We start from the raw sequence: 281023 nt of genomic DNA, 5'->3' as shown, positions 1-281023 counted from the left end.
GGACGGCATCTCCATTTTTCCAGGTGCTCAGGCCCAATTCCTCAGAGCTGACTTGGATCCTGTCTCCTTCTCCCTCTCTCCCTTCCCTCTCCCACAGCCCACCTTTCAGGAAATCCCACTGGCTCTCCTTTTATAATGTAGCCAGAACTGACCACTCCTCAGCACTGCATTGCTGCCCCTTGGTTCAGATACCATGGTCCCCACACCTGGAACACTGCAGCATCCTGCTGGCTGGTCTCTTTGCTTTTACCCTTGACCCTGCTTTACAGCCTGTTCACAAGAGGGCAGCCAACTGATCCTACTAAAACTTAGATCATTTCAGTCCTCTGTGTGAGATCCTGCACATGTCCCCATTTCACTCAGAGTAAAAGCTAAAGTCCTTACAATGTCCTACAGGATCCCCTGTGACCTCAGGACCCGATTTCTGTTCACTCTCTGACTTCATCTCCTGCAACTCTCCCCCTTGAGTCCTCTGTTCCAGCCACACTGGCCTCCTCCCTCTTCCTTAGGGCTTTTGCTCTGGCTGACTCTCTGCTTGGAATGCCTTTCCTCCAGATATCCATATGCCAACTCCCTCATTCCTTCAAATTTTTGCTCAAATGTCAACCTCTCAATGAAGCTCTTGACAATCCTATTTAAAATAGTAACCTGCACAGCTCCCCGCCTTCCCCCAGCACACTCCAGCTCCACTACCCTGTGCCTCTTTTCTCACGCAGCACTCATCATCTATGGACCTTTTAATGTACTTGGTCTTTGTTTTCTGTCTCACCTCACTAGAGCATAAGCCACATGAAGGCAGGGCACTTTGTCAGGCCTGTTCATGGATGTACTCTAAGTGCCTGGAGCACTTAGTAGTTGCAGCTAAATATTTGCTTGCTGTTTTTGTCCTTGGCCCCTCCATACTGCTGGATGGAGCAGGTCTACTGTACCTAGGAGTCAACGCGTAGTCTGGGTTAGCAGCCTGGCCTTCATGTAGGATCTCTGAGGTTCTAGGAGTGAACTGACTTGCCTAAATCCTCGAGCTGAAGTTGAAGGCTAGACCTAACAGGGACCTCAGGGGATCTGACTCCAAATGGGTCTTCTGCGTCTCTGAGCATCCCAGGTTAAGAGAGGATTGGAATGGGAGATTGGAGCAGGAAGGAAGGGCTCCTGGGCAGGTAGGGGCTTAGGGACCCCCGTTTGTTCTGAGTGGGGAATTTAGCACACCTGCAGGATGTGCCCAGGGTTAGCTGTCTCTTTTTGAAACTGCCACCTCCACCCCACTAGTTGCATGAGCCTCAGGAGGGCATCTCTGATGTTTCCGTAGCTGAGTGGGATGGGGAGGATTTTGGATGTTAGAGTTGAGCTTGCCAGTGAATGGACTCTGGACTTTGAACTGAGCCTCCAGGAGAGGGAGAGAACCATGGGCAGGAGGTTGGGAGCTCGGGGTCCCCCTCACTCCAGCTGCTAGGCCATTTAGTTTTCATCTGTTCAAAGGGAACAGTTAAGCCTGCACCGTCTCCCTTCTGGCGTTCTGAGGATCAAGTGAAATAATGTATATGAAAATGTTTTCAAAAGAATAAAGAGCTTTGCCAGGATAAACGATTGCTTTTATTCCAAGTGATAAGTCAAGGGTGAGATTTCTAACAAGTATTTGTGTGTGGGCTGTTTTTTTAAAATTCTGTTTTGTTTGTTCAAAAACAAAAAAACCTCATGATCCACCCGCCTCGGCCTCCCAAAATGCTGGGATTATAGGCATGAGCCACCATGCCCGGCCAGCTGGTCCTGCTCTATCAAGAAAGAGTGGAGTGTGATGTGTGGCTTCACAAATCACCCATCTCTCCACAGCTCAGTGTTCTCTCCCACTACTGTGGGGAAGGCCCTTGCCTTCCCAGTACTTAGATGTTCTCAGATGGGGATGTGCTGGGTGGCTGAGTGTCTGGCCATCAGCACAGCCCTTGCATACATGGGATGGGGCCGTGGTTTTGCAAAAGCCAGATCAGTGCTGCTTGGTTGTGAGGGTGAACCACTTGTCCCAGAGCTTCATCGGCACAACTGGGAGGTAGGGGGATGTTGGGCCAATTCCTTAGTTTGTTCAGGACCTGAATGGGGAGCAGTGGAACAAGAGGAGGAAAACGAATATTTGTAGGATTCTTTTCTGTGCCAGGAGCCATCATTCTTTCACCTCACAATAAACCTGCATCTCTCTAAGGTTTATCATCACTGATTTGAAAATTAGAACACTGAGACTCAGAGAGGTTAAATAACCTGTCCCAGGCTTATTAGTCACCAGCAGGAGTGGCACTAAAATGAAGATCTGTCTGGTTTCCAAATCTGTGCCCTTTTCATGGTACTGCATTCCCCTTTGCACAGATTGATGGACTGGGTTCCAGTCTCAGCTCCTTCCCTGACATGCATGACCTTAGGCAAGTCACTTTACTTCTCCCGTCCATTTCCTCAGCTATAAAATGCAATGATAACTTTCTCCCTCAGTGGGTGGTTGTGAGACTCCAGTGAAATAATATATGTGGAATGATCAGAAACATTGAGCTAGATGTTACATGCAAGCAAAGAATTACTATTATAATTTTGAAAGCATTGCTTTCATTCTGTGACTCAGGAACCTTAAGTAAGTCACTTCCTTGCCCAGAATCTGCTGGGTCCTCCCCATCTCTTATGATCTCACTGCCCCTCCTCCAGCTAGCCTTTCTCTGTGCTATTTTTATTTTTTGTTTTTTTTGGGATGGAGTCTCACTCTGTCGCCCAGGCTGGAGTACAATGGCGCGATCTCAGTTCACTGCAACCTCCACCTCCCTGATTCAAGCGATTCTCCCGCCTCAGCCTCCCAAGTAGCTGGGACTAGAGGTGCGTGCCACCACGCCTGGCTAATTTTTGTATTTTTAGTAGAGATGGGGTTTCACCATGTTGGTCAGGCTGGTCTCGAACTCCTGACCTTGTGATCCACCCACCTTGGCCACCCAGAGTGCTGGGATTGCAGGTATGAACGCAGGATTACTGCACCCAGCCTCTCTGTGCTCTTTTAAGTGGCATGTCCTTTACATGACATGTCCACTCTGCCACCTCTCTGCCAATCTGGATCTTTCCCCACCTTTAAAACTTAATGCACACTGGGTCTGCTTCCTTTAGGAAGCCCTATTCTCCAGGCCCACCTGGCTGTGCCACCAGCTGCAAGTCGAAGTGCTGTTCGGTTGTTTCAGAAGCAGGAACATGTCTTTTCAAGGAGGTTTTCAGCTCCTGCAGGGTTGAGATCATGGTTCTGTGCTCTTTGAATTTCTCACCATACTACATGCAGTACTTGAGACCTATGAGCTAAATATTCAGAAAATGTTGATGGATGGACTGATCCAGGGAACTGGATCAATTCCTCTACTTTCTCATGGTTGTACTGGGTCATGGAAAGGTGGGGCAGCTTTTCCAGTCCCTCTCTGTGGTCCTCAGCTGTATTCTGGAAGAGACAGCTTCTTGCCTGAACTCACAGAGTCCCCAGCTTGAGTCTGCACCCCCTCCTCTCTGCCTGGCCTGGCTCTGTCCTTGTGGCGCTGCCCTGCTCAGGGACTCTGACCTTCAGGATCTTCCTTGCCTTGTACCCCTTTCATACTCCATCTCTGAGCTCTTGCTTATGCCCTTGGCTTGTTTTTCAAGAACGCTATTGGTCAGCCATGGGCATGTAGTGGGTGCTCAGTACTTACATTTTACCAAGACTGGATGCTGATCTCAAAGGGTTAGCTGAAGTCTGCACACCCAGATTGCAAAAGCTTCCCAGATGCCTCTTTTTTTTTTTTTTTTTGAGACAGGGTCTCACTCTGACACTCAGGCTGGAGGACAGTGGTGTGATCTCTGCTCACTGCAACCTCTGCCTCCTGGGTTCAAGTGATTCTCCCACCTCAGCCTCCCAAGTGGCTGGGACTACAGGTGCATGCCACTATGTCCAGAAAGTTTTTGTATTTTTTTGGTAGAGACAGGGTGTTGTCTACCAAAACGGTAGAGGCCATGTTGGCCATGCTGGTCTCAAACTTCTGACTTCAAGTGATCCACCTGCCTGAGCCTCCCAAATGCTGGATTACAGGTGTGAGCCACCATGCCCGGCCCCCAGATGCTTTTTAGTATTCAGAATGCAAGCATAGATTCCCCAAGCAAGGGAAGGTAACAAAGAAAGCCTAGCTTTGGTATTGATCACATTGGCTTAAACCATGCCGCCGGGCACATGACCTCATCTCTGAGATCCTTGATTCCTTGACACATAAATTGTGGGTGACGATAACACAGACATTATAGGGCTGTATGAGCATGCCTTTAAATTCCACCCCAAATTGTGTCTTCTCCAGTCCCACTGTTCAGGCCTTAGTTTAAATGCTTTTTACTCAGAAAGCATCTGAGAAATTCCTTCTACCCCCAAGGAAGTCCCTTGTGTTGTCCTGTACCATAATGCCCTGTTATTTTCCTTCTTAGCACTTCTACAATCTATAATTACTATGTATGTCTACCTGTATATTTTGTTTTCCCATTAGAATGTCAGCTCCATGAGAGCAGGGAACACCTCAGTCTTAATCACCACTGTATCCTTACCTTGTAGAATGATGCCTGACACTTAGTCGGTGTTCAATAATTTTTGGTGACATTCCCTTCTCTTTCCTCAGTATATAGCACATTGTCAGCCTGGGTGTCAGGAAGATAAAGGGTCTCCTGTAAACCACTCAGACAGCTCCTGTGAGGACATGAAGGGTGGAGCGTGCACACGTCAAGAAGGAGCTTCTACAACATAAAAACCTTTTCTTCAGAAAGAGGAAGACAGGCAGTGGGGGTGGAGGGTGGAGACAAGTGCTGGTGACCTTTTCATCTGAAGCAGCAGAACAAATGCCGCTCATACCTACTGAGCTGGTTTGGGGGTCTCCTCTGCCTCCGCAGCTGGATGCCTGGAATCCCCAGGCCATGAGGATGAATCTCGGCTGTTTCCACCTGACAGGGAGAGGAGCTGCAGGGGCTGGGGCATTTCTGGAAGACTAGCCTGGTCTCGTCCTCCTTCCTGCCACCCAGCCCTTGCCTTCCCAGTACTTAGGTAGCACCAGGCCTTGCCACTCCTGGAGTCTTTCCAGGTTCAGCACACTGCCACGTGGCCACCAAAGAAGCTACTAGAGCTGCGACCTTTCTCACCCAGTATACTGCACAAGGGAGATGAACATGAGTTTGTGTGTGTGTGTGTGTGTGTGTGTGTGTGTGTGTGTGTACACGGGCGCACATGCAGGACTTTATTTTACACTTGAGAGAGGAAAAATGGGAAAGGACAGAAGAGAAGAGAGACGGGAAAGGCAAAAGCAGAGTGGAGGAGAATGGTGAGGTGACGAGTGTGGAGAGAGAAATGTTAGATGAAGGGACTTTTACAATTTAAATGCGGGAAAGGTTCAAGCTTATAGAGAAGAGCCCGTTGAGAGGGAGAGTTTGAAACTATGGCACAAGAGGAGGCTAATCACTAGAGCAGAGTCTAGGGTAACCAACTGTCCCAGTTTGCCCAGAACTAAGGGTTCTGTGATGTGGGGCATTCGGTGCAGAGGCCGACATGTGGGACTTCTCTGTGGCCAGGCATTTGCACAAGTGTGGCATTGGGGAGAATGGGGTTGGGGTAACTGAAGGGCCACCTTTCCACATATACCTCCTGATGTTTTCCAGGTGTGGAACCAAGAGTTGCTGGCCTCACTGGCACCTCACCCCCACCCCTGGGAAGGTAGCATTCTCCAGGGTCATAGTGTGGCTCTGTATGTGTCACTTGAGTCAGCTGGGCCTCATTTTCCTCATATGTAAAACAAGGACATTGGATTCAATAGGGTCTGAGACATTTTCCAGTCCCTGCTGAGCTTTTGCAAGTCAGTGGCATAAGTTGTGATGATTTTGCTGGCCCTGGCGGAGGTCTGTTAGTAGGAGAATGTCTCAGGAGCCTCCGGTGGAGAAATCTCCAGGGAGGACTGCTTCTGGCTGTCATTGGAGGCCCCCCTATTTTGAGGACCTGGCTTTGGAACAGCCGGACCTTACATGAATGTAAATAGATGAGTGCGTGGGTGAACACTAACGCAGCAGGATCGTCCTCCCTCAAGAAACACTGTTGTCCATGTAGGGGTCTAGGCTAGCCAGGCATGGGCCCAGCAGTGACAAGATATCAATCTGTGTGGGGCTGTGTGGTTTCATCAGCAGCCCCATGTGGCAGGGGCTACAAGAGATGACAGCAGGAAATGGGAGTGTGGGAGGAGGGGGCTGCTGAACTGATCAGATTTCTCAATTATTTCCTTACACTAACCAATTTGGGCTAAGTGAGCACCTGGGGCTCTTCAGTTTTGGGGGAGGAGATCCCAAGAGATGTGAAACTGGCCATCCTTCATTTTGGGCAGGTGGTGACTTGAGTGATTAATGTGCATATGAAAAACAGATATCATTTTATTTATTTTCCAAGCTAATGGAGCAGGTCATGCCAGTCACATTAGTTTTTAAAAAGAAACAAAACAAAAACAAATAATATGTATGGGTCTGTGGTGGTATTCATGTGTGTTGTATGATGGGGGCGGTGGCTGAAATCCCAAATCAATAAGGTAATTGAGTTACTTCCTCCAAGTGTTTAAGGCTATTACTTTAAGTGAACACAGGGCAGTTGACTGTGTTTGCTCGACTGTAATCAGCTTTGGACTCATTGGGCATATTGATCTCTTTCAGTGCTGCTTGGTGTTATTGAAATACCAGCAAAAGTCTTCCCCTCCTCCTCTCCTTTCTCCCCTCCTTCCTTCATTCTCCAGGCTTCCAAAAAGCAAAAATGCACTTCTTTCTATGAGCTAGGCTGTAAGTTTTCTGCTCCACATCATCATCTCTTGTTCTAAAAGCAAAATTCAATTTTCCAAGACTCTTTACGCTTCTACACACACACACACACACACACACGCGCACACATGACCTCTGTGCTCAACAATGTGCTTTTTAATATAGAAAAAAAGCAAAAACAACAGGTCCACTATAGTCCTGCAGTATCCTCCGGCAGGGAAGCCATTCCCAGTCCAGCAAGAGACATTGTCCTCATTGAGGCGGCTATCCAGCTCTGGGCGGCTCACAATCCCAACCTTTGTGGTGACCAAAGAATTGTGGCCTGTCCCCTTCCCTTCAGACTCCACCCTACTGGACCCCAAAGGTCACTGACAGTGATGTCACGGAAAAGCATGTGCTCAGAGAACCTTTCCTCAGAGGAAGCCCTGGAAACTATTGGCGGGTCGCTGAATGCTGGTGGAGTTATCCTCCCTTCCGCCCAACCCCCAGCCCTAAGCCCTGGAGAATGTCTTCAGCTTGGAGAGAGTGCACTGAGGGAAGGAGTCCTTTTGAACTTGAGTGGCCCAACTGGGAGATTCCACTGAGAGGGTGTGGGCAGTCCCCTTCTGCAGTGTCCATGTGTGCCCACCCAGGTGACAATGAGGACTACGCAAGCTGGGCGCTGATCCCCTCTCCAGGCTTTCATCTACTTTAACCCTCTTTTGCACAGCTGGATTTTGCTCCACTTTTTTGCGTTCATTTGCTTTATCCAACCCTCTTTCCCTCCTCCCTTCAGCATGAGCAGTACCTACATATGCACATGTGTGTGTGTGTGCGCACATGAATACACCCCCCAGGGTTCCCCATTAGCCTAGCTCTCTATACGTGTTAGCCCTATCTCAACTCCATGCCAGAAAAATCCAAGCAAAGCCTTGCTGGAGCAGCATCGGCAGTGCAATTAGCTAGAGCCTACATATGTCCCTTGCCTGTCAAAGATAGCTTCTACCTAAAGGCTTAGGGGGCATGGAACTCTTGGGGTATTGTAGAGATGATCTTAAAGAAAACAAAATTTACATTAAAATTGCATTGACTGAAGACTTCCTATGTACCAGGACCTGTCCTAGGTATTTCATATATATTTCCAACAATAGTCTCAACTACTCCAGGAAGGAGGTGTCACTACTGCATTTTAGTGCTAAAGAAGACGAAGCACAGCAGTGAGGCCAAATGCATATGAACAGGTTTGAAACCAGGCCCTTTAACTCCAGATCTAAGACTCTCTATACTACCTTGCAGTTCAGAAACTGCAATAGGTAACTAGGATCATTTACATTTTCTAGAAGGGGAAGTGTGTGCAAATGTGTGTGTATGTATATGGGGGTGGGGTAGACAGTTTAAGGAATTTGGAGCCCAGGTAATGGGTGAAACAGCAATATTGTTATGTTTTCCTTTAGTGCCTTCCTCTCTGATACATGTCTATTCTTCTGGGGATCAGGGTCTTTCAGCTGAACTCTGCCCAAGGCTCCACAGTGGCTCCTACCACCCCACTATTCTACTGCCACCAGAGAAAAGATTTGGCTTCCTCTCTGACCCCTCACTCCTTTCCACCCTCTCTTCTGCTGGCTCCTCTCTGCTTCCCTCCCCACTCCACTGTGCATTACTTACTGTGCCTCAAACATCCATGTTCTTTAAGACTCAATCCTTTGTATTGGCTGTACCCTTTGCCTGCCATATCTCCTCCTTGCCACCCTTTTTGGTGACCTCCTACTATCTTTTGAATCTCAACTTTCGACACTTTCTCTTAACCCCCATCCCCCTTGTGTCCCCATGACACTTTGCATATCCATTTATGCATTCCAAGTCTGATGATCAGAGCTGTGTTTGAGAAAGTTCATTGTATTGGTAGGTAGAGGTTGTTAGAGAAGAGGCTAAAGGCTGGGAGAACACTAAGAGTTTGTTGCACTCATTTCAGGGAAAGATGAATTAAAGCAGGGGATGCAAAGAAGGGGCCTGCCTGGGATGGGGAGAGTTCCTGGAGCTTGAGAGTACCAGGCATGGAGCTGATTTTGATTCTAGGGTCAGATTAAGAGAGGCTACCACCTGCCCAAAGTGGGTTTCGGGGAAGTTTTGCCTCACTGCAGGAGACTTTTCTAGAAGACTTTTAGAAGACCCTTTCAACCCTTTAACCGATTTTGTTATAGCTGTGGCATTCTTCGGGTTGCTCAGAAGGCAGAAGCTCTAAAAATAGAAAGCATTATTATTACCGATTAAATTTCTTTCCACCTACGGAATTTTCTGAAAGTAACAAGAAGAGGAAGCCTGAGTCTCTGCTTAAGTGTTCGGGGAGCAGAGATGTATTGAGAGGTGATGAAAGAAGAAGGAGGGTGTGGAGAAAGGGAGGCTAGGCAGGTAAGATGGGGTTAGGGTAAGAAAACACTGATTGAACCCACTGATGAGTAAAGGGACCTTTCAGCAGGCACTGACTTTTCAAGAGAGATGCACTGCATATTAAAACAATAGAGTCCCCCTGAGGCCCACCGTCTCAGCTGTAGCAGGTCCAGGCTGCCAGATGGAATGGGGTTTGTCCCTGTCTCTGCATGGGTGCAATGCGGGAATGCTCTCCCTAACTCTGACAAGTGTGCAGCCTCCAATGCCTTCACTCTCTGCTTCCTGAAGCATTTCATAAAAACCCATCTGCAAGGCTGCCTACAGCCTTGCAGTTTCTGAGGAGAGCACCCATAGTGACTAAGGACGTATAAGATCACATTAAGAGATGATTCAGAAAATATCCAATTTTACATATGTACTTATTAATTTTTTTGAAAAAGAGGAGCCTTCAAATTGATGGCATCAGGTCCTACAAACTTGGATTTAACCTTGTGGCTCTATTAGAATATTTTAGAATGATTTTAATGCCCCTTTCTTTTCTTTTCTTTTTTTAAAGATAGAGTCTCGCTCTGTCGCCCAGGCTGGTGTGGAGTGTGGCGTGATCTTGGCTCACTGCAACTTCCACCCGCTGGGTTCCAGTGATTCTCCTGTCTCAGCCTCCCAAGTAACTGGGATTACAGGCGCCTGCCACCATACCTGGCTAATTTTTGTATTTTTAGTAGAGACAGGGTTTCACCATGTTAGTCAGGTTGGTCTCGACCTCCTGAACTCAGGTGATTCACCCACCTTGGCCTCCCAAAATGCTGGGATTACAGACATGAGCCACCACATCTGGCCTAATGCCTCTTTCACATGACACAAAAAAGTCCAAGTTACTTTCCCTGTGTTTCCTGTATCTTCTCTTCTTCCATACAGCTTAGTTCATTGTCCTGGGTGCCCTCCCCAGTCATCCTTGCAGAAGTGTTTTCAACAGCATGAAATATATCAGGACACAGGCTTGAAACTGGGTTCTGCTAAGAACTGACTTGGGCTACTTGCTTCTAAAATTAAATTATTCCAAATTGCTATTGTTCATAGGTAAAAAAAAAATGGTTGAATAACAGCATTTTCACATGGTTCAACATAATAATTCCTCTGTTTTCTCTTCTACAAAATGGAGATAATAAAGCCTGTCTCACCTGATGGTGGTGAGGATGGAATGAGATAATCTATGTAAAGTGTTTTGCACACTTCCTGGCATTTGGTCAATGCTCAATAAATGTTAGCATTTATTAGTAGTATTAGTATTAATAGTTGTTGTTCCCAAAAGTGGCATTCTCTTTTCCCAAGCTAAAATCAAGTTGTCTCTCTAATAGTTAAGGAGGGGAAAAGCTACGGGGAATCATCACTGAACAGAATTGCCAACACATTCATTGTTGTCCTTAGGCTCCTCCTTAAGCTGCAATTTGTATTCTTTATAATGGTAATAATAGCTAACACTCATCTTATGCTTTGTTCTACATGCTTAACACAAATGAGCTCATTTAAGCCACATCAGACCCCTCAAGGATGGGTATAATTATTTTCCTCACTTGCCTGAGGTCACATAGCTAGTAAGTGACAGTCCAGATAAGGCCGAGTGTTGCAAAGTCTATAATTTTGACCACTAAGTCATATGACCTTCACCCAGCTCTCCTTGCTGCAGAGTCTCTAGTTTAGACCACTTAAAATGATTGGCTCCTCTTGAGCCTGTGGCCAACTACAGCCCTTTAGGCCTATGCTCTGTAACACCTGGAGGGGTGCTCACGGGAGGGAGCTCCTGGAGGTTGCTCCTTACTCTACGGCTTTTCTGTTCAAACAACCTTTCCCTCAGAGAGCTCTGTAGCTGAGTCCCTTGGCCCAGAACTTCTGTTTATTTACATTTGCATATTCTTCACTCACTATTTAGTTAATTAGAGTAATATATGCACAGAGACATAAGTACCTGAGCCATATAGAACAATATAAAACAAGAGTTAAAATGTCGCTTTCCCCCCGTCACCTGTCTCTAGGTTTAACCTTTTCTGTTTCTAGCTCTTCTGGTGGTTATGTCCAAACTTTAATTGCCTAAATGCTTATATTGCTTTTTCTTGGTTTTTCGACTTTAAACAGTGTTTATTGATTTTTTTACTGTAGAGGAGGAAGAATTTATAACTTGTTTATAGTAGCCTCCTAATTTTCCTTTTGCTTTATTTTTGTTGCCTATGTGATTTTAAATAATATATTTAATTTATATTTTGAAAGACTATCTTTCTCGATATCTCAACTTCAGACAGTATTTCCTAATTCTGCACTATGAAATAAGAAATTCACCCTTTCTCCACAACCTGTTAGCTGTTCTGTCACTTTTACATTGTTTAGGTTGAAAATATTTAAATTCTGTTCTGTAATTACCATTAAGTCTTTGTGTTTTGTTTATATGTTGATTTTATAAGTTGGAAATCAATCAGTATTTACATTATGATTATGTAATTAGTATTCTCTTCAGAACCAAGTAGTGCAATTAGACACAGAGAGAGGATGAATTCTATGTTGTTAAATCTCTTTTATTCGAGAGGGGGATGCTCTCAGAATCAATGTCAGATGTGTTCTGTTTTCATACATTCTACTCATGCTCAGAATTCTGTTATATTTCCATTTTTGTATATTTAGACCATGATTCCATGATTTTCTTTTTAGCTCTTTGTTAATTTTCCTGGTATTCTTAACTGTTTTTCTTTCTTCTTGCTTACAAAATAATGTTATTATTTCACCTTATCATTGAGGTCATCTAGCTTCTTATTCCAGTTACTTGCTATAGGAAATTTTCTTGACTCTTGAAGACATTTTTCTCAAACAGCTCTGTTCTCTTTTCTAATTTTCTTGGTTACTTTCTAGGCGGCCCTCCAGAGAATTGCTACTATAGGATATCAATTCATTTCCCTCTGGTTTACTTCCACTTTTTTTGGATCCCAAGTTCTCCTCTTAGATGTCTGTTTCGCTTGGTTAGAGTATGCTTTCAAATGATCTTTACACAAGGGTGCATTAGAGGTTAACTTTCTGGGTCTTTGCATTTCTATAAACTCATCTACTCCCATCTCCTTAATTGGTTTGGCTAGAATTCTAGATTTAAGATGATTTTTTCTTTGATCATTGACTTCTAGCATATAGTTTTAGTAATGATGGTCTGATACTTGTTGCTTTGTAGGTGATGAACTTAATTTTTTCCTCTCTTAGAAACTTTTCGGATATTTTTTATCCTTGGTGTTTCTAAACTTTACCAGGGGATATATTTAAATGTGGACCCAGTTCGTAATTTTTTTTTTGTAAGCTCTAGGCATTTGCTTGTTCTTCTTTCTTTTTTAAATTATTTTCTCCCTTCCATTTACTCTGCACTCATTTTCTGGAACTCTCATTGAATGGATAGTTCATCTACGGCATTGATTCTCTATGTTGCTTAACTTTTCTCTAATATTTTCCGTCCCTATGTCCTTTTAATCTGTGGGTCTGGAGGATTTTCTTGAATTTGTCGTCTAGTTGTTCTATTGATCTTTTTCTTTAGCAACTCCATCTTTAATGTGCAATAACTCTGGTTTGCTCTTTGAATGTTTTATTTTTACAGCACCAATTTTTGTTTTATGGATGTAATATTTCTTTGAATCTCTGAGCACACTAGTTAGAAATATTTTAAAAGTTCACTTCTATTTGGTTTCCCCTGTGGTCAGTGTTTTATTTGTTAATCTACATTTATTTGTGATGGTGATTTTTCTCAAATATCTAGTGATCCTTAGAAGTCTATTTATATTTTTTGAATGAAAGAGTAAGTTGATTAATTTCTGAAGCCAGCACAAATTTCCTTTATGGGTATATAGTCCTGTTTTCTTACGAGACTTCTTTACTAAATAGAAGACAATTAAGGTCACAAAGTTTCTGCCCTAATGCTATTTATAGTATTAGGAGTACACACAACAAGATATGTTATGTTATATATATAACAGAATCAGTAAATATAAAACTCTGATAAAATTACAAAGAGAAATAACAAGGCTTTGTGAGGGAGTATAGCAGACTTGGGATAACTTTTCTGAGGAGGTGACATTTATACTGAGGTTTAAGGTGGCTTGGAGTTGCCCGGAAGAGTGGGTGTAAGAGCCTTCTAATCAGAGAGCATAGCATGTTCAAAGGCTCTAGAATAGGAGAGAGGATGGTGTGTTCTAGGCACTGAAAGGAGGCTTGTGTGGCTATGATGCAGTGATCAGGGCAAGAGTATATGAGGTTAGAGTTGAGAAAAAATAGCCAGGGGCTGGGTCATGGGAACCTCGAAGATTAAGTTACAGGAAGAGAATTTATTTCTCAGTGCAATGATAAATCATTAAAGGACTTTAAGCATGGGAGTAATATGATCAAATTTGTGATTTATAAATACCGTTTTGGTTATTTTGTGGCTAATGGAATGGAGGTCTTAGCAGCAGAAACAGGGAAAGAAGTTAGGAAGTTTTTACAGAAGTCTAGGCAAAAGAAGATGATAGGATAAAGTGAATACATCAGAGATAGAGAAAAGTCACAGCATCAAATGAGAAATAAGGAGTTAGGGGGAAGTGGATTCATGAATGACTCTTAGATTTCCGGCCTGAGTAACCTGGTTGGGTCGAGATACCATCTGGGAATAGCAGACCCTGGAAAAACCAGGTTTGGAGGGAACATCGTGAGTTTAGTTGGGTAAGGTTAGGTGTGAGAAGATTATGAGATATCCAAGTGTGAATGTCTAGTGGGCCCCTTGACACTTGGATCTGAAGAGACTTGTGCCAGGAAGGCCAAGTGAGCCTGCTTCAGGAAAGGAAGGGAATAGTCAGTTGTGTTGAGTGATGTCACGCTTGCAAATAAACATAGATAAGATTTATTCAAGTTTGAAGCAAAGGGATTTTTTTATAACCTTGGAAAGAGTGGTCCTATTAGAGTGAAGGATGTAGAGGCCAGGCTGTGTGGGTTGAGAAGGAAGTAGAAGGTGGGCATGAGGGTTGCTTAAACAACCCCTTCAAGGGTAGCTGGGAAGGGGAAGAGAGGGCAGCTATGAAAGAACAGTGTCACATAACACAGATTTCCATATCAAAATTATTCATTAGGCTGTGCACTCCGGAGAGCAGGAACCATTTCTTCAACTTCTTTCATCCTCTGGACCAGCACAGTACCTGGCAAATGGTAGTTCATTAAACCATATTTATAGAACCTATCGGAAAATACAAATCCTTAACAAAAAGGACCATTCTACTGCTCCACAGCATGTAGAGCTGGCTCAATGCTTACCACCCCCTGCTGTTGTTAAGATTGATGACAGGTCCAGATAACTGCAGACTGTTGACAGCCATGGCTTGTGTAAGTTATCCCTATCAGCCTGACCCCTTGGGGGTTAAGCTGCCGAAGATTCTGCTTGGGAAAAATCAAAAGGATCCAGTGGATGTCTTGGTTAACTCCACGGACTGGTTTTAGGGTTGAACTGTCCTCTCAAAATAAGAATAGCTGTAGACCTTCCTTATATTTATTGAGCACCTACTATGTATTGATCATGGTGTCATGTATTTTTGTACGTTTTTCAATCTGATTTTCATAGCTATCATCCATATTTCATAGATGAGAGCATGAAAGCTCAGAGAGGATAAGTATATTTCTGATATGGTTTGGCTATGTCCCTACCCAGATCTCATCTTGAATTGTAATTCCTGGTGGAAGGTAATTGAACCCTAGGGGTGGGTCTTTCCTGTGCTGTTCTCGTGATAGTGAATAAGTCTTGTGAGATCTGATGGCTTTAAAAATGGGAGTTTCCCTGCACAGGCCCTCTCTTTGCCTGCTGCCATCCATCTAAGATGTGACTTGCTCCTCCTTGCCTTCCACCATGATTGTGAGGCCTTCCTAGCCACTTGGAACTGTAAGTCCATTAAACCTCTTTATTTTGTAAATTGCCCAGTCTCAGGTATGTCTTTATCAGCAGCATGAAAATGGACTAATACAATTTCCTATGTGTTGTAAATAGCTGAGTCAGGATTTGAACCCAGGTCTTCTAATTTCACTGGGCATACACTTTATAAAGGTCAGAAAATTAGCAGGATAGAGGAGGACCAAGACAGGCCGTAATAATCCAAAAATATTGATGGTATGTCTTTTCGGTGACTTCTGAGGGACTTGAAAAGCAGGTAATTAAATGATCAGGGGTGGGAGGGAGTATAGAAGAGAGGAGGAGGAGGAGGGGCAACTGAAGAGTTTGAGTCATTGATGGGATGAGATGTCTCATGTAATTCAGGTGAGTGGGCCTCTGAGGGGCTGTATCCAGGGATGCTCATAAAATGTTGGTTTTCTGGTCCAGGCTTTTTTATTTTTAATGCATTTTGTTGTGTATATTTAAGGCACAGAACACGATGTTATAGGATACATAGAGATAGTAAAATGTTTCTATAGTAAAACAAATTACTATATTCATCATCTCACATAGTAACCCATTTTTTTGTGGCCAGATCAGCTAAAATCTACTTATTTAGCATGAGTCCTATATGCAGTACAATTTTATTACCTACAGTCCTCATGTTGCACACTAGATCTCTAGGTGTGTCATCCTATATATCTGTTGCATCTCCCCCATCTGCCCTACTTGCACCCCACCTCTGGTAACCACTGTTTTGTTATCTCTGTATATGTGAATTTTTTTTTTAGATTCCACATATAAGTGAGGTCATGTAATATTTTTCTTTCTCTGTCTGGCTTATTTCACTTAGCATAATGTCTTCCAGAGGCATTCATGTTGTGGCAAAAGGCAAGAGCTCATTCTTTTTTAGGGATGAATAGTATTCCATTCTATATATGTACTAGAGTTTTTTATCCATTTTTCTATCAAAGGACACTTAAGTTGTTTCCATATCTTGGCTATTGTGAATATGTTATTGTGAATATGGCTTGGCTTCAGTGAACATGAGGGTGCAGACCTCTTTATGAGGCAATGATTTCATTTCCTTTGGGTATATTTCTGGAAGAGGAATTGTTAGGCCACGTGGTAGTTCTATTTTTAATTTCTTTAGAAAGTTCCATAATGTTTTTCATAATGGCTGTACCAATCTACATTCCCACGAGTAGTACACAGAAATTCCCTTTCTCCACACCCTTGCTAACATTTGTTGTCTTTGGACTTTTTGATAATATTTGGCTTCAATCTCATGGCTTTTTCAGGGAGATGAGGATTCCAGGCTATTTTTGTTTGTTTGTTTGATTATTTGTCAGCTGCTCACTATATGAAATAGAATGTATGGAGGAAATGGGCTGTGACTTGTGATATACCAATGGCAAAAATAAACAAGTCAAAAGATTAAAGAACATTTTTGTTTAAGATTTTAAAATATTTTGATTATTTTTCTCATTGTAAATGTAATACATGGTCATAGAGAATTTGTTAAAATATTGAATACTGTAAAATAAAATAAAAATCACTTCAAGATTGTGTGGTCTAAAGTTCAACATTGTTCAAATTCTGTTATATTTCTTTCCAGACTAAAGAATGTTTTTGAAAAATCTAAAGCTACTTGAAACTTAGATAAAATATTGAAAGGAATGATGGGCAGTTCTCTTTTTTATCTGCAGGCACATTTGATCTTACACTAATGAAGGAAAAGAAGAGTCTAGTTTTTCTTTAAAAATTCATAGAAAGAGGATATGTATAGCCACCTAAGGCATTACCTTCCTACGGACCCTACAGCCTGGAAGCCAGGAAACTCTTTCAGTTTCCTAATCTAAATCACTCTTCTTTTTTTATACCCACCTCCTTTAGTCCTGGCAGCAGTAGAAACACCTATGAAATAAACACACAAAATAGTCACACTCAACTTGCCTTTGCGGCAATTAATATTTACCAAAAGAGCTTAAGCCAAAATATAAAACCAAGAAGGAACTAAACTGTCTTCATTACTGTGATTGGCTCAGGACCTCAGTTATAAGTGAGGAAATAGCAGGAGGTAAAAACCAAAGCAAAGGTTAACTAGAAGACAGTTAGTGACCACATGAGGAGGAAGCTCTTTTAATAACAGAATCATAATAAAGTGTCTGTGAACAGATATGCTTCTCTTTAAAAAAAAAACCCAAAGCTCTCATAGCTGGCTGGTGGCAAGCTGGGTCCAGGACCCAAGCTATCAGACTCTGTGGCAGAAACTAATGTGCATAAGTGCCCAGTCCAGTGTCTGAAACATAGAAGGACTCATTAGGCGTGACATTTTTTTCCTTTGCCCCATCTAATGTGCTTTTCATTGCACCAACACCCTTCTAAGCTGTGCAGCATGTCCTCAGATGGACCAGTAGTATTTAATAAGGTTATGAAGTTTCATGGCATGGACATTGGCATTGGCATTGACATCTTCACAGTGCACAAATTTTCTGGTTCTCCACGTTGGTAGGACTTATGGAAAACATCTTGGGTCACAAGCCTGTTTCAAACAGTTATGAGAGAACTTGTTAAAATAATCCATTGGTGAATACAAAAAACTTGGGTTTCTAATTTTTTTTTTTGATCACAACCTGGTTTTATCCAGATTTTACATGTGCTTATGTGTTTAAAAAGCCATGGGGGCTCTCAGTTTAAGTGCATGGGGTTCTAAAATTGCAGTAGCACCCAAAAATCTGGAAATGTTCAAGAAACCCCGCAGATAGCAGGGCCCAGACAGGAGAGGCCACTCTGAGAGACAGGAACCAACAATATTGTTTGTTCATTCCCGCTGGTGCTCACTCTATCTATCCACATTTGCGTTTTCCTCCACTCCCATCCTGTGTGCATCCCCACCCCCTTTTCCCATCTGCAGGCTCCCTATTCTTATCAAAAGCTGCTCCTCTTCTCCAGATCATGTAATGCCCGTTACCATAGCACCCGGGTACTTCACATTATTAAGACAATCTCTTTATTAGTAAGGCGGCTCCTCCCAGGAAGCCAGGGGCCTTGGAGCCCATTTGACAAGATGATGAACCTGTGTCTTGGAGGCTTAGAGATTTATCAGGGGGTCAGGACAGGCAGATTTAGAGAGCTTGGACCTCATGCTGCACTCCTGGCCCACACCTCACTGCTTAGAGAGGGACTGAGACTCCTCACAGCCATATTTCACTCCGTTGCCTTTTCCTTTTCATCATGCACCCACAATAATTATACATGTTATTACACTTCATGTTTTACAAAAGGCTTTCAGATACACCCCTTCTTTCAATCCTCACAATTTCCCTGTTAACTAAAAATTTTATGCTCATTTTAAAGCCTGAAGAAACTGGAAACTGACATTTAGAGGGCCCTAACTACTCAAGATCATATAGACACTCAGGAGCAAAGATGGACCCAAAACCAGACCCTGCACTATCTCTACAACCACTTCTCTAATCCTAGACAAGCAGACAGATGGACAGATAGATAGGCAGACAGATAGACAGATAAAGAACCCTATACTTTTTGCATAAAGAGTGCTTAGTAATTATCTGTTGATTTATTGGACTAAATGTGTTTTCTTTTGAATCAAATGTGATGCCACTGACTCACCATCACATGCCTTAGATTACTTGCCCATTAGAGGAACAGGTTTAACAACTATTTGTTTGAGTACCTACTATGGACAAGGCACTGTTGAAAGTGTTGGGGGAATACAAAGGGCGTCCTATATCAGTTATATTCTTAAAGACAGTGAAGAGTGAATGAGACATACACTGTGCACACAAAGCTATAAGCAGAGTGTGATAAATGCCATTCATTTATTCACCAAATATTTATTGCCATCAACTATTAATACATTCCAGGCACTGGGAATTCAATGATGAATAAAAGAGGTATGGCCTTGTCCCCATGGAGCTTCCTATTGTGGAGGAAGGCAGGTGTTAAACTACTGGTTAGACAGTTATTTAATTATAATTGTGATATGTGCTGGAGAGGAAGAATGCATGCACAGTAAGAAACTTGTGTGGAAACATAGGTGCCAACTTTGGCCAGGATTGGGGGATGTGGGGCACACTTGGGAAAGGTTCCTACAGAGGAGACTTTGATCCAGATTGGTGGAAAGACATGCCTGGCCCCCAAGAAGGGCACTGGGCTCCCTGTCTCATTACAATTATGCCAAGCCCTTGGTGTGGAGGCTAAACATCAGCTAAAATGCAAAGGCAAAAGGCATGAGGAATGAGTTTTTAGTAGCAGCAGGTTAAGTGATAGCAGTCTGTGAGTATGCTTCACATTGAGAAAGATTCAAAGATTACACAGTTTAGTAGCTAGTGCAGATCAGAAATAGAGGTACATGATGCTGGGGGCTGGGGGCTGGGGATGAGAGCTCAAAAGCAGAGAGAGAGAGAGAGAGAGACAGAGAAAGACATGCACAGGGACACACAGAGAGATGGAAAGCAAGATAGAAGGAGACAGCGACTACCTAGTTAGGAAGGATTAGGGAGAGGAGCATTTAGGACGCCCAGAGAAGGATGAGATGGGATTCATCTAATAGGGTGGGTAGTGGGTAAGATGCTATTCCAGGACGGGAAAGCAGTTTGAGCAAAACCTGGGAACAAGGAATGTGCAAAGTGTGTATGGGAGAGTACATGTGCACTTTTCTAGACACTGAAATGTGCTCAGTCAAGTGAGGGCCAAAGGGCATGGAGAAATGAGATGAAACCCAGGGTAGATATCTCTCTGGGCAAAGGAGAAGCCATTAAAAGTCTTTGGCTTAAGAGCCCAGCATGGTGGCATGTGCCTGTACCTCAGCTACCCCAGAGGCTGAGGTGGAGTAGTTGGGCTACAGGCACATGCCACTGTATGTAGATTGCAAGAGCCTGGGAGTGCGAGGCTGTGGTGAGCTATGATCACACCACTGCAATCCAGCCTGGGTGATAGAGCAAGACCCCATTTCTTAAAAAGGATTAAAAAAAAAAAAAAAGGCCTTCGGTCCTAGGAGTCCCATCAGAGCTGTGCATTAGGAAGATTAATCTGTCAGAAGTGCATAGGATGGGATGGGTGGGAGAGGTAGGGAGGAAGGGTGGCAGCCCTCCACCTCCCTCACAGCGTCTTCCTGGTTTACCACAGACAAATCGGTCAATAAATCGAAGTTTTAAAACAGTCCTCTGCCCACTCTTTCACAGGAAATGGGTGATTCATTTTTAGCGCTGATCATTACTGCTTTTCTTAATTACCAGGCAGGACTGATCCCTCACTGAAGTATGGAGAGGGCACATCCCTGTCCCTCAAACAGTCAGGAAGCCATGGCTGTTCAAGAACTACTTATTGAATTTCTTCCCTTTTTGCTTTTGCTTTTGGTGGCCTGATGTCTTTGGAAGCTCTCTTCATCTGCCAGGCTGTCAAGGAGAAGTCTCCTCCGTCACCATTGCAGTCTCCATTTCTGCCTTCACACCCTTTCAGTCTTGGCTGGCTGAGGCCTGCCAATGATCTGGACCACAGGTGTCTGTGCAGGACCAAGTGGCCTCCTGTGGAGGGGAGAGGGGGTGCAACATCAGCCTCACACATAGCCTTTGATTTGGCGTCAGAAGGGCTCTGGCCCCTAAATGTCTGTATCCCAGTCTGCTGATGTGTCTAAAATTCCACCACAAAAGTTGCTGATGTTTGGGCCATTTCAGAAATAGCGTAGCATCCTTAACAGCTGCTTGTGGGTGAGGTCACAGACAGCCAGAAAAGCCTTCCTCTCTGCCAAGGAATTGTTTCTAATATTGACTCCACTACTAATAACTGTGACTTAGGAAATTGGACTAAAATGGCATAATATTGACTCTTCAAAGTAACCAGAAGGCATCAACAAATAATCCCTGATGCTGTCATGTGGCATACCAAGTTCACACCTGACTTTCTGCAGATACCATTCTCTAAGGCCGTGATTCTCACATCATGCTCATGGGTGGGAATCATCTGTGGAGCTTGTCAAATGGACATATGTCTAGGCACAATCAAGCCCCAGATTCTGATTCAGAGGGTGGGAGCAGGCCCCTTAAGTCTGTGTGTTTAGCCACCTTCCAGGTGAGTCTGATGTAGATGGTGCCAGGAGACTTGGAGCCACCCTGCTGCAGGTGGAATGTCTCAGACCCCATCTTCCTCTACCTCCCATGGATGCTACTCCATGGTTGATACCAGCCAAACTGGGTCTAGTCCTTCTTCAAAGGCTAATATAATACACTAAATACAGAGGTTTCTCAAACTCTGATATTGCTACACATTCTGACTATGTCCTTCTGTACCTGCACCCCCCACCAAACTTTTCCCCAATCAACTATTTCTCTACCTACAGCTATGTCTATTCATTTTCACTACTGGACAGAGTTATCCAAATGCTGGTGGTTAGTGTGGTTTTCTCTCAATTCCTTCCAAAACTAAATGCCTTCTGGCCTTTTGGTATTAGCTGCCTGGAAATAGGGATGGTTACAGAAGGGATTATGCAGTGTTTGGCTTTCAGCAGTAAGAAAACTATGTCTCTATTGAACACCTACTCAAAAGGCCTTCCCTGCTATAGAGGAAATCACTATGGCAAGATAAATTCTCATGTCTTAATATCCAATATCATTTCTGATTGTAGCCTTCTTGAATTCTGCTTTAACAATATTTTATACCCATTTATGAATGGGCTACAAAAGCATATTATAAATTATCAGGTGTTATACATGTAGACAATTTCATTATTTAGTTATGTAATTGCAAGACCTTCTTATGATGCAAATGCCTGAGAACAGAACAAGGTTGGTTTTGCCTAAGGCCTACCTTGTGACATCTACATGCTTTGTTCAGTGGGTCTTTGGAGGGCATCACATAGTGCTTTTCCTGCCATACAAAACCCATTCTCAGGAGCTCTTAAATGAAAACCAAGCCAAATAATAGACATTTGCCCTTATGTAAATATAGCTCTACAAGTGGTGGGGGCCTTTGAGTTGTGCTGAGGTTAATGGTGAGGCTCCTGACGTCCCTGTCTGCCCCACCCTGCTCAGCTGCCAGCAATGATAATCTGCCTCCTGCAGTCACTGGGTGGTATATTTAGAGCCTCTCCCCAAGAGTAAGTGGGATCTGAAAATAGACTGCTTTGCCTGTGTGTGATTGGGTTGCAGCCTCCAAATCTACACCTGAATACATGAATACATGTAGCCAGTAGCCATTACACAGTGGTTCTTAATACATGTCCGTTCAACAAAATCCAAGTGGCAATGACTTGGTCTCAGAGGCTGGGCTGTATTTTTAAATTGCCTCATCTCTCTCTCAGGGACTTGAACAGATTTTCCTGAGCTCTAATGCTGACATCTACTTCTTTGGCTGGGGTTCCTTGGATCTGGACCCAGTCTAGATTAGAGAGTCCCATATTTGCACTGCTGTCTCCTCTCTAGAGGGGACCAGATGTTTTCCCCTGGTCTCAGCCCTATTCTCTCAGTGTGGTCACAGTTGTTCTGTATTCTGAGAGCTCCCATGTGCACTGCAGCTGTGGTGGAGTTGTTTATGACAGGAAAGGTTTTGTGATCATCATTTGGCTGGGAACCAAGAGATGGAGGCATCTATGCAATGGTTCCTTCTACCTTGAAAATTTTGTAACTGGTGTTACCTAGTTTGGAGTTAAGGGTAATTATGTTACCCTTAACTCATAGCTTATAGCTCCATAAGAGCAGAGATAGCGTCTGCCCTGTTCATTGTTGTAATCTCAGCATTCATGCAATAAGCATTTATTAGGCACTTACTGTGTACAAAGCAAAATGCCACATTCTTTGACAATATAAAGATGAATAAAAGATTGTCCCTGAACTCAAAAGAAGATTCCAGTTTAACAATTAGTTTTGATACTAAGGGAAATTAAATTCATGCTGTAATAAAGAAGTAAGAATTTTGAGAGAAAGTGGAAGTATTAACTACTTGTAAGGGAAGACTTGATAGAGGGACTGGCCTTTAATGAGCAAGATTTTGATAGCAGAGGCAGTGTTGTGGGAGCATGCTATGCTGAGGACACAGTGCCAGGAAACCTCAAGTCAGTATATTCTACGTCTACACAGCAGATGGCCATAGCCACCATATCTCCCGCTAAGCAAGAGCTTCTTGGACTCATAAGCCCCAATTGTGTGTACTAGCAGATGGGTAAAGTGGATCTTATTAGTTCCCTGGAATTATCCAGGGAAACAGTTTCTCATTTTCTGCTGTTGGGCTTTTCTTAGCTTGTTATGAGAATGTTCTCTTGCTGCAAGTCAATGGTTCACAAACTCATCTGCACATTAGAATCACTGGGGTTCTTTTGGTAGTTCCAAAACCCAGACCACAATCCCACATTAATTGAATAATCTCTGGAGGTGAACATGGGTATGAGTAATTTTTTAAGCTTCCTGGATGATTTCAACTTGCAGATAAATTTGGGAATCGTTTCCTTAAGGCAAACTCAGTCAGTTGGTTTCACCAGTGACTTGATCAATTAGCTATGATGCAAACTTATTGTTGGTTCCTAAGCCGTGTGTGACACATTTTAGATTTAATTTGTGTTTTTGGACAGGCCTTTTGGAAATGGTCCTGTTTTGGATCATAGACGAAACTGTTCTAATTTAAAGCTAATCATCAATCTTTCTGATTTAGGTGCCTCATTTCCATCGTCAGTGGGTCTTAGTCATCAAGACTGATGTACCGCACTAGCGCCAGCATTGAACCTGTCCACATAGGAGTCTGCTTCCAGGAAAAAGGAGCTCATGAAAATGAAAATTGGGCTGTTAAAAACTATTGGAACATAGGAATGGGAACACTCATTTCCTTATGCCCAGTGACCTGGAGTTGACATCAGGATATCTCAGCATAATCAACAAACTTTTATTCATTCATTCATCATGTATTTACTGGGTTTCTACTATGAGTTAGGTTCTGGCGTTAAAGGCTTTTGGAGCTACAAAAATGACTTGGATTCAGTTGCTAGTCATCTAGTAAGAGGGTTTTTCAGGTGCAGTCATGATAATCATATAAGAAGGAACATATTGAGAGACACGAGAGTGGTGAGTTACTGGGGAGTGTCATAGAAAAATGGCGAGTCATTGATCTGACCAGCAAGTGAAGGTGAGGCAAAGCCAGGAAGGATGGTTTTCTGGCAGCACAGAGCCCAAAGTTGACATGGGCATGTCAAGCAAAAAATCATAGGTGAGACAATGAAACAGCGGAACTCACTGCAGGCGGGGCAGGGGATAAGAATGTTCAGAGCTCCCATGTTAGATGGCCAGACCATGGTTAGACCTCCCATGTTAGATGGTTCAGATCTCCCATGTTAGATGGCCCGACTGTGTCAGATGGCTCATGTTAGATGGCCAGACCACCTCACATGGGAGATCTGAACATTCTTACCCCCCAGCTTCTCGGATGCACTGACTTCAGTCCCTCCTCAGGGCTGTTAGACCTATTGTTCTCTCTTTCTGGTCCACCCTCTCCTCATCCTCCTGCTTTCTTCCCCAGATTGGATCCTACTCAGCCTTTAGATCTGAGTGTAACTGCCATTTTCTCAAAGAAGTCTGCTCTGACCTCCCAATTTAAATGAGATTTCCCTGCTATAGTCTTTCATCTCATCCAATTATTTTCCTTCATAGTTCTTATCATGGTTTATGCTGGTATATATTTGTCTACGAATATTTGTTTAATATTCATCTCCTCTATTGGGATGCATAAGGGACTATATCTATCTTTCCCCTTAGTATATTCCTGCTGGTTGTCAGATAATAAGCTCTCAGTAAGTGCTAGCTGAATGATAAGTGAATAAGTGATTAACAGCAACGAGAAAAAAAAAAAAAACTATGTATAGAGAAACCCCATCCGCAGTAACACAAACATAGATAGGAAACATATCACTAATGAGAGAAGGATTGTGATTTCACGAAAGACACATTTACTAGACAGCAGAGTTGGGGACCTGGCTTTTACACCCATTTCTTTCACTACCTAGTTGTGAGACCAGATCCAAAACCCAATTTGTTAGAGTAACTGTCTTTCATTCTCTGATTTCATAGTCTTAATCTCAAATTGCCCATTTGTAAAACTGGGGTAACAAAGCCTGCCCTATTTAAGTCTAGTATTGGGGATAGCACATGGAAACTTAATGTACTATTATGTAGGTAAGGTATTATAAAAATATAAAAATATTAATACATAATATTAGTATGGAGATATTTGCATCTAAATTCTATAGCTAAAGTTTATTGGCCATTGTCAAATGAATGAGTTTGGTTTTTCATTTGTATTTGCTGCAAAATACTATTTTATATCACCACGGGTCAAAAGAGAAAAAAAGAGCAGACGTAAAGCTATATCCTTTGATTACCAGGGTGAATATTAGATATTATTGGCCGAATTTGTGTCAAACAGCCAAACATACTAGTCAAAATCCATGCTCTTTCCACTTATTCAAAGGCACTAATGGCTTTAGTAAAAGTAGAACATATTATTTAAGAGGACTAGTTAACTAGCCTTGACAAGAAGTAGGCCAAGAATTCTTGTGAATGAATTAGCTAATTCCTACTGTAGACTTTGAGCATTTGGTCTTTCACTTGACATCCTAATGAGAATTCAGTAACAGCTGGAGACACAGTTGTGACTGAAGTCAGTGGAGCTGTTTGGGAAGGGCTTATGTTAGAAATACCAGCCACTTAGGATAACGTTGTTATACCAATAATGGTCTTAGGGAAGACACAATGGTGCCAAGAAAAAAAAAAGTGGGTTAAAAAGAAAAAACCACATTCATATTTGTTGATCTTTAGGCAGAGCTTATGGTTTGTTATGGGGTATTAAGCCATATGGAAGGTATCATAAGAAAAGCATACTGGGGTACCGTTTGGTATATTGTTTTTGATGTATTTGACTATGTCAAGCATTTTTGATACAGAAATATTTGTTGAGCACCTACTGTGTGTTTTAGCACTTAGGTGAGAAAACAAAGAGACATAATACATTATCACTATATTTGAAGAGTTAACAATCATGTTATGAAGATAAGACATATTCAAAGGAAAGATAAATAACCATTCCTTGCCATTTCACTGGGGATGCCACAAGGCCATACATACTAAGTGTCACCTGAACACACTGGACAATAAGTTTTATCAGACCTAGGTTAGGGAGACATCTTTTTGGATAAGTGTTTTCATGGTGGGAAATGAGCTGGAACTTGAATGATAGGTAAGAATTTTAGTGATGAGAAAAAGTAAATGGGCATGAACAATGAACTACGTGTTAGTCCTTTTAGTGTTGTTATAAAGAAATACCTGAGGCTGGGTAATTTATAGAGAGAAAAGGTTTAATTGGCTGACAGTTCTGCAAGCTGTTAAAAAAAAGCATGGTGTCAGTGTCTGTTCAGCTCCTGGTGAAGCCCATGAGGCTTTCAATCATGGTGGAAGGCAAAGGGAGAGCTGGTGTGTCACATGGTGAGAGAGGGGTCAAGAGAGTGGAGGGGGAGGTCCCAAACTCTTAAACAACCAGATCCCCTGAGAGCTAACTGAGCAAGAACTCACGCATCACCAAAAGGATGGCACTAAGACATTCATGAGGGATCCACCCCATGATCCAATACCTCCCACTAGGCTCCACCTCCACCATTAGGGATCACATTTCAACATGAGATTTGGAGAGGAAAAACATCCAAACTATATCAAACCGGAAGTTGGAATGAACATACCGTACCCCTACAGTGGGCAAAACAGCCAGATCAGAAGGAACTCTCAGAGAAAGGGAGGAAAGAAAATCAGGAAAATATTAATTCTTTGCATTTGTTTTACAAAGCCATTGTATAGAACTTCGCAGTGTAAAAATGAGCACGTGCCCAACTCTCAACACATCTGATCCACAAAATCAAAACTAAATCCAGAAACCTTAGTGAGGCTGGCAGCATGGATGTTTTTCCCAGAGAGTGTGTATCCCAAGCCTTGTGATTACTGCCCCAAAGCACTTTCCTCTACATAGAGCTCACATGATAGGCCGAGACACCCCACAAATGGTGAGCCTTTTCCATGCCAGGTTAGGATTTGGTTTTTCTTCTGTGAGGAAAAGAAATAGACAATGTACTGAACTTAGAAAAAGGTGAAGAAAGAGTCTATCTGTTGGTGGCTTAACCAACAGATCATCTTGACAATGACCTTGGACAAGTCTGTAGACTGTGATTTTTAAAGAATGGTTTTTGAGTACTTGAGTACTTGGAAAAACCCTTGAAACATGGGTTCACACACACACAAAAAAACAGTTTAAGTAACTCATTTCCTTCTCTGACATGCGTACAATAGAAAACTGTAGATTGTAAGACACTTGCTTCAGATACCACTATGGAGAAAATGGACAATTATGGAATGGGTGATGCATTAGTCTGCGTTCAGTTTTAAAGCTGAAGATGATATTGGAACCCATGTAGCTCTGCTCCATCATTTTACAAATGAGAAAAAGGAGAGGAGCCATAAAGTGACTTGCTTAAGGTTACATCCTCTTCCTCTTTGACCTCCTCCTCCTCCCCATCATTTGCCTCAAATTAGATTACATGTATCGAGCATTTAGTATTTATCTGGCGTATTTCAAGTGCTTAACATGTATTGACTCATTTAATCCTCATGGTAACCCTATAAGGTAACTGAGGCTCAGGGAGATTTACTCATTTGCCAGTATCATGAGGCTGTAAGCAGCGGAACAGGGATTTGTACCCAGCAATGTTGGCTTGTGAGTTGGTGAGTTGGTGCTTTTACTATACATATAGCCTTTCAAGGCCATATAACTAGTGAGTAGCAGAGCAAAGTGTCTAAGGCACTAATGAATGGACTTTTTAGTGATATAAGATGTTGTCTTTGCTATGTCTATGTCAACATTTTTATCAATGAGTCGAATAAGATATGAAAAAGCAGTTCATCAGATTTTCAGAAGTCATGAAATAAGGGTATGAATAAGAAATATTTTGGACAACAGAAGCAGGATCCTAAAAGATTTGGGATGATGAATGAAGCCAAAAAGTTTTAACTTCAGAGGAATATAGGAAGCATTTCATGTAGGTCCCAAAACCAATTGCCCAAGGATGGGATGAAGAATATGCATAAGAGAACACAACTTAGGGGAGGTAGGGGTGGGGAGATTTTTATCGAGTTAGTTCTACATGAATTAACATGCAGAGCTGCCCACCTAATGCAAGTGAGCAAATGGTCCTCCTGTATTCTATATTACTTATGTCCACTGGACTCTCATCCCAGCAACAGTCAAGGCAGCTCTGGGCTCTCCAAAGCTCTTTACAGTGAAGGCCTGGATATTTCTTCCTCCTTTGTGACATGCTTTTGCTTTGATTCCCCATTTTGGCCTCCTCCTTTGTCATCATGACTTTGTTCCTGACTCTGGTCTTTTATTCTACGTTTTTGTTTTGGCTTCTCCTAGCATTTGAATCTTGATTTTTTACTCTGGGACCCTGATTTGACTTACCTCTCTGGCTCTCTATGTCTTATGCTGCATCAGGAGAAAATCTCTTATCTTTTTTCCAGCCCAACAGAGCTCAGCCCATGAAACGGACCTTCAATGGGTATGTTGACAGCACCCCATCACCGTGCCAACACATATACCATGAGGAAAAGGTTTGGACCATATCTGGAGTATTGCATCCAAGTCTGGCCAACCCCCTTCCTCACTGTGAGGGTATCTATGTAAACTGAAGTACATTATTAGAAAAAGGATAGGTTGGGAATAGACATGAACCCTTGGTGATACATAGAATTACTGAAAGAGCCAGAGATGCCTAGGGAAAGGGGGATTATGGGCACAGCAGATCAATCTCAGGATTTGCAGAGGATCCCACTGTGAAAGACTTTTTTGTCTTTCAGGCTTCTCTTGTGTGGCCCCTGGGAGCAGTCTAGCACCTGTGGGCAGAAGCTGTAGGGAAAAGGAGCAGATTTTATCTCTATAAGAAACTTTCTTGTGGTGAAAACTATCTAGAAATGGAATGAGAAAGTGGTGAGCTCCCCATTATTGGAGGTGTTCAAGTATAGGCTGAGCGGTGACTTGTCACGAAAACTGTATGACAGACCCAAACATCAACGGGGTGCTTAGATTCTTTGATCTCGGGTCAGTTCCACACAAGACAGGCTCTGTGTTAGTGAGGACCCAGTGGTGTTTTTGAACAGGCGGCAGGATAACAATGGTATATAAAATAAATGCAGAGAAAGACCTCCACATCAAGCCAACCCCTCCTCCCTACCTGTAAGTTTTCCACCTGAGTGAGCTCTGGCTCCAGCTGCACTTGTCAAACTCCCATTGTTAGAGCACAGATAAATGCTTCCGGCCACCCAAGCAGGAGAGGCCCACCTCAACTTAAGGGCTACTCTATTTTAGTTTTCCGTAGCTGGAGATTGAGTATCACGCTTTTCTAATCTTGTGCTTCTGAAAGGGCCCTGTTCTCTCTTGAACCCCACCCCCTCCTCCTTTCACAGATCAAATACCAAGTACATTGGACAGATAGAAGTTCGAATGAGAAAATGCATTTTAATAAAATCCCATTGATTTTTGTGGATGTAAGTCAAGGAACAGGCACCTAAAGAGTCTTCCATCCCCTGCCGTCTCCCGCCTCTCTCCTGACCTACACCGGGCGGTCATACATCGATTGGCTTCCTAGATAATAGATCGTGCCACCCGGTAGGGACCTCTGGGGACGCGCCGGGAGCTGGAAGAGTCGCACGCAGCAGCCCAACCCTGAGTTAATCAAACTAGCAACAGGATCTCAAGCAGCAGCGACGGCGGTGGCAAGAGTAGCGGTGACGGCGGCGGCGGCGGCGGCGGCAGCATTATGCGTGATTACTGACAGGCACCAGCTGCTGCCGCCACAGCCGTCTCAAACGCACTATGTGGACTCTCCGATCTAGAGGCAGATTCCTGACTAATCCCAGAGGGCTGGCCCAGCCTGTGCTCCCCGGGCTGCTAGGAAGCGATGACCACTCTTGTTAGCCCAAGTTGAAGAAAGCCGGGCTGTGCCTGGGAGCCGAGAGAGGCGGTAATATTTAGAAGCTGCACAGGAGAGGAACATGAACTGACGAGTAAACATGTATGGAAATTATTCTCACTTCATGAAGTTTCCCGCAGGCTATGGAGGTAAGTATCTCCCTTGGGCTTCACTGCGTGGACCTGTATGAGAGACTGAGAAGAAATTGGGAAATACGAATGACTGGATTAGTATTGAATTAAAAGGAGAACATATATGTTTATATGCATATATAGTGTGTATATAGCGTTTCAGCGTGTGTGTGCACGCGTGCATGAGAGAGGAGAGGAGGAAAGAATGGTCTGTAGGTGAGGATACGTTTGCATATCAGAATGAGGATACGGGGATATTCTAAGGAGAGAGTAAACCAACATGCTTGAGAATGTGTCTGAGACAAAGATAGAATAAGAGCATTGTTATAACCCAGTGTGTTTGTGCGGGTGTGAAAAGTGGAAGAGTTAACGGGGAATTACTATGATGTTCCTATTAGCCAACTTGTAATGAGAAAAAATGTGATTAAAAAGGTTTTGCCTATCTTGAGGGTTCCTGGGATACTTTGTAACAAGGGCATGATTGTTTTACTCAAAAGCAGATTTCCCTTTAATTGGATTTTTAAAAAGAAAACATAGTGCTTTAATTTGCTACTGTGTTTTCCTTCCCCTGTTTTCTTTCCTTTGATTTGCTAATAGCCTCTTCTCTCCTCCCCTGCTGCTGCCCCCAATTCTACTGCAAGAGTTGCTGCAATCACTTCCACTCTGGGGGTAGAGATCTGGGGATGGGGGGTTGGGGCTCTTAGAGAATTGGCAAACTGAAGATTCAAGTCACCGTGCCAGGCAGGGCAGCCCAGTCACACTTCACAGAAGCTTCCGGAGACTAGGTCCTCAGGCTGCCTTAACGCCCAAGCACATCCGTCCCAAGGATCCCTTGATTTAGTGACAGAAACAGTACAGCCGCCCAGCTCTGAGTAAATGGAAGCAACAGCTGACCAACTGGCCTGTCGCTTGTCAGTTGGAGGCATGCAGCTTATGTTGCTGGGAGCCAAAGAAAGATTCTGGCAGGCAAGACAGCAGAAATTCTTATAAGGTTTTGAAAATTGAAAAGTCCCTGCTCTCCAGACTTCCTCCGTGGACCAATTCATCTGAAGGCTTGGGACTAAAGCTTGCCTAACTTGGCTGGGCAGAACCCCCTGGGAGGCATGGTGACACACTGCAAGGTAGAAGTGATCTCTGTCACCAGGAGGTGTTAGACCTGGGAGTTTGCACATTCATTCAGGGTAGTTTTTATGAGGCAGGCATGGTGTTGGGCACTGGGAATACAAATATGAATGAGACACAGTCTCTGCCCTTTGGGACTGGGGCAGGCTTGTTACACAGGCACATTATAATACTGCATGATGTGTGTAATAGCAAACGTAGGTTGTACTTGGACTTGGGGTGAGGGCCATGGAAATGTTCCCGAGGTGATGTTCAAGTTCTTTGGGCCAGTCTGATGACAGAGTGAGAGCGGTGGCCAATGCTGTGACCTGGGCATTTGATCTCTAGTCTATGGTTGGGCTCCAGATGTGAAAAGCCTCCTCAATTCCCACCTCAGTCCCATTCAGAGCTGAGAATTGCTTTTTCCTTTACATCTTAGTTCATTTGTAAGAGGTGCATGCTCATTTTCAGCCAGATTCGTGGGCCCCCCAAGGTCTGTGAGACTGTGGCTTCATTAATGCCAAAGAGACCCTTGGAGACAGTTGGGGTGAATAAAAGGGTTGAAGCTAGAAGGATTTAGGGAGAGAACTAAAGTAAGAGCCAGAGAAAGAAGATCTAGTTAAAATTCCATGGGGGCTGGAATCTTGGAATGTTAGCATCCTAAGGACCTGAAACAGCATCTTAGGCTCTCATCTTATAGATGTGTAAACTGAGGCTCAAAAGAAGGCAGGGACTAGTCCAAATTTATATGGGGCTGAGCTGCAGAACACTTCCAGAAAAGCCCTTACTCAAATTTATAATATTGTTGCTTTAATATAGTGAAAAGAGCACCAGGAGGAAGAGGAGGCAGGAAGAGGTAGTGTGCTGAGTTTGGTTCCCAATTTTTCACCTAGTAGCTGTGTGACCTTAGGCAAGCTAGTGAACCTCTCTGAGCCTTAGCACCTTTCTCTCTAAAATGGGATTTATAATCTCATCCTTAGAGTATTGTGAAAATTAAATGAGTTAGCATGTGAAAAACAGCTGCTATAGTGTTGTCCATATATTTGCTACCTAATACAATATTTTCTTCCCCTCTATTTTACTCAGAGACTAACATGCAAAATAGTTAAAAATCAGACATTATTGTAAAATAATAAATAAGGAATCTGGGAAAATAAAATTAAATCCACAAAGACCCTCATATTTTGCTGGCATAGATTTTCATAATTGTGGGGGCTCTGATATTTAGCGTAATTAGATTTCAGATAGAAGTAAACACAATGGTTCAGCTATGGAAGGAAATAGTTCAGTATAGTATAGGGAACTTGAGGGGAAAGGGTCATGTAGGTTGTCTACATGTCTCCTGTAAAGCTACTTTTCTTTGTCATTCTTGAGGGAGGAGAAGAATTATTTTGTTTAGTTCTGTTGAGGTTTTCCATTTTGTTGGCATGTGCCAGTTAAGAGGAGGCCTAAATGCTGAGCCAAAGGACTCTGCCCCCGTCTGCAGGGAGGTCTGTTTGAGAACTTTCTGTGATGAGGGAGAGGGACAGAGGACTCACAAGCAGGCACAGGGGAAAGCAGGATTAGAGTGGACGTCACCTTTGGCCTCTAACCTCCCCTGCCACAGTGCAGCAAGTTGCACGGCACTTATTAAAATACTTGGTGTATAACCCCCTGCCCTGTTACATATTAGCACATGGAATTACAGAGGGCCCCATGATTTGTATAAGAATCTCCAGGGAAGCAAAGTCACCTTTTGGAAATAACACCTGAGATTTGTGTCTGGGACCATGCTTACCAGATGTCAGAGCATCATCTGATCAGTGAGCAACAGATTGCTCAAACTGGCCAAAGTGTGGTGGCTACGTGGTGGCTCCACAAAGGTGCCCAATCTCCCAGCTTTGGGCCCTACCATGTAATGATGAGAGAAACCTTCTCTTCTCCTTCTCTGCCAAGTCCAGGGTTTGCCAGCTGCTCAGTAATAGGTTTGTTTTTCTGGGATGAGACAGTTGCTGCCTCTTAGAAGATGGCAAAACAAAGCCTGTAATCCCCCCCATCCAATTGTGCAGTAATCCTCAGGGTGAGAAGGAGATCAGGGAGAGAGAGGACTTCTCTCATTTCATTTAACAAACACACTGTAACACTAATGCTCGCTACTATTGTAAGCACTTTACCAGCCTCGGCTCATGTAATCCTCATAACAACCCTAGGAGTAGGTACTGTTACCATTGTTCTCGTACTCCTTTTAGAGACAAAGAAACAGAGGAATTGAGAGGTGAAATAACTTGCTTAAGGTCTTATAGCTAGAAAATGGCACAGCCAGGGATTGAACCCAGGCAGACTAGCTCCCAGAGTTCACACTGCTGAGCTGCCTCTCACAGCTTCTGTGAGTGACACAGTTGCTCTGCAAAGCCAGGGGCAGCAGCACACCCCCAGGGAGCTCCCGGTGCTCCAATACAACCTCAGATATGCAGCCTCAGCACTGACTGGTTGTTGCAGACCCAGTGGACTGGCCATTGAGGAATAAGCCATGGGATAGGTTAAGAGCAACGGTGATCTCTGCAGAATTAATTGGTGGCTTCCCTTGGGTACATACTTATTTGCAAGAGTCCTGTCCAACTGACCCTGACCATTCATGTAGAATAGTTGCTTTCACTTGAAAATAGCCATAGAGAAGGGGTTGAGTTGGACCTGCTTGTATGTGTGCGTGTGCACATGTGTGTATATGCTAGAACATATTTTTCCCCTCCACAGATATGTGGGTGGCTAATTGGAACCTATCATGGGCATAAGTGGTTAAGGTTTATGTGGAAAGGAGTAACTGTTTATGAGATTTAGGAAGGAACATATTTCGTATAAACTATTTTCTAAAACATTTACAATCTCACCAAGAGATAGAGAGCTGAATAGCAACTGGGGGAAGAAATTGTGCAAAGAGAATCTAAATGCCCCACCTCTTCCTTCCCCTCATTATGAAGCTTCTAGGTCTGCAGAGAACTTAGCCACCAGCATTGGATCGCGGGTGTGCCAGGGGCTCCCAGAGGAAGCTGGTGTTTTCTCCTCTTTTTAAAAGTAGAAGACACAGAGGCCCAGGGAATGAAGTTAATTTTCTAGAATGCATGGGCTTTGGTGGCTCTCATGAGATTGACTCAGCCCTGGCTCAGTGATCCTCAGAAAAAAGTGAAAATACAGGTTGAGTATCCCTAATCCAAGCATCTAAAATCTGAAATGCTTCAAAATCCAGAACTTTTTGAATGCCAAAATGATGCTCAAAGGAAATGCTCGTTGGAGCATTTTGGATTTCAGATTTCTGGATTATAGATGCTCAATTGGTAAGTATAATGCAAATATTCCAAAATAAAAAAAAATCCTAAATCCAAAACACTTCTGGTGCTAAGCATTTTGGATAAGAGATACTTAACCTGTATCAACTCGTTTCATAACTAAAACACCACTTTAAGGTCGGTAGTTTTATTACCCCCATTATACAGATGTAAAAACTGGGGGACAGAGAAATTAATAATTTGCCAAAGGGAACTTGGCTAATAAATGATAAAAGTGGCATTTGAATATGAGGAAAAGCAGCAGATCTGGATTTTAATCCCAGCTCTACCATGTACTATACTGTACTACTCTGTAAATTCTTACAGCAGTTACCCAGCACAGACCTTCCTGCCCCTTCCCAATTCAATACTTGGCCTCTCCCAGGATTTTGACCCTGGCCTTTCTCACTAGAACACTCCACATCTTGACTCTATCTCTTCACAATTCAACCCCTAGTTTGGGTTCCCTTCCTCAGGGCTCCCAGCCCAGCCTAATCTTCTTCTCCCTCCTCTTTCCACATAACAGCCACTCAGACACCAGGGATTAGCTAATATGCATTTCTTATATTTGAATTATTATCAGCATATTCAAGGGGACTTTCCTATAAACATTTAGGCTGCACAATCACCCTGAGATGGAATGGGAAGGTATTTTATAACTGTTTTACTGGTGCAAAGCTTTACATTTTAACCGATGTAGAAAACAAGATGTTAGACATTAAATTTCCAGTGAATGGGGAGCAGAGAGAAGCTTTCTTCTGATGGGAAGGAAACCTTCTCTGCTATGGAAGCCCTTTCTGGCTTCCTCAGTGGGGAAAAATCAAGGAATGTGTTGGAGAGTGGAGAGCATGTAGAAGAGGCCCTCCTTCTGCCCCCAGAGGCTCAGGCCTCTCAGCCTCTCAGTGGGAATGTGAGAATGAAAGCATGCATTAGCTGATGGGTTGACGCTGCTGCATGCTTCACGCAACCCCAGTTCGGACCAGCTGGCTAGCCTTTCGAAGCCGCACAGGGCAGTTCCACCTGGATTCATGTAGCCCCCAGAGAAGGGCTGATGAGCTGCTCAGGGTGGGAGCTGGGGTTGCTTCCGGTGCTTGAAGGAAGGGGGAGGGAGAGAGTGGCATCCCTGCCTCTCTCCCTCTCCTCCACCCCCCTCCTCCCCTCGCTCCCACTCCTCCCATCTTCCTCCACCCCCGCCCCCCTCCCCTAAAATCTGTAATGATGGAGGTAGTGAAAAGCAGGGAAAGATTGATAATCAGCCTCATTATTACCAGCATTATATATAATTATAGCAAAACCTCACTCATTTGGATCAATTGAGAGAAAAATCAGTCTAAATTCGTGACAAGTTGGCAGATTACTTTTAAATTACAATTTTATTACTTCTAAGTAACACATGTGAACAGTTTGTGTTTCAAGTACCACAAGCTAATGGTTACTCAGTGGGGATTTTAGAAAACCTGCTTTAAAAGATTCTTTTGTAATTAACACCCCGTTAATATGCCAATGTGCTCCTTCTATGCTTTTTAAATTGCTTGAAAACATATGTATCTTAAATAGGCTTAACATTTCTACCATCTTATTTGCTTAACAAACCTTTTTTATTATTATTTTGTGAATGAACAAATACAAACTAGTTTATACCATGACCAGTTTAGTCACCACTCTGAATTAATTATGTTGTAAATTAATAAGACCATGTTGGTTGTTTTTGTTTAGAAATCAGACTTTTAGAACTTGAAGAACCACCTCATTTTATAGAAGAGAGGTTGAGAGACTTGCCCAAGGCCATATAGGCAAAAACAGCAGGTCTTCTGGCCCCTGGGTCCAAGTTTATTCCGTCTGCTAGATAATGCCTTACATTCCTAAAACTCTTTATGAATATGTGCTATTTATTTCCATACCAATCATTGGGTTATCTGTCAAAAAATATTTGGTGAGTGTCTATTCTGTGCCAAGCCGTGTGCTTAATCCCCATATAATGGGGATAATAAAACTACGGACCTTAAAGTGGTGTTGTAGTTATGAAATGAGTTGATGCAAGTTAAGTATCCCTTATCCAAAATGCTTAACACCAGAAGTGTTTTGGATTTGGGATTTTTTTTTTATTTTGGAATATTTGCCTTATACTTACCAATTGAGCATCTATAATCCAAAAATCTGAAATCCAAAATGCTCCAATTAGCATTTCCTTTGAGCATGATATTGGCATTCAAAAAGTTCTGGATTTTGAAGCATTTCAGATTTTAGAGGCTTGGATTAGGGATACTCAACCTGTATTTTCACTTTTTTTCTGAGGATCGCTGAGCCAGGGCTGAGTCAATCTCAGCACAACAGATAGAGGGGCCCCTCCTGGAGGCCACCGTCTATTTCATTCAAACTTCAAACTGACAGTGTAGTCCGTAAGGCGGAAATTATTCCCATTAGACAGATTAGGAAACTGAGGTTTAGAGTGATAAAGTGGCCCTTTTAAGGCCTGCTGCAAATTATTATAGATCTAGAATTTGAGTCTAGTCTAGCAGAATTTCTGTGAACATTTCTGCATATAATGAATGACATTTTGCTTGCACACCACCTTTCCCAGCCAGCACCAAATTATAGACCTTGCTAGTACAGATGGATATTATGCCATCTCTAACAAATGAGAGGCTCCAGGGGATCCTGCTAACGAGGACCGGCTGGCTGTCCCTTTAAGCCAATTCCGTATACTGGTACATCATGTACCAGTTAGTCCATGGAGGCAGATGTCAATGAGTGTTTGAAGCAGATGCCAATGAGGGTGCCCCCAGTTCTCCTCTCGTTCCTAAAGTCCTTGAACATCAATTATGTGCACACCCAGCTCTTGAATCCATGACCTCTGTCCATTACTGTCTCTGGATTTCTTGTTCAGATAGGCTCTCTCTATCTGAACAGGGCAATCTCTATAGATTGTCTTCTAAAGACGGCAGTCTCTTAAAATACAGCGAACTATATTCCTAGTCCCATGTTACCATTGGGTAATATTCAGAACATTATCTGTTCTCAGGTTCTAAATCCCTGAATTCTTTGAATCCATTCACTTAAACTCAGCCCTAAGAAAAATGTGCAGAAATAATTAATCTCCAAATATTTTGAAGACATCAGAGCTTGTAACTAGTTTGTACATTCTGCCAGGGCAGGGAATGGGCTTCATGCTCTTGGTGTCTTACACAGCCCATATACAAGCAGATGCTTAGCCAGGCGTGCTGGCTGACTGACTGACTGGCATTCTTCTTGGTCTAGGGTGTTCTTCCCCTGCTCTCCAACTTCTGCTCTCCACATCGCTAGGGCTGTGAAAACAGATACTGTGAGCCCTGAACCCTCCAGGAGGCTGCTTCCCCATGACACTAGTGACCAGTAAAATGAAAAGGAGGAGCAAAGGAGATTTTGAGTCACAGAAATGAAACCCAGGCAACCAGCCTAGAAGAAACACTCCAAGATATTCATTAAGTGCTTTGTTTCCCGTTCCTCTGACATCTTGTAAATGCTTTTTGAATTAAAGATGATAACAGGCTTTTCCACTTTTCAAGTTTGGTTGTTAATTCTGAAATCCCACCAGGAGTTTGGGATTGATCTTTAACCTTGAAACTCTTGCTGTCCCCCACTTCTGTCCCCATCTGGTTACAGTAGCTGATAAAAGAGGCCAAGGAACTCCAGGTTGTTCCATTTGCATTTGAGGAAATGGAGGGGGTCAGGACTTCTCAAGGTCACTGCCTGGGGTGAGGGTCTCCTGAAAATGATAGGAGTTGGAAGTCCCAGGTCATGGCTCCCTTTCTGTCTGACCTCATGAGTGCCTGCCCTGGGATGATTTGTTAAAACGTAGTTTTCTGAAAATGGTGCTCCCTCCGAGGCAGAATCCATGTCTTATTTACTTTGTCAGCATCTCATAGTGTGCAGTCTGACACTTTAAGAACAGGCGAATCTCCTCTAAGAAAAAGGTACATACCAAATTCTAGCTAAATTTAGTGCCATAGTCTCCAGATTTTCTATAAAGGGAGCTAACTTTTATTATGTGTTTACAATTTTCCAGGCTTGATTTTATTTAACCCTCACACTGTGGAAGGTTAACCCTTACCCCATGTGGTTGGTGGCATTGAGCTATTTTACCAAAGGGTGGGAGGAGGACTCACTGTGGTTCAGCCCCCTCTACTCCCCTTCCTGCCATCCTAGGTGGCTCCAAGGGGACTCAGGGAAACTCAGTTTGAAGACCACAAACAGCCACAGGTCATGGGCAAGCCATACCTCCTTTCCCCAGTGTCCTTGCTTGTAACCGAGGGGTTGAACTCGATGATCTGCAGGCCCTTCTGTGTAGCTTTGACAGTCAATCCAGCTCTGTGAGGGGAAAGCTGGAGGAAGAGCAGTGTGGAGCTAAGGTGTTGGGGATCACTGCTAACTGAAGAGCAATCAGAAATGGTAATGATAATAAAACTTCTCCAGAATGATCCCCTAGAGGTCTGCAAGCTTATTGGAATGCAGCCACATCTGTGTGCACTAGCTTACCCATTGATTGTGGCTGCTTTCACACTACAAAGGATATTGTGAGTAGTTGTCACAGAGATGGTACAGCCAGCAAGACTGAAATGCTTACTGTCTGACCCTGGAAAGAAAAAGTGTGCCAACCTCTACTCCAGAATGCAAAATTGGGTTTCACATATTAAAATAAATTGAGGTCCACCTGGAAAAGTATTTTAATCCTTGTTTTATTAGCACCTTTGGGGGCCCAGTCCCCTGCCTCCCACTCCTAGTCATTTTGTTCATTTGGTGCAATTATGTGTGTTCAAAAGGAAAAGAATGCATTATGATCCATAAGTAAGTTGTGAAGAGCATAGGGTAAGAATTGAGTATCTTAGTTGTTCTTACATATAATCCACCCATTTGGGGCTTATCTGGGCTTACCTTCCACTATCTCCCCTCCATCCTGGCAAGTGGCAAGCGCAGTGCAGGAGTTCAGCACAGCGGCCCCGGCACAAGACTGCTTGGATTTGGATCCTGGCCCTGCTCTTTACCAGCTAGCGGGTCTTGGGCAGTTTGCTCAATCTCCCTGTGGCTCCACTTTCCTGTCAGTAAAATGGGGATGAGGATACTAATAGTACCTTATTTCCAAGCGCCCTTGAGACTATTAAACAAGATGATGCATGCCATGCCCTTGGAAGGGTGCGTGGCACATAGAAGTTGCCTAATAAATGTTAGCCACTCCAAGCTGAGTATCCCTTATTGGAAATGCTTGTGAATCAAGATATTTCAGATTTTGAATCTTCTTTTGATTTTGTGATGTTTACATTATGTGCTTACTTGTTTTGCATTCCTAATCCAAAAATCCCAAATACTCCAATGAACATTTCTTTTGAGAGTCATGTCAGTGCTCAGAAAGTTTTGGATTTTGGAGCATTTTGGATTTGGGATTTCTAGATTAGAGATGCTCAACATGTATAAAGTGTTTAGAACCATGTCTGGCTTGTGGCAATTGCTCAGTAAATATTAGTTATTATTATTGTTACACAACAGAGGAGGTGACAGTCAGTTGTTGGTTGAAGTGCCTGTACCTGGCAATCTCCTGCCGACCTTGCTCAGCAGCATGTCTGTGTTAAGAGCGAAGCAGGGAAAGGATATATGAGTAAGTTTGCTGCAGACAAAGAAAAACAAGCCAGGTGTCTGAGAATCCTATCATTGTTGGGCCTTCACACCATATCCCTCCACTGGAGGAACAGAGACAGGCTTTGGTGTGTGACAGTTCCACTGTGGGAGAGATCAGAGTGGGATAGGGCCCCATGGTGCTCCCGTGACTTCATATGGAGACTCCTGACTCTGAAAAATGCCAAGTCTTTAGCTCTGTCCCTTTCCCCATGGGTGGGCATTAGCCGTTATCAATGATTCATTACAAGTTTCCATTCCAACCTGAAGAGGGTTGCTAATGGGAGAGCAAACTCTCTACCCTTCCTGGCACAGCAGCAAAGGGGTGGAAACACCAGGCCATTTGCTCCCTTGTCTGGCCAGTCAGAAAAACTGCATGCTTGACATTTTGCTTTTATTGGCTGAGGATGAGGTTGCTAAGCAACTTCCTTACCTTGGTAAGAATTCTGTAGTTCTAAGTACCCTGGCTTTTGTGTCCCCTTTCTCAGTAAGTCTCTCTCTCTGACACACACACACACACACACACACACACATACACACATGCAATTCATTGTTTAGAGATTGTGGTTCTGGTAAACATCAGGAACATTGCTTTCTTATGCAAATAATTTCTGTTGATAAACTTTATACCTACTTGTATACATTAATTAACAAAAAATTAATGGACCTCATAGTCTCAGGAGCTCTCAGCAGTCCTCTGAGTTAGGCCTATTTGTCTCAATTTATGAATGAGGAAACTGCAGTTTACAGAGGTCATGTTCCGTGCTCAAATTTACATAGCTGGAAAGTGGCAGAACCTCAACCTAGAACTCTGACTTCTGAGCTGTTGTCTCCTCCTCAGTCCTGCATCCCTGAAGCCATAGTGCCATCAATGCACACAGGGACTTTTGGAGTCATTGTAGAGTTATGCACTGTACAGATTCCCTTCTCAGTTTTGGCTCCTGGTGACACTCTTAGCACCTTTAATTGGAATGCCAAATGGTTTGAAGGCCTAACATGGTCCAGTTGATGGTGGGAGGTACCCCTCAGCATCTGGTCCAGACTCAGACCATTCCAGACCACCAACACCTGCACTTCTTTCTTTTCAATGCCAACAAGCCATGTCCTACCCAATGCTCACGAAACATTAGTGCTGGAAGGGATCTTTCAGGTCACTGAGTGCCAGCTCCTTACTGGGGGAAATGAGACCCAGGAGTATGCAATGCTATTCTTGGGTATGTTACCAGGAGAGAAGAAAACCTTTTGAGGAACTCCACTAGCGCTTTTTCATTAGATAAGTTATTTTGCAAATAAAATCATTGCCTGAGCAAAGATAATGAACTCTGCAGAATAGACTTGGTGCATTTTCCAGGCATCTGGCATAGGTGCCTGGAAGATCAAGAGGGCACAGGGGAAGGCAGGGAGCAAGGTTGATGAGATGGCGGGGCCAGGGGTCATGCCACAGAGTGAATTGGGCTGAGAGACTGGATCAGGCCATTTGTGCTGCTGGTATCTTGTGCTACAAAATACCTCAGACTAGGTAATTTATAAATAATAGGAATTTATTGCTCACAGTTCTGGAGACTTGGAAGTTCAGGATCAAGGCACGAGCGGGTTCGTGTCTGGTGAGGTCCACTCTCTGCTTCCAAAGATGGTGCCTCACATGATGGAAGGGATGGAAAAATGGACAAATTGTGCATCCTCTGATGCAGAAGGGATGAAAGGTATGGAAAAATGGACAAATTGTGCATCCTCTGATGCAGAAGGGATGAAAGGGCCAAGTAGTTCACTGAAGTCCTCTCTTATAAGTGCATTAATCCCATTTATGAGGGTGGTGCCCTCATGGCCTACTCACTTCCAAAAGGCCCCACCTGTTACTACTCTCTTATGGTTTAAATTCCAACACAAATTTTGGAGGGACACACCCATTCAAATCATTGCAAGGACCAAAAGGGAGCATTAGGGAAAACCTTGACTTAAGATTTGGACTAGACTTATCCTAGGCTGAGGGCTAGACAGAATCTCTCCTGGATAAATTTGCAAGAAACACCACTCATCCTTCAAACAGGAGCCTGCCTACTTTCAGCTGGTGCTGAAGGGAAACCTGTCAGTTTTCTGCCTAGTTCATAGCTTAATCAGAAGGCTCTCAGTGGGGAAGGAAAAGAAATAAGATATAATCAGGTATCTGGAAAACTTGTGGTGCCTTTTGGTATTGGCTGCAGTTTCCATGGGGCTGTGGAAAAACAAACAAAAAAAAGGAGTGAGAGAGGCTGACAAAAACATCACAGACAGGTATGCATTAGTGTCTATTTGGGAGAATAGATTAATTTTCCATTGAGAAACACTTTTGTCATAAAAGTTGTTGTTTTCTAACTTGTCTAAAAGCAAAGCTATTTATTTCTAAGAACTACTGGGACATTGTGAGAGGCAAAGAACTAAAATGCATTTGTCTAAGATGTATTTGTCTTTTAAAATTCTATTTTATTTTTTAAAATGTAGTTATAAAATAGCCCACCTCTTCTGGGTCATTGACTCAACAGAAATAAATCATATTTTAAAGGCCATTGAGAACCAAACTTTAACTCATTATTTCATTGTATCTCAACAATGTACCATTCTCACCACTGCTCTCAGTAGTCAAGTTAACTTACTTCTTATTAATAATGATAACAACAACAAAAATGTACTTTAATTTTCAAATCACTTTCACATCATTATCTCATTTTATTTTTGAAACAACTCATGAGTTCTTCAAAGTCCATATTTGTATATTTTTATGCAGGTTGATGTTTTTTAAACATCATTCCTTTGCATACTATTTTCATGATATTTTATATATCCTCTGTACTTAGACTTTTTCTTAAATCAATTTACTGTTTTAAGAAAGCTTAAATAGCTATCTTTAGGAAGATAATTTTATAACAAGAAATGAGAGCTCAGTCCCTCCCTATAAACAAAAGGAAACAGAAAGCATAAATATAAAACTATTAATTTTTTTTTTAAGTTTGCTGACATACCACTTAAAATGCCCTTTGTCACTGGTGGCAGAGGGACCACACCCTGGAATTCTTGGGGTGATGAGTGTGAAGCAAACTCTTGCTCTTGCCTGTGCCCTCAGTCTAGGCCTGATGTCAGGCTTTGGTTCTTGACCCTGGGGATAAAGAAATAGAAAGGCGCAGTCTCTCTGAGATCTGTTTAAAGCAGAATAAAAAGGAAAGTTGCAGGGTGGTCTGGTCTGTTTTTGGCAAGCCTAAGCAAGAAGGAAAAGTCAATTTCCTTCAGATAGCTTGGTCATGGGGGAAGGACAGCTGTCTTCTCAGTGGAGTTTATGGCTCCTCACCCATTGAATCAGGGCTGGCGCCTAACTCACCTGTCACACTTTATCTTAGTAACAGACTCAAGGTATACATTGGCCTCGTTAAATGTCACAGCCCCCAGGGCCTCAGAAGAGTCTAAAACTGCTCTTTCCAATGAGTGGCCACCTGAAGAGTCTTGGTTTTCTTGGCTTTCAGTTCTTGAGCGCTGCCCTCTTTTCTCTCCTTCAGATGAACTTTCAGCTTGAGATCACTTCATAATTGAGTCATCTTGTACTCTTGGTGCAGATGGCTCTCCAATCATCTTTGCTGTCCTTGATAACAAACACAGAGGAGAGCGTGGGTTTCAGATTGGCAATTTGAATCAAGGCTTTGCCACTAACTACCTGGGCAGTGCCAGGTAATCTGATAGAGATGGAGAAACAAAACTGGACATGGTTTTTTCCTTTTTGTTTAGTGGGAAAGACAGGGAATAAACAAATATAGTGATACAGTATAACAAATGCTAAGATACAAGTAGGAACAGACAGTTTTAGGAAATAAAAAAAGGGCAGGAAACCAGACCAGGAACACCAGGAAAAGCTTTGTGGAGGAGGTGGCACTTGAGTTAGACCTTGAAGGTTGAATAAGAGCTTCTAGACAATGGAGGCAGGGGTAAGTCATCCTGGAACTGGAAATGGTATGGGGTTAGATGGAGCCTAAGTTTTCTCATCTGCAAAAGGCTGAAATGATTTTCATAGGCTTATTGTCAGGATAAAGAGTTATGGAAACTGCCTGATGCTATTGAGGACACATAATAAATGTTTGAGTTATTAATTTTAACCACTTTGCCATGCCCCTGTGGGCCCACAGCATGTGTTTTCTCCTTGATTGTGGTACTTAGGACATGGGGTATTGGGACTTATCTGTTTATGAGGCAATTGTCCCTGATAGACCAAAGCTCCATACGTAGAATGACAAGAGGGTCACAGCTTCCTTGGAGTGACTTCCTTCCACAAGTAGCCCTCAACTAAGCTAGCAGAAGCTCCAAGAGAAACTGCAGGTTGACATTTTTTCCAGTGGAATATTTACGTTTAAGAATAGTTTCACAGTTATATTTCTGACACTTCCTGCTCTCTACCAGAACTTGAAAGAAGCCAGTTTCTCCTAGCATCCTACTCCTGACATTACACTTAGCACCCACTGATGTTGCCCAAAGGCTTAGGACAGTGCCTTGCATGTAGTAGGCACTCAAGAAATATTTGTTGGATGAATAATGAGCCACATAAAGTCAGGCATATGACTTCCTCCACTTCTTATCCCATCTGCTTGGCAAGGTGTCTGACCCACAGTAGGCATCTGAGAATGGGGTAGCTTCTCCAGCAGACTGTGCTTACTGAGCACTTAATCCTCTCCCTTTCTATCCATGTGGACAGCTTGGGTGCCATGGATGTGCTGCGTGCAGCTACTGTGCACATGGCTTCTTCACATCTGTTCTTGCATGCTAGCTGCACAGGGATCTAGTGATGGGATCCACGGTGGGGTGCCCTGTGGTGTTTTCTAGTCTCTGCTTTGCTGCTACAGATCCTAAAGCTTATAGCTCCTCTCTTCTGGAGAGAATGTTCCATGCGGGGCTCCCAAGATGACAGGAGGGCACTCTCCTGTTTCATCTCGAGTTTGCTACTGACTACAGGGGAATGTGGGTTCAATTTATTGGAAGAAAGTGATACTGATGACCTCCTCACCCAGACCCTGTTCCACAGACACTTTTGGCTGCAGCATTCTATTCTTGGAGGCAGAAATGGTCTCGGCAGTCTGGTCTGCATTTGCCTTCCTGTGCTACCTGGGCCTCTGTGGCCATAAAGCCATGCCTAGCCATTCCAAGTCTTCTCCCCTGAGTGCTAATTAACCCTGTACTATAGAGAGGGACAGGAAAAGAACATCATGTACATAAAGCTTCAATAGATATAGGAAACTGGGGGTATGACAACAGCCACTGCCTTCCCCATCATTATTATGGAATGTGACTCCTGATGTCAGCGACTGTGTGCTCTTCTGCTCTGAATCCCCAGCACCTGGCACCCTAATAAATGTTTGTTGCATATAAATGAATGAATCTCAGCCCTGCCCTGATTATCAGAGCAATATGAGTTCTAGTCAGGGAATTATGGAGCAGCCTGGGAACCTACTCACTCTCCCCATCGAGGTTTGGTATAGACTCACCTTCCCTGGCTGGCTGGCCCAGGCCTCAGTCACTCAGGCTGGGGTCTTCTGGACTGTGCCCCTTGTTGCACTGGCTGTGGATCCAGCATAGTCCAGAGTGGATTCCAAGCTGGGCCCCAGAGAACATCCATGCTTATTTCTGTCCTAGAGCAGGCCCTCTCCCCTCTGTGTCCCTCGCTTGTCTTTATACCACCAGGGTAGTGTAGGTGAGAGCACCTAGGGCTTACAGGTGTGTAGGTGTGGCTAAAAGAGGGGCAGGATACAGGAAAGAAAGGTGGGGCTAGGCCTCTGTCCCCCAGGGCCCCTTTCCATGTTCCCCAACCTCCCACCATCTATATTCTTCTTCTTACAGGCTCCCCTGGCCACACTGGCTCTACATCCATGAGCCCATCAGCAGCCTTGTCCACAGGGAAGCCAATGGACAGCCACCCCAGCTACACAGATACCCCAGTGAGTGCCCCACGGACTCTGAGTGCAGTGGGGACCCCCCTCAATGCCCTGGGCTCTCCATATCGAGTCATCACCTCTGCCATGGGCCCACCCTCAGGAGCACTTGCAGCGCCTCCAGGAATCAACTTGGTTGCCCCACCCAGCTCTCAGGTAAGTGTTCTTCCTCTCCAAGGCCTTTCCAGCCATCTTACATGGTTTCACCCAGGCTGCTCCTGGAGCAGAACCAGCACTCAGCAGGTCCATAATGCGTGCTTGCCAAAGGGTTTGAATGGTCTCTGCAGACGTCCCTCAGGCAGGGCCTTCATTGCATGTGTCCTCAGGCTGAGCAGTCCTGAAGAACTGACAACTCCTCATGGTCCAGGAGACTGTGACCAAAAGGGGGCCTTCCTTGTAGTTTTAGCAGTTCAGCCCTGGCTGTGATTTCAACATCTCTCAGCAGAATGGACCCCTTTTATTCTTCTCAATTCAATCATGAGCATTTATTGAGTCACTGAAGTGCCACGTGCTCTTGTTAAAGGCAATGCAGAAATGATCAGGAAATGGCCATTGCTTTCCAGGAGCTTACAAATGAGAGGAGAAATAGGCAGGTATGTCAATGGATAAGTTGAGAACAAGGCAGACTGCATTACATGCTATGCTGTCTCTGAGACTATGGGAGGTTGGGAAGGAAACTTTCCCTTAATTTCGAGTGCCTTCTGCTATGATGGAGGAGAAGAAGTATGTGCATGGTGCATGCTAGATTGCTACTCTGCAGAGCCTATAGGATGGCCAGATATCTTTACTTCCTTCTAGCAATGCCACACTAAGTTCATCATCCTTCCCATCTTGTAGTGGTTGGCTATTGCTGCAATAATGCTGCATAACAAAAATCCCCAAACACTTATCTTCTCACTCATATGTCTACCTTAGGCTAGGACAGATGGCTCTGCTTCAGATGGTGGGTGAGTGGGCTCAGCTGCAGGCTCCTCATGTTTCAGTAGGAGTGGCAGCTACTTGGGGGCATGCTTTTCTCATGGTGTATCATAGAAATGCAAAAGTCCAAACCCAATCCAGAAAGCACAGTGAAGCCTCTGCTCAAATCGTGCCCACTGATATTCCATCAGCCTAAGAAAACCATGACTGATTCAGGCCGGGCACGGTGGCTCATGCCTATAATCCTAGCACTTTGGGAGGCCGAAGTGGGTGGATCATGAGATCAGGAGATGGAGACCATCCTGGCTAATACAGTGAAACCCCGTCTCTACTAAAAATACAAAAAATTAGCCCGGTGTGGTGGCAGGTGCCTGTAATCCCAGCTACTCAGGAGGCTGAGGCAGGAGAATTGCTTGAGCCTGGGAGGCGGAGGTTGCAGTGAGCTGAGATAGTGCCACCATGCCACTGCACTCCAGCTTGGGCAACAGAGCGAGACTCCGTCTCAAACAAAACAAAACAAAACAAAACAAAACAAAACAAAACAAAACAAAACATATGACAGATTCCAACATTGATGGGGCAAGGAAGAAGGCTGTGTCTATATTAGTGGGAAGTACTGCAGAGAAACAATGCAAAGAATATGAAGAATTAAAAGGAGTGAAGTATTAGGAACAATAATCCCATCTGCCACAGCTTCTTCTCTCCCTGTATAACAGCCAGAGTCCCTGCTGCCCCAACTACCAGCACACCTAGAGGCAGAACTGGCAGGGCCTTTATGTGTCAACTTGACTGGGCCATAGGATGCCCTCATATTCGGTTAAACATTGTTCTGGGTGTTTCTGAGAGGGTGTTTTTTGGATGAGATGAACATTTAAATAGGTAGACTGAGTAAAGGAGTTTGCCCTCCCTAATGTGAGTGGGCATCATCCAATTAGTTGAAGATCTGAATAGAACAAAAAAGCTCACCCTCCTCTGAGTAAGAGAACTTTCCTGTCTGATGACCTTTGAACTGTGACGTCATTTTTTTTCCTGTCTCTGAACTTGAACTGAAGCATTTGCTCTTCCTGGGTCTCAAGCCTGCTGGCCTTTGGAGTATGTCATGAGCTTTTTTGGGTCTCCAGCTCACTGACTCACCCTGTGGATCTTGGGACTTATCAGCCTCCAAAATCATGTGAGACAATTGCTTATAATAAAATTTAAAATATATATATACACACACACCTCCTATAGATTCTGTTTCTCTGGAGATCACTGACTAACAAAGTCCCAAAGCCTCCTTTGAATACAGTTTTAGAGAGGAGGAAGGGCTTCTTTTATGTCAGCATTTTCTGCTACTCCAGAGAGAACTTCAGTGACCATGCCTAGAGTCTCCTCTGAGACACCTCATATTCTAGGGTTCTGAAAACAAATTCATGTGGAGTTATAGCATAGAGCCAGTAAGGACTTCAAAAATGTATTGCTCCATAGATTAGATAATTTGGAGACGGCCTTAGAGATCAGCTAGTGTAGGGATTCCAGGAGCTGGGCCCAGTCAGGTAACACAGGTGAGTGAAGGAAGGGTTGTGTAAGTCAATGGGGCAGGTGTGGACTGTGGAGAGCTGCCCTGCTCCCTCAAAGCTGTTCAAATTCAAAGACTTTTAAAGCATTCCTCAGGCCAAATAAACTACTTTACTGGGTATAATTTGGCCAGTAATCTTCACCCCAGTTTCTAATCTTATGGTTCTCACCTGTAGGACCTTTTTCAGAGTACACATTTCTCTCTCATCCCATATTTTGACCCTTGTGCAGGTAGCAAAAGCCCCACAGGGGATCCTAACTGCCCCACTCTTGCTCAAATGAGGATCACTCATTCTGTCCAAACCCTTTATGTCACAAATGAAGTACCAAGACTTGGGGAGCCCAAGTGACTTGTGCAGCCTCACACAGCCAGTCAAAAACAGAGCCACAATGAAATCCTGTCCCCTGGCTTGCAGCCCTGTGTTCACAACCCTGCATTTGCCTAATGCTGTGATATATGCTGACTTGCACAGTGACCCCAAGATCTTCCTGTTGGCAGCCAAGGATTAAAAGATGGATAATCAGTGCTCCCGGGTAATCTTGTGGGAGAGGTGGCCACATTATGCAGATCCATTGCACTTCAGTGCTGTCTGTGTGCTGTCATAGACGCAGGAGCAGACCTGAAGGGAGCAAAGAGAGTGAATTATAAACTGCTTAATATATATTCCTTGACCCCAGTGCTCAGAGGAGTGGGGATGGGGCAGCAGTGGGGGTGTACATGTATTTATGCCACCCCCACCCACTATAATCAGCAAGGCCATTGATACCCTATGCTTCATAATGTATGAGGTTTGTTTGTTTCCTTTCTTTCCTGTGAACAGAGTCCAGGAAGGCGAGTAAAATCTGGTAGTTACAGACAGAAAGTACATTGTAGTTTGGGGATGAAAGTACAGTTTTGCAAAGGGCATTGACATTCATCCCAATAACTACTTATGTGGACCTGCTATGCATCAGGTACTAATTGATACTGTCCTAGGTTTTAGGGATAAGCACGGAATAAGGTGGCCAAGGTCTTTACTCTCATGGCAATCACACAATAGCAGGCAGGACAGGCAAAAACCTAAGGAATAAACAAGATAGTTTCAAATAAAAATCGTAATATCTGAAAAGAAATAAAATAGGGTGAGGTGGTAGACAGATCCTGTGGGTAGGAATTGGGCAAGGCACCATCCCTCTGAGGCTGCTTTTAGCAACCACACTCAAGTCTGATTGAGCCAAACATGGCCAGTCAATTCATCTTCAGAGCTGTGTGAGTAGCAGGGCCGCTATTCCTGGACCATATGTCTGTACAGAGGGATTGGGGTTGAAAGGTCAGATGGAAGCTTTGGTCCTGGCCAACTGGGCTGTGTGCAGAGGCCAAGGCCAAGTTTGGCTTTGGGGAGCTATATTAAGCTTGCCAAGTGCTGGGGAAGCTCAGCAGCCTGAGACCCTGAGCAGTGTTCTGGGCTTGGGCTCCGGAACCACACTGCAGCAATGCTTTGCTCGGTTAACGAGATGACACTGGAAAAAAGGCCTTGGTGTTAGCTACAGTGAGCTGGACTCTGGATCGTCTGGGCAGATTATTCCTATGCATCCTGCCTTCCTCACCCAGGACTGGTCTGAGAGGGATTCATGATGGAAGCATGTTCATTCTGTGACCTGGTTCTCGCGTAAGTACAATTTGGGGGGTGAAGGGAGGAGGAAGTGTCTAGGGGTGGGAGCAGCAGGCAGGGCCAGTCTCCTCTGTGCTCTGTCATTTCATTGTTTGAGCTTCTCTTTTTGCAGTTGTTGGATTTTTGATCTTGAGGAGTAAAGAGATCGGAACTGGTACGATGAAGGCAGGAATTGTGTAATCTTTTGCAAACCACTTTAACTTGTTTCTGTTTCAGTTTCCTTTTCTTTATCGTGGGGTTACAAATACTTGCCCTGATTACCCTACAGGGATTTTTTTAGGCATGTCAAAGAAGATGTGGATTTAAAAATCACTTCTCAAGACGTGCGATGCTCTATAGCAGTAACTTGGTATTATTAGGATTATTCCCAGGTGATAGTATTATACACTTAGGTAATTCAGGTGTACTGTTTCTGAGAGGTTCTAGAGAAGTTCATTTCAACAAGCATTTATTGAACCAGGCCCAGTACTGGGCACTGGAGATACCAAAAATGTGTATGAGATTTAATCCCTGCCCTGGGGAGCATCTAAGTGGAGTGATGCAATTTCTAAAGACATCAATATATCATTGGGAAGATATTTATGTACTTTGTAGATAATGTGATATAGGAAACATTTTTCTGAGTGTGTTTGTGTGTGTATGTTTGATACTGCATCTTTGTCAGCATGATGTCTGCTGGCTGGACTCCGGAATGGGCCTCACAGATCTTTGCAATACTCCTGTCTTTTTCTCCCCTCCTGAACTCTGCAGCCTGACCTGGGTTCTATCATTGCTAATTTCTGCTTAGATATTTATTGATAACTGAATTATTATCCTCTTGAGTCTGTTTGCATTTTCATAGAAAATAAATAAAAATTGCAAATGTTAGAGCTGGAATAGACCTTAAAGTTCATCTCGTCTGATGATTTTAAAAAATTAAGTCATCAAGTCTTTTCTTCAGATGAAAGCATAGTTGGAAGCCTGATATACACATAAGATAAAAGCAGATCTGGTTGAGCCAGGGACAAAAGACTTGAAGCCTCAACCTCCCTCCCCACCGCCCCCAGCAACACACACACTCACCTAGAAATGGGGAAATAGAGTCTTTGCTAAGTGAAGTGACCTGATTAGGAAGTCGCAGGTTTAGACCAAACCCATGTTGGAGGTCCAGGCTTATTACTCCTCATGATGAAGGCCTTAGCTAGATTAAGGCTGTGCCACTATAAGAGTTCTGCTCCCTGGAACGGGAGTGCCTGCCTGCAGCCTAACCTTTGGTGGAAGGATTTGGGCTGAACACAGTTCAGAAATGCAGGACTCAATGTTCAAGGATGGCTCCAGAAGCATGCAGAATGAATTGGTCCCTGGCTGAGTCTGCAAAAGGGAAGACGATCCAGCAGACAAGTATGTTTCTTTCCTGTTCTCAGGGAGCAGCTGGCTTGCGTGCAGCAGCAGATAGGAGTTGCCTGGTGAATCCCGGCTCTAAAGTGCTTATTTCAGTAGACTGTTTCTAATGGAACAAGACAGCCGGGATTGGGGGACTTGGGGACCAGGCAGCTAATGGGTTTATGCTCTGATGGCTGCCTTTGATCTCATCTGCCATTGCTCTGAGCCCAAAACAAACCCCAAGCCAGCCAGAGAGATGGACAGAGAAAACATCAACCAACCTGTCTCACTGCCCCTCCTGCCACTATCCACTCATGAAGAGGAGGAGTGTTGGAGAGGGGCTGCTGGCTGAGACTGGGGAGAAAGTGCCCCAAAGCAAGTCTGCTCCTGCAGGGGCTCCTGGCCAAGGAGGTGAGGAAGGAAGCTGCTAGGGCAGTTGAGGATTGAGGATCACCTCTCACCCAAGGCAGACAATGTGGTGAATGGGGAATGATGATCTGAGATCCAGGATCTTGGGGTTCTGGCTCCAAGCAGTCAGACCTGGTAAGGTACCTAACCTGGTATCTGGGCAGGTGCAATACCTTGGATGTCTCCTCTAATCTTTCCTCATGCTGTACCTCATTCACTGTATTACTGAAATGGTTTCAGGTAATTATTTCTCTGCTCCAAGCCTCTAGTGGCTGCTTATTGCTTCCCAAACTAAATCAATTCTCCTAGCAAGGCAATTCAGCTTCTAGGCTTTGTCATAGCGCACTTCTCAGCATTATCTCCCATCCATCCACTGGACATGTTTGCTCCACAAACACTTGGGCTTCCCTCTAGGCCTCTGCTCTCAAAGCCTTCTGCCCATCACTAGCCCATCCAAATCCTACACATTTTTGAAGGCTGTCGTCCCAGCTCAAATGCCACTTCCTTCATGAAGCCTTCCCTGATCTCAATAGCATGTGATCTTTCCTTCCTGAATGATCCAAACTGACTTTTAATCACATTAATGGCCAATTCCTTGAGGCAGTGCCTGCATCTCCTTCCGTTTTGGATCTCCATATTGTTCCTGAATAAACAAATGAATAAACCCACTTTAAGGCTCAATGTCCTTATCTGTAAATAGGAAGACCTCTTAGGGTTGTTGAGAGGATTAACATAATTAATTAGCACTGAGCAAGCTTTCCATAGATGGTAGCAATGGCAATCATTACTATCCGTGGTTGCTGCTGGCTGGTGGCAGTGGAGCTGGTCCTGCTGGAGTTGAGGGTCGGAGGAGAAGGAAGGGTGAGGACCCCTTGAACCTCAGGTGGTGGTGGTTTCTTCCTTATTCCCATGACTTTTCTTGTCCCTCTGAGGACTTGGGGACAGAGCCGTGGTCAGCTAGAGGGCTCTCTCTGTGGGGTCATCTGACCTAAAGTTCTTCCATTTCATGAGTCGGATCCAAGTGCTAATCTCTGTTTCTTTGAGGCACTTGAGGAAAGTTATTGCCTAGAAGTCACGCTATGGCAGTGGTTCTTAACCCTGGATGCACATTAATGTCATCTGGTGAAATTAAGAAATGCCAGAGCCAGCCAGGCACAGTGGCTCTCCCCTGTAATCCCAGAACTTTGGGAGGCCAAGACGGGCAGATTGCCTGAGGTCAGGAGTTCGAGACCAGTCTGACCAACATGGTTAAATCCTGTCTCTACCAAAAATACAAAAAAGTTAGCTAAGTGTCGTGGCATGCTCCTCTAATCCCAGCTACTTGGGAGGCTGAGGCAGGGGAATTGCTTGAACCAGGGAGGTGAAGTTTGCAGTGAGCTGAGATGGCACCACTGCACTCCAGCCTGGGCAACACAGCTGTCTCAAAAAAAGGAAAAAAAAAAAAAAAAGAAATGCCAGAGCCAAGGCCCTACCTCAGACTCATGGAATCATAATCTCAAGACATGGATGAGGTCCATGTTTTTTTTCAAAGCCCCCAGGGATGAGAACCAGTGTACTACATGAAAACAAAGCAAAATACTGGTTACAAGTTCCACATGTCTTCTCATAGCCTTGTATAAAAAAAGGGGTGGTGCTGGAAGAGGGAATTCTTCTATCACATATGTGTTGTCATTTATTATGCAAATTAATTTTTAAAAATTAACAGTGATGTTGATTTCAAAACAAAGCACCAAAGGCTGTGTCTTTTCTTTTTTGTATCCCTCATAGTGTTTAACTGAGAGCCTCTGTTTGCCTCCTGCGCTCAATAAATATTTGCTTAGTGAATTGAAAAAGCTCGTGAATTTAGAAGGAACCTAGCTTAGGCTCTATTGTAGTTTCTGTTTTATTGAACCTTTCTTCTGTCCCAAAGGCCTTGAATAGAGAGGAAAATCATACCTTTGATTCAGTTTGAGTATTATTGTCCCTTTGGTTAGGCAATATGATTCAAAATTCAGACAAACCATGGGAAGTCAGTAGTTCCTAACCACTAAACCTTTACTTCTATTGGACAATTACGAACATGCATATCCTGCACCACCTTCGTTTGAACTTGCTTGTAAGTGTTCTTATTTTTTTGTGCATGTTCTGACTCCTTGATGACATTGTACATTTTTGAGGAATGAGAGATATACCTTCTGGGTTTCTATTGCTGATTGGATGAGTGGCTCAAATGTATTCAATTTGCTTTCTTTGGTGAACACAAGATACTTAGCCTCAGTTTCTGAGGAATCTTACCAAGAGCACTGGGAGATACAGGGATGGTGATGGGGAGCTGATATTAACTTACAATAAGGGATGTATTCGAGTTAGCATCTTCAGTGTGCTTGCAGAGATGACCATTACACATGTCCTTTCTCATTTTACCGTGAACTCCTTCTGGGTGTGTATTTTTCTTTGCCTTTGTACCCCAGAGCCTGGCACAGTGTCTGGCATTCTGAGTGCCCAGGGAATATCTGTTGATTGACTAATGAATGAATTTGCATTTTTTTGCTTGGCTCTCTTAGAGTGTAAGTCTTTAGCCTGAGGGTCGTAGTTCCTCTTGCAGCACGGCTGAATAGGCAGTCAATAGTTGATAAAAATTTTAAAATACACAGTTGACATTGTCCTGGGTGTGTAATTTGGCATGGATTTCTAGCTTAAATAAAACATATGAGTAAAATGAATAAAAGCAGATAGACTCTAATGGAGATGTGTTGTGATTTTTGGTTTAAGTTTTGGCTTCTAGAAATAATTTTGTTCCTCCTATGGCACTTTTATCCCTCCCTTAAGTTCATCTCACAGATAGGCAGTTTCAAATACTCTGTACTTGGAAACTGTTTCTTGAAATAGAACTTGTTTTTTCTTGAGTAAGCCCTCATTGCCTTAGGCCTTGGGGATTGAATTTACTCTGGCTCTGTGCTTTACAGTATTTTTTTCTCTTGCAGCTAAATGTGGTCAACAGTGTCAGCAGTTCAGAGGACATCAAGCCCTTACCAGGGCTTCCCGGGATTGGAAACATGAACTACCCATCCACCAGCCCCGGATCTCTGGTTAAACACATCTGTGCCATCTGTGGAGACAGATCCTCAGGTACATGCAGAAGCAGACACTCCCTGAAAAGTGCCACAGAGAAGGGGCTGCTCACTGTCTGCCTGGATACTTTGTACTCAATGAAAGGAAAATGGCCCTTTAGGATGGGCTAACTGGGGACCCACCTATACGTTTATGTCACTGGGTTCACAGGCTGCCGTTTTGATGAATTTAAAGGATGGCTTTATTTTTTGAGGATGAGATTTACAGGAAACATTTCAGAAACCCTTCTCTGGAGTCACACTATTACACATGTATCTGAGAGACAGAAGCTGTTGTGATTATCAAGTATTTCTGCTGGGTGTGGTGGCTCACACCTATAATCCCAGTGCTTTGGTGTAGTCCCAGCTACTTGGGAGGCTGAGGTGGGAGGATAGCTTGAGCCTGGGAAGTCAAGCCTGCAGTGAGCCATGATCACGCTACTGTACTCCAGCCTAGGCCACAGAATGAGACTCCATCTCAAAAAAAAAAAAGTATTAAGAATAACCCCTCCCAGATAAGCAATTGTAAAAATAATGTCCTAATGTAGAGGATTTGAACGAACTAGAAAACTGCAAAGAAAAGTAAAAAAATTACCCATAATGTCCCCAAGAAAAATAAACCCTTTAATATTTTAGCGTATTTCTTGCTATAACATTCTAGATTTTCAATATGCTTTTATAGGCAGAAATAAATGTGTTTTCACCAACTTATCTTTGATTCTCTTCTCCTTTTCTCAGTTATTTCTTTCCTTGCTTCTTTCCTCTCCATTCTTCCTGCCCCATATTTCCCTCCCCATCAATTTTGAACACATCCGAATCTCCGATTTGATTATTTGAAGAACAATAATAAGAGGAGGTTATTCTCTTTTCTATAGCTGTCCATGATGGCTAACTGAATATTTCCTTATACTCTTAATGCCACCAAAGCCACTAAAGAATGTCACTCCATTGAAAGTTCCAGGCACCTAGAACTTACCTAGCTGAATGGCTGATGTTTTCTTGCTCTCAAAAAATATTTCCCAAATCATGCAGACTTGGCCATTGCCATAATAGCACACCAGCCACAGCCCGACAGTGTTTTCTCTGCTATGCTTATTCTAGTTGAAAGTCTATGAGGTTCATTTAAATATTGAAAAGCCATGGGAATGACTATGTCACACAGTTGAAAAATTGGTCCCATATTTCTCTAAGACAAATATTTCAGAACTGAGAGCACTAGGTTTTCTGGGCCCAAGATAAAATCCTGTATTTATCATTGCTGTGAGTTCAGCAATGTGAAAAGCCGGCCTGTAGTATGGTCAACCAATGAGGCAAAGGCTGGCTTTTCTTCAGGCAGGCTATCTGTACCCATCATTTCATCTTACAGTGGCTTCCTCTGAACTGTAAACTCCTGAGATGCTGGAAACCTAAGTAAAACAGAATTAGAAAGTCATGTCATTTCTGTAACTCAATGACATCACATATTACATTCAAAGAATCAGACACAAATATGTTTTGAATGATTTGTTTCCTTATATTTTTGAAGTTCTGCAATTTCAATCAATCAAGCATAGTGCCTGGTATTAAGAAGACTTCTACCTAGAAAAAGGATTGTGATTGATTCATGATGCCTGTCTGAGGATGGGCTTGGTGGCTCTCCTGACCTAAATTAGCCACCCCTGCCTGGGGTAATTGAAAACTGCATGTGTGGACAGGTAATAAGGGCAATGAAATATGCAACAAATTAGTCTGGATTAAGCAAAATCACCTTCTTTTTTTTTTTTTTTTTTTTTTTTTTTGAGACGGGATCTCGCTCTGTCACTCAGGCTAGAGTGCAGGGGCATGATCTTGGCTCACTGCAACCTCCGCCTCCAGGGTTCAAGTGATTCCCATACCTCAGCCTCTGGAGTAGCTGAGACCACAGGCATGTGCCACCATGCGCGGCTAATTTTTGTATATATATATTTTAACAGAGACGAGGTTTTACCATGTTGGCCAGGCTGGTCTAAAAGCTCCTGACCTCAAGTGATCTTCCCACCTCAGCCTCCCAAAGTGCTGGGATTACAGGCGTGAGCCACCATGCCCGGCTGCAAAATCAGCTTCTATCAGATCTTTATGTCATAGCTTGATTGTCATATGATGATATAAAGATCAAACAGCAATTAATTTCCTCAACAGTCAATAGCACTTAACAATTCATAACTCAGAATTCTGTTCATAGTTTATGGTAAAGGATAATAAATTTAAATAGGTTTCCTAAGAACTTGGGTCTCAATTATAATTAGTTAAGTTGGGGTTCTTTTCCTGCTAGGTAATACGTGACAAGCATATATATTTTTATTTATTATTTACACTAATGTTTTGAATGGAGGCAGAACATTTGCTTAACTAAACCCAAGAGTTGCCTTTATAAAATAAATATAAAGAAAGCCTTAGCTTTAGGAATTTTCTAATAATTCTCTCTGGAATTAGTAATGCAGAGGAAAGACACGAGGACAAGTGTATTTGCTGTGTCTTAGTTTGGTTCCTGTGATCAAGCCTGCATTCTCTGCTAGTGATTATTTGCTTTCTGTCCCAATGCCCAAGTGATATGCCTGTTTCTCTGGGGGAAGAGCCAAGAGGTTCTTTTGAATGAAAGATCCAAATAAACACAAGAACAATCTATGGAATGTTCTTTTCTTCTAACCAGGAAAGCACTACGGGGTATACAGTTGTGAAGGCTGCAAAGGGTTCTTCAAGAGGACGATAAGGAAGGACCTCATCTACACGTGTCGGGATAATAAAGACTGCCTCATTGACAAGCGTCAGCGCAACCGCTGCCAGTACTGTCGCTATCAGAAGTGCCTTGTCATGGGCATGAAGAGGGAAGGTGAGACACATTCAGTTCCAAAACTCGTGTCCGGAGAGAGGCATTTCCTAGGCAAGGGGACATTCAACTGCAATACACGAGAAGTCATGGTGCCCAAAGTCATCCTAATCTCCACTTCAAATTTCTTTCCCACAGGGCTCTAAAGAGAAGTCTGAATAGGAAATTAGGATGACTTTGGGTACTCGTGTATTGCAATTGAATGTACCCTTTTCCTAGGAAGTGTGTCTCTCCAGAGCAGAGAGGGCAAGAGGCATCTTCCTCCTCCACATTTACCCATCCTCTTCTGGAGCCCAGATGGTGATCCCCAAACTGGACCGTCTCCTTTTTTCTTCCAATAACCAGGCAGCAAGTCTCAGAGCCAAGGTTTCAGGGTCCTTATGATCTGCTCTACCAATGGATCGTCAGACTGACCTTCAGGGTGGAGGTGACTTTTCTCCTCTAATCCTAGGTCTCTCTCTGGGGCAAACTGTAGGTTTCATTTCACTCACTGAGTTTTTTTTACCTGGGTCTGCTATCAAATCTTTGATATTGGTATATTCCATCATCTTTTGGCATTACTGGCATTACACAGGTTTGACAGACCTAACCTTCCCATTCAGAGAGACCACCACTGTGTGTTGAAACCATCACATCTTTTAATTTATAGTGTGGTTTAGCTGGGTATTCTAGTATGAGAGAAAAAAACCTCAGAAGGTGCTTTCTGTCCCGTTAGTAGACAGAAAAGACTTTCCATTAAGTATCACAGATAAATTGAAGTGGGCAGTTAATTAACTAGTGAGCTCAAGCAGGGACATGGGGATAGTGGTGAATCTTAATAGATTTTAGAGTAAGAAGGTCCTGCCTCTCTTTAGGAAATAAGAACAAGGAGTTCAGTCAGGCCCAGCACGCTCCTCATTCTTGAGGAACTTCTTTTCTGTGAGAAGAGGGCATCTTACTGAAAGGGTCAATGAAGAGGGGCTCTTTGTGTCCCTGCTAAAAGTGAATGTCACCCATGAGCAAACAAATTCTTGTAATCTTAACATGTCAAGATGCTAGAGGTGGCCTTACAGAGTCACCTAATCAACTGTAACCATCCGCCAGATGAGAAAACAGGCTCACAGAGATGAACGGAGTTTCCTGAGGTGCCAAAGGCAGTTAATGAACTGACCCCAGGTCTCTGACTTTCAGATCAGCCCTAGTCTGTGTCTCCTTCCCTGCCAGGTTGTGAAGGAACTGAAGATGGCCCTCGCTGTGACATTTAACAGCAACCTCAAAAGTGAGAGACCCAAATCTCAGCTCCTGAAAATCTGCCCCACACCCCAGCCTGTTCCTCACACAGTCTTCCCCTTTCAGGAAATGGCCACTTATTTTCCAGTTGCTCAGAACAAAAACCATTGACTCCCCTCTTTTTTCACACACCACATGTAGCGGGTGAGGAAGTCTTGTCTCTTCCTCAAACTATGCCCAGAATCTTTCCATGTCTCACTACTTTTACCACTAACCCCCCAATCTAAGCTAACTGTATATTTTGTAGTGATCTACACAGCATCCTAAGACATCTCCCTGCTTCCATCTTTGTCCTCCTACAGTCTCTTCTTAGCACAGTAGCCAGAGGGAGGCTTTGAACAAGTAGATTGGGTCAAGGTGTTCCTTCAGCAGAATCCTCCAATGTCTTTCCTTCTCACCCAGAAAAAAAGGCAAAAATCTTTGTCATGACTTAAGGTTGTACATAGTCTGGATGCCCTGTTGTCTCTCAGCCTCAGCCTTCCTGGCCTCTTTGGTGATCCTCAACTATACCAGAGATGCACCCACCTCAGGGCCTTTGCACTTGCTGTCTGTCTAGAATGATTTTTTTTTCAGGTATCTGATGGCTCACTTTTTCTCATCCTTCGTATCTTTACCCAATTCTCACTTTCTTGGTAAAGCCTTGCCTGGTTATATCATCTAAAATTGCACCAGCCACCCCCAACCCTTCCTTGTCTCTTTTACACAGTAGTTATCATGATCTAACACTTGTACTTATCTTGTTTACTGTCTGTATCCATGAAGGCGGGGGCTTCATCTGCTTTTTTCCCCCACTGCTTTATCACCAGTGACTAATACATTGTAGCCATTTAATAAATTGTTGAATGAATAGTTTAAACTGAATGCTGAAATCAGAAGTTTTAGAAGTGCAGGAGCTCCTAAAAATGACTCATTCATTTATTCATTGAGTATTAGCTGAGTGCCTACTCTGTGCTTACGTCATACTTGCTGTGGCAGTGGGATCAATGATGTTACAGATTGGAGCATGCGATATGAAATACCTGCTGGTGAAGAACATCTTTTTTCCACCAGGATAGAATTGGATACTCCTTGGAGCTTCCCCCACCATGATTATCAAAATGAAACTAATGACTACAAGTATTTCTCCCATTAACAAGAGTCCAGTGACTGCAGGGTCATTTTTTTCCCTCCTAAAACACTTGAGATAAGTTTCCAATTGACTTGGAACAGTAACAGTTTTCATTAAGCACATGATATTGAATTAAAGGAAAGTGAATGGTCTCAGTCAGAGAAACCATCATTTCTATTTCTCTAGAGTTATTCTAATCCATCTCTGAAAATGCAGGCTGAATATCCCCAGCTCAGTTAGGGACAGAGTGGTCAATAGGCCAAATGTTGGGAACTGTGGTTCGTTAAATGTTTTTAAAAAAGGAAGGAAAACAGGGACATGTGAACTGTAAGAGACACTTCTATGGTTTGGGTACTTTAATAGAAAGTTGGACCCAATTTTTGCTCCTGCATTTTTTAAAAGAATGTGGAGAAACAGAAAGAATAGTGAAAAGCTGAGTAGTAAAAATTAGGAGAGGGAAAGGAGCTCTTAGGGAACTTTCTGAAGAGATTGGCACCATTTACCCTGACAAAGGGAAGGCAAAGAAGTGAATCAATTCCTCCGCTGACTATATAAGGGGGCGCATTTCAAAAGGCTACTGGATAGCCTGTCCACCGCCATCATTTCTGGTCTTGATTTATAGAATTTGGGGCTCAGTTTGAACACTTTCTTGAGGACAAGAATAATAACATCCTGGAGCAGATAACAGAGAGACCATGGAAATCACACAGATAAAGAGATGGAATTGGGGTAGGTACAGAATTTACCTGCCTGGGATCAGGGGCCAGGACCTGTTGCCCTTTTAGGATAAATAATGTTAAAGCTAGAGTGGACATTTTCTATTCTCTAACGTAACACGTCCATTTCCTGAAAGACAAATTAGAGGTTTGGAGAGCCTAGCCCACACAAGCCCACACAGCAAGCACATGGCAGACCCTGTATAGGACTGGGACCCTCTGATTAGTGGGCCACCTCAGGAATTCTGGAATGTCTATTTCCATGATTTCTTGTCATATACATGTAGTTTCAAGACTGGTGAATGGATTGCCTTTGAGGCAGTTCATGGGCAGCATTGGTATCCTTGTGAGCCCTGTGTGGTCTTTATTAATAGACCTAGCCCAGTACCTTGGAGGCAGTACTGAGAGGTTAGAGATGGGCCCAGGAGGAGCCATTGTGGGTGCATGTGCTGGCTCCATCATGGCCTACCACATGCCCTCAGATATGTTACTAGTTTCTCTGTGGCTCGTAGTATGTCAGAGCATTATTGTGAGGATTAAATGAAATGTAATCTATCTAAAATGTTGAGCATAATTCCTGACACAGAGAAAGAGCTTCATAAATTTTGCCTATTGTAATAAGTGCGAAATAAACACGTGTTGGATGAATGGTTAAAATCCTTTCCTAAGGCAGAAGTTTGGTTTTATTTTTAATCATCCAGGGTTCCCTGGATGTACCCTGATGTGTGTCGTAACAGTAGCTCAGAATGTCTGACAAGTAGAAGCTACCCCCCAATAACAATATATGACTCCTCATTTATGACAGGAAGACTTAAGGCACAAAGAGGAAAAGTGAATAGCAAAGGGTTTGCTCATACAAAACCAGAATTCGAATCAAATTCCCTGACACCAAGGATATTTTCTCTGAAGCTTGAAGGTTATTTTCCTTGAGTGTTACAAATCTCTAGAAGACATTGATTGAGGACCACGAATGAAACTTAACTTAGTTTGCTTTCCCTCATCTTTTAAAGTCAAGACAAATAGAAGCTCATAACCTACCTTTAAAAAAATTAATACAAGAAGCATTCAACATTTCCCAGTAAATCCAAATATAATAAAAAATACATATTATAGTTTCTACATGTTGTCAGTGAATGAAGTCTGACAGAGTGAGCAGAAAGTAAGGATGAGACAGAAGGAGGAAGAAAACAGGAGAGAGAGGAAGAGGCCAAAAAGGGAGATGGAGAGATGAGCCCAAGGGGGTAAAAAGACACCAAAGGCAAGAGGAAATAACTATTTGTATTGAGTTTTTATAATTGCTTCATTCATCCTTACGATATTATTTCAGTTAACTACTGAAGAGTACCAACCTTAACTAAGTACCAGCCTTAACTATCTCAGTTAATCTCTGCTTCACAGATAAGGGATCTGGGGCTTACTAAGCTCAGTCATATGGCCAATGCCATTTAGCAAGGAAGGGGTAGAGTTATATGTGAAAAAGTTTTCTTTGACTCCAAGGCACAGGTTTTTTCCCCTCTTTTCACTATTTTCTCCTCTCTGTTCTCTCTCCCTTCTGTTTCCTCTTTTTCTCACCCTGTTTTGTTGTCTCTTTCCCTTATTCCTTTTCTTCTTTCTACCCTCCTTGCCTCTCTCTCAATGACACAGTACCATTCTTGTCTTGAAGCTTTTTGGCGTATCTCCACTAAGTTTTGGAGCATAAGTTGTGTTTTTGCAGTCATACTCTTCTCTGACCTACCTTGAGAGACTGATATGGCTCGCATGACAAACTAGATGTTCGGCATTGCGATTCCAGTCCATTCTGCAGCCTCTGGGGCTCATTATCTCCTCAGAGAGTAGGAGGCACTCTTGCAAGTGGACTATGGGGAGGAAGGGAGAGAAACAGAAATAGGAGCTGCTAGTGGAGTAGCTGTCATGGAGTTTCAGGCTAGTCACCTGCTTAAAGGATAATTTTCTTGACTTTGGGGATGTAAAAAATGTGTTCTAATATTGAATTCTGTTTATTGCTGCTGTGAATAAGATGGAAACTACAGCCTTCTAGATGATGGAAACTAACCCAACAGAGACTTTTCTCCTGATGAAGAGCATAGAATTGGAGGGGGCAGCAGTCTGCTTTCAATCCTAATGTATAGACATGGAGGGTTCTGAGAGTTGCACTGAACCTTGATGAAAACCCTAAGCTTTGGAGAGGCTGAGATAATTTCAGCCTACACCTTTGCCTATGTACCCTCCCCAACCTCCAAAATGAGCCACTGATTCTGAAATGTCATCTAGGTGACATCCCTCCACCCCTTCACTTACTAAATACCCACAGCTGGCTCCCTAAAGATCTTCCCTGACAAGTCGGATCAGGTGATGTTGTGTTCAAGCTGGTGCACTAGGGGCAGACCTAATGGGACGTGAATGCCAAGGATGATGCATAGGATCTGACAGAGGGAGTTTTTAAAGTAATGTGCTTGTTACTTAACTATTTCATGCTCACAGTTTTTTAGAGGCAGCAGGTAGAGCAAGAATGTGGGGATCTGCAGGGATAGCAAGGAGTGGTTGGCCCATTAAAAGAGAGGATACAATTAGAGTTTATTAAAGCTTAAAATGGATACTTCCTAGTGTCGTCACCATAATGCATTGGAAAGAATATGCACTAAAGAACCCCTCATTCTCCTTAGGCATAAGCAAACAGCTTTGCTTTCCTTGTTTCATCTGTCAACATTCCAACATCCCCAATTCAGGATCATAATGATTCCCCTTTCATAGATGAGTAAATTGAGGCTCATGTGGGTAATAAACTTTCCCACTGTTGTCCTGGGCATTATGGTAACCTCTGCATGTCCTGCTGCATGTCAGCTGTGCAAGAAGAAAGACAGAGGAGCCGAGAGCGAGCTGAGAGTGAGGCAGAATGTGCTACCAGTGGTCATGAAGACATGCCTGTGGAGAGGATTCTAGAAGCTGAACTTGCTGTTGAACCAAAGACAGAATCCTATGGTGACATGAATATGGAGAACTCGGTATGTGCTCTTAGACACACATGTGTGTTCCATTTCTTGGGTAGGGCTGGAAATGGGAGAAAGGGGTGTATTTGAGTCCTGGGACCTGTGCCTCACAGTACTTTGTTCCTTTTTCAGACAAATGACCCTGTTACCAACATATGTCATGCTGCTGACAAGCAGCTTTTCACCCTCGTTGAATGGGCCAAGCGTATTCCCCACTTCTCTGACCTCACCTTGGAGGACCAGGTCATTTTGCTTCGGGCAGGTAAAGCACATTGGCTGCCTTTTTTCCTGGGACAATTTTGAAATTGCTCTTGGGATCCTAAAAAAAGTAGCCTGATGGAGCTGCAACATGTCCAAGCTATGTACCATGCTGATGATGAAATAACCCTGTGCGGGGTTGTTCATTCCCAAAGGAAGCATCGTTAATGAAGAAGTGGGACTCTTTTCCCATGCAAATTTTACCACGGCTTTATAATTTGCATAAATTTTAAAAAGACTATTAAATCATTTTATTGAGGATAATTTGAAGCAGTGGCTCATTATTGTAATGAAATTGGCAAATAGAGGTATTCCCATTTCATAGGTGAGATAAAGAAGCCAAAGATGTTTGCTCAAGCTTGTACTAGACGGGTTCCACTGTCTTCCTATTTTAAGACTCTATGTGCTGTATTTTCTTTTGCCTCCTATTTCTGGGACACTTGCAGGCCGTTGACATATGCCATATCTCCTCTTTGTCACTGAGCCAGCAGGGAAATTTCATGAAGATTGGCTGAGCATTGGGAACCAGTCCACTCATTCATCCCTGTTAGATAATGAGCACTCACTGAGTGTCAGCTGAAAGCTACAGACTGTGTTGGGTGTTACTAGACAATGCCAAAGAAACAAAACTAGGTTGTCAGATCCTAAGGGGAAAAACTGCAAGGTATATTAGCTTTATCCACCATGGCAGCTAACATAGTGACTATTATCCGCTAAATGTTCAACCCACATTTGTTGACTGATTAAAAAAAAAAAGAATCCTTGTCTTCAAGCTGTCATTCTGGGTTGCATCTGAGAGAGAGTGGGGGGATGTGCAGAGCCATAAGTCAGGAGACCCCAGTCTTATCCTTTGTTTCTTCGCTAATGAACTGTGTCATCTTGAACTAATTCTTAACCTCCCTAGATTGTCAATTCTGCTTGTGTTATGTGGGATAATAGTACATGCCTTGGGTGATTATAAGTAAAGAAAGAATGTGTTCTGTTTTCCCTCAAGACCTCCTCCTTATCCTTGCAGGGTGGAATGAATTGCTGATTGCCTCTTTCTCCCACCGCTCAGTTTCCGTGCAGGATGGCATCCTTCTGGCCACGGGTTTACATGTCCACCGGAGCAGTGCCCACAGTGCTGGGGTCGGCTCCATCTTTGACAGGTGTCTCTCTCCTGCTTCCAGTATTTGTGTGTATTATGTGTGTGTGTGTGTGTGTGTGTGTGTGTATACACATGTGTACATACATGAATTCTCACGTGGGCATGAACCTCTGGGTAGTGCTGGGATGGAGGATGGGCAGCCCAAACAGTTAGCTACACATGACCATGCAGAGACCACTAGGCACATGAAACTATAAACCTGGGGAATGAGGGAGAGATTAAAAGAAAGATTGAGATCACAATAAGATGGAGCCACTCAGAGGCCAGCACAGTTGCCAGGCAGTTGGGAGAACCTATTCTCCCAATGGATTTCCTAAGGAGAGATTAGATCTTGACATCAGCTAGTAAGTTGTGGGTGGAGAGGGTGAACTGTTTATCCTGGGGGCCAAGGATGGGAAAGGGATCAGGATCTGTCCTCAAGAGGCCAGGCAAGATGGACTGTTTATGCTGGGCTCTGGATGATCTCAGAAGGAGGCCTGCAGCAGGAGCAAACCCATCTTCGTCAGGCAGGGATACCCTGACAGAAATTCTGTGCCTTAAATGATACTAAAGGAAAATTAAGCCATCTGATAAGGAGTTGAATAAAATGAGTAGTTAATGACTTGAGAGTGAGAGGATGGAGAACTGGTAAAGAGGAGAATTAAGTTGAAATTAATCTCTCTGTCCAATGCCAGGGCCCCGTTGTCCCTTTCTACCTCCATCGTAAATGGTCTTCTTTGGTCATGTGCACATCCACTGAGCTGTATCTATTACTTCCCTGCCCTTTCCCACATGTTCCATGTAGAGCCCAACATGGTGTTTGGAATGACTCATCCCCCTTCGTGGTAACCGGACCTTTCTACCAGTTCATTGAATGCTGCCCTCTGCTGTGTTTTTCTAGACATGCAATCCCCTTACCTTGCTGTGCCTGTTGCGTTTCTAATTTCCAAGACTTCCATGATGCCTTTCCATTTCCCTGCTTGGAGTTCATTGCTTCCTCTTTGGAACCCACTTGGACTTTGCTCATGGCAGTTATATTCCTGGGCATCGTGCTGCTGCTAGTTTTTAATGTCTGTTTCTTTAGTTAAACTGTAATCTCCTTGCAATGAGGGGTTGCATCTTTTTCATTTCTGTACCCCTAGTAACTGGTACATCATCTGGAAACAGAGTGGGCTTATAAAAATTTTGGTTGAATTCATTTTATTGGCTCTTGGCCTGTTACTTACGGTTTTCTCATTACCTGCTTGTTTCCTGTTAACAGAGTCCTAACTGAGCTGGTTTCCAAAATGAAAGACATGCAGATGGACAAGTCGGAACTGGGATGCCTGCGAGCCATTGTACTCTTTAACCCAGGTAACCGCCCTTCAACCCCAGGGGATGTGTGTGTTCAGCCCTCTTCCACGGTCAACCTCCAGTGCTCCCATGTTATTGGTCCTCCATCTCAGCTGAGACACAGATGGCAGAGCCAGGAATCCAGGAGAGCTCACAGTGTCAGCTAGAGCCATTTTGGAAAATGTTTTGAATGAGTGTGGCAGGCGCGTGTCTGGGGCAAGTGGGGAAGATGAAAGATGACGGTGGCCCAGGGTGGCAGTGAAGGGGGTGGTAAAAAGCGATCACATTCTGGATATATTTCTAGATAAAGCCACTGTGATTTGCTGATGGATTGAATATAGAATGAGAAAGAAAGAAAGGAGTTATAGATGACTCTCTGGGTTTTTTTTTTTTTAAGTTTTGTTTTCCTGAACAATGGGAAAAATGAAGTTCTTATTCACCGAGATGGGGAAAACTCCATGAGGAGCAAGTTCTGACAGCGGGTGGGTAGGAATCGGGATCTTGTCTTTGGACATTAAAATAGGAAATGGGTAGTAGATATCCAAGAGTGGCTGCCCAGGAAGCAACTGCTCATATGAGTCTGGACTTCATGGGAGAAGCCATGTGCATCTGAGAGCTGTCAGCCTCTGCCTGTGTAAGGCTGTGACACTGGGGTGAGATCATCTGGGGAGATAGAGCAGAGAAGATGGCTGGGGACTGAGCCCTGGGGCATGCCAACATTTAGAGGTCAGGTAAAAAAGGGAGAGCCAGCAGAGGAACCTGAGAAGGGGCAGGCAGTGAGATAGGGACAGAATCAGAAGGGTGGTGTCCTGGAGGCTCGAGGGAAAATAGTCTTTCAAGAAGGAGGCGATCAGCTCCAGCAAACCCTGCTGTGGTCAAGAAAGATGAACCTTCAGAATTATGTAGTCATTCATGCAGAGGCTTTATCTCCAGAATTAGGCAGTTAGTTCATCAATGCAGGACATGTGCCAATTCAGCTTTCGTGCCCCATCTTATGACTCAGTCCATGCTCAGCACATAATAGGCACTCGGTAAATGTGTGCAGGTAATATTTCGAGAATGGTCCGGATAAAATTAAGCTCTCCTCCTTAGAGTCAGTGGTGGGTACATTTGCCTATTCATGGAGTTTAAAATCTTTGCCCCAAGAGTTTGTTGGGTAAATTGGGCACAGAAAGAAGAGCAAGGGGGCATGAATGACCAGCTTTGTTTATTTCACACTTGTCCCCATCCAGGGTGTCTCTAGTAACTCTACAGAGAGTGGCCAGAGAGAATGGGGACAGCCTCTGCTGGAGGGTGTGTAATCAAAGGCTAACTCAGTCATGTCTTTTAGATGCCAAGGGCCTGTCCAACCCCTCTGAGGTGGAGACTCTGCGAGAGAAGGTTTATGCCACCCTTGAGGCCTACACCAAGCAGAAGTATCCGGAACAGCCAGGCAGGTGAGACAGTGCTGGCAGAATCGTAGTAACAGCAGCAACTACTCCCACTCTTCATCTACTGAGCCCCTAAAGTGCAGCAGGCACTGTTTAGGTGTTTTTAAATGTTATTTAATCTTCATAACAAGCTGAAAGCCACAAAAATGTTAATTCCATTGGGCTAGCGGCCTTATCTGTCTTGCTCACCATTCACTCCTCTAGCCTCAACACGTAAAATAGTGCCCGACACATAGTACACATCTTTAAATGGAGGATGAATAGCAAACAAATGAATAAATGTGGGAATTATTATCTCCAATTTCTATCAAGAAACAGAACCTCAGAAATGTAAGTAACTTGCTGAAGACCATAATGCTAGCACGCGGTGGAGGTGAGATGTGAACCCTGTTCGTGTGATTTCACAGAGCCTGTGTTTGAGGTGTGACTGCATTGCTTTCTGGTCTGCCCCCATAGAAACCCCCATGCAGTAGGAAGTACAGGCTTTGGCAGCCAGAAGATATGGATGCTGGTCCCCAGGGTGCCACGTGTGTGGCATCTGGGAAGGTGCTGGGTCTGAGTCTGGGCTCCTCATTTGGAAAGGTGGATGTTGGTCTAGCAGATCTCTGAGGCCATCTAGCAGATCTCTGAGGCCATCTAGCAGTATAGGTATTTCTGAGTTATTAAAAGATATTCTCAAAACTTTCTTCCAAAGTACAGCTAAGCCAAAGAGTTTTCCCTCTCTGCTAATGCCAGTTAAAATGAGAAAGTATGATCCTCAAATCTCATAGAAAATTGGAAATGAAACGGAAAAGCCTGTCTTGAAGACATTAATTTTGTTTGGGGGATTAATTTTACATGCTCCCAATGCTCACTAATGGTTTCCATTCCTCTGTGAAGTCTAATATCTACTTAGCTGTTTATCCTGAATCATAAGCCAACCTCTAGCAATTGTCCAGAAGAGACTGAGCTGTGTTTTTTGTTGGAGGCTGTGGATGAATTTGAGTAGGTGGGTTTTGGCCCTTTGGTGCAATGAATAGGCAGGGCCTAGTATATTAGTGAGATTAAGCTGTAATAGACCCACCAGATGCCACCAGTTTAACACAAACATCTATTCCTTGCTCACAAATCTGGGTGGGCAGTCAGTTCAGAGAGGTGGTTGCCTTGCATGCCATCACTCAGGGACCAAGACTCCTTTTTTCTTGTGTCTCCACCATGACCCAGAGCCATACTGTGTTTTGCATCCAGATGATGGAAGGGGGAAGAGGTGGAGGGGCAGAGAGGCTAGGCCATATGGGCCAGACCTCGGTCTTAGAGGGCCCTCACCTTTTCATTCACTTTCATTAGCTGATGCCAAGTCACGTGGCCCAGCTGGCCACAAAGGAGGCTGGAGAATGTATCCTGTTGTATGCCGAAGAACAGAAGAAAATATTGGATTTTGGTGAACCTGGTAGTTCACTATAGATGAGATTGAGAGAGCCCTGGCCAAGGGGTCAGGACCTGGCTGCCAGCAATAGCTTGGCCTCTGTCAGGTGTGAGCCTTGGGCAAATCATCTTAATTGAAGCCCTGAGTTGGATGCTTTCTATCAAATCTTCCATTTTTTGAGCACATATTATGTGCAGGACATTACAAATAATGAGAGTCGTACATATCATTTTCCTGAAATTGTCTCTGTCTTGCTGTTTATCTTAAAAAACCAACAAAAAACTCCAACTCACTTTTTTCCTAACTATAAAAGCAATGCATGCTTTGGTTAAAAAAATTATAAAAATATTTTTTAAAAATATGCGGTGGCTCATGTCTGTAATCCCAGCACTTTGGGAGGCTGAGGCTGGCGGATCACCTGAGGTCGGTTGTTCAAGACCAGCCTGACCAACATGTAGAAATCCTGTCTCTACTAATAATACAAAAATTAGCCAGGTGTGGTGGCATGAGCTTATAATCCCAGCTACTCAGGAGGCTGAGGTAGGAGAATCGCTTGAACCGGGGAGGTGGAGGTTGTGGTGAGCTGAGATCATGCCATTGCACTCCAGCCTGGATGACAAGAGCGAAACTCCATCAAAAACAAAAACAAAAACAAAAACAAAAAACAGGTAATAAGAACTTATTGTAAATATTTTGGTATATTTCTTTCCAGTGTTGTCGTGTATCTATTATGTCTCGTGTGTATCCTCGTGTAACTATTATGTATTACGCATGTCATGTATGCATTTCTAGATATGAAATTATACAGTTTGGTGTATTATTTTCTTCCCTTAGCCATTCTAGAAATTTTATTCAATTACTGACAACTACAAATTATCATTTTCAATGGTTTTGTAATATTTTGCAGTGTGAACATATCCTAATGTATTTAGTCATCGCCCTGTGATTGACATTTGGGTTGTTTCTAATTCATATCACTTTGAAAACTTTGGAACTTGACTCTTCTGCCAGAATATGGCTGGCAGGGGGCTGGGCTGCCTCCACACTCTGGGGAGAGAGGCCAACACTTGTTGCCAGGACTAGGGCAGAACTTAGAACTGCAAGGAGGTGGCAGAGTCCCCTGCATAGTCTCCTGGGTTTGTCCATCACAGCTTGGACTGAGGCTGACTGCCCTGATCAAGTGTTCATAGTTGGCTCAGTAGGTACATCAGGGGTGTCACTGGCCAGGCATGTGGGTGTGCTGAGGGCTGGTCACCTCTGGTCCGCAGAACCTGGTTGAAGGGGATCCTGGCACAGCCAGGTAGAGGCAGATTTCTCAGTGGGAGAGTGCTGCCACTCTGTGGAAACATTTCAGAAGTGCATGTCACAAGGGCCACATTCTGCTTTCACTCTGATCAGAAAGCAGAGATCAAAAGTCAGGTCACAGAACTCACACACACACTCTCTTGCACACACAGCAGGCACCTTCAAAGGCATAAATGCCCCTTGCTGCTAACCTGTGGGTGAGGAATGCTGTGACGTTCATGGGTGTGTTTATTTCTATTAGCCTTGATCTCAGTTCCTAAATCCAGGTCACACAACAAAGAGGGTAGTATGATGGCATACTTCGAATTTTAGATATTGTAAAATCGTGGCCTTTTTAGAGTTAAAAAAATTTTTTAAAGTTAATCCCAGTCTAACTTTGTACTTACAGAGAAGCTGTTTCCTTTGCCTACTTCCATAAAGCTTAACGGCAGAGGCACGGCCGGGAGTTCAGCCTCCTTATTCTCTAACTACCTCTTTCCTGAATGGTGATGCCACTCAAATGCTTTCAGGGGCTTTACCACTGGAGGCTTTTGAAGTAATGTGTAGCATTGGCATAGATCTTTAATTTTTCCATGTAGGGAAGCAATTTCTACTTTTTTAGATGGTGCCGCTTTATTTTCCTTGTATTGCTACATTTCTTTAAAATGTCTTATGGCATAAGTGTAGAAATATACACATTTTCAAGGAACATTGAAATTCTAATTTGTAACTTTTTCATGAAATAATGTTGTGACACTCAGTAAAGATTCATCTGGAACCAGAAATCTCTGACTTAGGGCCACAGTGACTAAAGTGATTTTGGTCCTTGAGCTTTTTTTGGAAGTTGTGAGTAGAGTGACTTTATGTCTAGTAGCATTAATAACGTTAAAAATGAGCTGGCATTGCACTGTGCACAGAGGGTCACACAGACAGAGTGAAAAATGTCACAGAGAGAAGTACCCGAAAGGACATGCAGATGGGAGATGAATTCCTTCACACACTGGTCTTTCTCCCTTTTGTGAATCTCACAACAAATGTCCTCAGTTATAGAAAAATGTGTGTGAGGGTGTGTATGAGTGAGTGTGTGAGGGTATGTGTGTGTGCATGTTGTAAGAACATGTTAGAGTGTGAGTGTGGAGTGTGTCTGCATGTGTGTATGTGTGAGTGCATGCATGCACGTGTGTGTAAGAGTGTGCATGTGCATGTATGTGAGACCACAGGCATGAGATATGTGAGAATGAGTGTGTGCACATGTGTGAGTATGTGTATTGTGTATAATGTGCATGAATATAGTGTGAGAGCATGAGTGTGTGGATGCGTGTGCAAACATGTGAAGTATGTGTGAAGGTGTGTATGCATGAGAGTGTGTGAAGGTGTGTGTGCATGAGTGTGTGTGAAGGTGTGTGTGCAGGCACATGTGAGTTCATGTGAAAGTGTGCATGAGTGGGCATGTGTGTATGTGTGAGGGTGTGTGTGTAAGTGCATGTATGCAAGGGAATGTGACAGTGTAAAAGAGTGTGAGTGTGCGTGTGTGAGTGGTGAGGATGTGTGTGCGGGCACATGGGTGTGAAGCATGTGTGAGTGTGTAGGATAATGTGTGGGTCAGTGTGTATGCATGTGTGCCATGTATCCTCTCCCCAAACAGACCATAGACTCCTCAAGGGCAGAGACTATGATTTTCTCTTTTCCTAATTTAAGGGTAAGCATAGACTAATAAGTTGATCATAAAAATTGGTAACAATTGGCCGGGTGCGGTGGCTCACGCCTGTAATCCCAGCACTTTGGGAGGCTGAGGTGGGTGGATCACCTGAGGTCAGGAATTCAAGACCAGCCTGGCCAACATGGCAAAGACCTGTCTCTACTAAAACTACAAAAATTTAGCCAGGCATTGTGGTGGGAGCCTGTATTCGCAGCTACTTGGGAGGCTGAGGCAGGAGAATTGCTTGAACCCGGAAGGCAGAGGTTGCAGTGAGCTGAGACTGGGCCATTGCACTCCAGCCTGGGCAACAAGAGTGAAACTCGGTCTCAAAAAAAAAAAATTGGTAACAATTGGTTACAAATTGGCAACAAAAATTTGGTGACTGTGGACCCCAAGGCATGTGCCTGTAGTCCCGCCTACTTGGGAGGCTGAGGTGAGAGGATTGCTTGAGCCTAGGTACTCAGGTCCAACCTGAGTAACATGGTGAGAACCCATTCTTAAAAAGATTTTTTGTGGGGGCTGGAAACTAAAGCAAATTGATGGCATGATGGCTAGAGTAAGGTTCTCAAACGTGTCATCTAATGGTGACAGCTACCATGGGTTGAGCACATTCAGTGTCTCACGCTTGGCTCTAAGTGCCTCAGCAGATCTGTGCGGGTACCCGAGGGACACAGAGAATGTGAGGAGCCAGTATGGCTGGCAAAGTGAGTGGACACAGTCATCTAGTTCTTCCTCTTCTCCACTGTGAATGAGGGGAGCTGAGGGCAGTCCTGGGACATGGCTACAGAATTCAAGATTCTTGAAGGGTCATGCGCTCCAGCTTCTGTTAAGGCTGACAAGCCCTCCAGCCTGTTTCTGAAGCTCTTTAGGCTTAGAGATTCTGTGACCCCCTTGTCTACCCTTCCAGCTCTTTTATCACAGATGGGTCGAGAAGGCCAATTGGACGGCCTCCTGCCAGCAGGTGCAGGTGTGCAGTGCCTGCCCGTCCCTGTCCCTGATGCCTCTTGGCTTCCCTGCAGGTTTGCCAAGCTGCTGCTGCGCCTCCCAGCTCTGCGTTCCATTGGCTTGAAATGCCTGGAGCACCTCTTCTTCTTCAAGCTCATCGGGGACACCCCCATTGACACCTTCCTCATGGAGATGTTGGAGACCCCGCTGCAGATCACCTGAGCCCCACCAGCCACAGCCTCCCCACCCAGGATGACCCCTGGGCAGGTGTGTGTGGACCCCCACCCTGCACTTTCCTCCACCTCCCACCCTGACCCCCTTCCTGTCCCCAAAATGTGATGCTTATAATAAAGAAAACCTTTCTACACATGAGACTTTTATAGGTGGACTTTTGTATAGATGTTAAAGGTAATACGCTTTGCTGTCTACAGGGCTGGGAGACTTTCTGGAAGTTCTTGGGAAAACTAATCAAGCCTCTGTACATACAATTGGTTTAAATTATTTTTTCACTTGCCCTGGAAAGCAAACAAATGAGTAATAAAATAATATGTGTGAAATTGGCACTGCTGGAGCATGGGGTGTGTTATTGTGCTACAGGGAAGTCGTCTCAGACATAGAGAAGGGATATCAGAGGCTGGGGTCGAGGCTGGGGCTGGGGTCCTGAGACCATAAATCCCAGAGCACAATGCCTGAATCTAAGCTGGGCTTTGCTGCACAGCCAGCTTTGCCCCAGGGCACATTCTGGGGAGACTGGGAAGAGATGCTGTCTTTCAAAATTAACTTGGTTTTTTGTTTTTGTTTTTCTACTAAGAATAATGAGCAGAAAAAGACTTATTCTAATTGGAGGCAATTGAGTATAAGGCCACAGGAGAGATGTTCTCTGTCCTGGGAGTTGGTGGAAGATCTCCGGTTCTGGGAGTTGGTGGGAGGCGGTAACAAAGGAATAGATTTTTCTGTTATATCATGAGCTAGCAATGATAGTCAAAAGACTAGAGTACACCAAATTTATTTTCTAATCTTATCTAACCCTGTGCAGCCTGTTCTTAAAAGGGAAAGAGAGGAAACCTCTCCCACCTTCTAGTCTAGGATGTCCAGAGTCACCTAGTTTTTGAATCCCAACCATTGGCTGGACAATGAGCTCCTTGAAGGTATAGACTGTGTCTGACACCACTGACAGCCCATATAGCTCACTGTCTTCAACTCACGTACCTGCCATCTGCAGGAATAGGGCTTAACAGATACACAAATCGATGTATGCTGTGAATTACATGGTACCCCCTAGGGTTGTAAATGTAAATGTGCAGCCTGAACAACTGCACACGGCAGTCCTGCTTTACCTTTTCCATACCACCAGAACCTGACCCAGGGCCTGGTGGACAAAGCACACAGTAATCTGTGTTGTTGAACTAGGTTCCACACAACTAGAAAAAATCCCCTAAAGGACAATGTGGATGACATTTGTCTCATTCCCTGTCAATAACTTGTCCCCTCAAAACCCCCATGATTAACTCTCCAGTCCAAATACATCCCTCAGTGAACATACAATGGTAGAAAAACTAACATCGCTTTATTACTAAGAAAAATCTAGGGATCTCTTAGCCTTGGACATTAAGCAATGGAATGAAAATCTTAATTCTGCTGTTCTTTCCCTTAACTTGTGTATCTGCATTTACTGTGAACTATGATGAAAATGGTTGGAGGTGGGTGTTAAAATTTAATTGTGGCCTCCTTGATCTCTTTCCTCTGCCAGCATAATTCACTGGACACATTCAACTGCCTTACAGGTAACAAGGGCCTTCCAGGAAAATTCACTTCCCCGCCACCGCTGGTGGTCACTTGTGTCCCATTCCTTTTTTTTTTTTTTTTTTAAGATGGCCTCTCACTGTCGCCCAAGCTGGAGTGCAGGGGTGCAATCCTGGCTCACTGCAACCTCCACCTCTTGGGTCTGAGCCATTCTCCTGCCACAGCCTCCCAAGTAGCTGGGACTACAGGTGTGTGCCACCATGCCCAGCTAATTGTTTTGTTTTTAGTAGAGACGGGGTTTCGCCATGTTGGCCAGGCTGGTCTCAAACTCCTGACCTCAAGTCCTCTGCCCGCCTTGGCCTCCCTAAGTGCTGAGATTACAGGCATAAGCCACCGCACCCAGCCCCATTCCAATCTTTGATCCCTTTTCCAGCCAACCCTAGCTCTTGCCTGCAGCAAAACACAGAGTGGTCAGGGCCCAGCAGGGTGCTGCACATCCATCAGGTGCGATGTCTCCCGAACTGCTGCTAGGGAGCCTCACTAAGCCTGAACAGAAGCTTGGCAGGAGCTGGGCTGTCTTCATTGCATGGGCTGGTCCCATGAGATTCAGAGCCTCAAAGGCCACCTCCTTCCTGAGCTGGTCCTCCTTATACCCTAGGAAGAGCAACTGAGTGGATGTTCAGCCCCACCTGGATTGAGGTTCACCTTCCTGAAGGCCCGGCTCCACAGAAGCCATGACAAGCTTCTAGGGCCCCACATCGCTGAAGAGCAAAAGCTTTCCTCATTCCACATGCCTCACCTACAAGCGGAATCAGCTGTGTGAGGGGACAGCGCAGTCAAGGCTGACGAATGTTTTTGGAGTCCCACACCCTGTACTACGTAGCTGACTTAAAACAGAGGGATGAAGCCTTATTTTCCACAAATTCTCGTAGAGCCTGAGCTCATGGCTCTGGGGTGAAAAGCTTGTCACTCTGGACTTAGGCAGCCAGAGCCTGGCTCCTGGCTCTGCCAGCAGTAGTCTTGGATTTAGGGAAAGTTACTCACCCTCTCTGCCTTTTATTTCCTTCTCTTATTTGTAAAGGTCAGATAATAATACACATCTTATAAGGATAAAAAGATGAAAGATGCATAAAGCCTAGTGTAAGAGAATGTACATAAGACATACTTGGGTTCTGAGTCCTGACTTTGTCATTCATGATGGACTTAAACCTCGCTGAGCCTCAATCACCGAATCTGTAAAATGGGATTCTTGTGAGGATTACATAAGCTAATGCTCTTAGTGCTGTGACTGGCACGGAAGATGGGCAAAAATATTAATTTATTTTCTGCTGAAGATTGAGATTGCAATTAAAACACAATCTTGGAGTTTCGAGGAGATTGCCAGAACATTCTATTCCACAGCCTGCCTTGGATCATCCAACATACTGTAAAAGGGACAAACAATTTCTAGTTTCTAGTTTTGGTTTAACGCTTTTCAGCAGGCAAATGGCAATGAACCAACCCATTTTGCTAACAAACAGTGCTGATAACAGGAAAGCCTGGGTGAGCTGCAGGGACCAAGCGAGTGCAGGGCTCTGATGACTGTGGAGCCTGCCTATGAGTCAGATTGGAGGAAATGCAAGCAGGAAGGGGCCATGGTTACAAACACAGGCTCGGAGTCAGCCCAGCCGGCCTCAATTAAAATCCCATCTGATCACTGAATAACCCTGGGAAAGTGATTTAACCTTTTAGACCTTAGTTCTCTACCTTGTAAACTGTGAAAAATAATAGTACCTATCCACAGGGGCCTGTTGAGAGAAGCAGATGAGATGATCTACGAACCATACACAGGGCTATGTCCAGCACGTAGTGAGCTCTCAGTTAATTTTAGTACACCATTATTATTATTATTATTCATCCAAATATCTTCTACAGGATTCCTGCTCTGGAAAGAAAGTCCAGACTCCATGGAAAAGCCCCGCCCTACACCTAACTCCTTCTCCACACCCTACCTAACCTGAGAGCTCTCCGCACCTTAGCCCCCATCCTCCACGCTGACAACTCACCCGTGCAGTGTGGGCCCACCCTTCCTCACATGGTTGGTGTGAAAGTTAAGGGAGATAATTTAATGACAGTACTTTGTACACTATTAAAGACTGTGAAAAAGATGTCATTTGCACAGTAAGTATTTCTTGGCCTTGGCCATTTTTTTCATATCCTTTAGTGAAATCAACCAAATATTTGTTTATAATTTTATACTGCTTTCTTGTTCAAAAACTTTCAATGCCTTCCTTTAGTCTATTAAGCAGTCTCAGGCCAGGCATGATGGCTCACACCTGTAATCCCGGCACTTTGGGAGGCAGAGGCGGGCGGACCACCTGAGGTCAGGAGTTCAAGACCAACCTGGCCAACATGGTGAAACCCCGTCTCTTCTAAAAATACAAAAATTAGCTGGGCGTGGTGGCAGGCACCTGTAATCCCAGCTATTTGGGAGGCTGAGGCAGGAGAATCGCTTGAGGCAGAGGTTGCAGTTAGCTGAGATCACGCCATTGCACTACAGCCTGGGTGACAAGAGTAAAACTTGGTCTAAAAAAAAAAAAAAAAAAAGTCTCACCAGGGAACAAGCGTGTCCCTCCCCACCCCCAGGGACATTTGGCAATATCTGAAGACACTTTTGATGGTCATGACAAGGGGAGTTCTGCTAGATGGAGGCTGGGGATGCTGCTAAGCATCTATAATGCACAGGATGGCCCCACAGCAAAGAATTATCTGGCCCAAAATGTCACAAGTACTGAGATGGTGAAACTCTGCTACAAAGTGTCACTAATGGAATAAAATACCAAAGAGTATCTTCCTGTCGTTTTGGAATTTTGGCTAAAGCCCCAAGGTGAGGCCATGAGGTCCCCTCATGTTCTAAGGACTTATGAAGGTAGATGAGCTGGTTCTGTGACTTATTCCTCTTCTTGAGCCAATGTTCATAGAAGATTGGAATTTAAGGAGAGAAGTCCGTAGAATAAGGAGTATTTGGGGAGTAGAGTCATGGCTTTACCCTACCCCTTCAGGGTATACAGCGAGAGGGAGGGATCCCCATTCCCGTGGCAAATGAAGGGGGCAGAAAAGAGCCACTTATTGAGTGGGCGTGGGTACCTACACAATGGGGAGGCTGGCACCTGGCATCCTGGCTGATGCTTGCCTAGCAGCAGAAACCCACTGCCCCACCTTGCCACAGAGGGTGGGGAGGGAGAGCTGGGAGGGGCCTGAGCTACCGTGAGCATCGAGATGGATGTCTCTTCTTGATAGAGACCTCTGAGGACAGGGGCCCATTGTGAGGGTGTAAGTGGGGAAGGAAAGGGAGAGCACTGTATCCCACCGCTCCCCTCCCTGTACTTCGTTTGTCCAGGATATGGCATTTTCTGTGGGCCAAGTGAATTCCCTGGAAAAAAGTTGTGTTTAGAATATCCCGAAGGTACCAAACCAACAGAGTGGCCTCTCAAGGCAAGGGGACTCCCGCAGTAGGAGGCTGTGGGTTGAACTGCTGTGGGCAGGAACTAAGGGGTCAAGCAGAGCATTCGCTGCCCATACCTATTAGCTCGCAGCACAGAGTTCCCCATGGGGCCTCCTGAAAGCTCACCATGTGCACTAAGAAGACCCACCTGTTGATACTTGCCACATGGAAGGCATCAACAGCACCACGTACTTAAGAGCACTTCTCTCTCTTCTCATCCTTTCTCCAGGGCCCAATTCCCTGGTAGAGAGTGAAGGAAGACCCAAAAAAGGAAGGAGGGGGAAGAAGGTAGAGGCAGAGAGAAAGAATTGACCACTAAGTTTGGTTAAGACCAGACTTTATAACTACTGAAATGAGATATTCTGGGCTTTGCCTGAAGTACTGTTAATAGGCAAGGAGTGGGAACAGCAGAGAGTTGGTTTGAAGACTGGCTGGAAAAGCATAAAGCTTTTCTGTTTGCATTTCATTGACTGTAGAGGCTTTGCAATACCAGCTGCACTTGTAAAAACCCAGGCCCCAGGCATGCACCAGCTTGACTTTGCCTTCTTTGGTTACCAGTCTCTCAGACTTAGCAACATCATTTTCACTTCTGCCTCTGGAATAGCCTACATGGCTTGTCTGAGTCCATCTGCCCAAAGCATCAGCTGTTATGATTTAGTTCTGCCTCTGAGATAAGCCCCAGCTTTTTATCAGGGCAATTAAGGCTGTCCATGGCTAGGCCCCAAAGAAAAAGTTCCCAGCTCTCTCCTTCTGTACATCACACACACCTCCAGCTGATTTAGCTATTTCTCAAATGACCTGCTGTCTACGTCTTTGCTCAGACATTCCTCTCTGCCTGGCATGACTCCTTCACCAGCTGTAGCTACCTGAGTCCTACTCATCCTTTAAGACCAGTTCAAAGGCCACATCTCTGTGAAGCTCCTCCTGATCTCTCCATCTTTGTAACATTATCATTATTCTGTGTCTCCACTGGGAACCCATTCAGCACTGCACGTTGCATTATTGACTCGTTGTATACGCTATCAACTTTACTTGTAAACTCCTTGAGAGCAGGAGATCATGTCTGATTCAACTGCATATCCACAACATCTTTGAATGGAGTGCCCAGCCCAAAGTTGGCATTCAACACATGTTAGTGCAATTGGCACCTCTGGTTTCATTCCCAGTACACGGCAGCCCACTGAAAGTGGTGTGTTCCCATAGCAAGCCCAGGAGCCTCCCCACTGGAGCCCTGAGCCAGAAAACCTGTCCTGGGTAGGATGTTAAGATAAGGTATGAGGTCTCCATTGACTGCCAAGTTACCCTTCATGGGCACAGTGGGCAATGGCCCAAGAACTTGAGGCATGTTCTTTGCGTTCAGGGAACTTACAATGGAAAAAAGCAGAAAGCACAAGGATCAAGGTATCCTAAGCAACAATACACCTACAGCACTTTGAAGTTCACAAAGCACACACGAAGATCTGTGGTGGTAATCTGGCCTTGGAGAAGAAGGCAGGGGAGCTGTTGAGGACTCCATGTTAAAGATGAGAAACTGAGACTCTAGAGATTCAATGACTTGTCTTGGGACACACATGGTGGTAGCATGAGGAACTCAACTACTCTCACGGCAGATGCAGAGCCAGTGCCACTCAACTCCAAGACCTCTGGGCCTATATCCTCAGTGATTTTTTTTTTTTTGAGATGGAGTCTTACTGTGTAGCCCAGGCTGGAGTGCAGTGGCACGATCTCAGCTCACTGCTACCTCCACCTCCTGGGTTCAAGCAATTTTCCTGCCTCAGTCTCCTAAGTAGCTGGGATTACAGGTGTGTGCCACCATGCCCGCTAATTTTTGTATTTTCAGTAAAGATGGGGTTTCACTGGGCAGGGGAGCTGTTGAGGTCTCCATGTTAAAGATGAGAAACTGAGACTCTAGAGATTCAATGGCTTGTCTTGGGACACACACGGTGGTAGCCTGGGGAACTCAGCTACTCTCATGGCAGATGCAGAGCCAGTGCCACTCAACTTCAAGACCTTTGGGCCTATATCCTTGTGAACTTTTTTTTTTTTTTTTTTTTGAGATGGAGTCTCAGCCGAGGTTGGAGTGCAATGGTGCAATCTCGGCTCACTGCTACCTCCGTCTCCTGGGTTCAAGCAATTCTCCTGCCTCAGCCTCCCGAGTAGCTGGGATTACAGGTGTGTGCCACCATGCCCGGCCCTCAGTGAACTTTTTATATTCTGTGCCCATGAAATATTTGTAGGTTGAGGGATTGGTATATATGAAGAACAAACATAAAATAATAAGGGATGGTGTTTTTTAATAAATGTGGAACTTGGATAAACAAACCAACATTTAGCTAACATCTCCTTCAGGAGTTTTACTACAGTGATATTTTCCTTGGATAGTTCCCTTTTACATTTGTCTTCAGAGCTGGTTTAAGGCCACCTAAGATACATGATCTCATGATTCTATAGTAAAGACTTATTAAATAACAACAACTATAACATATCTCCTGGTCCAGGTTCATGTAACATGCCCATCAATCCGGAACCCAGCATACACCAGGGCCCAGGCTGGCACATTCATATTCTCAGCTTTATTTCCTACATTGCTCAAGAGATTTGGAGCTGAATGGCATTTGATCATTTTTAAAAACCAAATCTACCCTCTATGAATGAAAATTTGCCACCACTTCTGTAACTCAAAAAAACTGACTCAGGCTCTGGAAGAACTGGGTCTTGGAGCCAAACGATCTCAAGGCTTCAGGCAATAAATCAACAATGCCTTTCCACTAGGAGAAAGCTTGGGGCGGCAGCTACACGATTAATTAAGGAGTTACTGGGAGGGGCTAAGTGCGGAGTGGAATGGAAGGCACAAACCCCTTTTCTCCGAAGGCAGGCAGGGAAGGCAGATTTGAATAAGAGGTTTGTTAGTTTATGAAGAGAACTGGAGACCCAAACTCTTTCCCAGCCAGGAAGAGCAGCTTTCACCCTCCTCTACAGAAAACTCCATGGAAATGTCTCCCGTGACAGTGCTGGCGCACACAACCATCTCTGACCACAGACCACAGACCACAGACCACAGAGGAACTGGCCCCGCCCAGCCTCCCCAGGGGAGGCATCTTGGGTTGTGCAGCTGCGAGGGACTCTTGCAACCTGCCCCTCCCGGCTGCACACTTTGTGCGGGAAGATTGTTAGGCATGGGCGCCCTCTGCTGTCCGCTCAGGGGCATCACATCCCGGAGAAAGCCGCTTCCAGGAGGACTGAGAGGGAAGGGACTTTAAAAATTGAAAACAAAAAGAGTAGTTTGAGAAATGAACTTCAAATAGACTCAGAGGAAAGGGTGCCCTTAGCCAGATACTCACTCAATGGAGTGTTTACTTCAGACTCGGGAAATGGGCTTAGAAGAGGAATCTCAAGGGGGAATGGTTGGAGCATCCCATAGAGAATGCATGAAAAGGAGTCAGGTTCAGGCTGGGAAAGAACAACCTCCTCCTCACCTGTCAGCCACCCCACTAGCTAAAGGGGACACAGGTATGTAACTGCCAATTCACCGGCATCACATACAAAGCCGAAGGCTAATGCCACATCAGGACTGGTTCTTCAAAGCGGGTGACCACTCTGTACAACAATATTGTTCCCACAGCAACATGACAGTCAGACCTCTTTCCCACAGGTAGAATTTGAGATATTTGAGAATGGCTAAATGCGAGCTTTTAATGGGGAGATGTTTTAGGGAAATTTTCTGTTGTTCTTTTCCTGGTTGTCATGCAGAGTACAAAAGTGCCAGATCAGCCCTTCCCAAATTTGCAGAGCCAGATGTGGGTGTTCACAGCAAGCTGAAGTTGCAATGCCCTTAGGAGGAGCAATGCTGATGGCAGGTGGCCCAGTGGAAGGAGCAGGGGACAGGGAGTTAGAGGGCAGGTGAGTTGTCTGACCTAGGCATGTCTCTAAACCTCTCAGGCCTTCAGCTTTCTCTTCCGTAAAATCAAAGATTCTAACCAGATAATCTCTAAAGTTCCTTCTACCTCATCAAATCAATAATGTCTTTTAGAGATAGATTGACATTCTACTTCATTACCTTACATGAAAGCAGGAGCTCACCCTAAGCTCTGGGCACTGGTTTCAGAGAGAACGCTGAAAAAGTCCTATTCCTTAGAAAGCCCAGGATCTGAAGGATAAAACACACAGATTAAAAAATTATTAAATAATTATGAGTTGAACACCTGCTATGGGTTTAGTGTGCTGTTAAAGGATAGATTTATAAGCCTGGGCAAGATAGCAATACCCCATCTCTACAAAAAATACAAAAAACAAAATTAGCCAGGTATGGTGGTGCACACCTGTATTCTCAGCTACTCGGGAGGTTGAGGTGAGAGGATCTCTTGAGCCCAGGAGGTCAAGGCTGCAGTGAGCCGTGATTGCTCCATTGCACTCCATTCTGGGTGACAGAGTGAGACCCTGTTTCAAAAAATATATATATATAGATTTATAAAGATGGTTTCTAATCCCAGGTGAGCAGAATTGAGTTTATCTATCTCAGTTGATGGCAAAACAGACCATCCAATTTACCTCTTTTGTTTATTCTTCTCCTGTCATCTGCTATCTCAGATCCAAATCTTCCCCAAAGATTCCAAGTTCCTATTTTTTTTCTAGTGGGTCCTTGAAAATCCACCTTCCAAAGGTTTATTTCTATACATGACATCCATGGAAATTATATGGTATTATTTTGTTGTTTTAAAACTGTATACGAATGACTTTTTTGGTATCAGTTTCATTTTATCCATTCTTCTTTGTTTCTCTCATTACTGTGCTTTGCCATCCATCAGCGATGCTCTGTGTAACTCTGGCCAGTTCCTTTTAATTGCTGCACAGTGTTTCAGTAAACACGTAGATGGCTGACAGCTCTTTACCATGACAGGCATTCTTGCATACGTCTCCTTGCTTACCTGTATGGGAGTGTCTCTGGGGTGTATACCCAGGAGTAGGAATTGCCTAATTGCAGAGTATCCACATACCCAGTTTCACTGTACTTTCCTACTGTTTTCCAAACATTTGCACCTATATATATATATAGTATATACTCCCACCAGTGCATAAGGGTCTCATTTCCACACATCCTTCTTAGCATTTGTTATAGTTCAAATTTCTAATTTTGTCAGTGTGCTTCATACAAAGTCTTTCTCTGATTTGTCTTTCTCTTATTACTAGAAAGGTTGGGATCTTCTCTTTCCTTATTAGCCATTCAGATTTCTTATGTGTGTTCTATTGCTTATCTTAAAAGAATTACAATTTAGGCCTGGCCTAGAAGGGGCAAGTGCTTACTATATATTGCAATGGACTGAATGTTTATGTCCCTCCTCCCCATTTCAAATGTTGAAATCTTAACCCCTAAGGCAATGGGTGAGGTGGGGCTTTTGATAGGTGATCATGGGGGCAGAGAATGGGATTAGTGCCCTTATAAAAGAGACTCAAGAGAGATCCCTTGGTCCTTCCACCACATGAGGACACAATCAGAAGTTGGCCATCTATGAGCCAGGAAGTGGGCCCTTATCAGAAACCAGACTTGCTAGTCCTTTGATCTTGGACTTCCCAGTCTCCAGAACTATGAGAAATTTCTGCTGTTTTATAACAGAAATGTTACAAGTAGTTTCTCCCAATCTAATACCATCTGTTCACTCCAGCAGAATCTTTAATTTTGGTGTGGTCAAATCCATCCGTTTCTCACTTTATGGTTTGCAATTTTGGGGTCTTGTTGGAGGAATCTCCTTCGTCCAAAGGTCCCAGAATCATTTTCTCATTAACCTAACAACAGACTCAAGGAGCCAGGTGGGGATCAAAGTATTTGCTTTGTAAGAGACCGATCTTGAATGGAGAACATGACAGGCTTTTCTACCCTCTTCCCTTCCTGAATTACAGATGTCCAAGTCCACAGTGCAGGGCTGACCTGACTTACCTATGCTTTCCCAGGTGGAGAAGCTGAAGAATGGGGACCTTCTGTGGTGAGAGTGCCCCTGTTCAGGGATTCATCCCATGGGTCCTGGAAGCATGTGGCTCACTGAACTTCAACACATGCAGGTCCAGGCAACAGGTCAAGATTTTACCCCTCCACCTTGCCCAAGGCAGAAACATGGCTGAACAAATGGCTGCTTTTCTTAATCTCACCAATCTGACTAGTTACCTCTCTCCTATGAAGAGGAGCAAGTGACAGTGCGGACAGGGAAGCCAAAGGATTTCATCAAGGACTTTTATGTCCAGTAGAAAAGCAGGAGCCCTTCATCTTTGGGCTAAAATGAGTATGTGAGATTAGGAAGAGTAGAAAGTTCCTTTCTCTAGCTAATCTTAGTATCTTTATATTACAATTGAAGAGGAGTCTCAGAGAGGCCGAGTCACTTGCCCATGGTCCCACAACAAGTAGTAAAGCTGAAAGTCAAAATTAATCTCTAAAGTGAGACAGACTCTAACTTTTAACCACAAACTCTTAATTTCTCCTTTGTCACCAAAAACCTAAGTATAGACTGTGATTCCCCTATACACTATTTCCTCCAAATCATAGATGCTCAGGATGTTGCAACTTCAGCGGCCCCTTCTTACTTCTGCCTGATCTCACTGTAGAGGTCCTAGAGACCCAGAGGGCAAAGGGACTTGTCCAAAGCTGCCAGCAAAGTAGAAGCAGAAAAAATACATGTTTTCCAAACATCATGAAGAGTTCTGCCTCACTGCTGGATGCTTTTAGCCTTGAGCTTCTTTTTTGAAGAGGACTAATGGAAATAATACAGGTCCAATTCAATCTGGTTTAAGAAAAAAGTCTCACAAAACTGAAAGTCTTAGGACAGGACCAGCTGCAGGTACAGAGGGCCCAGGCACTCGGATAATGCCTTCAGGACTCTTGCTATCTCTGGGGTCTGTATTTCTCTCTGTTAGAGTCATTCTTGGTAAGCTTGACAAAAAGTGACTTCCAGGAACTCTAAGTTGGCATTCTTGTGGGCCAGTGACCCTAGCCAAAGGAGGAGAGATCTTCTCTTTGCCCACGTTCCAGCAGAAATCCCGGAGCAGATATTCACAAGCTCTACTTTGTTGGAATTAGGTCCCAGATACACCTGTGAGAATGGTGGGAGGGATAGCAACATCTGAATCACATGGGCTGAACCTGGGAAGGAGTGGTTTCCAAAAATGAAAACTGAGGTGTGCTCACCAGAATTGGGAATGGATCCAGAAAGGCAAAAACCTAGATGTCAACACAACTGACAGATTCAACATGCAGCCATGTCTGTGTATTTCTCTATTACTACCATTGCTCTACTACCAGGCAACCTACATTGCCTGCACATGGTACTCCAGACATTGGGCCAAGCATTTCATATGTATTGCCTTATTTTATCCTCAGTGCACTTCTATGAAGTGGCTACTATCATGATCCCCATTTTAATGGAGAGGATATCAACGCTTAGGGAGGTTTTATTACTAATTGTGTCACATAGCTAGTCATGGGCAGAATCCAAACTCGAATCCATGAATGCCTTAATTTAAATCCCATACTTTTAGCCACTGTATTCTATTGCAAACAAAACAGTTAATTCTAGGAAAAGAGGACAGTCTTTATTCTGCAGATAATATAAGTCCTTCTCCTCCTGCCCTCCTTCCCCATCGGCAACCAAATTGTAGAACAGAAAGCACAAATCCATACCATCATTGCTTCTGATTTCTTCTTTGAGATTCTGGATTTCCACTGTATCCACAGACACTTCCTTTCTTGGATAAAGCTGACCACCCACACAAGAGAACCGATGCTATAAGGTGACAGCTGCTTTGGGGTTGTCCATAGCCAGAGATACACATTATTTGTTTTTCAGTTGAAAAAGGATATTCTCCCCCAAATTGCCTGAATCCAAACTGGCTAAACCACTTTTGTTCAAACTTTCCAAGCAATTTCATCCTTGGGGTGGAAACAGAGCATGAAATGATTTGGAGCAAGAGGACAATTTTTGGGCAATTTTAAGTGAGTGAAAACAGGAGGTTATAATGGAAGTTGTCTTTCAACCCTTAACTCCAGCATTTTGTAACCAAGAATTCTGTCTCTCAGGTTTGGCTGGTGGGAACGTAATGCTGAGCAGTTGTCTGGAGCTGCTTCTAGATATTCAATAATTAGAAACAGCAACGCTGACTCAGAAGCCTATCAGCTGGCTTTCAGAGTGCCACTTCACAGAAGAAAAAAGGAAAAAAAAGTTACAAACTTCTTAACAATTGAACAAAAATCAATAAATATGTCATATACATTTTAATAGTGATTTGTACTTCTCCTTTAAAATTGCATTGTCAAATGTCTAATATAAATAAGTCCTATATGAGGAATGAATTGGAAGAAAAGTTGAAAATTTTTCAGTAATGACGGGAGGGCAAAATCTCTTATTTGGGGCCATGTGGTCAATGGAAGGAGACAGTGTGGTTTAGTAGTAATTCAGGTGACACAACTAGGAAGCTAATTTGTCTGCAAAAATGTCTTTTGAAATTTGGTCCAGGATGGGATCAGTCATGTTCCAATTTCCTTGAAGAGATTTAAAAGCTGGAAAACACCCAGCTATTGTCCATGACTTAGACACAGGCTTCCTGGAGACAGAGAAACATTTTTTGGAGTGTCCTTTTCTACTCAGTGATTTTTCAGGGCCTTTGTCTTTCCATCTTACAATGGGTGTGATAACACAGAACATATGGAGAGGACACACACACACACACACACACACAGAGAAAGAAATAGAGAGAGAGAGACTGTAATCGTTCAGGCACTAACACTGCTGTAGCAAATGGTAGAAGAAAGAACAAAAGGCATACGTGGAAGTAGAAAATTTTCCTACAGCATGGAACAGAGCTGGACTTAAGAGTAGAAAAATTTTCCACTCACCTATGAGAGCACCCATCGCAGCAGCCTCAGACATCATAGCCACTGTTTTCTTTCTTGGGTCTGTCTGAGGCAGGTGGAGCCAGGAGGCAAGTGGGATGCGGACTCCTGCACCTGGATTTGCCACTCCACTCCATTCCTGGGATTATTCTGGAAGTGGTCATGGCCAGGGCCTGGTACCCTGTCTGGTACTTTATTCTGAAAATGTCTGTTGAGGGATGAAAGATACCTCTCAGACCAGGGTTAGGGATCTGGCCTGTGGCTGTCCCAAATCTTCAATACAGACTCTGAACGCAAAGAAGCCTTTCTCCATCTCCAAAAAGAACTAAACGGGGTAACACTGGGGCTGGAAACAGAAAGACTGTCTACACACATATTGTACTCTGGTGCCCAGGGAGGTGTCACCTCCACCTCCTCCACATGGCTGGCAAACAGTGCTTTGTTCACATCTCTTCTCTGCACCCAAGGTGCTCACCAAAGCACACACCCACTAACAGAAGAAGCCGGAGAACCAGCTGCTTACCTTGGACCTGGCCCTGATGCTCAGCATTAGGTGGGTGGGCCTTTTGAGAAGTTTAAGAAACTCAATACTCATCAACCTATACAGAGCAAACATTTATTCTATGTGTAATTCTATGCTGAGATTCAGGGCAACGCATAAAGTATATTCTGTTTATGCAAAAAATACCCATATAGGTGATTTGTAAGGTTTATATAACTGCACAGAAAGAAGCTAGGAAGGATGCATACTGCTAACGGTGGTTACCTCTGGGAGCAGCATGGAATTAGAGGTAGTGCTGAAGTGTACTTTCATTTTTTACTTCATCTTTTCTATTTCTTTTTTATAATGAGCATGTATTTATATATTACTTCCAAAATTCTTTATAACATTTATCATTTCTCGTCATGAAATACATATAAATGTATATAGATGTGTTTATTTTCTGTCTCTTTCATGAGGACAAGGACTATTTGGGGGGTGTCAAGGACTAAGGGATGTTTATTTTGTTAACCATTGTATTCCTGGATCCCCAAACAGTGTTTGGCACAGAGTAACTGTTCAATAAATATTTGTTGATCAAATGAATTACTTACAAAATTAAAAACTGGAAAAAATATATGGGTTCCAATCTGAGGGCTTGGTCTCTGGAACACAGCCTGGCTCATGCTAAATACTTACCACGTGAATTTAAATGAAATACTTTGGTGCATAAGCCTTCATGCCTGCTTAAAGATTTCACAACCCAGGCATGTCCAGGGGAGAATCGGTTCCGTGTCTCTTCCACCTTCTGGTGGCTGCCGGCAATCCTCGGTGTTTCTTAGTTTGGGGCTGCATCATTCCAAACTCTGTCTCTGCCTTCACGTTGCCTTCTCTGTGTGTGTCTGCCTACTCTCCCTTGTCCCCTCTTACAACGATACATGTGATGGCACTCAGGACCCCCTAGATAATCCAGGATAATCCCCTCTCAAGATGCTTACCTCAACAATTTTTGCCATGTTAGGTAATATTCAAAGGTTCTGGGGATTAGGAAATGAATATATCTTTGGGGAGGGGACACTTTTTTTTCTGCCTAGCACAAATGGAGACGATTTTGATATGTGGAGAAGGGAAGAAGGGGGTTCCGGGTGGAAAGGTCAGAATATACTGGTCTCTGGAGGCAGGGAATCATGAGTCATGGTCCAGGGCTGGTGAATGGTTTCAACAGAAACCTAGGTGTTTACGAGAGGAGTGGATAATTCTACTTCTTGGTGTATATTCCAAAGAACTGAAAGCAGGAACTCAGATATTTTGAATACTAATGTTTATTGCACCATTATTGACTATGATACAAAGGTAAAAACAGCCCACATGTCCATTAACAAATAAATGGATAAACAAAACAGGGTTTATCCATACAATGGAATATTGTTCAGCTATCAAAAGGAGTGAAGTTCTGATACATGCCACAACATGGGTGAACCTTGAAAGTCATACTGAGTGAATGAAGCCAGTCACAGAGGGACAAATGTATGATCCCACATATATGAAATATCTAGAATAGGAAAATTCACAGAGGCAGAAAGTAGTTTAGAGGTTACCAGGGCTCGGGGAAGTAGGGAATGGGAGTTACTGCTTAATGATTACAGAGTTTCTGTTTGGGGTGATGAAAAAGTTTTGGAAATGGATAGTGATGACAGATGCACAACATTGTAAATTAATACCACAGAACTGTCCATGTAAAAATGGTTATGATGGCAAATTTGTATATATTTGTACCATAATAAAAAAGAAAGACAAAAGAGAAAAAAAGGGAGGGGTGGGTTCTATAGCAGAATGGGAGGTAGGCATGAGTGCCAAGCTGAAGAAACAGAAGTGGATAATGGGGTCCCCTTCTTAGAGCCCTGCTCAGGGTCCACAGAGCCATGCCCTGGCTGCTGGGAGCATCACCTGCTGATGTCTCCGAGCTGTGTTCCTCACTAGGCACTGCCTTCGGCTGCAGGGAGCTGTGTTACCTGGGAATATGCCCCCTTTGTGGGGTGGGGTAGACTGTGACCAATGAATGGCTGATGTCTGGAAACTGGGCTCAATTTGGGACTACTCTGCAGGGCCATCCCAAATCCAGAACTCCCGATAGAACCAGCAGAGGCCTCAGGTATCACCACCTGTGGGCCAGCTTCTTTCTGGGGCCTATCCTGTCTTCCTTACTTCCTTACAGGTCTGTCTCCCGAGAGCATTCCCCAGGAAACTTTCTGCATGCAATTCTCCTGCTCGAACTCTATTTCCAGAAAACCTGAACTATGATGGAGACAACTGGGAATTTGTTTTTTTGTTTGTTTTGTTTTTTAATTTAGGAGTGGCAGAATGAGAGCTGTGGCTTAGGGAGATCATCTTGGCAGAACTGCATATTATAAGTTGGAGGATGAGAGAACAGAGGTGGGAAGATTATCTGGGATGCCATCACATCAGAGTCAAGCAAGAGGAAGAAAGGACCTGAAGTAGGATGATGGCAGAGGGAGGAATGGACAAAAAAATTAGAGCTAGAATTGGCAGAGGAGGGTAGTTAGCTGGGTAGAGGCTGTGAGGTAGCTAATTCACAGCACGATTCCATGAGATTCCTAGGAATTGGAATGCACTTGCCAACCAAGGCAGCCACACACCTTGCCCTCTGCTGTGGGGCCTGGCACTAGGTCCAGGCAAGTACCCAGCAGCCTGGCTGCAGTATACCAGCTGAGAGGCCACCCTGAGTTCTGCCAAGAGGCTGTGGGGAAGCTGGAGGTCTTCCTGCTGATTCCCTGGCATTGCTGCAGTTTCTTCTTCAACCAAGCCCACAGCTAATGCTGCCAGTGTCAGGATGCCAGAATTTAAAGGGCAGAGAAGTCCTGGGGCGGGGGTCTATCAAGAGGAAAATCTGAAGAAGCTTTGCAGTAAGCCAGCTAGTTCTGTGTAGGCCAGGAAAGCATTTCCTGGTGGATGGGATTTGAGAGGGAGCAGTGTCCAAGGACCTGCTTTGGGATGAAACTGCTCTGGTCTAGAAAGGCTGTCTTCCGTGCAAGTTTAGATGCTGTCTCAGGGAAGCCTTTTGCTTACTAATCTTCCCAGCCCCTCGACACTTTGTCTTACTTTCCTCACAATGGCATAGCTTGGGAAGTGGATTTGAAGCCCCATGGAATCCCACAGTCCCTCTGGAATTTCTGACTTTGAGTGGCCACTGGAGTTCTGGCACAGGCCTCAGACAAGTTTTCCCAGAGGTCTGGGTGGACTCCAGGGATAGCTAAAACACCTTTGGCAGAAACAGATGGGTCGTGAGGGTGGATCCCAGGCACTGAAACAACAGAAAGGGCATCCTAGAATGGTCTAGCGCCGTGACGCCCAAATCTGCCTGTGCTTCAGTGTCCTTTTAAAAGTTGTTTAAAACTACAGAGGCCTGTGTGCTGCCCCTGATCTGCTGAATCAGAATCTCTGAGGCTGGGTGGTGATTTGTCTTTTTAAAGCTCCCCAGGTGATGCTAATGTGCAGGCAGGGTTGGAATCCAAAATGCTTATTCCACAGCTGGGAGGTTGGCCCAGAAAGGTGAGTCACCAAGGCTGGCCGAGCCAGGCCTGGAACCCAAGTCTTCCAGGACCCAGTCCAACCTCACATTCCCCCTGCTGACTGTCAGGCTTCCCTGGACACGGACTGCACTGCCCAGCCCCAGGCTCTCTCACGCCCTCCCGACCTCATGCAGATGCGCATGCTCTGCCCTTCCACGTGTTCATAGTGTGCCTGCTTTCTAACTTGCTTCTTAGGGTCAAAATAAGTGTTTGCTTATTTCTCCAATTCCTTCATTGAATCATAAGGTCAGCGAGGCTGTAGACCACAACAAATCAAACTCCAATAAGCCATAGTTGCAGAACAAGGGCTGTGGGCCCCACAGGATCCAGAGAAACATAAAAGTTGAATCTTCTTCAGAGTAGAAGACAACATAGTATAGTGGGAAGGGAATTGACTTTGGAATCCGTTAAATCAGCTTTGGAATCAGTTTTTGAATCTGAGCTTCAGTTTCCTCATCTGTGCAATGAAACTCACAGGGTTGCAGTGGTCATCACATGAGTTAATGTATGGGAAAAGAACCTGATTTATTATAGGGAGGCTACAGTCAGGATAGGCTGAGCTTCCACTATAACAAACAACCCCAAAATCCCAGTGCATAAAACAAAGCTCACTTCAGGTTGAAGGGGGAGTTCGAAGGGAGGACTCGTTGGTGGTAGACGCTCAGAGGCCCAAACTGCAGAATCTCCACTGTCACCTCAATATCAGGCTTCAGGTTCACAGTGACAGGAAAAGAGAGCATGGAGACTCGTGCTGGCTCTAAAATATTCTCCACCAGAATTGACAAACGTCCTTCCACTCACATTTCACTGGCCAAAGCAAGTCACAAGGATACATCTTACATTGAGGGATATGTGCTCAGAAGGAGAGGAGAGTCAGAAATCTTCGTGAACACTAGTCATGCCCACATTTTATGTAAGGACTTATTACTGTCCTGGTGGCACAGAGATATTACCACACCAAGACTAGATCCTCATCTTTCACAGCTCGCGGCTACCAATGGACAGTTAGCGGTTGTATGAATTCCTCTCCCTTCTGAGTCATTTGCCTTTTTTATAGTCAAATGCTGAAAAGAAACATTTCAGCACACATAAATGAGCAAAGAGAATGAAATTCCATGGTCAAACCTTCCAGTTCGAGGACTGTCCTTTCTTTCAGGGCTCATAACTTCTGTCATATTTCTAAATGGCTTATGCTTGTCAACAATAGTACTTCCTCTGTAAACAATGGAATTTGAAGTATGACATACAAAAGATATATCACTCTTCAATACAAGCTTTTGACTTGGGTGCAGAAGTGGGGTGTGTTGTCAGTGTACATCCTGGGTCCCTGAGCAGTCATTTGCAAAGAGCTCTTCTCTCAGATGACTTCCTCTGGAAACACCTCCATCATTCATACTGGAAGAGCCCTGGCTTTTGGGGGTGCCCCAGCTCTGTAGAAACCACTCAGGCACTAAGTCCACGGAAACTCTGACCCATTAAAATAAAGTCAAAGAACTCAGTGGGAAGAGGGGAGACAGATTCAGCTATTAAACCTCTCCCAGTTTACATAAAATTCTTCCTTATGAATCAAAAGTACTCCTGGAAGTTCTTTTAGTCACTGATTATAAATGCATATCATATTCAGTGCCTACTATAAGTCAGGTTTTGTTCTAGGCTTTGGGATTCATCAATGAGTAAAATAATTTTCTGCTCTCATAGAGTTTAGAATCTGGGGCAGGAATAGAAGCGAAAACAAACTCATAAGTAAGTAATTCTACTTTAGGCAGACTACATGATAAAGAAAATGATTCAAGGTAAGGAGAGAGAGGATGCATAGACTGGGGGAGGGAGATTGCTATTTTAGAGAGTAGCCAGGAAAGACTTTTCTGAGGAGGAGTCAGCCAATCAGAGATGTGAATGAAGAGAAGGGACTAGTAATGCTAAGATATAGCAGATACACTCAGAGATGTGAGGGTGTGTGTGTGTGTATGTGTATGTGTGTGTGTGTGTGTGTATGTGTGTGTGTGTAGTAATGCCCACAGGCAGGACAGGTAATACCAGTAATAGGTCCATCATATTTTATGCAGGTTCGTTGGTACATACTTGTGGTGCTAAGTTCAGCATGCCATATAGACAGGGGTAACAGCAAGTGTAAATGCCCTGTGGCAGAAAGTAGCTTGTAGAGCAGAAAGTATCAGTGACCACTGACTGCTGCAAGAGGAAGACAGGGAGGGGAGGAAGGGCCACATTAAGATTGGCCTTGTTGGCCATAATAAGGATCAAATTCTTATGCACCACCACATAGCCCTTTCCAAAGCCCACATTGATCTTCATCCCCCACAGCACCATCCTGCTGTACAAAAGGGCCCAGTTGTGATAATCACTACAACTGGGGAGATGTTGGTCATCACAGGCTCTGGGGGTCTGGGCAGGATAGAACTGAGCTCCGTGTGACCTTCACTACCCCCCTAAGCAATTTAGCATCACTCTGTAGCTGGCCTAAGAAGAGGGCAGATCCTCCTTCCAACTCTACTCGCTTCTTCCCACCTGACTCCACCACCCACCCTTACAATTTTAAGTGTTTTTAAATCCACCTACTTCTGGGAAATTTCTGGGGCTCTTATTGAGTCCTGCTAAGAGCCTGAGGGAACTGAGAGAAAGACAGGAGGCTCTCCCTTTTAGGAATGGATTGTGGGTCACTGAGGTTCAGAAAGTGGGGAGCTCTGGGCGGCCTCCAGCAAAAGACCTGATGGTCAACCCTGAGGTGGAACGAGTTTAGAAAACAAACTATTTTTGCCCCATTCATTCATGTCCACCAGCTGCTCCCTGAGCTCCATCGACCTGGTAATTGTTTTTCTTGGCATTCCAGGGTAGTAGGTCACGTTAGATTCTTTTCTTTCAAATATTCTACTGACATCAAAGTGGAAGGGATGTAAGGTAAAAAGAAATAAATCGGGGAGGATTCTGCATGTTTCACAACTGCTTTTATGTTCAGGATGTGCAGGAATGCCGGGGTGGGCGCAGATTCTGTTACCTCCCCCAGTTCAAGGAAGAGTGGTGGGTGGGAGTGTGTGTGATGTCCATATGCAGAAATGATCTGGACTGACAGTAGGGCAGTAGGCTGCACAAAAGCAAGAGTCAAGGGCAAGATTTTTCAAATTGAGATAGTGTAGCGGATAACACAGGGCTTAGATTGAGCAATAAAACATGAAACTGGTGGGAGGCAGCTGGAGGTGATAGCAGTAAGGTGGAGAGACAGGAACGAGGCTCCATTGCTTGGTGTGTGCTCTTGGGAAGGGCATGTTCCCTCCCAGAGTCCAGATTTTCTCACCTATAAGGTAGATTCTGTATGTACGACTTTTCCACATCTTAGATCTTCCTGAACAGTTCTGATTTGGGTGGTTAGCCAAAGAATCAAAAGCAATTTCATTTTCATAACATAGCCTTGGTCCCTGGACTTCAGGAGTTTGCAGTCTGATGGAGGATTTAGCATGAGCATGTTACAGAGATTGCAGAAGTCTCCAGCAGTGCAAAGTGAAGGAGCACCGGAAGTCTTCAGTAGAGAAGAGTCTTAAAGAGAGCTTCCCTGGAGTAAGCTGTGGAGAATCTGGGAAGACTCAACTAAGACACTTTTAGAAGCAGGGGGCAATAAAGCCGGTGGACAGAAGGCTGGGGAAGAGCCAGGTTATAACAATTATAGATTAGAGAGGGTATTGTTTCATGTCTGTTTTACTGAATGAGCCCATTATTGCGTTGGGTACACAAGGCTCAAAACAAGTTTAATTTTTTAAAAAACTTCTTCCTGACTCCCTCTTTTCAGTGAAATTTATACACTCTTTCTATAGTGCAGTGTACCTCAAGAAATTTCAAAATGGTTATACACTTTCACCCGAAAGTTCTACTTTTAGAAATGTGTTCTAAGAAAATAATCAAGGCTATCAATTGCTGTGTGCCAGGCACCAAAACAATTTATATATACAATTTTGTTCTCACAATAACTCAGTAAGGAAGATATTATTATCGCCTTATCTGTGTGTGAGAAACATGAGATCTAGAAAAATTTAGTAAATGTGGTTAAAGTTACATCCAGCAAGTGGTATAGACAGGATTTGAATCCAGGTCTGAATGAGTCAAAAGCCTATTTTCAATCTCCACAGTTTTCTTCCACTTTAGGGACATGCACAATGATGTATGTACAAGAATTGATTAAACCAGATATAGTTCATTCATGTTGAATATTGTGAAGACATGAAAAATGATGCTGTAGAGCACTTCAAAGCCATGGAAAATTATTTATAATACGTTACGTAGAAATGTGATGACATATTGTGTATGACATGAGCCCAATTTTATAAAAAGATATGATAATGCTTAGGTACTAATCAAATAAAATGTTGATATTTTATGCACTATATTGGGATTGTGAATTTTTTATTTTCTTATCAATGTATTTTGTAGTTTCAAATTTTTCTTTAAAAAATAACATTGCTTTTTTAATCAGAAAAAATAAATGACACAAAACAGTTTGCTTTTAATCATAGAAATTAATGCCTGGTCAAAAATTTTAGAAATTACCTAAAAGTAGAAGTAAGGAAGCAGGCCGGGCTTGGTGGCTCACACCTGTAATCCCAGCACTTTGGGAGGCCAAGGCTGGCAGATCACCCGACGTCAGGAATTCGAGACCAGCCGGGTACGACATGGCGAAATCCCGTCTCTACTAAAAGTACAAAAATTAGCCAGGCATGATGGTGCACGCCTGTAATCCCTGCTACTCGCGAGGCTGTGACAGGAGAATCACTTGAAACCAGGAAGTGGAGGTTGCAGTGAGCGGAGACCAGGCCACTGTCCTCCAGCCTGAGTGATAGAGCCAGACTCCATCTCAAAAAAAAAGGAAGCTTGACAAATGGGATCTAATTAAACTAAAGAGCTTCTGCACAGCAAAAGAAACTCCCACCAGAGTGAACAGGCAACTTACAGAATGGGAGAAAATTTTTGCAATCTACTCATCTGACAAAGGGCTAATATCCAGAATCTACAATGAACTCCAATAAATTTACAAGAAAAAAACAAACAACCCCATCAAAAAGTGGGCAAAGGATATGAACAGACACTTCTCAAAAGAAGACATTTATGCAGCCAAAAGACACATGAAAAAATGCTCATCATCACTGGCCATCAGAGAAATGCAAATCAAAACCACAATGAGATACCATCTCACACCAGTTAGAATGGCGATCATTAAAAAGTCAGGAAACAACAGGTGCTGGAGAGGATGTGGAGAAATAGGAACACTTTTACACTGTTGGTGGGACTGTAAACTAGTTCAACCATTGTGGAAGTCAGTGTGGTGATTCCTCAAGGATCTAGAACTAGAAATACCATTTGACCTAGCAATCCCATTACTTCATATATACCCAAAGGATTATAAATCATGCTGCTATAAAGACACATGCACACGTATGTTTATTGCAGCACTATTCACAATAGCAAAGACTTGGAACCAACCCAAATGTCCAACAACGATAGACTGGATTAAGAAAATGTGGCACATATACACCATGGAATACTATGCAGCCATAAAAAATGATGAGTTCATGTCCTTTGTAGGGACATGGATGAAGCTGGAAACCATCATTCTCAGCAAACTATCCCAAGGACAGAAAACCAAACACCACATGTTCTCACTCATAGGTGGGAATTGAACAATGAGAACACATGGACATAGGAAGGGGAACATCACACACCAGGGCCTGTTGTGGGGTGGGGGGAGGGAGGAGGGATAGCATTTGGAGATATAGCTAATGTTAAATGACCAGTTGCTGGGTGCAGCACACCAACATGGCACATGTATACATATGTAACTAACCTGCACGTTGTGCACATGTACCCTAAAACTGAAAGTATAATAAAAAAAAAGGAAGGAAGAAAACAGTTATCCTATAGCTATTTTGGTACATTTCATTTCAGTCTTTTATCTGTGCACGATCTGCTTATTAGTGTATTTTACATAGCTGTGCTCAGATTTAGATGTGAACTATGTTGTTTTAGTGACAAACTGGAGCCAGAAAATTTCCTTGTTTCTGTTCTCCTCACTTGACTGTAAAGTCGTTAAGGGCAGGATAATTTCTTTTGTTCGTTTTTGTATTTGCAGCCCATAGTTCAGTGCCTGGAACCTTGTAGATGCTCAATAAATACTTGCGGAATGACGAAGTGGTGGGGTAGGGGAGGGAGAGGCTATAAAGTTCTGCATAATCTGACCAGAAGTTTTGCACTGGAAGATTTTGGATAGAAGGCCGGTGAGACAGGGCAGGCAAGATGGGGGGCCTTCGGGGAGGGCCTTGATGCTCATAGTTAGAAACTGAGATCTGACATATGAGGCCGCTGGGACTCACTCTGGTCTTCCAAGTGGGGATGTTACATGATCAAAACCGTGGAACGGAAAGGCGATTCTGGCAGCTGTGCTGTGGATGGCTGGGTCGGGGAGCCGCAGAGGGGAGGGTGCTGAAGGCAGGGAGGTAGGGAGGCAGGGAGGTGGAGAGGCTGTCCTCGCTCGTTCCGGCCAACGGACGCTTGCACTAATCCCTGCCTGGAGAGGCTGGGCTTGGACCGGGGCTGCGAGTGCGCACAGCGAGAGAAAAGGGAAACTCGCAGCTCTGCTTCCAGGACCAGGCGGGGGCCAAGGGAGGCCAAGGAGGGAGCAGAGTCAAAGACAATGGGGGGCGGGGCTAAGAGCTTCTGAGGCCGCGGGTGCCAGCAGCCGGGAGAAACTGAAGTTAGACAGTCCCCTCCCCAATCCCCCATTTCTTTTGGCTTTTTGGTTGCCTGGGTGTACAGAGGAACAAATTTGTGGTGTGGAAGGATTCCAGGCCAGTCATCTATCATGCACAGTGAATACTCACTAGGCGCTCATCACACGCTCGGCGTCCTCACCCTCTCCAAGAGAGCTCTGGCGGCGGTCCAGGGGCTGCCCAAGGTGACTTGCCAGATTCTCCCTTGAACTTCGCTCTCTTCCTTGCTCTAGTCCCTGTTTTCTTTTAATTCAGAAAAAGCAACAACAAACCCTTCCCAGCCCCCTCCCTTCTCGGGCTGTTCCCTCCCTGCGGTTTGGCGGAGAAAGGGCCTCGGCAGTCCCTGAGAAGATTAGCTAACGCCGCGTGCTCGGGGAGAGCAGGAGCCGGCGGGGCTGGGCGCGGGGCGCCCCCGAGAGCTCTGCCCGGCTGAGCCCGCCCTCTGCGGGGGGCCCCTCCGCGCGTCCCCGGCCCAGGCAGCCTGCGGTTCGGGCAGAGCAGCGAGTTAGCCAGGCTCAGGGTCTTGGGCCGTGAAAGGTGAGAGACAGGCCCCACCCCACTTACTGGTCTGTTGTCCAACTCAAATGCGGAAACACTCATTTATTCAGTAGTTGTATTTAATGTTATTAATTGTTAGTATGCTCAAGCACGGCCTTTAAGGTAAATATAAGGAATCTAACTGGCGATCTTCTTCTTGTAATTCTGTGCTGCCTCACCCTGACAATGGTCTTGTATGCTCATGTCGTAAAATGTTTTATGATGGTGTTTTCCACCAATTATTTGTGCAGTATTATGAGCTTACAAAAAGAAAACGTTTTATGTTTTAAGAAGCAATGACATACACAACACGATTTTTAAAAAGCCTCCAAAATTAGAAATCCTTGCCTAAAATAGACTTATAAAATTTAGCTCATTATAGACATACAGGACAGATGAAAAATGAGGATATAATACCAAGTAATTGGGGATATAAGGCAAGGGGCTACAGGCAGAGCCACGTTTCAAGGACACCACGACCACTTTCTTTAAGGGCTTCCCTCGATGCCACTTTGGAATGATCGGAAAACACCAGGTTAGGTCTTACTTAGAGGAATTGTCCTGTGCTCCCACCACAACTGTGTCTACCTGGAAGCACCCATGGCACAGACCTGAAATTTCTGCTTTCCTTGGCCAAGGTTGCTGGCACTAAGCAATCTTGCACCCAGTGCATTGGTCAGCACCACTGGGGCCACAAAAAGTACCAGAGACCATTGATTACTGAAAGGCCCGGTGGGCGTGGCCAGTAATTAACAGTGGAGGTTGGGCGGCAGTGTGGAAGTCAGAGTGGTTTCATTTTATTTATTTACTTATTTTTGTGTGAAAGCAAGTTTATTAGGAAAGTAAAGGAATAAAGAATGTCTACCCCATAGACAGAGCAGCCCAGAATGGTTTTAGGTGGATGGGTCAAGAGGGTCTTTTACCTCAATGGTTGGCTTTCCTTGCTTCTTTCCCCAAAACACACAGGATGGCTGCAGGGTCCCATCAATTTCGTTAAGTACTATAAAGGTGAGATTTTTGCTAGTGCAATTGACTCGAAAGGAAACAAGCTCTAATTGTTGTCAAGCTTATCTTGAGATCGATTTGGGTGACTTCATTTTGGAAGGTGATTAACTTGTGAGAATTTTTTAAATATGTTTTTAATTCTCCTCCCAGAGGGCTAGTGGAAGTTACCCATGACGACTCTAAAAGCAGTTTAGGAAGTCTGTCAGATGATTTCAGCCCAGGGAATCAGCCTTAAAAGACCGAACATGAAACCTGCTGTCAGTAGTTCAAGTGACTGGGAAATCCACTGGGATTGAACTCCCAGTAGCTGGGTTTTCTCACCTGCAAAACCAAGACTACCGTGTCTGGCCTTCGTGCATCTCTCAGGGTAAAGAAAAATAGCAACTTATAAAATTTTCCACAGGGAGCTTAGTGAAGGGACCATGCCAAGTCTGAGGTCTGTGTGCTTGGGCCCTGCTGGTGACTGACAGCCAGAAAGGGGAGAGATGAGGCCACTCCTCCCTCCCAGGTGGACAAGTCTGGCGACAGACAGGCACAAAGCTGAATCGGGTGAATCTTTAGAGTAAGTCAATTTGCTAAATGTAAATATCACCTTTTAAATAACACAAACTTGGAATAAGCCATTAAAATATTTTTAAACTTTAAAACGCACAGGGAATCAGCTCCTGTCAAAACCAAAATCTATATGTTTCTTTTTATTAAAGAAAGATGTTCTGCTTTCTAATGGTAATACAAGGGTATTAAAAATATATGTTCACAGAAAAAGTAAATGGAAGGGAAAAATTTACTCTAAGTTCTACTCCTGAAAATTTAACCATTGTTCACTTTGTGTGAATTACATAATATGCACAAGTATTAGAATGATGCAAAACCTCATGAACATGATCTTTAAACAAAGGCTGAATACAAGACTTCATTTAGCTTTGCCTTTTGGAGGTTGGAATAATTTGGGTGTCCCTGTGGAGGCAGCAGCCCTCCGGGGAACAAGGTCCATTCTCTCTGGTCTCTGCTAGGCCACCCGCACAGGAAAAGCAGGTACACCAAGTTCCGTTTCTTAAGGGCGCCGGCACTTGAAAAGGGAGCACAAATGTCTGGAAAATGTCAGTTCCCACATTTAGGTGCATATGGGCATCACAGGGTAATGAAGACTTTGAACATCCATGCCTGGAATTAACTCTGCTGGGGCCAGAGATGGTGGGAGGACACCCCGGAAGTCCTGGCCTGTGATTGGAGAGGGGAGTCCCTCCAGCACCCTGTGAAACAGATAAGGCCGAGCTGGGCTCCTGGAGCAGTTAGAGATACATTCTTACTACAGAAATGTGTCCTCCAAGATCTCATGCGTACATTTTAGGCTTGGGGTCTGCCTCAAGGCGGAAGTGCTGCTGGGACCTGTGGCATGTGTGAGTGAGAGGCTTGGCTTCCGTGAGGTACTTTGGGGCCACAGCCTCAGTTAGAAAAACAACTAAGATGGATTTGGGAATGGAAATAATTCTTGAGAGCTGCCTTACAAATTACTCAATGAAACCTGGAGGAAAAAATCAGTGTCAGGTAAGAATGTCCAACACACTGTGGACCGGACATGGCGTGGGCTAAGAGGGGTTCTTTCAGGGGCTTTTTAGGACATCTCCCAGGAATCACAGCCTGTGCATCCCATCCTGCTCTGCAGGAACAGCTTGGAAAGAGCTGCGGTAACCTAGGAAGTTTCACTTGTTCTGCTTACAGTTCCAGGCTGAGAGCTGACAGATTTCACATGTGAGCGGAAAAGGACCACTTGTCTGGCCCTAAACCTCCAAATTACCAGCCCGTCCCTGCCCCCCGTGACCCCAGAGCAGTGGAGAAACTCACCTTCATGTGTAGTTTCTGCTTGCACACCAGATAGCAGCAGCTATTGTCAAAGGATCGTGGATGGTCCAGATTTGAAAGAAAAATATGCACACGTACAAGCCCAGGGTCTACTGAATTCAGAACTGGTGATCATACAAAAATGTTCCAATTTGAAATCCATATTCGCACTGAAAAAAGAAAATAGTGCAAGCGAACAGTGAGAACAAAGTTATAGGGAGATTGCTTAAACTACTTGAGGCCAAGTAACATTCAAGGCATTTTAAAGTTATTCTTTGCAAAAAATAAATGGGCCGGTTATAACAATCCAAAAATTTAGCCCAGTCCTGCAATAATTTGAGTTGTCAACACATCTGGACTAGGAATTCTAGGCAAGTCATATTCTGGATACCTGGTTCGTGAAAATTCAAAGAAATTGAGCACTCTATAGTCTTCATAATCACTGTGGAGGTTTTATGGGGGAAGGCTGACTTACGGACTCCCTGGTTATCAAACGGACCAACACAACAGTGATACCGTAGAGTCACAGGGGAGTCCCAGAACTGAATACCTCTGCACTGGGCTTTCTATAGTTGGTGTATTTGACTTGTCTTCCCTCTTGGCCACTTCTATTCTCCATCATCATCTGCTTTGATTGACAGCATATTTCCAATCTAAGTTATAACTTCTACTTCTCTGGACATAGGCCATCGCTGTCCACCCGATTGTTCCTTGTTATTTGTTTTTATTTCCACCTTCATTATTGTATTCTCTGTACCTCCGTGTCATCATCTATAAAATGTGGACAATAATAGCACATACCTGATACCTGATATGGTTGTTATATAGATTATGTAAGTAATACATGTAAAGCAATTGGAATAGAGTCATGTACTAAGTGTTCAATAAATATTAGTTGTTAATGTTGTAGTTGTTATTATTACTGTTATTATTGTATCTGATTCCCCTTTTTTTTCTTTTTGACTTGGGTGCTGGTAAAGTTTTACTTGTATAGGCATTGAACAGTCAATGAGAGTAGCACTTTCTTTTGGTTAGCAAAATAACTGAATCTCAGCAGATTTCCCTTTTGGGGCTATTTTTGGCTACTTTCATTGCTGCTGATGCCTGAAGGACTTCCTGATTATTTCTGGGTTTGTGGCTTTTCTTGGCAGTTGAATTGAATTAAAGAGATATTAAGTGTCTGAGTGTTGAATAAGGAGGGTGCCCTGAATTTGAAAGTAATCAAAGTGTATTCTATTACAAAATTTAATAGTCTGGACTTTCCAGTAATTCACTTTTGCCTTATGTCCAATTAGCCTGAATTAGTGAGGCATTTTACACGTGTTGAGGATGTATGTTTTGTATGTTTGTTTATATTGTACATTTTTGTGCTTATATCAGCAAAAGGGAATAGGGATGTTTGCATTCACAGTTAAATTATTACTATGAACTTTGCTCGAGGTACATAAGAATGCTGTGTGAGGAAGACCTCACTTGAAGGTTTTCCACTTTTTGTATCTTACCTCTGTAGCAAGTCGCTCCATGCAGAGAGCGGGTGGTTCCCTTGAAGAGTGAGGCGAAAGTTTTCCCCTTTACAAACTTCTTCCTTTGTTTATTTACCCACATATTCATTCATCCATTAAGCATGCATTTATTAATAGCCTACTGTGGGCACTGTGGAAACAGCAACAAGCAAACCACAAGATGAGGCTCTCACAGACCTTATCTTCTAGTAAGGGAAACAGAAAATCAGCTCTTTGATAACCAAATAATAGGTTTGTGGCGATTAATGCTATGAAGAAAACACAAGGTAAGAAGACAGTGTGGAGATGGAGGTGGAGGGTATGGGCTTATCTAGAGAGATCCAGGAGCACTTTCTCTGATCAGGCAGTAATTGAATGAGACCTAAAGAAGTGAAGGCAGGAGGCATGGAGGCATCCGGGGGAAAAGGGAACAGGCTGAAGGGAAGAAGTGCAAAGGCACTGAGGTGGGACCATGTTCAAGAACACACCAAAGGAGCACAGATAAAAATTTATAAAAAAAGAGGAGATGGAGAGGAACTTGAGATTTTTACAAGGTCATAGCAGAGCTGATTTTGAGTTCAGATTTGGAATAGTGAATATTCCAGATGACAATAAATCACATATTTGTGCTTTGAGGATCCTAACTTTAAAATAGGCCAGAGGTAGCCAGAAGTCTGGCTAAATCTGATTTGAAGTGGCTATTTTGTGTTCACTGTGGAGCAGGAATTTGAACTGCATCTCAGCTCACTGTTGTGATCAATGAGTTGATCTTCGATGGGAGCGTGTGTGTGTGTGTGTGTGTGTGTGTGTGTGTGTGTGTGGTGGGGTTGGGGGTGGCATGAAGGCCTTATATCTGCCATCCTAGAAATAGGGCAGTCTGAAGGGAAGGCACTTGTCTTCTATCCAGGTATCCAAGAGATCTCCTTGTTAGTGGACACTGGAACAGAAGCTGGGGGAGATAAGCCCCTAGAGTAATTCCTGACCTCTCAGCCCCACACCTGGCTTTGATCTGGGCTCCTCACACACTGGCACTGTGCACTTGACAGCTCGAGTGGAGAGGGGTGCTTGAGAACTATTTGCATCCCCTCGAAATTTCTTGAGAGGGGACTGAATTAATCCGTTCTTGAATTGCTATAAAGAAATACCTAAGACTGGGTAATTTATAAGGAAAAGAAGCTTAATTGGCCCATAGTTCTGCAGGCTGTACAGGAAGCATGATGCTGGCATCTGCTCAGCTTCTGGGGAGGCTTCAGGAAGCTTACAATCATGGCAGAAGACGAAAGACGAGCAAGCACTTCACATGGCTAGAGCAGGAGCAAGAGAGAGAGGGGCAGGAGGAGATGCCACACGCTTTTAAATGACCAGGTTTCATGTGAACTCACTCAATATTGCAAGAACAGTATGAAGGGGATGGCACTAAACCATTCATGAGAGGTCTATCCCCAGAATCCAATCACCTCCCACCAGGCCCTACCTCCAACATTAGGGATTACAATTCGACATGAGATTTGGTTGGGGAAACAGATGCAAACCATATCAGGGACTAAATCAAAGAATTTGAATTCTTAATGTTCATTAGGAAATGAAGTAAATTCTTGAGAAAGGAATCCATCCCTAAGTGGGATAGGGTGGACTGTGCTTACCCAGGCACTCACCTCTTCAGAGCCATAGTCCACAGCTCTCAGAAGAGGTGAAAGGGGTTGACCAGTTAGCTATTCTGGTCCAGGGCTTTCATGCCTGAGGTCAGCTGGAAGAGTGGGTCTGGGATGGTTTTCTCAATGTAATTTCTGTGCGCAGTTCCCTATGGTTGGTTCTCTTCTTCTAGGCCTCTAAATCCAGAAAGCCCGAGGGTTAAGAGAGAATCTCTTCCCCTTGCCCATCCCTGCCCCAACTCCCACCCCTCCAATTGTCCATAATCCAAGAGCTGCTCGTGGTCGTTTGAGGAGCCAAGACTTGGTTGGGTTAAGCAGATAGTCTTGAAACAAAAAGGGGACTGTGGTGGGGTCCAGCAGGGCAGGGGCCACGTGGAGAAAGAACTGGATAGAAAAACCAGAAAGAAGATGGAGATGAGGATGCTGAAATCTGTTTAACACCACAAAAGTGTGGAAAGAGAACAAAAGTTTGGGTAAAACAACTTTCAAGTTCAAAGCTGCTGTGCACACATGTGGCATGAAGATGTGGCAGGGAAGACGGTCCTTGTGTCTTTGCAGCCACTTGCCAGCAGGGTGCGCTCAAGTTCACAGCAATGCCCAGTGCCGCTGGAGCGTTGGTGGGGGCATTCTGGGAAAAGAGGGGCAAAGCTTCATTAAAAGGAATCCCAGATAATTTGGTTGAGTCTGTATTTTCCAGTGATGATGACTGAGGAGGCTCTGTTTTTAAATGCTATAACCAGCACGATTCATTTCAGTGGCTCCTGAAGAGAGGGCTTTGACGGGAGTTGCTGGTCTGCAAAGAGTCCAGCTTTGTTTTTAGCAGAGACACATCGGCCTCCTTTTCTCCCTCTTCAGCCCCTGCCTGCCCTCTCGTCGTGCTCTTTCCCTTGTGCAGATCCAAATCTGCTGCTGGGCATTTTTAGTCGAGCTAAGCTGTCGCAGAGATAAGTTCTGCGCCCACTTCTCTGTGCCCAAGGTGGCGTCTTTCTTCTCTCCCCAGGTAAGGTGCTGTCTAGAAAGAATCATGCTTGAGAGTGAGGGATGTCTGCCTTTCGATGAGATCTATGAGACTGACTCTCATGCCAGGCCATTGTGGGGCAGGAGATATTATACTTCTATTTTTCTGCGTTCCTTTGTCTGGATGGTGGGACTTGTCGGGGGGGCGGCTAGGTGACAGTTGGCCAGAGGAACAAGGAAGAACACATGTTGGGGAGGGAGGCAGCCAGTCGGCCTGCATTGTTTACCATTCCAAAGCACCAGTCACGGAGCTGCCTTGCAGGACAAGGCAAAGAACCAGGGTTAGACCTCGGAGTAAGGGTCAGGAGTAGGGGACCCGAGTTGATCAGCAGTGCCCATTTCTCAGCTTCAAGACAGTGCCTTTCACGTGTAGATGCACAGTGGGCATTTGTGGACTTAATTTTTCAGGTGGAGGATCTCTGACCCAACGATCACAATCAAATCTCTCATTAGTTTTAGTCCTGACAAAAAGTATCTATCAGTCAGAGTTCAGTTAGGAAACAAAAGCCACCCCCAGTTGCTTGATTAGAGAAAATTTAATATAAGGAATAGATAACTAGTCATAACTGAAAATGCAGGAAGAGAACACTAGGTTACCATAAATGGAGCAATTGCAAAGGGCCTACCACCCATAGGGCTGTTGGGGCAGAGTGGAGCTACAGGAGAAGGAAGAAGTTGGAATGATAAAAATTAGAGCCTTGGAGGAGATGCCTAGTGGACTCAGGACACAGACCTCTGAGGACGGGGCACAGGCAGCTGGTGTGAGTGTCTTTGAGGTGGGCATGGTGGAGCTAGCTCTGCATGAGTTGGGGAAGATGCCAGCTGGCTTCAGCTGCTGTCAGTGGGATGCTACCACTGGGATGAAGAAGCATTTCTAGGTGTTGCTCAGAACAACAGGTAGAAGTAAGGAAGTCCAAACAAGCAAACTTCTAGTAAGTAAATGCATCCTTCCTCCACCCTAACCTAGCGGAGCCTACCATGAGCCACCTGGCAAAGCAGAGAGGGGGTTTGCAGGGTCCCGGCTTCAGCGTTGCAAGGCAGGATAGAGAAGAATGGGGTTAGAGCTGAGACACAACAGCTGAAAAACTGGGACAGTGTGCTGGGCTGGAATATAGCAAAAGAGGATTTGGGAGTTGGCAAGAAGAGAATGAAACTAGAATTTCTTTTCCTTTCTTTTAAAAAATTCCTGACACTTCAAGAATAACAGATTTGACGATAAGCCACCAAGATGTTGGACTATCTGCCGGGTCTCAGAAAGCTTATATAGGTTTCTGCAGAGTAAGATGGCCCCATTCCTGACCATCCAGCTAGAGAAAGTTCTATGGAGGCTCAGCTAGCAAAGCGCTCAGGTGGGCTGGCCGCCCTCCAAAGCTGGGAAGGCCACCAGAGAACTGCAAACAGGAGAGCTACTGCCCTCTTGTGGACAACTGTGGTTCTGCAGGAGGGTAATGGGACTTGCAGGGTGCAGAGGTGGTTGGCTGGCCCACTACACCTGCCCATCTTGAACTCCAAGAATGAGTAGCTGAGAAAGGTTAGCTTGACCTTCTGATGCAAATGAGGAATCTCTCAGCATTGGTTCATGGTGGCGATGCTTTTCTTCAAGAAGAACAAAAGTCTCAGCACTGAGATCCTATTTGGCCGGGTACAGACACCTAAAGCTGAAAGAGATGCATCTGTTTCATCTGGACATCTACTTTGGGTCTTATAGTATCTTTTAGAACAGGGTTTGGCAAGCTTTTTCTGTGAAGGGCCAGAGAGCAAATATTTTAGGCTTTCGACTTTGCAATTCCAACTATTCGACTGTGTTGCTGTAGGGTGAGAGCAGTCATAGGCAGTCACTAAACAAAGGAGCATGAAGGTGTCCTAACAAAACTTTATTATGAACACTGAAATGTAAATTGTTCATATAATTTTCACATGTCACAAAATATTTTTCTTTTAATCTTAAAAGTCACTTTAAAATGTAAAAACTTTTAGTTTGCAGGCTGTGCAAAAAACAAGCAATGGGTTGGGTTTGGCCCCTGGCTGTAGTTGATGGACCCCTGATCTACAATCTTGAACAGTTAAAGTCATTAGGTGGCCAGCCGGTATGGTGGCTCATGCCTGTACTCTCAGGGTTTTGGGAGGCTGTGATGGGAGGATCGCTTGAGGCCAGGAGTTTGGACCAGCCTGGGCAACATAGCAAGACCGCGCCTCTACAAAAAATGTAAAAAATTAACCAGGAATGGTGGCACATGCTTGTAGTCCCAGCTTCTTGGGAGGCTGAGGCAGGAGGATCACTTGAGCTCAGGAGCTGGAGGTTATAGTGAACCATGATCATGGCACTGCACTCCAGCCTGGGCAACAGAGTGAGACTCTGTCTCTAACAGAAATTTCTTTAAAATCATTAGATGGTGCCATTGCAAGCTGAAATCATGGAAGCAGCTTCTCACTACCTTGCCAATCCCCAGGAAGCTGCAAATGTGTCCACAGAGTCTGGCTCCATAGATGAAAAGGTGGGGTCGACCAGGGCTATCAGTTCCCTGTATTTGGGGTTTGAAGGGGTTTCTGTGGGAGGAACTCTGGCTCTAAATTTTACCCTTTTTCTCACTAGACAGAGAAACTTGCTCTCTTTTAAATCTGTGTTACTGGGTTCTAAAAGAATGAGGTGTTAGCAAATCTGAACTGAATCAACAGTTTGGGGAGTAGCAGAGTATACCACTTCCTCATCGGTAAGAAGATACACTCCTGAATATCTTTAAACAACATGCCCCTTCAATGCACTGGAAATGTGACTACTTTAATACAAATGTGATTTTACATAATTTCCCAGGAACTCAATCATTTTTAAAGGCAAGATGCACCTGTACTGTGACTTACATTAAATGTGTGGTATTATTTGTTTCATGGATAGTTAAACCTATGAGTTGAAGATCGGAATAGAGGGAGGATGAATATGAGAAACTTGAAAGATTTTAAAGGGTCTCTGTAAAAAAAAAGTTTATGATTTGGGTTACAAAGCGGGAAGTAAAGGATCTATATTTGTGTTGTGGTTTTTGGGGTGTATGCTTAAAGAAACTGAAGGATACCTCATAACCTACTACCTGGCATGTTATGTATCAGGGAGAGCTGGGCAGAGAGCAGGGACTGGAGGCAGACTTCACTGTACCCCTTTTTTTGCACCCTTGGTTTGTAAACCCTATTATAATCTGCATTTTTCCTTCTTCATTTCCCACATCTGTCACCAGGGCCTGACTCTGGGAGGACACTAAGCTCTCTAAGTCACACATCTGTGTGTTTTCTAGTGAAGGAGGCAGATATCTAAAGGAAAACTGGAGATACCTTGTGATAAATGCTAAACAGCCTGCCAGGCAGAGGAGGTGCTAATTACCTGTCTGAGGGCTTAAGAGGTGGGTTTTCAACAGGGCAGAGAAGAAAGGAAAGTGGACTCCTGCCTGAGGACACTGCTGATTGGGTAGCAGAGCACAGACCTGTGCCAGGAAAATGGATGGGGAGTGTCTGAGTCACAGTGTGTGTGTGTCGGGGTGGGGGGGGTGTAATGTAGAGTTGTGAACGCCTGGAGTTGAGTGAGGAGGAGGGAAGAGAGAAGGGGAATGAAGGAGAGGAGGCTGGAAATGTTGAGTGGGACCAGCTTGTGCAGAGAAATTTGGATTTTCCTTGGGATGTAGGGATCCATAAGAGGCCCCAACATATATATCTGAAAACCAACAGATGACAGCTGGGAGTGGTTGTGGCTACAGACTGGAGGCCCCTCATCTGCGAGGTGAGAGGCTAGATCAGCTCTGTGCTGGAGCCCCGTCCAGGACTGACTTTTTATGACTAGGTCAGTGTTTCTTCTCTCTATGCAATTGCTTGTGCCATCCAACTGAGGCTCAGCCAGGAGCATGCAGAGCCCTCTCATTAATGTCTTGCTGTCCTAAGGAGGTGAGAAATATTATCTGTCCCATTGCTCAGGGGAGAAGTTGCAGCCTGGGGTGAAACCACTTGCCTGTGCCTGGAAGTGAGTCAGTGGTGAAACCAGAGCCTGCTACCCAGCGGGAAGAAAGATGAGACACTAAAGAAACTCCAATGGCTGTGCTCCTCCCTCCCCACCCTGCCCAGATGTTCTGGGAGACTCTGGCTGAACTCCGGGGCACACCCATCCATGTTCCTGGCAAGCATGGCAGGCCGCAGTGTTTTCACTACCCACTTTTTAGCTGCTGCTGGCTCGGAGCCAGGATGGGGTGGCTGAGCCCTGGCGAAGCTTTGGGGCTGCCTGGAGAGGGCAGGGCACCTGCCAGTGGGTGCCCTGGTACCACCAGAAGGATCAAGGCATACGTTTGCTCATTGAAACTTGGCAGCTCTAAACAGGGGCAGAGCAGTTTTCAGCTGACATTCAGGGTGGATCTCACTCTGTTTGCATATGAAATCAATGAGATAATGGATGGGAAAACATTTTGAAAAGTCACCAAACTTCTTCTTGCACCCCATCCTGCTGCTTTCCTCCTGCATTTCCTATTTCTATTACTACCACACTGTTCCCCAAGCCTCTTTGATGCCTTTTCCCCTTCATTTCTTCTCACTTCACAGCTAAACAGATGCTGGACTTTTTGACTTGATTTCTGATATTGCTCTTACATTCATCCCCCTCAAGGTCATTTCCCTGCCCTGGGCCAGACCTTGAATTTCTCACTTATACTAGAGTAACTAAGTTTATCTGCTCTACCTCCCTCTTCTCCTTTCTTTGAATTCATTAGCCACACTGATACCAGAATTAATAAGCATAGGCCAAACCCCTGATTATTTTACTCCTCCAATCCCAATCTTCCAAAGGCTCTCTATGGCCTGTGGAGTCATAAACTTAAAGTCCAGTATTCGAACCTCCTGTGTTGCCCCATTTCCTTCTGTGCACAGAGATTTTCTAACTTACCTTGACTTTCTCCCCGGATGCCTTTGCTGAAGCCATGTCATCTACCTGGAATACCTTCACCTTCAATACCCTCCTGACAATTTTTTTTTCCTCTCTGAACTTTAAGGTTGAAAAAGGATTGGGGATAAGTTATTGATGGGATAGGAAAGGAGGAAATGGAAACACGTCTTAGATGTATCAAAAACCCTTTATTTTAATGATCTTATTAATATATTCATGCAACAAATATTTATTTTATGCAAGGCACTGTGCTGAGGAGCGGGATGGAAAGATTCACTGTTTACTTCCTTGGGCACAAGAATCTGGAGGTATGAGGATTAAGGGTACATTTTCTTTTGTGTTTAATCAAACAAATCCACAATTACCACTCTAATCCAGGTGCAAAAATATCTATAAGCTGGTTATTTCTCTTTTTGCCCTAGCCGCCAGGAAGCTCAAAGGCAAATTAGACTCTCATTCACGGTATTCATTTGCTCAAATGTTCACACATAACAAGTGCCAAGTACATACTTAGAACTATGTTAGATTGAACCGTGTTATCATAGTTGCTGCCCTCAAAGAGACAACTGTTAACTCTTATATTTAATATTATCTGTTTTCTCTCTTCCTGTTTTTGTAGTTCCACCTTATTAACTTGTTGTATATATCATTTGTTTTACATTTGCTATAATTCTTTTCACAAGAGGTGAGATACAGTCAATAAACAAAAGTAAAAAATTTTCAAACACTGTTCATGAGGTCACAGGTCTGATCTCCATTGTCATGAGTTACATATGTTCTTTTATTATAGACTCTGTCCTAAGCCAGCTAGACATATAAATAATGTTGGAAACACAGTTTGATTGGATCGTAACAATTTTGTAAAGCTTTACTTTTCTCTGTGTCACCTTGTAAACACAGAGTGACATTTAACATTCTATCACAATTCAAATATTTAGCCCCACATTATTATTTTGGTGGGGGTATGATTTGTTTTTCTGCTCCCAGTATATAATTTTAATTTAAAAAATTCATTTCACTATTGGTAGTGTTTGTCACCTCAAATCCTGTTTAGAAACTAGGAGAGATATATTATATAAATAAATTAACAATGGAATAAACACGGCATATCCATCAGAAGAATGAGGATGGATGTACGTTCAGGGGCAGGGGCATTCTCAGTTCCATTGTGGTTTAATGCTCTTGGTAGGTGAAGACACAGGTAGAGTCCCTTCCTGAAAATACCTGTAGGAAGCTGGAGTCTTGCTACTGGCTTGATGGAGATGGTCTCTGCACCTGTTGCAACACAGCGCTAATTCAGGCCAGCTGCCTCTGCCCTAGGCATTGCCTGCCTGTGGGGCCTGTTCCTAGCTGTTGTAGCCAGCACAGGGACACCCTAATGATGCAAAAGGCTTCAGCCAGGCTCCCAACTGCTCCCTGTGCATTGTCCCCGAGGACCTCTGCCAAATTCATCCATACATTCACCGCGTGGTAACTGAGATGTGGTGGCACATGAACCAGGCCCAGGAGCTAACAGACCTCACCTCTTCACAGATCTCTCCCTGTTTTGATGTCTGGGGGAGTTCACTTTTCATGCCCCACCCTCCCCCCATTATTTCCAGGTTTCTGGTATTTGGTGTGAAGTATCACACATATATGTCAAAGATAGGGTTTGCCAGAGCCCATGAGTGAGGGCTTCATGCAGGAAGCCTGCAATCTGGGGACTTGTTAGGGAACACGTGGGACTGCTCCAGGAGAAATGCCATCTCAAGTGTGGGTGGAACCAAGAGCCAAACACTACGTGAGCCTCACTCAGCACCAGGGACTGTCTTCAATTCAGTTTGGTTTAGGTTAATTCAAGTTACATTCTCTGGACACCTATGTTCAAGTGTTAGGTATATCAGACGTAAATAAGACATGGTCCTAGAGCTGCTTATTGTTCAATATTGGTGAGAATGATAACAATAGCAGCTACGATTCACTGAATCCTTACGATGTTCCTAGCATTGTGCTAGGTATTTTGTATTTATTATTTTATTTAAACACACAGAAAAACAGCTCAATAATTTCCTCAGTTTACCAAATGAGGAAATGGAGGCTTGGAGAGATTGAAGAACTTGTCCAAGGCCATCATCAGTGGCAGTGTCAACAACCAATCCCATGTCTGTCTGTCCCCAGGGCCCGTCTTCTTAACTGCCCTGCAATGCCATGAGCCCAGCCATGGAGGACAGCCTATCCCAGGCACAGAAACCCCTCAGTTACACCAAGACAACTGCTGTCACTAGGCACAGGGACTCTGCCTGAATGCTGGTGTGGTTCCTGTTTACTCATAAGAACAGGGCAAAGCCAAGGTGATTTCCCTTCAGAAACTCATTCAGAGGGATGGTAGAGGAGACTTACAGAGTCTGAACATTAAGTTGGTCAGATTATTAGATGTTTCACAGCCATTGTCACTATTAACTGTCACAATAACTCCGGGGGAATATCATTCCTCTTCTTGTACCAATAAGGAAACTGAAACATGGAGAGGTTGAATAATTTAAGATTAAATGGCTTACTAATGTCAGTGCTGGGATTTGAACTCAGGCCTTTTTCCACTCCTGACTGTAGTGAGAGCTCTACTCATTCCTCAGCCAAGTAAAGGGCATTTGTTCATCAATTGTATGTGTCTAGGGTCTGCACTAAAAGTGATGTGACTTATGATGTGAGTTAAGGCATGCTGAGCTATGGCATGAAGTAGACGATGACCTCAGGGCATTTGTACTTAGACAACAAACATTCATGGAGACTCTTCAGTATGTGAAGCACTGTGCCATGCTGGGGAGAATCACAGGGGAGTCTGACGTGGAACCTTTTCTTAAGGAGCTCATGAGACAACAGGAAGATAAAGTGGGCATGTAGATAATTCTACTGCAAGGTCCAAAGAATGTGCTGCTTTCAATGGTACTCTTGTTAGCCTGGACAAGTCTCCTCCTTGCCTAGGGCTGTCCTTGCCAGGCTGGAGGGAGAATCTGCCTTAAGCTTAGGGAACAATATCCCCATTTGCATTGTCAGACTTTCCTCCTATTCCAGCAGCTGGTTTGGGATGGCCCTTTCACCCTAGAACATGAGAGGCACCTGGTCCTCCAGCTCTGTTGAGAGATCTGAATGTCAACACAGGACTGGGGGATTCACATGAAAATAATCCAGGTAAGGGTAGTGTGTAGTTCAAGTGTGTCCCCACAACCATGAGCCAGTCTTTGGCTGTCCTCGTTAGAATATTGCCATTCTAGGCGGTAATGTTCCTGCTTCTTTTCCTCTTGCTTGAAATGCACTTTGACATTTTTAAACAAATAACACAATTTTCCCTTTGTATTTCCCTTAATAAAACACAGAAATGAGAGCGAGAAAAGGAAAGTAAAAAAATGTGTTCCTGTCATCTCCACTCTATAGCAGGATGTCTGTCCTCCTCCCTTTTTTCTTCCCTCTCACCAAGCATTGGTCTCTCCTCTACCCTCACTCCTCTCCCTAAATCTCAGCCACAAAGACTCATGTATCTGATATTTTTGCTTCTCTGTTTTCTGCCATAGAAGGGGTAACTCCACAGCTATTTGGCATGTCCCACCCCCATCTTCTACAAATCGCTATTGGACTGAAGACAGATGACAGAATTGGAACAGGATCAGGGAAACCTTCTACTTGGAGAAGTATCCCCAAGTTACAAGGTCTTGCTACCCCTGGGACCCACAGATACACCCATTGATTGGTCCTGGCCTGTCTTCCTCCAGTGATGGCGCTTCCAGACCAGCTTGGCAAGGGCCACATATTTCTCTCTCAAAACAAGGCACTAGGCTTAAGACATAGTTCCTGGATCTCTTGGGATCTGCTTGAAGTTGCAAGATTTCTGATACAACAGCTACCTGTCTCTTAGCAGGGATAAATTTCACACTTGGATTCAAACATCAATTGTACAAACGCGATATGGCAGAGATGGGCCCTACCAGCAGACCATGTGGAAAAGGACTGAGGAGGTTTTATTAATGACACATAAGTGTGAGTCAACAGCAGCCATTGAAATGCACACAAGGCCGGGCGTGGTAGCTTACACCTGTAATCCCAGCACTTTGGGAGGCTGAGGCGGGTGGATCAAGAGGTCAGGAGATCTAGACCATCCTGGCTAACACGGTGAAAACCCATCTCTACTAAAAAGACAAAAAAATTAGCTGGGCGTGGTGGTGGATGCCTCGGGAGGCTGAGGCAGGAGAATGGCTTGAACCCGGGAGGCGGAGCTTGCAGTGAGCCGAGATCGCACCACTGCACTTCAGCCTGGGCGGCACAGAGAGACTCCATCTCAAAAAAAAAAAAAAAAAAAAAAAAAAAAAGAAAATGCTCATACAAAATCAGGAACATTAATGGGTGTTATATTGCTTGAGAAACACCCTGAATACACTATCACTGGAAACTCACAGCAGGCCTGGGTGCCATAATTTATAAGAGACAGGAAAACTGGATCAGATTCGAAGACTGGGCAGGAGAGTGAGGCCAGCTCTGCCTTCATCTAAAAGTTTTAGAGGCAGGATTTGACTTCCTGAATGGCTAGCCCCGAGGAATCAATGGAACAGAGGGTGGAAACTTTAGGGAAATGAATTTTGATCCATTACAAACTAAATGGTTGGACCACATGAGCTTTAAAATCATTTCCAACTCTAAACGTGTAATCTTTTGAGTCCCCTCTGAAGCCTATTCACCTCATTCCCATGTATTCTCAGAGTACTTCTTTTTGATAAAAGGGAGAAGATGGCTGATTCTTCATAAATGGCTTCTGGGCAGTGGCTCTGTGGCATCTTCTTTCATTTAAAAGGTAAAATAAAAGTGTTTGAGTTTAAATCACAAGGAAAAACACGAGGCATGGTTAGGAGGATCTTTCATAGAGGGGTCAGAATGATCCACCTGTGATCGTCTCACCCATCCATGTCACTGAGTTGGATAAGGCCAAACTGAAACAATCCTTGGGTAGGAATGGGATTCATGACTCCTACTTCATTGAAAGAGGGCAAATAAATCACAAAAGAGAAAACTCCGAATAAATAAGTTTTATCTTTATTGGTTTAGACACATCACTTAAACACATCAGCCAAGACTATACCTAGGCAACCACTGCTCAGCACCTCATATGGATCTGTTGGTTCTACTGCCTACCCCACTGGCCAAAGCTACCCCACTGCCTACCCCACTGGACTGGTTTCACAGACTTTAGACTGTGAGGGCCTGACCAACCACATAATGTAGACCCTTCATTCCAGAGAGGTATTGACATCTAAAGAGGTGAACTGATGGCCCAGACCAATTCAGTGGCAAAGCTGGGAATGGAACGGAGGTCCTTTGATTCCTGACCCTTCACTGCAGTGCCTTCTGACTGTAGTGAGAGTTCTATTCATTCCTCAACCAAGTAAAAGGCATTTGTTCATCAATTGTATGTGTCTAGGTCTGCACTAAAAGTGATATGACTTATGATGTGATTTTTGAGGCACCGTCCCCATCCTGAAGTGCCCAATGGCTGGGGAGACATTCTCACCAAAAACCTGTGTGATCTACACTAATCAAGCGGCCTTGTGGGTGGATGTAAGAATTGTTTGAAAGATTTGAGTTTCAGGTCAAATGACAATCTATCTACTTTCAGGATATTCACTAAAAGGAATAGTCTTACCACTAGTTAAAATGTATTTCATATATTTCATATAAGACCTTTAGTGAAACCAAAATTCTGCCGGGTATTTACATAAAAACATTCCTTATGGTTGTATCTGCCCTATTCCATTTTTTTCTTGCTTAACTTCTATTTCACATATTATCCTAATAATACTTGTAGTTTGTATTTTTTTACACCCTGCTCTACCTGGGGTGACAGAAAGGACAGAGGTCAGGTGTTAGGAGACATGCCACTAGCCATCTGGGCAACATCAGGGAAATCTCCCAGCCGTGCTAAGCTCCAAAGATTCATCTGAAACAAAAGATAAAACTGTTCTGCCTACCTCACAGGTTTGCTGTAAAGATCAAGCAAAATCATGTATGTGAAAATGCCTGTAAAGCAGCATTCGAATATAACGTATTAGCCTCTTTGCCATTTCCCCTCTTTCTTCTGGAGTCATATTCAGTGTTTGGCTTGTGCCTGCTGGCAGAAAGCACTTAGAATGGCTTTTTTAGTGCTTAGTGGGGTCGCTGCTCCTAAGCACATTAGAGCAAGTTGCTGCCAGCACTTTTTCTTTAGGAATAAAGAAGTGGCTCTGTCTTTGGAGGAGGTAATAGAAAAACCCTGGCTATGTGGCATCTCCTCTGCCTGAGTTCACCATGTCAAACGGCCTGCCAATTTCATCTCAGTTCAGTTCAGTTTAGGAACTGAAGGTGCCCCAGAGAATCACACTGAATTGAACTGAACCTTCCCATGGTATTCAGATGATGGGACTCGGATTCCATGAATTCCCTTCCATTTCCCTCAACTGTAAGATTGGGACAACAATTGTCTCCACTTCATGGGGGTTGTTGTAAAGATTAAATGAGGTGACTGTGTAACAAAGCTGGCACAAAATAAACGATAAACGCTAGCCAGCATTGTAATTTATTTATTGAGCATCCACTTGGGGTCACACAACATGCTTACCTCCTGGGCTATACAGACGGATAAGGCCTTATTCCTGCTCTGGAGGGGGCTAAAGGTCTGTTATTGTAAATTAAAGTTAGGAGGTGCAGATAATTCACATTTCTCCCCAGATACTTTGTTCCCCTAACAATGTCCCTTTACCTGATTTCCTGTTGAGTGTCATTGCAAGTTCATCATCTGGGGGGCAGATCCCACCTAGTGTCTCCCAAGAGCATGATTCTTAGGCCGTGAGTCCCATGGCCTCTGTACGCCCCATGAGTGAATATGGTTCGACCTTAAAGGAAGTTGGAAACTGGCATGAGCCCTCGGGTGATGAGGGGTTTGAGGAGCTAGGAGCTGCTGGGCCCACATCTACTGGCGCTAAACAGCTTCTCAGCGCTTCCCGGGGCCCGGGTAAGGATTGCAGCGCTTTTATAGCAGCAGTTGGAGAGCGGCGGGGGAATCCTCGTGGCGGCACCGCTGTCCAGGAGGCGCCGACATCTCCGCAAAGGCCCAGTCGGGGTGAGGGGCACTGGGGGGCGACCGGGCCAGAGCGCCCCGAGGTAACAGTTACACGTGGAGGGGAGGAAACTTAGCGTGTCCGAGAGCTCCCAGAGGCGGAGGGGCTCAGAGGGCAGCGGCCGTGTGGTGGCCGCGCAGCCAGGCTGGGAAAGGGAGCACCACGGCCCCGCCACGGGACGCGCTGCCAGCCCCCCGCCCAGCGCACCCCACCCCCTCTCCGCCGCCGCGCACGCAGCGCCGCGGCCCCTGTCAGAAGCTGCAGGATCCGCCCCGGCGAAGCAGGGCCGACTCGCACCCAGGACCCTGGGCCTCTGCCTTCCCTCCTAGCCTTGGAGAAGCAACTGGCCCTCTCCTCCCGCTGAGGAGCGACGCGGGCTGGTAGGACGTCCCGGGAAGGCCGGCAGCTCGCGACCACGTCCCGGCCCAGCCTGGGCGCGCCGAGGAGCAGAGCCAGCGGCCGGCGTTCGCTCCGGCTCCCTCCCCGGCGCTCCGAAGCCGAGGGCGGCTCCTCCGGCTGCAGTCTCGGGGGCGACGCCTTCCCGGGCAGAAGCTTCCAGCAGCGCTCCGCAACTTCTCTCTGCTCCAGTCACTGGGAGAGAGCTCGCCTACCAGGTAAGTAAGGCTGCCCGTGCCTAGGCTGTGGCTCGGGCGGGCGTGTTTCTGAAAGTTGACTTGAAATGCATCCAAGAGTGAGCCGGGCCAGCCGGGGCTCCTCCCCGAGGCGACTCTTTTGCTTCTGCAGACATTCCCGGCACTGGCCGACTGGCGGGAGGACCTCCCCGCGCGCCCCGCACACCGGCTCCTGCGCGCACCCCAACAGAGCGCAGCGCCAGGAGTCCAGAAGCGGGCGGGACGCCCTCCGGGTCCCTTACAGTGCCCCTTCTCGACCTGGGGCAGGTGAGGGCCGCAACGGGGCGGCTGGGACGCGGGATTGCAAACCCCATCGTCCCGCGTGCCTGGACCCGGTCGCTCGAGGGAGGGTACCCACTCTTTATATACCCAATATACCCCAGTAGCTGCGTTCCTGCAGAGACGTCCCGAGGGCCCACCTTCGTATAGGTTGGGGCGGAGTCGGATTCGGGATGGAAAACCTGGGGCAAGGGATGTAGGTGGGGGTGAGGGGGGCAGGAGAAGGAGAAACGCAGTTGGGGGGCGGAGGCCTAAGTACATAACGTGTTGACTTCAAGTGAAATCAGATCAGCCAGAGCAGTTCGCTGTGACTGATCTCTCCTCCCACCCTACATTCTCTTGGCTGGACCCTATCCTCCTGGCTGATTCTGGTCGCCCTGGACACTCCCTCAGTTCTTTCCCAGGAGTGCGGTGGCTGCTGGCGCCGAGTCCCAGCGGGCACGGACGTCAGACGCATCGTTTCTTCTCCTCTACAGGTCCTCCCGGCCCGGCCCGAACATGCTGGACGGCCTAAAGATGGAGGAGAACTTCCAAAGCGCGATCGACACCTCGGCCTCCTTCTCCTCGCTGCTGGGTGAGTGTTCAGGCCGTGCGTCCTGGGCGCACTCTCTTTCCGCTTGGCGCTGAGCTCTGGAGCCCCGCTCTCTGGGACCTGGTCCGCGATAGGGAAGCTAGCGCCCCTCTTCATACACTAAATTGAGCCCCATCACTATCTGTCCGTCAGTGCTTGTGGGTCGTCCCTACCCAAATAAATCCAACAAGCCGCCCCAGGCCTCACGCACTGGGCACCGAATTCCCCAAAGCCGCGAGGGGCGGGCGAGCTTGTTCGTAGGCGTCTGAGTGGCAAGTGATTAAAAATACCCAGGGCTGGATTTTTAATCTCGGAGCTGATCGACGTCTCATAAATGCCGCCCTCTTCTCGCGGCCTAGAGGCAATAGCATCCGAGACCCGAGGCCTGGAGCGCCCAAGTTCGAGGAGGCTTCTCTCCCCCACCAACTCCAGCCCCAATTTCAGCCATGGGCAAGGCCGAGAGAGACTTTTCTGGGCCAGTAGGCAACGCAGCGCGGGGATTAGACCGCGCGGCTGGGCCCTAGGCTCCGCGTTAATTAACTGGAGCTGGATGTCGGGTCCTGTGGGTCCCCCCTCACAACTCCTTTGCAGCGACAGAGGAGGAGCAGCGAGTCAAGGACCCCGGAAGAGTGTCCACACACGGGTCTTGCAGAGCTGAAGCCAGAGATTCTGGTTACGGCTCCCCCACCCACTCTGCCCTTGGAGCTTTTCAAGTTTGGGAAGCCCGTATTTTATTTTATTTTATTTTATTTATTTATTTTTAGCAGGAGGGAGTTTTCCTTCTGTCCTTTAAACCTCTTGCCTCTTTCACTCGGAACCGCTAGAGCGGCATGAATGTGGAGGATGAGACAGTTCTGCTGGAGAAACCAAATCCAGTGAGGAATCTCCCCACCCCCAACACCCTAGATGAAACGAAATCACGTGCACTGAGCGCCCCTCTTTGAACCCCCCTTTCGGGAACTTTTGGACTTGCCCAGCCTCGGAAGAGAGCGGAAGCCAGAGCAGGCAGTACCCGGGCGGGCAGCGGGTGCGGATTTATGTATACAGCGGGCGTCGCTTTTTACTCTGTGTCCTCCGCTCGGCCCACGTTCGCTCTCAACGTGGCCCAGGACGCCGAGACCCTACCGAAAGAAAATAGAATTGTAAAATTGGGATCTATCTCGCTGCTTCTCCTAACCTTCCTCATCCGCTCCCAAAGCGACCGGCCCAGCTCCCGAGCCGGTGGCCGGGCCTCTCGGAAGGGGAGAATGAGAAGAGTGCAGCCGGGAAATGGGGAGCGCAAGAGTGTTGGTACTGGGGGGACAAGGGCAAGAGTGTTGTTGCTGGGGGACAAGGCCTTCTTTAAATAGCTGTGAAAAGTGCCAATATAGGTGGCCAAGCGTCGCCACCTGAACCACCTCTCCGCCCCCCACAAACTAAAGGAACAAAACACAAAGTCCAAGGGGTAGCAAAGAGTGGATTTCCTGCCTCCGCTGAGTCACTTTGAGGCCCGTTTCGCCCTCAAGCACTGCTGCCGAACGCGCCTGGCATCGGGAATCCCGGCCGGGACACTCAGCGGCTTGCTTCTTCCGCTATTTTTTTCCCTCCCTCTGTTTTGACGCTTCTTAGTTATCAAAAACCCATGTGCAATATGCATGCCAGTCAAGACGCAGCAGTTTGGGGTTCATCGGTTTGAATAATATTAGGTTTGCTTCGGAGTGAGACGGTATTTTTCTGTACCCCCAGGACTTTTTAGGAAGAAAAGAGAAAATTTTGTTCCCCCTCAAAAAATAGAACAGAACTCTGCGTTTTAACAAAGAAAAATCCAAATTGTTCTTATGCATTCTCAGTTTTTAAAACAGTCAGTAGAGACAGGCATAGTGATTTAATAATTAATTACGACGTAATAAACCTGAGAGCACAAATTTGTATGTAATTTAATCTTACAGGATGTGCAGACGTTTGCGAGCATACCTGGGTATGTTTGTTAATTAAAGGCCAATTATTGATTTCTATACCCTCCCCCGCTTGGAATTAAACCTTCTCACATAGTCTCCGTTTATTAGAAACGCCACTTGGCTTGATTTTTTCCAGGTTTCAGCTTGGTTGATTAGCAGGAGTTCCCTGGGGTGGGGGGCGCTGGGGGAATCCGTGGATGTGAAGGGATCAGGAGCGGGTCCCGGCCAGGTTTGGCATGGTCTACCTGCCCGGGCTGCTCACCCGCCAACGTCTGTTGTGGCTACAGGCAGAGCGGTGAGCCCCAAGTCTGTCTGCGAGGGCTGTCAGCGGGTCATCTTGGACAGGTTTCTGCTGCGGCTCAACGACAGCTTCTGGCATGAGCAGTGCGTGCAGTGCGCCTCCTGCAAAGAGCCCCTGGAGACCACCTGCTTCTACCGGGACAAGAAGCTGTACTGCAAGTATGACTACGAGAAGTAAGTGGCCGCACCCCCGCAGCGCTCCCCGCGCACTGGCATCAGTGTGCGTCGAGGACTTTGTCCTCCTTTACCCTAGTCCTTTTCTGGAAGGCCCAAGAGACACGCCCAGCGAGCAGAACTTCCCTTCAGCGCAGTCGTGTACATTGCCCCTCACGGGAAGGTGGTAGGGCAGAGATCCGCGCGGGTGCGCGCAGCAGTGGCCCGAGTCCCGCAGAAGTGCGCGCAATGGCTGTCCTCCACGGTCTGCTCGCCTGCTTTCTGGTCCTTCCAGGCCCCTTTCTCTGACTCGGCCGTTTCCAGAGGCCACTCTTTGTTAGCCTTGGAATCCCTCGAGCTTGGTCTCCCTCTTTTACCGGGGTGCCCTGCGGGTTGCCAGTGACCCCGTGTCTCCTTGCTGGTTCTCACCCCATGTTACCCAGGTGTCCGCGCCAGCGTCGCGCCTGTGCCTTGCGGTGAGACTGTATTGACCCCGCAGCTTCTGTCCCCTGTGCCCTGTGCGCGTTTCCCGCTCGGGTTTGTTCGCTGGAGTCCGGACAGTTTGGGCTCGGAAATGGCTCTGCTGCCATTCGGAGCTAAGCGCACAGCCCGTTCGCCCTTTCACTGTCGCCTTCCTGGTTTTCTGCAGAACCCTCGGATGCAGGGGCTTTTAGGACAGTAGTTGGGGCCTGAACTGAAGCCCTCTCCTTCAACCTGTGCCGCCATCCTAGTTCAGGTGTGGGTACGCTCTTCTGCCACGGAGCAAGTTCAGTTCCCTCCTGTCCACATGAACGTTCTGGTACGTTCAGAGGAGAACTGGGAGGCAGGAATTTAAGAAAGTGGATATTTCGAAACTGGATTTTTATAACACTAAAGCCTGGATGAAGCCAGAAAGTGGGAGGTAGAAGAACTTCCTTATTCTCTCCGGGCGTGCCGGGAGGAGCTTAGGAGGTGTAAGGAGAGGGAACGGTTTTTTCCTTGCGAAATGTTTAATTAATAAGTGTATTGGCTTTGCAGGGCTTTGGAGATGATTGAAGAAAAGTGGCTGATCCAGAGGTCTCTGTTTTTGTGCATTAGGACTGGTGTAGGTTGACTGTGTGGACGCGCGCGTGCACGCGCAGAATTCTGCATTTGTCACTGGTGAATGAAAGGGACAGCATTACATGAAGATAATCAAAGGAGGGTTAGCGTGCGTGAAAAGCAGTTCTATCATGTTATATAAAAACACAGTGAGAGGGGCTGAACGGGAGAAGTCTCTGTATAACAAAAAGCACTGAGAATAAATAGAAGTTTATTTATTATTGTTGTCTGGGGCTATGCAAGTTTAAAAACTTGACAAAGTGATTAGACCCTGTGACCACACAAAAAAATTGTTTCTGCCACTCCGCTTTTTTGCCCTAAAATTCTCGAATTTTAACCCCATGTGGAGAGAGTACTAGGCATTTTCTTTTGTCATTTTGAAAAGATAATAGCTTGGCTTTTTTCAGAACTAAAAGAAACGTGTGCTGGATTTTGGATGAGCTGGACAATACAGAAATATATAAAGAAGTGAAAACTCCCTATGACAACCTATGAAGTGATCATTATGGATAACATTTTTGAGAGAAGATGTGACTGTGTATTCTTGGTTGTCTGTTTATTGACATGTTGTCTGAGTGAAAAGTGTAATTTTTAGGTAGTTAAATAGATTTAGCCCACATAACTTCAAGTATCACCTTTGAATAAAGCTTCTGGCTGATTGCTCGCTTTTTTCTCTCTCGCTTTTCATCGAAAGCTTTTGGTATTGTGTAGACCCAATCTTTAACTTTCTGCTTATAGATTACTGAAATGTCCACATCCTTCAGGCACAACACTAGCAAATTCACAAGTATTGGGGCTTAGGAAAGGATTTGGGTTGTGAATTTCTATTCTGTTTGTTAAAAAAAAAAATCACGAATCAAAGAAGGCTTAAGGGTCAACACAGCTGTCTGGCCAGTCAAATCTTCTTTAAGGAAGTCAGGCTGTGTCAAGAGGAGAAGAAACAGTTGTTGTAAAGTACTTAACACAACAATGTCCCTTCCATTTCAGCCCTCCAGGTTTGGCGCGGTTTGGGCTTATTAGCCCAGGAGGGTCAGTTCTCTCCTCACAAAGCTATTTCTGCAAAGGGAAAATTGCAGGGATCAACTTGCCAGCTGTTAGCCAGAACCAAGAAGATTTTACAGAGGGATGTGAGCTACATTGTTCAGAGAGGTGCTGACATTTCAGTGAAGGATTTTAATTTTATTTTAAAAATATTTTTGGAACCATAGATTTCCAGAATTGAGGTTTTTGTCCTCTTTAGCTCATGGCATCATAGCAGTACTGGCCTGTGCTTAGCCCATCAGTTGCTTGTTAGATTAATTTATTCCTTTTTAAAATTCCTTTTTTCGTTTCTCTATCCTCCATCCCAATTATATTCTTTTTCCAATAAAATAGGGTTTTAATATATTTGATAATCTTAATGGTCTTAGTCTGCGTGTTGGTATCTGTAGGAGAAAAAGGAGAGAGATTTTTGTTTGTTTGTTTTGTAAAAAAAAAAATAGGCTCAGGACAAACTTCTTTATTCAGTAAGCTTTTATGGAGCTTCTGTATGCAAGACGCTAGGCTAGATGAGGAGAGGACAATGAGAAAAAGTCTCAGAGCCTGCCTTCAGGAGGCTTATAGCTCAACACTTTTTGCATCTGTGTTGTCCTTGCCATCAAGTATTTCTCAAGGGCTTCTTCCATTTAGAGTGTAGGACTAGATATTGCACAGAAGCTATCTGGAATGGCCAGATATTTATCCTCCAGGGGGAATACAACTCAATTGTAGACAATAGTCCTGAAGCAATTACAAAGGACATTTTCCTCTTTAAAAAATACATTTGTAAACATAGCTTTGCTTTTTTTTTTTTTTTTTTTTTTTTGGTGGATCTTTGAAAAATTTGAGGCCCAAACAAAGTAAATGGGAAGAAAATGAGGTGAAAGTTAAGTGGTAGGACAATGTTGATGGTAAATTAGGGAGCACTTAATAAAAAATGAATATGCAGGCAGTGCCTTGGTTTCCAAAATTCATGAAATTCAAATGCTATTTCTACACATTTAAATGAAAGAATATATAGGGAATGCACAGTTTTCAGTGTCAATCATAGGCATAATATTAACAAAGCAAGTTTATCACATTTATCTTAGCCATCTGTATGTGCATTTCTTGCTGTTGGGCAGTTTTGCATTTGAATTATTAGCTGTCTCTTTATGGTGTTAGGCAACCAGTTAAAAAGTTAAAATTTCATTCTCTCAACTAGCTATTACACCTTTACAATGTCAAACACCAAGTTTTTCTAATTAAAAAAATAGAATTGACAGTGACGTCTTGCACACACAACTATGCATCGGAAGACTTCGGGACGTTTTATTAAGTATTTTTCTCATATACTGCGATGCCGTTAGGAATAATTTATCTTCTGATTACCAAAAAAAAAGCATTTAAGGTGAGAGTGTAGAACACTGATTTACTAATGTATAGAAATTAAGAACTGAAGGCTATAATTGTTATGACATGTCAACATGGAAAAATTGCTAGCTTGGTGGGATGACAACATTTACACAATTGATGAATCTGTACCATGTCATATGAAACATGAGGATACCATAGGTGTAGATGTTTTAAAAGTGGATTCAACTGTCTTCAACGTTCCTGAAAGTTAGCAGACAATCAAAATATTTTCCAGCCTAGGGGACTTCTATTTATATAACTGTTGTTCCCTATTTAACTGAGTCCTCTATGATCTGGTTAGTTTGGAGTTTTCCCTGAATTTGTTCCAAACAAATACTGCAGTTGGACTTCAGTCTGAGACAGAAGAGACTGCTGAATAACGGGAATGTGGTAATACAATAGATAATTAAGCCCTCTAGAAGGGATCCCACAGTTAAATCAAGTTTTTATTGTTTCTTTCATGTGCCTGGCTCTGTGGGTCAGGCGGAGCCCTCTGCCCTCACATATGAAGTTTATCATGATCGCTTGGATTGCTCTGGACATCCTAGGAGCAGTGTGGGATAGTATTGCTGTCATCAGGGCTGTTCTCATAACATCATAACTCCCCGCATGTCAGCAAATCACAGGCCTTGGGAAACCTTTCCTCAGAGAGCCAGTGGATGTTTTCTTCCCTTTCTTTTGGAGAAGACCAATTTTCCAAAGAAAGGGACTGAAAAAGGGGAAAGTGGCTGTCACACTTAGAGCTTTCTCTGCATCTTTCTTTGGACCCGCTGATTGGCAGCCCTGTGGTGAAAACGACTTAGGTAATGATATCTATTAGCATCAGTAATGAACTAATTCTGCATTTTATCAAGGTAGTGGAGGAAGTGTGTGTGTGTGAGGAGGAGTCAGTTTGGTTTTATTACTGTGACATTACTTGGAGATCAAAATTGGGCATGCAGTTACTCATGAAAGGAGCCCACAGATGAAATGACAGAGGCAATTGTTACATTTTTGCTTTACTTTATCTTTTGTTGTCCCTACTCCTGGCACAATAAAATTTCAGGAATATAAAAATCAAACACAGCTAGGCAATAAACTGATGTCTGTGTTAAATTGCAGGGGGCTTAGCTCGGCATAAGCACCGTCCATGGGCCGTGGCTGTGTTTGTGCAGGCACTTAATCTCTCTCTCTTTTTCTCTCTTTTTAATTTTGGAGGGTGATTGGAAACATTCTTTGCTCAGAGGTGTTTTCTCTTTTTATATGTATTGGTCCCTGGGTAAGACTTTCTTGGAATCTAAGACTTAAAATTTTGAAATAAAATTAGATAGCAGGAGTAGATATTAATAGTATTCTGGGAATTAAAATACTAGATATGAACATTCCTTTTTACAGTAGGCTTATGGGATTCTTTTGATCCTTACATAAATGGAACACATTTTTAAAAGTTATTTATTCAGTCTCGTTTTACATATTACACCTACCTGGCTAGGAAATAGCTTTTGATATTCAGATTTTAGTGTGAATAACTTTCCTGATCATTCATTGTTCCCTTGCTTTTTGTTTTCATTTTTCTTATTTATAACATTTGTATTAATCAAAAGACCATTACTAATTTCAGGGAAGCCTCTTGATTGTTGCTTTTTAATTCTGGGAAGGTTTTTGGAGAGAGTGAGCAGGAGCTGTTTCTCTAATGACAACAATTCCAACTATTTCATTATCAGCTAATTTTTCTTTTATGGTCAAAGAAATTATTTGGGTCATAGTGTTTAGAAGGGAGAAAGTAGACAAAGGTTTAAAATACTCATGATATGATCAGAAATTTACTAAAGCATCTTAGAATAAATGCATTTTACAAAATGTCATTGTTGAATTTTATGAAGTTCAAAATAACCAATACTGAATGTTATGATCTTGGTTATTAAGTACAGTTATACAACACTGGAAAATGAATTATGAAGAAAAAAGTGCAATCACATCCACAGGGAAAGATTTAAAAATAATTTCTGCCCTAACTCTGAAACCTTAGCTCTACTTCAGTGTTTTTCAATTTTCTTTCTTTCTTTTTTATGAAGATTTTTCTGACATGGATTTGTAAATGCTCTTTCACATCTTCAGAGAGAAGTTCCCATATAAGCCACTTGGAGGGTGAGATATAGGGATGGGGTGAGGTGTGTCTCTCCCACCCTCTGCATAGAAGCAGAAAGGCTCCTATGTGGGAGGACTCAGCCCTATTTCCAGCATGCCTGAGGCTTCCTCTTAGGAATACTCTATATGTTTTTCTTCAAGAAGTCTCTTAGGAACATTAGGACAGTCACTGCCAGTGGCCTTTTCAGATTTGGTTTGGGGAAGTTGCTAATTTTGAGAGCAAAGTGTAGAAAAGGTTCTGGAGCAAATATCAGAGAGGAGAGAGAAAAGATGCCTTTTTTCCCCTTTGTGCCCCCTTAGAAGGGCCTGTTTTCTGAAAGAGAGGGAGACTTTGTCTTGATACCCCATAGGATTAACATTTTCTCCTTAGTCTCCTTTGACTAGCATGATATGAGGTGTTTTAGTTATTTTATCACAACTAAAATTAGTTACGTTATCATTGACCAATGTCGACTGCAGCTTTGTGTCTCCTTGTCATATATTAAATAAAATCTGGCCAACTGTCTTGCTAAAATGAAGCAAACACCCCCCAAATGTCAAATTGTTATTTTAGTAAAGCACAATTATCTGTCTATATTTTTAACCAAGATGAAATTAATAAAATTGCTATGGCCCTGGTGTTAATTAACGGGAGGATTAGAGCTATATCGGCTAAAAAGGAGGTGTAAACACTGTAATCTTGCTACATGTTTGTTTTCACACTACTGAAAATAAATAAAATGAGACTTAGGATAGGGATTAAGTTTCTTTTGGCATTAGACAGCAGATGCAACTGGAATGCAGCAGAAACCCTGAAGTATTAGTGAAGACATGGTGTAAGGAAGAAAACTGCGGCCCTTCATCGGTTTCCTACCCTGTGGGTATACTTGGTCCTGTCACAAATAGCCCCATCTGGGTAGTTAAAAAAGGATTTTGAAAGCCTACCTCGGTGCTGTTCTTACAGTGGTGAACCAAGGCAACCAAATCATCTGTAGAGCTTGTCGCCTTGCTGCCATGCACAGATTAGCTAGAATTTAATGAAACGATTGCCAGATTCCCCATTATTGCACCATAATGTCATAACAACTAAAAATACAAAGTGGACTGTGCTTTTCCTAGTCCTCTAACTGAAGTCACATGAAAGAGTTTGATCTCTTCCAGCCTTTCAAGATTCCAGTTTGGGGATCCTATTTTTGGATAACAGCAAATATGTCTGGCTTTTCTGACTCTCTGGGCCTCCAACGTCTCCTTGCACCAATAGATCGATCTGTGTTTTATTACTGTTGTTGTATAATAGAGTGATAGATAGATCTGCCTATCTCTGAGAGCTGTCTGGCCACTATGGATTGGAGTGCCTTATCCTACAGGTTTGATTGAACTCCATCGTATTAAAAATATCTTAAGTGTCCAGCTTTGCTGGGAATGGACCACATGCTGTATCTGGACTTCACATCTGCCTCTGTCCCCTTCTCCCTCCCCTATACCCTGTAGAATTTTATTAACTTGACTCTTTCAACCATCCATCAGATGTTGCTTAAACTCTATTTCATCAACTGCCTCATTTTTTGCCCAGACCATTTTTGTGGACTGTTAGTGCTCTTTTGATTTTCTAATTAGCAGTTTATTTATTTAGTAGCGACAGAGTCTTGCTATGTTGCTCCGGCTGGTCCTGAACTATTGGCCTCAAAGCGATCCTCCCACCTTAGCCTCCCAAAGTGCTGGGATTATAGGCATGAGCTACTGCACCTGGCCTAATTAGCCTTTAGAGGCACAAAATAACAGTCATGTGACCACTCAGTTGGGTGGGGCTCAGGCAAATAGACGGTGAGTAGCGTAACTCTCAGGTATGCATAACCTCACGTCCATTACTCTTTGGGTAACCATTTACGGGCCTCTAAAAACCTTTCTGACTGTGCCTGGCACCTTAGTAGATGCTGGATTATGTCCTGCTACTACAGGTGGGTGTGTTTTGGTGGGTGAGAGAAGTGCCAAGTGCCTGAGTCTGATACTGTCACCAATAAACCAGGAGAGTCATTTGGCCAGAAGCCTGGCTAGCAATCGGTAGGATGTAAACACATCACTCATTTTCAACTCTTGGCTGCTTCTCTGAACATCACACTTCTCCTGCCTGGAAAGAAGCATCCTTCATCTCTTAGCACCAGGTTCTACTGCTGCTATGAGAAGAGCTCTTTGGAGCAGCTTCCTCTCTAATTCCATCCCACCCCTTCAGTTGCACAGCAGCCACGCCTTGACTCACAATTCTGTTGCCTCCTCCCTATCAAGCCTCAGGAATCTTTAAAAGGACTTTTCGAAACAAAACAAAACACCCCCTCCTGAACTCCAGATTAGCCTCTTAAGCTCATTAAAGTTCCTTTAAATACCAAAATGTTGGGCTCCTGGGGACTATCCCCCCAAACCATATTTTCATTCTTAGCATTGTTGTCATTCATTGTGCAGCAGATTAAGGCCAGCTCCCCCTGGGCCCAGAAATAGGCCCCCTGTCTCTGCAGGAGGGTCCGAATATGTCTTTGTTTGAGCACCCGACAGCCTGAGCCTGAGTCGGAGCTGATGCCAGCTTGGCCTGGGGCCCCCAGCTCCAGGGTGGGGAGAGGTTGATGTCTCTCCTGAGCATGGGGCCCTGCAAAGGGAATGGGCAGTTGAGAGGAGAAGGTGTTAGTTTTTGCAGTTTTGCAGTTTCACAAGCTTGGCAGTCACTGGGTCCTATCCAGTCACTGGAGAGAATCAGGAATGGGCAAGTGCTCTGATGGCCTGGATTTAAAGAGCTGTCCTTGTCCTAGAGAATCAGGGTGGTTTAGGAGCCTTTGAGAAACACTAGAGCCTAGTTTCTGCGCATCCCCCAGGCATTCCTGGTCCATCACAGTCCAGAGGTGGATTTTTATGGACACACCTGCCTTTTGCCTAATATTTCTTCCTTTATTTCAGCCTCCTTTCCAAAGAGCTTGCTTAATAACATCCTGCCTCCTCTCTGTCATTGCAGGCTTCCTTCTCTAAAGCTGGCTCTTGGGGAGAGCTTTCTGGTTTTGACAGTGGAACAAATCCTTTTAAACATAACCATCTAGAGTTTCCTCCCCTGCTATTGGCTACCGCCTCACTCTTTCTCCTCTTGCTCCTCCTCACATTGTGGCAGGAATTCCTACTGTGCATGTGTTCTCTGGTAATGACAGCCACCGTCTTCACAGGGATGCAGGCATAGCTCTTCAGAGATGAAAACCAGTTGGCAGTGCCATGAGGTAGACTCTGGAAACCCAGAAGGGAAGAACATCCCAGGAGACTCCTCTCTCCTCTTTTTGGCTGGAGTTTTGATTGCACTCCTCTTTTCCCTGGAGCTCTGTGCACCTTGAATTTCTGGATTCAACCACAGCACTTGTTTTCCTAAGCCCCATTTTCAGAATCTCAGCTTGGCTGTGCCTTCTTGCTTGTCTCATGCTCTGAACCCATCTTGTGACCTTTTATGGTTCATATTACTTTGAGTGCAGGCTAGAGTTGGCTCTTAGCTAGCTGTCAAATTGGGAGAATGTTATGAAATAATTCACATTGGGATGGACAAGATAATGTTCTATTCTTCTGAAGATACTTTTTAACCGGAAGGGTGTTCAGTCAAAGGAATGACTATCTTAGGGTAGAATTTTAGGCTCTAGACTGGAACCACTAGTGGAGGACATAATTTTGTGCAAATAACACTTTGTAGGAGGCTTCCCTGTTTATCTATATGAATGGCTGGCCAGTATTATGCACCCACTTTTTTTCTTATGGGCTTTATTTTCTTTACGCTTTGTCTTTGGTTGGGATCTTCCATTTCAAAAACCCATATTCATAGCTGGAAGGGGATAGACAGGTGGGTATGAGTGGTTTGGACACTGCATAGCTCTCTCCATTACTGAAAAAGTAATTTGAAACGCATGTCCTATTGTCAACAGGTGTCCAAGCCATGGTTTTCTCATCTATACAATAGAATGTAAGAATAAAGTTATTGAGAGAATTAAAGAAGATAATTAACCTGAAAGGCCTTTTGGTAAAGTGTAGAGTACTCTACAGGATTGGGTGTTATTATTATTATTATTATTATTATTATTATTATTATTTATATATGAGTAAAAGCTTATACATAGTTTTAGAAGCTGTGTATGATAAGCCAAGACAGTGTAGTTGTTAAGAGCATAGACTTAGGAACCAGAGTATCTGGGATCAAATCCTTGTCCCGCTGTTCCTTAGCTGTGTTACCATGGGCAAGGGTCTTACTTGTTCTGTGCCCATTTCTTCTCTCTAAAACAGGGATAATGATAGTACCAAACTCAAAGGTTCACTTTTGTTTAATATTTGAAATGCATGCAGATCAATGCTTGGCTCATAGAAAATGCTGTAAAATGATTTGCTGAAAAAATGTATCCTTTTTAATTTTCAAAGAACCTTCACATATATTATCTCTATTGATCCTCACAACAGTTTTAAAAGTTAGGTAAGGAGAGGTTTTCAGTTTTCTCCTCTTACATTTTATAGCTGAGGAAATAAAGGCTCAGGGAAGTTAACAACTTGCCCAAGGTCACGCTGTTGGGGAAGAGGAAACTGGGATGCTGTCCCCAGCCTCTAACTCCTGGTCCAATGGCCTTTCCACTAAATCACACCATCTGCTGCTTGAATTCTGGTGTTCACACCCCAGTGAGATCACAATTCTCAGTTTGTCCTGTTGAACCAGCTCTTGGAAAACAAGTCCCCACCTGCTAGATACTTGAGCTTTCAGGCAGCCTCCCGATGGTCAGCTGTTTATAGTATTCTGTGGTTTTAAAGGAAGTTTTTAGGATTTGGGGATTGCCTCTTTGTTTGTATGAGAAATCAGCTCATATACAATCATTGCTCTTGTTTGTCAAACTCCTTCACACACACAAAGCTGTCCTAGCCCATCCTTTCCTATCCCACACCAACCCCATTGATCTCTATTGCCCCTCTAGCATATAGCATAGCTCTTCTTCCCCCCAGCCCCCAGAAGAAGGACAAAAAGGCAAGCAGAATCCATTTTCTTTCTCTCCAGCTCCCAGGGTTTGCTATTGGTGACTTTTGTCCTGGGAGCTTGTCTGCACATTTGGCAGCAGAACTGTTGAATATCATATCCGGAGCTTCCAGCATAACTTCCATCGGGACCAGCCAGCAGCTGTCCATCCATTCCTTGCATAACCCCTTTCCAAGTTTTCTTCTGAACTGTGTTGTATTTTCAAACAAGTCTCAGCCTTAGCTAGAAAAGATCCCACTGTGCCCCCAGTGGAGGCTGATTTCCAGAACTGTTGACATCCCTCTTGTTTTTTACTTGGCCTAGCTGGATCAAAAAGTGATAATGGAATCCCAGTTTTTAAGGAAACTGAGTATTCCTGTATTGTATTATTTCTCTCACCATTGCTGAAATTTTATTCTCTTAAAACTAGTTCTAGTCCATTTTGGAGAGATGAAATATGTGTCTGAATTTAATGTTTGTAAACTGGTATTTAATGAAACTAGAGATTTCAGGTAACACATGAGCAACTGGAATGTACTTTACCTAGTTGCATGTGGAATTTTCTAATTTAGAGTTAAACAGACTCTTATAAACAGTTGGTTCATTAATTAAATCACTCATTCATTCATTTAATCATCAAACATTCGTATTAAATTCCTGTATGTGTCAGGTATGTAAAAATGAATAAAACAAATCACTCATGTACTAAAGGTCTAGCAGAAACTGTTTAGACATGTAAATTAAGCAGATGCTTTGAAAAAAGAATAACATTATTTTAAGAAAGGCATGGCCACAGGGATAGAAAACCAGGTTATCTAAATTCCTTGGTTCTGTATTACTATGTGCTATTCATCATCTTCAAGGCACTTATTACAATTTGAAATATATATATATATATATATATTTGGTTTATTGTCTGTCTATGTCACTAGACCATAAGCTCTATGAAGGAAGACACTTCTTGTTTTGGTTTTGTTTTATAATCCCTACATCTCCATAATCTTGCATAGTATTTAGTGAATGCATGTTAGTTGAATAGATAAATTAATTACGTGACTTGCTTGGGGTTGTTTAAAAAGCTTCATGGAAAAGGTGACATGTTAACTGGCTCTTGCAGGATGAGTGGGAGTGTAGGAAAAGAGGAGATGATGGGAGAATTCCAAGTGGAAGAAGAAACATGTGCAAATGGATGGAGCCCGGAAAAGAAAGTGTGCTAGTTACTGTGGTCACTGGTCATGGACATGGTGGTGCCACAACATCAAGAGCATTTAGGGTATGGCTGGTTGTGGACTGCAAAATCATGCCAAGTCACTATGAGTGTTGTGTAACATACAAAGAACATTCAGTTTCATACTGTGGTTAGTAGGCAGCCAGCAGGGATTTCTAAGCATGAAATATTGTGGCCATATTTATTTTCTGGAAAGGTAATTCTGGTGGCAAACTGGGGCACTGGTAGGAGTGTGGGTAGAGACTGGCAGAGACCACTTAGATAGTTGTTGCTATAGTCTAGGCAAGAGATAATAAGGATATGAATTAAGGTGAGAGGTTGGGAATGAAGAGGACAAACATGACCTAGAAAATATTCCTGACGTAGGATAAGTTGAACATCATGACTTTTGACTGAGGAAAGGGGTGATAAAGAGAGAAGATTTGAAGATGATCCAGAAGGGACAAGGTGGACTGTTACATCAGTACCTGATAGAGGGAATTTAAGAAGTGAGCAGGAGACAGGCAGAAGCAGATAATGAGATAACTGTGAACATGCTATACTAAGTTACTGGTGGGACAGTCAGGTGGAGATGTCCAGGAGGCAGTTGTGAAAGAAGATCTGGAAACTAGCCAGGACACAAAGCTTTGGGATACATTGTCATATAAATATCAGAAGAGGGGAATGCCCAAGGGTGTACTACATGAAAAGAGAGCCAAGGTTGACTCTGTGGGGGAACACCAGAATTCAAAGAGCTTTGGGAGATTCTGTAATGAGATGACACAGAGGCAGGGGAGAACATCAGAGTGAGTGGAGTTCTGGAAGGCAGGGCAGTAGTAGGGAATTTCAAGAAGTAGGGCTTCCTGTTTGCCCTTACCAAGCGTAGTTTTGGCCAGGTACAGTGGCTCATGCCTGTAATCCCAGCACTTTGGGAGGCTGAGGTGGGTGGATCATTTGAGTCCAGGAGTTTGAGACCAGCAGTGAGACCCCATCTCTAAAAAAATAAAAACAAAAACATTAGCCAGGTGTGGTGGCACATGTCTGTGGTCCCATGTACTCGGGAGGCTGAGGTGGGAGGATGGCTTTTGCTCAGGAGTTTGAGGCTGCAATGAACCATCACCATTGCACTCCAACCTGGGCAACAGAGCAAGACCCTGTCTCAAAAAACCAAACAAACTAGGTTTGCTAGAGGCATAGAGGGTACAGGACAGCATTTTATACCATATAAAGGCTATATAGTAAAAAGAAGTTGAAGAAATAGGGGGAGTGATGTGGCCACTCTTTCAAGAAGATGCGTAGTGAGAAAAAGATGGGGGGCAAAGATACCACTTGGGGTAGAGATAGAATGAAGGGAAGATGCTTTGGGATGAGGTAGTTTTGAGCCTGCTTGATGGCTAAGGTGAGTTTAGCCAGGGAAGGAAGGAAGTTGAAGATCCAGGAGGGACAGTGGGGCATCCATGTGATAGAGGAGAAGCCTAGGGAAGGGTGAGGGGCACATCTGGGGCACAGGTTCTGCCCCTGCTTTGCTCCTTCCCAACCACTCCTTCCCTTTGTTCTTTTGTACATTTCCCTGTGGGTTTGTTAGAACTGATCACTGCAGTACAGGGGCTGGCAGAGGTGGGTCTGCTTTCCATCACTCCTCAAGGCCTCTCAGTAGGTGAGAGCTTCTCACAGAGCTGCTTTGCCAATGCGTTCCTGGGTCATGGGCCTGGGAATGGCAGTAGAGCGAGGCTCCCACCTATTTCCTTCTTCTTCAGATACCAGTCATCTCAATGCGAAGCTCACCGGCCTGACCTCTTTTTGTTTTTGCTCCTGATCCATGCAGAACTCTATTGCATGTTGTCAGAAGTATACCACCACATGGCCAATTCCCCAAGACAGGTCTATAAGCCTCCTCAGGCCTGGAACCAGTCAGCTGTGCCTATGCACATGCCTGTCAGTTGAAGAGCTTTCGCTTTCTGTGATGCTTGGGAGGACTCTCAAAGCAAGGGAGTTCAGGGTGTGGGTACCATCTTCCTTGTTAACCAGACTGCAGTAACACAGTCTGTACCCAGCTACTGCTGTTTTGTAGCGTTGTCCACTTGGTTGGTTAATATGTTTACTTCCCCAGACTGGAGAGTAGGGTGACTAGTGGATAACAGTGGGTTTTTAGAATCTTTGAGCTTTAATTCTGTCTTTGCCTCTGCTTTGGCTGGCTGGGCCTGGGCAAATCATTTAACCTCTTTGAGATGATCCCATTTATTGCAGTGCCTTTACCTTGAGCTCTCTGAGGTGTGGAACATGCTCACAAACAGCCTGATGTGTGCAATGGTGGAGAATTAATTGTTTTGACAGGGAGAGGGAGAACAGTGTATGGTCAGGTGGGAATACTTCCCTAGGTCTAGGGCTGTCATATCCATATAACCATAGAAAAGAAACAGTGACAAGGTCATAAGGGGCCAGACCTCTGAGCTTAGAAGGGAATTAAACTGAACTTGGTGCTACCAAGGAAGCCAAGTATTTTCCAATGGCTCTGCTTCTGTGGCCAGTAAATTCAGTGGAAAATATATTAGTGACAGGTTATTTGATATCATAGACATCCAACTAATTCATGGAATGGATTTTTCTACTTGTCAACTGGTTGTTAGACCTTAGTTTGGACTGCGCTCAATAGAGCTAGAAGGGAGACTTGGGTAGAGAACTGTAATACAAATTGCAACACTTAATGATGTATTATTTTTCAATTTCCCTGTTGACAGTTAAGAGCAAGGGCCAAATGAAATGCACTCTTTTAAATGGCAACATGGACACAGTGGGATTGTTGGAAAGCCATTAGTAGCCAAACCTAGTTAATATCAGCTCAGGTAAATGCTCTCCATCACCGGCCCCTTTCCCTCAACTCAATTATTAAAGGATTAAAGGACTTTCCCAATGAACTCCCTTAAAAATTTAATGGTGTGCAGTATTGCAGAGGTCAAACTGTTATGATGAAGTGATTTCAGCTTTGCCCTGACATTGCTGGCTATTCAGAGAGAAAGAGGGTTCTGAAGCTCACATTACCTGTAATGTGGTAAGGCCCACCATCAATAAAGTCACATGCTGTGGAATCCAGGGAGCTCATATTCCTGACTTTTACCAGATTGTGCTAATTTCTGGGGACAAAATGGAGGGAGAATATGTCCTTCTGGTAGCCTTCCAATTAGTGTGGCATCTGTCCAGATAGTACTTATTCGTTCTTAGGATTGGATAGTATTTTTAAGAGATGCTAATGGAAAAAGATGTGTCCCAGACCTTGGTTTGATGTTAAATTGTGCATAAGGGGTGAATCAATCCTCAACAGCTGCTGGCAACCTTCTTAAACATGGAACATGTACTTTGAGTTGCCGTTTCTGGGGTAGTAACACACACACACACACACAGAAACACACACACACAGATGCACAGACACACTCTGTCCACTAGCATAATTGAGGATATGCCTATGTTGGGTCAGTGGGCAAGGTCAAAGCTGTAGCTTCTGGCCAACTAAAACTGAGTCAACTCCTCTTGGTGTCTTTGAGAACCCAACCCATATCCTTAGACTCAGGGGCACCAAGAGGTAAATAACGGCGATAACCAGCCACAAGCAAGCTATTTTAAAATCCAAGGACATCAGTACACAGTCAGTGCTCTGGAAATGCAGCTCTGCAATAGGGAATGCAGTCAGGGGTGAAGATGGTACTTCTGGATTAGTGGCATCTGTCTTACCAAGTCTCCATGGCAAGAGACAATGCACCTCATGACGGCCTTATTAGTGAGTCACTTAGCATGGAGAGGCCCCAGATTTCAAGAATCCTTTCTAATTTTAAAGCTCGTTTTGGTATAGGATCTACTATTTGTTTCTTTGTTTTGTAAAACCCATTCCTATTTGGTTGTTTTAGAGTTGGAGTGCAGATTATTATCATTTTTCATGCATAGTTGCTTTTCAATCTTCCCTTCAAAAGGTGAATCCATTGTGACTGAGTTTCTTTTCTCTATGCTCTAAAATTATCATTTAATTAAAGATATTGTTATGTTTAGAGTAAGATTTAGAATTGTGGCCTTAACTCTCAGTTTTAGCTTGAAAGATAAATTTTAATTCATTCATTTATTTTGTCTACTAATACTTATTGAGCAACTACTATGTATGAGGCATTGTTACAGTTACTTGGGATACAGCAGTGATTATATTCAAGATGGAAAGAAAGAAAATAAACAAAATACATTTCTCCAGATATCCACAAGTTTGACTCCTCCCTCATGTGTGTACTAAATGTCCATATTCTCCCACTCTGACCACCTATTTAATATTGCAACCCACTTCTACTCTCCCCATCTTCCCATAATTTCTGCATAGTTTCTCTTTTCCCAGACCACTAATTATCTTCCAGAATATGCTGTAGTTTATTTCTTTAGTATTTAAATATATTGTTTGTTCTCCCCATCAGATTTTAATCTCCATGAATGCAAGGATTATTGTTTCGCTCACAAGTCTGATGCCTGGAATAGGATAGGCATTAGGTCGTTGAGGAAGGGCTGGAGTAATTGAATGTGAGAGTGAATGAAAATGAAGACAGAAGGGTGATTCCAAGATATTCCCCCTGAGCTGGGTGTGTGGTGATGCCCTGTACTGAGATGGCAACGGTGTAGGTGGAGGGGTTGGAGTAGGGGTAAATAATTAGCAAATTTGTTAAAGAGGCTTATGGAGTAGGGGTAGAGCAAGGCTTTTCTTGGATATGGACAAGATAATATTCTGCTTCTTAGCACCATTACTTTATTCTTTAAAAACTTCTTCAGAGGCCAAAAAGGAAGGGGAAGTGTAAAGGAGGCAAGCAAGTGAAAAATCCAGTGATGCTGATATTTGCGGGCTCTCTTTGGGTCTGTTTGTGTCTGTTTCTGGGGAAGAGGGTCCCTAGATTTGAGTAGATCTTCAAAGTGTCCTGTGATCCCGAAATGATTAAAGGTTAGTGATCTAGAAGAAAGGAAAAGTATTAAGTACTTTTAATTAGGCACATTCTAACAAGGAAATAACACTGTGAGAAGGAAGGACAGGAAGATACATAGAGAACCCTTAACCCCAAACCCCACCCCACCCCTGACAATAGGGATATGGGTTCAAATCCCAGCTCCGTTAACATCTGGGGAATCTCTTTCCTTATTTCTAAAAGGCAGGCACTATCTCTTTACATACGTTTTAGGGATTAAACATATGTATGTTATAAAGCATTTAGTAAAGATCCTCGATAAATGGATGCTAATTATACTAATAATTTACTTGGTAATGTTTAGCAATACCAACCAATTGCAGAGTAGGCTCACGTGGGCAATTTTATTCTCATACCAGTGGTTTGTTTCTTTCATTACCTTTAAACCTCAGCATTACTTTTTCTAAGAATTCTCGGTGGATATACCTAATATTTTAAAAGGATGTAAAAGCTGACAGATTGCCTCATAAAGTAAAAACATACATCAGATTCAAGAAAAAAAATCAAGAACAAGAAATACTTGGTTTGGAGCTTCAAATAGAAGATAAAATATACTTGCCCTTGTTGATTTATACAAACTGACTGATGAACTTAAACTGTGATCATCCAGTATTTATTTGGTACATTAATCCCAAACTGAAAAATAATTAGCAAATTTGTTAAGGAGGCTTATGTTTACCTTTCTTTGCTAATTGTGATCATTTGTTGGTAACTGAATGTTGAACTGTATTCCACTGACTTGATTATAGCTGTCAGGAAGGAAATAATGCGAAAGAAGTGGGCCTCTTAAATCATACTGTATTTAAGAGGCCCACTTTCTCTCAGAAGGTATGCATAATAACAAGACTTACTGAGTTATTGATTATCCTTTATAAACAAGACCACGAAATGCTCCCTAATTAATCCATTTGTTATTATTAATTTAGTGAATGGACATACACTCACATTTTCAAATGTATCTATAACAATTATTAATTTATGCATACATTATGTATTTTTGCTTTTATAAAAGTTCAAAGTCTTCAAATTTTTATTTTTTAAGAAAATCATATACAGTTTCTCTCAACTCTTTTAAGATTCATTTTGAAGGTACCATGCAAAACTGTGGGCAGTGAATATTGAAAGCTTAAAAGAGAGGAAGGTCATATTTTAAGTAAATAATATAAATCATTCCTAATTTGTAATCCTATATTCTGTCTTTCTATTTCAGAACCCAAACTAATTTACATAGAAATATTTTCTTTCAAATTTGAACACACAGTAAACCTCTTAACAAAGGGGTGGTGTTTCAGCAATACAATTCAAGGTAAAAAACATTCAGGACTTGCGGGAAGAATTACTGCATCAGGGAATACTCTAGGACAGAGTTTCCTCCCTGGCCACCCTTGAAGGGTGACTCTAGACCTCCTGAGACTGACTGCGTTGGGCTATAGCTCCCAGGCACGGTGGCCAGAGACTGGGCATTCCTGGAGGGCTTCTGCCCTTCTCTCAGGAGATCAAGAGACTGGTCTTGGGCCCCTGAAAGAGACCTCTTCCCTTAGCTTGTTGCACTAATGCCTCTTCAGTTATAGACTTGCTGGGTGTAAAGAGGAGTGAAGTTCTTCTCAATTCCTTTCATGGTCAGGACAACATCAGCATAAAAAGAATTTAATTTAAGCAAAACGGCACAGTATTTAGCTTCCTCATAATTAGTCATGTGATTATGTATGTTTAGTTTTGAAATAGTGGCAGGGTATGTGAGAGTCAGACCTGGTTTGAAACTTGTCATTTATTAGTTGTGTGACCTTGGATGGGTATTTGATATCTCTGTGCCTCAGTTCCTTCACATTTAAAGTTAGGATGATATATTACCAACCTCAAAGGAATGTTTTGAGTTTTAAATGAGATGATCAATGTAAATAACTTAAAACTTACTGTTATTAAGCTGATGATGAGTTAAAACTTAACTCATCATTATCATCAACATCATTATGGAATTGGAGACAGCAGTGATTGTATTGCTAGAATATTCTGTGTCTATTCATTTTTGCTTGTGCCTTTTCAACTGAATTGCAGGCTGGTTAGTTGATCTATCCCGCAATCTATTCACTGCTTTGTTCATATTATTTGTGGGTCAGTCGGCAGTCTCAAGTAAATGACTCATACTAACTCAATCTTGGGTTTAGTGGTGCAACTGTTTTGTGTGTCTTGACCCAGCTCTGTCTATGTGAGTCCATTTATCAATCATTAGGCTACCCTTCACCTATGTCTTTGCCAGTTACTGTGTTTAAGTTTCCTTAGCTTGAATTTATTCACTTCTATAAGGGAGATACTAATCAATTTATGTCACAGGTGGTTGTCAAATGAGACATTCTATGCAAAGGTGCTTCAAATCTGTAGAAAGCCATACAGCTGTGAGTTCTTATTAATATTTAAGATTCATAGGCAATCCCTACAAGGGATATTAGAAAACACCTAATGTAACTGCTTCTTTTTAGAATGAGGAACCCAAGATCCAGGGCGGTCATCATTATTATTGAGCCTGGTGTTTTCATTGTGTGTGTGTGCGTGTTTGTGTGTATGCATGTGTGTGTGTATAAACAATGTCCTTGGGCTTCAAGAACTATAAAGTATTTTGGAGGGTGAAGATGTATAAAAATAAAACATGTAGAGAACAAATGATTTTTATCATTTAGAGAAAAACTGTGTAGAAGAGACAGTGAATGCAATGGGAAATTTTTAAAAATTTTAAATTCAAATTTAAAAGTGGGAGATTGATGCTGTTCAAAACTTGGAGTATCACCATGAGAAAAGTGGCCTTGAGTGAATCCTTGAAGGATAAAAAGCAAATGTTGAGAAGAAAAGGGGGCCTAGCACAGTGGCTCATGCCTGTAATCTCAGCACTTTGGGAGGCGGAGGTGGGCAGATCACCTGAGGTTGGGAGATGGAGACCATCCTGGCTAACCCGGTGAAACCCTGTCTCTACTAAAAGTATAAAAAATTAGCCGGGCGTGGTGGCACATGCCTGTAATCCCAGCTACTCGGGAGGCCGAGGCAGGAGAATCTCTTGAACCCAGGAGGCAGAGGTTGTGGTGAGCCGAGATCGCTCCGTTGCTGGGCAACAAGAGTGAAACTCTGTCTCAAAACAAATCAAAACAAAACAAAAAGAAGGAAGGCAGTCCAGGCAAAGAGGTAAGAATAAAGGCCTAGTGAATCTAGGAAAACAGACTCTGTATCATGTAATTATCACCACAATCTTATTGGAGATAAGGAAATCGAGGCTCCAAGAGGCTAAGTGATGGTCCCAATGCCGCATGGTTTCTAAAAGAGGCATAGATGGGAGTGAGGCTCAGGTTTTCTAGTGGCAAGTCCGGTGCTCTTTGCACTGTGTCACAGCTGCTTTGTGTGTAAGACAAAGCCCTGGAGATGCTGTCTGCTTCAGTCACCAAGCTATGTGGAAAGGTTATGCCAACCCTTTCCATGAAAATTTAAATGCAAATAGCTCTGAGACAGTTCTGTTGCTGAGAAGATAGGTTTAAGTCACTGTCTAAGAATAAGTGAAGTGATTTTTCTAGATACAATTATCCCCAAACTCCATCTTATTACTTGTTAGAATGAATGTTGTTGAGAAACAAAATAAGCAACGGTGGATGTGTTTGCTTGATAAATTTTCTTTTCCACAATTTCTTCTGGGTTTGGGCACACATTAATTTGACAATTAATTATTGTAATTGTATCCTGAACATAAAAATATTTATACATTATATACTTATGTGTGTATATATATGTGTATATGCATATACTCATATACATGTGGAATCATTGGACTTTAGAAATGGATAGTACTTCATATGTTATATATAGTGTAATAGTTAAAAATAGGAAAGATTGCCTTATTCCTAATCTTTGTTTTTTTAAAGTTTATCTTCTGTAGACAGTAGATAGCTGAGTCTTGTTTTTTTATCCATTCTGACATTCTATCTCTTTCTTTTAATTCAAGTGTCTAGTTCATTCATTAACATTTAATTTAATTATTGATACAGTCAGAGCCAGGTCTACCATTTTGCTATTTACTTTTTATTTATGCACTCTGTTGTTTGTTCTCTGTTCCTCTTTTCATGCCTTCTTTTGGTTTATGGAATTTTTAAAGAATTTTATTTTAATTTACTTATTGTTTTTAACCTATACCTCTTCACATTATTGTTAATTTTTTAGTGGTTGTTCTCAGGATTACAATATACCTCCCTAAAAATTCACAGTATACTTAGAGTTAATATTGCACATAATATGTAAGAGCCTTGGAACTATATACATCTGTTTACTCTCTTCCTCTATTCCTTTTACTATAGTTGTCAGTCTTTTCCCCTCTGTGTTCTTTATTTACTTTTTAATTTTTATTTTATTTTTTCGAGACCGTGTCTCACTTTGTTGCCCAGGCTGGAGTGCAGTGGCACAATTTTGTCTCACTGCAACTTCCACCTCCTGGGTTCAAGCTATTCTTGTGCCTCAGCCTCCTGTGTATCTGGGATTATAGGCACCTGCCACCATGCCTGGCTAATTTTTGTATTTTTAGTAGACACGGGGTTTTGCCATGTTGCCCAGGGTGGTCTCGAACTCCTGGGCTCAAGGGATTCACCCACCTTGGCCTCCCAAAATGCTGGGATTACAGGTGTGAGCCACCGTGCCCGGCCCCACCTTGTGTTCTTTAGATTTGAAAACTTCTATTTATCTATCTTTAAGTTCATAAACTTTTTTGTCATTTCCAATCTGCCATTAAGCTATTCTGGTGAAATTTTTACTTCAGATATTGTTCTTTTTAGTTCTAGAATTCTACAGCCTAGTAGCCACTAGCAACATTTGCTCATTTAAATTTAAATGAATTAAAAAGATTTCTTTAGTTACATGCCACATTGCCAGTGTTCAATAACTACATGTGACTAATGACACTGATTGAACAGCAAAGATACAGATCTTTTCCATCATTGCAGAAAGTTGTATTGGACAGTATTGCTATTGAATTTTCATTTGATTTTTTATAGTTTGTATTTCTCTGGTATTTCCTATCATTTCCTTTTTTGAACATATTTTTCTTTATATCCTTGAGCATAGTTATAATAGATGCTTTAAAATCCTTGTCAGCTAATTCCAGCATCTGGGTCACTTGAGGGTTGGCCTCTGTTGATCATCCTTCCTCTTGAGTATGGGTCATGTTAATAATTTTAAATTGTGTCCTGGACATGACACATTATCAATAACCTGAATTGTTATGTTCATTCAAAGAATATTTATATCTTATTTTTTAAAATTGCCAGTAGGCAGTTAACTTGGCTGAACTCAAACTGCAAACTCTTTCTTCCCTGTGGTGAGCTATAGGGAAAGAATCTACAGGGAATCTCAGTTCAATTCTTTGATCCTGAATTGGACTACTTGGAGTATGTGTGTAGGTCAGGGCTCAGCTGGACATTTGGATAAAGCTTATATATAGAATTTGGAGCTCCTCTTCTCTGTGTCTTTCCAGGTTTATTCCCTCACTTTCTAGCTGCTGTGTTTACCCCAGATTCGGTGCCCTGGTTGTTCTAGTCAGTAAGACTATGGGTTTTCCATCTGAGTTTCTTAGTTACCCTGTATGACTAAAGCCTGTAAGAACAGGAAAATCAAGTTCCAGTTCCTTCTTCCATGTGGTGACTCCCTTTCAATATCTGCCTACTTTTGGTCCGTTGTCTGCTATCTTCACATAGTTGTTTTCTATATTTTGTCTACGGTTTGTAATTATCTGGGGGAGGTTGGTCTCATAGGAGCTACTCAGCCATTACTGGAAGAGGAAACTTGTTTCAGATTTTTATTTGTTTATTTTTGAGACAAGGTCTTTCTGTTCTGCCTAGGCTGGAGTGCAGTGGCATGATCTTGGCTCACTGCAACCTCAACCTCCTGGGTTCAACCAATCCTGCCACAGCCTCCCAAATAGTTGGGACTACAGGCATGTGCCATCATGCCCAGCTAACTTTGAAATTTTTTGTAGGGACAGGATCTCTCTATGTTGCCCAGGCTGGTGTTGAACTCCTGGGATCAAGTGAACCTCCAGCCTTTGCCTTCCAAAGTGCTGGGATTACAGGCATGAGCCACCGTGCCTGACTTCACATCTTGGCTCAGCCACTTTTGTGACCCTGTTATTAACCTCTTATGCCTTAGTTTCTTTATCTGTAAAAAGAGAATAATAATACCTGCCTTACGATATTGCTGGGAAGATGAAATAAGTGCAATTATATAAAACACTTAGAGTTATTTCTGGTACAGACTAATTGCCCCATGTCAGTTGTTGTTAACAGTAGGATAAATTCAGTCTTCTCATTTTGCATATAAGGAAGTCACATTGCTAATGAGTGGCAGAGCCAGCACTGGAACCCTGATTCCCAGCTGGGCCACACAGATAGTCCATAGACATACTCAAACAATGTGTCAGTCTTGGAGATAGTTATTTGCCTAATAATAACATTTTTGATTGTTTGATGTGCTATAACTCTATAAATTATTTTATACTTCCACAGTTTTTGATTTTTTGAGAGTTGAGTGAGTGGACAGTCTGATAGGTTTTACTAATAACAGCCTCTTCTGTCAGACTCCACCAAAATTTTCTGTATCCTCTGATTTTTTTAACCTCTTATTCACCCATATCACTGTAAGGTTTTTTTTTTTGCAGTGGCGGGGGTGGGGGGGTTGCATGTGGGCACTTACTGCCTCTGCCTTCAACTACATTGTTCTGTTCTCTTTTCCCATTTAGTGGGGATGTTCAATTTTACTCCCTTTACTCCATGCATGAATTAGCCTTCTCAGACCGTGTCATGCTGGTTGCCCTTCACTGAATGGCCTTTGGTTTGCTGACATGTTTTGGGAACAGAGAGGCCCTGTCTTGCTTGGAGATCAAGCAGTGTATTTGCACATCTCCTCTGTGTGGGAGACTGATATGGTTTGGCTCCCTGTCCCCACCCAAGTCTCATCTTGAATTGTAATCCCCATAATCCCCACATGTCGAGGGCGAGACCTGGTGGGAGGTGACCGGATCATGGGAGTGGTTTCCCCATGCTGTTCTCATGATAGTGAGTGAGTTCTCCCAAGAGCTGATGATTTTATAAGTGTTTGACAGTTCCTGTTACATACGCTCTCTTTCTCTCACCTGCCAGCATGTAAGACATACCTGTTTCCCTTTCTGCCATGATTGTAATTTTTCTGAGGCCTCCCCAGCCATGCAGAACTGTGAGTCAATTAAACCTCTTTTTTAAAATAAATTTCCCAGTCTCAGGGAAGTTCTTCATAGCAGTGTGAAAATGAACGAATACAAAGACCTCTCCAATTCTCAGCTCAGGGCTCTCTTTTGCCATGGGGGAGGTATGCCCTGATGCACATTGATACCACAATGAGCATCATTTTGTATTTTGAGATTTCTGCTCCAGAGAGATAAATTGCTTCATTTTTCCTGACAATTGCACTGTGAGCTGAGATTATTTCTGGAAGCCATGTTCTTTCCACGTGGGATAAGATCTTGAGATAAGACAAGAAACACAAAGGAGTAAGACATGAATGGGACATGCCTTTGCCTTTGCTATGCAGGAGGAAACCTAGGACTCACTGGAAAATTAAGGTCTGCTTCATGTTTTATTCTAGTTGTGCCTCTGTGAATATGACTGAGTTGGATGGGGCTGAATCTCTCTGTTGGTCCACCTCCCTGAGTCTCACTCATGCTGCTGTGCCTCCAGCAGGATGCCAGCCATCAAGGGCACAGGTGCATTGTAAATATGGCCCTGTTGGGTGGACCACATAGTTCAGTCTTTGTTGGGTTTCTGGCCAGATACTGGGACAGAGTTTCAGGTAGGTGGGAGTGCTGCAGAGGTAAAACAGAAAGCCTGCTTCCAGACTGCAGGGCTTGTATCGGGCTCACTTGTATCCTCTTGTGAACTTTCCTCACTGTGGACATAGCACTATGGGACAGCCTCCTGCCCAGCGACAGATGTACATCTTTATGTGATCTGTTTATGTCACATGCTAACAGTTTATTACTGGAGCTAAAATCTAGATGAGTGAACACTGTGACCTCAACACAGGTCACAGAACGGATACTTTGCCTGTGGGCAACTGACCAGAATCCACAGGTTTCTGTTTGAAACAGTGAGAAAGAACTAAACAAGGGTGCAGGTTGGTGTTTTTGTTAATGCAATTTTCTTTCTCCTGGCTTGTGCCATATGCTCTCCTCCTTATCTCTCCTTCCACTGACATTGTTCTTTCTTTCCCCACTAGTCTCAACCCAGAGACAGAGTGAAGTCATGCAACTTCCTTGTTTCCATATTAGATAGAAATATTTTTCCATTAAAGTTCCTTCCTGGACTCTCTAAGTCGAGGTGGTGGCTGTCACAGCTTTGCCCTCTCCCCATCTTTGAGAATTCCCTGGTAAAGCCCTCTTAGTGAGAAGGATTTACAATGGACACAATGCTGCTTTCACAGCTTTTAATTACACTTGACTCCTTCTGAAGCTTCCTGCTGGCAGCAGCTACCTTGTTGAAGAGGGACTGGATTTGGGCTGTGAGCAGTGTGGGAGTCCCTCCCTTTGTGCCTGGGTGGTGTGTCCAGACCCAAGTGGCTCCTACAGTCCAGCTTCAGCTTCATTCCCTGGTGGTGGAGTGCTGTGGGACGAGAAACCTGAGGCTGTCAGTTGGGAGGGGATTCCTAAGTGCTGGTTGTTCAGGGCAGTGGAGGAATCGCTGCCTTTGTGTCTGTGTCCTTTCTGGATGGGTTCTGGGATAGGACCTGGAATTCAAGACTCAGCTCCAGGATTTGGCAGCAGTCCTGCCCTTGCCTTCTGGTGGTTCTGCACGCTCAGAGGGCCATCTTCAGTAGCTCTTTCTCTAAGTCAGGCTTGGCTTTGTTGGGATCAGGGTGACCTGGGGCTTTTTCTGGGTGTCCATGTCTACTGCAGTAGTCCTTTGAAACATGGCTTGAGCCTCTGCTTGGTTGTATTGCAAAGGTAGAGTTAGCCCATTGTTTGGGTTGCACTTGGATTTCTTCTCTCCTTGGAGTACTGCTGCTTCCTCCTTTCGGTCCCTCTGTGGTCCTTTCCCACAGTCCTCTCCTTATATCTCTTTTGCCTACCTTCTTCCAGCCAATGAACTTGTCCACTCTCCCAGTTTCAGCTGGCGTCTCCAGAGGGTGACTTCTGGATCTCAAACCTACCAAATCCATCTCTACCCTAGTCTCTAGATGCATGTTTTCAGCTGCCCATCAAGGAAATTTCAAGGTAATTGAGTTGTTGAGCCATGGTGGATGTAGTAGGGTTTCTCTGTCTCAGCACTATTGCCATTGTAAGCCATATGATTATTTGTTCTGTGTGTGTGTCTGGGGGTGAGGGGGCTGCCCTGCACATTGTAGGGTGTTTAGCAGCATCCCTGGCTCTACCCACTTGATGCCAATTGTGATTGCACTTGTAACAATCAAGTATATCTCTAGACATCTAGAATCTCTCCTAGTTGGGGATCACAGGGGCATAGTGATACAAATCACTGAAATAGCAACTACGTGGAACTGAGCAAGTTTGGGGGAAATGGTTGAGTTTGACAGGAAACAGGATGAAGAGGGCCTAGGAAGAACTGGGGAAGAAAAGGATGCAGCCAGGTGCAAAAGGAAGGTGTGCTGGAGATCAACAGGCCAGGCGGCCAGTCTAGAAACTCCTCTTAACCAGCTGGCCCAGGCACACTTGACTTTGCTGGGCTTCAGTTTCTTCATGAATAAAATGAGAAGTTGGCCTAGATGAATTGTAAGGCCCTGCTGCCCTGTGATCCTTTCCCCACTTGTTTAATACCATTGACCAGTTCTAAAAGAATTCCGTCTCCATTGATTCCTCCAAAGGGAAAGAAAGCAGGAGAGAGAGGAACACATTTGTGGGGAGTCTGCAAAGCAGTTACGGTTAATATTACCCTGATTTGAGACATTCCTAGTGGATCCTGGGAGAATCATGCCTTGCCTAGAGGGTGCAGGGAAGTACTGATCCTCAGAAGCCATCATATGGAAATCGGACTCAGTGACAGCTCAGGCATGTCCAAAACCCAAATATCTTCTCCCCTATCTCATCTACCCCCCTTCCCCTCCTCCCCGTCTCTAGCTCCTTTAATCATCATTTCCACCCAGCCTTCTCATGCCTATTGGAAAGATCTGGGAGGCCAGTGATGGATTTGACTGAACAGTGTGTAATATAAAAGGGCAGAGCTGGGCCTGAAGGGACCAGGGGCTGCACGAGCTCCAATATTGCTTCCTCCAACAGGGCAGTGCCGGGGAGCCCCCCTGGGATTACTCACACAATATTACTGCCACTGGTGAGGATGGGGGAAGGAAGAGGAGGCAGGCAGGCCCGGGGGAGGGTCTTAGGGTAGCTGCAGATAAGGCTGAGAATAACAACAACAATCATAATGGCAATATTTTAATAATAGTAAAAGTAGTGATAATTGTGTTTTCCAGGTTTATTAACTTTGGGAAGTCTGGTTTATTAACTCTCCTGGCTTATTAACTTTGAGAAGTCTTTGCTCGTTGCAGCATATGCCTGAGGCTTGCTGGTGTTTGAGTTCATCAGTCTCACGCTCTCAAAGAGAAAGAGGGGCACAGGAGAGAGGGAGGGGGGAGGCACGGTGATATTTGAAGTAATTAGAGAGACTTTATTGAAATCAAATGCACAGGCAAGAAATGGTAATTAACTGAGAAGAGGATGCTCTGTTCTCTCTCATCCAAGGACTGTGGGGCTGTCATAGATAATCCTCATCTTGGGGGCACTGGATAGCTTGTGAAAAGACAGTGTTGGAAAGAATGTATACACACACACACACACACATATGTATATACATATACATATACATATATATTTTTAAATAGTGATCTAAATTGAACAATGAAGGAAAGGAATTATACTATCCTCATCTAGTTATCATTGGTACAAAATACACAAAAGGAAAAAAATAAAAACAATAGAATGGTTTAATTAGAATGTATAGTTCTGTTTCTCCAGTTATTCACTAGTACAGATAATCCAAGAGTAAGTAAGGGGAACAAACTGATTATACAAGTCTGGGAGGCCAGATAGAGATCTTCTAACGAGAATTATGGTGAGGAGCAGGGTCTTGTTTTGAGACCAACATGATGATGTTGTGATTAAGAATCTAGTAGGTAGAGTTTGCTTGAGTTTCTTTTAGGGTCTGTGCAGTAGCCTTTGGAGGGTTTTAGAGATGATGATGTGGTGGTCATCTGGGGGCTAAGGAGTGGCAGGGGCTCCCTGGAGAGACATTTAGCTCACATAAGGAAGACTTTGTAGCAGTGCTTTAAACTTGGAGTGAATCTTTGTTATAACATTGGTATAGAAGGCATTCTAGAATCTTCTTATATTAAACATTTACTTACTATGTTTCAGCACAAAGAAGAAAGCTGGCTTAACTAAATGATGCTGAGATCAAAAGAGCACTGTATTTGGAGTCAGAAAACCTGGGCTTAAGATGCCCTTTGAACCTCAGTTTCTTCATTTGTAAAAATGGGCAAATTATTTCTCTGATAAGGCTGGTATAAAGATCATATGGGATAATGAAATTTGAGTAACACTTTGTAGACTGTAAAGAGCTATGCTCCTTTAGGATTAAAAACAATTCATGTTGTTATTAATATTTATTATTTTATTAATCCAAAACTCCATGGTCCTGTAGTTGCAAACATTCCTTTTCTCCCTATATCTCTGGTGGTTTTGCTTTACGTTTGTCCTCCTGGAGCTGGATGATAAAGAGCTGGTCTGTCAACATTGACACAAGGATTGCTCTGGGTCTCGATGTATTCAATCAGTAATTTCACTCACAGCTTCTTTTGTCACTGCTTTGAGACTCATGGCCAAAATGCACTGTGGACACTCAAAGGCTCTCCTGTATTATAGAGATTTACTTCTAATTAGTAGAGTAGCAAGCTGAGGACTGAGCCCCTCATCAGGGTAGAGCTGCACTTGGGCTGGTGGAAGGTGGTTTTGACCAGAGCCCTGAGTTCAGCTGCTCACAGCTCGGATGTTCAGCCCTAGGTGGGCGTTAGTTTTCACACGCTGACTAGTCTGTGCCCCTCACCTTCTGCAGGTGGTCTGTCTGAAAAAGCAGGCACTGCTAAGTAATCATCTCACTTATTCAACATCCATTCCACAGAATCGACTGAATGCCTGCGATGTGCCAGGCATGAGTCTTATTTTCACCTTTCTCATGGATTGGTATCTGTATTAGGCTATTAGTGTAGCTACATATAGAGTAGGAAGTGATGTGGGTTAATTTTGCTCTATCTTTAGAAATGAGATGATAGGTTAACTACAAGCATTTAGTAGACAATTAACATCCAGTCAACCTTTTATCCATTCAGTAAATGTTTTTGTGCTGTAGTTGGGCCTATGGGAGGAACTAAAAGAAACAAGTCAAAGTCTTTGCCTTTGGTATTTTACAATCTAGTACAGAAGAAAAAGCACAGATGTGAAAGTATTGAGAACAGTGAAGTTAAAACACACAAAAGTGATGGGGTATAAATTAAACACGCAAGGACTTATCATGAAGGAGCAAAGAAGTCCTAAAATGGGATGAAAAGTAGATCAAGGGAGGGGGAGGTTTTCTAGAGTAGGTAAATTTGGATTCAGATCTTTAAAAAGGCAGTTTGCAGAGATCAGTGTTTACCATGTGTGCTGCTAGAGATGGTACAGAAGGTGACTTTACGTGGCATCTGGGTACGCATTTTATATTGTTATGGTAGTGTCTTTATTTTTAACATGTATAGAAACATTATAACATGAAACCAATGATGTCATGGCAGTGATATAAGCTTTCTATTTTAAAATGAATCTGTTTAAGTAAAATGAGTGAGTTGATTACAAATGTTAAGTTATAATTTTATGGTGGTGAGACTTGGCATACACCACTTTTGTGATATGAAAATTCCTGAAGCTTGGGAAACAGTGGCATAGATTATATTATGACCTTACATAGATTTGGTGCTTTATAATTCATGAAGCATTTCTGTATATTTTGTATGGTTAACTGACCTGTATAGTGGGCTGGGCAGGTAATATTACTCTAGAACAAAGCAGAATTTTGATACATATATTTATTAATTGAAATTTGACTACTCATTTTACACGTAAAGAAATGAGGCTTGGAAAAGTTGACTTGCTCAAGGTAAGACAGTAAGTAGTGATCTGGAATTACATTCTGGCCCTTTTGATTCTGAGATTTTTTACATGGTAGGGGAGTAAGGGAGGTATTCCAGGTGAAGAAAATAGCATTTGAGGAAATAGAGTTTGGAATCAGCAAATTGTGTTCTGATCTAAGGGGCACAGCACTGGTGTACTGAATTAGGACATGAATAAAAAGGAATGGAAAAGTCAGAAAAGAAAGGGATAGGAATAATTGAAGAAGTGCTTTCAAAGTCTAGGTGTTAAGGAACCATAGTGGGTAATTTTTTTTCTGTTTATTGAGATAAAAGTCATATAAAATTGTAAAGTGTATAATTCAGTGGCTTTTAGTAAATTCACAATTTTGTGCAACCATTATCTAATTCCAGAATATTTCCATCATCCCTGAAAGAAACTCTGTGCCCATTAAGCAGACAGCCCCCTTTCTTCCTTTACCAGAGCCCCTACTTGGTTTTCTATCTTTATAAATTTGCCTATTCTGGATATTTCATATAAAATAAATCATACAGTATGTGGCCTTTTATGTCTGGCTTCTCTCACTTAGCATAAGATTTTTGAGGTTCATCCATGCTGGAGCATGTATCAGTACTACGTTCCTTTTTATGGGTAAGTAATATTCCACCGTATATATACACACCACATTTGGCATATCATTCATCATTTGGTAGACATTTGGGTTGTTTCTACCTTTTGACTATTGTGAATCAATGCTGCTATGAAGATTTTGTACAAGCTTTGTTTGAACACCTATTTTCAGTTCGCTTGGGCCTGTGCCTAGGTGTGGAATTGCTTGGTCACATGACAATTCTATGTTTAAGTTTTTGAGGAACTGTCAAACTGTTTTCCACAGCAGATGTACCATTTTTCTTCCCACCAGCAATATATGAGGGTTACAATTTCTCCATATCCTCACCAACACTCATTATTTTTCATTTTTATATTATGGCCATCCTAGTAGGTATAAAGTGGTATCTCATTCTGGTTTTGATTTGCATTTCCCTAAAGACTAATGATGTTGAGCATATTTTCATATGTTTATTAGCCATTTGTTTGCTATTTCTGGAACAATGTCTATTTAAGTCCTTTGCCCATTTTAAAGTTGTGTTTGTCTTTTTGTTGTTGAATTGTTTAGCACTCTATATATTCCGGATATTAGACTCTTATATATGATTTGCAAATATTTTCTCCCATTCTGCAGGTTGCACTCTTTATATATCCTAGATACTAGACCTGTATATGTTATATGATTTGCAAATATTTTCTCCTATTCTGTGGGTTGTCTTTTCATTTTCTTGATTGTGTCTTTCGATGCAGAAAAGTTTTCAATTTTGGTAAAGTCAAATGATTTATTTTTTCTTTTGTTGATTGTGCTTTTGTTGTTATATCCAAGAAGCCATTGCCAAGTCATAAAAATTTATCTCTATATTTTCTAGTAAGAGTTTTATAGTTTTTGCCCTTGCAATTAGGTCTTTGGTCCATTTTGTGTTGATGTTTTATATGGTGTGAGGTAAGGCATGGTGGGTTCTTGACCGTAGAAATTATTTGATGGCAGTATTAGGAAGATTATTCTGGCGTTATCTTTAGAGTGAAACAGAAAAACTGAGAGAAAAACAAGGAAGCTATTGCAGAGGAGAGAGGAATCAAAACATATGTTTATTTTTTTAGTAGTAGTTTTATTGAGATATAATTGACATACCATAAAATTCACTCTTTGAAGTGAATTGTACAACTCAGTGGTTTTTTAGTATGTTCACAGAGTTGTGCAACTGTCACCCCTATTTTCACTATCATTTTAGAATGCTGTCATCACCCTCCAAAGAAACTCTGTATCCATTAGCAGTAACTACCTATCCATAACTCCCCAGCCCTTGGCAACCATTAGTCTACTTTCTGTTTCTATGGATTTGCCTATTGTGGACATTTCACATAAATGAAATCATACAGCGTGAGGTCTTTTGTATTTGACTTCTTTTACTCAGCATAATGTTTTTAGGGTTCGTCCATGTGTAGCACGTATCAGTACTGCATTCTTTTTTATGGATGAGTAGTATTTGATTGTATGGATGTACCACATTTTGTTTATCATTCAGCTGTTGGTAGATATTTGGGTTGTTTTAACTTTTTTTGGCTACTATGAGTAATGCTACTATAAACATTTATGTAGAAGTTTTAGTATGGACATAATGTTTAGCTTTTGTGTAATACTACATGGCATTTTGTCATTGCTTTCTACCTTTATCTTTTCTTACAATGTATCTGACTTATCACATGGAATTACTATTCAGGCAGCTAAAACTACCGGCTTCCCTCTTAGGTGGATGGCCTTATCTCTAGGCAATACTCCTAGCATCCCAGAAAAGCTGGGTTACTTGTGATGACAATCCTATTTAGAAAGATATGCAATGAGCAAGACCAGGCAAATATTAATACTTCACAGGGTACACATTTGATCTTAGGGATTCCTCTGAAGTTTCTGCTGAATGTATGAACGTCTCTTTTAGGTTTGAGATGACTCTGTGGAGCCCCCTACTAGAGTACTGGTGCTCTGCCCTTGAGAAGACCCATATGGCCAGTGACCAAAGCTTAATGCAGACACAGTCTCTTCTTTTCTCTCATTCTTCCTTCTGCCTTGCAGAATATCCTTCAAGACTCACATCCTGACTCTTAATTTTTAGGGGAAAAACACATTTCAGTCTCTACATTTAATTTGTGCTTAGTGTCTTAGCTAACAATCACATTGGGGTGGGCTCGAGACCTCAGCAAACCAAAGACATTGACTTCTTTGTGGCACGCTCTCTATGGTGTGGGTGTTAGCCATCCTCACTGTATTCAGCACTTCTTGGGTTGAGTAGTCCAGGTTATGAGATATTTATCAGTAGTACTGCCTGTTAACTTAATGTCAGCCCCTAGAAAACCAAAGGACAAAGGACATGAACAGACACTTATCAAAAGATCCCAATTTTCTATTCCAGTTTTCTTAAGTGTTTGTAAAAGGAGTTTCTAGTGTTTATAAAAGAAGCATTTTTACTTCTTCACTAGGGAGAAAACAAATGTTCCTTACTACCCTATAAAGAAAAAAAAATCTAGGTGGAGGTAGAGGTTGTGCTGTCTTAGTGGTTGTTATGCAGAACTATAACCCTGACAAAGCTGGTGGTCCATGTGATTGAGAGTTACCATGTTGTAATGGTCAGAGACACTGAATTACAAGCTAAGTAAATGCTTAGTAGAGAATATTTGGAAAATATTAAAAATATAAAGAAATGAAAATAATCTATGATCCCACTATTTACAGATTACCTTCTTAGTATTTTGGTGTATTTCTTTCTAGTATTTTCCCCTCCCCCATTATTCGTGTGTGTGTTTGTGTGTCTGCCTGTCTGTCTGCCTTTTGCCTATTTATATGATGTGTACAGTCTTATAAACATCTATTTTCATTTAACATTATATTGTTAATGTTTTCTCATGTCATTAGTCTTTGAGAATATGGTTTTAATATTATCGAACTTAAGTCATAGAATAATTTGTTTACCTACTTATGATGTTGCTGACACTTAGGTGGCCTTCCTGATAATACATATTTATTATATATTTATTTATCATATCTTGGATTTTTCCTTAGATTACTGGAGGGAGGATTATAGCATAAAGCATATTAACATTTTTAAAGGTTCGATTTCTCTGTTTTAAATTTTGCTTGTTACTAGCAACATAGAAGTGTTTTTAGTTTTTATATATTGTCTTGTGTCTCTTATACTTTAATAAATCTATACTTGTAAGCCTTTCCTTTATTCTCTTGGGTTTATTCATTTGCACATCATAACTATTTTATCTTATTCTTTCCAGCAGTTGTATCTCTATGTATTTATCTATTTTTTAAGACAGAACTTCTTAAGTATTTAAATAGTAGAGGTAATATGGAGCATTCTTGTCTTTCTCCTGGATTTTAAGGGAAAATGAATGTCTTTCAACTGATTAAAATATAATGTTGGCTGTAGGTTTAAGATTGCCATTCTTTATCATGTTAAGGAATGTCTAGTTCCTACTAAGAAGTTGGGGTGTGTGTGTGTGTGTGTGTGTGTGTGTGTGTGTGTGTGTGTGAGAGAGAGAGAGAGAGGAGATCTCAGCTGCAATACTTTCAGCTTCAGATAACAGAAAACCTAATTAACCCGGGCTTAACCAGGAGGTAAGTTTGTTTCTTCCACGTTACAAGATTCTGAGGATAGGCAGTACAGAGATGGTATGGTGGCTCATCGATGCCATCAGCAATCCAGGCCCTTTCTATATTTTTCCTTTCCATCTCTTTAGCACATAGGTCTTTATTCTCAGGGCCACAGGAAGACTGCAGCTGGAGCTTTGTAATCACATTCCAGGCAAGAAGAGTGTAGGGCCAAAAGGTGAAGGGTAAAAGGCCAAAGAATCACACTAGCTGGGTCTTGTCTCCTTTAAAAAGCAGTCTTGGAAGCCACCCAGGGGCTTCCACTTACATCTCATTGAGTCAAATGGGCAGCTCTTAACAGTAAAATTGTCTGGGAGAAGGGGCCTGAGGATGTGAGCTGGGTTAACCAATCCACAGCATCTACCACAGCTTACGAGCAAATGGCTTGGAGTCCTCAGAGAAAAAAAAATTATATAATGCCTTAACAAATGCTCTGAACCTGAAGCCAGCAGATTGTTTGAATTCTGACTTCTCTTTTGACCCTCTGCCAACATGAACAAGTCACCTCTCCGTTCTTTGGCTGATATCTGTCTCAGCTACCTGGGAGGATGCTTGTGGAGTGCAGATAAAGTCAAATCCTGGAAGGACTCCGATTTTCATTTCTTTTCTGCATTGGGATAATTTGTTTTTGGTTAATTAGTAAACTGCTCTTTCCTCATGATTTTTATGGTGTTATTATTAAATTACTTTTGCCTGAACAGAACCATAAGGTAAACAGGATACCAAAAAAGGTAGCATGGACAGCTGTCAGCAACAGGAATGATTTCTTTTTGAAAGGGGAAAAGAAAGTGCTAAGAGAAAAAGCCAGAAAGTTACCTCAGCCTCTCTCCAACCAGGGGCAGAAGGAGGATAGAACATGAAGCGAAATGATTTAGTGCTTTTCCTCAGTCAGCTTTGCTTCCCTTCCCTGCCTTGGGGCATGAGAAGTGCCGTGCTCTGAAGTTTTGTTGAGAAAAGCACCCTGAATCATGTTGCTTTTGTGGCAACTATTAATTGCTTCCTGAATTTATACAGCATAAATAAAATAGGTTGCCAGGGAATGAATTACGCAGAGGATAAATGGTGGGTCATTAATGTAGCGTTGACCCTGAACCCAGAGGATGACGTGAGATCGGTGAGAGCTCTCAAGAAATTTACCAGAACCCATTTCAGCTGGAGGTGATGTGTTTTAAATCCTCCTGTAATGCAATGAGGGGAATCAAATTAGATAATAGTTTGCAGAAATCTTCTGGGCCTGGAGCCCCACTCAAAAGGATTTTGTCCTCTTCTATTATCAGGCTTCACATTTGGGGGCTGGACCTGTGTCCCAGTGGTTCCCAGAATGGCTTTATTTTTTCCCCGTGTGGTAAGAGCCCTGGCTGACACATCTGAAATGCCTTGGTGTGCATGCATGCTCTGCCTCTACTTTTTAATACTGTAGTTATTTTGTATTAATATGTACATTTCAATTTCACCTTATTCTGAAGTCCAAAATCCTAACTAATACAAAGAGAAGGGTAAATCTAGAATGCAATTTATTCATCCTGCTGCCTCCTTTATAATTTTCCCTGTAAAAATATTCAGGTATTTCCCATGTATCCCATAGTTGGAATCATTGGAGCATATGTATTAATTCTATCTATGGATAGTTGCATTTCTATGGGCTTAAAAATAAACTAGACTTGGAACTATTGGGGTTTCACCTCTCTACTCTCCTTGTTCTGAGTGGGTTCCACAAATTCAGAGCACCCCTCAGATAAGCAGAGTAATGAACATGGGCTGAGGGCTCACTGTATATGATGGACATGCTGGGTATTGTGGTGATGATGGAGGGGGTTCAGAAATGTATGAAGGAGAGTTTACTTTCTTCTCAAGCCATTTACAAGTATCAGTTCCGTAAATAATCCTATCTTTTGGGTTTTTTTCTTTTTCCTTCTAGGTTTTCTAAACTCATTCTCACTGAACTGGATCCTGATCAGAAAATGTACATGTCTCAAAGGGAAGGGAAGCCTCAATCCTGTTTAGGGAGGCAGCTTTGCCCGGGCCCGAGTGCCCTGTGGGATCCGGATGGGGAGGTGTTGCTGCAACAGGGCTGCTGGGCTTCTTTCCAACTCCTCCTCATCTGCCATTTTTGTCTTGTGCTGTAAAAGTACAAGTACATCTGCCTCCATGGCCAGCCTCCTGTGTGTAACTCGGATGCCCCTGGGAAACCGCCTGGATGTGGATGAAAATGAGGGCATGTTAACTTTAAAGATTTCTCCTATGGCTCCAGCCACCTCCCCGACAAAGCACTTGTGCGTATGTCTCAGTACCAGCCGGGAAGCCCCAGTTTTTCCTGCCCAGCGCCTCCCTGCAGTATTCTCTGCTTGTGAAGCAGCTTGAGGGAGTCATAAGTCTTACTGCCAAGGGTGCCCATCATGAGGTTGCTAGTGTAGGGACCAAGGAGCAGGTGGTATCAGTGCCCCCAGGACCTCCAGTCCTCAAAGTGACCGTGGTGCTGGTTCCATAGGCAGCTGGGCGTTTTGCTCTGTCCCTGGGCCCTGAAGCAGCAACGCTGTGCTCCCAGGCCTCTCTGCTCTGCCCTCCCCATCTCCCCGTGGTAAGCTCTCAGCATGTGTTCATGGGGCTGGGAAGGGGACAGATGCTGCCCAGTGTCCACCTGTCTGTCCTTCATGCCTGTGTGCACTGTGTCTCACACAACATACACATGCACATACATAAAGACAGAATGTCACCAAGGCAGCTACCCAACCAAGAAAGAAAAACCTTACTCCTGTCAAAAAATAAAATGTCCCCTGCATACCATGTCCCATGGACAGACTGTGGGTGAGGGGGTGTCTATGCACCCATCACCTGACCTTGACTTTGGCACTCTATTATAAGAGACGTCCAGTAGGTCCTTACTTGACCAGTGCACATCTGCCTCCCATGACAGGATCTGAAATCCTACCAGAAAGAAGAAGCCCTTTGCGTCTTTAAGATTTCCAATTTTCAGAACCCCTGATTTAAAATCAGTACTGCTGAGAGAGGTGTTCCTTGAATGTTTTTGTAGGCAGAACCCTGGTGAGGATCAACTCTCAGCTGCTGAAGTCAAGGTTCTAGGAGAGAGGCAGAGGTATTTGATGCGTCACATGTGTCAGGGGTGGATGGGACTCTCTGAAACCGCATGGTGCCTCCTTGATGGTTTTGAGGTTTTTCCTGGGGGTAGAGGGGGCCAGATCTCAAGGCTGTCAGACACAGTGTGGGATTGTGAAATGCTGTGTTGTACTTCAGCCTAACAAGGAGTCAGGGTGACAAGGATTTAGTTTTACAGTGTTGGATTACGGACCAAATACAACATGACTTGGATAATTTCCACTTTGCTGGCTCCTTAGCTACAAGTAATTTATTTTAACCTTCTTCCATAATGCCAATTACAGCTGTTAGCACATACTTCAAAGCCAGTATTCAAAGTACAAAGCTATAGTTAAGATTTCCGAAGTTCCTGTGCTGATGTGCTGGGCCTGGGGGGCTTTAAACCAAGGTTGGAATGGGTAGAGATGAAAGGAAGTAGGGCTTTTCCTGAATATTCTTTCGTTAGTGTGGATGTTGGGAGAGGGGAGTTTAGGAAGGTGGCTGGAATCAGCCCAAAGGAGGGAGTGGCCAGAGGGGAGTTGTAGATGTGGTTCGTGGGGACATCCCCTTCATAAACATAAAAGTTGTGACTTACTAGAAAGACTTTCACTAAACAGGGAGGGGTAGAGAACAGAATGAAAGGGAAAGATGAAGATAGAGAACAGCCCTAATGAGAGAATTAATTGATAAGACGTGCCTTGCTGAACATGTCAAGAGAGACAAGCAGTGCAACTCCAGACTGTCCTGTCTTGTATAGGTATCTGATCAGTCACCTAACCTAGGGTCTGGGAAGCAAGAGAAGGAAGTATGTCACCAGTCTAGTAGGAGCCTCTGGGGTGTTGGTGTTCAGGGCTTCTGCCTGGGATGAAGTGGGGCTGCCTGTGATTGCTGTGCTCCATCTGATGCCAAGTGGAAGCCATCCGCCACTATCTGCTAGTTATGCCCTCATTACTCAGATAATTCTAATAATTATTGGGTGCTTAGTATGAGTAAAGACAACATGCTGGCTACTGTAGAAAACAGAAACTGCTAGTTTTGCTTAAAGAGAGATGCTGGACCCTAGAAATCTTGTGGATGTGGAGACCCTGAACATCTGTGTTCTCTCTTCGTTCAAGCCCTGAGAGACTAAAAAAAGAGAAAAGGGATGGGATCTACAGAATGAGAGGTAATAAAAAAAAAGATATTGGAAGAAATTACAGTTTTGAAAGGGTAGAGAAAAAACTAGAAGAAACAAAATGAAGAAAGACAAAGCTAAGACCTAAAGAAGGAAAAAGGTCAATAAGATGGGGGACCAGCTAGAAAGGGGACTGATCTAACATTAGAGCTACTGCACCCTGTCTCCTGTCAGATCTTAAAGGCAGAAAAGGGTGACTTGTGAAAATGCTACCACTGACCTGGGAGCACCCTGCACTTAAGATGCAAGCATAAAGGTGAAGTTGCTTTAGCCCTTTTTGAAGCATCTGGGATGCTGCATTCATAGAGGCTGGTTCCAGGAGGGTAGGGGGATGTTCTTAGGCCCCCTTTGCCATGCTCTCTGCTTTGTTCTAGAGCTCAGCTATTGCACATGTGGCGACTGTCCTCACGCTGTCACTCCCCCAACCGCTGCCACCCTTAGGAATGTTCCATACAAATGGCTGAGACAGCAGTTATTTCTCAAGGAGGTGTGAGCTTGTGGAGTTATTTGCTGCCTGGCTTAGGGAGCTGGCTTGGTTGCCTCTCTCTGTTGTTAACACTCCTTCCCATAGCTGTGGGGTGAGGGCTGGCCCCTGCCATCTCTAGCATAACCACTCACTGCCTTCATTACCTCAGCTACCGAGCTCAGCCCTGATTTCTGAAAGCAGTTTGGGAAATGTCAGCCAAGGGGTTCCTCCTGTGATGCTGTTTTTGTTGTTGTTGTTACCTGCAGGGATAAGTGAGAAAATGTTGAGTTTTTCTGAAGAGGGCTTTTCTAGCTTTCTTAAAAATACCTTAGCTTTCATGTATGCTCCTATGAGACTGGCTTGTATGCCATGCCTCAGTGAACTCATCTGTCCTCTGGCCTCTCTTGGTTTGACCAGCAAGAGGCACTGGCAGAAGAGCTGAAGGCAGAAGGGAAATGAGCTGGGAATTTATTCCCCCAGCTCCTTCGTGGGCTCTGGTAACTGCTCCCTTCAGGCCTAGGGCTGGCAATAGCTCCCTGAAGTTTCCAGCCTGGGATTCCATACCATTTTTTGTTGCTTTCCTTAAGCCCTGCCCACACCTTTAAAAAAACTCTTCTCTATTATCCAACCCTGACCCCAATAACAACAACAACAACAAAAAAAAAAAAAAAAAAAAAGGAAGAAGGTGTGTGTGACTAAGTATGAAGAAGTTGGTTGATCATTTTAAAGAATGGTTCATGACACCAGGCAGATTTTGGCTTTTTCTAAATGAAATATCAGGTAAGGAGTGGAGGAGATGGGCATCTAGGGTTTAGGATATGTGTTTCTATGATATGGATCAGATCAGCTAGGCCATTAAGCTGGGATGCAGGGCAGCTTCTTGGTTTAATCATCTGCTGCTCCCTCTTGAAATCATTTATACTTTTATATATAATTATTAATTTTTCAACATGGAACTCTGCATTTTCACTTCACCACTGGGCCCCATAAATTATGCTGATCCTGCTGGGATGAACTTACCTGTAGACTCTATATTGTTTCCAATTGGCATAAGTTGAGCATGACTAAACCTCTGTCAATGATGAGGATATAAGGTCATTAGACAAGAATGCCACTTCTTCAGGGGACTTTTTTTTCCCTCTGATATTCAGTCTCTTTGTGTGAGCTAGAGAGGTATAATTGAAAAAGATAATTCCTTTATATTTGGTTCCATTCCATTTTCTTCCACTGAAGTCTAAATATAAATTCCTATCATTCATTGGCACATAACAAACCAAGCCAAAATTTAGCAACTGGAAACAACAGCCACCATTTATTTTGCTAATGAATCTGCAGTAGGGTAGGGCTCAGCAAGGATGGTTTGTTGTTGTTTGGTACAGTGTCTGCTGCAGGCGGACCAGCTGGGGATGGAGGATCTGTTTCCAGGATGGCTCACACATGGGGCCATTAAGTTGGTCCTGGCTCTTGCCTGGGAGCTCGGCTGGGGATGTTGGCTAGGGGATCTTATTTCCTCTCCATCTGAGCCTCTACATAGAGTTGCTTGGGCTTCCTTACAGCATAGTGGCTGGATTCCAAGCATGAACAATCCAAGAGACAGGAAGTGGAACCTACCAATCTCTTAAAACCTGGGCTGGGAAACTGGCACAGTGTGACTTCCCCTGTCATAGAGCCCAGCTAGACTCATGGAGGGGGAAATTGTCCCAGTTCTTGGTGGGAAGACAGTCAAATAATTTATAACCAGATGTCTTTAATCTGGATAAGCATACCTGTTTTATGTATAAAAAAACTAAAAGTAACAGCACAATGAAATTTTCTCAGAGCAACAGCAAATAGGGGCAGAGCTGGACTTAGAGCTCATAAGCTCCTGATTTCCCAGACTGTACTGTGCCTATCATACCATACTGCTCTTTTGCTAATCTAATACACAGCAATAACTCTTCCTTGTTCTCATGGCCCTGGTTTTCAACCTCAAAGCCCATTAGAATAATAATAAGGGAGAAATTCCAGTACTTTTTTAGAACTGCTAAAATAGAGTCCAGGCATTTGAAAACAAAGGAAAACATCCAAATCATTAAAAGCAGAAGCAATTATCATTTGTCAGAGTTGAATAAAGAATATGAGGATATAACAGTACGTGGTTGCCTCTTGCTCCTCTAGAGGCAGAGTGGGTAGCTCAGGACCATCTGCTAGAATGGCCATGGTGGCACTAGGAGTTCTGTTTTGGGTCACTGCAAAGCTGCGAGTTAAGACTGAAGGCTTTTGAGGAGCTCTCAGCCATCGTGAACGGCACATCACACATCAGTGCCCTCTGAGATGCTCTGAGGGAATTGGGCCTTATAGCAAAAATTTGCCCCATCATCCTTCAAAGATCTTGAATGCCTTTGTGCAGGAGAAGCCTGAAGAGCTTGCTTTTCCAGGAGCCTCTGGGGCAAACAAACCCTTCTCTTTCTCTTTCAAAGCTGGGGCTACAGTTTAGAGGTTGCCTAACTCAGGGTGACATCCCTTAACCTTTGATGACAATTCTGGGAAGGAGGCTGTTGGTCTTCAAAGTTTGGAGTGTGTGGCCCTTGGTATGGTATGCCTATCTTCAGGCATGTCCATGCAGTAGCTTCAGGGGCATGAGGGTGTTAAGAGCCAACCAGTGAGCTGGGCCTCCACAGCCGACAGCTGCAGTACCTGGGGTTCTGAGGGGCAGGCCACTCCTGTCGTGTCATCCCTTCAGTGGAAGTAGAATGGGCTTGGGAACTTCTGATGATTTCACTATCCAGTTGAGAGGAGGCTTCTTGTCACACAAACCCACATAAAGCTGGGAATGTGGTCCAAGGATAACTGGGCCTAAGATTCTTTTTACAGATGGGAGATCATTTTTCATATAATTAGGAACCTCCAATAAAGTATTTATCACTTCAGCCCTTTGGGCCCATTATTTTGAAAATCTCTGATGAATAATGCAGTTTATTCTGATCACTCCAATTCCAGTCAGGCATTTCTAGGGAAGAGCAAGGGGCCCTGGCGGAAGAAAAAATGTAAATCCTGTTGATTGAAATACTTAGTTCTCGGAATTCCATTACATCTGTGGATGAGATTGCAGATAAGCCTTAAACTTCTTGAACATTAGAACTTAAAGAAGTGGGAAAGTCAAAATAGAAATAGACTCCCAGATCTGGGGGACATCATGGTGAATATTGTCATAATGGTAACTTTTGCATATAAAGTTCTTTAATTGTCCTGTGGATGATCACATTTATCCAAGATTATTCCGGGAATCATAATCAAATACAACATACTTTCTCAAGTCCTTGTCCGCATCGCATTCCCTCTGTATTGCAAATGCCTGAGCAATGCAGATGAAAGCAGAGTTGAGCTCTCCTCACTTGTGGTTTGACTTTCAGTGGTAATTACTTTCCAGCAGCCCTCAGTACCCACACCTCAAATAAACCAGGATCATTCACTAACATGAAGCGATGCCCAAAATAAAGGAGTGTGGAGAAGGAAACGGGGAGAATAACAGTGCCTAGGCAACATCTGCATCTCCACCCCATTGGATGCATGAGCCTTCTGTTGGTTGCTCATACTGCACAGAGAGCCAGATTGGCTTGGCTTCCAGTTTCGTCAGGGGGTATAATGATGGCTAGCTATGCATGATAACTCACTTTTACTTACTGTTCTATCTTCAGTGCCCTGTGGCTTTTGATAGAGGCAACTTTGACTTTGTAATACTATACCTGATGAGTTTCTATTAAAAACACAAAGAAAACAGACAAAGAAGGTGCTTTTTGTCACCTTACCCTGCTCATTTATTTCATCACTGGAAGCCTGTCAAATCTTCCTGCCTGGTAAGAGCTTGGAGGGAAGGTACAGAAAGTTAGGAGGGTGGAAAGAGACCAAATCTGGGTTAAAGAGGAAGTATCATTTTGTCACCCATCACTAATGAAGAATTCAAATTCATACTGCATAGAGCTGGGAAGAATTTTGTTGGGGTGTCAAATGTCCCTGCCTTTACAAAACTATCAAGCCACTGTGGTGGACAAGAATTCAGAGAGACTGAAACTCTGTGAAATGAAGCAGAGAGCTATGCCCTTTAGTTATAATACTGGGATTCAAATTGTGACTGCCACTTATTGGCAGTAGGGCATCGGATAACAAAGCTGAGGCTTTTGTTCATCTGTAAAATGAGGAGAATATTTGTGCCATAAGATTGTTGGGAATATCTAATGAGACATCTTTGAGGAAATGACTGTTCAGGACAAGTGGATGAGCATTTTTCTCATTTTTTTTCTCGTGAAGGCAGTGGGATGGAATACATCCTCTCTCTGGCACCTTACAATGTGGTGACTGTTGTAGAGGTTGCGATGCTATGATTTGGCTTGTCAAGACCAGCTTACCAACAAGCCTTCAGTTCCAGACACAAAGTTCATGGGGAAGGTGGGTGGTTCACTGGTCTTCTTGAGCATCCAGCAACGTCTGGTCCCAGTGGTTTTTGCATTGCTTTTTGGAGAGGCTGCCGAGAGCCATGTGGGGAGTACAAATTACCCCAATAATCTACAGCACAAGCTGAACCTACAGGAAGGATTGGGCAGATCTTGGCTGGAGATGGTGGGAGGGACTTCCTCAAGGAAAAGAAGAAGCCACTATATAGACAGTTGCTGCTGTTGTTGGCTTTGAGGCAGAAGGCCTGGGGGAAGGTCACAGGGTGCCCTTGCGTCTCTGGCGGAGGGTAACAAATGAGCTGACAGTCTGCCCTCCAGCCCCCCACCAGGACTTCCTCAGTTTTGCCACTGGGGGCTCTTGCTAGGCAGAGGTGCCTTCCCTGCCAGGTTTTTGTTATTAAAGTTGATCCCATGTATCAGAAAATGGAAAGCAAGACTTGGAAATCAGCATCCAAGTGGGATTCCAGGCTCTCTGTAGCAGCGTGTGCCAAGGGCTGGGGGTGGGGAGCGTGCAGCAAGCTCTTCGCTCAGCATCCAGGAGCGAGCCCTCAGCATCATTCACTCTGTCAGGGTATCTCGGTGGTAATCACTTCCAAATGGTGGCAGGGCGGGGAGGGGGCTCCCCTCCAATCACCCAAGGAATGTCTTGACTCAGGACAGAAAGGGAGGTTTTCCATAAGCATCTCTTCTTTCCAAAGGGGACTGGAGATAGAATATGAGACACCCATGAGCCTTTCTTAGCATCATCTATAATAATATTCAGGTCAACAAAACAGAGGGGGAAGGACCAATAACCCAGGATTGTGTCAGGTCCCATTGGCTAACCTGGGAGGTGCTTTCAAGATGAGCAGATCACCCCTCCAGATGACACATGACTTCTCAAGTGTCTTCTGAGGCAGAGACTGGGAGTGGATGCACTGGCACAGATTCTGTCTCTAAATTAATAGGCCCAGGAAAAGTCACTCATTACACTCACATAGACCCAAGCTGTGGAATGTAATGCAAGGGAGTAAAAAGCCACAAGTCCAGGGGACCAATCAAGTCACTTAATCTTTCAGAGCCTCAATTTTCTTGCCTGTAAAGTGGGGATTATAATGTTTGTTTTATAGAATCGTTGTGAGGACTAAATGATACAACTTTGAGAAAGTGCGAATCACCAAGTACGTGCTCAGTACTGTTTTAAAAAATTATATTAAAGAGATTCAATGTCTTTCCTATCATGTTACCTTAGGGACTTTGCTTTCTTCAGTTCTTAGCAGACACTTTGCAGAATCATGGAATCACATACACATGGTATCTAAAATGTATATAGAGCCTTATTGAATTCAGAATGATTCTGTCTGTTTCTTGCTGCAATTCTTACCATTTCCATTTGCACTGGAGGAACCTGAGTAAGGCTGGTGTGACTTGGCCACAAAGCTTGTATGGAAGGTGTTATCGGCTCTCCTCCCTGGCATCTGGTTCTCAGAGGGCTAACTGTGGTTCCTTGGTGTCCAGCGAGTATTCCCCAGTGGTCCAGGGACCAGCCTCCTGTCCTGTGGATATGTTGAATACGATAGCATCAGTGTATCTCTTTCAGTCTTGGACTAATAATTTCCTTATGAAAATATTGACTGATTTTTCCTCAAAACTATTTATTTAATGTGTGATTCCTTCCCTTCTTTTTTTCTTCTTATGTTGTCAAGCAAGTTCCAGAAGCCCTTCTCTGGCTGCTTGACCTCCTGAAATTGTTCTGACTCAACATTTATGGAACCAAGGAGGAAGGGGGAGGAGCATTTGTAGCCATGGTTGGTGGCCTTCACACAGTCTTTTTAAAAATAAAGTTAAAATTTAAAATGTGTTGTTGTTCAGGAACTGTTTTTCATTTAAATTCTGAGTCTAAATGCCAGTCTAAATACATATGGTCAAGTGACGGTCATGCTAATAACTCATTGTACTTTTCCTTGGTCCTTCTACCTGTGGTCCAGGCTCCTATGGATGAAAATTCCCTGGAGGTATGTGCAGAATGCCAGGACCAGCTGACGTGGGTAGGGGTTAGTTGCAAACTCACATGGATCTGTTGTAAGGGTATTGAGGGTTGGAGGTTATGGGAGTGAATCTACTACAATCTCAGCACATATGTATAGCATGTATGCACTGCACACCTCCCAGAATCCCTTCTAGGCATAGCATAATCTTGGGGAGGGGATCCTGATGCTCTTCTTCATTCTGCCTGTGGCATAGGCCCCTTTGTAACTAAGAACTATCCCAAGTTGTACTGTGGCCTTGGGCTTACTCAAACCAGCTCATTTTTTTCTACCTATCTGGCACCTTGGCTATCCAGAATGCTTGTGGAATGTCATCAACCATGTTTTCTGGATAGCAAATATTTATAAGTTTTAAGCCTTTCTGGAACTGGATTTGGTAATATTTGATGGACAGAGCTGTGAAGGCCAATGATGTAATATAGAGTGATTCACACTAAAGTTGTAGTTGCGCTCCCACTTTCTTTTTCTCTTTCTCCCTTTATCTTTCCTCTCACTTTCTTCCCACTTCTAGAGCTGTGCCCTGGCAATCCTTCCTGTATTGGTCAGCACAAAGAGTTTCCTGCCATTTGTTTCACTGTCATTTCTGGAAAAAGAAGGGAAGTTTGGCCTGCTTTGCCTGCACTGCCTGATTCCCTTGCATGAAGCCACAGGGAATTCTCATTACCACTGCCCATATGCACAGACGCAGCCTCTGGCTTCTGCCCGAGAGGACATGGGGAGAGTTGCTGCCAGCAGCTCAGGCTGAGCCCCTCTCCTGCTGACCGCTTCACTCTATGTGCTGCCTGGGCAGGGGGAGGCGGAGGAGGGTGGTATGGCGCACACAGCTTTCAACAAGGACTGGAGAGTGGAAATCCTACTGATGGTGGGAAGTCAGGCAGAGGCAGCCAAACCACTAGCCATCTCATCTCTGGGAGGTACCAGGCACTGTGTATTCTGGATATATTGTGGTGTGAGTGCCACCAACAGGCTGTTGGGGATATTCAGAGCCCATCCTGTGCTGACTACATTTGGGAAGGAGCCATCACTGTGTTATACAGGAAAATACAGAAAGAGCAAACTAGCAATCAAGTTGAGCTTTTCTGAGAGTGTATTGGTTAGCTATAGCTACAGGACTGTTGCATAACAAAGCATCCTAGAACTAAAGACTTAAAAAAGCCAAACACTTATTCTCACCCTTGGGTCTCTGGGTGGGCAGGGGCAACTTTGTTTCAGACTATGGGTCACCTGGACTTACCCAGGCTTCAGGCGGGGTCCAGGTATTGTTCCACATTCTTTTTGGATCAAGAGCCACTTAGATGTGTTCTCATGGAGAATGACAGAAGCCAAACCACACACTCACATTTACTCACATTCCACTGCCCAAACAAGTCATATGGTGAACCCAACCTAAGTGGAAGAGGGAAATTTATATCCAAAGGGAGGGGCAACAGGAGAGTGACTATTTATTAAGTGATAATCTAAAATATCACACAAGGTTACACATCTACAATTTCCATTAACCTGAGCTCTGGAGACTAGATGAACAGGTGGGAGGAAGAAGGTTGGAGGAGTAAAGGATGTCTGATGGGTGGGTATGAATTTAGTGTGGGGAGAGCTTAGGGATACAGGTTCAGACAGGAGCTGGGCAATGAGAAAGCTGACTTTTTCTGTACGCACGTCTGGGACATGGTTTTCACAAATGACGTTCATGCTAGTAACGCATTGTACTTCTCCTTGGTCCTTCCTCCTGTGGTCCGGGCTCCTATGGATGGAAATTCTCTGGAGGTGTGTGCAGAATGTCAGGACCAGGGCTGTGCTCGTTTTGCATGTGCTATGGCTCTTGGTTGGTCACTCCTTGGCTCACTCACCATATCATATCTCATTGGCCCTAACTCTGGAGTCTTGGTACTTAACCTGCTGTGGTTTTCAAAGAACTGTGAATGTGGGCTGTGTGCCCATGAGTGAGACCAATAATAAAGATAAAAAGAAGCCAGATTCAAGTTGGATACTGCCAGTACTTTTGTCAGATTTCTGTATCTCTGTGTTTCTTTGGAGCAACTGATGGATATCCAATTTGACGTTTTCACTGTGGAATGTGTAGTTAGCTAAGCTCTGCCCAGGAGCTGTGTCAGAAAGGACAGTGGTTGTAGGGACTCCTCTGCTTCATGATACTTAGCCCCTCTTCTTGCTTTGGCCCTGAGTGGAGAGGTTTATTTTAAAATGTGATATTTGGCCTACTGGGTCCTTTCATACTTAAGCTTCAAGATTCTCTGCTTGATGTCTTTGTTCCCTCTCACGCTTGCTTTCTAGAACATTCCATCCCAGATGGTGTTATATGTCATAAGTTTGTCTCCCTTCATCTCTCTTTCCTCTCCCCTTTGCTCAGTCATAAATTTCCAGTGGAGGGGCCCTTTCTCCAGGATCCTGCCACTGCTGGGTGGCAATATGTGTCGACGAGTCCATCGACCCCATTACCTGGGAAGTGTGCTATTTAGCTAAATTACCGCTACCTGTTGACTAGTCCAACTGCACATGTCTCTCACCTTCCTTTCTGTGTTTCCTTTCACTAGCACCTACTATGTGCTGGGCACCTGAGACACACAGACATACACACGCAAGAGAGACAGACACACTCCTTGATCTCAGGGAGGGGGCACTCTCTAGAGGGCCCAAGAGACAAGGAATAGAGATCCTTATAATGCAAAGTGGTAAGTGTAGAGTGATGAAACAATGTGCAGGTTATAACTGGAGCATGAGGTAGATGCACCCAGCCTGCTGTGGGGCAGGTGGTGGGGGAAGGTGCATGACAGGTGTCTGGAAGGAGATGATGCCTGAGCAGATTTGGCAGACGAGGAGAGGGGAAGTTTTCCAGGCTGATGGGACAATCTGAGTAAAGGCACCAGACAAGGAAGAGGATGCCAGGCACCAGGGAGAAAAAAGAAGTTCAGCATTGCTAGATTATGAAGGTCCAGACAGGGACTAGCAGGTGATGAGGCAGGGAAGGGCAACGAGGGTCAGATCATGGAGATCCTTGGATATCATGGAAGGGACTTGGGTTTAGGGATCTTTGAAAAGCTTGAAGCAGGGGAATGACATGGTAAGATTTGCATTGTGTTTATATAAGAACATTAACCATGTGCAGTTAATTCTTAATTATCTGGGTCGAGGGAGTAGAAATAAGTAGAAATGAGCAGACCCAATCATAACTGATTTTCATCTTTGACTGTATATCCAAACCAGTCCTGCATGCTCCTGATGACCAAGTTTAGAAGTGGCATATCTTGGGTGACATAGTCCCCAAACAGGAAATGTGTTGTTTATATAAATAATTGAGAGAAGCCTGAACCAACTCTCATGGTTATTGAGTTCCTTTTTCTTTCTGAGACTGGACTACAATCTTGGAGGACAAGATATTTTTGGGGTGGGAGAGGCTAAAGTTTATATGACACTTGCCCTAAGCCAGGCACATACCATGGGCTTTCTGATCCCATGAGATGGGCTCTATTATTGTTCCCACTTTATAGATGAGGAAACCGAGGCCTGGAGAGGTTAAGTAACTTTCCCAGGGTTACCCTATTAGTAAAGAGTGGAGCCTGGCTTCACCACCTCCATTCTGATCACCTCCAGAACTGAGGATCAGTAGAACCAGTAGAACTGAGGATTAAACCAATGTGTAATGTAGTGACCACCGTGACCCTTTCCTTTCTCAGGCCCAGGGTTTGTGCACCTTAGATGAAGGGTGTAATAAACTTTGCAATTTAAGAAAACAACAATCTCTGGCGTGGGGTAATCCCACCCATATACTAGATATAATATCTGCGTGGAAGATATGGAAAGCTTTATACTCTGTTCCTACTGCTTTAAAGTCCACCCCAGCCTCCACAGCTTGGAATGAGGCTGTTTAGAAAAATAATTGTTAGAGCAGAGGGGTCTTAGGATCTAGCAGGAGGCTGACTCTGGGGGAAGTGGCTTCCTTCCTGGTCTTACCTTGGCCCTTTACATTCCTGTCCAGTACCCGCCTACTTCCCATCATGCTTTGCGTCCCTGGGACCCAGAGGGCTGGTGGTCTGAGTGAAGGATAACTGACTGCAGGCGTAGGCGATGTCTGGAGGAACAAGTCATTGGGCTGCCGAAGCCAAGTCCGTGACCAGCACAATCCCAGGAGGGCCAGCAGTTTGTGGTTACTTGGCCACTCTTCCAGCTGAGGAATGTACTTCCCCCTTCTCATCTGTCTTGTGCTTTTGTAAATTTTGACGAGGATCAATGAACAACCCAAAGCACCAGAGTGGGTACAAGGTCAGCCAACCATGAAGCGTTCCCAGCCCCCAGCACATTGGGAAGAAGTAAGATGCCACTTCTGAGCCATAAAGGAGATGATCACTTTTGTGGATAAATGCAGCAGAAACACTGTGGGCTATGGAATGGTGGAAGCACAGGGAGCAGGTCCCAGATTTACCTTAAGGTTCAGGAGCATCTTGGAGTTCTCTGACTGTTTTGTGTGGTAATTTTGGCACACAAGGAGCGTTCTCACTAGCTCAACATTCCTGGTTTTGGACCAAGATGCATGAAAATTATACATTATCTTTCTCCTCAAAGCTTGAAAAGTCTTGAGTGTTTCATTATGATTATTTATACTCTATCCTTCCAAAGAAGATTTGAAGCAATTTATAATGAAGACAAAGATATAATAAGATGATTGTAAAAAGAATAGAAGAATAACAGCAAAGTAATGAAGGGAGTAGTGTGGAGCAAGAAGTGTTCCAAACAACATAGGCTAAGGGGATCATTTCAGTTAAGCACATGAAACCTAGTTCTGAGCTTCCTAGAAGCTGGGAGGAAAATCAACTATGCTGAGTTACAGGAGGCTACATTTCTAGCAACTGGTAGCCTCCTCACATACCTAGAGAGAAAAACCTAACCCTGGCACTTTTCTCTAAGGAGGAGGAAACATAAGGATGATTGTCCTAGGGTCATTGAGCAATTAGACAGCAATAAAAATGACCTTACCAAAAATTCAGTGGTAGTGCTGTGTCATTCGTCTTCATTATGGCCAGGTGAAGTAAAAGTGATTGTTTAGGCACAGATGGTTTTGATGGATAGAAGTGGAAACTGAAGGCAAGGACATGGATCGTCATTGCAAAGGGTAGTGAATGAGTGAGGAGGAAGATTTTGAACAGAAGCAATGTCAGCATCACCAGCCACATCTCAGAACATTCTCTGCTTTCTTTTCTTTTCTTTCTTTTTTTTCCTTTATTTTATTTTATTTTTTTTGATGGAGTCTCACTCTGTTGCCCAGGCTGGAGTACAGTGGTGTGATCTTGGCTTACTGCAACCTCCATCTCCTGGGTTCAAGCAACTCTCCTGCCTCAGCCACCTGAGTAGCTGGGATTACACGCATGCACCACAACACCCGGCTAATTTTTGTATTTTTAGTAGAGATGGGGTTTCTCCATGTTGGCGAGGCTGGTCTTGAACTCCTGACCTCAGGTGATCCACCCCGCCCCCCACCGGCCTCCCAATGTTCTGAGATTACAGGTGTGAGCCACCACACCCAGCCTCATTCTCTTCTTTCACTAGTACAGAGGGAGGGAAAGCAGAAAAGGGGGTTTGGGAGACTTGGTTTCTTATTGTCTCTGCTGTTTTGAGTGTCTGTCTGTGTGAACTTGGGGAAGTCACTTAATTGTGGTTGAGCAAAATTCAGGCCTTACAGTTTCTTCCTCTGTAAAACAAGAAGACGAATGATGTTTTGAAGATCCCTTTGTACTCCAGCATTCTATGAGTTGATATTCCCCCCACCCCCAACCAATAGCTATAAACTTAAGTGGAACCAAGTGAAATAAGTCATCTCACAAGGAAATACTTCACCTTGAAAAAGTAAGTGGCTTTCCAGGGATAAATAACTTGGCAACAGTTTAGAACAAAAGAAAAAGAAAAGAACCAGTTTGTTCTTTCATTCTTCTTATTCTTGTTCTTGTTTTGTTTTGTTTCTGTGTTCACTATCCTCATTGCTTGATTTTGTTTTCTTTTAAAAGTACATCTTGGAACCTGGCTGTCATTTTTGACACTGGAGGAGCATATTTAGCAGCGCATTCTCACCTTTTATGTTTGTTTGTTTTTTAACACCAAATTTCCTCAGATTGGAAGCTGCCTGTCTGGGTAAACAGGGAGAAGGGCACTTCTTGGAATGGGCATTGAGTAAGCAGGAATGTTAGCTTGGTATGATGCAGTGCATTTCCCAGCTCCTTGTCCTCTGTGTGTGTGATGTAAATAAACTTTAGGTTTTACAGAAATCATAATGTGTTATAGAATTGTACTGGCAGAGAAGTGTGTGTGTGTGTGTTGTCGGGAGTGTAATCTTGGACTCAGGCTAGTTTTGGTGTAAGCCAAACGTTGTGCAGCGATGGGGGGCTCTGCAATCAGGTATTCAACCATACAGTTGCCAGGTGGGACGAGAGGCAGGTGGGTGTAACACCCAATGGAACCAGAGCAGTGGAAAGTCCACGTGTTAAAGGGGAAGGGATATTAAAATGGCCCATCAAGGGTTTCCACAGATGGTACAGTGTAGCTGCCCCACGGGTTCTCACCAGGTTTGGAATTGTGTTAAGCCGGTCCTGAGAGTTGGTGGTTTTGAGTCAGCATCATGCATATTTGCACAGTGGGCAGTGAGGAGAATTTTCCTATGATTTCATAAATAAGGAAAGCAGATATCTGGGCTCCATTTCATTACAGATTGAGCCTACTGCTGTCAAACTCCTGGCCCTCAGATCCTCTAGCCCTTAGATGCCACCTAGGGTTTCTCTACTTTAGCTCCCCAGTGGGCTAAGTCCCTCTGTAATATACCTGGGTTCACAGACATCCTGGGAATCATGAATGAGGAGAAGCAGGCAGGGTGAGAAGGGGGAAGGGAGAGTTCTCGGCATTTCTACAATATTATATGCAAGTGCTCTGCAAATAAAATGCAAATTAAAACTGAGCGCTCTGGCACTGAGCAAAGGTGATGCAAATTTGCTTTTAATTTCTCTTCTGTGCAGTTGCAAGCACTACCAAAGCATCCAGGGAGCTGTCATGGGGACCAGAGAAGCAGGGAGCCTCAGGGAGGAGCTGAGGCTGTTTTGTGGTCAGTTATGGACTTGACCATTGGTCCTTCCTGCTTAATGTATGCATAAAGTGCTGCTCTTCTGAGAACAGCTGATGAGAACCACTTTCACTCTAGAGTTTTCTCTGTAGTAAAAGCAAGGGAGGCTTGGGAGAAAGAAAAGCCCTTAACTTGGGTCAGCTCAAGGTTTTAATGGGAAGAAGGATGGGTTAGGCATTTTCTTGTGAGTCTGAGCAACTCTGTTGAGGAAAGTCTTGGAAGCTGCCCCAATCCAAGTGAACATTAGAGATGAGAAAGCCCTTTCCAGAAGGTTAAGTGGGTAGTTAAGTAAACAGGTCACACATCGGGCCTAAAGTTGTGAGCATATTTTAATTGATAGCAGGCTCTGGTCAGCTCCAAGCTCAAAATGATTTGGTGAATGCTCCGGATTTCAGCTGAGAGTTGTAGGGGTTCTGAGAATTGGACAGGTGAAGGAGTTGACCTGGGACCACTCGTTGGGGGGCATGCTCAGCAAGGTGTCCAGTGAGATCAGAAGCACCATGAGACTGACTCTTCCCAAAAGGGTCTGAGAAAGAGTCTCCTGATCCAATGGCTCTTATCTCACCCAAGATTCTTGAGCAGCCAGGCCTAGGTGTCAGAAACAGTGACCCTATAGTCGTACTGGGTCAAGTCTAGGCTCCAAAGCCAGGCTTAAAATTTCCCTGTCTTGGGGGAGGTCAGGGAGAAAAGAAGGTATTTGGGAGATAAAGTAAGGGGTCAGGAAGAACTAACTGCCACCTCTTGCAGGTTGCTAATAGTACAGTATAGTTACTAAAATAATACTACTACTTTTTTTTTTTTTTTTTTAGTGTGTTTCTTGGTTTCCTTGTTGTCAGACATACGTGCAGGAACTCCAAGAGAGAAATATGTTTTAACATCCCGAAACTGAATTATTAAATGGGATTAACTTGGTGTTGACTTTTCTTCATGGTCGATTTGCAGTATAAACTGGGTTTAAGGCATCTTTTACTAAACCTTCTGGATTTCAGTAGATCGCATTGGATGAGCCATTCATTAAAGATTTCATGCTGATGTTATTTGTTTAGGCTTTGATGCCCTTTTTCTGTTTTCCCTCCCCTTTTGTTCAATAATGATATCTTTCAGGCAGAAAATACCTTCCGTCCTATGGTATTAAGGGCTTTCCAGGATAGAGAGCATGGCCCCATGGCCAGTGTCTAGGCAGGAAATAGAGAACTTAGGTTCCCTGCCTTCCTGATCCCCAAACAGCCATCCAGCTAGGACTGGCTACAAGAATGGAGGGGCGCTGGACTCCTTTAGCTGCTTATTGAAGCCTCAGATCCATTAAAAAGGGAGCTTTCCTTTTCATTTTACTCTCAAACATCCAGAGAGAAGTAATGGCTTAAATTTATACTGACGTGTAAATGTCCATTACAGCATTCTTGTCAGAGAGCAGATACTGAAGAGAAGAGGAAGAATCAGGCATCTGGGGCTGAGATATACCAGAAGGATGCTGGGTTTTGTTAAAGTCATGGGTCTGAAACATACTACCCTTGGACAAGTTATTTAGCCTCTCTGAGTTTCATTTTTATCATCTACAAAATGGGAAAAATAAAAATATCTCTTGGAGTTGTTGTAGGGTTAAATAAAATTATTATTGAAGACAGCTTAGTATATAACACATGCTCAGTATTTGATCTCTTCTCACATGCAGACACTTCATATAGCTGAAATCATACTGTTTGTATTGTTTTAATATGCTGCCTTATAAAATAAGCACCTTCTGTAATTCTGCAGTCTTTCACTCACTATTGTTAGTGGCTGTCCAGTGTTCTGTAGGGTAATTTGCTAAATTTATAATTCTTGGTCATTTTGATTGTTTCTAAAAGCTACAGTCCTTTCTGTAGGCCTTGGAGGCTCCTTTTATGGGGAAGTTACACCTTATGTGGGTTCATAACAGAAAATGCCACCTCGGTTTCTTTTGGAACACTGACAAGAGATGATCTCAGATGATGTGGCAGCATTTCACATGGGCCAGCTGCCTTGGCCCTGGACAGGGGTTAGCCGCCAAAATCCAGAATGGCAGGTAAAATATCATTCCCAGCCCTTTCAGCCCCCGGTTAATTGTGTGTTCTTGCACCTGGACCTCCTGACTGTGTGTGTCCATAGCAGCATGTCCTGCTTGCCATTTAGAACTATGTGGCCAATTGTGCTGAATTCCTCCCTTTGTCCCTGATGGCTGCCTCAGCCCCAGGCTGTACTTTCTCCCTGACGGGCCTGCAAGCCTTTCAGCTGAAAAGTTGCTCTTGAGCCCCCAGAGTCATTTCAGCCTTCAAGTGATGGAGGCCCTCACCGGCAGTAAATCAGCTCTCATCTCCGCAAATAGCTGCATAAAAACCAGTCTGGCCAGAGGAAAGCACACCTGCACTGAGGCGCTGGCGGGCTCTAATGAGCAGAAAGAGAATCAGCCCTGAGCTTGGGTACTTGCACCCAAGGAGATGCCCCTCTGGCACATTTTAGGTTTCAACTCTTATCTCAAGTTTATTTCTTTCAAGTCCTGTAAGGTTACTTCTTCAAAGAACATCTTGCATTGTCTTTATGCCACATGTCTGCTTTCCTGGCTTAGGAAACAAGAATTAACTTTTAATGTGACAGACATTTGACATACATTGTCACATTGAAGCCTCACGGCTTGATGCAGTGGACTGGGTTTTGTTATTTTTATTTTATAGATGAGGAATCTGAGAGGCTGAATGACTTGCCTGAGTTCCCACAGCTATAAAACATTGATGCCGATGATGGGGCTCAGTTACGCTGACTCCAAAGCTTGGCAGTGGCTCAGTAGAGTGAGCCTTCTTCTCCCTGGTTCACAGGCTTCCCTGGAGGCTGGTTGTGGAGGGTCTCAGAAAGGGTCATTTGGGACACAGCCCTGGAAGTCACAATAAAAGCTCAATGTTGGGGCCTGGAGTCTCTTGGGAACCCCTTTCTATTTCTACTAGACTCTAGCCACTAGCCCATCCTGATCCCCACTGTCTCCATCCGGAGTGTGGAGGCCATATAAGACCTTTGCTTGCCATCCTGCTTTTCAGTGTTGAGTGTTCTGCTTCTTAAGTGCAAACTGAGGACAGCCAGAGACTTTGTTTTAGACTGTTTCAACTTCCACTAAGAATCCAGACTTCCAGGGCTGTTTTCAGCCCCATGTTTTCCAGCTGAGATAAAGGATACAATATTCCTTCCTTGGGAAGCTTTAGAAAATACTAATGCCTAGCCCCTGCCTAGACCAATTACACCAGAATTTCTAGGGATGTGGCCTGAGCATCTGACTTTTTAAAAACTCACCTGGTTATTCTAATGTGCTGCTAGGGTAGACAGCCTTTATTTTAATTTCTGAAGGAAAGAGATTTCCAGCACCTGGGTGAACACAAGGGCAGAAGTGGGAAGGGTTTGAGTGAACAGAGGTAGAGACAGGGAGTTTCACGTGCTCATTCATTTAGGACCTAGTGTGTTCCAAGCACTGTGCTGGAAACTGAGCTCTACAGATGTCTAAGACATCCACTTCCTTCACGGTCTGCTGGGGGAGACAGACACACAGAAAATGAACTGTGATTGCACTCAGACCAGGACACCTGTTAGGAGTTTGCGGACCTTCCTGTACATCTAACTCATCCAAGGAACTTGTTACAAATGCAGAAGCCTTTTGGCTAACACTTTTGCTAAATGTGGGTCCACCTTCTTGCTAAATCAAGCAAAATTAAACCCCACGCCTTTCTTGTAATATACACAATAATGGAAAGGAAATGTGCATTCTTTAAAACAAAAATATAAAAATACATTGCTTGCAACATTAGCCAGTTCAGGAAGCCTTGTTCACCCTGAGATATCTGTTCATTCACACAAGAAACAGCAGATGTGAGAGGGAAAAGGGGCAGAGGCCCAGATCCCATTATATGAGGTCTGATATAGGAACCTTGGGTGGGGCCCAGACATCTGCCGTTTATACCACACTAGAGGTATGAAGAGAGTGTCTGAGGGAGCAAGGGGAAGGAGCAGTTAATTCTGAATGGCGACATTGAAGAAGGTGACACAGTCAACGTGATACCTGAACTGACTTTCTAAGAGCAGGCCCTTCTCCACTGAGCCACATGCAATTGGGCACACAGAACACTTTGCAGGGTATGATGGTGCCTCTCCCTTGAGAAGGTTCACTGTAGTGTGCCCTGTGGGGCCTGCTCCTGTGCCATTCCCTGCCTCACTCTTCACACTGTAGTATGTGTCTCTGTGCCTTGCATGTGTGCTTCCCCTGGTTGTAACACCCTTCTCGCTTTTCCTCAATGGATTAATTTCTCTTCGTTGTTGAAACTCAAGCCAGGGCCCTTCTTTTGCAGGAAGATTTTGCTGTATCTGAGACTTGCACTTTGAGAAACATGCATGTTTGGTGCTCACCATTTCACCATGTCTTTTGAAAAGTATGTAAGGATGGACAGAGTGTGATAGACGAAGGAGGGGAGATATGTTGGGAAATATAACTAGTTTGATTGGTGCATCAGTTTCTATATATGTATATATTTTGAGTGGGATTGCTAAACCAGATCTTTAATAAGTTCTCTAAAGGTTACAACTGTTTCCAACAAACCTTTTCTGGCCAAAGAAATATTTAGAGCAAGAGAAGAATAAATATGCAATATCCCCTCCTGTAGTCCAGGATGGCACCCCAGACCTGGTGTGCAGATTCCAGGCCCATATGTTCGATTTGCTTCTAACAGCAACATGAACTTTATGTTTATCCCGGTTCTTTTCCTGTCTGCCTCTGGGAGGTAGTTTTCTCCTGGGCATGTGACTGAGACCTGCCAGTTGGGGGAATCCTCTCCTTAAACAGCAGGGACAATCTCACCTTTCTGCTTATGGGTTTAATACCTATTGTTTCACCCTATCTCCTAAAAGGGGAGAAAAGTATCTCCACTTTTACACACAAGTATGTGGAATGTATCAGCATCCACTGATCATGTACTTTGATTTCAGTTAGGTGGCTTTGACACAGATGCCTTTTCCTTGGGAAGGCTGGGATCTTATATCTGGGAGTTGGGAAAAAATGAATCTTCAAGTTTGTCAAGGTGATGTCATTATGTTATGTCTCCAATATATTAATAATATATATTATATATATATTTTATATATTATAAAAATATAAATATTTTTAATTTATATCTGATTATAATAGGGCTACCTATTTATTACGGCAAATTTGGAACTTATGAAAAAATAATAAAGAACAAACAAAAATTACCCATCATCTTACTATCTATAAATAATCACTGTTAATGTTTTGGTAGTTAGCCTCCCAGATTTTTTTTTCTTTTTTTCTGCCTATATATTTTAGTGGGGATTATCTTCTACATCTTATTTTATAATCTGCTTCTTCATTTAACAATTACTGTGAACACTTTCCCATGTCATTAAAAGTTCTTTCACATTTCCAACATCAGTTTAAATCCTGCATTAAATTGAAGTCTTATACCATATAATACAGGTACTGAACATCAGTGATTTCTTTTTAGGTATTTATAGCTGAAATTTATAGATGGGCTTCAGAGCAACATCAGTGCATCCTCTATAATTGCATGCAAATGTTATGTGCGTGTGATTTTTTTTTTCTTTTGAGATGGAGTCTTGCTCTGTCACCCAGGCTGGTGTGCACTGGCGTGATCTCGGCTCATTGCAACCTCTGCCTCCCGGGTTCAAGGGATTCTCCTGCCTCAGCCTCCCATGTAGCTGGGATTACAAGCATGTGCCACCACATCTGGATAATTTTTGTATTTTTAGTAGAGATGGGGTTTCACCATGTTTGCCAGGCTGTTCTCGAATTCCTGACCTCAAGTGATCCGCCTGCCTCGGCCTCCCGAAGCGCTGGGATTACAGGCATGAGCCACCGTGCCCAGCCCGCATGTAATTTTTATAAGGAGAAGGACCATAGCTTTTATCAGATACTCAAAGGCTTAACTGCTAAAGGGTCAAAAATAAACAAACTTAGGCAATAATTGTTTAACTTAAATTATTAGAAGAGAAACTGCCGGGTTTAAATGATCTGTATGTTTTTGAGGTTTCTGATGATTTCTCCAGATTGTCATCCCAGAGGGGCTGTGGTGGTTTATACTACCATCAGCAGGAGCTAAGTGTTCTTGTTTCTCTGTGTCCTGGCCAAACTTTCCAACTATGGCTCACACTGGGCATGACCTCTTTTGAAATTTATCAACCTATTACTGGCTGTTCCGGCACTTTGCTTATAATTTACCATCAAGTATGGTTGAGTTAGTGCAACCACTGGAGTCACAGCCACTTGAAAATACTGTGTGTGAGTGGTTCAGCTGAAAGAGCCTGGGCTCGTAACTGCAGTATCTAGGCTTGTGTCCTAAGTCAGCATGGTCACTTCCCGTGCAGGGCTGACCAGACGGTGTGGTGGTTAGAAATGCAGTTGCTAGCGTCAGACTTGGTTTTGGTTCCACCTTAGTCCCTACTGATCAGCTGTGTTACCTTGCACAAGGTGTGTAAGCTCTCTGTGTTTCAGTTCCCTCATTTGTAGAACATGGACCTAATGATAGTGCCCATCTCTTTCATAGGGCTCTAATGAAGATCAGTGAGAAAACTCTTATATGGTACTTTCCTTAGTATCCAGCATATGGAATGCTATGGCCTGAATGTTAATGTCCTCCCAAATTCACATGTTGAAATCCTAACCTCCAACATGATGGTATTAGGAGGTGGAGGCTTTGGGAGGCGATTAGATCAGGAGGCCTGAGCCCTCTTGAATGGGATTAGAGCCCTTATAAAAGGGGCCTGAGGGAGGCTGGTCATCCCTTCCACTCTATGAAGACACAGCAAGAAAGCACTGTCCAGAAAATGGGCCCTGACCAGACGCTGAATCTGCCTTGATCTTGGACTTTCCAGCCTCCAGAATTGTGAGAAATAAACATCTGTTGTTTCTAAGCTGTCTGGTCTACGACATTTTGCTATAGCAGCCTGAATGGACTATAACACACAACATGCTTAACAACTATGAACTATCCTTATTAGGTGTAATGTTCTCAGGTCTCTTTTGCTCTCTGAGTTTTAGTTCGAATGCCGAGAATCACAGCCTTACAGAGCTGGAAAAGGTCTTAATAATCTTGTAGCCCAATTCTCTTATTCTACAGATGAGAAAACTGAGGTAAGAGTAGTAATGTGACTTGCTCACAGGGGTGTTGCTACTACCTGGTTCAGATGGTTATTTTGAGGACCAAATATTATTTGTGAAAGTGCTATTTTAAACATTTACACATTTATCCAATGTTAGTTGATTGTGCACTGTCTATATGGCCCATGAAAAATAAAACTCAAATTGAAGGAACACTCAGTGAACTGGGTCTTCTTAAGCCCTTGCTTCCCTGAGGACATCTGGTCTAGTGTCTTGCATACAGCTGTAATCCAGTAAGGTTTTTTTTTTGTTTTGTTTTGTTTTGTTTTTTTTTTTGAGATGGAGTCTCTCTCTGTCGCCCGGCTAGAGTACAATGGTGCAATCTCGGCTCACTGCAACCTCCACCTCCCGGGTTCAAGCGAATCTTCTGTCTCAGGCTCCTGAGTAGCTGGGATTACAGGCATGCACCATCACGCCTGGCTAATTTTTGTATTTTTAGTAGAGACATGGTTTCACTATGTTTGCCAGGATGGTCTCAATCTCCTGACCTCGTGATCTGCCCACCTCAGCTTCCCAAAGTGCTGGGATTACAGGCGTGAGCCACCGCGCCTGGACCCCAGTAAGTTTTTTATGAAGACAATGAATGTGACACGTGGGTAAAGCCCAAGACAACAGACTAGAGTGGAAAATCTATAGCCCTGGGTTGTTATTTGTTTATCTGCTCCAATTCCCTGGGTCCTGTTCTTCTCTGAGTTCCAACATATAGCATAAAATTTCAGAGAATGAGCAAATGAATGCTGCCTATTTGGAGGAAATAAAGTGAAATAATTTTCATCCTCAGGCATTTTAATGTACAAACCAGTCAGGCCTGTTAGCTGATAGGTGCACAGATTGATGCCACAGTCTCAATAATCCTGCCGCACAGGTGACCCTCCCGGTTGGAAGCCACCTGCTCTTCTCCATATGAGCCTTATAGCCACTTCGTATATCTCTCATATCTTTTCTTTCCCTCACTGCCTTTTGATACATAACAACTCCTTCTACTTCTGACTCACTTTCCGGAGCTTTGCTTCCAGCTTTTACCTGTGTGGTTCTCAGATCTTTAAAACTAAAAACAAATGTTTTCTGAATAGGTAACTATGAGTCTTGAGCTACTGCGAAAGACATGTTCCCAGTAGCCACACTTATTTTGATCCACTTGTTAAAAAAAGAAAAAATCTAGCATCCTATTGGAACATGATTCCAAATTCTGCTTTTTACTGTTGGTTCACTTTGGCAGTCTTTCAAAGCCAGAAGTAAGTTAGACTGCCTTCCTGATGCGTCTCTGCCTGCCTTAGTCCATGGTGAGCAGGCATATAGCATATTGTTTTTTTTTTTTTTTTTTTTTTTTGAGACGGAGTTTCGCTCTGTCGCCCAGGCTGGAGTGCAGTGGCGCGATCTCGACTCACTGCAAGCTCCGCCTCCCGGGTTCACGCCATTCTCCTGCCTCAGCCTCCCGTGTAGCTGGGACTACAAGCGCGCGCCACCATGCCCGGCTAATTTTTGTATTTTTAGTAGAGACGGGGTTTCACCGTGTTAGCCAGGATGGTCTCGATTTCCTGACCTTGTGATCCGCCCGTCTCGGCCTCCCAAAGTGCTGGGATTACAGGCGTGAGCCACCGCGCCCGGCCGCATATAGCATATTGTTAAGAGTACAGGTTTAAATCCCAGCTTTGCTACTTGTTAGCTGTATGATCTTAAGAAAGTAATTTAAAATTTTTCTGTGCCTCAGTTTCCCATCTATAAAATGGAAATGATGCCAGAACCTCTCAGGGTTGAAATGAAGAATAAATGAATCACAAAGTTTTAAACCAGTACTTGCCCCAACTCATTCCGTATTAGGCATTATCATTATTTTGAATTCTGGTAGCACTTCTGGCTGTACTCAGAGTCATAGATGATTAGACATGCTCCAGTTTATTTGCCTCACTTTCTGGATGAAGAAACTGAACCACAGAGAGGTAAAATGATGGGCCCAAATTCAGTCAGCTGGAACATAACAGATGGAAACAGGCAAGCCCAGAATGAACTCTCCTCTTCATCTCTAAGCCAGGTACAGGTATCTGCTGCTACTTTCCATCAGCACTTCACATGCCTTTGGTGGGTTTCTCCATTTTCATCATCACATCCTTAAAGCCAGAATCTGTGTGTTATATCCTTTTGTATTCCTTTCTGTGCCCAGGACAGTGCTCTAGACCAGAAGTTGGCATTTAATCATTAGCTGCTTAATTACTCAAGCGTGGGGCTGTGCAAATTGAAACTGTTGCTAAGGTGGAGAATATTGGTGATGTCTGGTGTTTGTAGGGTTAATGGTAATAATCTTAGATCTTATGTTAGTAATTCTGAGCCATTTTTAACCATTTTAACAGTAAGCAATGCAGTGGGCAGGTATATAAATTGTTAGTATTTAAGCCAAAGCTGGATATAATTTAGCAGAGATGCTGGGGAAAGAACACTAAAATAAAAAAGTTCATTCCCACTAGACTGGTGGCTCTCAAACATTATGTGCATCAGAATCACCTGGAAAGCTTGTTAAAACACAGACTGCTGGGTTCCACCACTGAGCTTCTGACTCAGAAGGTGGGTGGGGGGCAAGAATTTACCTTTCCAAAAAATTCTCCGGTGATGTTGGTGGTCCGGAGACTACACTTTGAGAACCGCATTTCTAATGTCTTGTCCAAATCTGAGAGTCTGTGATCCTTAATAATCTTTCATTCCTTGGGAGTACAATAGGGTCTTTTTATCTGCTATGTTCTCAGCATTTAGCACAATGTCTGATCCATAAAAGGCATAGTAGACTGAAAACGTTCCCCAAAGACATCAGGTCCAAAAGATCTTTGTAGATGTGATTAAATTAAGGATCTTGAGATGAGGGCGTAATCCTGGTTTGTCTGGGTGGGCCTGAAATGCTATCGCAAGGGTTTTTATAAATAGAGACATTTTACAAACACACACACACACACACACACACGAAGGCAATGTGAAGACAGGCAGAGATGGGTGTGATGTGGCCATAAGCCAAGGAATGTTGGCATTGGCAGCCACCAGAAGCCAGAAGCAGCAAGGAATGGAATCTTCCCTTAAGCCTCTAGAGGGAGCGTAGCTCTGCTGATATCTTTGTTTCAGCCTAGTGAAACGGATTTTGAACTTCTGGTCTCTAGAACCGCGAGAGAATAAATTTCTGTTGTTTTAAGCCACCAATTGTCAGGTAATTTGTTACAGTGACCATAAGAAATAAGTGTAGTTGATAGTCAGTAAACATCAATGAAATGAATAGGGGAGCCAGATGTAGACTATGTGATGTCCATTTAACTGATACATAAACTGAGGGCTTCATGTCTCAGGTCCAAATGTGCAGTGTATGTTTACTGAAAGGGAGGCCCAAATCTGTCACCTACCTCAGTTTCCTTTCTACTAGCCCAACTGCACAATGAAATCAGACTCCCTAAGGATGGGCCTGTGCTTCACTATTGTTTCAGAAGTTCACCAGCCAGGATTGAAAACTGCCTAGACCGAGCTATGTCATAGAAGCTGGCTGATCCTCAGTATGACTGCTGAGAGCTTAAATGCACACCAGAGGCTTTAGAGTTTGCACAGTACTCCTATCAGATCTAACCCCACAACAGCTGTCTAAGGCAGGCAGGGTGGGTGCCATCATTTCCCAGATGAATAATGAAGCCCTGGGGAAAATTAGCTATCTTGGAGCAGCCAATCCTCCAACCAGACTCAGCTCTCTGACTCCGTATCCAGAGCCTCTTGTGCTACACGGCAGTTCCTGCCCTCAGCAGTGATGTGTGAATGTGTGCACCTAATGACTATTCAGGTAAATTCATTGTCAGCCCTGAGATTTTGGACACTGGAAACATGAACATTTTACATGCTGAATTACTTTAAACTTATTATGGGAGAAGAGGTAGGTAAGATTTGAAGCCAGGGAGCCTTGGCAACCCTTCTTTAGAGGGAGTTTAAATTCATCCCAAACCAGTTCCTGGGGCATTTTACATCTGACTCTTGGGCTAGACATGGGTGACAAATGGTTCCAAACACATGCTAGAATGCTCATATCAGCAAACGAAGGATCTCCCTTTGGGATAACTAGATCTGTAGTGCCATTTTGCTTGTGTGAATATCCAGGCAACTGGCTCTCTCTCTCTCTCTTTTTTTTTTTTTATCAATAATCAGAGAAAAGCACTTGAGCACACATTTCAGTGACTTTGGGTCAGTGGATTTTAAGGTGAATCAACAATACCCTTACCCCCTCCCAACTCCAGATGGACATATAATCATAGCTTCATAAATGTGACCACAAAAGATTAGATGAAGGCACAGGGCAAGGAGGCTGGAGTCTCTGGTGTGGGTGTTTTGTAAGACACCCCCAGCAGGGGCCAGAAGTCTGTTTGCTCTGCCTGCTTGGCCCAGCTGCCAGCTCTGATGATTCACTCTGCCAGTTGGATATTACCTAGTGATTTTTATGGAGTTAAATCTAAAGGAAATTTGAGGAGGAGATCGCTTCCTCTATTTTAATTAGACTTCTGAGACTGTTTGCTTCAAATGCAACTGCACCGCCACACATCTGTAGCAGACTGGCTGCTGGAACAGCAATAAGGCACCATGAATTTTAACTATCTGGAGAGGGTTATTTGAATAGCCAGGTCATGATAGCTGCCGCCTGAGCCTGTGTGTGAGCACAGGCGCGCAAACACGCATACACACGCACACACACACGGTGTACCTCATACAGATGTTTGAACAGTCCCTGGGGAACACACATTTTCTGTTGTAATAAAGGAAAACACAGTCCTCAGCTGTAACCTAGGAGACATGGGATCCCATCAGAATTGGAATCTTTAACCGCATCTTGGCTGCTTGCAGGACCGGCCCAGGAGGGGTTTTTCTAGCACAGGCTTCACGTTGCCTTGTAGTTCCCGGTGGCAGCCGCTGCCGAGGAGACAGCTGCCTGCTGTTCGCTCACACATAAATCCCTGGGGAGAAATAAGAGCTAAGTGGTTGTTACAAAGGGGTGATGGGTTTGACTCCCATAGCTAGTCACAGAAACATTCCTGCCTCTTCCAGACCACACTTTCTCATCCCGAGACACCTTTCTGCCCCTAATCTCTGTGCATGTTTTGGAATCACAGGGCTGGAAGTAGACTCTGGGGGCCACCTACCTGTTTCCCCACTGCTTGTCACTTCCTCATCCAAGCAGGCCCAACCCAGGAGAGCTGTCCATCCCTGTTACCCCTTGGGAAGGGCATAAATATTGTTATCTCCATTTAATAATGTGGTGCTAGAGTAAGGTAGAGAATATTTGTTCCAGGAGAAATGACAGCGGTTTTCAGCCTAGTGACCTGGAGGTGATTTAAACCCCCTCATCTGGATTTGTTTAACACACTTCAGTTTTATTATTCGGTTTTCACACAGGAAGTTAATGAATAACGCAATCTGGCTCTGAAACTATACAACCAAACAAGGCACCCTGGCTGGGAAGCTCACTCTCAGGACAAGTGTACCTTGATTTACACAATAGCAGCATTCCTGGGAAATTGTCTATAAATCAGAATTTTGAAATAAAAGAGCCTTTAGAGAAATATAAGGCATATAGTACGTCAGTCTGTTTTTAATTTTTTTAATTTAATTTTATTTTTTTTTAGCAAAGCCAAGAGCCATCTTGGAACATGAATAATTTTCCCCTAACAGATTTTTAAAATAAATTTGTTGAGTTAGAGTATTCCTCAATAAACCTCTGTATTAAGCATGGCTCACAGGGCTGGTGTGGCCCTTGTAGGAGGTGTTGCCTGGGAGTTGAGTGAATCCTGGAATGTTTGGGCTGGGAGACCTGGGCAGAGGGACCCACCTTCACCCTTCCCAGATGAATAACTGGAGCATACCAGTGCTCTGGGACACAAAGGAACAAAAGAATTCACAGTTGTAACTCACCCTGAGGGCCCAATTCCAGCCCAGTCTTGTCACCGCCTCCCTTTTGGCAAATTACTTCTTGAATCTGGGCTTCTTTCTTTTAGGAGAGGTGTAGTCCGAGAGGTGTAGTCCGAGCTCCAATTTACCTATCAGGAATAGAGGGAGAGAGAGTTCAGTTTTTTTAGTCCTTTAGAGAAATGGACTATCTCACATGTGAAGAGAATTTCTAAAGTCACTGGTCATATTCTGCCCCCGAACCATCTTCAGAATATGATGATTGGACCGGATCAGGTGGATTTTATGGAAGGAAGCCCACTCTGTGCTACTTGGGGCAACTGGCTAGCCAATGGGGTAGAAGGCAGTGCAGATAATTAGGTAGTTTGCTTTGAAGCTCCCATGTTTCCTATTATCAAGCATAATAGGGGACTGTTTTGATTTATTCTTTCTATTAACATATTATTAATATTAATTCCCATTGTATTTACCCCCTGCATTTTAATCTGACTAGGCGGTGAGAGGGGGCAGAGAGATGGATGAATTAATCTGGATTCACCTTGGACTCTGTGGTACTCAAGAATTGTTCTCTTTCAGCACCAAACTTCACTTATAGGGTAATATTATCATTTACTTTTTTCTAATTATTTCCAGATACAGTCTTGTAAATGCTCAGAACACCTCTGTGAGGTCTTTAAGATTGGAAAGGGCTTGTTTTCAGAGCCAAGTAGGCTGGGTTTGAATCCTGGTCAAACATAATCTATATGATTTCGGGTAATTTACTTTTTTGAACCTCAGTTTCTTCATCTGTAAAATCACTTAATAGCAATAACCCTGCAGGATTCTTGTGAGGATTAATTTACAAAAATGGAATATGCAGAGTCTGGTGTCTGGTACTTGGTGGGCTCTCTCCCTTCTACTCTGGGTACTCTCATTTTATTTTTACCAAATCAGGGGAAACTGAGGCACAGAGCACTAAAGTAACTTTCCCAAGGCAAAACCAAGTACCAGAACCTCAGATTCTGGTTCTGAAACCTGTGGTCTTTTGTTGTCCAGGTATTGTCAGAATTGGAGTAATTTAGGCTGATATATGGTCCATCCAACAAACTGGCATGTCAGACCCACCCTGGCTCTTCCCTGGCTGCTGTCTTTCAGGTGGGATTTCTGCAGTCTATCAGGGCACTTCCTGCACAGATCCAGAGTCTACCAGGAAGTAAACAAGGAAGCTGACATTTATTGAGTGCCGACATACTCTGTGCCTTTACATAAATTATCAGACACAAGAAGCCTGCAAGACTGGAATTATTGAGACTATTTTACAGAGGAGGAAATTAAGATTCAGGGGTTTTAAGTAGCAGGTTGTTCATTCACACAGAGATTGTGAAAGCAGTGGAAATAAGAGTCAACCCAGGCCCCTGGACTCTAGACAGGGGCCCTCATGCCAATTCCACTTCCCCCTGTACAGCAACCACTCAGGGGTCTTGCCTCCCCTTGGATTTTAGCCTATGAGTCTCGATAAGCCTTGGACTGTCTTTTCTTTACTGGCCAAAATGAGGAGCTATAATTTTCCTAATTAACTAGTCTATATCTCTGATCAACACCAGGGAGCAGTGTCACATGGCTGGCAAAAGAAAGATGTCTCATAGCCCCCGTCCTTCCTCCCTAAATCCATACCCAGACAACTGAGCCACCACAGATAGACAAGGGTCCATTGGGCTAATAAAGGCATTTGGAAAAGAAGCTTACACGCTTTCCTTAGTAACCCGTTGCTGTGTTTAATAACCCATCCTGGCTAAGAATGCTTCCCTACTTCTAGCCTAAGCCCTAGTCCATCAGGCTGAGCCCATTCCTTTTGGTTTGTTCCTCAGTGGAGATGGTGAACAGCTGGTCCTCAGGCTCTTTCATAATCTTCCCGAGGAAGCCCATAAGCATGTGTTCACCTTGGAGATTGAAGGCTTCTCTTGTTTTCTGTACAAGAGGACTTTACTGCCAGACAACGCAGAGACACAGAACAGCTCTTAGAACAGAAAAGGTGTGCAGCATCTCTGAGCTGTCACTGATTTCTTTGCAGAATGGGCTCTGATTTTGTGGGTATCATGGGAAGGAACAATAAGACATATAGCATCATTGTGTTTAGAACTGGAAGGATTTTCAAACACAGTCTGAATGGGTCTCATTTTATAGCTGAAACTCATCCTACAGGGCCCACACTTAAGCTGCATGGATGGGGAAGTGGAGTCTAGAATTCCTCCAGAACTCTCTCCACCTAAGGATTTCCTTCTGGGTGTGCTATGGGCCAAAACTATGAAGCAGAGGTGAGGATTATTTTATTTTCTTCACTGGATCCTTGCCTCCAGGCTGGGAGATCCTTATGCCTTTTGCAGATTAATATTTAAAACCAGGGAAACTAAACATGTAATCTTTTTAAGAACAGCACTGTGGATATGTGGCTAAGGTATAAATTGACATTCTTCCAAACACCAATCACTTCCCATCTGGCATAGCCAGGCAAGGTCAACCCATTTCACAGATAGAGAGACTGAAGCACTCTTGCTCTCCTAAAGGCAACAACCATACGTGATTTTCCTCTGGCTGTGGCTCTTGGTTCTGGCGGCTATTGCAGGCTGGTCAGAAACCCGAAAATCTCCTCCCATCTCTCCATGTGCTCTTCCTGGTGGGAAAGAACACCCAGATGGAGGCTGCTTTTCTTCCCATGAGGGTGCTACGGCGGGTGCTGGGTGGCCAACGCTTTGTAAGCTGAAGGACTTCCGTGTTGGCAAACCTGCTTGCGCTCAGCAGACAAGCCTATAAATCTTGCTGAAAACAAATGCTTTAACTAGAGGAGGAAAGTTTAAAAGGCCCTGTGGGCATATTCTAATCACTGCTCGCTAATATCAGCTGGCTCAGATTTAGACTGTGGTTGTTCCCAGCGGAGGGGGTCTGGGTAGGCACCGTGTAAAATGCCGCTAGCTGTAATTAACTCTGACCTCCACAGCCTGCCTGCTCATTCACTCTTAATATTAGCTTTGACTCCCAGAATGAGCGTTCAGTGTTTGTTGTTAGGATGTGTTCTTTGAAATTCTTCTTTAGCAGTCCTTCGTCAGCTCCTATTCTAACCTCAAACACGCATGGAGCCAAGGTAATCAGATAGTATCAAATGAAATCAATAATTAGGTAGATTTTGCAGTTTTGGAAAATTCCACCTATCTCAATACCGTTAATAATCCATACATTTACAGCTCACGCTTTACAATGTGCAAAGTGCTTTCATATACTTACTTGTTCCTCAAGACAGCCCTGTCAGGTGGGCAAGGCTGATATTACAGTCATCTCGCAGATGAGAAAGAGTACAGGTGAGAGAGGAGATGTGGCTTGTTTGGCATCGCCTGTGCAATTAGGGGCCGAGCCCTGGACATTTATGTCTTTTGACCTCAACACTGTTTCTTAAATACCTGATTCAGAGTGGACCATAGAGATAGACTGTAATGATGAAGGTTGGGGTGAGGGGGAATGAGTTTGTATCTTTACCTCCTGCCAGTCCAGGCCATGAGTATTCAGCAATTTCTTTCTTCTGCCTCCCAGCAACAAAGGGGCATTAGAGATAAAGTAAGCATAGGCTTGTGATACATGGCATATTGTGGACAATGAGAGTAATGAGGACAACCCGCCTGATGTGTTAAAAACTGAATGTTTGTGTTTGTGTGTATTTTATTGGTTAGAAGACCATACATTTGAAAAATGTTTTAAGAACCTGCTACGTGCCAGGCTGTGTTTTAGCCATTCAGACATGGTTTCTCTACTCATGAAATTACATTCGAGTTGGAGAAAACAAGCAGGAATAAACAAGCAAATGAAAAAAGCAATGCTATGCAGGGTATGTGGTAAAGTGACCAGATGGCTACATTAAGATGTGTGGTCAAGGAAGACCCTTTTGAGCTAAGAGCTGAATGTCAGGAGCCATTCACGTGGGAGATGAAGATGAGTGTGAGGACAAAGAAGAGAAAGAGGAAGAGGAGGAAAAAGAAGAGGAGGAGGAGGTTCCAGGCAGGACATTTGACCAGTAAAAAGCTTTATGTTGAAAATGAGCTTGACATACAGTCATGTGTTACTTAATGACTGGGATTCATTCTGAGAGATCTGTTGTTAGGAGATTCTGTCATGTGAACATCACAGATTGTACTTACTCAAACCTAGATGGTGTAGCCTGCTACTACACATTTAGGCTGTGTGGTAGAACCTATTGCTTCTATGTTACAAACCTGTACAGTATGTGACTGTACTGAACACTGTAGGCAGTTGTAACAACATGGTATTTGTGTATCTAAGCATATCTAAACATAGAAAAGGTACAGTAAAAATATGGTATTATAATTTTATGGGTCCACCATTGTCTACACAGCCTGTCATTGACCAAAGTCTTTATTCATCATATGACTATAGTTGAGGCATGGAAAGAAATCAGTGCGCTGGAGCTGAATGAAAGAGTATGTGTGACTTGGGGTTGGAGACAGTGGTGAGGATCAAACTGGAATATGTTTTATAAGTCAGAGTAGAGGTTTGGGTTTTTCTTCTGAATCCATTAGGAAACCACTGGAAGGCTTTACACTGAGGACTGATGATTTACATTTTAAAAAGATTACTCTGACTGCCTTGTGCCAGTTTAGGAAGGCAAGGGATGGAGGTAGCAGTGGAGATAGTGAGAAGTACAGGAACTCCGTACATGATTTGGAGGCCTAGAAGGACTGGTTGAAGACTTAGAAGTGGGGTGAAGGACAGAGAGGAACCAAAGGTGACTCCTAGGTAGATGGAGACCCTACTAACTGCCACGTGAATGAGTGGAAGCATGGATGGAGGCATAGCAAAGGGTTCTGCCTGGCCACGTGAAGCTTATATTTGTGTTACACAGTCGGCCTCCATATCTGAGGGTTCCAGAGCCACAGGTTCTGCATCCATAGATTCAACCAATCATGGGTTGAAAATATTTTTAGAAACTAACAATACAATAAAAATAATACAAATTTTAAAACAATGTAGTATAACAATGATTGACACAGCATTTATGTTGTGTTAGGTATTATAAGTAACCTAGAGAAGAATGAAAGTATACAGAAGGGTGTGCGTAGGTTACATGCACATACTACATTTTATATCAGAGACTTGAGCACCTGAGAGTTTTGGTATCCGAGGGGCTTCTGGAGCCAATCCCTTGAGAATGTTGAGGGGTGACTGTATATTCAGGTGGTGATGTCAAAGAGGCAATTGGATAGCATGAGTTTGGAATTTAGAAGAGTGGCTAGTGATAGAGATTTGGGATTTATCAGGCTATAGGTGGTATTGAAAACCATGAGGCTGAATGGATGACCTGGGCAGAGAGTGTGGAGAAGGAAGAAACACAAATCTGGGGCCCAGGGGTCAGTGCCCAGCAGGAAGCAGAGTGGCAAGGCTGTGGTCTGAGGGCTGGCATGTGCCAATGTATTTCCTTCTCCCTGTTGTCTGAGGTATCTGTGCTCCTAACCACAGTTGGCCATTTCACACCTGGGGGTCATTGATCACAAGAGATCTAAGTGAGAAATTGATTTATCAGTGAAAACTCATTGCCATCTCTGGGGAAAAATCATATGGATAATCTAAAAGTCAGCAGAATTGCTGGTCAGTCGACAGGTAACTTTCTGAACATTTATCAATATGCTAAGCAATATAGCTTCATTTTGAAAGGACAGTGGCTTCACACACACACACACACACACACACACACATACACACACACACACAAAATATTGCCTGTGTGTACAGTTGGCTAAGTGGGCAGTCTTTAGCAAACAGTTGCTGTTTACACATAAATGCACACATTGATCTCCTGCATACAGTTGCAGCCATCATTCATAAAGCCTGCTTTCCTCTCTGCCTGTGGTCAGCCTGAAACCTTTCCTCCAATGCAAGTTCCCTTATCTTCACCTCTAGAAATCCTGGAGTCTCTTCAGTCTCCTGGGTTTGAGCTGGACTTGATTGCTAAACTCCATGCTCAATGTGTTTCCTGGACTCCACGTTTGCAGCGATCACCACTTAAATCTACCAGACCTGAACTGAAGAACATTTAGGTCACAGGTCCAAGTAGACTTTGCTCCTAATCCTGATGGAAGCCCTGGTCTGTGCTTTAGAGCTGGGTATGCCAGCTCAGCTGACACCTTTCAGTGGGAGACCAGGATTTAAGGTGGCCACATGTAGGAAATTCAAGAACTAAGTAGTCCTGGAAATTTTTCAGAAAGCTTAGTGTCTTGCATTTCTGCTTTTTCTTTTTTTTTCTCAGAGGTACTAAAAGTGCCTTCTACTCCTTTTCCTATTCAGTCCTGAATGAGAGGAATTGTTATTCTCATTTTATGGGGAAGAAGGTTCCTAACACAGAATCTTGCTTGAGGTCACAGAGTTAGCAAGGAGTGTCAGTAGGACTCCAGCCACCAGACTACTTCTCCATGTTCTGGGGTGGGATGGTGCCACCTTCTGCAGAAAATGAATTGATCTCAATAAATTTGTAAGTAGCATATCCATCAGGATCATAATCTGGTCTCTAGACCTTAAGTTTCTGCCCCCCATTGACTGTTACGAAGGCCCTATCCAATGCACAGATCCTGGGGAATTTGAGTAAGGGCTCACTGGGATACCATGCGGTGGGGGTGGGGTGGTAAAAAAGAGTGGAAGCTGCATTGAGTAATAATAAAGTTCAGTACTGTTTGTGTTTGGCCCCAGATATATAAGTCTGCTTCCATAACTTTTGCCAGTTCTACCTAGTCTTATACCCTATGCAATAGAAAAGCAGACTAAACCACAAATGCATGCCTACTAGTTTATCAAGCTGGCTTTCTGTATGGGTGCATGAATACTAATAGCACTAATGATAACTATTGTTTAAAAAATAACAGTGATGGTCGCAAAGCCAAAGAAAATTCCTCAAGTTGAATTTTTGGGACTGTAGAAATAAACAGTCTAATGCAGCATTGAATAAATATGAGAAGTGTCACAATGGTGAGACATAGAGGTGAATCCCTGAATGCTCCCCTTCATCTTTAAGAAGTCAGCCCTCAGCCCACTGAAGAGGCTGGCTTCAGATGATGGCTCATCAGGGTGGGGTGCTTTGGGGTGGGAGACAGTTGTTTTTAAGGGTTAGGATCAAATTTAAAAGCACCACCATTTACCTTGGTTGCTAAGCCTCCCTGAGTCCGAGGTGAGGAATTCTGATTGGCAGAATCTGTAGGAATTTAGACAAGGGGAGCAGCACGGAAAAACGGGAAGCTTAGGATGGGGACCCTGGCTGCAAAGCAAGTCAGTGCTTCAATAAGCCCGAATCTGCTGAGAATACATTTTACGAACATGCAGCTAAGTTGGCTGCCTTTGTTTGGGGGTTTGTTAAGCATTATCTAAAGAATGCCATGGTTCAGCCTGCTCGGTGTGAAGCCTAATTCTTCCCCTTTCTGGAGCCACGGCCTGGTGTGTTCAATTTTTCTCTCTCCGTAGGGCTGCAGGCTCTCTGGTACTCCAGCCAAAAAAACACTCATATTTTAGCAAGCTTAGTCCCAGTCTGGTTGCCAGGCAGTAAAACGAGCACTTGCCCGCCCCAGGGAGAGGGGGACCACGAGATGGAAAAGGGTCATGTAAACGACTCTCTCAAGCCCTCCCCCAAAAATCCCCACTTGAGAATCTTTGGGGCAGTTGATATGTTTATTGATGTGGAGAGACACTGCCATATAAGCCCAAATGGTGGTCATTTGTTGGAACTAATAATACAAATTATTTTTATTATTATCGAGTCACTAATAGCAGGATAAATTTGCCCTATGCCATTTGTGCAGTCCTAGATATACTCAAATGAATAATGTTGTCCTGGACAGGCAGCATCAGCCCCATTTAACTGAAGGGGAAACAGAGGCATAAGGAAGCTGAGCTTCCCAGACAGAGAGCACAGAGCCAAGCATCAGCACCAGCCTTCTCTCTCAAGGGCAGATGGCATTGTAGATGGAATTAATGCCAGTTTCTCTCTTGGATCTTCTCTCAAGTTCCCTTGTGGTAGGGAAAATTAATACAATGAATTTCAGTCCTGGAAATGCCTAACTCTGAGCGTTATTGTAAAGAGGGTGCTGAGCTGGGCACTCTGGTGCTTCTTCCAAGGTCATCTGGAGCAGGAAACAAACTTGAGGCCTGTGCTTGCTGACCGCAGAGGCAGTTATTGGGGACGAGGCCTCTTCCCACTGGATGAAGTCTCCACCCGCTTATTTCTCACAACCACAGGAGCCCCTGCAAAGGATAACAGACTTCAGCCTTCATTGGACAGGTTTTGTAAGTTTGCAATCCAAAGTGAAAAGGCTCCTAATTCTATTCTGGAACTCATTGATGAGGGAAAATGTATTGAATGCTCACAGGCGATATACAGCTGGTGGTAGAAGTTTAACTTTAAATTTTGGACTCCTCCAAAATTCCAGAAAGTGCCCCCATGAACAGAGAGAAGCCTACCTTCTTTGATGCAGAGTAGCTCTTTCCTGGTGCCCTCCTGGGCTGAGGTTCCCTCAGGGTGTTGTATAATAAGTCTGAACCTCAGCCCATGGCCCTTGCGGGGTCCTGCCCTGTACCTTCTCTCAGCCTTCTGGGACCTCAGCAGCACTGGGTGCAGGGTTAATGCTCCAGTTCCACTCTGTCAGCCTCTTTGAGTGGCTTCCTAGCAGGTGAGTTTTCTCTGGGTGAGAAGCAGGCTTTTGTTGTGCTGTGTCTGAGGCCTTGCAGTCCCCTGGAGCAGAGGGTGTGCTGAATTTCAGTCCTGCCATCTCCTATACAACTGCCACTCAAACTAGGAGGTAGGCCAGAAGAAGGTGGTTGTGGGCTGTCCCCGGGGTTTATGGAGCAAGTGAGGTTCAGAAAGACTGCAGGTGAAGAGGGAGGATGGGGAAGAGAGAAGAGAGAATGCAGCAGGCAGGAAGGAAAAAAAAACTTGTGGCAGCAAAAATCCAGTGTTTGATTAGGAACTTGGCAGCAGGTACTCAGTGCCAAGTAGTAAGAGAATGTGAGAAAGAGGTTACTCCAAAAGAAAGAGGAAAGCTGTCCAAGAGGGAGCTTAGATTCTGGAAACTTCATTTTTTCCTGGAGTAGCTGCTGAGCTACGGGAGCACGTCCCAGACACAGCTCTTGATTTTCAGTGTACAAAGATGAGTAAGTCATAGCCATACGCTAGATGTTGATAGCAAGATGTCTTCATGACAGTTTGAGTTTGTGAGGTCATGGACCTCTGTGAGAATATGAAGTAAACTGGGACAGGACGTCAAGGTGGTTATGAGCAGGAGCTCTGGAGTCAAGTGGCCTGAGTTTGAATTCTGGCTCTGCCACTTATTAGCTTTGTGACCTTCCTTGGCCAAGTTAATAAATCTCTTGGTACCTCCATTCCCTCATTTTTAAATAGAGGTTAAAAACAATTTATATCTCCTATCCAAGGATTAAATTAGCTGATATGTGTTAAGCTCTTAGAATAGCAACTAGCACACAGTATTAGCTGTTACAACTATAGTTATTCTCAAAAGTTCACATAAAAACACTTAAAGCCATATAATTTCTGGGTGTCCATAGACTTCCCTGATGCTCAACCATAGAGTCCCCTGGGTAAGAACTCCACTTTATTTCTTCATTTATGTGACCCAGCAAAATGAAAGAAGCTTGATTCTTTTTGCCCCAAATGACATCAGATCCCCACCTTCCTTGCTCTGCTATTTTAGCAGCAGGCATTTTAGGTGCTGTGTGGAGCTGTAGGAGTTGAGGCTGGAGTACACTCAGCAGAAGGATCAGACCTGCCTGTGGCCAGCACTGACAGAGCAGGGGATTCCAGGAATCTGAAGCCCAGAGAGGGCTGGTAGAGTAAAGACGGACTTGGGTTTTCCTGGCAGTCAGGTGCTTTGCACAATTTATATGGCACAGTGACAACCCAGGATAAATTTGTCTCTGACACTAACATACATTTGCCCAAGGAGAGAGGGAGTGTCAAATGAGGGAAGACCCAGTGAGTGATATTGGAATACTCTGTGACCCCTGAACAGTCTCCCAGATTCCTGCACAGCCCTGGAATTCCCCTTCCCAAGGGGGGGATTTGGCAGAGATGTCTTCTGGAAGCTGGCGCTCCTGGTAGTGAGCCCTGGTGGAGAGTGGGGAGGTGGGCCGATGCCAAGACAACTTCATCGAGTGGACATGCCACCCACAGAGCCTTTCTGACCCCCACCTTCTATGACCAGTGTCTTCCTACTCTGGCTCGCCCTGCATTTGCAGTTCCACCAGCCCAGTAAACTTGCTGTACCCTCCTTACCTGCATCTTTTACCAACAAACCCACACAAATCCATTACTCAGGCACTCACCATTCCTGTGGCAAACAGTCAAGTGGAAGTCCCCAGAGCTGTTGTGCTCTTGCACCCTGCATGTAGCTTCTACCGCTCAGTTGTTCCTTGTCTTGAAGCTGCTAATAATTATTGACACAATTGTGGCATGCCTTGCATTTGGCTGATGATGGACTTCAGAGCCCAAATCTTGGGCTCAGGTAAGTTCCTCCCTTTACCTCTCTGTATCTCTTTACTGTTCAAAGCCCTGTTTCCCCTCCTGTAAGGTGGAGTTATCAGCAATAATGATAACAATGTCCAGTTACATGTACAGAATTCCTATGCACCTCATAAAGTATGTTCACATGCATTATCTTACTGATGCTATCCTCCTTCTTAACTTCCTAATTGTATGCTTTTTTCCCCCAACTCCTCTCTTCAGGTCTGAGTTTATTTCTTCCAAGAAAGAATAACATCAGCCACACTTAATTTTTTTTTTTTTTGACTTTTCTTTACAAACACTGCATCATGTAGTATAGCACTGTCTAACGTGACTTTAGTGGCCCAGTCAGGACAGGGTGATTATAATCTCAATCTTTGAGCATTGTGTTCACCCTGGTTTGGAGCATATGGTTGTAGGGCCACTGGCTGTTCATTCTCCTGAGGCTGGAAATGAGAATTGCTATCAATCATCAGAGTTGCATGTGCAGATTCTTTCTGGGACTTACAGCTACATGTTTCTGCCTGAGCTTTACCAAAGATAGGAAGGGTGAGGGTGGAGAGGCGGCTGCCTCAGCTGGAATCATTTTATGTTTAAAGAACTCTTCATCCTCAGGGGTCTGTTTTTAAAATCCCAGCAGGCTCTCAGTATCAGACAAGGAGGAGCTTGTCTCAGCATTCAAGACCTCTCTATCAATCAATTGATTGGTCAATGAGCAGGAAAAGGTAGAGAAGCTTTGCCAAAATATGCGGTGATCCAGGAGTTGAAGTTTGGCAAGAAGAATCAGAAAATGTATTCTCAGGATTGTAGCCAGGGATGATGCACTCTGAAGGGGCACACTTGATTTTTCCTTTCTTCTTTACATCTTGGCCCCTCCCCCTCTTCTTCCTGCCAGCCTCTCGGGTGGGGTGTGTGCATCCCATCACTCACACTCCAGCTTCCCTTTGTGAAAACTCAGCGACATTCCCAAACACAGTTGTGGCCATCTCCTTGCCTAGCCCCAGTCTGCTCTCATTCTCTGAGTTGGCTGGTGTTCAAACTCACAGGGAGGAAGACAAACACACACACACACACACACACACACACACACACACACATACACACACACCCCAGCGCCATAAAAGCTCTAGAAACCAGAGGCATGAGAGCACAGTCCTCCCAGTTGTCGTTCCTGTGTGCTGCACATTTTCATCCCTATACTTTTTTCTCCCCTTGCATCTGCCTCGTCCCCTCCACCAGCCCCCTTCCAGTCCCAAGAGTGATTCAGCAGCTCTTCTTCCCTGGAGAAGGATTACTTCTTGTTTGATGAATTGATTTGCTATAGAAATAAGGAAGGGGGCTTTGCCAAGGAACTGGATATGATGGGGGGCAACAGAGTGTAATTGAGGGGAACCCAGTAGGGATATATGGGAAGGAAGGGTCTATGAATATTGGGAGATGACTAGAAGTTACGTGGAAGTATGTAAACCTCTGTCACCCCAGTCGGATTTAGCGTGATAGCCTTTGGTATTTTTACTGGGATGTTTCCCACAAATGCTAACGAGCAGTTGCAGTGGGCTCTCCAACAAAGCCCAGACTGCTGCTTATTGGGGAGTGTTGTTCACAGTTGCTAATGAATAACTGCCATTAATGTATTAATCAGCAAAGTCAAACAAGTGACTCGAGGGACCCAGAAGCAAATTGCTTGCCTGATAGAGGCTCCAGCCTAGGACTCGGGGCTGTCGGGTGCTGTGAAATTGGGAAGAGTTGAGTTCTGTGCACTTCAGGGGCAATTTCAGATGTCAGTCTGGCTGTGTTTGATCAATGGGAAGCCTCATTTATTGGAAACCATAGGGTTCCTTTCATCATTAACTCCAGAGCTCCTATGAACCTATGAATCCTATATTTAAATTAAAAATTAAAATAAGACCAAAAAAATTCACTCTGGCAAAATGAAATCATGCTAGAACTCATATTCCCTCAAACAGGTAAGAAAATGGGAATTACTACCAATTATTGAGCACCTACTATGTGTCAGTCACTGGGCCTTATTGTATTTAATCCTCTCAACTACCTTATGAGGTAAGTGTTATTATTTCCATTTTACAGATGGGGAAACTGAGTGAGGCTCAGAGAGGTTAAGTAGCTCAGGGTTGCCTGTGAATGGGTTCCCACCAGTGTTTCACCTCTAGGGGAATTTCACGTTTTACCTTCATGGCACGTTACATCCGTGACCGCCATGGCAACGATGCCATAAAGTTTCAAGGGACATAGCAGCCCTGAGGCTGAGGCTGGAGACTGCATCCCACAGCTCTTTATGAGGGTGGTGGCCATCCATCAGTCCCACTGCCACTTCTGATTTCTGCAGTAAATACTCACTCCTGGAGGCCAGTGCTGGGAAGGTGGATTAGCTAAGGGCTGTTTGGCCATTCCTTAGCTCTCAGAATCAGCAATAAGTCCTTGCTTCTATGCCCCAAAACCGAAACCCCAAATTAGTTCAATTCAATCCAATCTAAATCAATCTGACCAACATTTATTAAGTACCTACTGTATGCTAAGTAGTATACTATGTTCTGAGGGTGCAAAAATGAATGGGTTCCTCTAGAGACACAAAGTAGTGAGGGTGGCAAATATAAACCAATATTTATAAATATTATAACATAAACCAGGGTAGATGTGTAAAATATTCCTTGAACACAAAGATTAAAGTGCAAATACATACGTGTGTAGAGGTATTGGCAATGGATGGGGGTGGCCAAGGAAGGCCATAGTTGGACCTGAAAGGTAGAAAAGAGAGAAAAAGTCATTCCAGAAACCCAGGCAGGTGTGCACTGTCCAGGACCCAGGACAGATGCATTACAGTCAAGCTAGGATGAGATTATATGGTCACTTAACCTCTGCATACCCAATTTCCTAATCTGTAAAGTGGGGATGACAATTATGTTTGACTCAAAGGGTGGCTGTGAGGAATGAATGATGTAGTCTAGCAGCTTGAGGAACGTCTTGGGTATGTAAGGGTTGGTGAGCACGATGATGGCCACATCTCTTGTCTCCACTGGGCACTACTTGTGGCAGCTCCTCATGGTCCTCTATGCCCTCCCAAGGGCGCCTCATTTGTAGTTGGCCTTCATTAAATGTCCTCTTGCACCGTCATCTTGAACTCTCACCTAAATTTTGTATTGTCACTTAGTTTTTTTCATGTAAATGCTTTGCACCTCCAACTAGATATTAGACTTATCTTGGTAAGGACAATATATGTTTTTGTGATACACATAGCATGGGGGAACTTGATACAGTGGACGCTTCATAAATACTTGTTTATTACAAATAAGATAGTATATAATGAAGTGCTGAAATGTGTTTGGTGGAGGGTGGAGGGAAAGAGTCATATCTAAGGAGACGAAATAATATTTAAGTGGTCAATATACAGGATCCCAGATGGGAAGGTGAGGTCTCAATTGACAAGCTCCAAGAGGTTCCTAGTTGGTTCACCTGACTTTCTTGACAGATTGTTTTCTCCTTTGAGTTGCCTGTGTGAATTGGCTGTGTGAATGGGCTTTGTATGGATGCAGATTGTGTGTCTTGGGACTTGCTGTTAGGAGGTGCCTACTGAGGGATATTGGGTTGCTTGAGAAGATGGCCAAGTGAGCCCCCTTCTGCAGACCACACATGCTAGTCACTTCTTGGAAGGGCTTGGGGTATGAGTTCCAAGTCATGACAGGTCATTCACTGACTATGCTGGCATCAGATATTCCTTCTCCAAGTGGTTGCTCAGAAAGAGTTCTCTGTCAGCCAGACACAACACATCTGCCCTTGCCCAAAGAGCAGTTCAAGGAATTGCTCTGGAGACATCCTCAGTAGTGCTCTTGCCTGAGCCAGGAGAGCACTTAGAGCTCCTCCCCGTTCATGTCTCCAGCTGGGTTGGTGCAAATTCAAACCATGAATGCTTCTTCTGGGACAGATGGGAATGTGGAGGCAATGCACAGCCTCCTACTTCCCTTTCATGCTGCCAGGGATGTGCTTATTAATGCCTCTGTGGTCCGTGGAAGAATGTTCATGGAGATCTAAGTCCTTACTTCCTCCCAGCTATCTATGTTGTCTGGGGACTTCTCCAGGCTGCATTCTAGGCTGAGGGCCTTGTTAGCCACAGGTTTACCCCCACTAAACCACACCATCAATAACTATCGCTCATAGACATTATGCAGACCCCTAGCAAACCACCCTGACTGCTCTGGGTACTCTGGAGCTGCTGGGTTTCTCTGTGGCTCCTATTTCAGCACTCGCCAGGCAATGAAACACAGCCAGCTGACTTCAGTTCATCCTCTTCCTTCCATGCTTTCCTGACATCATCTCTCCCTGCCCCCACAGCCCTGGTCCTCCCAAATCGCCACTATGGTCATTGTTCTGTGTTGATAGAGGGGTGCACACTCTCTGGCCTGGAATGTGCACTTGTTTGGACCCAGTGGAGGTGGAAACAGACTGAGGGGGAAGAGGCAGGGAAGGAAGCAATGAGGGTCTCTTCCACCACTTGGTTGCCACCCTTACTTTGCCCTGCTTTCAATGAGTGAATGAGGGTGGTTGATGCTTCAGCCACCAGTGTAACCAGATCTCTGTGGGCTCTTAAGAAATGGAGCTCTCTTCAGCAGCAAATGTTTGCAATTAACTTTAACATATGGTGGAATTTGTTTTTGTGTTCGTAAAGTATGATAGGCAGTGAGGATTTGGCAGGGAATGCATCCAGCTTGTCAAGCCCTGGGCCTGGCTGGTGGGAGGGATCTTTCTTCTCAGTTTGGAGGACCAAGCCCCTTGGTGGGCAGTGTGGTCCTAGATGAATTAGCTGGGGCCCTGAGCCCTTCCTCTGGTTGATAGGTGCAGCAAACCACCATGGCACACGTTTACTTATGTAACAAACCTGCACATCCTGCACATGTACCCCGAAACTTAAAAAAATATATATTAAAAAAAAGAAAGAAAATGTCCTCTATCTGTGCTGTCCAACATGGTAGCCATGAGCCAAGTTTATATGCTCCTGGAGAAAAAGTACTGAGATGCCTTAAAGTAAGGCAAAAGTGGGAAAGTGAAGACTTTGGTGCATTCTTATAGACAGTCTTATTCTGCCCCCAGCTACCTGGCATGGCTCTGTCCTGTCCACCAACCTAAATCCTTCCCAGCCCTCAAGAGTCAGCTCTTCTGGCTTCCTCTGGCTTGGCACATCCTCCTCCTGCCAGGTATTTCTACCTGCCCAGCAGCAAGGGAAGAGTGTGGCTCTCTTCCTTTTATGATGGGGATCAGCATCCTCTAGCCTTGGTGACTGTTGCTTCTCGGTCTTGGCCACTGCCCAAGACCTGTGCTCTTGGTCCACTGCACCCTCAATTGCAGGGATGTCCTGCAGGATCCATGTACTTCGATTAGCTATAGGAATAGGAATCACAGATCAGCTCTGTGGCCAGATCCCAGGTGAACTATATGAGTTTAGTAGGTTTTGGGCTGCAACAAACACAAAACTAAATGAACAGAGGCTTAAACCAATAGGAGAACTATTTTTACTAAACCTGAAGTCTGGAGGTATGTGATACTGTGTTGGTTTGGCAGTTCAATAATGTCATCAGGGATCCAGCCTCTCTCTATCTTTGGGATGTTGGTATCATTGTCCAGCTTGCTACCTAATACCTGCATGATGGCTTCTCATCCTCACAGGACAGGGTCCAAAGTATGAAGGAAAGAGCTGGGACCAGGGGGTTCTTCATTGTTTACTTCTTACTCACAGAGCAAAAAAATTCTTTCTTAGCAGATTTGCCCTTATTTCTCTTTGGCCATAACAGGACCACATGTCTTCCCCAAGGCTAGCCTTGGTAAAGGGGAAAGAGATGGGTTGGCCTAGCTAGGATAAATGAGGACTCATCCCTGGGTGGGAAATATTGCTACCTAATAAAATCAGGGTTCTCTTTGCAGGCTAGAAAATGGTGATTGGGAGGGAAATGGCTGGCTGTTGGGAAGGTAGCCAGCAGTTATCTGTTGTGGTGAGGCTCCACTGTTGGAAGAGGAAATTGTCACTGGGTTGTTTGAAACCATCAGAAAAGGAGAAGTCATTCCTGAGAAATGAAAGGCATTGGGATACGGGATCCCAGTGGTCCCTACTTTTCCAGGATTCTTTCCCATCTGTCCTGTGTGCTGGTCCTAACAGAATATTCTTCCCACAGTGTTCTTTGTTCAAGTTATCCCTATGCTCAAAAATGTGTTAAGACTCCCCATTTCCTATAAAATAGAGACTGAAGTCAGCACTCAAGGCCCTCTTCCATCCCACTCAAACCAACCTCAGATCTGGCAGGAAATAAGAATTTTCTAAAACATCCTGATACTCCCCTCTGCCAAAGAGGTATCAGTAAACCTGGTTCATTTTCTAACTGTTTGACACACCTTGAGTGGCTTTTGGCCTCTACACCCTTGCTCATTCTAGGGTCTCCACTTGGCTTGTCTGAACATATAACTTGGCCTGCTCAGATTCTTAATGTTTAAGGCTCCCATTTAAGTTATCATTTCCCTGGAGAATACTTCCTTGCTTGCCCCCACAGGAGTTTCCTGAGTCTCCAAATTTCTCTAGCCCTTGTTTTCAGTGTACCCACATGAGACACAGAATTGGACAGGCATAGATGATTTTATGGGGGGTATGAGTCTTGAGCTGACTCTTGAGGGCTGGGAAGGATTTAGATTGGTGGAGAGGACAGAGCCATGCCAGGTAGCTGGGGGCAGGATAAGACTGTCTATAAGAATGCACCAAAGTCTTCACTTTCCCACTTTTGCCTTACTTTAAGGCATCTCAGTACTTTTTCTCCAGGAGCATATAAACTTGGCTCATGGCTACCATGTTGGACAGCACAGATAGAGGACATTTTCTTTCTTTTTTTTAATATATTTTTTTTAAGTTTTGGGGTGCATGTGCAGGATTTGCAGGTTTGTTACATAAGTAAACGTGTGCCATGGTGGTTTGCTGCACCTATCAACCTATCACCCAGGTATTAAGCCCAGCATTCATTAGCTCTTTTCCCTAATGCTCTCCCTCACCAACTCTCCCCGCACAGGCCCCAGTAAGTGTTGTTCCCCTCCCTGTGTCCATGTGTTCTCCTTGTTTGGCTCCCACTTATAAGTGAGAACATGCGGTGCTTGGTTTTCTGTTCCTGCAACAGTTTGCTGAGAATAATGGCTTCCAGCTTCATCCGTGTCCCTGCAAAGGACGTGATCTCATTCCTTTTTATGGCTGCATTGTATTCCATGGTGTATATGTACCACAGTTTTTTAATCCAATCTACCATTGATGGGCATTGGGTTGATTCCATGTCTTTGCTATTGTGAATAGTTCTGCAATGAACATAGGCATGCATGTATCTTTATAATAGAATGATTTATATTCCTTTGTGTATATACCCAGTAATGGGATTGCTGGGTCAAATGGTATTTCTGGTTCTAAGTCTTTGAGGAATTGCCACACTGTCTTCCACAATGGTTGAGCTAAGACATTTTCATCATCACAGGAAGTTCTACTGGAGAGGGTTGATCTAAAGGGTCACCAGGGGAGATGTCTAGTGTGGTTGAAATTCTGGTATCTTTTGGTGCAGGGGCAGTTCCTGCATTTATTCTATTAGTTTGCTGAACTCTTATCCGCAATGTCTATTATGAGGATGGAAATGCAGGCTCTGCGCAAACAAACCTTAGGGAAGCTGATTCTCGGCAGGATATTCTAAGCAGCCCTGCTCTCTGCACTGGGAGAGATAACACCCTCTGGAGGTAGTCTCCAAATTGAGAGTCTAAGCTCGTTATCTCACCCTCTTTTGTCCCAGAGCCTCCAAGGGACTGAAATGTTCTTGGTGAGGTGATGGGAGTAAGTGGTGAAACAGGAAATCCATCTCTGGGTAGCTCTTGGTGAGCCTTTGGAGGCTTAGCCAGGGATGAGGTAATGAGTCTAGACTCTAGAAGAGGCCACATACTATTGGAGATTTCTCTCTGTCCTATTCCTTGGCTTTGGTTCCAGTGTATAGAAAGTATAGCTCTGCTTTTGAGGATTTTTATGTTGCCTGTCATATGGTCTTTGCAATGGCTTACAACAATTTTCATAACAATGTGAAGCACATGTAGACAGCTAAAGCCTGACTATCTGGATAACTGTGTACTATTTTACAAACTGCTTTTAGAAATATCTCCTTATTTGCTGCTGATGACTGGTGCATGGGTGTCACTAAGCCCATTTTACAGTTGAAGAAATTCAGGCTCAGAGAGGTTAATTACCTTGACTAAGGTCACACAGCTAATAAGTGGTAGAGTGGGGCCTCGAATCCAGACCTTTCAGTGCTCTTTCTGCTATATCATAGCTGCCCTTAAATACTAGAAAAAGGTATTTTAAACATACCTCCACCTTACTTACTATGTGTACATATTGGCATTAGATGTGGGAATATTTACTAGTGATCTTGGTAACAACATCTCTCAATGCCATTCCTAAGGCCTCAACGTTATGCATGTGGTTTGAGGCGCAGGGCTTAGTTTATCCAGTCAGTGTGCTCACTCCTGAGCCATCTGCTTCACCATTCATGATCTTGGCCTTAACACTGGCCCCAAAACATCAAGAGAAGAGTAAATATGTGGCATAGCAAAATTATATTACACAGTCAAATATGAATGCTTTGGTTTATGCAATATTTTGGCTTAGACTTGGCTTCCCTCATTATTAGATCAAATAATCCAGAGTGGTCCAGACTTTAGGCTCTTTCCAATATGAGTTTCTGAGAATTCTGCCTAGAGCATCTAGGAGTCTTTACTTGCTCTAAGTTAAGGCTGACACTCACTCCACAAGTGCCCTAGTTCCCCTCTGATCTCCCTCTCATTTACTTGTGGAATGTCACTCCAGTACTCCTCCCCAACTTCCCTCCTACATCCTGAAGATTTCTCTAGTACAAAATTATTCTTATCAGCAAACATTCTGTAATTACTCTCATTAAAAACAATCTTTTGACCCTAGATCCCCCTCTGTCTGTCACTCAATTTCTCTGTGTTCTTTAGTAAAACTCTTTGAAAGAGATGTTTACTCTGGGTCACCATGTCCTCTCATTCCACTGAGGCTTTCTCCCTAGACATGTCTTCCTCACTGACCTCCCCAGTACTGAATTCCACTGCCAGTGCTCAGTCATCATCTCACTTGATCTGTCAGTAACCTTCGGTGGGTTTCATTACTCCCGTTCCCTTGAAATATTCACTTGAGTTGGTTTCCACTTCACTTTCCTGTTTTCTTCCTGGTTTCTTCCTCTCAGTCTCTGTCATCTCTTACCTGGGGTATTTCAATAGCCTTCTCACTGGCTTTCTTCCTTCTGTTCTTATCCTCCCCACAAGTATCTCTCAACACAGCAGTGATAGTGATTCCATTAAAACTTCATCCTAGGTATAGGATGAAAGAATTGAAAACAGGCATTCAGATAACTACATATGCACACATGTTCATAGCAGCACTATTCATGACAAAAGGTGGAAACAGCACAAATGTGCATGAATGGATGATTGGATAAACAAAATGTGGTCTATCATACAATGGAATATTATTTAGCCATAAAAAAATGGAGTATTGACACATGCTACTGAACACATGTACCTCGATATATGCTACTGAATGCAATGAACCTAGAAAACATTGTGCTAAGTGAAAGAAGATAGACACAAAGGGCCACATATTATATGATTATATGTATATAAAATATCCAGATCAGGTATATCAGTAGAGACAGAACTCAGATTGGTGGTGGCCCACATTTGATGACAGGGAAAATGGTGGGAAACTGCCTAATGGGAAAAGGGTTTTATTTGGAAATGATGGAAATGTTTTGGAACTAGATAGAGGTGGTAGTTGTACTACATTGTGAATGTACTGAATATCATAGAATTGTTCCCTTTGAAATCTATGAATTTCTCCTCAATAAATAAAGGAAAGAAGGAAGGAAGGAAAAGAGAAAGAAAGAGAGAGAGAGAAAAAGAGAGAGAAAGAAAGAGAGAGAGAGAGAAAGCAAGCAAGCAAGCAAGCAAGCAAGCCGGGCACAGTGGCTCACGCCTGTAATCCCAGCACTTTGGGAGGCTGAGGCAGGCGGATCATGAGGTCAGGAGATCGAGACCACCCTGGCTAACGCGGTGAAACCCTGCCTCTATTAAAAATACAAAAAATTAGCTGGGCGTGGTGGCGGGTACCTGTAGTCCCAGCTACTCAGGAGGCTGAGGCAGGAGAATGGCGTGAACCCGGGAGGCGGAGCTGGCAGTGAGCCAAGATCGCGCCACTGCACTCCAACCTGGGCGAGAGAGCGAGACCCTGTCTCAAAAAAAAAAAAAAAAAAAAAAAAGAAAGAAAGAAGAGAAAGAAAATTAGTTCATCCAGCATGTTGCTTCTTTGCAAAATGCCCTCCCCTGGTTTCCAGAGGAAAAGTTGAACTCCTCCCTGTGATTTACAAGGCCTCTCTGACCTATCTAGCCTTTCCCTTGTAAATTCTCTAATCTCAGCTCTTACCTCTCTTTCTTTTGCCCCATCTTTGCCCCAGCCACACTGGACTCTACTATTTGTCCAAAGTGCTGGTCCTACTTCTACCTCAGGGCTTCTGCTCCTGCTATTTTCTCTGCCTAGAATGTTCTTCCCACAGATATTGGTAAGGCTCATTCCTTATCAGCTCCTTCAGATGTTTGCTCTAACGTCAGTTATCCAGGGAAAATTGTAACTCCTCCAGACCTGGCACTTCTCATCCTCCTTTACTCCTTCATTTTCATCCATTGCACTCATCTGACATTTAGTTGGTACCAATTTGTTTTCTATCAAATGTAAACTCCAAGGTCAAGGATTTTCCCCTAGTGTGTTTACTGTTATATTCCTAGAACCTGCAGTAGTACCTCAATATTAGCAGCTAGAATCATAGGCACCCAATAAATATTTGTTGTATATATGAATAAAACCCCTCCCTTAAATAACCAATCATTTAGGTTCCCTGATTACCTTTTTCACTATTTACTAATTATAAGGATCCTTGTGTGTCTTTGCGGGAGGTGCTATGAAAGTCATATTTCTCCCAGTTGTGCCTATAAATTAGTTGGTCATGAACTTTAAGTTGTTTTCTCGTTGGTGAAGCTGTGTTGTGGGTTTTGTCTACCCCTTTTCCTCTGCCCATCTCATGCAGTTTGGGAAAGAAATATTTTTCTTCATGGAGTTAAGGTACTGACCTGTTCTTGGAGGAATTCAGCCCATGACTGAAGTCTAAATAGCACTACATTTCAATGACAATAGCAATGACTAGGTTCTCTTCCAGGGTAGCTCTCATTGGTACAGTGCAATGGAGGTTGATGCCAGTGTGTATGGCTCCCTGTTCACAGTGGAAAGACGTGCAGGGCTCAGGGAGGCACTCGCTTTTGAGTGCCAGAGAAGTCTCTTCTTCCTGGATGTCTGGGGCAGTATCTACAAGCCTTTTGAAAGGGAACTCCACAAGAGCTCCTCTGCCTCTTCCTTTGCCAAAAGGCAAAAGTCTCCCTGCCCTTGTGCCTGGCTCTAGGTAATCTGCCAGTCACTGAATGATAGAGGCAGGTGTTTCTCTTGGAACCAGCAAGAGAAGCCTCTGGCCTTATCTTTTGACTTGGAAGAACAGGTCTGCAACTTCCTATTTTTGCAATTGTAACTTGGAACCTGAAGGTCCAAGCAGGGAAGGGGTGGACCCCTGGGGCTCCTTTTCCATTTTTTCTTTTTTTTTTTTTTTGAGACAGAGTCGCTCACTGTCGCCCAGGCTGGAGTGCAATGGCACGATCTCGGCTCACTGCAAGCTCCACCTCCTGGGTTCCCGCCATTCTCCTGCCTCAGCCTCCTGAGTAGCCGGAACTACAGGTGCCCGCCACCATGCCCGGCTAATTTTTTTGCATTTTTAGTAGAGACAGGGTTTCACCGTATTAGCCAGGATGGTCTTGATCTCCTGGCCTCGTGATCTGCCTGCCTCGGCCTCCCAAAGTGCTGGGATTACAGGTGTGAGCCACCGCGCCCGGCCTTCCTTTTTTATTTCGAGGCAGGGTATTGTTCTGTCTCCCAAGCTGGAGTAGAGTGGCTTAAACATGGCTCACTGCAGCCTCGACCTCCTGGGCTCAAGTAATCCTCCCCTAATTTTTAAATTTTTTTATTGAGACGGGGTCTCCCCAAGTTGCCCAGGCTGGTCTCAAACTCTTGGGCTAAAGCGTTCCTCCTGCTTCTGCCTCCTAAAGTGCTGGGATTATAGGCATGAGCCACCGCACTAGGCCTCCTTTTCCTATATCAACATTCCCTTTAGTTTCACCTTATAAGATCTGAGAGTGCACTGCCGCAGCAAAATGCAGACATCCCTCAAAGGTCGTGCTGTCTTGAAGACTTCTTCTGGTTGAGGACACCCTAACTTGTCATTATTTATTTCCATGGTTGGGAGGGGCTGTTATAAAAAATTCCTCCCCAAACTTCTGGCTGTAGCATGCTGTGTGGATTTCTAGTCTAAGGCAGCATGTATGTGTGTGTGTGTGTGCGAGCATATGCATGCTTTATGCATGTCTGTACACATAACTAGTCACTGTGATTTTAAACCAAGAATCCTGTTTCACAGGGATTTTTGTGGTTCTTTAGCTACTCATGTCTGTCCCTCTTCTTTAATCCTCTGAATGGAGCTGGGTATGGGGAGCAGAGCCATATGAAAGGCATCCAAGATGAAAATTATATTGCAGACTTGCACATGAGTTTTGTGGTTGGGGTGCTGGTGGGGGCTGTGTGCAGGCTTCCACCATTCCTCCTGTTTTTTTTTATTTTTACCCAGTCCCTCCTTGCTTGTTTCAGCGTAAGTCACAAAGTTAATTGATGCTCTCCTGGGTTAGACTCATCCTGGATTGTTGATCTCATTCTGGATTTTCTTTCAAGTATTGGAAGGGAAACTCTTGCCTTTCCTTTCTAGGTAAAATATTTCAATATAATTGATAACCTTCTTCATTCAGCACTACCATATCAGGAGCTTGTGTTGATAATGGTGGTAGTATTACCTTGTAGTCACACAGAGCTTTTAATTTGCAAAATACCATCCTACCATTTGATGAGGACAACCCCAAAGCTAAGTTAGGCAGTGATATAATGGCAGACTTGATTTAAATCCTGGCACCCCCAAATACTAGCTGTGTAAAATTGAGCAAATTACTTAAACCTTCATAAGTCTTTGTTTTCTTGTCTGGAAAATGGGAATGAAATAGATTGCTAAATCACAGATGAGGGGCATGATCTGATTTAGGTAGTAGGATAACCCTGAGTGTTGTGCTCAAGATCAGCATAGCAGGTGACAAGAGGAAGCAAGTGGTCCATTGAGGAAGTTGTGGAGGTAACCCAGGGAAGATATGGTGGAGGCAGGACTATAGTGGGAGCTGTGAGATAATGCAAAATGACTGTCCTGGCTATTCTTTGAAGGTGGAGCAGAAATTGCTTGTTGGCAGATTGGATATGAGATGCGGAGGATAAAGAAGTCAAAAGTGAGTCCATGATGTTTGTCTTGAGCAACAGGTAAGATATAGGTGCCATCCATCAATGGAAATGGAGAGGTTGTGGTTGGAGCAGATTGGAGCCAGAGTGAGGTGGGTGGGAAAAGATCAGGAATTTTATTTTGGTTTTGTTAAGTTTGAGACTGTGATTAGAAATCCAAGTGAAGATGTTGAGTAGGTAGTTGGGTATACAAGTTAGATTCAAAAGAGCAAGCTGGGGTGGAGATAGAAATGTCAAAATCATTTAGCAAATGTATGATATTTAAAGTAATGGGACTGGATAAGATCCCTAAGGGGAGCGAGCATAGATAAAGAAGAGAACTAAACATTTCATGGTCAGGGAGATGAGGAGAAATTGGTAAGGAAGAACAAAGCAGGAGTGACCAGGTGGGAGGAAAATCAGGAGTGAGCAGTCCTGGAAGCCAAATGATTGATGATGTCCAAGCCTGCTGATGGGCTTAGTACAATGAGGACTAAACACTGTGGAGGTCATTAGTGACCTTCACACGACAATTTTGTTAGAAAAGGTGGGATAAGTACCTGATTGGATTGGTCTAAAAAGAAAGGAACTGGAGATAGTAAATAGAAGTAATTAAAATTTTTTTTTTTCTACAAAGGCCATCAGATAAATGAAAAGGTAGCTGGTAGAGGAAATGGAATCAAGAGAGGAGTATTTTTTTTTCCAAAATGGGAGAAACAAGAAAAATATTGTAAAACATATTTGCAAAGAGGGAGAATATATGATATAGTTTTTGAGTAAGCATGAAGTGACAAAGTTTAGCACCTAAGTGGAAGAGTTAGCCCTTGATAGGAGTGTAGGACATTCAAGAAATCAAGTGGGAAGGGGTATCCCTTTGGCAAGTCAATATGAAGAGACTTGAGCAGGATTGCATTTGGCATCATATAATTCTGTCTTGACTAATTTTAATAGAGAGCTTTAATTTTTCTCACGAAGAGGGAGTCCAGAAGTAGGAAGTCCAAGGAAGGTGTAACTGCTCAAGAAAGTTTTCAAGAATTCAGGCTTCTTTCTTCTTTTTCTGCATTCTTAACAGGTAGCTTTCATTCTCTTAGTTCCAAGATAGCTGTTTTATCTCTAAGTATTGCATTTTAATTCCAGGCAGAAAAAAAGAGAAAAGGTAAAGAGCAAAATGTATGCACCAGCTGAGATTGTCTCATTTTATTAAGAAAACAGTAGCTTTTCTAGCGCTTTCCTCACCAATAGAATCCATGTACTACCTCACATGGCTACCCCTAGCTGCAAGGGAGGCTGGTGAGAGTTTCACTTGGGAACATAATCACCTATATTTTGGTTATAGAAGGTAGAGCATAAATGATGATTGTGTCTTCCAGTTTAAAAAAATTATAATTTTTTATTTTTAAAAAAGTATGGTAAAATACACCTAACATGAAATTTATCATCTCAACCATTATTAAGTGTACAGTTCAGTGGCATTAAGTACATTCATACTGTTGTGCTACTATCACCACTGTCTATCCACATAAGTCTTTTTATCTTGCAAACTAAAACTCTATGCTCATTAAATAGTACCTCTTCATTTTCTTTTCCTGGAAGCAACTGTTCTACTTTCATCTCACTGAATTTGACTACTCTAGGAACTTCCTAAGTACCATCATACTGTATTTGTCTTTTGTGACTGTCTTATTTCACTTATCATAATGTCCTCATTATGTTGTAGTGTATGTTAGAATTTTCTTCCTTTTTAAGGCTGAATAATATTCCATTGTAGGCATATACCACATTTTGTTTATCTGTTCCTCTGTCAGTGACACCTGAGCTGCTTTCACCTCTTGGCTACTGTGCATAATGCTGCTATGAACTTGGGCATACAAACCTCTCCTTGAGTCCTTGTTTTCAATCATTTTGGCTATATATGCAGAAGTAGATTGCTAGATCACATGGTAATTCTATTTTTAATTTTTTTGAGGAAACTCCGTACCGCATTCCACAGCATTGCACCATTTTACATTCCCACTAACAATGCACAAGAGTTCCAATTTCTCTACATCCAACACCTGTTATTTTCTTATCTCTTTGAAAGTAGCCATTGTAAGGGGTATGGTGACTTCCAGTTTTTAGTGGATGGAAGGAGAGTTGAAATGGAAGGATGGGGAGAGAGTTGAAGAATAAAAAGTGTTAAAAAATTGAAGGATATAAATATTTTTAAAAATCAAGAAACAAGAACGGTGTCACTTCCACCGGATCAGACTTTATTGAAACTTCTATGGGGTTCTCGAGACATCTGAAGTCTAACATGAAAGGAAGGCAACATAGTTCTGTGATAAAGAGGCTGCTTTGGGGATTCAGGACCCTGAGCTTCTGTGCACAGGCTCCATTACTGCTGGATTTTGGAGTGTGTATAATGTGCCACATTCTGCTGTTATGCCAGTTTTGCCCTCTGTATAATGAATGTAATTGAATAAGATCACAGAATTTGACCCCCTTCTCAATTATTTCAGAGCTAAGATGTTTACACAAGATTGCATGTGCTTTGAGATCCTTGAACTAAAGGCATTCTGGAATTAAATAATCCAGAGATATTTTCCACCCGTCAGTTAGAAAGGGAAAACCCCATAGCAGCTCCCTGTGGTTTTTATGCCACAGGGAGATTTTTACTCAGATTGTCAGTGGATGCTTTTCTTTTCTTGTTTGCCTCCCCTACAAGACTGGGTGACCCTTGAGAACAGGAGTCATGTTTAAGGAGGAGGATGATCATCATAGCTGTCAGTGTTTTGAGCATTGTTATATGCTAGGCAGTGCACCAGATGATTTAGGAATGTAATCATTGGTTTTCAGAATAAATTTAGTTCCTAATATAGTGCTGCTGGAAACAGTTGATTCTAGGAGCTCTTCAGCTGTGACACTATGGCTTTAAAAAAAGTTTCTTTTTGGACATATAGCACAATGGTAATAATAAGTGAAAAGTGATGTTGACCAAAGCAAACAGGATTTATGGAGAGTTTGGTGTGGCTTGCTGAGATCCCAGAATCTTCCCCATCAAAATACCATCAATAATACCCTTGTCCTTCCTGTTATCACACACACATGCACACACACACAGACACACACACACACACCAGGAAATATACATTCTTTGCAAGAGTATACATTGTATTGGCCACGTGCCATCCAGCCAAGCCAAAAATTGTGGAACAATAGGAATCTGTGCCCAGAATATCAGCTAAAAATACCTCATTTCTTCTGCTCTGTTGTTTTCTGGGTATGTTTAAGAGTGTCCCAGGAGGCTAATGAGGATGAAGCGAAAGGAAAACTGACATTTTCAAAGGAAACCAAACCTTAACTCCCTAAAAGGAAAACGGATATTTTCCATATGTCTGTTTTATGTTTCTTGCCATTTGTGCATATCTGTGTGGCAATATGGAAAGTCTATAAGTTGTGCCACCTTGGCTTGAGTTATTGAAATCCACACTTTCACCACAGTCTTTTGCTCTAGGGCTTGACTCATAGATACTTTTCAGGTTTCAACAAAGAAGAGGGGGAGGAAAAGAAAGCTTCCAAGTAGGAGAGACTCACTGTCCCACACACAGTGCACTCATTCAGCTTGTCTGACATTGTCTACTCATTTAGTTGTTCAGAACACTGCTTAAGAGCCTGGAGGAGTACCTTTTCATCTCTCATTGGGCCATGGTATAATCTCTTTAGTTTCTTGATCATTGACTAAGTCTCAGGCTCTGTCTGATCCTCTCAGCAATCATAGCTTTCTTTGTGGTCTGAGGTAGATTATTGCCCCTTTATCGGCCTTGGTTTCTTTCCATTTGTAATATGAGGAGAGAGGTTGACTGCTCTCTTGGTGGACAGGAGGTCAGATAGCCAGGGAAGCAAGGCAAGGATAGGGATGTCTCAATACGTGTCCACACAATAGTCAGCAGCCTCTGTAAGAAGCAGTCATATGAGAACCAAAATGATGTGGGGAAATGGTCTGTTTTAAATATTTGCAAGGTAATGTCAGCATTAACCAAATAGCAACTGTTGGCTCTGGTTGGCTAAACATGGAGCTGACAACTTCCTGAACATATGCTGGGTGTTAGGCAATGAATTTGTGTGTGGGTCAACACTCGTGGCCAGTGTCAATATTGACCTTGGGTTAGGGTAGACCATAGCCATAGCTGCCTGAATGAGATGTACCCTCAGTTTCCTCTCAAGTGTTTGGCCTTTCACAGTTGTTTGTTGGTGTCTTCTCCAGTAACATATGAAAGGCTGGTTGAAGTTTGATTTGATTTGTTATAATAATGAGGGACAGAACCTTGAGATACATATAAAGTTCTATTTTTGGCTCAGTTGGCTGTCTTGAAATAAATTATCTTATATAAATATTTACATGGGCAGATATGGTAAACTGATTTTAATAAAGGGAGTTAATGGCTACTACTTATTGAGAGCAGCTAGTATGTGTCAGATACTTAAAATACACTACTTACTTAATCTCCAAAATATCTCATAAGGTTGTTATGATCTCATTTTTAGAGATAAAGAAGCCGAGGCTCCAAGAGAGTTTGTAACTTGCTCAAGTTCTTAAAGATAGAACCAAGGTTTGAATACAGGTTTAATCAGATGTCAAAAGCTGTCCTCTTCCCACAGTGTCTTGCTGATTCTGGAATGGACACCTTGCGAGAACAAGAAAAGCACTTAGTTAGTCTACCATTTCAAGGTAGAAACCACCCATCGCCAGCAACATTTGTGATAGATGAAAAACCATGTGCATTACCCTGCCTTTCTTGGTGAGGCCAGTGCCTTGCGGAGCCTCTGGGACGTGCAGACATCATACTTAGCAGTTCTCACTCCCACTCGTTCATCCCATTGTATGGTCCTCCTTATAGCTCCCCAGGAGCTGCAGGCAGACAGAGACCCTGATTGGCTCTGCCAGCCACTTATTGTTTCCCATTTTCTCACCACTGCAGAGTCTTGAGACTGTCTCCTATAGAAGATCCTGCCACTCTATTGTCCATGCAGACTTTCCCACCACCCCAGGACCATGTGCTCAGTTGCTTATTGTGGTGTTGTTGGCTCAGCCTCAAGGACAGAGACCTTGAGCCAGCTGACAAGGTTGCTTGTGTCACTACTTCTAAGGCCACAAGCCATGCTTTTGGTTCCCAATACTTTTGAATACCCTTCTCTCACCATCTCTCCTTCAGTTTAGCCACATGGTCTCCCAGACTCCCAGCAGCAGATTTTCCGGCAGACAGTTTTGGCTTATGGCCAATCCCTGTCTCTGCCTGGATGACCTCAGTTACCAAGTCAACATGGCACTGAATGAATGCTGCTATGCTGCCCCCTGGTGGAGAGGTGGAAACTGAATGATACACAGATTCCTGCCTTGTTAAAGAGCTGCCCCAAACCCTCTGTTACTTTCTAAACCGGAGGGTTCATATATCTCATCAAAACTCATATCGGTGGTGCCTGGAGAAAGACAGCTGAACTGTAGTAGACTACTGTCCAAAGCTACAGATGGCTGTGATTTCTTATTTTGGTGGGGGCAAACACAGTACACTACAGTTGGCTCAAACTGGCATCAGGGTTTTTCATGGGTTTGCCTTGTCCTCCATCCTTCTGCTTTTTTGTCTATGTTGTGGAGGCTTTGAGAAGCTCTTTTTAAGGTCTGCAGGACTTTGGGATGAGGTTGATGAAGATCTTAGCCTCTCTCTGGGTGGACTTCCTCAGGTCTTCCTGGGTCCAACCCTGTCCCCATTGGCTACATTTCTGCCTATATCTTGAAAAGAATGACCTGACTTGCCAGGCTCCCAAGGGAATGGGGTTCCAGCAAGATTTGTCTTGTTTCCCAATCTCTTTGGAGTCACAGTAGACTCTTGGCTGGTGGTGTTGGGTCAGAGTGTCCCCACACACTATTTGTTCCTAACCCACATCCATAGAGGGTAGGCCTCTTTCAGAAATCCCTTTGGGTATTTTGGGGTCCATGAGCTGAGTAGCCTCAAGGGATCAACTTTTTTTTTTAACTCCTGCCTTTCACCTACCTACATGTCTGCAGTGGAGTCTCAAGACCTTCTACAAAACCATGGGCCTGTTTCGTGACCCCCTCATGAGCTGAGGCTGCCATCTTAACTGCTTGATCTTTCTACATGTTTCTCCTATGAAGACAGTGCTAGAGAGCATGTGAGAGAGAAATACAAAACAGGACCCATGAGTTCGCCATCCCAGAGTGGTTCTCTCCTACGGAGAGAACTGAAATATGGTCAGATTCTCTTTGAGTTCATAAAATAGTTCTATTTACCCCATCCCACAAATTTAGTTAGATAATGGGTAAAAAGAATATCACACTTTCTAGCACTGAGTGGGTACTCAATAAAGATTAATTCTCTTTTTCCTGTCCTCCACAAGCCCCCTTCCTTTGCAGAAATATGATTTTTGGAGCTGAAATATGTTCTAACAATGAAGACACTGATGTTCAGAACAGTAGGGTGATTTTCCTAAGGTTACACAACAGGCACTGAAATCCAGGAGTCCCTAGGGTGTCTCGGTGTGTTGTCATCTTGCTACCGTAATGCCTGCAGTACAGGGGTGTGCTGTTGCATCCCGAAATTCAGTGCTTCTTTGTTGATTGTCATAGACTTGTCCACTAGTAGTTTCTCAGGCATCAAACCTTCATATGTGCTTTTGAAACATTCTTGTCTCCTTGGTTACAGAGGAGGCTTCTCAACTCCTGTAATAAAAGCTTGAAATATAAAAATGGGAGTAAGAAATTATCCAGCCTAGTGGGTTTCCAACCTGCCTTAGGAGCAAAATGTTGTCTTCCAATGATACTCTTCTATTAATAGAATAGATATCATGTCTTTTGGCTTTAGCTGTTTTATATTTATATATATTTGAATGATATGGTTCTGGAAAAGATTTTGTTTAAGAATTACCATAGCAAGGCAGTGTCATGGTAAAACACTATCTGGAGACCTGAATTTAGGTGTGAATGGAGTGGGTTTCTCTGGTTGAAAGTGTGTGGAGACCTAGGAAACAGAGTCATCCTTCCTCCTCAGCCTCTAAGTTCTTGACAACTCTGATCTAGGACAGAACTTTTCCATTGAGAAATGGATGATAAGATAACCAAGATTCAGGGAAAGGTGGTGGCTTTTCTGAGGTCCCTTGGAAAAGGCAGCACTTTTGAGCCCAGATTTCTCATGCCAAGTCCCGTGTTCTTTCCCCAACACCTCACCTAGGGCAGGATGGCTGAGTTTGGTTACAAGAAATACTGCTTCGATCCGATTTGGTGGAGAGAGGGAGAGACGCCCACGGCTTGGTGTAAGGAGCATGTTCTGCCTGCACCACGAGCAGTGTGTCTCCTTGGTTCATCTTCTGGGTCAGCACTATGCTCTGGAGATGCAGTCATGCCCATGTCAAAGTCATGCCCACGCTCATGCTGCGGAGGAAGTGTTCTCTTAGAATGGAACTCACAACATTCTTTTTTTTTTTTGAGACGGAGTTTCGCTCTTGTTGCCAGGCTGGAGTGCAATGGTGTGATCTCGGCTCACTGCAACCTCTGCCTCCCGCGTTCAAGCGATTCTCCTGCCTCAGCCTCCTGAGTAGCTGAGATTACAGACATGCACCACTATGCCTGGCTAATTTTGTATTTTTAGTAGAGACAGGGTTTCACCATGTTGGCCAGGCTGGTCTCGACCTCCCGACCTCAGGTGATCCGCCCACCTCGGCCTCCCAAAGTGCTGGGATTACAGGCGTGAGCCACTGAACCTGACCAGAACTCATAAAATTCTTAAGCAACAAGAACGATGTTTGAGGCAAGAAAGAAAAATCTGCAAAGGTCAAATGATAAAGGCCCAAAAAATTGCACTACACCTTATAGGTCACAAAGTACTCCATGTACATTTAATCCTCATTAGTCCAGAGATGAAGGCATCATTATTACCTTTTACATCAAAGCAAACGGAGGCAGCAAGTGATGAAGTGGTGTTCTCCCAGTCATGCTGCCTGGATGTGGCAGAACCTGAGAACCCAGGCTCTCTCACCAAAACTGAAAGTTATGCATCTTATAGCTTGCAGCTGTGCAAGAAGAGATGTAAGCAAGGCATTGAATAGCATTTCAGCCAACCTCTATTTTCCTGCTTGGCAGAGTGAGTGGAAAAGAGAGAGTGAGAGGAGGTGCAGGGAGAAAGAAGAAAAGAAGATGAAGTGTGAGACAAAAGATTCTGTGACCTTTAGCCTAAGCTAAGCGCATAGGTCTCTTCTTTGTGCTATTCCCAGCTATTTCTCTCTGCATATCCCAAACACATCCTACTGAGGTCATTTATTTAGAGTCTGCTGCCTTCCAGAGAATGTGAACTCCCTAAGGAGAGGGACAGCCTTATTTATCACGGCATCCCCAGAGCCTTCCCCACAGAGAGTGATCAATAGAGGAACAGCACTGAGTGCTTAGTCTCTGCAACTAGTACTGCCATGGATGCTTTTCCAGGAGGTAGATACTATTATTCCCATTTTACAGGTGAGGGAATTAAATGCAAAGAGGAGATAAGGAATCATTTGCAGAGCTTTCAGGGGTAGGAGAATTTATGACATCAAGGAAAGTTGGGTGGTGTTATGTATGCCTTGATGAGCTGGACATCTCTGGAAGCCTTTTCCAGCTTGCCAGGGCACAGCCAGGCTGCCAGGCTCTGAACCCTCAGCGATGTCTCATTAGCATTCAGTGGGGGAAGTAACCATGGGGGATGCCATCCAGAGCATTAGGAAGAGACAGGCTGTGTTTTAATTATGACCTGGACTTTTGAACAAACCCTTTTCTCTGCTTGTCTGAGCCTTAGAGAAAACAACTTGTGGGAGGTGTACAGTCAGCAGCTGGGTCCACAGCGGTAGCCGTACAGCTGTGTATACATCTGGCACACAGGTGGTGGACCACATGCACCTTTTCTCCTTGAATTACTCTGGGGTTAGTGAAGATAACAGGAGTCAAGGTAGTAAGACGAAGTTGATCTGGTTTGAACCCAGAAAGGGAGGGAAAAACAGAAGGAGAGAAGAAAAAAACAGGACTGCCCCACTCTTCCTGGTCTGTAATCCCCAGTGACCATGACCATTTCAGGATTTGAGCCCAGACAACTCCCGCCACTTCCTCTAGCGACTCCTGAGTCAACATGGTGGGCTTTCTTTGTTGAACTCACTCCAACCCTCCCTTCTCCAACTTGGGGGAAATTTTTGGAGTGGGGGATGAAATTAAGAAAGCAAGAAAAAGAGGAGGAGATTAGCAGGGTGGAAGTTAGACAAGCACAGATGCTACCACCTGCTGTTGCAGCTTCTCAAGTGCTTGTTGACTCCCTGGGAGCATTTGCCTTGAGTCTGTTTAACAGTTAATTCCAGGGGAAGGGGAGGAGAAGGAGAGCTTGGGGACAAAGGGCCTTTGACCAGCTCCTGGAAAAGCATTGATTAGTTTGCTCAGGTTGGCAAACAGCAACCGGGGACTTGGGGCCCAGGGATGAACTGGGTGGATTTTCTGCCCAATGACAGCATCCAGCATAGGGGAGAGGGAGTCAAGGCAAATAGTCAAAGGACTGATGTGCCAGAGGTTTAGACATAGAGAGAAAAACCACACTGGGCGAGAGGACAGGGGAAGGGCAGCTGGAACCTGGAGTTCCAGGCTCTATCATACCTGTTAGTGATAAACGAGCCATTCCAACCCCTTGGACTATCCCCCAATTTCACTTCCTTTCTGAAGCTGAGAGGCAGAGGAGAAGCATATCGAGATAGGTTATTCTGAGGTGCTTCTGATGGCCAAGGGCAAGGAGGACTGGTGTGGTGCTTCCAGGCAGCTGTTGAAAGTAACACAGCACAAGCACTTCCAATCCTGCAGCCTGGCCTCTGTTCCAGGAGGCTGTTTCCTGAGAGGTGGCTTCATCATCTTTTCCAAGCCTTGCCTTCCTTCACTCAAAGAATTAGAATGGCCCTCTTTTTTTGTGTCAACCTGTGAGTAATGCCTCCCTGGGAACTTCTCCTTAGCTTCCCCTTCATTCCACCCTCAAAACTCTTGTCTTCTTCCAGGAAGCTTCCAAGATAAACACACAGTGCACATGTATTGACTTAGAATCATAAACCCGCACAATTTAGAGTTGGGAGGTGATTAAATATTATAATTATATATACTATAGCTTTATGCCATTCTATTTTATATTCATGGGACATTGCTTTGTATTGTTCTTTTATCCTGTTTCCTAAAGGTAAATCCCTAAATGTAGATATGATTTATCTATTCGTTTATGTGTTTGTTTACTCTCTCCCACTAGCATGCGAGCTACATGAGGTCAAGGATTTGTCTGTCTTGTATCCTCTTGTGCCTACAACAATTTCTACCACATAACAGACACTCAGTATATACTTGTTTATGTACATGAATGCTGTTGGGATGGTGGTTTCTTTTCCTGCCCTCCCTATAAAGACACAGAGTTTGGTATATTTCAGGGTGCATAGTGGATGCTTCTGAATAAATGAAAGAATGAATGAAAAGAATAAATGATTGTATGAGTGCATGAATGAGATTTTGAGTGAATGGATTGGCAACCCTTAGGCCATCATGGTAGTTGGCCTGTGTATAGGAAAATGCTCTTCAGTTGTTCATGTTTTCTTAGCTACTGCCAGGGTGGGGCTCATTAGCAGAGCAAGGTGGCCTCATCTCCCTGGATAGGCTCTGAGTCAGCTCATATCTAGCTTTATAAAGAGGAGAGTGGTGTGGAGTTTTATCTGCTCTCTCTGGCCATTCTGTGCCCCCTTGACTTTCTCTCCTGTACGCTATCTGACCTTTCCGTATCTACTGACTTCTCTGTCATGTGGGTATGAAAAGAGTGTTTTTGAAAGTATTTTTGCCTCTATTTTGCTGCTACTTTAAAAAGAAAAAAACCTCTTTATTTTGGAAATAGTAAAATGAATGCTATAGTGAATGAATCCCAGAGATATTCTTAGGGTATATTGTCTCTGTGCTTATGCCAAAGTTGTGACAAATGCAATTATGGTATCATCAAGCAATTTTAAAAAGAAAAAAGAAACAGAGGGATCTGCTTTAAATTTTAGTTTTTTCATAGGTTGCCCTGAACTATGATTTCTCTGGAGTGACAAGGAAGAGAAGAGAGACATCTTTATTGGATATCTATTATGTGTCAGCTCCTATGCTAGACTGTTTATATATATTATGTTATTTCAGAAAGAGGGTGAACAAATTAGATCCATGAGTCAAATAATATCAACTTTTAGTGAGTACCCACCATGTGTGAGAGTATATAAATATTCCATAGGCCTTGTTCTTGAAATAGGAGCTGTTGACAAGATAAGTTATAAACTTGGGAAAAGTAAAATAATAAGGCAAGAGTAAGATAATATTTTGAGCCAGCAATTGCAAACTCTGATGGTAGAATTTTTGTTGCTGGAGGAGACTGGCCTAACATCTTAACAACAGACAGAAAAAAGGAAATATGAAGGGGCGGGCTAAACAACCTGCCCAAGATTTTGCATGGTTATCTGTAGAGCTGGCAGCAGAGCCCAGGCCTCCAGTGCCCACCACTTTTCATATTGTAGTTTTGAGACATCTCCGGATAACTGTGGAATGACCCACAGAGATAGTTCCTGGTATCATCATTCAAAGGAGGGGCAGTCACTTCAGGCTAGGGGGCACAGATCAGGGCAGGATTCAAGGAGAAGATGGAAGCTGCTGTGTCCTGAAGGGTGGTTTGGGTTCAGATATATTAAACAGGAAAGGAAGGCTTTCTAGAATGGGGAAATGGCATAAACAGGCCCAGAGGTAGGAAATGAGTAATTTTGTATACTGGAGTCTTGGCATTATCATTACCTGCCAGCTCTGACCACCAGGACCCTGGGAGCCATGCCCCATGCTTTCCTATCTTCCAGCTGTAGGCTCTGCCCCCTTCTTTCTGTCTTACCTCTGCTGTATGAGTCCTGACCCTGATAATTTCTCAGCTGCTCACTCATCTCGCTACCTCCATTTCCATTCCACTTTTCATACAGCCAAGAGTTCCTTTTCCAGAACTTGGATATTACCGTGTTAAAAAACCATTCAAGCCTGGAGCAGTGGCTCATGCCTATAATCCTAGCACTTTGGGAGGCCGAGGTGGGAGGATCACTTGAGGTCAGGAGTTCAAGACCAGCCTAACCAACATGGTGAAACCTCATCTCTACTAAAAATACAAAAATTAGCTGGGCATGGTGACATGCACCTTTAATCCCAGCTACTCAGAAGGCTGAGGCAGGAGAATCGCTTGAACCCAAGAGGCAGACATTGCAGTGAGCCGAGATCACGCCACTGCACTCCAGCTTGGGCGACAAAGTGAGACTCTGTCTCAGAAAAAAAAAAAAAAAGCCATTCAATACTCCCAATTGCTTGCCAGATGATGTCCAGCTCCTTAGTGTGTGATTGGGTCATGACTTAACCTCACCTGTCACCTTTCTGGAGGTACCTGCCTCTAACTTGGTGGAGTGCACCTTACAACCTGAGCATCCATGCCTGTTCGTGGCTCCAGGCCTTCACACAGGCTGTTCCCTCCCCTGGGACTGTCCCTCCTCCCACCCCTTTGTGCCTGCCAGCCTGGCTTCCTTACTGTCTTTTGTTTGACTTATATGTATTGAATACATACTAAATGCACCCCCTGCTCACTCCCTGCAGGTTAGTTGTTTTCCCCTCTGTACTCCCACAGCCCTCTACTTTAATTATTTGGATATGTCTGTTTCTTCCATTAGCCTGAACTCAATTCTGAGAGGGATTTTCCTTTATTCATCTTCATATCACTAGCACTTACTGCTTTTGGCTTGGCATATATAATAGATAGTCTAACTGTTGTGTTGAAAATAAATGAAAGAAGAGTTAAGTCTTGAGAGATAGGCTGAATCTATTGAATATCAGGCTGGGAAGTTGGGATGCAGTTTCTCAAAAACTAGACTACACATTTAAGCTCTTACACACCTCAAGAGCTTATTAAGAATTCACAATCTGGGGCACATCCTTTTATATGCTGATAAGAGTGGGCCTGGACATTTTTGTTATTGTTGATTTAAATAATTTAAATAATAAGCTCCCCCAGGGATTCTGAACAGCCTGCCTGGCGCCAGTCTGTAGACCAACCTTTGAAAGCACTGTGTCATGAACCACAGCAAATACATTCTGGGCATTAACTCAGATACTCCTCTTTTTTTTTAATTTTTAATTTTATTTTAAGTTCTGGGGTACATGTGCAGGATGTGCAGGTTTGTTACCTAGGTAAACGTGTGCCATGATGGTTTGCTGCACTTACCAGCCCATCACCTAGGTATTAAGCCCAGTATGCATTAGCTATTTTTCCTAATGCTCTCCCTTCCCCCACCCCACCCCCTGACAGGCCCCAGAGTGTGTTGTTCCCCTCCCTGTGTCCATGTGTCATTGTTCAGCTCCCACTTATAAGTGAGAACATGCAGTGATGGGTTTTCTGTTCCTGCATTAGTTTGCCGAGGATAATAGCTTCCAGTTCCAATCATGTGCCTGAAAAGGACATGATCTTGTTCCTTTTTATGGCTGCATAGTATTCCATGGTGTATATGTACCACATTTCCTTTATCCAGTCAGACACCCTTCTTAAGCCTTTGAATGACTCAACTGAATGCTTCAATTCAATCTCCTTAGGGAATAAATAACCTGGATTTAAAGTACATTCCATTCTAACGTTCATATCCCAGTTCTTGAAGTTCCTTTTGCTGTTGACTTCAGGGGAGACCCAGGACCAAGCCAGATTTTACTCATGGTGCATGTACTTCCTTTCTCCCTGCTGCCAGGCTGTTTGCTGTTAAATGTGGGGGCTGCTTCGAGGCCATCGCTCCCAATGAGTTTGTTATGCGGGCCCAGAAGAGTGTATACCACCTGAGCTGCTTCTGCTGCTGTGTCTGCGAGCGACAGCTTCAGAAGGGTGATGAGTTTGTCCTGAAGGAGGGGCAGCTGCTCTGCAAAGGGGACTATGAGAAGGAGCGGGAGCTGCTCAGCCTGGTGAGCCCAGCAGCCTCAGACTCAGGTGAGTGCCAGGTGGTGGGCAGGGCTGCGGTGGGGTGGGTAGAGTGGAGTTGGGTGGCTGTCTGCATTGTTTCTTCCCTAGATGGCCAGCCTCCAGGGCAGCCTAGCTCCATGGCAAGGCAGTTCTGTGTATTTCAGGAACTTTCTTTGTAAGCTCAGAGTAATCTCTTATCAGTCAGTGATTACCATGACAATGGTGCATAACAAATTACCCTCAAATTCCATGGCATACAACCATAAACACTTCACACACACACAGAAATGTCCGGGTTAACTGGAGTTAACTGGACTTTGCTTCAGGCTTCCAGTTAGCTGGAGTCTGCTGATCTCAGCTGAGCTTAGCTCCAGCCTGTAGACAAGGTTTAGGTATACTCTGTGCCATTCATTCCAGGATCCAGGTTTGGGGAACAGCAGCTGCAGGGCATGATCTTCTGACAGTGGTAAAAGTGCAAGAAGGCATGCCCAACCACAGAGCACATTTCAAGCTTCTGCACACATCATGTCTGCTAATATTCCATGGGCCAAAGCAAATGGCAATATCAAATCCAAAGTCAAGAGGAGGAGAAATATACTCCATGCACCACAAACCCTTGCCCAGGTATAGATACATAATACTATTAAAGAGGATGATGGATTGGAACCAATAATTCAGTCTACCACAATCACTGAACTGCCCTAAGCTTTTGTTTCCTCATTTGTCAAGTGGGAAAGATGGAATCTATCTAAGGCTTGGCAGGTCACATAAAGAAAGGCACTAGAATGATTTCGTTCTTTCTCCTCACCACCCGCTCGACCCTCCCTCTTACTGCCTTGAGGGTTGGCGAAAGAGAGGAGACAGGCGAGGTTAAGAGATTTTATAGGGCAGGTTTCACAAGGTCAGAGAAATTACATTAAATTAACACTGACTACATTAAACATGGAATGCCTTTTTGGAGTGTTGGTCCCCACAGCTCAGCATTCATCTTATCCATAGGAATCTGTGAGATCCAATTAGGTAACATCTATGTGACCTTACTAGTTCTTGCCATTGCCAATTCTAGTCCATTTCCAAGCCCCCTGTAACCTCACTCTATCCATCCCTTTGGCCTCTTTGGGAGTTTCTGATCACTCCCACCCTTCACTCCAGCCTTACTAGGCCCTAGCACCTGTCGTTGTGTCTCATCTACTCTCAAATCTTAAAAGTCTATTCCTTTTCAGCCTCTTTCCCTCTCTCTTTTGTCCTGCTAGCTTATCCAAAAGGCAACTTTATGGGGAAGGTCTCTTAATCCCTCATGCTGGGTGAGTTTACCCTTAACTTCTCCTACTGGGATATTTACTTCATTGTAGTTACATGTTTGATTGTTTCTTATTCTTTTCAGAGTGCTAAACTGTGTGAAGGACAGTGTATGTCTTATTTACCACTATATTCCCAGGTCTAGCACAGGCTGGGACACTGGGTGCTTGATAAACTCTTTGTTAAAGAGTGAATAAACACATGAAGAAAAACCATTATGGCATGGTGCTTAAGTGCAAAAGCTTTGGAGACAGACAAGTGGGGTGCCTTAGCCAGGTTATATCACTATATCTCTGTGACTTTGGGCAAATTTTGGAACCTCTCTAAGCCTCAATCTCCACAGCTATAAAATGGTGATGATCATACCTACTAATAGGTTTATTGTTGGAGAATGAGAGAGAATGCATATAAAAAGCCTGGTGTTCAATAAATGTGGGTGCTTAACATCCACTAGTCAGTGTTAGCATCTTTGTAGCAGCCGTGTTCGGCTCCCTTTACCTCCAGGTTAGTTCTTGCCTGAACTTGCTTGCAGCCTTAAGAAAGCTGGCATCAGGAAAGCCCCAACTTCTACTGGTCTTATTGGCCTTAGGTTTTCCTGGATTTATTTTGATTTGAGGGAAATTTCTCCTTGTCAGGAACACTGGCACTAACATATGGAGTATCTTCTTCAGGGGTAGTTGGGCCCATTCTAATGGGTATACACTTGGTATAGAAAGGCCAATTTACCCTGTCATTTTCCTCCAGGTATCTTGCTGTGTCCGCCCTCTTAGGCTTCCTCCTCAAAATCCTGTAGAATTTCGAATTTCCCAAGGGCTTAGGTGTTATGGTGATTAGAATACAGCATCATCATAGAAAGATGTATATACCCAGAGGGACATACTGTGCTTTCTCACATGGAAATAAATGCTGTGGTCTAGCCTTTCATGATAAACATTTGTCTGGAGGCTTAATCACTAAGTTATACAGTTGGACCTATGTTAACGGTTTACAGATTTTACTTCACTAGAAAATCAATAAGAGGCATTAGTGGATTGGCTCCACGCCCCTAACCCTGCAAAAAAAAAAAAAAAAAAAAAAAAAAGAAAAAGCTGATCTGATCTAAGTAACATTTACAGATTAATAGAATTATAATGCTCAGTACCAGGGAACTGCAACAGGTTCACTTTCTGATCACATTTTCAGCAATATGTTCAGTTATGGAAATTTCTCTTTGAGGCTGATATTGACATATTGGAGCTTTCCAGTTTATTCATTCATGTATTAATTCAGTTGACATATCTTGAGTGCTTGTATCATGCCAGGCACAGAGTCAAAATATGAATGACAAGAATGATGTGGGGATGGGGAGGTCCCAAAACCATATCAAATGAAGGAATTGTGTATGTTTAGGATAAAGAAGTCAAGACTGAATGAGGACATAATTGTTGCCTTCAAATGATTAGATCAGACCTATTTTTTTCCAGTTTCAGAGAACAGATTTAGAATTCATTCATTTAATTATCCAACAAAATTACTGAGTGTTTACACTTTAGATAGAAAGGTACAGGGAAGTAATTTTTGATTTAACACAGGAAATGCTAGAATGTCGTTCTAATTATTAGATCTAACAAAGAGTAAAACTACTCAAGAGATAGCACTCCCTATTCATTGAAAGTAATATTGATGAGGTGGGAGGGGAGGGTAGTTCTAGAAGACCTCTGTTATCGCTTTCAACTCTAAAAATCTATAATTATTGTTGTAGTTTTAAATGAAGTGACATTAAAGCCTCAACCAGAATCAAATATCTTATCTGAACTACTCATTTCATCAATTATATCAATGCTGCCTGTCTTGTATCATAAAATTTTCTGTGTGCCAAAGCTTGCCTCTCTACTGAGAGGACAAACTTCTAGAGAACAGGGTTGTAGCTTTTGGTTGCTTTGTTTCCTTAACAAAGCTTAGCATGATGCCAAGAGAAGAGTAAGTGATCAATAAGTACCTAATGAATTGAATTAAATCTTCATGGAATGAAGTCCATCTCATTGTTAACAGAAAGCAAACAACTTTAGGATCTGCCTCAGTACAAATACAGTTTATCCTCTGGTTTCTGTCTTGAGCACCTTACGTATATATTGTAGGTGTTTGATAAGTGTTTGTTGAGTGAATGACTGATCTAGTATCCTTAACCTTTTTATCAATGACTTGGATGAAGACACAGAAGGCAGGTTTATTTGGTTTACAGATGACACAAACCTGGCAGGGAAGGCTGGTGTGGCAGTGGATACTCCCGATGTTCAAAAAGATTTTGACAAGCTAGCAGAACCGCGCAAAGACAGCAAGATGAAATCTAACCATTGTCTCCCAAAATTCAATTGTAATTGTATGAAATAGTGCCTGTTTTGAGGGAATTCCACATGGGGTTATAGTGGGCAATAAATCCAATAGGAGCCAAAAAGACATGCTGCATTAATAGAACTACAGTGTCCCTAATGTGTAATTATAGTTTCAGTATTTTTTTTTTTTTTGCCCTGGTCAGAGCACATTTAGAATATGTGGGCTAATTTTAAATGATGCATTTGAGGAGGTCATTGACGAACCAGAGAGAATCTTGAGGAGAGTAATTAGCTTGTTAAATCATAAATAATTAAAGAGACTCAGTATATTAAGTAAAAATAAGGCCAAGGAACATATGAGAGTCACACCCAAGGTTGCCGACCCATGTACTGGGGAAGAAATGACAGATTTTGGTTCAACGTAGGGTAGAACTGTGTCTGATAAAGGGTCAAACTGGATTGCCTTTATGGGAAATAAACTGCTTGTCCCTTAACATTTTAATTGCAGTTGGTGGAAGACTGCATCAATGACCTCTAGGGTGGCTTACATCTAGGATTCTAGAGGGAGGAAGGAGAGCGGGGGGCAAAGGTTGAAAAACTAACTCTTGGGTACTGTGCTCATTACCTGGGTGATCAGATCACTTGTACCCCATACCTCAGCATCATGCAGTATACCCATGTAAAAAACCTGCACATGCATGCCCTGCATCTAAAATAGAAGTTGAAATTATTTTTTAAAAAAGAATCTATGGTTCTGTGATGCTGACTGATCTTACACAAAAGCATGTGACACGTTCACAGCTACATGGGATACCAAACTCAGGACATCTGCAACTGCTGTGTGCCCTTTTCTGGTGTGACCCAGCCTTTTTGTCCTGGTCCCTGCTTTGCTGATGGCCTTGAAGCAGCCTCCCAAGCAGATGAATGGAATTTGTAGCCAGAGTCAGATGATTTTTTTTTTTTGACACTGGGCAACTTGGATGCCCAAGGTCTCCAGGAGAGACTCCCCAACATTTACAAACTTCTAGAGAAGTGTCTAGAAGAGCTCTTTTCCTTCACCAGAGAATCACGAGCTCTTGAGATTGGTAGACACTTTGGAGTTTATCCAGTCCAAGTTCCCATCAGATGCTTATCCAGTCTCTACTTGGTCATTTCCCATCATGGAGAGCTAAAGAGATAGAGGGGAAAAATAAAAAATTGCTTTTTCTCCTCTCTGCTCTCCACTCCACATGACACTTCTGACACCAGCTGTGTAGGGGTTTTCCCCACATACCAAGCAATTCTCCAGTGGACACCAGCTGGGTATCCCTTAATTCAATTTAATTCTGACACTGTCTACCTAGAGGTAACATCAGATCCCACAGGTTAAGAGCTTGATCCCACAAGACTGCCAGACCCCACCCCGCTTAAGAGGCCAATCAATCACAAGTAGTAGGTTGTCAGCTATATTTCTAACTCACTGGCTATAAATTGCGGATCCTAGGACCTCATCTTCAGGTTGACTAAATTTTCTAGAGCAGCTCACACTTTACTTACATTTACTCATTTACCACAAAGCATATTTTAAAGGATACAGATGAACAGACAGGTGAAGAAATTCATAGGGCAAGGTATGGGGGAAGGGGTGCAGAGCTTCCATGCTCTCTCTGGATGCACCCCTCCAGGAACCTCCACATTTCAGCTATCCAGAAGTTCCCTAGCTTTGTCCTTCTGAGTTTTTGTGGGAGTTTTATTACATAGGCAATGATTGATTACATCATTACCCATTGGTGGTCAGCTCAACCTTCAGCCTCTCTCCCCTCCCCAGAGGTGAAGGATTAGGGGTTAGGGGCTGGGGCTGAAAGTCCCAACCTTCCAATCATGCCTTGGCCTTTCCAGTGACCAGCCCCCATCCTGAAATAACCTAGGGGCTCCCAGCTACCATTAGCCAACAAAAGATACTCTTATCACTATGGAGTGTTCAAGGATTTTAGTAGCTTTTTGTCAAGAAACTAGATGAAGACCAAATATATATTTCACAATATCACAGGAGCCCTTGACTTCAATTCTGGGGGTAAATTGTCAGAACTGTTACATTGAATTCCAACATCGGTCTCCGTATGTAAACTCAAACCATGGTCTTGGCCGTACTTTCGGGAACTCACAAAGTAAGTGTTTCCTCTACATGGGGCAACCCTTCAAGTTCAAGACAGAAATGCTCCCTAAGATGTAAGATATTTTCTAAGTTTTGTCTTTTCCTTTCTAGTTCTTCCTCATTATTCTAACTAGCCCTCATTACAGACTTTCTGTTTTCTATCTATGAAAATACTACGATCTTTTTCAAAGGTACAACCAAGAAGGGGATACAGTTTTCCTTATGTGGTTTGAACCAGCACAGTGTTATTGCTGCCTGTCATAGATATTATGTTCTGTTGATGTAGCCCATGATTTCATTAGCTTTTTTGACCTGGGGGCGGAGGCAGGGGCTTGGGGCCTGGCTGTGGGTAACCATGGCTTCTGGCTGGTCCATGTTGCATTTCTTACTTATCTACCCCTCTTATCTTTACATTTTCTTTTAAAATCAGAAGTCGTCTGAGAGTGTCCTGTGAAGCAGTTTTTAAAAACTTTTAAAAATAAAAATGTTTTTTAAATTTACAAAACAGTTGCAAAATAGGACAGAAGTTTCCATATACCCTTCATTCAGCTTCCTGTAATGCTAACATTTTACATAACCATGGTACACTTATCAAAACTAAGAAATTAACATTGGTATAACCCTCAACTGAACGATAGACATTATCCCATTTCATGAAATTTTTTCATTAATGACTTTTATCCATTCCAGAATTGAATCCAGTACATCGTGCTGCAATTAGTTGTTTTATGTTTTTGTTTTGTTTTTTTTTTTTTTTTTTGAGGTGGAGTTTCGCTCTGTTGTCCAGTCTGGAGTGCAGTGGCGCAATCTCGGCTCACTGCAAGCTCCACCTGCCGGGTTCACGCCATTCTCCTGCCTCAGCCTCCCAAGTAGCTGGGACTATAGGCACCCGCCTAAATGTTATCTTTACATTTTCTTTTAAAATCAGAAGTCACCTGAGAAAAAATTAGCCCAGCTAATTTTTTTTTTTTATTTTTAGTAGAGATGGGGTTTCACCATGTTAGGCAGGATGGTCTTGATCTCCTGACCTCATGATCTGCCCGCCTCAGCCTCCCAAAGTGCTGGGATGCAATTAGTTTTATGTTAAATTGCCTTCCTTTTTTCTTCATTTTTGGAATCACTGAAAAATCTTGAGTCAGAATTTCATTTTTGCTATCTCAAACAATATCTTTATTTCCTTTTAGTGTCTTTTATCATGGGATCCAAATGCTTTTTTTTTTTTGCTTTTTTATGTATCATTTAAAATTTTTTCTTCCTGAAGACCAGTTTGCATTTTAGATTATGCCTAGGATTTATTCCTTGGCTAAGGCAAGGCTCTTTTAGGTGCTCTGCTTTTGTAGAGGGATTTTCCCAGAGGAAGCCTGGTTGTGAAGTCCCTGTCATGAGGGCCCCTTTCTGCAAAGAATGTTTTATGTTTTGGATTAACGCAGCAGTTCCATAGCCTCCGTTTATTGGGCAGTCTGAACTGCTCTGCGAGGCTTATGCTGCTTCACTCCTTGTGTTCAGCATTCATCTGGCCCTAACATGGTGCCTGGCATGCAATAGGCACTCAGTAAATGTTTGCTTATTGTGTGAATAAATTCACTTTGTCCTGTTCATATTGGCCTCTGATGTCCTTGGCAAAGAAGCATCAACTTCCAGTGTAACTTTTCTTCTCACCGAAGCCAGAAAGAAGATTCCTCACATCTGCTGGAGTCTGTGAATCCTTCTTCCTCCTAATTTTCTGTGGGATATAGGATGTTTTGATTTGGAAGATCCAAATGCCTCGCTTGCCACTCTCATTGTGTAATACGTCTCTTTCTCCTCTTCTGGGCCATGCTCTCCACTGCTCGTATTTAGACATTTGTCTTAATTTCCTTCTACAACCTTGGAACTGTTTTTTTCAATTCGTTACAAAAGTATTTCATCTACCCTGTCTTGTAAATCTTCTTGTTCTCCAATAAATTAGACTAGAGAAGCAGCAGTTAACTCACAAATTCTAGAAAATGCCCAACTCTTCTCTGGGATTATCCTTGTCAGTTCATGGTCCTGAATTTTCCAGTGAAAGATAGAAAAGGTCAGCAGAAGTTATGAGGAAGTCTCATCCTCCGTATTGTAGTGCATAGGATCTAAAGCTAGACAGGTCTTTGATGCTTTCCCTACACTCACAAGCAGTGTGACTTTGAGCTAGCCACTTCTCCTCTCCAGGACTCTATTTCCTAATCGGTAAATAGGGGGTTACAATACAGCCTTTGTGGGTTGCTGTAGAACTAAAAGAGGTAATGAAAATCAAGGGCTTGAAACTTGATCAATGTCCAATAAATGACAGTTACCATTATCATCTCCTAGTGTGAGAGCCAGTGTATTTATGGATGGCTCCTGGGTCATAAGTTTATTTTACCAAAGATCCATCATTTTGCAAGTATCTCCTCTTCTGTCTTTGCTCTTTGGTTTTAGGCACTTATGGATAGCATACCTGGGGCACCTCATGGTGGTACAGATAGGGCCTGTCATTTTGGGTGGCTAGGGTGCATAAAGTAAAGATGGGCTGATTCATACCATGGGGCCTGTGTGTCTCAGAGGCACTCTCTGGTTTCTGAACATCCTAGCTAGCTAGTGTTGCATCCTGGAAAGTCAATGCAGAAGACTGGGGGAAAAACAGTCTTGAAGTTACTTCTGAGATTTAATAGAAATTTCAAGCAAGAATGGGAAGGATTTATCAAACGTAGCTACCTTTCTTTAATAGACCAGAAAACTGATGCATACAGTGGTCATTATTTGAGCTATTTTAAATACCTAAGTGCCTCCTTATTCCTAAGCGTTACACTTCCTGGCATATAGTTATCCTGGGGATGGAGCTCTCTGTGCCTCTTGGTTTGAGGGTGATGGTATGTCTCCCATCTTTAAATGAGTTGCTTTCGGAGTCGACTTGACTTTTCTCTTGCAACTGGAGTCTTTGAGTCCAGAAAGGACATTGAACCTGACAGTTAATGAATGCAGTGTACAGCTGAGCCAGAGTTACTCTATTCCTAAGTAGGCCTGCTAGCATTACTCTGTTACATGCCATAATCTATTTATGTCCTTCCAGGCGGCCACCTGACCAACCTTTAATTCAACAAATATTTCTTACAGACACCCACACTGTGTTGGACTCTGTGCTGAATGCTATGTTTTAGTTGCAGAAAAAGAAAGGCAGAGGAATAGTGAATGCTGAGCAGCACAATTGAGAAAAACATCTCAAAGCCAACATCTTAATGTCAGGGGAACAGGGGCCAGCTTTGTGATAGAAAGGAGCTGGCAGATGGGAAAAGGGACATAGCTTGGAGATCAATCTAGCCATTCTTCTTTTTAAGAAGCAGAAGGGTAAGCCACTTTAAAAAGAAAAAAAAAAACCTTGAGTAGGTATTTAAAAGTACTCTGCTAAACATATTTGTGAAGAAATATATTTAAATCATATTTTACATTTTCCTCTAGAGTCATGTTTTCAAAAGACTCTATGGTAGCACTTTTCAGAAAATCTTAAAATACATTTTTTATCATAAGCTAGTATACACATTTATAGGTGTGTATATAAGTTTCAACACTTAGACTGACTTGCTGATTGCCCTATGTGCTGATATTGTCTATTCCATTTATTTTTAAATTCTATTTTTAGCCCACTGTAGTAATTTCATAAGCTACTCATGGGTCATAACAGAAGTTTGAAAAACACTGCTTCAAAGCACAATTACTTGCAAACCTATTCCCACGTTTTGGAATTGGTATAAATTCCTTAAATGTCAAGCCAATAAATACGTCTTAATGATACTTACTGTGCCAGGTGCTGTGAATAAGACAAAAGGCACAAATGATATCATCTCTGGGCCCAAAGGCTTGGTGCAGTGGCCTGAATACAGTAAACATGTAATAACTGTTGTCTATTTTTATTGTTGTTATTCTTATTAAGGAGACATCAAGAGTTCACATATTTATATCATGACTAGTACAAAGGTCTTCATGAACATTTCCCGATTTATTAATCTGGCATCTCTGGATGATAGGCAAGAAGCACTTAGAACTGCCTGAGCCTTTCAGATTGTTTTCAAAATCAACAGATTTGTCTCTTACACAGTATCACTACCATAAAATTCACTACCGGAATTGTTTGTTGCTCTTAGTTTGAGGCTCAGCATTTCTTTTCTATGCTGAACTTTTGTCTTCTAGTGTATTTGTTTTGTCTTCATAAAGTAGATGGAGAAATAAAGACACAGGATACTTGAGCCAGGGATAAGCCAGAATAAGAACTTAATTCTACCAATTACCGAGTCAGGACACTTGATACTGAAACAGAGGGGTTCAGTCCTTGCTATAATTATGAGTTGGGTAAAGTTTATCTTTAGTGCTTAAAAAGTTAGAGGCAATATACAGGTTCAGACAATGCATTGTCCTTTTTACATTGACCATACTTTATTTTTGAAAATGTGTTCACACAATAATTTTGATTAAAATGAATAATGAAAACCATAAGTTAATATTTGTGCAGTTGCTTCACAGCATATTTAATCAGCAATAGTGTGTTATCTGTGTGCATTCATTTCTCCTGCTCCACCTCTGTAAAAAATAAAATTGGCCAAATGGGAAAATGATCACATCATGATTTTTTCATGATGATGATGATAATGATGTCAACAATTATTGAGCTTTTACTCTGCACAAAGCATTACTTTAAATTATGCATTTTACATGAATTATTCTGCACACCAAGTTGATGAGGAAAGCAATGTTATTATTTCCGTTCTACAGAGGAAGAAGATGAACATGGAAAAGTTAGTAATTTGCTTACAGTCCTACAGCTAACAATGGAAAGGACCAGAATTCACATCCAGTCTAGCTCCAGCACCTGCATCATTAAACACTATGCTGTGTTGCCTGGTCATTTAAAACGTACATGTATATGAAAATGAACCTTATGTTTTGTTCTCAGGTTTCACTGACAGCTCTTTCTGGCTGGCTATGGCAGTGCTCCAGGTACTCAGTAGGACTTACTACCTGAGAGACCCCAACTGAAGGACCTTTTCATATATAATTAAAGCGATGAAAACAAGGTGATTTGAACTGAGTTTACACACGCGTTCAAAATCAGTCACAAGTTCACCTTGCTTTTAACCTCCAGTTCCTCCCTAATCATTAATCACTATCACTATACTTCTCATGGGTACCTCTTCTAAGGCAATAGGAGGCTTTGAAGGATCTAAAGACAATGTGCTATATGAATGAGGAAGTACTTTAAAAGTGCACGTAAGGTACTATTACTGATTTTTTGTTTTATGTTTATAATTATTCAACAAACTCCTGGTTCTTCTGCTCCTGTGGCTTATTTGATAGTAGTAGGAAAAATCAGTTGACTTTTTGTCCAGATGAGAGGTATCAGCTGTGCAAACCACAGCCCCCATCAATCAAATGAATAAAAGCACGACAGTGAAGTAAATTGGTACATATCAAAACTTCTTCTAACGTGCTTCTTCTACAAGCTGACCTGTAATGTCCTACCATCTTTTACAATTGTACTCTTCAGAGAAATGAACTCAATTTTGTTTTTCCAGTGGCAATGATGACAATGTGCTTCTGTCTATCCACCTTTACATTGGGTCCTCTTTGGGTACAATGATGGGGCAGTATGACTAGTAAATTTTAGGATTGCATTCTCTGGACATGCAGAGCCAACCCATGACTTCAGTCTTTCATATCTGAGCTAAATGACCAGGGACTCACTTTCTATTGTGTAATAAGGATCGGGGAGGAGGTGCAGGGAAGACACTGGTTTTCTTGCACTGACATTCCAGCCAAGCCTACCAACTTTAGATTTCCATCAAGAGGTTTCAAGATGGATCTGAAGATGCTTTAGACAGTTTACTGAGCAAATGGAAGAATCACCTTCAATATTTCCCTGTGCCCTGGTTTCTGTGACCAAGGAAAACCCTCAAAGTCCAGTTTACTAAGGATTGGTGGCAAACTAGGTACTCTGCTATTTGGTGCTGTAAAATTATATTCGAAACTGGGTAATTTTAGAACCATCTGGATTCTTAGTGTTCCAATTCCAGGTTTGCACGCTGGAACCTGGAGGCATGCTTGGGTTTTTTTGTTTTGTTTTGTTTTTGTTTTTCTGATTCTGATCAGGGATTTGCATATTGTGTGTGCATGGGTGTGCTAGGTGGGATCAGTGGATCCAGATGGTGTTCAAGATGGAGTGTCCTTGGGAGGCCGAGGCGGGCGGATCACGAGATCAGGAGATCGAGACCATCCTGGGTGAAACCCCGTCTCTACTAAAAAATACAAAAAAATTAGCCGGGTGTGGTGGTGGGCACCTGTAGTCCCAGCTACTTGGGAGAGTGAAGCAGGAGAATCGCTTGAACCCAGGAGGCGGAGGTTGCAGTGAGCTGAGTTCGTGCCACTGCGCTCCAGCCTGGGCGACAGAGCGAGACTCCATCTCAAATAAATAAATAAAGATAGAGAGTGTACAAGCATTCCTTCTTAGGAATCAGTGAGGGTGGGAAAGCAGTGACTGAACTAACTCAGCATCTGTTCCATCCATAGGAATTTGCTGAGCATTTACATTGGGCAAGGATTAGGTTTGGGGTGTGGAACACATAGAAGTGTATGAAGTTTGACTAGCAAGCAAATACTTTTGAGTACAGAGTATGTAGCAGTCCTATTGTAGGTGCTGGGATGATACCTCTGCTCTCACACAGCCTACATTCTTGTAGAAGGAAACCATCAATAACTAAATAAATGGATAAACAATATTATATTCTTGAGTTACCCCTCAAAGTATTTACCCTATAAGACTTGTTCTACTTATGTACTAAAAAAAAAAAAAAACTTTGAACTCCTGTGGAATAGACCTTCAGGGATTTAATGGTCTGGGGTGCAGCCTGGGATTTTTTTTTTTTTTTTAAAGCTTCCTAAGTGAGTTAATGTGCAGCAGGCTTGAGAGCCATTGCCCCAGGAGAAGGCGAAGCTCAGAGGGATGGAGTTGAAATACCTTAATCAGCCATTCTTCCAGTTGCAGAGCCTTGGTGCTGAACCACAGAGACTCGAGTTAGAAGAGAACGCAGTATTTTGCTTAGAGTGAGCAGGTATAGTTAGGGTTGTGAGAGGCAGCAAACACAAATCCATGTGTAAGAATAAACAATGAATAATATTTTTGTATAAGTGTGTCCCATGCAATACAGAAATTATTGTTTATTGGAAATGCAAATTTAATGATGTGCCCTGTATTTGACCCGGCATCTCTAGATATGGCAAGAATCTGGCAGGGGTGGGGGAGAGAGAACCCACAGTGTGGTGATTGGTGGTGGAGCCTGCAAGCCTGTACGATAGATTTTTGTTTGATTGATTTATGATAGGGAAAAAGAAATGTAATTCTGTCCCAAGACACCCGTGTTCCCAGTACCCTATGTGCGCGGGCTTGGCCCTAACCCAGCACGCGGAGGCTTCCCTCTCCCCAGCCTTAGCGAAAGGGCGGCGGGTGGGAATCACCCGTTACCTTGGCAACTCCCTCCTGCCGTCTGCTCACAACAGTTTGAATTACACCCCTGCCAGGCAGTCACCAGTCCGATTTCTTTCCTTTCTAGCTCTCGTTTTCCCTCTCAGCGCTCAGGCTGGGGGCGGCGTCGGTGCCAGTCTAGTCCAGGGCGAAGCTTCCAGGGCCGGCTCGGGCCGGGCTGCGGGACCCGCCGTGGAGCGCAAAGTGCCTGAAGCCCCCGCGCGCATTCGGCCCTGTCTTCAAAGGCCCCTTAGAAATGCAAGAGGCCAGGCGCAGAAACACACACGGACGGCAGTTTTATGAGAAAATGCAGATAAAGAGCCCGGCGGTAGGGCCATATGTTCCCCATAATCTCCAAAGCCGTCACTTCAATTAGAGCCTCCCCTGAGTTCTAATGCCCAATCCTGAGTAAACAAGCCGCTCTGAAAGAAGAACTCGGTTTCCAATTAAAAGTGTACTAACATTTCTCCTTCCTTTAATTCCCGCGGAGCAAAGCCCCGCGCGGGCGGAGGCGAGGCCAGGTCGCGGCGAGGTCGTCCCGGGTCCGCGCCGCCCCGCGCCGCCGCGCGTTCCCAGGTGACGTCAGGCGGGCCCGGGATTAGGGCCCACCCTGCGCTCCCCGCGCCGCGCCGCAGAGTTAATTAAAAGTAATGCCACGGTAAATCCAAAGGCTCTCCGCTGGCGGAGCCGCGCCTTCGGGCCAGCCTGCGAGAGAGGGCTTTCCGAGGCAGGTGCTGGGGATTTATTTGTGTGTGAGTGTGAGTGTGTGTGTGTGTGTCCGCGCGAGCGCACGTGTGAGCGCTTGTGCTGAAAGGGAGAGTCCCCTGGATTTTTTGGAGACCGAGATTGCCTTCCCTCTTTCGCTCATGCCTCCAGCCCTCCTCGCACATGCACTAGTGAAGAAACGCACGGACACCGTCGCTACCTGAACCCTGATTTCCTTTGGACTGAGCTGACTCCTGGTTTGGTCCTAGCTCCCGGGTCTTCTGGGTACTGTGCTACAGATACCATCGACTGCATCGCCCCCTATACGCTCTAACTGTCTCTCCTTCATGCCCCAACCTTGAGAAATCTAAGGGCGTAAATAAATGGTGGCCAGATGCGAGGTGATTTAAATATCAGGAAAGCAGCTGAACACCTCCTGGCATTCTTTAGGAGCTCTTTAGAGTGCTGAATCTGAACATTGCAGGCCCTTCGACCTCCACATTATGACATTCAAAAAACTTGCTTTCTATGAATGTTTGCTGTTCAACAGGACTGGTTGAAAGTCGCCTGGTTTCAGATGGGAGAATGATTGTTAGATTAACTTTCTGGCCTACTCTCTATACCATGAAAGAATCAAAGAATTGAAGCCATTATCTGAAAAATTCCAGAAACATCAATAAGCAGAAAATCCTCACTAGATCATTCAAATGCAAATGGTTTTCCTTCTTTCATGAATTATCTACCCAAGTAATTACTTTAGTTTTTAGTTTGGCCTTGGCGGTGAAGACCTCAGAGAATTAGTCTCACTAAGTCCATGGCTGTTTGTTTATTCCTTACTCTCTGATTGATGTTAACTAAATTAAATTGAGGCCAGTTCAGCAAACATTTTGAAAGCCCGTCTATATCTGTCAGACTCTGGGTTAGATACTAGTGATTACAAGAGCAATGGAAACCACCTCTCTTTTCCAGACCCCCAGGTTCCTCAGGGGATAAGAAACTCCTATAATAAAATAAAATATACATTAATATTATCGTAGAGATATAAAGTGCTATGAGATCATAGAGTCTGGCGCAATCATTCCTCTTGGGGTGTGTATATGTGTATTAGGGCAAAGGACTTGGAACTATTTAGAAAAGGTTTCACAATGGGTATGAAACTGTAACTAGGACTTGGCAGAGTAGGTAACTTGCCGGCGATGAAATGAAAATGAGTATGTTGTTAGAAAATGCAGCTTAGTCTGTACTGAGTTGCAGGGTAGGGTTGTATCCAGGCATGAGAGGAAGGGCTGGATTGTAGTGTTGCTCTGGAGCACTGAGATCCTGGTGTGAGTGAGAGTAAGATTAACGCCAAAATGTGAAGGATTTTGTATATCTTATTTGAATATACTCTGATGGTTGTGGAAAGTCAGATCAGAAGTTTGTAAACAGGATTGTGATGTTATTCAGTCTGTTTTTTCAAAAGAGGAGTGGGGAGGATGGATTGGAGTTGGGGTAACATTGCAGGCAGGGAAAGTGGGCAGGAGACTATTGCAGTGTTCCAAGTGAGAGATGAAGGTTTGAACAAAGGCAGACCTTAGAGAGGGGTTTCAGAGAATTTATTCATTCATTTATGCCTTCAATACTTCGTGAATCCCTACTAATATGTCAGGCATCATTCTAAGTGCTGTGGACACAATGATGAACAAAACAGGCAAAGCACCTGCCCATCAGGCAGCTTAAATTCTAGAACTTAAATGACTATGAAATACAGGAAGAGTGGTTGAAGTTGAGGATGACTGAGAGTTCTAAATGTTATGAACAGTGTTGTTAAAAGAAGAGATAGAATGTTCAGAAAAGAACCAGGGATCTAGATAAAATTCGGGTGGGGCATGCTGAGTTTGAAGGTTCTTTTGGACCATGTGACTGTAGATGTTTGGTGGGCAGTTGAACACATAGATCTGGGATTTAAGGGGGAGGTCAGATGTGAATTTGGGAATCACAGAAAAGCTGAGGGTTTAAAACTGGGTAGTTTTTCTTTTTCTTTTCTTTGAGATGGTCTCCTTCTGTCACCCAGGCTAGAGTGCAGTGGCACAATCACTTCTCTCTGCAGTCTCAACCTCTTGGGCTCATGCAATCCTCCTGCCTCATACTCCTGAATAACTGGGACCACAGGTGTGTACCACCATGTCTGGCTAATTTTTAAATTTTTTGTAGATACTGGGTCTCCCTGTGTTTCCCAGGCTGGTCTTGAATGCGTAGGCTCAAGGAATCCACTCACCTTAGCCTTCCATAGTGATTGGATTATAGGCATGAGCCGCCGTGCCCGGCCAAAACTGGGTAGTTTTAAACCAGTGTCTCCATGGATGCAATTGTGTGAGTCTTCATGGCTATGGGAAAACAAACTTGTGAAGCTTGGATGGGACAATATATATAAAGTGTTTATGGTGGGGGTTGTAGGGCACAAAGTAAGGGTGCAATAAAGGGAATTCATTATATACATAAGTATTGGGACTTCTGCTGGTCCGTTCAACATCCTATTCCTACACCACCTAAGGAGAGTTAGGAAGTCCAAGAAGTGGAGACACTCCAAGGACATCTTCCTGACTCACCAAAGTGCCCTTTTCATATGGTTGGGAAGCCACATGTTAGGTTGCTTGACAGTGATGCAAGGAGTCACAGCTAGCTTTTCCTAATCTAACAGCTGGGGTGTGACCAGAGGGAGTTTTGGTTCTTGAAGGAGGGACAAAGGACTCCAGACACAATCTCTGCCAAGTGGAATGTGCCAAAGGGGGTGTGACATTAGTTCCAGCACATTCCCCAAGAATTGGTTTGGATCTGTGTGTATGAAGCAGGCAGTTTATATCCAATTGTGTTTATTTTCTTCTTATATGACCAGCTACAACATAAGAAGCTCCTCATCTTTGTAGAAGTGTGTGCTTTCCTGAAAGCAGACCAGGTAATGATGCCAGAAGCCTCTTCCTCTGAAAAAAAATATGGAAATGTTCACCTTCCTCTACTTCCCCCTTTGCCTAGTGTCTCATGGCTCTCCAGAATGCTGTATGCCTATTCCATATTACATGTAAGGGAGATCCATTGAGCCCTGGTTTTCCCTTCAAGAGGCTGATAAAACCATGCAATGGCATTTTCTGGTGCTTTTGCAAAATTTGAGAAAAGGAATGGAAAATGCTTCCCTCTCTTTGATGAACTCTGGGTCTCCAAGCCCAGACACAGTAACTTCCAAAGGAAAGGGCTCAGGACAGGGATGTAGATCTCCTTCAAAGTGGCAAGGTTCCCCTAAGCTTCTCCATACCCTGGTCTGGGGCCCTTTGCTGCTCCAGCACAGGGATGCATCCGCAGCCTTCCCTGCTCTGTGGACCTTGAGGCTGGTTTCACAGAGCTAATCTCCAACCCGGTACTTCACTTTTTTTGACCTTGGGTATACCCAAGCACCATGGCACATCCTTGTGGGACAGCAGAAAGAGGGTTTTCTCTTTTCTTGTCTGATAGAATGCTCTCAAGAGTACCTTGCCAGGTGCATAAGACACACTAGTTTCAGTCCGTGTGCTCTCAATGCATTTGGATAGTCTGTATAGGCGAATTCCCAGGAATCGCAGATTTGTAATCATTAAGTTCCAAAAAGTTGAGATAAACTTGCCTGTGAGTGTTTTAAGTGTTAGAATACTCAAATTATAAGCTTTAGAATTTAGATTTTTTTTTAGAACAGGTAAAAATAAAGGTCTGTTAAATGAGTTTACATCGGGGAGAAAGGATTAGTCAGATAAAATAACAACAACTATAATTTTGCACCAAACACAGGTTCATGGGAACCAAGTTAACTAGAGTTCTCAATTAAGCAGACTATATAATTTAAAACTCTCTTCTAGTATAAAGAAAAGGATTAATCAGAACATAAAGTTGTGAACATAACATTGGCTCACATCTGCAATTCCAGCTCTTTGGGTGGCCAAGGCTGGAAGGTCACTTGAAGCCAGGAGTTCCAGACCAGCCTGGGCAACAAAATACAAAATTAGCCTGGCATGGTGGTGCATGCAGGCTAATTAGTCTCAGCTACTCAGGAGGCTGAGGCTGTAGGATGGTTGAGCCTAGGAGTTCAAAGCTGCCATGAGCTATGATGGCACCACTGCACTCCAGCCTGGGTAGTAGAGTTGCGACCCTGTCTCCAAAAATAAAAATAATAAAAAAAAAAAAACTAAGCCAGTTTCTAAGATTTGTTTTAAACAACACCCTCAAAAAAGTATTTTCCAGAGTTAGTCCTAATCAGCCCAATCTCTTATACTTTCTACATGTGCAGTTATATAAAGCAATTGCTTTGTTAAGACAGTGCTTCTCATGACCCATCAAAAGATTGAGAACCATCACTTAAAAATAAATAAATAAATAAATAAATAAAAATTTTAAAAAACCTAATTATTTCTACAAGCTCTAGTTAGTGAACCAGGGAGGTGAAATAATTTACTTTAGGAAATGTTTTATTAACAAATATTCAGAGTGTTAGTGCTCCACCCTCTGAGTTGAGTGCATGGAGTTAATGATCATACCCCATTCCCTGGGCAGTGGGCAAGAGTTCTCCAGTCTGCTCAGCAGGACCCTGAATTGGAACTGCTGGGGCCTTTCTCCTCTCGCCACCTGTGACAGACACTTGGAATGGGGAAGGAGCACTGGACCTGAGCCAAGAGACTTGAATCCTAGATTTGGGGGCTGCTAAGTAGGCATGTGATCTTGGATAAGCTCCTTTCCTTATCTGTGACTCAGTTTCCTATCCGAGGAAATGTGAATGTGAAATTGTTAGTCTAGATGCTCTCCAAGTTTCTTTATTCTCAGACGCTGTGCTGTTTTCCAGCATGTTGCAGCAAGGGGCAGCTGGAGGGTAAGTCAGACATCCACATTCATGTAGAGATTTGTGAGCAATGTGGCAGGGCAGTGGAAACCTGTTGGTTCCGCTTACCTCAGCCCAGAGTTAAAGTTATTGTCTAATATGTAGGGATGTTCCTGCCACCAGGAAAAATAAAACTTGAGAAGTTCATCAGAGAATATTAAGACACAGATTACTATCTAGATAGCAAACTGGGGGGGTTTCCTTGGGCATTGCCTAAGTGACAGCTCCTAGAGCTATCCATGTTAAACCACTATAATAAAATTAAATTAGACAGAAATCATTATGCAAAAAGAACATAAACTGAGAGATTTCTGTTCATCATCATAAACACCTTCTCAGAAGATTCCTGTTTTTGTCTGCTCAGGCTGCAATAACAAAATACCATAAACTGGGTGGCTTATAAACAACTGAAATTTATTTCTCAGAATTCTTGTCGCTGGAAGTTGGAGGTCAGGGTCCAAACACTGCTGGGTTCTGGAGAGAACCCTCTTCTGGGTTTCAGATTGCTGATTTTTCCTTGTGCTCTCAAGTGGCAAAAAGAGAATGAGAATGCTCTCTGGAGTTCCTTTAAAAGGCCACTAAAAGCATTCACGAGGGTTCCCCCATTATGACCTAATGACCTCCAAAGGCCTAACCTTTTAAAACAATCACATTAGAGCTTAGGATTTCAACCTATGAATTTCAGGGAGACACAAACCTTCAGTCCATAACAGTCTTGGTCTGCATTTCCCAATGTAAGCATTATTGGCATTTTTGGTGAGGCAAGTTGCTATATTGCATCTACGGCCCCCCTCCACTAACAACCAGAAAAAAGAGCCCTCATGTATTTACAGATATCCCTGAGAGACAGAAAACAACAACAACAACAAAAAACAAAAAAACAAAAAAACCCTCCTGATTGAGAACCAGTGTTCAATTCAGTGATCATAACCAGGAAGCAGATTTGTTAATATTTTCTCCTTTCATTTGTAAACATAGATGATTGTGTTGAAAGGAATCTAAGACATCATTTATCACAACTCCCTCATTTCATAGCTGAGAAAATTGAGGTTAAGTGCCTTGTTCAAGACCATGTTGTAGTAACTGGTAGAAGTAGGTTTAGTATCAGGCTTCCTCCCACCCACTGCGGGGCTCTTGTGCTGCCTCATTTGGTGTCATAAACATGGCCAAAGAGATAGTTGGGAACACGTGAAGGAGTTGGGACTAATAATAGAAGTGACGGGGGGGCCATCTATAGCTTCCATTAATAAATGCTCTCCCCAAGGTCCTGAATCTTGGGGTTTTCTAGATGAGCAGTCTCTTAAGCAGTTTCTCTGTTTAAGAGGACTTGGGTACCTTAAGCAGAGCTGATGCTCTATTTCATGTTCTAAGACACTTTTTTGGGGTTGTGTTTTAATGTATCCAAAATTGAGATCTGATTCACAGTTGATGTGGTGGGAAGGCATTGTATCAAAGTTTAAATGGCCACATTTTTTTCATTTCTTGGTGGTCCATAAAATAATGACATATTTTATAAATTAAAGGCAGCTGATATTTGATGAAATCTGATAGATCACTTTCAGAACAGGCTGCAGAGATCATTTCTATTTTAACTATTCCTAGAGGTGATGCAACACGTGGAAAAACCTGTCTCTTTAATTGTTTGGTCTATATATGACACAGCAGTACAGATAGTGGAGACAAATTGAAGAGCAGCTCTGCAAGCAAGATGATAAGGTATCCAGTTCCTCTCTTTGGTCCCTGGAGTAAGTTTCCTTTAAAGTCATTTCTGGCCTCTGGTTTTTGCATGTGGCCTCCTGGATCTGGCCATGGTGCTGACTGCTCGTAGAACTTTAGTACTAATTTCCAATGAATTCTAGACCTAAAGCCTAAATCCTGGGGTGAATGTTTGCCATGTCTTATTACCTAACTGCTTCTCTAGGATAAGCCTTACAAAGCTAGGTTCAAGGAAGATAACAAAGAAAGTGAGAAGATGATTTGAGCTAACTTAGTTTTCAATATGGCTAGTGAAATCAATTGCATGGAGGTGCTTACCTGGCAAGTGAAGGGACTGTTGCCCAACCTGTGAAATCCTTTGTCACCCTGAAGAACTAAATCATCCTGGGGCCAGCCTGGGGAGAAGACACAACTGTTGACTTTTAGAACAGAGAGAGTTTAATACAGAGAAGTGATTAGATGGCTGATGAGGTTGTTGAGATGCAAACGGACCAGGTGAGAAAATCTACAAATTAGCAACAAAAGAAAGCTGCTACTACCTGCTAGCTGAGGGACAGAGTGAGGAAATGATGTAACTGCTGCAGGCATCTGGTGGAAGCTGGAGCTGCAGTGGGCCTGTCAGGTATGAGCTGGTGCCATGGAGGAGCTTCAGCAGGGCTATCTAAACTATAGCACCGTTCTCTCCAAAATAACATCCATCACTACTGACTTCTCCATCAGTCACTGTTTTCAATCTATGCTTATCACTTTTCACTGTTTAAATTTTATTTAGATTCTAAAATGACTTAGATCATGCTTTACTTTTTTGATATATCTTCTCCAAATAAAGGCAAGTTCCACAAGAGTAAGAGGTCCTGTCTGTTTAATTCACTACTGTATTCCCAGAACCTAGAATGACAGTTGCTACAACATTATGTGGAGTAAGTAAATGTTTGTCAAATGCACGAATGAAGGAATCTCTTTAAATGATATTGTAATTATCTGCTTGTATGACTATCTCCCTAGCTTGTGACTAAAGAAAGTCTTTTTCCATTTCCTTCCTTTTGTTTTAAAAAAACAAAAACCAAGACTTTTTGGTATTTGCTCATATTAATAAGACCCTTTTGCATAGGGTATATAATATTACTTAGCTGTGATGAAAAATATTAATAATTTGAATTTCTTGAATGGATACTATGGTGCTCAGTACAGGAAGCTGAAATTTGGGGAAAATAAGTACTTTTTTCCCAAAACAGCCAGCATTGAATTCCAGGTTTCTCTGACTCAAAGCTCTAGACTGCTCTTAACCATTTCCCTCTGTTGGCTCTGCATTGTATGTATGTATGTATGTATGTACGTATGTATTATTGAGATAGGGTCTCACTCTGTTGCCCAGGCTGGAGTGCAGTGGCTCAATCTTGGCTCACTGCAGCCTCCACTTCCTGGGTTCAGGTGATTCTCTTGCCTCAGCCACCCAAGTAACTGGGATTACAGGTGTGTGCCAACATACCCAGCTAATTTTTGTATTGTTTTTAGTAGAGATGGGGTTTCGCCATGTTGCCTAGGCTGGTCTTAAACTCCTGAGCTCAAGTGATCCACCCGCCTTGGCCTCCAAAAGTGCTGGGATTATAGGCGTGAGCCACTGTGCCTGGTTGGCTCTGTGTTTTAAAAACTGAAACACAAGGCTCTACTCTGTCAGCTCTGCTAACCCCTCCTTCACTGTCCATGCTTCTGTCTGCTCTCTTGTGCTAGAATATTTTTGCTTTGTCCTTTATTTTAAATTTATTTAAATTTAAATCCATTCTCTTTCTGTAAGCCTTCTTGAGGAAGCCTGCCCTGATCCCCTGAGACCACATTAGATGCCCCTCCGTTGTATTCCCTCAGCATCTTGGTCTTTACCAAAACACTTCTTAGCCTGTCTTGTAAAGGCCTGTTAATCTTTCTTCTCCTCCACCAGACTGTGATGAAGGCAGGGACTCTGCCTTGTTCACAGATGTATATTAGGCACTTTGCACAACAAATATGTTTAGATGAATACATGATGATGGAAGTGTGAGGATCCTCTGCATACTAAAAAATATTTATCCCTGAAGATAAAGTGTCTATGTAACTAAGAACTCCTTCATTGGGAAAATAAAATTCAACCTTACAGAAGTTTGGTCTATGTACAACTTCTCAGATGCACATCCCTTATATAGAGCAAGGCATTTGATACAAAAAGAAGTAATGTCAACTTAGAACCTGACAGCAAGGTTAAGCTCAGCACCTCTTTACCAGCTGCTGTCATAGCTCATCAGCCACCTATGATTCCCGAAGCTCAGCTGCACCCACAATGGCAAGTTTTTTTCTTGTTTGCCGTGCTTCCCTATAATCTCTTGCTCTAGATCTCACTGGCACTGATGGAGGTGAAACAGCTGACTGTGAGGGAGGACTCATTGAAAGACTTGATCTAGGACACTGAGCTAAGCCCACACATTGGATGGCATTTGTGCTTTGTGAGAGATGCATGACTTTGAATTCACCAGTCTTGCAAACAGAAGGGCTGTTCAGCATTTTGCCTCAGTCCAGGAATAGATGATGGGGAATAGAGGTGGAAGAGAGCACCTTAAGCATGAAGGTAAAGGGGAGATGAATCATGATGCAGATTCCTTTCAGGGGCTCGCTGCCTGCTTACCCACTTAGATGTCCATGGCTTTGGTGCTTAACAGCCATCACACTGATAGAGAGGAGAGAGGCTTGGCCTTGTGCTTGGTGGTGTACTTCCCAATGATGCACAACAAGGGCCAGCCCTGCACCTGCCCGTCTTAGGTTACGTTATACTTGTCCTCACCTTTTCCTCCAGTCATACCATTATTTTTAAAGAGGAAAAGATGGTTGTAAAAAAAAAAGTTTCCATTCTCCCACAATTATCAAAACTAGCAGGAATCACTCTGAAGAGCTGGTTGAAATAGTTGAAAAGGCATGAAGATTCTGTTGACTGAAAGTAAGAATGTGCTGTGATTGCTCACATCTCTTCAGAAGCTCTTACCCAATCTCCTTGTGTGCACCTGCAGGGGTGGGAGTGTAGGGGTGGGGAAAGAGAGAGGTAGAAACATTCTGGATCAGTGATTCTAAAGGTGTGGTTCCTGGACCAGCAGCAGCAGCAGCATCACCTGGGAAATGGGTAGAAAGAGAAAGTCACGTACCCCATCCCAGACCCACTGAATCAGCAACTTGTGTTTTCACCAGCCCACCAGGTGATTTGGGGACATGCTCATTTTGAAAACCACTGCCCTAGAGTCCAGACTATAATTACAGCGGTCTTAGGTTCGGAGTAACAATGTTTTTCCTCTAACCCCTATTTCAACAATAAACTCTGTCTTTTACAAGTAATGACAGTATTGAAGAGTTTTTAATGTTAGAAATTCAAGGCTAACTAATTACACAAAGTGTTTGTGATGGTACTGTCAGCAATGATTTCATCAACATTAAGATCATCTTGAGACACTCAATTTCACCTAAGGGAAATAACCATAAATAATTTCCGAATGATTGTAGTGGAGTTCACTGCATACAATTATAATCAGTTTATAGCAATCTAGGGCAATCTTTCCTTGCAAACAGTATTTATACTTTCCTCACTTAATCTTGTGTTCTCACCAATGACGAAGCATGGCTATGGGAAGGTCTGTCCAAGATTTCTCAGCTGGGAAGCCGCCCAGTCTGCCAGGGCTGAGGGCCTCCTGACCAAGTGCTCCCCTCTTTCCCCCAAGCTGTCCTTGGAGACTATGTGTTGCAGTCACATGAGGACTGGCTGGATAACAAATTGCTGATTGTATGTTCTCCACAGTGCTGTCCACCTTCTCTGCCCTGTTTCCATTTTATTTTCTTCAGTCGCCCTCCTTCTCTCCATCCCTAATTAGCATAATTTGGGGTTTCTCTTTTTCATGACCTGCTCTCCTGTCTTCCTATTGAAACATAACTGGATGGGTACTAATGAGAAGGTGGACTGTTGGTAGCATCAATATCAATGTGAAAGAGATTCAGATTGTAGTTCAAGGGAAATAAATTTCATCCCAGGTGAACCCTAACTGTGGAGGTAGCTAATAATTTCTATAGTGACTGGAAGTTACTGGTTGGCATTGGTGAATTGATTTGTGAAAAGATGGAAAGGCAGAACTCTACAGCACATTTGTTTGTGCAACGCATTGCCAGTGTGACCTTTGGCTTATTTCTCTTCCTTCTATATTAACTGAAACACAAGCTATTCAACAGCTAATTATTAATCTCCTGAGCACTCAGTATGTTGTTGTGTTGTGGAGGATACAAAGATGATTTAGACTTGAACTCTGTTTTCTGGAAGCTTATTCTAATTATATAGAAGACACACAAAATTATAATGCTGATGAAAGCCGGCATTTAGTTAATTTCTTACCATTAACTAGATACCATAAACACTGTACCCCATAGTTCCTGTAACTATCTTGTTGGGTAGGTGCTTTCAACGACCCCATTTTATAGATGGGGCTGCCTAGACTTAATGCAGAGGGAATTTTTGCTGTATTAGTCTGTTCTTGTACTGCTATAAAGACATACAGGAGACTGTGAAATCTATAAAGAAAAGAGTTTTGATTGGCTCATGGTTCCAGAGGCTGTACAGGAAGCATGGAGGCATCTGCTTGGCTTCTGGGGAGGCCTCAGGAAACTTGCAATCATAGAGGAAGGTGAATGGGGATCCAGGCATCTTACATGGTGGAGAAGAAGCAAGAGAAAGAGGAGAGAGGTGCCACACACACTTAAGCAATCTGATCTCATGAGGACTCACTATCATCATGACAACACCAAGAGGGATGGTGTTAAACCATGAGAAACTGCCCCCATGATCCAATCACTTCCCACTAGGCCCTGCCTTCAACATTGGGGATTACAATTCAACATGAGATTTGGGTGGGGACACAGATCCAAACCATATCACTGGCCAAGGCCACTAGCTAGTAAATGACAGAGCAAAATATTTGAGTCCAAAGCATCTCTCTTAGTCACTCTGTTATACTGCCTCCAGAAGTAGGTCAAAACAGAATCTTTATATGGGTGTAGTACACTAGTTTTTTTTTTTTTTTTAAAGTTTGTACTTAGAGCTTAGGATACTGTTTTCCACTAAAATGGTTGGAGAATAATGTAAGACAACATACAAAATTGTCTTCTTGTTTGAATATGCTTGAGTAACTAAAGTATTTGAGATAGACAAACACGTGCTCTGGGTATTTGGAAAGGGAAGAAATTACCATGGACAGGAGCTGAGGGAGGCTGCAAAGAGCAGATAGATTTGGACCTCCCTGTTAGCACAGAACTGTGAATTTAAGAAGCCTTTCTCACTCCTGCAGTCATTCTTTATCCCATTGCTCTGTTTTCTTTTCTGTTTTTCTTTATTCACCATCTTCTCCTACTAGAGGTAGGAAGGCAAAGGCTCTCTTGATCTTGTCCATTCCTCCTTATTCTGGGTCTAAAAGAGTGGTTACACATAGTAGGCACACTGAAGCTGGAGTTGTTGAATGATGGAATTTTCCATATGAGGAGTTTGAGTTTCTTAGCCAGTGGGGATATGTGGTAAGTTCACGAACAGCCAAGAGTCATAATAAAAATATTTGAAATATCTTACACTTTTATTACAACTTTTTTCAAAGTGCATTTATCTACTGTGTCTGTACTGTGTTCATAACAGTCCTATCAGGGTGGCTTGACAGATCTTTATTATTCTGATTTTACAAAGAGAAAAGTAGGGCTTAGAGAAGTTAGGCCATTTTTTTTTTCTTGAAGTGTATAATTTAATAGTGTTTAGTGTATTCGGAGTTGTACAACCATCACAGTCAATTTTAGAGCATTTTTTATCACTCCCCCACCCCACCACCAAAAGAAACTCTGTATTCATTAGCAGTGAATCTCCATTTCCTCCCAAACCTCCTCCCAGTCCTAGGCAAGGTTAGGTAATTTGCCTTAGGTCACACAGCTGGTGAGTAGTGGAGGTAAGAACAAAGGCTAGGTATCTGACCCTGTTTTATCTTGCTCTTTCAGATAGCCTGTTAGTGGTTTATGGAATGGACTGGAGTCTGAAGGCATAGACCCGGCTGGGTATGGGCCTCGGCTTTCCTCTCCAAACCAGCAGAAGGCCTGGTCGGGAACCACGGTGTCTCAGCCAAGGGCTCAAGCAGTCTGATCAGCTGTGGTCATTCAGGCAACTTCTCTCTATGTTTAAAACCACAGTGAATTTGACCAATGAGGACTCACTTTTGCAATGAGAACATTTTGAGTGTTAGTCAACTTACCGCACCTTCCTAACCACCTACAGGATTGTTGTCTTGGTCTTTTTCAATTTGGAGAGATAATTAACCCTTTGTCTTCCAACCCTTGCCTAGAAACAATTTAATTTTCTCAGATAATTTATCCTTCAAAAGACTAGTAATTAATATAGCAGAATTGGACTACTCCAAAGAGAGATGGTATTCGATCCACTTAAGTTACTTCCCAAATTAGGACAAACACACTCAAACCTTATTCATTTGAACCTAATACAATGTCATGCATATAATACTCCAAGCCTAGTGAACCATAGGGAAGCTGGATTAATGAGCTTTTATCTAGACTGAGCTCTGAGCCCCAAACATCTGAATCGACTTGTTATGAGCTCTACAGTCTCCTTCTTGGAGGCTGGCCAAATCAAAACAAAACGAGTTATGGTTTCAGTTAGTATATTTACCCAGGCTTGATTTGAATACAGTGATGTTGGTGGGGAGGAATCTTCTGATATTTCAGTTGCCAGTATTTGCAGTTCTGACAAATCTATGTGTAGGTACATGCAGTATACACCTGTGCTTATCAGTTTGGACTACATTTGGCCATGTTTTTATTAGATAGGAGAGAGAAAGAGATGGAAAAATTCAGAGAGGGAATGATGGAGAGAGAGAGAAAGCGTGTGTGTGTGCGTGTGCGTGTGTGTGTGTGTGTGTGTGTGTGTGTGTGTGTGTAGAGTGGAGACAGAGCTAAGGTAGGTGTTAGCTTAAGATCTATCCAAATGTGAAAAGGCCTGAAACTGATGCAAATCCACAGTAATTCTACCAATCAGTCCCAATACTGTCCTGTTTCCCTGAATACCTGCCAAGCACAAGGTTTCCCTTCATGAGCACCAGCCAGCTGAGGAAAGCAAAGGGAGAGGCATCCAGGCCGTGGCGGGCTGCCAGCACTCAGAGTGGAGACACACAGCTCCCCTTTGGGGCCTGCCTGGACGTCTGAGCTGAAGTGCCCTGCCTCTGACCTGCCCGGTCCCTCCCCCTGCCTGGCCCAGAAACCCCCCTCTGCAGTGGACATCTTTGAACAAAGGTGTCTTTCTTGGGACACTTTACCTACGGCCTGACTCTGGCATGCAGCTTGGTTTCTGTCTGCTCTGCTCCTGGAGTGCTTAGTGCACGGTGCTTGGAGATTTTCCTTGCATTCGCCCTGGTGGGGATTGCAGTGGCAGGGCAGGATAGTTGGGGGGAGTTGGGGGGAGACGGGAGGGTCTGAGGAGATATGGGGATTTAAAATAAGCTCTGCCCCTTTTGTACTGAAAAGAATGGCTTTTCCAGCAGGAGCTCAGGGTCAACCTTTCACCCCCTCCAGAAAGCCTTCCCTTTCTTTCTTCACTCTTTAATAACAATAATGCTGCCTGCAGTTAGACAGCACCTGATATTTTGCAAGCACCACATATCCTTGGATCTTTACAACAACCCGTGAGGCAAATCAAGCAGGTAGGGAGAGATAGGGGTTGAAGAAAGAGCATCCCAGCTGTGTGTCCTTGGGCAAAAGATCACCTTACTTTCTTCTTGGGCCTCAGTTTGCTCATCTGTAAAAAACCGATAACAAGGCATTTCCTGTCTCATAGGGTTGTGGTAGAAACAGTGAAACAATGCAATTATAAAGTGATGCCATGTCAAGTATTAGGTAAACATAAGGAATTTTTAATTCATCTCATAGATGAAGAAATTACATCTCAGAGACATGAGGAATTTTATCCAAGGGCACACAGCTTAGTAGCAAAATTAGAACTAGGATCCAGGTCTCCTATTTTACGGTCAAAGTTACTTTCCACCACTCCACACACCTTCCCGTAGAAAGAGTAATCTTTAATGGTTATTAGTAATTAATGGGAGACAAAGCATTTGATTTTCCACACACTTGGCCCAAGGCATGTACAGATGACTGTCAATTGCTTACTATGTCTGATATGCTGGCTAAACAGCCTGTTCCTTTCCTCCCTGCAGGGGTGCCTCTGGGCCTGGTCCTGGAAGTAGACAAGCCTTGCATGAAACCTGACCCTGCCACCTATGCCCTGTGTCTTTTGGGACAGGTTTCTGCACCTCTTTGAGGCTATGTTTATTCCTCGGTTAGGTGGAAGGCTCCAATAAGACCTTCCATGCCATGAAAGGCTGCCTGTGGCCCCAAAAGGCCCACACTTATCTCTGCACACACCTTCTTCCTTTCCTTCCTGTCCTTTGTAACACCTCCTTCTTCCCACTGGGCTTTCTAAATCCTCTCCTTCCTTACCTGGAAGCCTCCTTCATTCATTAACTTCTCTGGCTAATTGATACTCCTCTTTTCTAAATGCTCACACTTTTTTTTTTCAGTTTTTACTATGCCTGAAGAACTTAACTACTTACACTTTAATATACTTTAGTATCTTTTACATGCCAACTCACTGTAATTCAGTTTTATGTTCCTTAAGAGCAAGGGGTTCTTCTTTTTTATCCCCTCACAGTACTCGGAACAGTGCTGAATGTGTGGTGGAATGCCAGGAACATTCATATTTGAGAAGCCTCCATTCCAGGTCAATGTCTTGTTTCCATGTCATTAGGTATTTTATGCCCTTGGCATAAAGTGCCCTCTCTCCCCTTTTCTCCCTGGCAACTCCTGGTCACCATTTGTGTCATTCATTTTCAGCTCAGGTGACACCTGCACTGTGAACCCTTCCCTAGTCCCCTCTCTTAACTCCTCTGCACAGTTATTATTTTGGTGCTGGGTCTTTATCCTCTACTAATCACATATATCTGTGAGAGCAGAGGCTGAATCTTCATCATCCCTGGATCCTAGGATTGTCCCTGTGCAGTGCTCCACACATTAGCCCATAATAAGTGCTAAGTGTAAGAGTAAATGAAAGAACTCCAAGTCAAATCTTTTACCAGAAACTGTTTTTGGTCTGAGTAGAAACTCCCTTGAAGAACTATGTGTCAGACAGTTTCAAAACAGTAGCTACATGGACTTTGCTTTTCTAGAGAACTGCACTTTTTGCCTCTTGGATTTTAAATTCTGCTTTGAGTTCATTGCATTGAGAGTTGATCGCTGCTATTGTCAGGGAGAATGGAATTTTAGTCCTATAGTGCAGGGCAGTGACTGAAATAGCTTCCTATATATCCTGTCTTCATAAATTCCTCCCTTCTTTCTTTCCCTCCTCCCTCCACTCACAACAAATCCCAGACCCTTCCTCTACTCCCCCTGTCTAAAAGACATTTATGAGGCTCATCTCTGGGGAAGCATCTGAGGCCCATTCCTGCCTCTCCCTGCCCTAGCATGAAGGTCTCTCATCCCCTCCCTCACCCTCGCCTCCTAGGCCAAGCTCAGATATCTCTTGCCCTGTTTATGGGCCGTTGGGATTTTTCCAACAACCTGAAATGAATCTCCGAGGCCCCACAGGTAGTGCAGCTCCGTCTCTGAGCCATAAACCATGGCTGGGTCTTTCATCTGCCATTGCTTATGTCATAAACGAGTGGAAGGAACAGCAAGGGGGAAAACAGCCCTGAACCATTCCAGATTTTTTTTTTACAAGAAAGGGGAAAGAAAGGCCCTGAGAAACATGTTCAAACTTTGTGCCAAGCAAATTCATTTCACTCTGGTAGGCTGTGTGTGGAGACTTAATCTCTGGACTTCCCCACTAGGAGTCAGATTTATGCTGCGTTTGTGTCTAAACGGCCTCCAGGGATGCTGACATTTGTTGTTGGAGAGCAGCGAGTGGTGTTCCTTTCATCTCCGCTGAGGGGTGTCAGCTTAAATTATGAGGGATCGCTCCAGCCTGCATCTGGGAGTGGGAGTCTCTGGCAAAGGAGAGGGGCCGCCTCTCCCTCCACTTCACTGCTCTGCTGTTTAAAGGTTTTTCTTCATCTTCTGCTCTCCAGTACTCCTCTTGGTTCTGGGGGCAGTCTCCTGGCTCTTTTAGAAATGTCCTTTCTCGTGAACAAATCGATCAGTGTAAATTTTAGGCACTGCATATTTTCATGGAGAAGCTGATATCCAAGTCAGGCAGGTCTGCCCCTGCTGAAAGAGAAAACAAAAGCCTCAGTGAGCACCCCAAGAGCAGCTTGGAAACTCCCCAGGAGAGTCAGAGGGCGCCACTATACCCATAATATTTACAACACAGTAGATGGAAGCTGGGTGATGGTTAGCCAGGGTCTGGATTCCTGTTGGCAGCTGGCTTGTGGCATCTATCTGTACTTTGAGAGGTGCCAAAAGGTTCCTCTGTTCCTCCATCTTCAGAATCTTTCTGGCTCAGATGTGCCAGGATGCCCAAAATTCCACATTGGTGACTGTTGGGTAGTGGCATTTCTTATTAAATGCATATATGTTATTGACTGTGGGAGAGAACATATCAAACCATGCTAACCATCAGCAGTGTTTCCTGCCTCCAGAGTCAGAGCTGGAAGAACGGGACACAGGATGTGTAAGTTTTGATGGAGAACAAGAGGTCAGGAGAGGTCTAGGGCAGGGGTCAGCAAACTATGGTATGCAGGCCAAATCTGGCCTGATGCCTGTTTTTGAAATACATTTTATTGGAACACAGCCATGCCCATTCATATTGTCTGTGGTTGTTTCTGTGCTACAATTGCAGAGTTGAGTAGCTGCAACAGAGACTGTGAGGCATGCAAAGGCTAAAATGTTAACTCTGGCATTTTAGATGAAACGTCTGTAGACTCCAGCTCTAGAGCATGAAGTGCTTCTTAGAAAGCAAAATGGAAGATGTAAAGGGATGGAAGAGAATGAGATATTGAATAGCAGGAAGGAGGACTCAAAGAAAGAAAATGCACCACAAAAGCAACAGAAACACTCCAGAGACAAACCACCACTACTACTGCTACCATTAACCCTGAGCAACATGGATTTGAACTGTGCAAGTCCACTTATATGTGGATTTTTTTCAACCAAATGCGGACAGTATTCAAGGGCTGTGAAACCCACATATATGCACTGTGGGAGACCCACTTTTCCTGTAGCCAGGTTAGGCAGGACCAGCTGAGGGACTTGTGTATGCACAGGTTTGAGTATGCACTTGAGTATATGCAGGGGTCCTGGAACCAATCCCTCGTCCCTTTCCCCTTCTCTTCTCCTCGTTTTGAAAACAAATATGTTTTTCTCTTTTCTTTCAGGGATGCGGAGAGAAGGAAGGAGCAGCCACCTGTGGTGCTCACCACCTCCCCTAAAAATAGGCCCCAACGGCTAACCTAGGAGGTGTTCTCCTCCCCTCTCTTTGTTGGTTCACGATGGCACAGCAGTTCTTTGGGGGATGTACACATGTCCCAGGCAAGGCTGAGTACAGCAACAGCAGTAGGAGGACCCCAGAAGGCCCTTAGCCATCCTGCCTCTGGGGCTCTGAACAAACTTCAGAAATTGCACTTTCCTTCTGCAACTAGCTCTAACTCTGCCTCCCTCTGTCGCTCTGCTTTCTCACAAGCACACAGGCACAGTCCACAAAACCAGCTCTACATGTTGGCTAGGGTCATATCTGCAAAGAGAGAGAAATGAACACCTGCAGTGTAAAACCTTAACTGAGACCCCCCCACTGACTGTAATTAACTGACAACACATGTCAGAACTAAGAATATGTCTTTTATGTTGAAATAATAATGATTATTATTGTGATTTATTAAATACCAATTATTTCTGGGTGGTGCTAAACCCTTTACATATATCATCCCATTTAATTCCAACAACACTGTTACTTTCCCTGATGAGAAAATTAAGTCTTGAGAATGTGTTCAGAATCAAACACAGTAACTGGCAGAGCTAGAATTTAAGCCTGAATTTATATAACGCTAAAGGCCATGCTTGTAGATACCATGTCACATTGCTTTCCTGGATTGTATCAATATAAATGAACCATTATCATTATTTTAGACTTTACATTTTCATTAGTTATGTTATCAATATACATTTGCATCAAACTATGTGAGGAGTGACTGTAAAAGGGTCAATGCAAGTACTGTTTTATTGAACAGACTGGTATGAGGGATGAGGTTTCTGGAGATAATACAACTGCATTTTAAAATATATTCTATACTGGGAATCTCCCAGCTCTCTTTCTGAGCCTGGCCTGCAGACTCAGCCTCTTTTCTTGCCTACCTTGAAGGAGATCTGCATGATCCCTGGGGTGGAGCATTAGCTCCATTTCCTCAGAAATGTCACTGAAGTCATCACTAGTGCTAAAGAAGCATTGTTTTTACCCCAGGGAGTTCACCACCAGAGAGAATTGCTGGCCTCACTAAACACCAAAGTTTGGGGTGCCTCTGAGCAGTAGGATCAATAGGGTCTATCCAGGGCAAATCTGTGCAGTCAATGGCTTTCTTTTTTCTACCTTTTATCCTCCTGTGGGATCTTCTTATTTTCCTGAGGCTCTTAGTTCTTAAGTGCTTGTTTTTTCCTTGCCACTCTGAAAACCTTCTAGAAAGATTTTATAATCCCTTCACACCAAGGTTATGTCTGAGATCAGCTTACCACATCACCCCCTGGAAAACAGCAACCTCAAGACTTGAAAATGCCAGAGTAGCCACCCCTTGTCATGAGGATTCTTGCTTTAACTCTCTTCTTTAATCTTGTGGGGGGTTTTATTTGTACTATTGAGAGGGGTGAGGCAGAGGGAAAAGACACCCTTTTCATACCATCTATTAAGAGCCGCCTGAGTGCCAGGACTGTGTTAGTTGCTTTACACACAACAACTCTACTTCTGTGACACCCACTGTGTGGTATTTATTGTTGTTGGTATGTAGTTATGGAAACCAAGGCTCAGCAACATGACATAACTTGCACAGGGCCATACTTACAGCATGGGGTCAGAACTGGGATGGAAACCTAGGTCTGCCTGTATCAGTCCCTTTTCATTTATATTGAAAGGGTCATGTCCTCAGGAACTCACAATTTAGTGTTCCCTTCATGTTCAACCTTGTATGTTCAAATGTTCGTGGAAGGAAGAAGCCATTATCCTTTCAGATTAAATAAGTTTTTTTGGCTCTGGCAGAGCCAAAAATGAGAACTCAGCTAATGTCTACACTAAAACAGCATAGGCCCATGGGCATCCTTCACAGAGGAGGACAGGAGGAAAGAAAAAGGATGTGTAGCTCACACACAGTAGGTCCTTTCATCTTTGCTTTCTTGAAGTGGCCAGAAGGGACTGGCACAGCTGTGGGAAAGCCATTGAGGCAAAGATGTTCACCAGAGAAAAGAGGGCAGTTGAGCTCTGTGAGAACCCAGAGAAAAATGAGGTTCTTGTTAGATCATTTGGGCATAGAATTGCCTATGGCTTTTATTATTATTATTTTGTTTTGGAGACAAGAGTCTTGCTCTGTCACCCAAGCTGGAGTACAGTGGCGTGATCTCGGCTTGCTGCTGCAACTTCCACCTCCCGGATTCAAGCGATTCTCCTGGATCAGCTTCCCGAGTAGCTGGGATTACAGGCACCCACCACCACATCCAGCTAATTTTTTGTATTTTTAGTAGAGACGGAGCTTTGCCCAGGATAATCTCAAACTCCTGAGCTCAGGAAATCCACCTGCCCTGGCCTCCCAAAGTGCTAGGATTATAGGCTTGAGCCACCACACCCGGCCTGCCTATGGCTTTTAATGCCAAAAGTAAAAAGAAGTCTCTCTTACACAGGTATGCCCCAGACCCTAGAAGCACCTTCTCAGGAGTGTGATGTCTGTGGAATGTAAGAGGTAGCCTGGAAAAAAAAGTGACGTATACTAGAGATTTTATTTCCTTTCAGAGTTAACCCTCATGTTGTTCACTGCTTATAGAGTTGAAGTATTTCAAATAGTTAGACAATTACTTTAACAGTAGAGAGTTATTTACTTTACAGAAAAGCAATGTTGACTAGTTATCAGTGTTACCTGTCCATTCTGAGTTATCTGTACTGGCAGGTAATCTAATGCTTTTCTCTATGGCCTTTTTAACAATAATATTTTCTACCACTTGGCAGTAACTAGAGTTTCAGACATAGTGTCTAGGTCTAGTCTTGAAAAATGACATCTAAGAAATAATATTAATCATCAACAGTCAAGGCTCATTGGCATTTAGGGCACTCAGTGCCGTACTGGTATAAACTCATTTAATCCTCACAGCAACCCCAATGAAGTAGATCCTCTCATATATCACTATTTTGCAGAAGAGTACATTTAGTTGTAGAGAGTTAAGTAACTTGCCTGTATTAGTACATTTTCACACTGCCATAAAGACATACCGGAGACTGGGTAATTTATAAGGAGAAAAAGCTTAATTGACTTGCAGTTCTGCATGGCTGGGGAAGCCTCAGGGAGCTTTCAATCATGGCAGAAAGTGAATGGGAAGAAAGCAGGTCTTACATGGCAAAGCAGGAGAGAAAGAGTGTGAAAGAAGCCACACACTTTTAAGCCATCAGATCGTGTGAGAACTCACTCACTATCACAAGATCAGCATGGGGGAAACCGCCCCCATGATCCAGTCACCTCCCACCATGTCCCTCCATCAACACGTGGAGATTACAATTCTGGGGACTCAGAACTAAACCATATCATTGCCCAAGGCCACGCAACTAGTAAATGCGGAGCCAGGATATGATGCTGTGATAAAGCCTGAAGTGTAATGGTGGACTTTCTGCTGCCTGTCTCTGGGTTTTAGAAGTATTTTTCTTAGCCTCTTCCTGGAAGCTTTCAAAGCAATACCACATAGATTATTGCTCTCATACATAAAGCCATCCTGGAAATGTGGACCTGGAGGCCTTGCTATGGAATAACATACAGCTCCAGGAACTGGCTTTCAGGGACTCACAACATTGTCTTTTGCTTCTTTCAGGTAAAAGTGATGATGAAGAAAGTCTCTGCAAGTCAGCCCATGGGGCAGGGAAAGGAACTGCTGAGGAAGGCAAGGACCATAAGCGCCCCAAACGTCCGAGAACCATCTTGACAACTCAACAGAGGCGAGCATTCAAGGCCTCATTTGAAGTATCCTCCAAGCCCTGCAGGAAGGTATAGGAGGGAGCAGGGAGGAAAAGGAGCTGGGCCCCACTTCTCTGTGTGCACTCAGACCCCTCTGGGATCTCAGTGGGCATTGGGGGTCACAGTGGTGAGGAAGGCTGTTCAGACAGAGCCTGCACAGGCGGCTCAAGCCTGTTGGAGACTCCAGAGATCACTAAGCTGTGGCCAGGGTGTGATAGACTCTCCTGAAGCTTTCATGCATGCACACCAACTCCAAATGGCCCCTGTCACACCTTTCATTTCATAGAGCACAATGGGAACAGTAATAATGATAGGTGTCCATTGTGGTGTAGACCCAGATGCTGTAAAGCAAAGAGTATAAAAACACAGTGGCTTGCAGTACTCTTTTTTGAGTCTGGCTTTTTCCACTTGGTGTGGTGGTTTGGGGATTCATTCATTCCTATTTCAGCATTCCACTGTATAGGTGTGCCATGATTGGTTTGTCCATGCACCTGTTGATGGGTGTTTGGGGTTGTTTCTAGTTTGGGACTGTTTCAAATAGGACTGCTATGGACATTCATGTAAAAAAAAATACAGTGGTTTAATGAGACAGGAGTTTATTCTCTTCTGTCACAGTCCAGAGGTGAGCAAGGCAAGGCTGGTGGGTGGCTCTGTTATCCATCTCCTGTGTCCAAGCGACTGCTCCAGTTGTCACCATGTTTCCAGTCACCAGGTAGAGAAAGAGGAAATGGAGGGCAAGCGCCCTGCTTTTTAAGGATGTATCCAGGGGTTGCTCAAATCATTTCTCCTCATATGTGTTGGCCAGAATGTAGTCCTGTGGCCACACTTCCTGCAGGGAAAGTTGGGAAATGAGTCTGTCTGGGTGACCAAGAACTTGCTAAACTTAGTGATTCAATTACTCATAGGATGAAGAAAGAATAGATATTGGGGACAATTAGCAGTCTGCCATAAATAGCAGCGCCCATTTATTGAGTACTTATTGTTTATCGACTGCCTGTCATATACTGAGTACTATCTTTTACATGATAAAAAGAAAGAAAATAGGGTATTCTTTACTGAAATTCATAAAGGAAATACATTTTGAAAAAATGTTAGCATTATTTTTCCTGCATCCTTTTTTGCATTAGTCAGCTTTGTCTGTGATAAAAAAAAAACAAACAAAAAGTCACCATGGTTCCCAACAAACATGTATTTTCTTTTCTTGGGCTGTGCATTGGCTGTGGCCCAGCTGGGTGCAGGTTCCAGCCTGCTCCACCTGTCTATCATTCGAGGGTCCAGGCTGAAGGAGCAGCCCCCTCCTGGGCTTGTTGTTCTCATGAGGTTGGCAGGAAGCAAGAGGCCAAGTCAAAGTGGGAAGCCCATCGAAAATCTCTTGCTGGATATCAGACACATCACATCCCACAGGCCAAAGCAAGGCATGGGCTTAGCCCAGCGTAGGTGCAGTGGTGAAGCACACACCCACCACGGAGCAGGGGAGGGAAGGATAGATATTTGTTGAGCAATAGTCCAGCCTATCACAACTTCTGATATTTGGAAAGATTCAGCTGCAGACTCACTTTTTCTGCCCTTGCAGCTCCTTATGCTCCAAGAGAGGTATCAGTAGAAAGTAAAATGCCCCCAAATTGGGCTTGCACTAGGACAAATTACAGTCTTCCTCACTTATTTACTTCTTCCATGTATACTAAACTCCCAGCCCATGTAGGGCTTTGTGCTGGGTGCTTGTCCCCGGGCAGCTTCCAGGTAACCAGCAAGAAGGAGATGCGTGTACACATTACTGTAACACCAGAGAGGGGGCTCTGAGGACCATAACAGAGGGGAAGCCAGGAAGCAAGGGAAGGGAAAGGTCACTTTGGTCTGGGCAATCAGGCAAGGCTTTGTGGAACAGGTGGCTTTTGAGCTGGGCCTCTGAGGAATGGATAGGGTTTCAGCAGGTGGAGGTGGGCCCCTGAGTACACTCCTATTTTAGTTGGCTTAGCAGAAGGATGTGCTATAAAAACCTGTTCTAATCATTCCACTTCTAAGCCTTTCCCCAAGTGGCATGATAAAGGGGAAGTATTTCTCAAGGCTTCCATTTGCTCTACTCACACGTTTATTCAAGGAGCTCTTTCAATCCCATCTCCTCCCCAGGATCTAATCAAGAGAGGTCAGTGTCTCTCAGGCCCCCCTCTGAAAATCTGTGCTTCTTGCCCCTTCTCTTCTCAACACCTTGCCAGACCCTCACTGTGTGCCTGTATGGTAGGCAGATGTTTAAATGCATCTCTTTATTATCTGGATCCCAGTTGTCCTGTCTCCACCACAGCCCTGGCACATGTGCTGGCCTCAGAGTTGCCTACCTGGCTCTGCCGGGTTCCAGATGGCTCTCATTTTATTCTCTTTGGGCAGGGCTCACTTGGGGTAGCAGTCACTATGGATATTCATGAAACACCCAAAGTTACCTAGAGATATGAGGGACAAAACCAAAAATTAAGGTCAATGAATTTAGGCAAGAGAGGAGACCAAGAGAGAGCCATTTGTTTTTCCAAAGTGATTTTCACTCTCAGATCTCCTTAAGTAGGTCAATGCATATGCATGGCTTATAGCTAAAGCACAACAATAGACTAAAGTCTAAACCACTTGAAGGCCTAATTTCCAGAGCAAGAGAAATCCAGAAACACCTCTTGGGAATGCACATGTAAATTAATAATTATTATTTTGTTTCTTTACCTGGTGAAGGACTTTCTTTCTACCTGAAGGGAAGCAATGTTCTCGTGTTTGTGTGTATGCTCAACATTAAAAACTATTCAGCTCCTAAAGCAGATACAGTCTTTTGGCCTCCTCAAGTATTATATAGGAGATGTTCTACCTCCTACCCTGAGATGCCAGTGTGTCTACATTTCTCGTTCAATTTTTCCAAGGTGAGAGAGACTCTGGCTGCAGAGACAGGGCTGAGTGTCCGTGTCGTCCAGGTGTGGTTCCAAAACCAGAGAGCGAAGGTAACCTGCTTCTTACTTTTATCTGTCCCCATGTTGCTGGTTTCCTGAAATAATCACAGTAGGACATTGTACTTGCTGCCAGGTTTTCTCGCCTTAGCTCATTGGATAGAGTAGTTCTCTTGATTCAAAAATTCTGTTATCAATAATTATTTTGGCCACAGCAGCCCTGCAGAAGGGGAGAGAGAAGGCATTCATTTTAGTGAAATTGCTTGTATTTTCCTAGCAGCCATGACTGTGGTTTTGGCCAGCCATCTGTATGAATAAATGTCTTTCTGTGTCTTTTGGTAAAAGCATGTTCTTTAATTCATATTTATTTAATGCAAATACCAAAGTTATTTTAAAAGTAGCATGCATATAACTGGTCCAAGACAATTTTATGACAGGGTAGAATGAGTGCCTTTTCTTACTTCTCCCAGGGCCCAGCCCTCACTAATATAGGCCCAAGCCATCATACTGTCCTCTGGATCCAATGAAGCTCTATATTCCCTCATCATGGTTTTAGTTTTAGACCTTTTGCTCATTCATCTACCTACCTCTAAAAATACATGTGCCCTGTGGACTGTTTCTCAAGAGCCCTGATCTTTAGTGGATGATATGAGGAAAAAACAAACTCTATGTTTCCTCTGCTCTTACACTACAACAATCAGCGCAGAATGCTTCTGTGACAAAATATGTGGAGATATTCTCCATACACCAAGCAAGCAATCAATTGTGCAGTGGATACCAACTGGGTGTCCTCTAATTCTGACACTCTCTACCTGGAAATAGTGTCAGATTTCACAGGTTGAGGGTTCAGCCCCACAAGACTGCCCTCCTCTTCAAATGCCAATTGCAAGCTCCAGGTGGTTTTACCTATGCTTCGGATCAACTGGCTATAAATTGGGATTCCAGTGACCCCACCCCTTGGATTTGATTAATTTGCAGAGCATCTCACAGAATTCAGGGAAATACTTACTTATATTTACTGCTTTATTACAAAGGATATTACAATAGATGTGAATAATGTGATGCATATGGCGAGAAATGGGGGAAGGGTGTGAAGCTTCCATGCCCTCCCTGTGCACCCCAGCCTCCAGGAAATTCCATGTATTCAGCTGTCTGGAAGCTCTCTATCCCCATCCTTTTGGGATTTTATGGAGGTTTCATAATGTAGGCATGATTAATTAAATCACTGGGCATTGATGGTCAACTTAACTTTCAGCCCATCCCTTTTCCACAGAGGTTTGGGGGTGGGGCTGAATGTTCCAACCATCTAATCATACCTGGGTCTTTCTGATTATCATTCTCCACCCTGAAGCTACCTAGGGGCTGACAGCTGTCAGTCAGTCATTAACATTCACATAGGTATCACTCTGGAGAGTCCAAAAATTTTAGGAACCGTATGCCAAAAAACAGGGTCAACGACCAAATATATGCTTTACAGTATCACAGGTTATCTCACTATTTGATCATGATTGGTTAAGGTAGCATTTCTCTAACTGACATCCTCAGAACAGGGCTGTTGATGTGTACCAAAGAAAGACTCCATAGTGCAATAAGTTGCAGAGGCCCTATAGCCTATGGATTCATAAAGCACAGGGACACATTTAAAGCTCTGAAAAATCTTGCAATAAAGAAAATTTTTACAAAAATCTAGTGTTTCCTACACACAGACACATACACACACTCAAAGTATATGTCATCATCTCGTGGAACCCTAATGCTCTATGGAACACAGTTTGAGAAATATTGAGTTAAAATATTCCTTCAGGGGGCCGGGCGTGGTGGCTCACGCTTGTAATCCCAGCCCTCTGGGAGGCCGAGGCGGGTGGATCACGAGATCAGGAGATCGAGACCATCCTGGCTAACATGGTGAAACCCCGTCTCTAGTAAAAATACAAAAAAATTAGCCAGGCGTAGTGGCGGGCGCCTGTAGTCCCACCTACTCGGGAGGCTGAGGCAGGAGAATGGCGTGAACCCGAGAGGCGGAGCTTGCAGTGAGCCGAGATCGCGCCACTGCACTCCAGCACTCCAGCCTGGGTGACAGAGCGAGACTCCGTCTCAAAAATAAAAAATAAAAAACTATTCCTTCAGGGAAGCTTGCGTGTTAGCAGGGTGCTTTGGAAGAGGCATGAATCTCTGGGTAGGCTCATCTCAATCTTAAGGGCCAGCAGACAGGGAGGAGGAAAGGAACAGCCTCTTAGCTTACCCCAAATCACAACCTCTTGTTCCATACGTCTAGGCTGGGCTGCAGATTTCACAGTCACACACTTATTACCTAATGTAAAATGGTCACACCACAAGCAGCAAGTTTTATTTACTGAGGAAAAAATCCCTATTCCTGCTAAGACAAGCTGCACCCCTGCTTCCCAGCCAGCTGTCTTTATACTGCTGCAGAGTGGAAGAGCTCTCAGCTGCAATGCTTCTCGCATATGGGGCTGGCCACTGTTGCTCCTTTACTAAGTAAGAGCCAGAGCTTTGCCAACAAGCCCTCTCCCGGGGAAGGTGTCACTTCCAGGCCCCCCCTTACTTTGTGAACATGCTGCAGGCCACCTGACTTCTAATCCTATGGTCCTCTCCTTATCAGATGAAGAAGCTGGCCAGGCGACAGCAGCAGCAGCAGCAAGATCAGCAGAACACCCAGAGGCTGAGCTCTGGTAAGCTGGTGCCTCCTCCCAGGCAGTTCTGGCTGGAATCCAGGCTGTTCCTACCAGAGGCCTCCCACTACCCAGCTCTTTGGATGACATATCTGGACTCAGTGAAGCCTAGACCACACCCACTGGAGAAATAAGGCCTTCAAGGGAAGACTGAGCCACGAGGAACTTGTGAGAGGGTTGAGGGCTCCTGAGCTGCAGGCTTAGAACTGCTGATTGGGGATGGCACTGACCTTATCCACAGCGTCCAGGCCTGGATCCCACCACAGCGTCAGGGACTGCTTGCAGAGTCACAGATACGTTCAGTTTCTCATCTTGCTTAGTTCTCCTTCCAGGCTAATTGATTTAATAGAAGACACCTCGGTGACTTGGCTCTTTCCAAAATAACATAAAGTAGTAAAAATAATGATAGTAAAATAACAATGCCTTCCTTTGTTGAACACTCTTATAGATTGGTGTTCTCATACATGCTGACTTGACTTTTACAACACCCATTCCTGGAGGCGAGTGGAGAAGTTGTTATTATCCCTATGTCACAGATGAGCAAACAAAGGCTCTGCAAGATTGAATGTGGCCCTAGATCGGTAAGGGCAGGGGGCTGGGACTAGAACTCTAACTGTGTTCCACAGGCCATGGGCCTTCTCATCTCTACCCAGATGTGCTTTTGAAAAAGTCAGGGTGATATGAGGATTAGGGAGGAGGGTGAAGAGGAACAGACTGTGGGAGACTTCATGGAAGTTAAAGGAAAAAAAAAAAGAAGAGTTACTATATTAGAACAATGTCATTCTTAAACGCTATGCCCCTGGCCACCCAACTCAGCTATCCAGAATTCCTTGAATGGTCTGTACCTTAAAACAGGGCTTCTTACATTTTAATATGCACGTAAGTCACCTGCGATTTTGGTAAGGTGCAGATTCCAATTCATAAGGAAGGTCTGGGTGGGCCCCAAGATTCTGCCTTTTTAACAAGCTTTTTGGTGGTGCCATTGCTGCTAGTCTGTGGACCACACTTTGAAATCTGTGGACCACACTTTGAAGTCTGTGGAATGTGATCCTAGTTCTCTGGCCCCTCAACAGAGCCTCTTATCCTCACATGAACCCTGCCTTGTGCTTGACACTGGGTCTAGGCTTAATCCAGAATTTGACTCTTGCAGCCAAGAGTTCCCTTAGTTTCTTACCTTCTAGACTAAACAGTATGTTAACAACAAGGTAGATGTTAGGGAGAGAAGAAATAAAACAGGGCATAGGTGTGGGGAAGGGTGGAGCAGGAAGCTGGTTAGATCTGAATTCTGCCCTCAGCTCCACCCCTAAGGCTCTTTATGTGGGACCAACTTTTCCTTGTTCCTCAGGCTGTGTGCATCCCTAGGGTAGGGCCCTAATGCCTGCTAGTCCTACCTCACAGGACCCCTGTGCAATTCAAAGGGAGAAGAATGCATCAAAGCATATGAGAACACAAACTCATATGGCTTGGGACTTAGTTTAAATAATTCTAAAGGCGCTCCAAAGGTAGACTTAAGAAAGCAGAGGCTGGTGGGAAATAGTCTCTGTTCTTCCCAGGTTCAGAGAACCTCAGCAAGATGTGGAGGCAGGAAGTGAATCCTGCTTTTCTTATAAAATTCTATCTACAAGCATAGCAAGATATAATTCCAAAGCATACACAGTCCTATGGAATCTTCCCATCAACCCAATGAGGTCAACTGGTCACAACTCCCACTTGACTGATGGGCTCATACTGGGTTATCGTAGAAAGATCTTTAGATACATCTATTCTAGTGACTGCCAAACATGTGGCTAGCATCAAAACCTTTGTTGAAATAATATATTTCAAGGATGTTCTCAAAGTTCAACATCCCAGCCCCTACCCTGTTCCTGTCCTCCAAGGTGATTCCTGATGGCCTCTGGTAGGACAAAGGCTGGGACCACTGATGTCACCTCATCCCATTTTATTTTATAAATGAGGGAATCAGGACCCAGGGAAATCACATGCCAGGCTGCACGTTGAGAATGACCTGGCTTCTTCTTTGTTCCACAGCTCAGACAAACGGTGGTGGGAGTGCTGGGATGGAAGGAATCATGAACCCCTACACGGCTCTGCCCACCCCACAGCAGCTCCTGGCCATCGAGCAGAGTGTCTACAGCTCAGATCCCTTCCGACAGGGTCTCACCCCACCCCAGATGCCTGGAGACCACATGCACCCTTATGGTAAGAGGGACTTAAGCCCCTCGGGCCCTCTCATAACTTGTGTGGGTTTCTCATTCCCTCCTAAACACATCTAGGCAGTTCCCAGATGCTCACCGAAGTTCCAAAGCAGAATAATGTGCCCTACAAAATACTGCCAGAATCGCCTAACCAATGACTACAGGAGAAAGACCTTCATGCATATTCATTATTGACACTTCCATTTATCTTGTTTTCAAAGCTTCTTGTTTGTTGGTTTTAAATGGGAAGTTGTGCTCTCCTTGTAGACCTGTTTGTTGTCATTGAATTGCAAGTCTTGCGCTTCATGCCAGAGATCAGCAGTATCAGTGCTACAGAAGGCCTTAATTAAGCAAACGTTTACCTAAAGTAAGAAAAGAAATAAAAAGCACAGAAGACAAATTTTCTAACTGGACTATCCTACTATGGATACTAATAGGTGCTCTAATTTAACTAGTGAAACATAAACTGACTTGTAAAGTGAAAGTATCTCCCTTATACCCACCCCACCCAAAGAAGCATTGATTTAAATGCTGCATATATGGGTAGCTGAGCCTCTCCCACTTACCCAGCTTCGTGCTTAAGCTAATGGACAACAACCGGGGGCCTGAGGACCCAGAGTAGGGGGCTGGGTGAGCTTTGGAGTGAAGGCTCAAGTTCAACCTCAGCCAAGTATAGGGCATTACATTTTATACAGAGAAGGTTAGTGTTGTATGTAATGCATTGGTCTGTACTGTGTAATCTGATAGATTACACTGATAGTTAAAAAATAATCTTATGCAGCAAGTCTTCAAAACATTAGTATCAGAGATTCACGCCACAGATCACAGATTTTGCCAAACAACTTTTTTTTTTGCCTTCATGAAAAAAAATTCTGTTGTTAAAATCACGCCTACTTTCCCATATCACACATTCAGCAAACATTTATTAAGATTTGGCCCTTGACAAGCCCTTCACTGGCTGACCCCACTCATTGGATGTTCAGTGATAGCCACCCTCTTGGCTTCCTTAGAAGGCACAGGTCACATCTGTACCATTCTTTACTCCACAGCTATCGGAAAACAGGGCAAACACATTTTTTTGCAAATTCTTTTCAGAGTCTCAGGGATTGTGTTACATGAAGTATCCCTGTGATGAGTCCTTTCATAAAATGAATATTTAAAGCCCCATGACAAGTTGTATAAACTCCAGTTTTCACCTCTCCTATTTACTTGAAGCAGAGGCAGAACATTCTTTGCCTCCAGATCCTGGTTGCAGTGATTTCTCAGCTGTTCCAATGTGTGCCCTACTGGCTTCCCTATCAAAGGTGTAAATTAGTTGAAGGTAGGCACCTAACCTTCCTTTTCTTTGCATTACAAATTTGGGGTAACAGCTGATAGTAGACCCTTGGTGTTTGAAAGAACAAATGTTATCACAGGAGTTTTCATTAGCTTCACTCAAAGAGCTTTCTTTTTGTTTTGTTTTTTTGTTTGTTGGTTTTACCATCCCTCCTTCAAGCATCATTTTTCAGGCCCAAGTCCTATAGGAGCTCTGCCCTGTCTCTCCAGCCTCTGGTGACATGTCCTGCCTACTCCCCACACTCCCTGTCTAGACATTGTGACATTTGCTTATGCTGCACTCAATTTAGCACTTTGTCATATCCTGGTTTAGATTGTTTTCACTTGTTGCACTTTGGACTTGAGCCCCCTAAAGAGAATATAGACTTTTTGTAGAAAGTTTCACCTGGAGCCTGTGCTCAGGCAACACTTGTTGAATTCAGCTGAATATCCTAGCACTGAAATGAGTCACTTCTTCAAGACCCTCATGCCAGTGTTTCATCTCCATTTCAGGTGCCGAGCCCCTTTTCCATGACCTGGATAGCGACGACACCTCCCTCAGTAACCTGGGTGATTGTTTCCTAGCAACCTCAGAAGCTGGGCCTCTGCAGTCCAGAGTGGGAAACCCCATTGACCATCTGTACTCCATGCAGAATTCTTACTTCACATCTTGAGTCTTCCCCTAGAGTTCTGTGACTAGGCTCCCATATGGAACAACCATATTCTTTGAGGGGTCACTGGCTTTAGGACAGGGAGGCCAGGGAAGAGGTGGGTTGGGGAGGGAGTTTTGTTGGGGATGCTGTTGTATAATGATATGGTGTAGCTCAGCATTTCCAAAGACTGAATACATTATGGATTGCATAGTTTAATGTTTCTAATAAGAGTCTTAGCATTAGATATGAAGACGTGTTTATCATTAAGGACAGAGACTTTTAATATAGACATTCTCATGCAAACTAGATACTTAGGGACTCCTAACAACTTCCCACCATGTCGGGGAAGCTCTTGTCAAGAGGTGCATATGTCTATCCATCTACACACCAATAGACAGAAGGACAGATAGATAGATGTGTGTGTGTGAGTGTGTAACCTTTCGTATTTTACCCTCAAAGTTTATTCCTAATTATAACAGACACCAACTGTACAGCAAAAGTAACTTTATTTTCAGTGTGAACTATATTTAAGGAAATGCTTGATGCACTTAAGTTATAAAATGAGATAATTTACTTTTATAAACTTTATTTTTAGCTTGACAAGACTTGTCAGCAGGGCAGAGAGGGCTGCTCCACCTAGCCCCATAGCTTTGAGTGCTGGGGTTCATTCTGTTTTCAGAGTGTCTTTCAGATCTGGAAAGAAATTCTGTGTGGCTGATGGTGTTCTCTCTTGCATTCTTGCTCTCTTTGGGGTTGAATCACTGGGCAGGGGTGGGACAGAATAATCTCTGATCATGTTCTGAGAAAATGTAAAGCCCAGACTCCTGGGCTTTCTTTTAAATTCTGACAAGTGGTTGTTGGGCAGTGCTAGGATGATTGGTTCAGCTCTTGAGCTTCAGCATCTGCAAATGTGGATGAGGCTAATAGTATGTACCTACCTCACTGGGAAACACCAAGGCTTAATTCATTCCCAGGACACATGAGCAGGGCTGAGACTAATATCTGATATTTGTTTAAGATACAACCAGGCCACTCACTTGGCAAAGGAGGGTACATAGGGTTGCAGAGCAGGAGGGCTCCTGAACTCCAGAGGGCAGTTCTGCCTGCTGAAGTCCCTCTGCAAAGCCTGTGCTGAAGGAGACACCAGCTCAGAGCAGTTCAGAGGGATCCCAGAGTCCCAGAGTGGGGAGGAGGTGAAGGCTGAGGGGATAGAGGAGGGCCTGGTGGTGTTCTAGAGCAGGGTTGGGCAAACTCCTGCTTGCGGGCCTGCTTTCTATGGCTTGCCAGCAAAGAATGGTTTTTACTTTTTTTTTGAGGTCATTAAAAAAAAGGAGAAGAAGAATATATAACAGGCTGTCTGTGGCCTGGAAAGCCTGAAATATTTGCTATCTGTATTGTCTGGCCCTTACAGAAAAAGTTTGGGGCCCCTTGTTTTAGAGGGTCTGTTTCTAAAGAACCTCATGGCGCTCATAGAGGCAGAAGGTTCCAGTGGAAACCCTTGGCTCTTCCTTCCAACTCACTCCTCTGATCCTCGGCACAGAAGACCCAGCAGCCATTGTACATGGGGACAGTTCCACACCCTGGTCTCCAGTTGCGGTGCTAGGATGGTATTGTTCTGTGCTAGGAAGTCTCCTGGGAACCCAGAATGAGTTGGTGGGGAAGACAGCGGGTCACTGTGGACCCATCCAGGAGGGGCCAGGATAGGCTTGGCCTCATTTCTGGGGACATCATTGGAGACTTGAACACAGAGACACGTCCCTATCACTCTGGCAAGGCCAGAGGGAACATGTCCCCTTATGGTAGAGTCTATGTTGTGTGATTTTTGTGCTCTTGTTTATAATTTATGCAAACCACCAAGAAACCCAAACCAGTCTGATGAGTGAAAATTATGCAGATGCTGTATGGCCCCACAGGTTTCTGTGGTAAAGACCAGTTGGAGAATGTAGGAGATACTATGTGAGTGAAAATGAATAGAGATCCTTATTCCACTCCTTAATGGCATACCAAGATGAAATTAAAATCTCTTACAAATGAGCTGTTGTTTATTCAGGGGTGGGATGGTTGGTGGGGAACCAGGGGGATGTGGGAGTTTTGTCTACAAAGCCATGGGGATGAGCTTATGGCAAAGCTTTGAATGAATGGAAAGGATGACTACAGCAAAACATAAGGAGAAAAGGGTCTTCAACTTCTTGCCAAGATGGACGAAGACTCCAGTCTTTACAAAAAAAACCCCACAGAAGGAGGCAGTGGGAGCTTTCCATCACCACCGTCAAGTTCCCTCAGGGCAGAGCAGTTTGTGATACGTGATGAGGGAACATTTGCTTGGAAATCAGAACAGAGTGATGGGGCAGGAGAAGGATTTCTCATGCAGGCCTGAAGGCAGATGCCTAGCCAGGATGGGAGAGCCAGGCAGCAGATCGTGGCTCCCTGACAGAGTCTCCCAAAGTTCTCAACAATTTTAAATGTGATGTATGGTGGGCAATTAGGACTATGGAGAAAAGAAGTCAGGAAACAGTATGGAGATAAGACCAGGAGACATACTCACAGGGTGGTATTGTTTTTTGTCTGTTTTCTCCCCCACTTGCATTTGTTCAAGGCCTGCAACCTCTACCTCTGGCTCACTCACCACATGTTAGAAGCTGGCTCTTCCTCTTGCTGAGGGCCTGGAAGGAGAGAGATATGTATTATAAGGCCAGGCTGACAGGAGGAGCCCACTGAGGAGGCCTTATCTCAGACTGGCCTCCACTGGGCTGGCCTTAGTTCCTAACTCCAGCTTCCTGGGAGAGCCTAGGCACAACCCCTTTACCCCTCTTATTTGCCTAGTTGGCAACTACCTAGTCTTCAGAATCAGCATACTTGGCCTTCTCAAGCCTACAAGGCTGGGTTAGGTGCCTATATGGACTACTTGGACTAATGCTCCCTGCTGCAACAAATAAACCCCCAAATATTATAACAGCTCAAACACAACAGAAATTTATATTTTTACTCACATAAAAGACCTGGGAAGGAGTTTGGGTTAGAAGCACACCTCTCTTCCATGCACAATGAAGGCTCTGCTCCTGGCTTCCAGGCTTTCACTGGGGATTGGTTGTCTCCATTCTTCTTTTCCCCTTCCCACTGGAAGTGGATGAGTCTAGATTGCAATCCCAGCTCCTGAACTTACTAGCTGTGTGGTCTTGGGCAGTTTCCTTCACTCTGCTGAGTTGATTCCTCAGGGATGGTACTTGTGGCTACCTCAGGGGGGTTGTGAGCACAGGTGAGATAATATGTGTGAAGCACTTAGCCCTGCACTGGGAGTATGGTAAGGGCTAGATGAGTGTTAGCTGCTGCACCGCAGGCCAGACCTGCTCTTGGAGTTTGGTCATTGATGAAAGGCTGCTGGGAGTCTCAGACCCTATCTGAGGAAAAAGAAGAACACATCCTGGTTCACCTGAGCTCAGAAGGCATCACTTCTCACCATCACCTCCTCAAATCTCAGCGTGTGTCTTACAGAGCCTGAGCCAGAATTGTGGGGGAGTGGTTGCTGTTTTGTTTTAAAGCATGCAGATAAAATTCCAATTATGATGACACATTCAGATCTCTGACCCCCAAGGAGGAGTCAGGTCATAGGAAATTCCTCCAGCCACCTATTGTCACCTGCTTTTCATGACCTGCATGAGGGGGAAGGCCTTAGGGCTAGGCTCAGAGTGGAGAGCCTGGATCCACAGGTTGAGCCTTCACGCCTCAAAGGGCCTGTGCCTAGGCTGTCTCTGAAGAAAACGAGTTGACCTAAAATGAATAAAAAATGGGAAGAAAATGGAGTTAATTTGTCAGTTCCAAACTCAAAGACAAAATAAATTTTAACTGAATTGCAAATGAAATCAAAGTTTGTCTATCTATCTCTTTCACTCTCTCTTTTTCTTTCTCCCTCTAAATCAAACTAGGATGAAACCTATTAATAATATGATTTCACTAGAATAAAACTGTACCCTCAAGAATTAAAACTGAATCATAACTTGACACCCTGTTTCCCTGAATCCCTTTATTTGGCATGTTTCAACATTATGTTCAGTGACAAGGTAAGAGGTATCTTTAGGGCTCAAAAGAAGGCCTTGAGATTTTTTATGCTAAAAGTATATTCCTTGATGAGGAGATTACCTGGCTTTGAAGTTCCCTAGATGTATAACCTTAACAAGATGCTGAGCCTTCATTTTTTCATCTATAAAATGAAGCCAATGACACTTGCATGTCTTACAAGTTGGTTGTTGTGTATAAAAAAAAAAAAATTACGACAGAGCTCTGTAGACTTTGAAGTGCCATACAAATGGAAGCGCTTATTATTTTGTCCCAGGAGACACATGCAGATTAGCCACGTGGGCAGCATAGCATCCACATAAGCAATGCTCCTGCTTGGGTAGATGCCCACAGCAAGTAAGGGATGCCCCAGATCAGAGTGCGAATAACTTATTTCCTCTCCCAGCAGCTGTGGATGACTGCTGCCACCACCTTATGGGCCTTCTACCCTCCAGGGGAGGGTTCTGGGAAAGAGTCTACCATGGCCCAGCCCCTAGTGGATGGTGCATTGGCTAATCTGCACTACTTTTAACTTCTTTCCTGCCACTCCGTGTGCCTGGGAAGGGAAAGATGGTGCCTGCCCCTGATTTGTGGTTGGAAGGACCTACTCCAGATACTTGTGCAGCTGACCAGTTTTTCTGGCCCTTTTGGAACCTATTCATTCATTTATTCACTCATGTCATCCATCCAATAATTATTTACTAAATATTTAGAATATGCCAGGCTCTGGAATATGTAACAGAAACTCAGAAGTGAGCAGAAAGACATTGGCCCTGCCCTCAGAGTTTACAACTTATAGGAGAAATGGCCATTAATTGAAAACTCAAATTTAACTTGCGCTGTATTAGCCACAAAGGAGAAGACACAGAGCTATAAGAAAGTAGAATGGAGGGAGGCTTGACCTAGTCAGGAAGGTCAGAAAAGATTTCTCTGAGCACATGATGACAGAACTGAGATTTTATTTCTCTCTCCTAGTGCTCTCCCTCCATCAGGGAGTCATTCTGTTTCCCTTTTCTGTAAGATCTTGTTCTAATTGCCATTGGTAGAAAGAATCTGATAAACTGATGCTCTCCAAGGTGTTCACTGATAAGGTCTAAAGAAATCACTTGTACTATCTTATAGTGCAAAATATCTTCAGAATTAAAGGAATGGGCCACTGTCACTCAATCAACACATGGTTATTAAGCCCTATAGTGGATATTTACTGCTTTCTGACCACCCAGCATCCATTCACCCTACTTCTGATAACATCACTCTGATTTCCTTTGGGGACTTGACCTTCCTCTATTGTGCATAGGTAGTCCTTGTGGGACCATGAATCAAGGTTACCTGGTCTGCTGTAACCAAGGAGTGGGAGCATATACCCAAAGCTTGGCCAACCAGTCTCTCCCAGAACATGAATCTCATGGAATGGCATAACATTGGAAACTTGGAGCTAGTTCATTTCTGGCAATGCACCTGACAAGCTGGTCAAACAGTTCTTGCTGCCTGGACCCCAGAGCTGCCCTGCACCCCATCTCTTTCCAAGACTGGTCTGGACCCCAGACACACTTTGATTCTGTGAGCAATCTGCTCTGCTATTACAATAAAGACTATTTTTGCTCAAGTTAGCAAGAGCTGTTGGCTTCTATTGCTTACAGTAAAAAAACAAAACAAAACAAAAACTCGGACAGAAACTACAGACATATGGTTTGTGTGGTGTTTGCCTTATGCCAAGGGTGTGTGTGTGTGTGTGTGTATGTGTGTATATTCCTTAACATAGCCCTTTGGACTAGGTTAGGCAGGTCTTTTTGTATTTTATACATGAGAAATCTGAAGCTCAGAGAAGTTAAGTTCCTTGCCCAGGGTTACAGACCTAGTTAGGGTCAGAGCTGAGTTTCTGATTCATTTCTCTTGGCTCATGGTCTTATGCTAATTCCCCCAACCCTGACTTACAAGTGGCCAGGTACATAGAAGTTTTAGAAGCATATGTATGCCTAGGTATCGGAAAGGTGCAAAGAAGTCATGATAGTTTTTCTGCCTCCAAGGAGTTTACAATCTAGTTGAAGGTGAAAGACATGCATGTGAGCTAAACATATATGTCTATATATGCCAAGAGTCAGATGACTAGTGTAGATAATGTGAGCTATGGGAGTTCAGAAAGAGAGCTGTTATTGGGACAAAGGAAGGGAAGAGGAGGCTTTTCCAAGAAGGTAAGGCTTGAGCTGAGCCTTCAAAGATGGGTAGAATTTAGATAGGTAGAGAGGGGGATGGAGGGCATTCCAAACAATAGGACCAGTGTAGGTAAAAGTATGGAGGAAAGGTTGCAAGGCATCTTTCTTTATATGTGAGTATACAGAGACCATTCTGGTTGGAGTGGTGGGTTGACTAATGGTGGAATTTGAGTCAGTGAGTGAAGCAGATGATGAAGGTGTTGGTGATAGGAGCATGTTGCCAGTAATTTCCTAATACAGATAAAAGGTACTGTGTTTCAAGGTGCAGCTGAGGCTGCTAGTCATTCCTCATAATCTATTCTCCCCTAAAATAAGACCCTCTATTTTTAGCTGGCAGAAGCAAAAGTGTCATATGGCATCTTTTAGGTACCTTCCTTTAAAAATAGCTGGCAAGTGTTCTTCTTTTCCTCTTCTGTGTCACTTCTGTCTTCCTGGATGGGGTGCAGATGTGCTGGCTGGAGCTGGAGCAACTATATTAGGCCATGAGTTGGTCTCGAGAATGGAGGCCACACATGGTGAAACAGTGTAGAACGAAGCCTGGATTCCTGAGAACTTCTGGGAGCCAAGCTGCCATTCCAGTCCTGTACTATCTACATTTTGATTTATATATACAGTCTGCCTTTCATATTCATGGGTTCCACATTCATGAATTAAAATAATCACAGATTGAAAATATTTAGAAAAAAATTGCATCTGTACTGAACATGTACAGACTTTTTTTCTTGTCCTTAAACAATACACTGTAACAATTATCTGTATAGCATTTACATTGTGTTAGGTATTATAAGTAATTTAGAGATGATTTAAAGTATACAAGAGGATATACATAGGTTATGTACAAATACTATAATATTTTATATAAGGGAATCGAGCATACATGGATTTTGGTAACCTCAGAGAGTCCTGGAACCAGTCTCCTACAGATATTAAGAAACAGCTGTATATGAGAGATAAACTTATTTCTTTTTTTAAGTTACAGTTATTTGTGTTTCTTTGACTCATAGCCAAACCTAATCTTAACTAATACCCAAAGACAAACCCAATTTGGAAGAACTCTAAGCCCATTTTGTTTCCTTATGCTACTAAGTTAAATATTGAAAAGTCCAGACAATATATCCTTGGGTAATGGGAATTAACTGAGGCAAGGCAGATAGAGGATGGAATGATTGTCTCGTGACTTTAGAATACATAGATCATCTAAAAAGCACAGACCTTACAGCTGGTTCCTCTCATTCCTTAAAGAAAGGAAGATCAAGGTGGTTTGTTTTCTTGCCCACTCCATCTCAACAAACTTCTCTGTCTCCCTATTTGGGCATCTACGTCCCATGAGGAATTTCATTAAATTACTCAGCCTCCTAAAGGAGAATGAACAGGCAATTCTATGCATTGTTTCCTACAGACCCCAGTTCTAGCCACCAGTGCAACTTTAAAAATCACAATATTCATATACACACATGTATATATGTGTTTGTATGCACACATATGCTTGCATACACATATGTATGTACACAAACACATATTTACAAGGTGGTTTGGCTAGAAGTCACAATCCCTTGGCTGGCCAGTTATTTTCCCTTAATTTCGGCTCTATGTTATAATTTGAACAAAGTCTGAGAATGGTTGTATTTGTGTGCTGGGATCCAGGAGAGATGGGAGTTAAGGAGACTCAAAATGTTCTTTTCATCTCCTATAATAATAAGAATGCTTCTTCCAACCATCTGATATAATTTGGGGGAGAAAGCAGAAATGAGGAGACTGAAGTATTACTCTAAGTAAGTTTGCTCCTATTCTGAAGTAGGAACAAGAACCTAGAGACACCATAGCACCCGACCTACACCATTCCACCTTGAACGGACAGACACGCCTGAGGAGAGGACCAATTTGATCGTATCAGGAGAGGATTAAGGCATTTGGGAAGCCAAGTGGATTGAATTTGTTCATACATCATGCCAATAACCAGCTGTGTATTGACTTTAGAGAGGCGGCTTCACTCTTCTGAGCTCATGACTCTGTGTGAGTTCAGCTAGAGAAACACTCCTGACTTTCTCCTCACCCTTAACTGGCTTCTCCTTATGGGAAGACTATGAAGTATCTGATGGGTGATTGGGGAGAATAAGCTAAGCATGCCTGGCTCAGTCCTGTGGGGCCTGTGGGTAATTGGTGTCTTTCTGTGACCTGGACTCAGCATATGGGTGTTCTTGTTTCATCCATGTGGAAGGTTACTGAGGCAGAAACACAGTTTGAGGGAGAGTTCCATTCAAAGAGATTGCATTAGGGATCCTGACTGTGGCTACAGATTTAAGTTTCATCCCTTAGATATACCAATAAAGATGATTTTTTAAAAATTTGAATTTGGCCAATTTCTTTGAGTATTTATCAGTTAGTTGCAATCTGGGAAGCAAAGGCATTTATGTTATGTATTGTTTTCTAAAATTCCAACAACTGAATACTCATTAGGCACACCATAAAAAGTTCTGTACTTGTATGGCCAACCTGTATTCATTCATTCATCCACTCAATATTCAAGACAAACTTTTAAAGAACTATCTCTGTGCCAGTCACTATGAGTATAAATTTTAGTTTGGAAACAGCTTTGTAAAAAATAATTATTTTCTATATGGCAACCTAGTGTCTAGTTTCATCAAGGTTGAGTTTCCCTCTCCAACCTCATGGCCACTTATAGTTTTGGTCTTGGGTAAAGCCAAAGTGGTGGAGGAGTTAGAGAAAGGAACTCATCAGTTACTGGCTCTCTGCCGTCACCTTGAGGTACCTTTCACCACAGTCAATGCCATCAATGTCTTTCTACATAACTGCTGTGGTCCTGCTGCAAACCTGGGCATGCTGTGAAGTCATTTCTCTTGAGTCTTCTGACAGCCTTAGCAGGAAGCCTGAGTAGGTTCTCGTCCTTTCTCCTTTTTCCTCTAATCAAGTCAGGAATCCCTTTTTTAACTGGAAAAGCTTTTCTTCATTATATTTCTGATCAAAACATTTTTTTCTATATCCTGATCCTCACTCTTTTTGTCTCTGTTTAATTCTCCTATGATAAAATAATATTTTAGAAGCTATATATTTGCCTGTCACCCTAGGTTCTGAAAATTATCTTACATAGTATCATTCTAGCTGGGGAGAAAATATTTGTAAATGGATTGTTAGAACTGGGCTTTTAATGAAAGTGTATACAGAATTCCAAAGAGGCACAGAGGGGAAGGGGGTTAGGAATAACATCATGGTGGAGGTGATATTTCACCTGGGCCTGGAAAGATGAGAATGCCAGGAATGCAAGGTGGAGAAGGACAATCCAAAAAGAGGAAATAATTAGAGCATGAGCAAAACACACTGTTTATGGGGAAGACAGCCATTATGGCTGGAACACTGGAGGCGTGGGGAAGAGGAGTTGAGAAATGACAGGCATGAGGCTATGAAATTAGGGCTGTCTTGATTGGGAAGGGTGTCAGATGCCTCCTTAACAGATTGGACTTCACCCACTGGGCATCAGAAATTATTCAATTCGACAAATCTTTATTGAGCATCTGCCAGAAGTAGGCACTGCTATGAGATGTGATAAAGACAAAGACACAGCT

General features: G+C 43.6%; 2 protein-coding genes and 2 long non-coding RNA genes across 12 annotated transcripts, besides 6 other annotated features; 2 read left to right on the top strand and 2 right to left on the bottom strand.

Moving 5' to 3' along the window:
- On the top strand, nt 29951-74155 carry RXRG (retinoid X receptor gamma). Of its 4 annotated transcripts, NM_001256570.2 has the most exons (11): nt 29951-30232; nt 46111-46358; nt 50269-50326; nt 55063-55207; nt 57857-58036; nt 63968-64128; nt 64246-64375; nt 65387-65519; nt 66759-66850; nt 68160-68265; nt 73667-74155. In NM_001256570.2, exons 4-11 carry the CDS (start codon nt 55135-55137, stop codon nt 73812-73814), a joined length of 1023 nt encoding a protein of 340 aa, NP_001243499.1. In that variant the 5' UTR covers nt 29951-30232; nt 46111-46358; nt 50269-50326; nt 55063-55134; the 3' UTR covers nt 73815-74155. The 4 variants fall into 4 exon arrangements, 3 of the variants coding, with proteins under 3 accessions (NP_001243499.1, NP_008848.1, NP_001243500.1); NM_006917.5 differs by lacking the exon at nt 50269-50326; NM_001256571.2 differs by lacking the exons at nt 29951-30232; nt 46111-46358 and having other exon boundaries at nt 50093-50326.
- Nucleotides 73726-74227: an enhancer, noted in NCBI's record as "H3K4me1 hESC enhancer chr1:165370087-165370588 (GRCh37/hg19 assembly coordinates)". NCBI's record gives its function as "activates a minimal SCP1, AML or CMV promoter by ChIP-STARR-seq in primed H9 embryonic stem cells {active_cell/tissue: H9 hESC(primed)}" and the evidence as "EXISTENCE:reporter gene assay evidence [ECO:0000049][PMID:30033119]".
- Nucleotides 81642-81851: an enhancer, noted in NCBI's record as "active region_2015". NCBI's record gives its function as "activates an Ori minimal core promoter by ATAC-STARR-seq in GM12878 lymphoblastoid cells {active_cell/tissue: GM12878}" and the evidence as "EXISTENCE:reporter gene assay evidence [ECO:0000049][PMID:35858748]".
- Nucleotides 81962-82011: a silencer, noted in NCBI's record as "silent region_1499". NCBI's record gives its function as "represses an Ori minimal core promoter by ATAC-STARR-seq in GM12878 lymphoblastoid cells {active_cell/tissue: GM12878}" and the evidence as "EXISTENCE:reporter gene assay evidence [ECO:0000049][PMID:35858748]".
- On the top strand, nt 118362-273210 carry LMX1A (LIM homeobox transcription factor 1 alpha). 4 transcript variants are annotated; one of them, NM_177398.4, is made up of 9 exons: nt 118362-118722; nt 119496-119593; nt 121815-122001; nt 225437-225669; nt 261264-261436; nt 264301-264378; nt 266945-267014; nt 269043-269213; nt 271037-273210. In NM_177398.4, the coding sequence occupies exons 2-9, from the start codon at nt 119518-119520 to the stop codon at nt 271195-271197; spliced, it is 1149 nt and encodes a 382-aa protein (NP_796372.1). In that variant the 5' UTR covers nt 118362-118722; nt 119496-119517; the 3' UTR covers nt 271198-273210. The 4 variants fall into 4 exon arrangements, with proteins under 4 accessions (NP_796372.1, XP_011507842.1, NP_001167540.1 ...); NM_001174069.2 differs by lacking the exon at nt 118362-118722 and adding an exon at nt 118855-119007; XM_011509540.3 differs by lacking the exons at nt 269043-269213; nt 271037-273210 and adding an exon at nt 267463-267589.
- Nucleotides 169646-169815: an enhancer, noted in NCBI's record as "experimental_852 CRE fragment used in MPRA reporter constructs". NCBI's record gives its function as "activates a minimal promoter by MPRAs in K562 erythroleukemia cells, with activity observed for the introgressed 1:165274584 or rs35980722 variant allele {active_cell/tissue: K562}" and the evidence as "EXISTENCE:reporter gene assay evidence [ECO:0000049][PMID:34662402]".
- Nucleotide 169730: a transcriptional cis regulatory region, noted in NCBI's record as "Neanderthal adaptively introgressed variant 1:165274584 (GRCh37/hg19 assembly coordinates) or rs35980722 in the experimental_852 CRE". NCBI's record gives its function as "modulates activity of the experimental_852 enhancer by MPRAs in K562 erythroleukemia cells {active_cell/tissue: K562}" and the evidence as "EXISTENCE:reporter gene assay evidence [ECO:0000049][PMID:34662402]".
- Nucleotides 220668-221240: an enhancer, noted in NCBI's record as "NANOG hESC enhancer chr1:165223074-165223646 (GRCh37/hg19 assembly coordinates)". NCBI's record gives its function as "activates a minimal SCP1, AML or CMV promoter by ChIP-STARR-seq in primed H9 embryonic stem cells {active_cell/tissue: H9 hESC(primed)}" and the evidence as "EXISTENCE:reporter gene assay evidence [ECO:0000049][PMID:30033119]".
- Nucleotides 256033-259122, bottom strand: LMX1A-AS1 (LMX1A antisense RNA 1). Its single transcript, NR_183535.1, has 3 exons — nt 258936-259122; nt 257824-257946; nt 256033-256484 (listed from the first exon to the last, which is right to left on the bottom strand). It is a non-coding gene; the product is annotated as an LMX1A antisense RNA 1 (long non-coding RNA).
- On the bottom strand, nt 262154-271030 carry LMX1A-AS2 (LMX1A antisense RNA 2). 3 transcript variants are annotated; one of them, XR_922234.2, is made up of 6 exons: nt 270930-271030; nt 269307-269571; nt 267245-267347; nt 264110-264544; nt 263740-263841; nt 262154-262235 (listed from the first exon to the last, which is right to left on the bottom strand). It is a non-coding gene; the product is annotated as an LMX1A antisense RNA 2 (long non-coding RNA). The 3 variants fall into 3 exon arrangements; XR_922233.3 differs by lacking the exons at nt 269307-269571; nt 270930-271030 and having other exon boundaries at nt 267245-267495; XR_001738275.2 differs by lacking the exons at nt 264110-264544; nt 269307-269571; nt 270930-271030 and having other exon boundaries at nt 267245-267495.
- Nucleotides 273211-281023: the final 7813 nt, after the last annotated feature.

This window comes from Homo sapiens, chromosome 1 (genome assembly GCF_000001405.40).
Source record: "Homo sapiens chromosome 1, GRCh38.p14 Primary Assembly".
NCBI classification, from domain to species: Eukaryota; Metazoa; Chordata; class Mammalia; order Primates; family Hominidae; genus Homo; species Homo sapiens.
This window is presented reverse-complemented; position numbering and strand designations above follow the sequence as displayed.

Coding starts and splice junctions, on each gene's coding strand:
- RXRG (NM_006917.5), top strand. CDS start 30,184: ATGTATGGAAATTATTCTCACTTCATGAAGTTTCCCGCAGGCTATGGA. Junction 30,233..46,110: donor GTTTCCCGCAGGCTATGGAG/GTAAGTATCTCC, acceptor TTCTTCTTACAG/GCTCCCCTGGCCACACTGGC. Junction 66,851..68,159: donor CATTGTACTCTTTAACCCAG/GTAACCGCCCTT, acceptor CATGTCTTTTAG/ATGCCAAGGGCCTGTCCAAC.
- LMX1A (NM_177398.4), top strand. CDS start 119,518: ATGCTGGACGGCCTAAAGATGGAGGAGAACTTCCAAAGCGCGATCGAC. Junction 225,670..261,263: donor CCCAGCAGCCTCAGACTCAG/GTGAGTGCCAGG, acceptor TGCTTCTTTCAG/GTAAAAGTGATGATGAAGAA. Junction 261,437..264,300: donor CCTCCAAGCCCTGCAGGAAG/GTATAGGAGGGA, acceptor AATTTTTCCAAG/GTGAGAGAGACTCTGGCTGC.